Source organism: Odocoileus virginianus, chromosome 11 (assembly GCF_023699985.2).
Source record: "Odocoileus virginianus isolate 20LAN1187 ecotype Illinois chromosome 11, Ovbor_1.2, whole genome shotgun sequence".
Lineage (NCBI taxonomy): Eukaryota > Metazoa > Chordata > Mammalia > Artiodactyla > Cervidae > Odocoileus > Odocoileus virginianus.
Window position 1 is genome coordinate 71,076,424 of NC_069684.1, and position 236,762 is coordinate 71,313,185.

General features: G+C 47.4%; 5 protein-coding genes, 1 non-coding gene and 2 pseudogenes across 15 annotated transcripts; 4 read left to right on the forward strand and 4 right to left on the reverse strand.

Moving 5' to 3' along the window:
• Positions 1–8,084: 8,084 nt before the first annotated feature.
• TMCC2 (transmembrane and coiled-coil domain family 2) lies at positions 8,085–46,834 on the reverse strand. Of its 3 annotated transcripts, XM_070474604.1 has the most exons (6): positions 45,994–46,074; positions 44,930–45,014; positions 34,097–34,609; positions 11,217–12,160; positions 9,694–9,829; positions 8,085–9,456 (listed from the first exon to the last, which is right to left on the reverse strand). In XM_070474604.1, exons 3-6 carry the CDS (start codon positions 34,580–34,582, stop codon positions 9,145–9,147), a joined length of 1,878 nt encoding a protein of 625 aa, XP_070330705.1. In that variant the 5' UTR covers positions 34,583–34,609; positions 44,930–45,014; positions 45,994–46,074; the 3' UTR covers positions 8,085–9,144. The 3 variants fall into 3 exon arrangements, with proteins under 3 accessions (XP_070330705.1, XP_020747355.2, XP_020747357.1); XM_020891696.2 differs by lacking the exon at positions 44,930–45,014 and having other exon boundaries at positions 45,994–46,834; XM_020891698.2 differs by lacking the exons at positions 34,097–34,609; positions 44,930–45,014; positions 45,994–46,074 and adding an exon at positions 21,119–21,210.
• A 19,024-nt stretch (positions 46,835–65,858) lies between these two features.
• DSTYK (dual serine/threonine and tyrosine protein kinase) lies at positions 65,859–144,563 on the forward strand. 4 transcript variants are annotated; one of them, XR_011490439.1, is made up of 15 exons: positions 65,859–66,299; positions 87,542–87,927; positions 100,521–101,190; positions 104,805–105,037; positions 105,435–105,518; positions 106,175–106,351; positions 107,200–107,329; positions 107,694–107,850; positions 108,266–108,398; positions 109,989–110,102; positions 112,164–112,278; positions 113,630–113,764; positions 125,554–125,722; positions 127,378–131,321; positions 131,628–134,330. XR_011490439.1 is itself a non-coding variant. In XM_020891693.2 (14 exons), the coding sequence occupies exons 1-14, from the start codon at positions 66,035–66,037 to the stop codon at positions 144,349–144,351; spliced, it is 2,781 nt and encodes a 926-aa protein (XP_020747352.1). In that variant the 5' UTR covers positions 65,859–66,034; the 3' UTR covers positions 144,352–144,563. The 4 variants fall into 4 exon arrangements, 3 of the variants coding, with proteins under 3 accessions (XP_020747352.1, XP_020747349.1, XP_020747350.1); XM_020891693.2 differs by lacking the exons at positions 127,378–131,321; positions 131,628–134,330 and adding an exon at positions 144,339–144,563; XM_020891690.2 differs by having other exon boundaries at positions 127,378–134,330.
• TRNAC-GCA (transfer RNA cysteine (anticodon GCA)) lies at positions 76,444–76,516 on the forward strand. Its single transcript has one exon. It is a non-coding gene; the product is annotated as a tRNA-Cys (tRNA).
• Positions 142,404–152,307, reverse strand: LOC139037553 (prohibitin-2 pseudogene; annotated as a pseudogene).
• Positions 152,308–152,606: 299 nt separating this feature from the next.
• RBBP5 (RB binding protein 5, histone lysine methyltransferase complex subunit) lies at positions 152,607–192,097 on the forward strand. Of its 5 annotated transcripts, XM_070474607.1 has the most exons (15): positions 152,607–152,760; positions 165,263–165,331; positions 168,136–168,161; positions 168,977–169,149; positions 175,449–175,589; positions 176,538–176,700; positions 177,805–177,914; positions 178,961–179,080; positions 179,168–179,321; positions 179,419–179,490; positions 180,427–180,544; positions 181,761–181,830; positions 182,205–182,434; positions 183,164–183,355; positions 190,073–192,097. In XM_070474607.1, exons 4-15 carry the CDS (start codon positions 169,007–169,009, stop codon positions 190,099–190,101), a joined length of 1,542 nt encoding a protein of 513 aa, XP_070330708.1. In that variant the 5' UTR covers positions 152,607–152,760; positions 165,263–165,331; positions 168,136–168,161; positions 168,977–169,006; the 3' UTR covers positions 190,102–192,097. The 5 variants fall into 5 exon arrangements, with proteins under 5 accessions (XP_070330708.1, XP_020747345.1, XP_070330707.1 ...); XM_020891686.2 differs by lacking the exon at positions 165,263–165,331; XM_070474606.1 differs by lacking the exon at positions 165,263–165,331 and having other exon boundaries at positions 190,076–192,097.
• On the reverse strand, positions 161,586–162,084 carry LOC139037393 (small ribosomal subunit protein uS12-like; annotated as a pseudogene).
• Positions 192,098–192,195: 98 nt separating the features above from the next.
• On the forward strand, positions 192,196–196,747 carry TMEM81 (transmembrane protein 81). Its single transcript, XM_020891689.2, has one exon. It carries the CDS (start codon positions 193,567–193,569, stop codon positions 194,395–194,397), a length of 831 nt encoding a protein of 276 aa, XP_020747348.1. The 5' UTR covers positions 192,196–193,566; the 3' UTR covers positions 194,398–196,747.
• Positions 196,748–198,416: 1,669 nt separating this feature from the next.
• Positions 198,417–231,768, reverse strand: CNTN2 (contactin 2). The gene is made up of 23 exons (XM_070474605.1): positions 231,536–231,768; positions 222,714–222,867; positions 217,186–217,330; positions 216,930–217,105; positions 216,677–216,772; positions 216,102–216,311; positions 215,739–215,838; positions 214,044–214,219; positions 213,556–213,692; positions 212,970–213,099; positions 211,458–211,608; positions 211,208–211,335; positions 210,571–210,746; positions 209,882–210,002; positions 208,900–209,058; positions 208,082–208,231; positions 205,926–205,996; positions 205,402–205,636; positions 204,946–205,058; positions 203,711–203,897; positions 203,301–203,413; positions 202,687–202,855; positions 198,417–202,314 (listed from the first exon to the last, which is right to left on the reverse strand). Exons 2-23 carry the CDS (start codon positions 222,781–222,783, stop codon positions 202,205–202,207), a joined length of 3,123 nt encoding a protein of 1,040 aa, XP_070330706.1. The 5' UTR covers positions 222,784–222,867; positions 231,536–231,768; the 3' UTR covers positions 198,417–202,204.
• Positions 231,769–236,762: the final 4,994 nt, after the last annotated feature.

Below are 236,762 nucleotides of genomic sequence, written 5' to 3' on the forward strand. Positions count from 1 at the left end.
TGACCACACCTGAGCCTGCCCGGCGTGCCCTCTCCACCACACCCATCCCAAACCTCCTTCCAAACTTGTTCTCATCAAGCAGGCCTGTCAGCGCCGCCCCCGCCTCAGGGCCCCGGGGGAGCCCGCGGTGAGCGAGGGAGCCGTGGGTCGGCCCCTCACCAGGGCCTGGTCTGCTCTGGGCAGGCAGGCCTCCCACCTCCAGGCAAGTCTGGGTCCCTGAGGCCTCCTGGGGTTGGAGGTCGCGGAAGCGCACAATGACGGGCTGTCCGAGTTGTTATATGTTCGGAGACACTGAGGCCGTCAGAGAGCAGACGCAAGCAGCAGGCTGCCCAGTCTGCTGTGGCGGGCACTGCTGTCCTCCCGCCCGGGCAGCCTCTGACTGGGGGAAGCCCTGAGGGGTGGGGCCGTGGTACAGCTCGGCTTCTGTCATCCGTGCTTCTTTGCTTCTCTGTGGGCCCACATGAAGGTGCTCCAAGGGGCAAAAGAGAGGGGTGGCCCGTGGGGACAGCAGCGTGGGCCCTGGAGCCGGACACACGAGGTCAGAACCCCGGTTCCTGCTACCTCCTCCCAGCCGAACTTGAGCCGTGTCTAGTTCTCATTGAGCCTCAGTTTTCTCATCTGCAAAACGACAATTGCTTAGCATCTCTAAACACAGAATGTATTTCAGCACGCATCTCACGGAACTCTCACAGTAGCCCTTTGAGGTGGACACTGTCTCCAACCTTCAGATAAGAAAACCGAGGCTCAGAGGTCACATCCGCCGTCAGGATCTGGGAACCCCACGAGCGGTAGAGCTGAGACGTCACCCGCGATGGTCTGCTCCCAGGGCCTGCGCTCTGGGCCGCCCCACAACTCTGCTCCTGTGCCCCCAGAATGGCCGGGAGAGATGACGGCGCAAGTCAGGGAAGACGAGAGAGGGGCTTCCGGGTCCAAAGCAGGGGCCACTGAGAGGGCACTGGGTCCAGGGCCACCGGCACTTCCGGTTAGTGGGAGGAGGGCGCCGGAAGTCTGCTGGAAGAGCCAGCACAATGGCCGCCCTGTGGTTAAAGCGGGCCCTCCGTGCTCCTGAGACTGGGGCAGAGGGAAACCAGACTCGGGAGCCACGTGTGCCAAGCTGCCCCCAGGGAAAGCTTTCCTCTGGGAAGGGACATTTTTACTCTCTGTGCCCTCATACTGTTCGCACTTTTTACACCAACTGTGCATTATTTGAATTTTCCTTTAAAGAAAGAATAAAGGTGGGTGGACGGCGTCTTCTGTTTTGGAGTTTTCTCCAGTTTTCTACAACAAACATGTATTAACGATCTTCGGGAAATGCTATTTAAATGAGATTATACATGAGCGCCGAAAAATTGATGCTTTTGAACTGTGGTGTTGGAGAAGATTCTTGAGAGTCCCTTGGATTGCAAGGAGATCCAACAAGTCCATCCTAAAGGAGATCAGTCCTGGGTGTTCATTGGAAGGACTGATGCTGAAGCTGAAGCTGAAACGCCAATACTTTGGCCACCTCACGCGAAGAGTTGATTCATTGGAGAAGACCCTGATGCTGGGAGGGACTGGGGGCAGGAGGAGAAGGGGACGACAGAGGAGGAGATGGCTGGATGGCCATGAGTTTGAGTAAAATCTGGGAGTTGGTGATGGACAGGGAGGCCTGGTGTGCTGTAGTTCATGGGGTTGCAAAGAGTTGGACATGACTGAGCAACTGAACTGAACGGAACTGATACGTGCAGTGTCTAGAGCAGCACCCCTGTTGTGATGGAAATGTGCTCCATCCGGGCTGTCCAGTACGGCAGACACCGGCGGCATGTGGCTCCTGAGACTTGAAATGTGGCCAGTGCAGCTGAGGAAATGGATTTTTAATTTTCTCAAATTTTTATTACTTTACATTTAACTTAAATAGGCCTGGCTTTTGAGGGTTCAGTAAGACAGACAGTGGATGCCGCTGCTGGGCTTCGGAAGTAAGCTTTCTGCCCTGTCCCCATCTGAACCTCTCCTGACAAGGGCCTTCTTCCCACCTTCTCTCTCCTCCCTGTCTGCAGCGTTTCCTCTAGTCAGGGTGGAGTCTGGACCCCCTCTGCCTCCCTCAACCACCTAACCTTCCTTCTCCGACCCTGTGCAGAGTACAGGGGTTCCTCAGTCAGACCCTTCCAGATGTGTGTGTCATCTGCAGTGAGAACCCAGACTCAGCTGCACCTCACTGTGGCCATCTCAAGCAAGTCACTGGCCCTTTCTGGACCTCAGTTTCCACGACTGTATAATGGGAGCATTGGCCAGAGATTTCATGAAGGCCTCATGGCCCTTCACTTAGCTGCTGAAGTCACAGGCTGGTATCACTGGGCATGGCCAGGAGTACTGGGTGCTGCTGGGCAAGAGGGCCTTAGGTGACAGAAAGGACTGTCTGGCTGGAAGGCTTCCGAGGCATGGGTGAGACGTATGTGATGAAAGGTGTGTCATCAAGGGAGGAGAACTTTGCTAACCCAGCTCTCCTCTGGCAGCTAGATGCTCTTTCTTAGACCATAGCTTCATTGTAGCAGTTGCCAAGTTCTATTGTTGTTTACCTATTTTTATCTCCATCTTTCTGGATAGATTTTGAGACGTTCAAAGAGAAAGAGCTTGTCCAGTTCACCTCAGTATTCCTCCATCTCTGACATAAAGACGTTTGGTGAACAGATGAATACATTGTCTCTTTGGATCTTCCCTAGCCTTTTCCCTCTGGGCTTGGCAATAAGCTCTGTGCCTCAAAGGACTCAAGCTGGGGAAAAATAGAAAGTCAATGAAATTTGTAGAAAAAAATTTTTCCCTTTCTTTCTCCTTGAAAATGTTTTTTCTTCAATCTCTCAAACCCTAACCTTTTCTTTCTCTGGCAAAGTAAAGAAAGTGCTGTGTGGGATTAACTAATTCATACTAACATGTGAAGGGCTCAAGGTTTACTCCTCCTAGGGGCACCTGCATTTGTACACGTAACAAGCAACACTTTAGCTGACTGTGGGTGTCAGATTTCAGTTACAGGTAGTGGCATTGTCAGCAAGCCTGGGTTTGTCCTGGGGCTGCCGTTCACCAGCTGTGTCCATGAGTAAGTTCCCCTCACCCTTCTGAGGTTCAGTTTGCTATCTGTAAATGGAGTCTTATGACATCTCTCTAGTCACCCTCTAGGGTTATGATGGAGATAAAATTAATCCATGCACACAAAAAGCATTGTGAGCTGTGAGTTCCTGGCTAGGAAAAGGGATTGATATTGCCATGGTTTGGGGCCAGGGTGGGGCCTCCCCACACCATCAAAATCATACCTGAGCAGTTTCGATGGCCATGCATGGAAGCCACCTCCTTTTTGATCTTATAGCTACCAAGCAAAGAAGAAAACTCTGGCACCTCTTTCATCTTTATCCCTACCACCAGGGGAAGGTGAGAGGGAGGCCAGGAGAGATTTCAGGGCCAACCTGGCTCTCCCACGCACCCTCAGATGCCTCCCAGTCACCCTGGGCATCAGCAGTTAGGACCCCAGGGCTGGAGCACTAGTCTCCTGACTCCTCTGCGTGCATTCCTGCTCACAGACCTTGTCCAAACCAACCCTCCCCGCCACCACTCGAGTCTGCTTCACAGAGACATATTCTGAATCTCCCAGATTCACCAGCCTTGTGAATCTCTCTGTCCTAAATTCTCCATTTGTGTGAAGATAGGGACCCTAAGGTCCAGAAAGTTTGTGTGATCTCAGTACCACACAGCATACTTGAACGTGAGCCCCTGAGTTCCTGGTTTTCCAGATTGTCCCAGCTCTTCCTGCCTTATCTCCCCAAACTACCCAAACCTTCCCTCTCACTTCCAAGCATAGACAACCCCTCTGAGACCCCCAAGCCTCAGAAGTTCTGGAGTGGGGTTCCCTTCCCCTCTTTCTGCGCCTTCTCCCTGGAGTGGCCTTAGAAGCCCCTCACCAGGTGGTCAGCCCTCTGGGGTGAGGGCTGGCATGTGATGCCTAAAACGCTGCACACTCCCTCAGGCCTTCCGAGATGCCTCTGCCTCACCTGCGAAACCAAGACCTGACCAAAACCATCTGCTGTAGGACACCCCCCTGCTTGCCTCTTGCCTGACATGTGTTCTGAGAATCCTCTCCAAAGGTCCCCATCAGAGTAGCGCTCTCGCTCCCTGGACCTCCCCCCACCCCAGCTCTGCTGCAGCGTTTATTCCTTCCTGCCTCTGTGTGTGTGTGTGTGTGTGTGTGTGTGTCCCCACGCTAGGCCGTGGGCTCCATGTGGGTGTGGATCATATCTTGCTTTCTTTTTTGTCTCCAGTGCCTGGCACAGAGTAGGTGTTCAAAACTGCGCTTCTTAAATTTCATTGAACCCAAGGCTCAGGGAAACTGGGGGCCACCCACCTGGACTCCAGGCTGCCCAACTGTGATAGGAGCTCCAAGACCAGCAGACGGAGAGGAAGGAACAGGTCTGCTCAGCCCCTTCCTTCTCAGTGCACGTGATGCCGTTTTCAGGTCTCTCCATCCCCAGCCTGGCCCTGCCTGGCTGAGAAGATGAGCAGACACATAGCATATCTGTGCTGGTGACCTGTCTCTTGCATGAGTATATTTAAGGCCCAGTTGCGGGGGAAGTCCTCTTCTCCTCCCCTCCATCTCAGCTCTGAGTGCTTGGGCCTGGGCTGGGCTCAACTGGAAAAAGAACACAGGGGCCCAAGAGAGCAGACCCAAGACAATCCGGTCTTCCTTAGGAGCCCAGAGATCCGAGCGCCCACAGCAGCAGAAGAGCTAGGTCAGCAGTGCGTTGAAATTGCTCTAAGAACAAAGCAATAAAGAACTTTCCAGCTGGGAAGCTGGTGGGCAGCAAGGCTGCTCCCAGCTCTTTTGGGAGGTTGGCTCCAACGCTTCTGCCTGAGGGCCACTGCTGTCCCTGCTCAAGCCCTGCCGGGGCAGTCCTGGAACAGGTCAGAGCCTTCCTTGGGGACCCCTAGTGGCCTGCTGCCCCAGGGAGACACCCAGAGCATGTGAAATGTCCTCTGGAAGCAGAGCCAATCAGTGGGTGGCTTGCCAGAGGCAGGGCCGTGGCCAGGGTGGCCTGTCCAGCACCCCTGGGCCCAGGACAGTTAGCCTTGGGAGGTGGGGCCCCAGGGATGGGCTGCAGGGGTGCACGCCTTGGGGAGGACCTACGTTGGGAAGCAGTGCTGCCATCCCCAGCCTGGACCGTCCTGCGGCCAGCTGGATGACTCAGGTCCTGCCGGCAGGTCTGGATGTGCTGCAGCAGGTCCAGCCTCCCCTCCCTCCCCTCTCCTGTCTCAGCACTCCAGGTGGAGGCCAGGCCGCCTCCTTCCCGCTCCGCTGGCAGGGTGGCTGCCACCGCCGGTCACCTTCTCAAGCCCTGCCCCATAGCAGGTTAGAATCCTCCTCTGTGGGGGACCCCAGCTGGCCCAGCAGCACCCCTGACAGGCGTCTGCCTCAGGGAGAGTGGCAACCTGGAGGGCAGGCGCCCACATTTCACGTCTTCTTAGAGCCTCACGAGCGCCCTGCCCCTTGGCCAGCCTAGGCGTCCTTATTTCAGACGAGGGGACAGAAGCCTGTGACCTCACAGCTGGTGCTGAGTGGTTGAGCGTCCATTTAAACCTGGGGCTGCAGATGCGGGTTCTCAAGTGCACACCTGGGCCCACAGTCTGGGGGAGGCAGGGCCCCCCCACACTCACAGGACCTGGGCCGGGCAGGCCTCACCTAGTCCTGTCTCAGGCTGGGGCCTGATTCCTTGGGACTGGATTTGTCTGTAGGTCTTAGGGTAAAGGCGTCTGGAATAAGCAGGTTCTCAGCTACCAGGGAAGGGGAGCTGTGAGCTCCCCTACTGGGCCTTCAGGAGTTGAAGGCCAAGACCTCCTCAGTCACCCTCGGCTTGGCTTGTATCTGTGGGGTCTGCTGTAGACGTCTCTTGAGCAGTTCTATACTTGAACATCCCTTGACTTCTGGAAGGAGGAGGAGTCATAACTGCCTAAGGTTAGTTCTTTATCATGTTCTAGGCACCAGACTGAGGTCTTGACACACAGAATGTCTTCTCCCCTGCACCCCAAACCTGCGAGCCAGGTATTGTTTGCGTTCCGATGGGCAGAGGAGGAGGCTAACGGAGGCACCGGGGACCTGGTCTAACCTGAGTGGTGGTGCTGGATTTGAGCCCAGGTCTGCAGGCCCCAAAGCCCAGGCTCTTAGAGGGAAAGCTGACATCACTTGAGGGCCCTGCCACACGGATCCAGCAGGCGCCCTGGCTAAAGCTCGCCCCCTCTTCCACCCAGGGCTCCAGGTCTGTCCTCCCCTGGCCGTGGAATCATCTTTGAGTAACCCTGGGGGTGAGGGTTAGGTGGCCACCCTCTGCCTTGTACTGTCAGAGGCCTTTGGCCTTGGCCCAGGCTGCACCTGCTGCAGCTCCACGGTTTCCATGAGGCTGGCACAGCAAGCAGGCCGGCTCCAGGCCAGCCAGGTGCCTGCTAAGTGCTGTTGGAGCCGTGACCCCAGACAGTTCTGCCCCCACCCTGGGTGGTTAAGGCCACGGGAATGTGCCGGCCAGGCCGAGCCCTCCAAACTCCAGTGTGGGGCTTGGGGCTGAGAGGACACATGACCTGGGACAAAGGCTGCCTGCTCTGCAGTCCAGGGGATGGTGGACCCTGATTCAGCGTCTCACCTGGTGACCCCTGGTGGGTGAGGCAGAGAGCAACTTGCCCACTGTTTACAGAGAACAGAGAGGCTTGGACAGAAACACAGAAGGGCAGCAACTGTCAGAAGGAAGCTCAACTCCTGGTTAGGCTGGGCTTTGCGTGAAGCCCCTTGTCACAAAGGGGCCAACATAAGGTCGCTAGTTCCTCTTTTTCACAGAAGATGGCTCTGTAGCTGGTGCCATCCCCCTCTCCTCAGGCTGTTTGCTTTGCGGCCTCAGAATCTGCTGAGAATGCCCCCCCCTTCCCTCCTCCCGCTCAGCGTGGACTGTGGCTGGCAGTGACATTGAGGAGCCAGTGCAGAAAAGGCACCTGACCTTGGGGAGGAATGTGTGAAATGTTGGCAGCCCGGAGCAGCCACCCCCCACCTGGGGCCCAGGAATGCGGGTTCCTGGCCCAGCAGCCCATGGCCCCCAAGGGAGGTGCACGTGTGGCTGGAAGAGAAGGTGGGTGCAGGGCCCAGGAGCAGGAATGGCATTGTTGGAAGGCCCTGCAAGGTCACCGGGTGAACCCCCCGCCTGGTTACAGAAGGTGAAGGTGAGCCGTCTGGCTGCCCTCCTGGAGGTGCCAGCCCAGCACCCACTCTGATCCAACTAGGGGCACAGTCCCTGACCCCTAAAGGCCCCTGAAGCCCACGGCCATGGGTACAGCTGTGACTTGACTTCTGAGACCTACTGAACCACAGATGTCAGAGCCCTTCCTCCACCCATGTTACAGATGCGGAAACAGGCCCAGAGAGACGGGGCCTGGCCACGGGAGCACTGACTATGAGCCAGGTCTTGGGGTGGGGGGGTGGTGGATGCTTTCGCTACACCCCTCCCGCTTCCATGAAGCCGGGGGAGTCTCCTGCTCACAAGGGGACTCAGGTGGGCCCACCAAGCTCCCACAGTTTCCAGCTGGGAATCCAGCGCCTTCTGTGGGTGCCCTTCCCTGTCAAGGCAGACACTGAGGGCTTGGCCTCTATGCTCTGGCTCCTGGTGAGCAGGTGAACCTCTGCTCAGGATACACAGCATGAATAAGGCCAAGCCAACTCCGACCGATGCTCTTCTCTGGGACTGAAACCCAAGCAAGTGCTGAGTAAGGACACCGTTGCCCTCTTGTGGCCATGCCTGGGCATGACTGCTGTCCTCCGGGCCTCCCGTGGCTTCTGTCCAATTCCCATCCTCCTAGAAAGCAGTGGGGGCGAGACAGGGTGGGCACCATCTCACCCCCCATCACCGAGGCCAGCGCTTCGGCTGCAGAAAGCAATCGGGAAGCCTGGATCTGTCCGATGCCAGATCCGAGAGGAAGGAAGGTCTCGGGCCCACAAGTGAGGCCTAGTCTGTGTTACCCAGAACGCTTGAGTGTTGGGAGCGACTCAGTGGTTTCCACGGAAACAGCCTAATGACCAAGGCTAGACAGGGTGGTTTGAAAATCTGGAGGATTTATTTCTCGGGAAGGTCCACAACTGGCAGGCACTCCCCTCCCCTGTTCCTGGGGCTCTCTCTCCCTTGGTGAGAGATCCCCTCTTCTCGGAAGTGCCCGGGGGAGACTGGGATGTGCGGAGAAAACATACACAACACTCCAGAGCCTTAAAAAAATACAGCCACAACGACCTCCCCCACACGAGTACACACATACAAAATAAACAGACGTATAAAAGAGACTGGAGGGCAGCTCGGGGGAGCGGGGCTGGGCGGCCCGGCCCCAGCCCCAGCCGGGACTACCCAGAGCTAAATTGACAGAAGTGCCCCACGGCCAAGACACAGCCGTGGCTTCAGAGAGGGGACCCGGGAGGCGGGCAGGGGACCTCTCCCTGGAGCTCAGGACAAGGTACCAAGGAACAAACAAATAAATAAATAAATAAAGCCCTAAGAGCTTGGGCTGAGGCTTGGGGCCCCTGGGGGCCTTCTTCCCTGAAGAGCAGATCCAGTGACAGGCAGAAAGAAGAAGAAGGAAAACACAAATCCAAAGCCACATCCACCCGGCCTGCAGAGCCGCATCTTCAGATCCCAGAAGGGCCCCACCCAGAACCCAGCTCTGGAGGAGGGAGGGGTGAGCTGGGGAGCCTCCTGGGCCAGGGAGGCCCCCCTTGCTCCTGCCTTCATCCCGATCATCTCGCTGGAACTGTCTCCAGCGTGGGCTCCCCCCCCAGGAAAGCTCTCGTCCTGACCCCAGGCATCTGCATCAGCTGGGAGAAGTCCTGCTGTGACTGTAAACAATCCAAAAAATCCATCCAGGTCCTTGGCCACAGGCATCTCCCCCACCTCCCGCAGGGATAGACACGATGCTCCCTTCAGGCGAATGGGGAGAAGGCATCAGACAGAAGAAGCACACACAGAGAAGGGGGCAGAAGTCGCCAGGACAGACAGTTTGGGCAGGAGGTCAAACTGGACACGTGAAGACGCCCCACAGATTCAGGAGCCCCAGGGTCCCCCCTGGAGCAGCAGGGGCCAGCGGGGAGCTGGGGGGAGCACGGGGCCCTCAGCTGGGCAGCAGCACATGCTCCAGGAGGTAGGTGAGGGAGTCCCAGTGCTTCCAGAGCAGGAGGAGGACGAGGGCCAGGAGGGCGGTGCTGGAGACGCGCAGGCGGGTCTTCACGAGCGGCGTGATGAAGCTGGCCACGGTGGACACGAACACCAGCAGCACGGCCATGAGCGCCAGGATCACGTTGATGAACTTGCCCAGCAGCGCCCGCGCGTTGGCGTTCTCCACGCCCTCCAGCTGCACCACCTGCTGCTGCTGCTGCTGCAGCTCCAGCTTGGTGACCCGGGTCAGGCAGGACTCCACGGCCTCCTGCAGGGACACAGGGGCGGGGAGCTTAGGGCGGGGAGACCTCCAGTCTGAACCCCACCTGCCCCTTGGGAGGTGACGATGCCCAGGGCACCCCCCTCCAGAGGGTGGTCAGCTGCAGCTAGGGGCCCCAGTCCTTTAATGCTGACTATCTGGAGAGGCTGATGGGAAGCAGAAGTCTTGACTAAGGGGAAGGGGCGGAAGCGGCCCACCCCCAGCTTCCTCTCGGGGCCGTGGTACCTGGATGTCTCGGGCCCTTTCGTAGGACTGGTAGGCCACCTTCTCCTCCATGCTGGCCAGCTCCTGCTTCAGGTTGGTCATCTCATTCTGGTGAAGTTCAGTCAGGTCATTGAGCTGTTCCTCCAGCCGCTCGTACCTGGCAGAGGGAAAATGTGTGACACCAGCCCTGGCTCCCCAAGTGTCCCATCTCCTCCACCAGGGTCAACTTCACTCATTCTCAACAATGACTCAATGTGTCCAGCCCCCTCCAATTTTAATAGCAACAAGAAAGCTAATATGTACACCGCGGGCTTCCCAGGTGGCGCTCGTGGTAAAGAATCTGCCTGCCAGTGCAGGAGACATAAGAGATGTGGGTTCGATCCCTGGTTCGGGAAGATCCCCTGGAGAGGGAAATGGCAACTTACTCTAGTACTCTTGCCTGGAGAATCCCATGGACAGAGGAGCCTGGTGGGCCCCAAGTCTGTAAGGTCGCAGAGTTGGACAAAACTGAAGCGACTTAGTACACACATGTATACACACAGCCTTTCTTAGAGGTGGGCTCTGTGCTAGGCACTTTAGCCACATTATCTCCTAAGATCCTGCTCACGAACCCTCAAGATAAGGACTGCTATCATCTGCATGTTACAAACTGATGCACAGAGAGATTGGGGAACTTGCCTGAGAGCACAGAGCTCATGAACAGAGGAGTCAGGGACTGACTGCTTCAACAACCTGGGCCCTGAAGCCCTGGGCTAAGATGCTCTCCTGGGGAACAGGGACACAAGGATATAGACACACAATACCTGTTCCCAAGGCACAAAATATCAGATGACTGTTATGTGGGGGTAGTGAGTTTTCAGGCAGGTTTCTCCCTCAATTTTCCAAACCTTCTTAAAATATGTCAAGGAGAAAAAGTGCTATCTAAAGAAAAGTGCTCTAAGGATCCAAGGAAAAAGTGCCCGACGCCACGAGAGGCGCAGAGCAGAAGCAGGGCCAGCAGAGGGAGGGTGGGGGCTGCGGCTGCTCCCAGGCTGGCTTGGCGCTCCAGCCGGATGTTCACACGGACGGCGCCAGGTACCTGCACGGGGCGCCTGACAGGCTTGGGCTCTGTCAAACCTCACAAACCCTGTGAACTGGGATTCACGTTATTCCCGCTTCACAGGTCAGGACACCCGGTGCAGACAGCAAGTACTTTGTCCAAGGTGAAGAGTGGGAAGAGTAGAGCTGGGATCCAAACCCAGGTAACCTGGTTCTGGGGCCAGTGCTCTTAGCCAGAGTCTCTCCGGGTAAGAAGCTGGCCTCTGCCTCGGTTTCCCCTTTTCTACAACCACCATGTAATCAAGTAGGGATGCCACAACGCTCCTTCCAGAGGCCCCATTATCCTATCTTTCAGTCACCCTGGAAGCTGGTGGAAGGCTCCTCGGGGCCTCCTCCTGGCCACTTCCAGCAGCCCAGGGCGCTTGGAAATGGTGCATCTGCTTCCACCACTGAACCTGAAATCCGGCCCCTCTCACGGGTGGGGCGGGGCAGGATGGCGCACGCACCTGTACCGCTCCTCCTGCAGGCACTGGGTCATGTAGGTGTAGTCCCTCTGCAGCTGCGCCTTCAGGTCCTCCATCGAGTCCTCCAGGTGCGACTGGCCCTCCTTGATCTCCCGCAGCTCTTCCAGCACAGCGTCCACGTTGCCGGGGGCCCCGTACAGCGGGCCGGACTTGGGGCTCCCCGGCGCGGCAGCGGCGGGCCCGGCCCCCGAGTTGCTGCCCGCACCCGCCGAGCTGGCGCTGGCGCTGGAGCACTCGTCGTCGCTGGCGTACTTGGGGCTGGACACGAGCGTGGCGCTGCCGCTCAGCGCCCGGGCCGCCTCCTCGGGGGGCCCGTCGTCCAGCGGGTCCTTCAGGTGCGCGATGTTGTCGGCGCTGCCAAACTTGTTCCGGATGAGGCTGGCGAACTCGCGGGGCTTGGACACCACGGCGGAGTGCGTGGCCTGCGAGAGGCCCGAGAGGCTGCCCTTGACGCCCTCCACCACGCCGCCGCCGAAGCCGCTGATGCCCGCGCGCACGTTGGCACCCACGTCCTTGAGGCCCTGCTGCATGTCCCGCAGCACGTCCTTGGGCTGACGCGACGGCCCGTTCTGCTCGATCTCCCGCAGGCGCCGGCGGTAGTGCTCCAGCTTCTTGTGCAGCTGGGCGATGGTCTGCGCCGACTTCTGGTTCTTCTTCTCGAATACCTGCTTGATGCGGGACGCCTGCTGCTTGTCGGCGTTGTTGGCCAGCTTCAGGTACTCCGCCACGTTGTCGTCCCGCGCCTCCTGCTCGATCTTGATCTGCTCCGTGATCTTCAGGATCTTCTGGTGCAGGTGCTCGATGGCCGCCTTGGTCCGCTGCGGGTCCGGGGCCCCGTCTGGCACGTCCAAGCTGATGGGGCCGTCGGCATCACCATGGCTGGGGCCGCCGGCAAGGTTCAGGGCCACCAAGTCCCCCTTGTCGACCTGCGGAGGAAGGCAAGCAAAGGAAGCCACAGTCCATCAGGAAACTGAGGGAAGGGGGCCCCGCAGGGGGCTCTCCAGGGTCCCCGGAGCCTCTGGACTTGGTTTCGCTGCCTGGAAAATGGATGCAGGATGAATGGGAAATTTTTAAGGAAGGAGTCCAAAAGAGTCCCAGCAGTGACAACAGAATCCCCTCCCGCTGCCATTTATGACAGACGTGCACACCTGCCCCCTGCCTGATCCGCACAACATCCGTGCCGTGCAGTTAGGCAGACCTGCCCCTCCTTTGGCCCAGAGAGTTCAAGCAGGTTGGTTGGGGATAAACAGCTACAGGAAGATAGAACTGGAAGCCCAGGACTCTTGCTGCCCCATCACGTGGACCAAGCAGGTCCAAAGCTTCACCATTATTCCGGGTTATTTCTCAGGGAGCAGACACACCGTTCCTCTGGACTCAAGGGTCCATAAGTCTCCTTCCAGGAGCAGACCTCTCTCTCAGGCTGACCAGAGCCTCACTCGGGCCCACGCAGGCCTCTCTCTCAGGGCTGACAGGAGCCTCACTCGGGCCCACGCAGGCCTCTCTCTCACTGACAGGCCTCTCTCTCAGGCTGACCAGAGCCTCTCCCTCAGGCTGACCAGAGCCTCTCCCTCAGGCTGACTGGAGCCTCACTCAGGCCCCACGCAGGCCTCTCTCTCAGGCTGACCAGAGCCTCACTCGGGGCCCACACAGGCCTCTCCCTCAGGCTGACTGGAGCCTCACTCAGGCCCCACGCAGGCCTCTCTTTCAGGCTGACCAGAGCCTCACTCGGGGCCCACACAGGCTTCTCCCTCAGGCTGACTGGAGCCTCACTCAGGCCCCACGCAGGCCTCTCTTTCAGGCTGACCAGAGCCTCACTCGGGGCCCACACAGGCCTCTTTCTCAGGCTGACCAGAGCCTCTCCCTCAGGCTGACTGGAGCCTCACTCAGGCCCCACGCAGGCCTCTCTCTCAGGCTGACCAGAGCCTCACTCGGCCCCGCGCGCGGGCCTCTCTCAGGCTGAGCAGAGCCTCCCTTGGGAAGCAACCCCCACTTCCCCACGTGGCTTCCCGGGTGCAGCTCACAGGCCGCCCCAGCTCTGCCGACACCTCTCCCCGTCCGGCCGTTACCTTGCCGCTCCCTGGAGTCGTCAGCGGCCTCTTGCGCTTCATGGCGGCGGGGGTACCTGGGCCTGCCCTGTCCCCCAGCACCAGGCGAGGAGCAGCCCCCACCTGCCAGTGGGGTCTCTGGGGCTCGGGTCCCAGAAGGCACCCACCGGCCGAGGGACGCAGGGCCCAGGCGAGGCGTCTGGGGACCGCTGCCGCCCAGTGTGGAAGGAGCTGAACGGGCGGCGGGGAGCGGACAGCGCCTTTTCCTCTCCGCAGGCGGGCTCCCTGGGTGCATCAGGGCAGCACAGAGAGGAGCCCAGAGGTGGAGACAAGATGGGGGGCGGGGAGCGAGGGGTAGGAAGGGGCACAGAGGATGGGCGAGGGGGAAGACAGGCTGGAGGGAAACAGGCCGGCCTGGAGCCCCACTCTCCAGGGCCGGACCCCCCTCGGCCTGCTGGAGGACCTCTGTCCACAGCCGAGTCCCCAAGTGTCTTATCACCATGCAGCAACGGAAGCAGCAGGAAATGGCTCAACCCCATGTATTTTTACACACAGCACACCCCAGGACAGTGGGCTGGGTCAGATCATTCGTGTCTCTGTGTATGCTGTGGTGGGGGCAGGATGAGGTATACATGGGGGAAGGGGTTAAACACAAAGAAAGTGGTCCCTCCAGCTCACGCGACGGAAGCAGCCCGCGCCAATACAGGCAGAAGTCACTGGGCTCCATTTCTCGCAAGGTACAAAGTTACTGGAAAACACCATGAAAAACAATAGCCCTGCCAAACTCAGGAGCCAGGGGAGGGTGGCTCCTCTGTGGGCTTCCCCTCCAGCCTTTCCAGGTCATGGTACCACTGGGGATGCTGGGAACAACACCCGTCCCTTCCCATCCCTCCTAAAGTCGGGACTTTCCTCCCACAGGAGTTTTGGATCTCCCTTCGTGTTCCCTTGTCCTCTGCCAGGTGCTGATATCTGCATGACTTTGTACACCAGAGGAGCCCACACCGGTCCCAACTCGCTGCATCAGACTTCAAACAGCACCCTGCAGTTAAACCCCTTCCACCTGTGCTGTTCCCTACAGTGATGGCAAACACACAGCCCCTGGGCTTTGCTGACCCTCGGTCTTCCCCCTGTAAAATGGGAACACTCGTATCTCTTCTCAGGCCTCGGGTGAGGGGCATGCCACATGATGTCCAAGGGCACTTGGCACACTGTGGGCACAGAGAGGCACTCATCTGTGCTGGCTGGCTCTGGCGGCACAACTTTGTGTGGTGGAGGAAATGAAGCTCATTTAAAAGATTATACCAAAAAATTCACTCATCATTGAAACTATGAGACAAAATTAAATTCTATATGCAACACAGCTTTCAACATTAACTCATTATTGATTGGGGGATTTTTGCAGAAACTAATGCCTGTGGCTGGCAATTTGCTGCATAGTGATATTGAAACCTCTCTGGTCAATAACGTTCGGGTAACAAAAGATGTTGAAAGTGTTAGTCACGCAGTTGTGTCCAACTCTTTACAACCCTGCAGACTGTAGCCCGCCAGGCTCCTCTGTCCACGGAATTCTTCAGGCAAGAATACTGGAGAGGGTAGCAATTCCCTTCTCCCCAGGATCTTCCTGACCCAGGGATCAAACCCGGGTCTCCTGTATTGCAGGTAGATTCTTTACCATCTGAGCCACCAGGGAAGACACTATAGGCAAAGCTATGGTTTTCCCAGTAGTCATGTATGGATGTGAGAGTTGGACTATAAAGAAAGCTGAGCACCAAAGAATTGATGCTTTTGAACTGTGGTGTTGGAGAAGATTCTTGAGAGTCCCTTGGACTGCAAGGAGATCCAACCAGTTAATCTTAAAGGAAATTAATTCTGAATATTCACTTGAAGGACTGATGCTGAAGCTGGAACTCCACTGCTTTGGCCAGCTGACGTGAAGAGCCAACTCATTAGAAAAGACCCTGTTGCTGGTAAAGATTCACGGCAGGAGGAGAAGGGGACGACAGAGGATGAGATGGTTGGATGGCATCACTGTCTCAGTGGACATGAGTTTGAGAAAATTTCCGGGAGACAGTGAAGGACAGGGAAGCCTGGTGTGCTGCAGTCCATGGGGTCTCAGAGCTGCACACGATGTAGTGACTGAACAACAACCAAAGATTTTTCATACATTTCTTGTCAATAATGTGTTAAAGAACTTGACCCCTTTATAAGGCTGCTTTCCAAAGGTGCCTTCCAAAGAGACTCCACACCTTTCCTCTCTTCCGTTCTCTTCACAGGAAAAAGAACAACCAGAAGCCGTTGTGATCTGGCCACCTCACTGCCTGGCGCTCAGCTAGGCCCTGGACTTGCTTTATAAAGAGGAGCGCGCCAGTCCGCCCACTGGAGGAGTGTGGGAAGACCTAATGAGACAGGGACTCAAAAAGCCTGTGAAAAGCAGAAGTTCTTGGGATGACAAGGGAGTGTAAGACAGCAAATTGCCTGCCTGTCCTGGCTCCAGCCTGGCAGCTCTGAGCCTTTTACCCCCTCAATCTGGCAGCTGTCTAGCTTACAAGTAGAAAAGCAGAGTTGAAACTGGCTGTGAAATCCCTGTGAATGAGAGAACAGACATTGCAGGAAGCCAGCAGGGCTTGGTGGTGAGCTCTTCCTCACCAGCCAGCCCTCTTCTCTGCTGTGGGGCCCAGACTCAAGCCTGGGGGTCCTGCAGCAGGGCCCCAGCTCCCTCCTGCCCCTCAACTGAAGTCTACAATGCCTGCAGCCTCTGATCACCTCAGGTTACAGAACACCCCACGTTCTTCCTCTGTCTCCCCCGAGGGAGGCAAGTAGGGAGTTCTCCACTCCCTCATGTCCCCCAGCACGTCCCCGAAGCCTGCAACACCCTTTAAGAACTGAAGAAAAACAGGGTCACCAGGAAAAGAGAGCCAAGGAGGCTGCAGACAGATGGGCAGAGGTTCAAAGAGGGATTATGGTTTAACACAGGAAGGAAAATTAGAGCATTAGAAGAAAAAGATGAAAAAGCTGGTAAGAGGGAATGCAACAAGCAGCCCTAGAGGAGAATGAGATTTGCCCACAAAAAATGAAGAAGAATCGCAGCGAGACAGGATACAGGGCCCATGAAGGCCACCAGAAAGGGTGGAAGTGGACATTGGCTAGAATGCTGCCCCTTACCAGCTGTTTGCCTTTGGATGTGTCATTGACTTTTCTGGGACTCGGCTTTCTCATCTAGAAAAAGAAGGGGTAATTCTACCCACCTCGACATATCATCGGGAGAATGGAATGAGACTGTGGGGACAATGACCACGGCACAGTCTTGGGGCACAGAGACAAATCACAGTCAACCGACAGTGCACACCCACAAGGACAGCCATAACTTAAAAAGGGAAATAACAAGTGCTGCCAAGGGTGTGCGGAAATCAGAACCTTCAGACCTTGCCAGTAGGAAAGTAAAATGGTGCATCCACTGTGAAACACAGCTTGGAGGTTCCTCAGAAAGTTAAACACGGACTTATCACATGACCCAGCAACTCCTCTCCAAGGTATACCCACAAGGAACTGAAGGTGGGTATTTAAACAAGCGCTGGTGCACACTTGTTCGCAGCAGCACTATTTACAATAGCCAAAGGGTGGTGGACACAAGTCAAGTGTCCACTGATCACTGGTAAGCAAAGCTAGTACAGTCACACAATGGAATGTTACTTGATTATACAAAGAATGAAGGACTGATACATGCCACAACACGGATGAACCTCAAGAACACTCAGTAAAAGGAAACAGATACTAAGGGTCGTATTCCTTTTATATGAAATGTCAGAATAGTTAAATTCTTAGGGACAGAAGGCAGATTAATGGCTGCCAGGGGCTGGGGAAGGGAGAAATGGGGAGTGACTGCTTAACAGGTCGGGGTTCCCTCTGGGGATGATGAAAATGCTCTGGCACTACACAGAGGTGACGGGGTGGCCCAGCCTGGGGGGTACGAGGCTGGGTCGTCACCCTGCCAGCCTGTGCTGCAGGTCCAGCCCATGTCCTGTTACAGAGTGGGTGGCAGGAGGGTGTCTGGGTCCTTCCTCTTACAGCCACATGCTGAACACAGCAGAAGCTCTAACTCACTCACCCAAAAGAGGAGCGATACAGATCACCGAGCTCCAGGTCGCTAGCAGGAGAAAACTCCCAGGGCCCACCGGCCCCGGAGCACGGCACTGGGTGGGCTACACGGGCCCCAGCCCTCTGTCCACGCCCAGCCGCCAGCACCAAGGCCTCCCTCCTCTCCCCACTCTTCCGTCTAGAGGCTGGACACCCTGCTGGTACCTGCCTCATGATGAATCCCTGAGTGCCACTGGGCGCAGGGCAAGTTCTAAGAAGACGTGAGCCATGGAGGTGAGCCATGCTTCTTCCATGACCCCTATCCACATGAGGCAGCCAGGAGGCTACGCGGTGCTCCCTGCTCTGGGCAACCCACAGCCAGGCCTGAGGTCACGGACACCAAGGTCCCAGAACCGCTGATAAACGTTCCGGAAGAGCCAGTCTGGGATACAAAGCCTGGGATCCCTGCGTCTGGGATGCAACTCTCCCTACTCGTCTCCTTGCTCTGGTGAGACCCCTCCACACACCCCTGAGAGCACCCCGATACACGGCCTCACAGTCCCTCGGACTCTCCTCCCTGCCCCTTCCAGCAGCACCCAGTGAAGCTGGATCAGGCGCTCCGCCAGATTACAGGGCTCCCGGCCCGGGCTCCCCGGGGCCTCCCAGGACTCCCAGCTCCTCCGGGGCCTGAGCTCACGTCCTCGGGTTAGCCCTGCCAGACACAGGACTCAGATCTTCCTCCCAACCGCGAGCCCGGCAGCCTGGGTCTCCGAGGCACCCGTGAAGCTCGCCCGTGCAGAGGGGCAGGGCACTAGCGTGTCAGGGGTCAGCTTCTCCAGCAACAGCACAAGTACATCGCAAACAGTCTTCAGGATGGACCACATGCACAGTCACACGCAAGGAGTGTGCGCTCCACATCTGCGCTCCCAGTAGAGCGCAGAGGCGCCCAGCCTGACTCCCCTTCTCTGGGGACAACAGCCCTGCCTGCGTTTACAGAGTGCTTCCTGCTGACATGTACAAAGGGGTCCCCAGAGCAGGCTGACACAGAGGTTGGGGCCTTCCTGTTCTAGCTCCCTGTTCAGGAGTCGAAAAGCCAAGGCTAAGGTCTCTTTTAGGGGGGAAGAAAAGGGGGAAAAAGCATTGGGGCTCCTCTGCTTTCCTTTAGGAGGTCAGGGTGGCCCCAACATCCTGGGCCAGGTGGCCTGCAGCCCCCTTCCGGGGTGCAGAGAAATGAGGTCAGGCATCCGTCCCGCCTTGTCTGTGGGCCTGGCAGGGCGGGCCGAGCCCACGCAGGGTGCTACCCCTGGGCAAGGCCTGGGCAACAGAGGCCAAGAGCCCCGCAGGCAAGGGTGACGGCGCAGTGGGCTGGGGTGACTCAGCAGAGATGCCTCCGTCTGCTGACTCCTGCCGTGACTCTGATCTGAGCACCTTTCTCAGTATGGAGCGCACAGGGATTCCTCTTCCACTGGCTCCCAGAGGGAGAGGGAGAGCGGAGGGGAGGGGAGTCAGGCCGGGGCAGAGAGGGGCAGCCATGGCCAGCTAACACCCCTCTGCCCAAACAGGCAGGTGCCGCTGTGATGAAGCTGGGAGGAGGCAACCCGACGTCTCCAGTGCTGACCCGACGCTCGGGCCGAGCAGGCTGGGAGGAGGATGCCAACCCTGGGCCCTGAGTCGGGGGCTGGCCCGTTCTCCCGGATCCGCAGGACAGCGGGTGTGGCCTGCGGGCACTTTCTCCTGCTGGTAGGGACAGGCAGGCGTGTGAGGCCACTCACCCCAGCTCTGGAGGCATAATGATCGCCAGCCCAAGCCAGGAAGGCGAGAGTGAGGGGGGAGGGCACCACCTTCCGTTGGCGCCTGGGAGCCGAAGCGGCTCTGCTCTGGAGAGCGGGAGACCAGTGTTTAGATAAAGGGGCACATGTGGAGGGGTGCACACACACACCTGGGTCTGGAGAACAGGAGGATGAAAAACTCCTGCAGCAAGGCCTCAGGGACTCGAGGGCGGGCTCCGAGGGGGGCTGGCTCCTCCCGCAGCGCCGGCCTCCTGGTACCCCTCCCTCATCGGATTAACGAGGAGCTTGACGCTGCTGCCAGGGACTGCAGGGCCAAATCCACAGAGACGGGAGACTCCCTCCCTCCCCGTTTCGTGCTGCGCCCACGACCTCCAGCCGGGCACTGAGTGAGGCTTCCATCAGCCTTCCCCGGCAGCCCCAAGGGCACCCGCCCACCCTGGTCCTAGGGGTGACTCTCATCCAGCCCTGAGATTCCAGTCCTTTCCTTGAGGCCCACCCCGGTTCTGGTCGGAACCACACCCTCGGCTTAGCGGCCTCCTTTCCGCTGCTGAGCACAATAGCCTTATGTCCAGCAGGCGGCCTACGGTCCCCTCTGCCTGCTTACACTCTCAGCCCCCGGGGGGAAGCCTGCATCGCCCTCCCATCCTGGGGCCTCCTCCATAGCACGTCCTCCCAATCCTCCTGAAGCTCCAAGCTCCCACAGGGGTCGCGCTCCCGGGCCTTCACACTCCCCTCTCCCCGTCACCGTTTCCCTGCGGGCAGAGGTGAGCACCACCAGGATCACCACTTCCACCTAATTTCATGGCAGCGCCTGTGGCCTGAGCGCAGTGACACATGGCTGCTCAGGGCTCGGTGCTGGAGTGCCCTCCCCAACCCAGCGGCCCAAGCCTGGAGGCCCGCTGGTCAGCCCTGCCTCCCCATCTTTCTCCCGCAGACACCAGAGAAGAGGGGCTGCACCCTGAGAGAACGTGGGGAGCCCGACTCATCTGACAAACTGAGTCTCTCCCTCTCCCGCCCCCGCCGGGCCTCACCTGTGTGGGCACTGCTTCCCGCAGCCAGGCTGGCACGGGGGTGCCAGGGGCTCTGGGGCCCCAGCCTTGCGCGGGCAGTGCCAGGCCCCCAGGGTCACAGTCCCGGGGCAGCATTGGGCTGGCCAAGGGAAGCCGGGCTCTGCGAGCAGGTGTCCCGGAGCTCCCAGGCTCTGCACCCGCCATCTCCAGCCTGAGGCCCGGCCTGGGGATTAGGGGCGGATTGCTCAGGGAGATCCCCCGCCCCGCCCCAGGGCTCACGGCTGCTCCTTCCCATCTGGGAGGAGGAAGGGAGGGTCACAGTGGGGGACCAAGCTCCGATGAGGGGCCCCCTCCACGCCGCCCATCCCCGAGGCCAGCTGTTGCCACTCTGAGTCCAGCGTGTAGGAGGACATCCGGGTGTGACCGACAGCAACTCCTGCCTGCAGGCAGGTTACAAGAGCACGTGGTGACGCGGTTCCTGCATCTTTCACCTGCCCAGATGGATGCTCGGCCTCTCCCACCCCTCATGCACGGGTGCAGACTCTTCTCGCCATCAGAGAGCCCTCTCACAAACAGGCACGGCGCCACTGACTCCCTTCGTCAGCCTCAGAACAGAAGTGCACCTCCTAGCCAGGCTTCCGGGGTGGAGGCAAGCTCTTTGAAGCCATAAAGGCTGGAGCCTGGAGGGGACTCCCTGACAGATCCCAACATGGCCGGGTCAGCCTGAGGTCCTCTGCCCGTCTCCCTACGGCCCTGCCCACAGCTGAAGGCACCCTCACGCCTGAGACATCCTTCCTACTCCAGTGGCCGCCTGCAGGACAGCAGCCAGCCTCACCCGGGGACTTTCTCTTCTCTGAGATCCTAGAAATCTACTTTCTGTGCTGGGTACCACTGGCTTCCGCTTCCCATTTGTGACCGCACCCCCCAGCAAAGCACCCAAGATAAAAGACCGATGGCAAACTCACAGCCTTCTCCTCTTCCTTGGACTTCATCTTGCCAGTCCCAGCAGGAAATCCTGTGAGTGGCCAGCAGAGGGGGCCAGAGAGCCACAGGTGGGGCGCGCACGCCGTGAGGAGGGCGCGGGGTGGCCAGCGGAGTGCAGGGTCTGCTGGGTCCAAGGACAGCCTCCCACAGCAGGATCACCAGTCAGAGATGACGCAGATTCTGTGCCCACTGGGGCCTGACGCAGGACGCGGGGCTTAAATACGAAGGATGGGCATGGGTCATGATGACGGGGCGGTCCCCGGTTCAAGAAGGTGCACCCAGATAAGGGCCCACTACTATCTCCAGGGCCCAATGCCAGGGCCCTCAGCCAAAACACCAAGAGCGCGAGTCCCCACACCCCGGGCTGGGGGAGACCTTGCAAACATCTGTGGTGGCGATGACCTGAGGTCTGCGACGACAGGAGCCCAGCGGGGGCACATCACACAGGTCCCAGTTTGGGGGCTGGCTCAAGAGGGAGACCCAGGTTCGATCCCTGGGTCGGGAAGGTCCCCTGGAGGAGGGCATCGCAATCCACTCCAGTATTCTTGCCTGGAGAATCCCATGGACAGAGGAGCCTGGTGGGCTACAGTCCCTGGGGTTGCAGAGTTGGACACAACTGAGCAACTAACACTTTACTTTTTTTTCCAAGCATATGCAGTCAGGGACACATGGGGTCAGGAACACTTTCAGCAGCTCCCCTCACCAGTAAATGACCTCCCGCCTACGGCACTCGATTTTCATGCTTCCCTGGTAGCTCAGATGGTAAAGCATCTGCCTGCAATGCAGGGGACCCGGGTTCAATCCCTGGGTCGGGAAGATCCCCTGGAGAAGGAAATGGCAACCCACTCCAGTACTCTTGCCTGGAAAACCCCATGGACAGAGGAGCCTGGTGGGTTATAGTCCATGGGGTCGCAGAGTCGGACACAACTGAGCGACTTCACTTTCTTTCTTTGAGCACTATACACTGTTCCTCTTGTATAAATAAGTCGCAATGCTCTGAGATAGGCAGGAATCAGATCTTAACTATATCTGGCCCTTCACTGTGTCTAGCATAGTGAAGTGAAGTCGCTGAGTCTTGTCCGACTCTTTGTGACCCTGTGGACTGTAGCCTACTAGGCTCCTCCATCCATGGGATTCTCCAGGCAAGAATACTGGAGTGGGTTACCATTTCCCTCTCCAGGAGATCGTCCCCACCCAGGGATCGAACCCGGGTCTCCTGCATTGGAGGCAGACCCTTTAACCTCTGAGTCACCAGGGAAGCCAAGCGTAAGATGTGTATATAAGGACCACCTGACCTACCCCACTGAGTAGAGATGGAAGGCATGCCATCTACTGCAGTCTGTCCGACGTAGCCCTGGAGGCAGCCTGGACTTCTCAATCAAGACGTCCTTCCTCTGCCTGCCTCCCTTCTAGGCTCTGCCAAGCCCATCTTTGTAGCCCTTCCTTACAAGCACAACAGCAGGAGGGAAGAAAGGAGAAGGCAGCGGCGGCAGGAGCCCAGAGGCGAGGAGGGGGCTGAGTCAGCCGAGCGGTGGGGCTCTCACGACACCGTGCATCTCACTTCCGGCTGCCGGCGTCAGGAAGGCTCAGAAACACCAGGAAGAAGTCCCTTCCAGGCTTCACTGCGCCACCAGGAAGACCCTGAGGTGTCTGGCATCCCCCTGATGGGAGGCTTAGCTCGCCTCCAGGGACACCTCACCCATCAGCACAATAACTAGAGAGCAGGAGAGAGGAGGGTGGAGCTCAGGGCAGGAGAAGAGACAGACAGGAGCCAGGGGGCATCTGCTGGGCAAGCCAGCAGGCCCGAAGGCCCTTCTCCTCTAGAGCGCCCTTCTCCTCCTCTTGGCCTTACATGTCTGAAATGTCCCCAAATCTGCCAAGGATGCAGAGCTTCCTGTTCTAGGGGTGGGGAGCAGGAGCCCACGGCACCGGGATGCGGTGGGGTCCCGTACCGGCTATGGGACCTGGGTCAGGTCGGTACAGGTGGGACGCAGTGTCCACAACTGCAGTGTGCGGAGCAGGTGAAGGTGGGGCTGGGAAAGTCCCAGCAGAAGGGCATGTGTCACAGGAAGACATCTAGCTCCCTGGGGGGCAGACCTGTCTTTCAGTGGCAAGGCCGAGGGTCAGGGCCGAAGGCCCGATGTAAAGCCGCACCCCGCCAACTCGCTTCTGACATGCCCTCCACAAGCCCTGTTCTCAGCTCTTCATGACAGCAAGAAGAGGCAGCAGCAGCCACAAGGCAGCGGCCTGGAGAAAGAGGCCTCGGGGACGAGACGGGGGCATCAGGAGCCGGTGGAGAGGATGCGTGAGCTGAGCCCTGCAGCCTCTGCAGCCCAGTCTGCTTTCTCAGCTGCAAAACCGTGCATGTGACTGTTACCTCCCAGGGCTACACTGGGGATCAAAGGGGAACATGAGTAAAAACACCTGACACATCTTACATTTTACTGAAATACATGAGTCCTGAGGCCCCGTCCCACGAGTATGTACATACACACAGACACACACACCCGTCACTCTAGGAGGTGCATGGAAACGTGCACTTGGGACAGACAAAGCCAAAAAGTAGCTACATATGGAGCAAAGCCGAGAGGGGCAGGCGGACATGGAAGAGCAGCGGCTACACGAAAGCAACAGGCTCTGCGAAGACAGGAGCCCCCACGCATCTGTCCTTGCAGAGAGGAGGTGCCCTGGGTACCTGCCACCAACTCCTGGCCACCCTGCCGCCTCCTCTCTGGCCTGGCAGACGGGCCCCATCTGAGCAGGGCAGGGCAGTCGCTGGCCCTTCACAGGCGTGCCTGGCTCTCTCCACTCGCCCGTTAGCCTGGGTCCTGAGGCTGCTGATGGGCTCTCACCGTCCTGGAAGGGGCCGGCCTTCCTCTGCACGCCCCGCAGGCCTCAGCCTTCTCTTCCGCTGGGTCCCCTTTAGCCTCCTCTTCCTCTTTCCCTCATTTTCACGCTGTGCCCCCTTTTTTCTTACATTTTTTCTTCCTTTGCCCTCATTATTATTCTTCCGGTTCCCCCCCGCTCCCATCCAACACACACATTTTAAACCTTATTTCAAATCTTCCTACTTAGTTTTCTTTCTCTTGGGGGAAAAAAAAGCACATCACACACACATTCTGAAGGGTGGGAAACCTGAGAAGTCATAGGCTTCAGGAGCAAAGACAAATGCTGAGGAGCAGCTAAATTTAGTCATTTCAAATACCAGGTGAGGCCTTAAAAAAAATCTTCAGGCTTCAAGCGTGCTGTGAAAATCTGCCGGTTAGGATTCCTCCAGAAAAGGCTAGCCGTCGTCACTCCAGGGCTCACCTCCCAGAAACGAGGGGCAGGATGTGGTCCATCCTCAGCGGTCCCTCCCCTAACACTCTCTCTTACAGCCAGCCCATCACCACTGTTTTCTTAGAAACTCAAGTCACCCAGGAGCCCTGCTTCCTCCTGGGAACACACAGGAGAAACGGGCATCTTCTTCAGGGTGAACTGGAACAGCCAATGTGGGTGCATTTCCTAGGAGTACCTGGAGAGGATCGGCCGCACGAGCTGGGAAAGCCCACGGGGAAGGCCACCTCACAGCTGCTTCCAGGGAGGCGGGACCATCTCTTCCGCCCTCAGGTTCCCGGCCTGTCCAATGCCACGGACACTCATGTTACAGAGTCCCGTTCAGGCATGGTCACGAGCCAGACGCCGGGCAGTGGAGACGACCAACACCTAAGGTCACTTTTAGGAAAATCAGAATTGGTGCCAGGAAGGTAGGAAAAAGGGATGATTCCACACCTCCTATAGCCGCTCGACTTCCCTGGGGGAGGCGATGCTGGGGACAGGGCTGGAATAATGTGACCCAGAGAGGAAGCAGCCTCTCCTTTGGGGGGAGTTTTGAGGAAGCAGAGCACCCTCCACACCACCCTACTTGCCAAGAAAAATTTAGGATGACCCCTTTCTAGAAGCAGAGGACTGAAACACAGAACTCTCGGGGCATCCTGTTGACTCAGGGGTCAGCGTTTACCATGAACTGACGGGAATTCAACAAGAAATGTGTGTGAGAGCAAAGCGGTCTGCAAGCTGCAGCATGCTGCCCAACGAGGTGGCAGAGCCAGGAAGGCTCAAAGGGGCGCATCAAAGGCCAGGGCTGGCATGGACTGGGGGTGCCCACAAAGCCAGTAGACGGGCATGGTGCCCAGATTACATCTGCATCTGAAGCTGCCTTCTCAGGCACTGAGGAAACCTTATACAGTGGAGTTAACGTTACAGAGCACTTTCCTTTCCAGGGCAGGGTTCGCCTTTCTGGCCACCCAAAGGAGGCCTTCTGGTTACAGTATCACCTAGGATCTGATTTAGCTTCTGCGGAGCATGCTGAATTATTCACTAGCTATGGGTACTGGCCCAGCTCGGGGTCGCGGTGGTGGGACACCTGAAGAGGCGAAAAGGATGCAGTGAGCACACTTCCCAAATCCAGACCTGGAGGAACGTCAAAGAGAGGAAAGCAGCAGGGGCAGCAGACTGAAAGTGTGCAGGATACGGGTGTAGGGGCTGCAGCAGTGGAGGGGTAGGGAGGCAGAGAACAGTCAGACCCGCTGCCTGTCACACCCTGGGGCCTGTCACTGGAGAGAGGAGGTCAGAGAAGGCTCCTGTTCCCCGGAACTTCGCTCCCTGCCCCCAGCCCCGCTGCAGCTCGGGGGAGCCCTGGGCTCATCGAGCCTGTAAGGAATGCAGTGGGGTGTGTGCAGCCTCTCTGCTCCTGTTTCAGGGTCCTCTGCCCTGCAGCAGAGGGAGAAAGCCTAAACTGCGCCTCTGAAGAGCAAGAAGAGGCGGAGCAGGGATCAGTAAACGATACTGTGTTTCCATTGCCTCATCTGGCACCAGAGGGGGCCAGGGTCAGGTTTCGCATGGCAGGGATGTGCTGGATCCACAGAGGAATGTGCCTGGTGGCTGAGGAGACCCGGGCCAGCTCCCGTGACCGGCCCACACCACCAGTGGCGGCTCCCCGTCAGCGGGGGCCAAAGACAGAGCCTCCTCTTTTCGCTGTCATCAGCGCGGATGTTGGGGGCTGACACCTGAGCCCTGGCCACACTGCCCCCTGGGTACTGGGCCAGGTCTGAGGGGCTGAGACTCCTGAGGGGGTAGGCTGGGCCTGACGGGGCCTCCCGCCTGTGTCTGGGCTGGAAGCACCTCACTCCCTGGGGCAGGGCTTGGAGTCAGGTGCATTGGGAAGGCATGCTGTCTAGGCGTTGCCAGGTAAGCTGGACGTTATCTAGCTTCACCTCCATAGCCGGGGGGATGCTGTATTCTCAGAAGCCAGAGCTAACCTGGGGAGCGCTGGGTACTTTCTATCTGGAAAGAGTTGTGGATGTCAGTGCAGAAAAGATGAATAAAGGCTAGTTTCAGAGGCCAACGGCCTCCTGGGCCAACTGAGTCCCAAATCCTGCTCTAAAGAGGCTGCTGCTTACAACCGCTGCTGTCAGAGAGGGGGGTACGGGGCAGAGTCCTCCCTTTTTTTGACCCCTCTCCTAATTGGAGAGGACCCCTAAAAGGGTTTCACCTGAACATGAGGCACTCAAATCAGACTAAAGGAAGAACGTCTTAACTCACCAGATAACAGAAACACACCGGGAAATAGGGGCTTTTAATCACTGAGACTGGAGAAGGCACTGGCACCCCACTCCAGTACTCTTGCCTGGAGCATCCCAGGGACGGGGGAGCCTGGTGGGCTGCAGTCCATGGGGTCGCTGAGGGTCGGACACGACTGCGCGACTTCACTTTCACTTTTCGCTTTCATGCACTGGAGAAGGAAATGGCAACCCACTCCAGTGTTCTTGTCTGGAGAATCCCAGGGACGGGGGAGCCCGGTGGGTTGCCGTCTATGGGGTTGCTGAGGGTCGGACACGACTGAAGCGACCTAGCAGCAGCAGCAGCAATCACTGAGACAGGGAGCAGCAGTTCTCGGCAAAGTACAGAGGCACCGGCCTGGGCCTGGCGAGCAGCCGGCAGCATGGAGACCGCCTTGGGAGGCCCTTCAGAGGCCGCCGGGCTGGGCTGGGTGCCCCCCGTCTGAGGAGCCTCCGCATACACAGAGGAAGCGAGGAGGGAAGAGGAGGCGACGGGAGAGGGCAGCCATCCTCCCGGCCACCAAGGAGGAGCTCGGGCTGGCAGACCCGGTGTGCACGCAGGGACTCTGACATGGCTATGAAGGTGGACGCGCTGGTGTGGACAGGCGGGCAGACAGGGCCCTCGGCCTCTCAGGGAACCTGGCCGCGCACACAGGTCAGCAGGCCTTGCAGACGAACGGGCCAGCCTCCCTGCGCCTGGGGGGCATGTTTGGAAACCTCTCTCAGCAGAGCGGGGCCCCACCCACCTCCTAACCGGCTCCCAGCCACAAATAAACCAGGCCCCTCGACGCCTGCCAAAATCTGTCTTCTTGGCAGCAGCCTAGGGCTGAGGGCGGCCCCTCACTTGCCATTCCTGCCAGTAAACAGGGGTGCTTGTTTATGCCCCTTATTTACCAGGGCAGAGAGGCCATCTTGTTGTTGAATAAATCTGGCCGGAGTGTACCAAACAGGCTGTCCAGAGCTCTGGTTTACTTGATGGGTGGATCGCCCCTGGCCTCCCGTCTGGGACCTGGAGATAACACCTCGGTGAGGTCACAGAGAAGGTCCATGACGACATCATCTCCACGCCCTCCCCGCAGCACCGGCTGCTCTCCCACCCCGCCTGCCCTCCAAGCCAGGGGCCGCAGACTGGCCTGTTGCTAAAGTCGTCCTGCTACTGGGCAATCCGTGCCGGTCTCCTAAGGCTCTGGACATCCTCTGAGAGCTTCAGACACCCACCCCACAACCCATGCTGTGCCTCGTTCTTAGGCAGACCAGCCTCTCTGCACAGACAGGGCAGGATGACCAGGGCTAGGTCAGGGCCAGGCTGTCAGAGCTGGCTGTGAGCGCACAAGTCTCTCCCTCTCCTGAGACCCTCCCACCACAGCACCCAGCTCAAGCCTTCCATGGAGCGACGGCTATGGAGAGCTTCTGAACAAGGCCGAGAGGGAAGCAATGACCCAGCCCAACATGGGAGAAAGGGAGAACAAGTCTCTGACCCCTGCGAGGACGAATCCACTCTCTGAAAGTCCGGGAGCAGGTTATCAAGGCAGCACAGGAGAGTTGCTAGGCTTTCCTGACAGTGCACTACGTTTTCTAAGAACCGCTGCTCAGCAAAAGAGAGACTGGGAAGAGGGGTGAGACGTCTCCGCCGAGGAAACAAGTGGCCTAACTATTGCCACTGCACATACCACCAGTGGCTCCTGCTGAAACCGCCAGGGCCCAGGTTTCCAGAGGTTAAGACCACACGCAAACAGGGAACCCGGATGTCACTGCATTCTCTACTCATCGGCCAGTGTCCCAGTGCACCAATGACGATAATGTCATGTATCTGCTTTCTCGACACAAGAGTGGTTATCTTGCCTAGTGTCACACCAACAGTAGAAAGCAGAATGGCGAGGCTGAGATGACAGTCTGTTTCTGTTTTGAAAAGGGACTCATTTAAGGCACAATCTCGAAGACAACCAAGTGGAGGCAAACCACGTCACCAAGGCTGAGCTGCTTCCTCGGACTACAAACCCTTCTCTGTGCCTCTGCTGCGCCCTGCCTTCCATGGGGCTCCAGGTCCCCTACTTTCCGAGGGAGGGGCTGGGCTGAGCCTCTCAGGACAGCTGAGGAACTGAAGCTGCCTCCAGGGTGTATCGGTAATTCAACCCCTGGCAGGGCCGGCTCTGGGCTGAAAGTCAGCTGCTGGTTTCTAAACAATGGCAAGGGGTGTGGGTAGTGGGGGAGGCTTATGAATTAAAAATAGATGCTAGTAATCACCAGGGAGCTTGCAGAGAGCATGTGGGGCTGTGTTTACTAGAGAGAGAAGAATCCCTTCTATTCACGCCCAGAGACCAGGGCGGGACCACCACCAGCTTCACACACCAGCCAAGGGCCTCGGGGTTTGAGGGAGTCAGCTGACCACGCAGGGTTCGCTGGTGCCTGGAAGACCCCTTTCCACCGGACGTGAAGGCACCCTCTCTTCTCAGGATCCCTCAGGGCCGTACGCATTCCTGGGGGACAGTACCGGATCAGTACACAGAAGGGGAAACGGCAACCAAGACATAAAGTCGCTGTCCTTGGGCGGAGGCAACCCGCTGCTCACCATGGGTGCTGCATAAAAGGTCCCTGGAGGTTTTGGAGATTTCAGATCTCTGTTTGGACTTGTGGACATGCTAGAAACACAGGGTCTAGTCGCCTCTCTGCCACAGACCAGCCAGGTGCCCTTAGGCAAGCAGCCTCCTGATTCCTCTAGACCTCAGTCTGCTCATCTATAAAATGGAGATAACAGTACTGCTCTGGCAACTTCACAGAGATGTCATCAGGATTAACCAGGCAACAGAATGGGAAAGACTAGAGATCTCTCCAAGAAAACTAGAGATACCAAGGGAATACTTCATGCAAAGATGAGCACAATAAAGGACAGAAATGGTACAGCTCTAACAGAAACAGAAGATATTAGGAAGCGGTGGCAAGAATGCATAGAAGAGCTATAAAAAAAGATCTTCATGACCCAGATAATCATGATGGTGTGATCACTCACCTAGAGCCAGACATCCTGGAATGTGAAGTCAAGTGGGCCTTAGGAAGCATCACTACAAACAAAGCTAGTGGAGGTGATGGAATTCCAGTTGAGCTCTTTCAAGTCCTAAAAGATGATGCTGAGAAAGTGCTGCACTCAATATGCCAGCAAATTTGAAAAACTCAGCAGTAGCCACAGAACTGGAAAAGGTCAATTTTCATTCCAATCCCAAAGAAAGGCAATGCCAAAGATAAACTACTGCACAACTGCATTCATTTTGCATGCTAGTAAAGTAATGCTCAAAATTCTCCAAGCCAGGCTTCAACAGTACATGAACCGAGAACTCCCAGGTGTTCAAGCTGAGTTTAGAAAAGGCAGAGGAACCAGAGATCAAATTGCCAACATCCATTGGATCATAGAAAAAGCAAGAGAATTCCAGAAAAACATCTACTTCTGCTTCATTGACTATGCTAAAACCTCTGACTATGTGGATCACAACAAACTGAAAAATCCCTAAAGAGATGAGAATACCAGACCACCTTACCTGTCTCCTGCAAAACCTGTATGCAAGTCAAGAAGCAACAGTTGGAACCAGACATGGAACAACAGACTAGTTCCAAATTGAGAAAGGGAGTACATCAAGGCTGTATATTGTCACCCTGCTTATTTAACTTATATACAGAGTACATCATGAGAAATACCAGGCTGGATGAAGTACAAGCTGGAATCAAGATTGCTGGGAGAAATATCAATGACTGCAGATATGAAGATGACACCACCCTTATGACAGAAAGCGAAGAGGAACATAAGTGATGAAAGTGAAAGAGGAGAGTGAAAAAGCTGGCTTAAAACTCAACATTCAGAAAACTAAGACCATAGCATCTGGTCCCATCACTTCAATGGAAACAGTGACAGACTTTATTTTCTGGGGCTCCAAAATCACTGCAGATGGTGACTGCAGCCATGAAATTAAAAGACACTTGCTCCTTGGGAGGAAAGCTATGATAAACCTAGACAGCATATTAAAAAGCAGAGACATTACTTTGCTGACAAAGGTCTGTACAACCAAAGCTATGGTTTTTCCAGTAGTCATGTGTGGATGTGAGAGTTGGACCATAAAGAAGGCTGAGTGTCAAAGAATTGATGCTTTTGAACTGTGGTGTTGCAGAAGATTCTTGAGAGTCCCTTGCATTGCAAGGAGATCCAACCAGTCCATCCTAAAGGAAATCAGTCCTGAGTGTTCATTGGAAGGACTGATGTTGAAGCTGAAGCTCCAATACTTGGGCCCCGTGATGTGAAGAGCTGACTCATTAGAAGAGACCCCGATGCTGCAAAAGATTGAGGGCAGGAGGAGGTGGGGATGACAGAGGGATGGTTGGATGGCATCACTGACTCAATGGGCCTGAGTCTGACCAAGGTCCAGGAGATGGTGGAGGACAGGGAAGCCTGGCGTGCTGCAGTCCATGGGTCACAAACAGTTGGACGTGGCTGAGCGACTGAACAACACAGGTGACAGAGCTTTGGAAAGATGAACCTCGTAAATAAGGATGTAAAACAGTCACAGGAATAACCATTTTCCCCATTTCCATCCTGCATCTAGGGAACCATCCCCCAGTGAGCTCACCCAAGAGTCTGCAGTCATGTCTTCCACCAGCAACAAAGAACAGAACCATGTGTGCCTCCTGGATATCTTGGAGGCAGTGTGAAGACCAAACATGAGCCTTGTGGAAAAAACTCCCCAGCTGATGCCCTCCCGTCCCCCAAGCCCCCTGCATTCCCACTCAGCAAACAGCAACAAACTTTGCCAGCCTCCAAAACTGCCCGCTGTGCACCCACTCCATCCGCTCAGGCAGCCTCAGGACTACAATGCCCACATTCTCTCTCCTCGTGAAACGGCTCCAGGACCAGAGATCCTGTTTTAGGATTGTTCTAAGGTGACTTTTAAAAGGTATCTACTGACTCAGCAGCAAGAGGTGGACCTGGTGGCTGCTGCAAATAAAATACTGGCTCACTGGGAATTCCCTAGCAGTCCAGTGGTTAGGGCGTAGCACTTTCACTGCTGGGGCCCAGGTTCAAGCCTCGGTGGGGGAACTAAGATACTGTAAGCTGTGCTGCACCACCAAAAATAACGCAAAACAAACAAAACAACTTGCTCATGAAGACTGAAAAATGTGGTTCCTGCTGCTAGGTCCCTCTGGGTCTCCCTTCCTTCTGCAAAGCCACGTTTTCCTTTCAGCCAACACATCCAAATCTCATTTTTGGCACAGACTCCTCTGCAGTTGAAACTAAGCTTGCAGATGGTTCAGGGCCATCATTTTTAAATACTCTATATGCTGACAACCCCTAAACGTCTGTCTCCAGCCTGGGTCTCTTCCCAAGGCTGCAGACTCCAACATCTGACTGCTTATTTGGCATTTTCACATGGCTGTTCAACAATCATATGAAACGGAACATGTCCAAAGACTGGCTCTGATTTCTGCCCCCACAGCCCCTCCACATATCTGGTCCAACTCAGCTAATGACAATTTCTTCTTCCCAGCAGCCAGGCCGAAACCTGTGAGCCCTCTCTGTCTGCTCCCTTTCTGCCCTGCCCCACATCCTTCAGGAACCTTGTTGTTTGATCTCTGAGAGGAGTCCAGAATCCAGCCCTCCCCCGACTCTCACCCTGCAGCAATCACTGCCATCTCACCTCTGGGGGCTTCCAACAGCTTCCTAGCCTCCCTGCTCACAGCCTGGCCTCCACACAGCACCCAGAGCCATCTCCTTGAAGGGTGTCCCTCATCTGTCCAAAACCTAACAGCTTCCCAAAGAAGTCAAAAGCCATTTTCCTGACCCACTAAGTGATCTGTAGCCCTCCCTGCCTGTCTTTTAAAAACTAACACAAACCAGACTGTCTCAACCAATTCTGTCCTTTCTCCCCCAGAAGAGTTGCCCCTCCACTTCTACCATCTCCGCAGTCTGCTAAAACCAGTTTCTTGCCACAGCTATCAGTGACCCTCACTGCTTGATACCATCTACGTACGTGTGCAAATCCAGATCTGACATTTCACTCTCACCGCATTTCACTTTGTTGAAAACCTCCTCCCTCCTAAAACTCCTCTGTCATGCTTCGACATCATCCCTCCCCAGGTTCACTCCTACAGACCTGCTGCCGTCCCTTACACATCAGCTCTGTCCTCGGCCTCCATCGTACTCAACTTCAAAGTCTCATCCACACCCAGCTCAGTTCCATCTTCTTGCCTAGTACCATTGATGAGAACTGCCAAAGGTCCTCTGTCTCTGCCTTCCCATGCTCACTGACGCGGTCTAGACTGCAGCGACAGCTCTGATGCTTTCTTGACTGCACTCCTGCCCCCTTCCTAATCTGCTGTCTACACTAAGACCCAGCGGGGCCTCCTCCGGCCACTTTCCTGCCTGACACTCTCTGACGACATCACACTCCCCCAGGCTCCACATGGCAAGACCTTGTGTGATCTAACCTCTGCCTACCTGTCAATCCCCAAAAGCGCTGGACACTCCAACCACAGTGAATCTGAGGCAGTCCTCAGCAGCGGCTGGCTTGCTTTTGTGTACACCATAGCCTTCTGGCCCCCACACTTGCCCCCGGTCCCCTGGCTAAATTGTGCGCCTTCAAGATTCAGCTAGGTGGCTTCCTCCAGAAGGTCCTCACCAACAAGTTCTCACGTCCTCTGTCACACCCTCATCACCCTATTCTGTTCACACATCTGTCTCCCCTCTATTCAGTGAGGACAGCCCTACCCCCACTTATTCCCTCTGGCTCATTCATTCTTACAGCGCATAACAAGGATGCACAAAATATTTAGTATATGAATAAAAGCGTGACTACAGAGATTCAGAAAGTATCAAACTAGATTTTCTCCCTTTCAAACAGCCCTTCATGGATTCTTCCTCTGTCATCTTGGGTTGGTAATAATAAAAACTATACCACGCCAGACTCTATGTCAATCGTTTGACATATACGAACCTATTTAATCCTAGAGCAATTCCACTACTATTATCTCTATTTTCAATTGAGAAAAACTAAAGTATCAAAAAACCGAGTGACTCAGGCAGAAATCGGCACAACCATGGTATCAACCATGTCCAAACTACTGCATGTATTGCTTCTTGAGAGCACACTTAAGGAAAACGCACCAAAATTACTATCAGCCCGAGCAAAAGATAATTTTGAAAAACTAAATTCCTAAGCAAACAAAAATCAGCTTTAGGGGGCTCGCCTCTTGCTTCTGGCTTGGTCCTCTCTCTGGCTCCTTCCATGAAACAGACAGCTCGCTGGAGACGGGGCATCCGCACCCACCAGGCCAGGCCCCAGCCCAGGTCCTCGAGACCCCTGCCCGGAAGGCCCCCCTCACCTTGTCACCGAGACCCTCGGCCTCCTCCGCCAGGAGGGAGCCGCCGTCGGGCAGCAGCAGGGCCGTGTCGGTGGTGGAGGAGGAGCGGGGGCGGCCCTGGTGCTGGTGCAGGATGGCGGCCAGGCCGCTGTCCTGGGGGGCCTTGCGCAGCAGGTGGGGGCTGCCGCGCTGCGGCTCCAGGGAGCTGCTCTTGGCGCGCCGGCTGCCGCCCCCGCCGCCGCCATGCAGGCTGGCGCCCCGCTTGATGGAGGGCCTCGCGCGGATCTGCTGCAGCACGCGGTTGAAGGCGGTGGGCCGGGCGGGCAGGTCGTGCAGGGACATGGCGTAGGACACGCGGTGCATCTCTGGGGAGCGCTCCTTCTCGTCCGGGGACTCATGGTCAGACATGCCCTGCTGCTGCTGCTGGGGGTCCTGAGACGACGGGTGCTCCCTTTCCCGCGACCTGCGGCGGCTGTGGAACAGGTGCTTCAGGCCGTGGCCAAACATGGAGCCCTCTGAGAGCTGCTGGATTTTCTGAAGGGGGAAGGATGAAGAATTCGGTGAGTGCAAAGCTCTCGCATGCCTAGCTGGTTGGGGGCAGAGGTAAGGGGTCTGTTCCTGGGACACTAGTGCAGCTCCTACAGCCACCTGAAACTGGAAGATCCCCGAGACCGGCTGCGGGGAGGGGGCAGCCCAGACCCATTCCTCTCCTTCCCAAATAAATGTGTGCCCATGGCTTCCCTCAGGACACTCCTAACCCCACATGGTTCAGGGTTACTGGTCACGTATCCTTGTGGCTACAGTCTGGGGCTCAGTGGCACATGCTGGCAGCACTTGGCTCATAAGTTTTATCCCTCTGGACGGATTCTCCCTCCACCCCGAGACCTCCCTCCTTCTAAATCAGACCCTTCCTCAAGATCCTCTTTTGGCCCAAAAGATGCCTCATTGCAACACTCCTTGGGAAAATCAGGGTCATGCAATCAGATTATACTATGTAGCAGATATTGTTAATCACCTACCCAATATCTATTCTCCTTTCTTTCTTCCCAAATTGCATGGCCTTACTGCACCACACTAAAAATTCTTGCTTCATCAGAGGCCTGGGCAGCCTGGGGTAGCTACATGACACAGTCTTGGCCAATGAAAAGCAAGATGAGCTTTCCAGGGGAACTTCTGCTTTCCTAATAAAGGTACTAGCCCTTCTTGCTTCTTCCCATCTGAAATGTGGAGGTAATGCCTGGATCATGCTTAACCAACAGCCATCTTGGTAAAGCCCCCAGGGACATGCCTGGGAACCTGATGACCCTATGGAGTCACCAAACCTGGTGTGGATGCCTACCCTGGGATTCTTCATTCATGAAATAAGTCTATCTTTACCTATACAACTTTAGAATAATTTTCTCTTATTTATAGCCAATCTCATTTCTGACATAGCAATAAATTTTACTGAAGCTTCCAGGTTGACGAACACTTCCACATGCCAGGAGGATAGCACACCCCAGTTCCAGGGCAACAGAAACTCCTGTACCTAAGACTCTTCCAAACGTCTTCACTGGAGGTTAGTTGCTCAGGGACTAACCTGTGCACTCAGGTTAGTTGCACCCATGAAGAGTGCCTCTTCATTTCACTGTTCATTTGTATCCTGGATAATAACCTGGTAAATGTAAAAAAGTACACAAACTATGTCTACGGGCATGCCTTGCAGTGTAGGCAGTAACATGATGACTTCCTCGGCATACATGCCAGAACCAGCGTCCACAGCAGTGTCTTTCCACTCAGGCTGGAGCAAGCCAAGGGGGCACTGGAGCCCGGTGCTGCCCTGGCCCCAGGCTCTCTTAGTCCTGCCCCTGAGATGCTCCACCTGCTCCCCAGGCAGAACTGCTCAGAGAGGGGCAGCCTACCGCTTGGCCGGGGCGAGGCCACGCTCGGGGTAACTCCAGACCACTGCTCCTGCATGGGACCGGCTCACAGGGTGGAGCCAACCCTCCGCAGAGAACTTCAGAGCCAGCGGGCGGAGGGCTGGGACTTGGAGGGCCAGTGTCACCCTTAACTCCTGAGAGGGGAACTCAGAACCAAGCGACCCGGGGCTCCATGAGCTACAGCAGGTCTTCATCTGTAAGGAACGGCCTCGGAAGGCAGCCTGTCAGCTAAGAAACCTTCCAAAGGATTACAAGTACTGGATTTTCTTATTTTCTAGAAACAAACTTACAGAGGAGGAAACGTGAACCATGCAGACACCAAGAGAAAACCATCTTCGGATCTGAATTAGCTGACCCTACTCTCACTGTAGGCTCCCCACTCCAGTATTCTTGGGCTTCCCTTGTGGCTCAGCTGGTAAAGAATCCGCCTGCAATGCAGGGGACCTGGGTTTGATCCCTGGGTTGGGAAGATCCCCTGGAGAAGGGAAAGGCTACCCACCCCAGTATTCTGGCCTGGAGAATTCCATGGCCTGGGAGCCTGGCAGGTTACAGTCCACGGGGTCGAGAGTCAGACACAACTCAGCGACTTTCACTTTCACTGTCAGGGCTTCCCTGGTGGCTCAGCTGGTAAAGAATCTGCCTGCAATGCAGACCCCAGTTTGATTGCTGGGTTGAGAAGATTCCCTGGAAGAGGGCATGGCAACCCACTCCAGTCTTCCTGCCTGGAGAACCCCCATGGACAGAGGAGCCTGGCGGGCTGCAGTCCATGTGGTCGCAAGAGCTGGGCACGACACAGCGACTAAGCACAGCGCAGCAGTACCCTCACCGCTAATGACACCTCAGCGCGGTTTGCGCAGACAGCTGCACTTACATCTGATGTCAGTAACTACGTACACACTGTGGATTTGTGTCAAAGTAAAGGGTTTTCATTTTTCACCCTGTTTGAGTAGTCTCACAATCCTCAAGTAGGTGGGGCCTTTATAACACCCATTTTACAGACCAGATAAGTTTTATCACCACAGCTCACTGTGAACTTACGGTTTACAATTTTCAACATGCTCTTTCTCCTGCATTATCTCACTTGACTTTCCCAGAAACTAATAAAAGTAACAGCAGCAATATCTCCATTTTTAGGTGAGGAGATGAAGGTGACCACCACCACTTCTCAAGAATGTAATCCTGGGGCAGCCCTGGAGGTGCCGGGTCTCCCCACGGAGCAATGTCTCCAGGGCCAGCCCCGGGTGGAGTCTGCTCAGGTAAAACTACCACTTTCAAGGAAGGCGGACTGAGGTGTGCACTCCGCCAGATCCTGTGGCCTCTGGACCAGAGACAGGCCGGGACACCCTCCCCCTCCTTGGGCCCAGGCTGATACCAGACCTTCCTGCAGACATCACGGATCGGGCCAGCTGGCTCTGGCACTTGCCCAGCAACTTCTGCCAAGTGGTCACATTACATATTACAAACGGTCTTTCTAGCATTCTACTCCAGGCCTCTTCCTTCCGTCCCTGGCACTCCCAGCCTAGCTTCTCCAACACTGAGGCCCCTCTTCCACATCGACTCAGATACAGACTTCTGCCAAAGACGGCACTAGAGTTCTGAGGCATCTCCCCTCCCTGAGCCCCGGGAGGTCGGGCTAGGCACTGGGGACAGCAGTCACCACTGTCTGCCATATTGCTCTGCATCCAAAATAGCTCGGTCAGATTATTTTAAACATCATACGACAGCATTTTTCAAGGTGCTTTCCGATGTATGCTGTCCTTCTAGCCTGACAGAGGCGTAAGCCCGGGAGGCAGGATGTGTCTCCATTTTACAGATGAAGAAACGTCAGCAGAGCCCAGCTAAGGGGCTCATTCCATTCCCGGAGAAGAGTGTCCAACTTCTGCTCAAATGTGCCACCACTGGCTCACACGCCGATTCCGAGAGTAAAGCAGACACAGTATTTACACAGGTCCCAGAAGAGAATCGGCATCACTGACTCAATGGACACGAGTTTGAGCAAGATCGGGAGATAGTGAAGGACAGGGAAGCCTGGTGTGCTGCAGTTCACGGGGTCTCAAAGATTTGGACATGACTTAGCGGCTGAACAACAACAATGGAACAGTATCACAGGCAGGATCAAAACAGAATCAAATGCCGGAGCCACGGGGAGCTCGGTCCCCTGAACTGCGGCGGTGGATCTTCTCGCGTTATGTTGTAGGACGTGGGCAAGACCTGTACCCAGTGTAGGTCTTCCTTTCCCACCTTGCCCTCCGTTCTGCATCAAGGAGAGCCGGGGTGACCTAAGGACCTGTGCCCCTGCGGCACGGAGGAGTCTGCTAAAGTCCATGGTGGGGAAGAAGAAAAAGAACAAGACAAAGAAGACAAAGAATAATGCGGGGAGGGAGGTGGCTCCGTACAAAGGGGTTTTTTTCCTCACAAAGTGCAAGGCAAGAAAGCAGAGTGATACCATGGCCTGAGCTGCTTAGGCATGTGGGTGTCAGAGGAGATGGTTAAGGAGTTTTGACGTAACATGGTAAGTATCTAAAAAAACAAAACAGAAAACCCAGCACACACACATAACCAGCCACAAGTTCTGGAAATGAGGAAAACCATGGTGACTAGCTTGAGGGAACTCAGCCACCAACGCAGCAGAGAGAACCACCTGCTCTGACTAACAGGTTCCAGCTACTAAATGTCACTTGCTTCTCCACACTGACTCCTGCTTTTCCCCAGCTGCCAGGAGCCATGTTGGTGGCTGAACGCAGCCATGTATTTATTAGGAGAGCAGAGCTGAGTTGCTTCGGAGTGAGAGGTGGGACACAAACAGCTCTCCCGATCCATGAGAATGAGCACAAACTGTCCTGCAACTGCCCAGAGGCCGGAACGGAGGCAGAGCACCCTGGAGCCAGGTGCCCAGGCCTGCAGAGGGAAATGAGGGGCGTCTGCTGCCCTCCCCGAATCATCTTTAAGGGGAGGAAGGGCCCCGCCTCCTTGGGGTGCCATCATCCTCTCAGGAAGAAAGGGTGGACTAAATGATTTCCGAAAGAGCCTTCCTGAGAAGGCTGTGGTCTCTGAACAGTTAGGCTTCATCCGTTCTCCTCCCTGGGTGTGGGTCCCCAAAAGGGGAAGTCTGCTCCAAAAGCTGCAAACACAGCTGCCTGAGATCAAGCAAAATGCTTTGGGGTGCAGTGACTTTGGTACCATCTGGTTAAAAATAGCCAAAAGCGGCTTCTAATGCTTCCAAGTCCCTGCGTTCTTAACAACTCCCATTAATGCTGAAAGGATCTTTAAAAGTGATGCTAACCTATAGCTAATTATCCCACCTGGCAGCTGACTGCATCTCCCCTCCTCCCAGCTGGGTTTGAAACGCCCTCTGCCCCACCACTGCTCCGGCGGGGAGGGTTCAGTGGGGCGACTGGGTCACTGTGAGCCTCAGCAAGCCTAGGTCGCCAACGTTCCTCTATTTATAGGGTCTCTATGGAAACAGGGCCAGCATTAAAGAGCTAATCACTGTAAAAACCTACAGAGTCCTACTCTCAAGATAAAAAGTGGATTGCAGAAGTCTCCAGTTGCCCTTAAGAAGCCTTGGGTGGGGAGCCTGGGGCTGGAGCAGAAGAGGAGCAGTCACCCCAGGTCTGACACTCATGGCCATAGTGATGCAGAAGAGTGAGCGGCTGCAACTGTCTCTCTTAAAAACACAGTGATGAAAGACTTTTGGAATCATTTTTTTCTTCCCCAGCAACCCAGCCGACATTAAAAAAAAAAAAGATTTCAACTTAGGGGCAAATGATTTCCCCATTCTCAATTTTATTTAAACTTCTCATTCCTTTATTGCTCAGAGAATTCTGCCTGGGGTCAATGCAAATCAGGCCAAGTGACCTCCTGCACTGGGTCTTTAGGCAGAATTGGCTCAACATATACCAGCATAAAGGTTTCTGATTAAAGTTATCTTCCTGGTGTGCCCTCTCTCTCTTCTCATCCTACCCACCCTTCACCACCCACCTCCCCTGCTCCGTACCACGCCAGTCTAAAGAGATCTCACCACCCTGCTCTGAACTTGAGAGTTCGTTATCTGCACCATTCATCTTGCCATTAATCATGTTCTGCCTTGTGACATGGTTCTCTCAACTGTTATCCAACTTTTCACCAGCTTCTGGATGGAATCCTCAGTGAACACATGGAGGGCAGGAGCTATATCATCTATTATCTCTGTGCCTCCAATAGTAGCGGGCAGAGACCTTCACGCCAATATGGACATTGAAAGTGAAAGTGTTAGTCGCTCAGTCGTGTCAGACTCTTCGTGACCCCACGGACTGTAGCCTGCCAGGCTCCTGTGTCCGTGGAATTCTCCAGGCAAGCATACTGGAGTGGACAGCCAATCCCTTCTCCAGTGGATCTTCCTGACCCAGGGATCGAACCCAGATCTCCTGCACTGCAGGCAGATTCTTTATCATCTGAGCCCCATCGCTACTTAATAAATTTCTGAGCAGAAACTCTGCACATCTACAAGATCATCTTAAAAAGGAGATTTAATCCGTAGACAATTACCTTTTCCAAAGATTTTAAATGCTCAGTTGCACAACTTTTTCTTATGTCTAGCCCAGATCTCTCCTGCTGCAGTTTAAACCTCATCTCAATCTGTCATCTCAGTAACTGCAAAGATCAGGCTTCCTGGGAAAAGATGAACAGAGACCCAGGGGCCTCAATGTGTTGACTGTCCTCACAAATGGCTTAGGTCAAGGTTCATGTTCTTACAGCCAGCTTTGTTTTCCAAGTGGACATCATTCAGCTAACCTGGACGCCTTTAGCCAATAGGTGTGAAAAGTCAAATATTATCTTTTTCATACAATCACAAAACATACCTGTGATCCCTCAAACATCTTTGTTTAAGTTCTTAACATGGAGAGAGGCTTAAGGGTTTGGTTGGTAAAGGCGGCCCCTGTCCACTGTGGCCTCGTTCTAAGAACACATCATTCTCAACCTTGAAGATTTCAAAGCCCATTTCTTAGAGGAGAAATGAAAACAGACATGAGTTTTGAGTTGGCCTCCAAGACCACCACTGAGAAGCCACCTGAGATTTTTTCCCCCAGCCCTGACACATATTTTTTTAAAACTTCAACCCCCAATTCAGGTGCTATCAGATGTTTTCAATTCCTTGCTGAGGGAGAGATTCTTATTAATGGGATTGGCAGTGAAGACAATTAAATACACAGAAAACAGAACATTCTGTAGATGCCAAGCCTGCAAGACAGTTCTCACTGGAACAAGGGCAGCTGGGGATTCATCTAGAACCCAATATGTGGCAGAACAGGCAGCTTCACTTGCCACGTGCTTTCCCACTGGCCACCAATTCCTCCCGAGTCCATATCCAGAACGTCTCTGAAAATTCCTGAAGGCAGAGGGGATGGGGGAAGGGCAACCCCAGGCCTGAGGACCCTCCGTGCTCCTCCCGTTAGGTCCAGATGGGACAAAAACAGACACCCTCTGCATTCTTCATCACCCTCCACTGTGCCTGACTACTTACAGGGCTGGGGAACTGCATCTAGTCAAAGAGGAAATGGCCTTACATGGGACCGGGCACTTGCCCTTTCACGTAGAAAGTGCTCTCCTCTTCTTTGGTGATTAAAGTTCCACCCTTTACAACTTGCTCTAAGCACACCTCTTCTGATTAACCTCATGTTTCTGAATGATGCTCGAAGCGCCCTTACACTTAGGTGTGCTTTGATGATGACTTTCTTGCAAGTGTTTGAGCCTGTTTGCCTGGAGGCTGAGGCAGCACTTGCTGCCAAAGAACTGATTCCCCATGTCCTTATTCTTGGCTCTACCTCAACTGTACCTCTCCAGATGAAACCTCTCCTAGGGTCCCGCTCCCAGCTGAGACTGCAGAAATCGTCACGCTGGAACACGTCCCTTCTGCAGGACAGCTGGGGGCCCCCTGCTGCAGAAGGCCACAGAGAGCTCTGCCCTACTGCCGGGACCCTTCCCCAGGCGCCAGAGCCCAGGCACCTTTCCACCCCACCGGCATCCCACAAAGCTGCTGATCTTCTCCGTTGAAAAAGTAGAGAGGCCCATAAATTTTATCAAAACCCAGAGCCTTAAAAATAAACAAAAGAACAGAAAAATAAGCAGAAGCTTCTTGGGAATGTAAATGTTCCCCATCTCGGGTAGCAGGTAGCTGGGGTATCTATTTTGCTCCTGTTATTTAAAGGGTACATATATTTTCAGACACTTTTATATATACGGCATGTTTCACAATCTAAGACAGGCACAGGCTTTCCCATGGAAGGTCATATTTGTTGTCTCGTGAAGCCTTCGCCAGCGGGCTGTCTCCAGGAGCAGGGAGGAGCATGGTGCACCTGGGATCCGCACAGGCTGTGAGCCAGCAAGGACAGTCCTACGGGATTCAGTGTGACTTTCCCTCAGCTCTTTGGTTTCGAATCGCTCTTCACTCTGAGCAGACAGGAAGACCAGTGAATGATACAGATGAAGGCACCCAAGTGAGTTGTGAGTTAGAAGCATTTTGAACCAGGACCAGGATGATGCACTTCAGAGCACCCCCTTCTTCTTGGAAAAAAGATTAATACTGTTCAGAACTCTCTGGGGAAATGAATCACAGAGGCGTCTGTGAAAGGAAAGAGATGCTCAGGGGAAAGTCCAGGGGACGGTTTCTGGCCAGCACACCCGGAACCTTCCTTTCAGGAAAGGTGCAAGTCCTCCAGTTGCTGAGGGGTGGGAGAGATGGCAAGGTTGGTGATTTCCTCCCCTGCTCTCGGGCTTCTAAAAGGCCTCAGGGCAGAGCCAGCTGACTCTTGTGCTTAGCCACCCATCCCGGGCCTCAGCAACATCTACCACATGTCGTGTTTCTAACAGGAACATGTGCTCCATGTCCCTTTCTGCAGTTTTCCCCTGAGCTCCTCCCACTCCCCCTCTCACTGGCTCTGGGTTTACTTGCTGGAAAATCTCAGTGTACTTTTGGTCAGCCAACACTCTCTGTAAGCAGCAATCTAGCATGTCCTCCCAGCTAGTAAGGAAACTGGCAGGAGCAAAGGCCTGGATAATGACCACAAATGAATCCAAGACATGAACTCAAGTGGTTCAACGGAGTCCACGCCACAGGCCAAGGGAGAAGGCGATGTGACTCTGAATTTTGGGGCTCCTGTTGCAGGAGTGTCTGGTGACACTGCCCCCGAAGGTCACATCAAGCGTGTAGAGTAGCTGAGAAGGCCTCCAAAGTACCTGCATAAGCTGCCTGTGGGGCAATGTATTTTTTCAGGCTATTTTTCAGTTAGAGTTTTTAAATTGCTGCTTAAACTATTTTTTCTTCTCACTGGTACTCCACGCCCCCCAGTCTCAGATCCCAGGCCACCGAAGGATGCAATCTCCATGACATTGCAGGAGCAATCTACAGTGCAGTTCTCCACGACACTGAAGGACAAGAAGGGAGACCGCTGGAGTCCCTGCTCTGGGACTGCTCAGCAAGCTCTGGCTATCAGGGCACATGCGGATCATTCTCTCCTCTCCTTTCGCCCAACTTCCATGAGGTGCTTCAGGCAAGGCCCTTTTTTTTTCTCAAGATGATTTCCTCCACTGCACCTAATCCATCACAACGCCTGGAGTTGTCACAAGAAAACAAAAGTGGACCAAGGGACCAAAACTTCCTATTTCCAAAGTTTAAAATTAAAACAAAACCAAGCCAGAACTGCAGGGTGCTCCAGGCCAATCACAGGTAGGGGACAGGGGGTGTTAAAAAATCAAACTTACCCTATTGCAGTACCATCCCGCCTAAAACAAGTTAGCTTCTACGCAGTGCTAGAGCCAAAGATGGGATTTTTCCATTGCTGGAAAACTATGCCAGCGCTGGAAAACAAGTTTGGACATACTTCAAAATTCCTAGTCCCTTTCCCCAGAAAAAGGCTCAGAAAAGTTGAGTGACTTGCCTGAGATCACACAGCAAATTAAACTGTGATAGCCCCCAAGTTCGTGTCTGGCTCTGAAGTCCCTACTTTGTAAACACGTGATAAAGCAGATGGAGATAAACAGGAAAAGGCCCTGTTTGTCTCCCTGAGCTCCCACGGAGCAGGCAGCAGCTAGGTTTTCCCTGAGCTGCCAGCCTGGGTTCACACAGCTGTGGTCAGCTCAGAAATATGTTTTCTGATGGGGTGGAGGACAACTTGGAAGGACAAGAGAAGAAAGTCTTCTCTCACACCTGATCTCAACTTTGGTTCAGGGACGGCCCGCATTTAATATCAAGTGTAGAGCTGTTGTTGCTGTGTGCCCCAATCAGTAAGAGAGTGTCAACCACCACACCCCATCCCCAGCAAAAAAAGAGAGAGAGAATATAAGAGGTAAGCAGGTAAAGAATGAGCTGCTTTCAGCAGCTTTATCTACAGAGACAAAGACACTGCAGCCCCCACACCACAAGCCCACCTTCCCTCGTGAAGGCAGCGGGGGAAATGAACAGAGTCGATGGTCTTCACCGTGGTCGGAGCTGGATCATGGGGGAGTTTTCAAGGCTGCTTTTCACGGACTCAGGGTGAGGATCCCACCTTGCCAAGGAATCAGGGTGTGCTGGCCAGACCCATCTGGATCAGCCCAGAAGGAAGCTGAAGTTTGCAGCAGAAGGCTGCCCCTTCCCCACGTCAGCACCAAGGGCAGCCCTTTTCCTTCACCATCTCATTGAAAATAGGAACCACAGCTCCTGACCACTCAGGTGGGCTCAGAGGTGGCAGGTGGGCCCGGTATCAAGGGCTCTCCCTGCACTGCCTACCCAATGGAGCTCATCTCACACATAAAGCTAGCTCCGATCCTCTGGAAAAGAGCAGCAGCAAAATCAGAGGTTACATTCAAATACCTGCCACAAATATTTAAGACACACACACACGGAGGCAGAAGTCACCTTCTTACCCCTGCCCAAGAAACACAGACAGGTAGCACACACAGGTAAGACCACACTCACCTGCGCTCTGACTTCCTGACTCTGTGCCGCTCAGGCCAGACGAGGAATGTCATTGGTTTATTCTGGCGAGCTCCTTAGTGGCTTGCTGCCATAGGAGACAGGCTTTATTTAACATAATGGAGTCCTTTTGCTCCCCTAGCCAAGACCTTGCACCCCCCTTCTGGAGAAAATCTCCCCAAGGCATCAATGTCCAAGGCATCTAAGTTCCTTCCTTGGGCTGACATCTCTCTCAGCCCGGCAGTGAGCTTGCTTAAGAAGTCTGAGCCTGCGATTCCTGTGGCAGCTCCAGCAAAGGTGCATTATTTATCACAGCTGCTGTTTTAGTTAATACAGAGACATATCCAGTACAGCTCAATAATGGTCTCGGCAACCGCAGGCTAGAGAACGAAGGCCTCCCAGCTGCATGTGGCCGCCTCTCTCGGATCCTGGTTCTCCCTGCCGGCTCAGCAAGTGTGCAACTTGAACCGAGGCCCCAAACCGGCGCCAGCACCGCGCGGCCACCTGTCAGTTCTCCACCCTGGGGGCTGGTTTAGGAAACCAGCCCGGATCTCCAAGCACTAGCTTAACCTCTGGCTCCACCTAACGGCAGGAAGCCCACACTCCCCTTTCACAGATGGGCAAACTGAGCTTCAATCCAGGAAGGTCCCAGAAGGAGGGAACTAATCCAGCAAAGGAGCTGATGGTCCTTTGCGTGGGCTCCCACCCTTGTCATTTTCTTCCCCTTCCAGGTAGGAGAAGGGATGTCAACTTTTTAGTTAGCATTTGGATTTCTCCAGCTCTTTGCCTGTGAATAGCGCTTCACACATATTCAAACAATCTCCGATGCGTGAGTCACTAGAACGTCTGCTGAATAATGAGGAACAAACACAGAGGCCTGAAATAAGCTGAAAGACAGAGGCACAAATGGTACCTGAGATCTAGCCCAGGGTCTGGCTGAACATCTGCCCATCCTCTCTGACCTCTGTCTGGCTTCCCCATCACTTTTATCCTGTTACAACACTTCTGCGTGGGGCGGGGAAAGCTAAGTTGCTGGTTGGGCTCTCAACGGGAGGGTCTGCGCTCACCTTTAAATCGGGAGGCTTGCTTCGGGGACCCGGGTTGGGCGCTGCGGCAGCGCCCGCATCCGAAGTTGGCCCGCCCGCAGAGTTAGCACCCGCGGCCTCCCCAGGCCGGAGGTCCGCACCCGGCAGGTGGCAAGTAGCATCTTCCAGCCCGGCTCCATCCTCCTCGCCCTGCTGTTGCTGCAGCTCGTCCGATTTGCACCTCTTCATCGTGTAGATGGGTCGGCAAGGGGAATCTGTCCTTCCAGCGCGCCGTCCTGGGGGGAGACCGCACCCCCCTCTTACACTCAGAAACGAGGCTCGGGGTCTAAATTATTAACGAGGAGGGGAGTCGGGCGGATCACAATCTCTTGAATTGAAAAAATAAACCTTTTCAAGGAAGGGTGAGGGAAGGGCGAGGAGCGGGGAGCCTCGGTTATAGCTTGGAACAGTTCATCGCCACCCGGGGAGCGAAGGCAGGTCACAGTCGAGGCTGGGCAGCAGGAGTCCTCGGGCAGTCATTGGAGCGGGAGGAGGAAGACAGCCCCCGGCCCCAAACTTTCTGCTTCAGGGCACGCGCAGGGCGGAGGAGAACCGGGCGGCACCGCGCATCCCTCCCGGCGGGCCGGGCTGCTGGGCGCGGCAGGCATGGGGCGGCCGGCCGGGCAGGTCCTCGTCTGCCGCCCTTGGCGGCGACTGCGGCCCCCCGCCCCGCCGCGGGCCCCCGGCCCGCACCTGCCGGCTGAGGAGCCCGCAGCGCGCCCCTGCCCCGCCCGCCCGCGCGCCCGGCCCCCAGCCGCCGCACCTCCTGCTGCAAAGCCGCCGCCGCGGCCTGAGCCCGCGGCCAGCGTGCAACCTAGCCGGCCGGTGCGGCGGCCGGGCGGGGGAAGCAGAGGCGAGGAGGGCGTGACGACGGCCGCGGGCCAATGGGGAGCCCCGAGGGCCGGGGGGGCGTCGCGGCCGCGTCCTTAGGGTTGGTTGCACCGCGCGATCCCCCAGGAGCGATCCGGAGGGCTGGAGTTCTGCGTCTTAGCATTGCGGACAGAGAGCTGCGGAGTTGAGATCAGGGGCGTCGGGTCACCGAGGCGCGATTTTAGCAGAAGCACCCGACGGACCCTTCCAGGAAACACTCTGTCGGGGTGTCCCCCACCCACTCATTTTGTTTGGCGAGGAGGAGGCGCCATAGGGATGCTTATCATCACGGCTTTTTTTTTGCTCTAACTTTGCACATTATAGCATCTCTTCGGTGAGGAAGACGCAGATCCTAAGACCCTTGATCTGAATCGCGGACAGATCGCTACCTTCAGAGCTGCAAATGCAAAGGGAAGGAAGAGAGGGGGTGTTCTGCCCCATCGCCTCCTCCCCTAATTATCTAGAGTCTCAGCTTTGTGCTCAGAAATAAGAAAGTATCTCATTTTTTAACACAATAATGTATGTGAGAGTTTTTGCAAACTGTGAAGCAGCTTTTAAATAAGAAGGGGAAAATAAATAAATAAGAAGGGGTTTTAATGGCAGGAGGTTGAAACATGGAAGAGAGGAAAGGAATTCCATCTCTTTCCCCCATAAATTTCAGCCACACTGCGCTGAGTAATCTGGAGGCAAGAGAGCAAAAACTGGGGTTACCAAGAGATGGAGCAGGGTAATTATAACAACCCCATCCGAGTAGCTACCTTGTGGTTACTGTGGATACCATGGGTTTTGCCCACCCAGGAGCCTAGATGAACAGTTCTGGAAGTAGGTCCCAGGACCAGCAGAATCAGGATCACCTGGAAACTTGATAGAAATGCAAATTATTGGACACCATCCAGACCTATTGAATCAGAAATAATGGGTCCCAAGATCCGTTTCAACAAGTCTTTCAGGTAATTCTGATGCATACTAACATTTGAGAACCACTGGCCTAGACCATAGTGAAGGGGCCACTTAGTGTGTGAGTCACAGTGATCTCTAAAGCGATTCACAGTTTCCCAAGCTCTTTCACACCCATAGTACCATTCTAGCCTCACTTCAGTCCTGCTAGTCTGTGAGTTTTCTGACTCTGTTCTTTTTCCCATTCCAACCACTCGTTTTAATGTGTGTCCTAGAAGAGCCTAAGTTGTTAAGTATTTACTTCAGTCAAGCAGCTACTTTCTAAACAAGGCAGCTCCATTTTTAGAACACAGAAATTTCGAATGGGCTAGAAATGTAAAGCCCCTCCACCTCCACTACACAGTGTCAGGCACAATGTGGGAAACGAGGCCACAAGGCTCTAGCATTTTCAGTGGTGAGGGAAAAGCAGAATGCCAGTGAAGTCTGTGGCAGGACAAGGCAGAACAAGTCGGGGCCGATGACCCTGGTGCATGATGTCACTGTCCCCTGATGGGTCACCCCAGGCAAGTGCAGGGGTCCCACAGACCCTGGACAAGTCTTGGGTGGCAAATGGTGTGTGCATATGGATGCACGTTCATGATCTGGGTCTAGGCCGAAGAAAAGTGGAGGCTGTCATTGTGAAGCTTTAAGGAAGCAGAGACCATTATCATTCTGAATTACATCTCCTTTCCATACTAGGTTGAAGCTGACTTTGAATTTTATATTTATATTTTCATGTACACATAGCATGATATCCAGATTTCCTGTTTGTGCTCATATTTTCCGACGAGTAACGCAGGTCAATAAAAAAGTGGTGTGTTTGATGAAATCAGTCAATACTTGACATTCCGTTTTGGGGAGAGAGTGTTGAGAGGTTAAGAGCTCAGACTCTGCAGCCAATCTGCTTGCAGGCAAATCCTGGCTCTGCTATCCACGGACCGTGGGATTGGAGGCAAGTTGCCTAACCTCTTTACGCCCCAGTTTCCTCATTTAGAAATGGGGATACCAACCTTATAGGGTGTTGGGTAACATAGGGTGTTTTATATATATAATATATATAAAGCACTTAGACATTGCCTGGCAGAGTGAGGGCCATCACTTTAAACAGAAATGTCATCCAGTTTCAAAAAGTTGAACATTCCACTCCAGTGATTCTATCCTTGGGAGTTCAAATGTGTCTCACTCATTTCTGACTTACATTGAGTGTCATATTATGCTGCCAAAGAAGTTTGTGTAAAGACCTGTGTGACCTGCAACCACCAGTTTGAAGACGATGACAAATTTTCTTTAGCCATAATCAATTACTGAGTACCTAAAATAAAGAGAACTTGAAAATACTTGGATTGAAATTTTATTTAAAGGACTAGATTATTCTATTAAAGGTTTCTTGGGAAAATGTAGGCACATACTATATGTTGATGTTCACAATAAGATAAAAATTTATAGGTTTACAATACAAGAGATTATATTCAGTATGTAGGAGTAGCATTTTCCAGTTTACTTTGGTTCCACTGATTAATTATAAATAAATAACATGATGTAGTGGGAAGAACACTTGTCTTGGCATTAGAAAATTCATGTAAGAATTCTGGTTCTGTTACTCTCTGCATGTTTTTGGGCAACCAAATCCCTTAACCTCTCTTATCCTTGGTTTTCTCTTCTGTAAACAGGGTCTAATAATATCTATCCTCACATGATTATTGTAAGGATTAAACTGAAAACACTTGTTGAAAAAGTATGTGCTCAGTAAACCTGAATGAAACAAAAATAATTAACAAACTTGTCTAAACCCACTGTCTGCCACATGAAAAAGGTGGGATTATCCCACTAAGCTTAATGCTTTTTGTGAAAAGAAATCCCAATTAGGCTGCTGAAAAGGGACACTCCTGGTAATATCAAATTTGCTAAACTAGCAAGTGTATAAACAAGGAGGATAAAGATTAGGGTTATAGAATCGTGTTTTCCTTGTCAACAGCCAGTTCATTTACCTTGAAAATGATGAAGCCTTAATTGTTGAAGATAAGGTGTCAAGATCAACAGGTAAGCATAAAGTTGTTTCTTTTTTCTTTTTGTAAATGCAATTAATTCTAAGAAATAAAAGACTTCTCTTTTCCCAATAGCAAGAGGCAGGAAATTGTTTCCTATTCTGTAGGAATTCATAAAAAAAAATTTAAACATCAAGTGGGTTGTCAGAGAGCTATTTTAAGATTTAGCATACTAACTAGAGTGCTTTGCTTAGAAGGTAAAAGTACTCTCTTCAGACACTAAATGTAATAATTTTGATCACTATATCTTGATACCAACATCATTACAAGTATTCCTTTGTTATTGTAATTTTCTTCCCTTTCTTTTGGAGATTTCCACTTTCACTCAATGCCCTCCCTAAAAGAAACTGGGTTCTGTTGGCATAGGAGGTGTAAACTATGCAAATAACCATCAGGGAGATTGGCTGAATAGTTGCTGATGTCACAGTCCCACCACCTAAGTACACGCTGTTTATTGGCTATTGTAAGAGGCAGGCAGGACTGGGAAGGCTCTGCATCACTTGTGAATTGGAGAAAGCTCTTAAGTCTAAACTAAATTTTATTCTGTTTTTTTAGTTAAAATGTGCTCAGAAGCATTTTCCAATATGTTATTACATTTTTCCATGTTATTCCATATGGTTATTACTTCAATATATCTCTGTATGTCTAGGTAAACATTTTTAATGATTGTTTACCATTCTATCAAGTGACTATATCATGGTTTATTTAACCTCTATTCACCTTATTCTCAGCTATTCATTTCATTTTTTGCCTTTAGGTACAAAACTGTAATTACCAGTTTTATTGAGAAATTATGTTTATTATTTCCTCCATTGCATAGAATCTCTGATACCTAACTAGCAATGCTTTAAAGGAGTAAACAAGCCTGGTTTGTCACCATTTTTCTCCCGGCTTTCCTAAGACCTGCATGGGAAATCCAAAGTCTATCTCATCCCTGGGAGTAGTGAATCTCCTATCTGTAATACAAAAAGGGGAAGTTCCTGCTTCTAATTTCAGGTCGGATGCATATTCTTCATTCTGGGTGCTTGTTACTTCTTAGTAATGGGAGAAAAGTCACAAGAATCATGGCCAGAACAGAGGAGGTTTGTGAAGCATAAACTTAAACCCTGATTGTCCTGCTCTGTGTGAGAGCCTGGGGCTGGTAAAATGGCTGCTTTGTGTCCTTTCCCATCCCCATAGGGAATCCATACAAATCCCTGGACAATCTGTTACTTAAAGCTGAGAATGCTAGACCTTAAAAAATCAGAAAGAAAGAAAAGAAAAGAAAGAGAAAATATCAGCTTTGCTCTGAGAGTATCAGTTGTTTATTACTTTACATCTGAAGATAAATATCTATGGCAGTTCCATCTATTGTTCTATGTGGTACTTTTAAATATAACAGTAAGAGAAAGCATAAAGAACCATAGGGGTTAGGCATTTTGCTTGGAACCCTATGAATTCTCTCTTAATCTGCATGTCCAATCCACAAGGTAAGTGTTACTCACCCCACAAATGAGAAAACAGACTCAGAGAAATTATAGCACTTTCATAGGCTTGAGAGCTACACTTTGCTATGTTTGACTCCAAACCTAAAAGCCTAATAGTCTTTTTCTAACTGTAATTTTGAGCCATTCTTGGGGTTAAGAATTTATCAGTGATTATTAAGCTACAGTCAGATGCATCTCTATTCACTCGAATATATTTATGAAATAAATATAATTTATAAAGGCTTTGCAAAGGTTTGTGGGAGATAGAGAACAAAAAAAGACATTGGTCCCTGCCTTTGGACTTTAAGGGAAATGAGACACAAATGAAATGTAAAACAACCTACGATTTAAGTGGTAATGTCTGTCAATACTCCTAGGGGGAGATAATTAAGTGTCACAGTCCAGAGAGAGAGAGAGAGATCTCCATGAGGGGTTAAGGTGACTCCAAGTAAGAGTCATTCATCCATGAGTATTAAAAGGATAAAATGTCTACTTTAGGATGATTTTGAAGCCTTTAAGTAGGTGAGAACTGTATAAATCTTCCTGAATATAGAATCACTCAATATTTGGATCTCTTTAATTTTACATTTGCATGTTTTAGAGTTTTTAATGGCATATTAGTGATGTGAAAAACTTTTTTTTTCTTCTCTCTTTATTGCCTGAGACCACAGAGCAGTGTTTCTCAAAGTATGGTTTATGGACTACCAGCAACATAAATTATCTTGAAATTGAGTGGCACGTGTCGATTCCTGGGCCCCATCCTAAACTAATGGAAACAGAATTTCTGGGGTGGAGCCTGAAAATCTACACTTTAACCAAATAACCTAGGTGGTTCTTATGCTCAGTAAGTTTGAGAACCACAGATGTAGGGGAAGACTTGGTTGATCACAGTTATTGATAGATTTGTGAATTAGTAGTAGCTCTGGTTTGATTCCTGGGTCAGGAAGATCTCCTGGATAAGGGACAGGCTACCCACTCCAGTATTCTTGCCTGGAAAATCCCCATGGACAGAGGAGCCTGGCGGGCTTCGGTCCATGGGTCACAAAGAGTAGGACACGGCTGAGTGACTAAGCATAGCACAGCACCTTTCCATCAAGCATTATGTGTTTGGCATACAGTCCCACTCAGTCTGTAAGACAGACTTTGTATATGACTATCATAATCTCCATTTTACAGAAGAGGAAAATGAAGCTCTAGGTCACCCGGCTAGAAAGAGCTAGCTAAACCAGTTCTGCTTGTCTTCAATATTTATGTTTTTCCCACAATGCCTACTGTGCCCTGTGCCTTGGGATTGAGTGCCTATTATATGTCATATAATTTCAGGCTAGATCTTTTAGTACCTTCCAGTGGTTGGTACTCTTGTCACAGAAGAAAACTAGGATTCACAGATATTAATATATATCCCAAAATTACCTTCCATGGATTGGAATGGGGCTTCTTATTCTAGTATGAACATGAAAGAAATTGCAAGTTGATCAGTCTTGTCCGACTTTTTGCGACCCCATGAACTGCAGCCTGCCAGGCTTCTCTGTCCATGGGATTATCCAGGCAAGAATACTGGAGTGGGTTGCCATTTCCTTCCCCAGGGGATCTTCCCAACCCAGGGATCAAATGCTGGCTTCCTGCATCGTAGGTGGATTCTTTACCCTCTGAGCCACCAGGGAAGTCTGGTGGTTTTTCCTCAATTTTCTCATATGACTTTCCCTCAATTTTACTTCCCCCTGAAATTCCTAAAACATTTTCCACCTACTGCTGGGGCTTCCTTTCTTTGGTGTTATTTACCCCGACCCTTTGCCCCTAGTTTGGAATAGGAAACTGTTAAGTGAAGTCCAGACTTGCTTCTAACAGCTACCATACCTCTTCCCAACACAGAAATGAAGAGCTTCAGTCTGTCTGAATCAAGAGGGAAATGTCAGGTGCTTGAAAAATCTTCTGCTGACCTTATGACTACAAAGAGAAAAGGACAACTTAATCAAGGAAATCTTTCCTGGGAAGGGGGAATCACATTATCCCACGTGAGATCTTACTCAAGAGTACACATGCTTATGTTATAAAGTGTTTTCAGGGAGTCTCAATGCCCCTAGGGCACATCCAAGCAGATAGAGGGACAAAGGGTTGTTCTCATTGGTAAATCTCCCAGGCTTGCCTTAAACCTCTCACAGCGTGCTGGTGAAAGAAGACAGTACTCTCTTTCAAGATGCAATGACGTAGCATAATTCAGTAATATAGACCTAGAGCCATATAAATGCCTGTACCCTTTCACCCAGTAAAACCCTCCTGGGAGTTATCCTGGGAAATAAATCAAAAAGAGAAAAAAGGCAGCAACACAACAAAAAAAAATGTTTGTAACAATGAAAAACCGGAAACCACCTAAGTGCCCCAGAGTCGGGAGCGGATGAGTAAGTGTGTAAAAGTATAACCGCATGTCAGGCTGCTACTAAAAGACATAAATACGGAGAATATCTAGACACAGAAAGCCTTCTTTAAATAATATAAGAGGAAAGCATTAGAAAGCAAATTTTGTTGAGCTAGAATAAGGGTTTTGGAGTCATATGAATGTGTTTGAACTTAGACAAATCACTTAAACAGAGTCTCAATTTCTTCATCTATAAAATAGGTTTAGAAATATATAACTTTCCAGGCTTGTCATAAGAATTAAAGATGATACAACTAAATGATAAAATTTGGATAAAGCCTGTGTAAAGATAGAAGGGGAGTGCTAATAAATAATCCTAAATTTTATGCCAAGATTTGAGACTATTGAAAATTTATTTGAAATGAATTATTTTTGATATTTTAAAGTTAATACTATTTTCTTTTATTCCTTCTCACCCTTAAAAAAATGTCATACGCCCTATGTAGGAGATGCGTGTCCATGTCATCTGGAAACCTGCTTATGGATCAGTTCCGTTCAGTCACTCAGTCGTGTCCAACTCTGCGATGCCATGAACTACAGCATGCCAGGCTTCCCTGTCCATCACCAACTCCTGGAGTCTACCAAACCCATGTCCATTGAGTCGGTGATGCCATCCAACCATCTCATCCTCTGTCATCCCCTTCTCCTGCTGCCCTCAATCTTTCCCAGCATCAAGGTCTTTTCAAATAAGTCAGCTCTTCGCATCAGGTGATCAAAGTATTGGAGTTTCAGCTTGAACATCAGTCCTTCCAATAAACACCTAGGACTGATCTCCTTTAGGATGGACTGGCTGGATCTCCTTGCAGTCCATGGGACTCTCAAGAGTCTTCTCCAACATCACCGTTCAAAAGCATCAATTCTTCAGTGCTCAGCTTTCTTTATAGTCCAATTCTCACATCCATACATGACCACTGGAAAAACCATAGACTTGACTAGATGGACCTTTGTTGACAAAGTAATGTCTCTGCTTTTTAATATGCTGTCTGGGTTGGTCATAACTTTCCTTCCAAGGAGTAAGCGTCTTTTAATTTCATGGCTGCAATCACCCTCTGCAGTGATTTTGGAGCCCCAGAAAATAAAGTCAGCCACTGTTTCCACTGTTTCCCCATCTATTTCCCATGAAGTGATGGGACCAGATGCCATGATCTTAGTTTTCTGAATGTTGAGCTTTAAGCCAGCTTTTTCACTCTCCTCTTTCACTTTCATCATGAAGCTCTTTAGTTCTTCTTCACTTTCTGCCATAAGGGTGGTGTCATCTGCATATCTGAGGTTATTGATATTTCTCCCGGCAATCTTGATTCCAGCTTGTGCCTCCTCCAGCCCAACATTTCTCATGATGTACTCTGCATATAAGTTAAATAAGCTGGGTGATAATATACAGCCTTGACGTACTCCTTTTCCTATTTGGAACCAGTCTGTTGTTCCATGTCCAGTTCTAACTGTTGCTTCTTGACCCGCATACAGGTTTCTCAAGAGGCAGGTCAGGTGGTCTGGTATTCCATCTCTTTCAGAATTTTCCACAGTTTATTGTGATCCACACAGTCAAAGGCTTAGTCATAGTCAATAAAGCAGAAATAGATGTTTTTCTGGAACTCTCTTGCTTTTTCAATGATCCAGCGAATGTTGGCAATTTGATCTCTGGTTCCTCTGCCTTTTCTAAATCCAGCTTGAACATCTGGAAGTTCACGGTTCATGTATTGTTGAAGCCTGGCTTGGAGAATTTTGAGCATTACTTTACTAGCGTGTGAGATGAGTGCAATTGTGCAGTAGTTTGAGCATTCTTCGGCATTGCCTTTCTTTGGGATTGGAATGAAAACTGACCTTTTCCAGTTCTGTGGCCACTGCTGAGTTTTCCAAATTTGCTAACATATTGAGTGCAGCACTTTCACTGAGCCCTATTTTGAGAAGGGTTCTAGATCAGAGCTTCTGAAATCAGCTCCAGGGAAATGACAGGAGCCTTAAACATTTACACACAGGAAAGTTGCTCAGCTAGGTTCAAGACCTACTTTCCAGGTACTTAGAGATTTGTGTGAGGACTGTTGGGTAGTGCTCCCTCTTTCCACTACAGTTTGAGGATGGGAAATGTTCTCATGACCAGAATGACATCCATTCACCTTTGCTCCAGAATCCTAACCCTCACCTCCATCAAACCACCTCCCTGCAGAGCTTGATTCATGAGAAATGGGGTAGACAGGAGGATGATATGAAATATTTTCTTTTGGCTAAAATATATAGAGCATGATTTGGGGGGGGAAGCATATTCTTTATGCCAGGCATTGTATTAGCATATATTAATAGATACATACTAAGCCAGTTGGAATATGTTTTGGAACTCAGGTTTCAGAATCTTCCAGAAACCCTCCATGAAGATAACATAGACAAAGGAACGGGTATTATTGATAGGTTTTCAATTCTCCATCTTTCTCCATGCAGATCAGCCCAGAAAGATAAAAATATAACATGTTACAAGGTCTTATGCTGGGCAAGCAAAGAAATTAACCAAAAATGAGTTCAACCAAAATGGCAGTAACATAGTGAAAAAAGCATCAAAAACATTTAGATGTGGAAAAGCATTACAGTCTTGTTGATGAGAGATGAACTGTAGCAAAACAATGTTCAGGGCTTCTTCTGGAAAGCTTTGAGTCAGTTACTATAAAAAGCTTCTGGAAACTTTGTTCTTCTTTAGTTCAGTTCAGTTCAGTCACTCCTGTGTCTGACTCTTTGCGACCCCATAAATTGCAGCACGCCAGGCCTCCCTGTTCATCACCAACTCCTGAAGTTTACCCAAACTCATGTCAATCAAGTCGGTGATGCCATCCAGCCATCTCATCCTCTGTCGTCCCCTTCTCCTCCTGCCCCCAATCCCTCCCAGCATCAGAGTCTTTTCCGATGAGTCAACTCTTTGCATGAGGTGGCCAAAGTATTGGAGTTTCAGCTTCAGCATCAGTCCTTCCAATGAACACCCAGGACTGATCTCCTTTAGGATGGACTGGTTGGATCTCCTTGCAGTCCAAGGGACTCTCAAGAGTCTTCTCCAACACCACAGTTCAAAAGCATCAATCCTTCGGCACTCAGCTTTCTTAACAGTCCAACTCTCACATCCATACATGACTACTGGAAAAACAATAGCCTTGACTAGAGGGACCTTTGTTGGCAAAGTAATGTTTCTTCTTTTTAATATACGATCTAGGTTGATCAAAACTTTCCTCCCAAGGAGTAAGCGTCTTTCAATTTCATGGCTCCAGCCACCATCTGCAGTGATTTTGGAGCCCAAAAAATAAAGTCTGACACTGCTTCCACTGTTTCCCCATCTATTTCCCATGAAGTGATGGGACCAGATGCCATGATCTTAGTTTTCTGAATGTTGAGCTTTAAGCCAACTTTTTCACTCTCCTGTTTCACTTTCATTAAGAGGCTTATTAGTTCCTCTTCACTTTCTGCCATAAGGGTGGCGTCATCTGCATATCTGAGGGTATTGATATTTCTCCTGGCAATCTTGATTCCAGCTTGTGCTTCTTCCAGCCCAGCGTTTCTCATGATGTACTCTGCATAGAAGTTAAATAAGCAGAGTGACAATATACAGCCTTGACGTACTCCTACTTGGCAATAAAACAGATGACCTCCATTTGAGGTTATACTAAATTTCTTTTTATTGATTGTTTTTCCTTCCCATGCTCTGCATCCTAACAGCCAGGAATGCCACTGATGAAATATTCAGCATTGGAATGATACTTAATGTATAATTAAATAGAATGCATTTAGCAATTCAGTTTTATAGACCTTTAATCTTCAAGTTAATAAACCTTCATGTAGAGAGTCTCTAAGTAAAATCAAAATATTCTTGGAAATAAGTGATTTTCTTTGGAAAAATATACCATCCTGAATGTACTTACTATAGGTAGGAAAGAAACTTTTATTAAACATTCTTACCTGCCAGGGAAAGTACTAACTGCTTTATACCTTCTCATTTCTTCTTCCCAATTCTGTGAGATAAGCATTAGCTTCACTATACAGATAAAGTAACTGAGACTCCAAGAAGTTAAGTGATTCCAAAACACAAAGCAGCAGAGTAAATCACAAAGTTAATCATAGCTCAGAGCAGAACTCAGGTCAGATTCTGACTCCGGTGCTTTTTCCTTAATTTTTACATTTCATTTCCAAAGCATTTTCTCTTCCTGTGAAGAGGGGATGGACTCATTCCATCCTCCCCAAAACAGAGTGATGTTAAGCACAATCACAGCACTCTCCCTTTTACAAGTCCACAGATCCAAGCTTGTAGCGGTCATCGTCATCTCTGTTATCTGTTACTGAATGCTTTCTATGTGCAAGGCTCTGTACTAAGCATTTTAAATACTCCCCCCGCCCATTTCAATTCTTCTTATAACCTTATAAGGTGGTCATAATTATTATCCCATTTGATGACTGAAAACAAAGATGCAGAGGAGCCTATAACTTGTCCAAGATTATACAGTAGCAAGTCAGGACTAGAATTTAGGTTTGTGAAGATGATCACACAATTGATAAAAAGCAGTTGTCATTTATTAAATACTTACATGTTAGATACTGCTTTGCTGTTGTTATTTTGGCTGCACTGGGTCCTCGTCGTGGCGTGTGGGCTTTATCTAGCTGTGGCACATGGGCTTCCCTTATTGTGGACCAGAGGCTCTAGTGTGCAGCCTCAATAGTTGTTGGGCTTAGTTGCCCGACCAGGGATTGGACTCATGTCCCCTGCATTGGAAGATGGATTCTTAACCACTGGACCACAAGGGAAGCCTTTAAACTGCTCTTTAAAAAGACTTTTTATTCTACATACTTTGAGATTTATAATCGCAGTGGTCTTTTTAACACTCACAAGAACTCTATGCAGAAGGTACCATTATTCCCATCTTATAGATGAGGAATTAAGACTTATAGAAAACAAGTAATGTCTCCAACGGCATACAAGTGGGACGGGGTAGAACTAGGATTTGAACGCAGGTATCTTTGACTGCAGTTCTATTTTCTTAATCCTGAGGCTTTGCTGATTCCTGTTCTGTCTCTGTGCACCTTTTCTACTCAAAGTGTGGTCCACAGGCCACCAGCGTTGGCATCACCTGGGAGCTTGTCAGAAATGTGGAACCCCAAACCCACCCCAGATGTGCTGAATCAGATGTGTATTTTAATAAGATGCCCACGTGTCTCCTGCACAGTAAAGTTTGGGAAGACTGCTCTGCAACACACCAGCAAGGTACAAGATAAGCAGAGAAGGTAGCAATATTGTCTAGAATAGGGATTCTCAAACAAGTTCCCTTGGAACTCAGTTTTGAACTAAAAGGAGATATGTTCTACTGCTCACCTTGATAATGGTGACCTTTTCCCTAATTCATAGATAAAATTAAGCTAATGAATTGTATTTTCTCACCTTTCGTAATTCTTCCTCTCTTCTTTGGAGTCAAACATCACTTGCCTGTTAGTAACTTCAGAAGATGACAATGACAAGCAGTAAATACCTATGGAAAACTCACAAACATTGTTTGTTGTATTTTTTTCTTTAATTTGTAGGTATTTTTTTAAAAAAAAGATTTATTTATTCATTTACGGCTGTGCTGGGTCTTCGTTGCTGTGCACACGCTTCTCATTGCAGTGGCTTCTCCTGTTGTGGAGCAGAGCCTCTGGGGCACGCGCTTCAGTAGTTGTGGCACATGGGCTTAGTTGCTCCACGGCATGTAGGGTTTTCTCGGGGCAGGGATCAAATCCATGTGCCCTGCATTGGCAGGCGGATTCTCCATCACTGGACCACCAGGGAAGCCCTGTGGGTTTTTTACTTCTTGGACTTGTGATTGTGATTTTATGTTGAAGAGTAGAGAACAGTCATATCTTCTCTTAGTAAACGTGTTCCAAATTCACATTACAGAATTCAATATTAATGTCTGTTGGTGTTGCACAGAAAGCACTGATTCCCACCTACACGAACACGAGCATCAGCTCCGGGATCTCTCTAGCGATCATCTAACCCAGAGAAACTGGCCATAGAAGAGTTAGAAAGAGTAACATGTGCTGTGCTGTGCTTACTCAGTCAGTCGTGTCCGGCTCTCTGTGACCCATCGGCTACAGGCCACCAGGCTTCTTTGTCCATGGGGATTCTCCAGGCAAGAGTACTGGAGTGTGTTGCCATGTCCTCCTCCAGGGGATCATCCCAACCCAGGTTCAAACCCAAGTCTCCCGCATTGCAGGCAGACTCTTTACCAATGGAGCCACCAGGGAAGCCCAACATTTCTTATCTATTCCTCTTCCCAAGAGGATCAATATTAATAGATACAAACATAAGCTACTGGTTCTTTCTGCATAGAAATATGAGTGATTTTAAAACATGTTCTATTTCGTGTTTTTCTGCATATTCAAAAATAACTACAGTGAACATCTGGCAAATATCTAATGAACATTTACTAAGTGACAGGCACTGTTTTAGGTGCTGGGACACAGCAATAAGCAAGCCAGATAAAAATCTCTCTTCTGGATTGGTGGTTGTCAAAAGCTGAGGTGAGGATGAGGATGCGGGTGGGGAAGGTAATCAAAAGGTATAAACTTCCAGTTATAAATAAATAAGTCATGGGCATGTAATGTACAGCATGTCAACTAGAGTTAATGATACTGTAACTGCATATTTGAAAGTTGCTAAGAGAGTATATCTTAAAAGTTCTCATTATAAGAAAAAAATCTTTATGTATGGTATGTATGTTGACTTATTGTGGTGATCATTTTGCGATATATACAAATATCAAATCATTGTGTTGTATACCTGAAACTAATATAATTGTTGTTCAGTCACCCAGTCGTGTCCAACTCTTTCAGACCCCGTGGACTGCAGCACGTCAGGCTTCCCTATCCTTCACCATCACCCAGAGCTTGCTCAAACTCTTGTCCACTGAGTCGGTGATGCCATTCAACCATCTTGTCCTCTATCATCCCCTTCTCCTGCCTTCAATCTTTCTCAGCATCAGGGTCTTTTCCAATGAGTCCGTTCTTCCCATCAGGTGACCAAGTATTGGAGGTTAAGCCTCAGCATCAGTCCCTCCAATGAATATTCAGGGTTGATTTCCTTTAGGATTGACTGGTGTGATCTCCTTGATGTCCAAGGGACTCTCAAGAGTCTTCTCCAACACCACAGTTCAAAAAGCATAAATTCTTCAGCACTCAGCCTTCTTTATGGTCCAACTTTCACATCTGTACATGACTACCAGAAAAACCATAGCTTTAACTATATGGACCTTTGTCAGCAAAGTAATGTCTCTGCTTTTTATATGCTGTGTAGGTTTGTCATAGCTTTCCTTCCAAGGAGCAAGTGTCTTTTAGTTTCATGGCTGCAGTCACCATCTGCAGTGATTTTGGAGCCCAAGAAAATAAAGTCTGTCACTGTTTCCATTGTTTCCCCATCTATTTTCCATGGAGTGATAGGACCGGATGCCATGATCTTAGTTTTCTGAATGTTGAGTTTTAAACCAGCTTTCTCACTCTCCTCTTTCACTTTCATCAAGAGGCTTTTTAGTCCCTCTTCGCTTTCTGCCATCAGGGTGGTGTCACCTGCATATCTGCAGTCGTTGATATTTCTCCCAGCAATCTTGATTCCAGCTTGTGCTTCACCCAGCCTGGTATTTCTCATGATGTACTCTGCATATAAGTTAAATAAGCAGGGTGATAATATACAGCCTTGACAGTCTGTTGTTCCATGTCCAGTTTTAACTGTTGTTTCTTGACCTGCATACAGTTTTCTCAGGAGGCAGGTAAGGTGGTCTGGTATTCCCATCTCTTTAAGAATTTTCCACAGTTTGTTGTCATCCACACAGTCAAAAGCTTTAGCGTAGTCAACGAAGCAGAAGTAGATGTTTTTCTGGAATTCTCTTGTTTTTTTCTATGATCCAGCGGATGTTGGCAATTTGATCTCTGGTTTCTCTGCCTTTTCTAAATCCAGCTTGAACATCTGGAAGTTCTCAGTTCACGTGCTGTGAAACTAATATAACGTTGTAAGTCAATTATACCTTAATAAAAACCAGAATCTTGGTCCTGATATCAGTATCTTCGGGCCTTTCCTCTTGGGCTGCTCAGATTCCTTGAAGAAGACACTGCATGTTTCCTCTCTGAAGAATAAACATAACCAGAGATCCAGGAATTAAATGGAGGAGAGTTGGGAATCTTCACACCCAATATCCGTTAGTTCATTTAATCTCCCTTTTTATACAGAGATCTCTGAATCAGCTCTCTCTGGAGAATAAGTACTTCAGTCTTCTGAGGAGTGGGGTCAGGGAGGTAGTTGAAGAAAGGGAAGGTGACTTGGAGATCTGACTGCTCTTAAACAGCTTCCAGACTCCTTTTTAAAATCCCTGCCCAGGATACAACCTATACATGGCAGCCCTACTGTTCTATACCCCCACAGAAGCTAGTGGAGGTTGGGGGACCTACTGTTACCAACTCCTGAGACTTGAGGTATTCTGCAGTACAGATCAGGTTGGGTCTCAGCTTTTCCCACTTTGGGTTTCAGGTTCAGGTTTTCCCAGGCTTGTAACTGTGTTAACACTTGTCCATTTGCTTTTCAGCTTCTACTTTGTTTTCTCGTTTTGCTGCTGGCTCCTCTCATTATTGCAGGCTTATGATTTGAAAAAATTCCATTACTATCATTTTAGTTGTGTTCTAGGAGGGAACAAAAGTAGTTCTGTGTATTTATTTTCATTAAGTGTTTAACACTCGTAACTTTCAGGAAACACTGAAAGTGTTATGTTAGTCCTATACTAACATAAATCCTCTCTTGTTATCATTCAACCATTATTCTCTCCCACCTGTCCTTAGATATTTGAAAAAAATATATTTTTACTTGTAGATGATTGTAATTTAGAAAGAGTTCACTGTCATTCACATCCTTTAAAGTTTTAAGTAGCAGGAAACAGAGCCTCCCCTGGTGGCTCAGTGGGTAAAGAATCTGCCTGTCAATGCGGAGACACAGGTTCAATCCCTGATTACAGACGATCCTACATGCCGTGGAGCAACTAAGTCAGTGCATCACAACTGTTGAGCTTGTGCTCTGGAGCCCAGGAGCTGCGACCACTGAGACCATGTGCTGGAACTGTGGAAAGCCACAACGCCCTAGAGCCTTTGCTCTGCACCAAGAGAAACCACCACAACAAGAAGCCCGCACACAACCAGAGAGCAGCCCCCTCGCTGCAACTAGAGAAAAGCCTGCGAAGCAAAGAAGACCCAGCGCTGCCAAAAATAAATAAATAAATAGCAGGAAACAATTGACCACTTTCCCCAGCAGATCAAAAATGGAGATGAGACATATAGATATTAAAAATTATGTATCTAAAAGATTAGTTACTGCTGCATTGTTCATAATATCAAAAGACTGCACAAAGCCTAAAGGTTCATTGACAGATGACTTGTTAAATAAAACATCCTAATGCATATCTTTTTTTTTTTTCAATATTGGTTATATTCTCTGTGCTGAACAAAATATTCTTGTCACTTATTTTTCTTAAGATTTATTTTTGGCCGTGCTAGGTTTTCACTGCTGCTTACGGGCTTTCTCTGGTTGCAGTGTGCGGACTTACTCTAATAGCCTCTCTGTTGCACAGCACAGGATCTAGGGTGTGTGGCCCTCAGTAGTTGTGCCTGTGGGCACAAGTGCCCCGAGGCACGTGAGATCTTCCCAGACCATGGGTTGAACTGTTGTCTCTTGCATTGCAGGGAGGATTCTTAACCACTGGACCATCAGGGAAGCCCAAGGCAGATCTTTTTTTTTTCCCAAGGCAGATCTTTATGTTCTGGTGTAGCAAAGTCTGTAAGGGCAGAATAGAGTAAGTATGTGAAAGTGAAAGTGTTAGTTGCTCAGTCCTCTCTGGCTCTTTGAAACCCCGAGAAGGACTGTAGCCCACCAGGCTCCGCTGTCCATGGAATTATCCAGGCAGGAATACTGGAGTAGGTAGTCATTCCCTTCTCTAGGGGATCTTCCCAACTCAGGGATCAAACCTGGGTCTTCTGCATTGCGGGCAGATTCTTTACCATCTGAACCACCGGGGAAGTCCAGAGAGTAAGTATAGTATGCTATAGTTGGAGTTTTAAAAATATATTTATATAGTATCTACATTTGCAACAGTAGTTACCTCTTGGGAGAGGAACTGGGAGATAGGCAGTAGAAGGAAGACTTAGTTTTCCCTTCCTTACCTTTTGCACTATTTGAATTTTACACCACAGTCCTACACTACTTACTTTAGAAATAAAGAACTAGTGAATAGTTTTTAAAAGGACATGCTCTATGACCTTTACCTGACAGAATGCCCCTCCTTGATTACTTCTATCTAGCCACGTTTCACTCTTTCTTCAAGATGTTAATTCCCAATTCCCTTTTTGGACAATTACAGCTCAACTATTCTCTCATAGGATCTCCTTTGCTAGAAATTGTATATGGCAAATCACCACACATTGCTTTGTTACAGCACTTCTTCTTTTAAGTAGTATCAGCCATTTTATATTAAACTTTTTATTTTGTATTTTCATTTCTGTTTCACTGAGCCTTTTAGGGATTGCATGGGGATCTTCAAAGATAAAGAATGGCCAGTGGAGAATACGTAAGCAAGTAAAAGGGAGGGAGAAAATGAGAAGGAATGCGAATATACTCCTTGGGGGCAGACTTCACATGCATTTACCAAGTAGAGGTTCATGTGAAGCAGTGATCCCTTTTCATACAATGCTAAGAGGCCCTGATTGAAAAGTCAAAGTCGCTTAGTTGTGTCTACTCTTTACGGCCCATGAACTATACAGTCCATGGATTGGGTAGTCTATCTCTTCTCCAGGGGATTTTCCTGACCCAGGAATCAAACCAGGGTCTCCTGCATTGCAGGCAGATTCTTTACTAACTTAGCTATCAGGGAAGCCCAAAAACTCCTGATTCGGTAAAGCCTTTCCATTTCACATGGAATTCATCCAATTATCACAACATCACTTAGTTACAAGTGCTAAGAGCACTTATACAAGGAATGAGAGGTTGGGAGACAAAAGCTAACAATTTTGAAGCAAAATTCACGAAATTTTAGAGGGCATAAAGATCGACTAGCCCAAACTCTTACTTCATTGATCTTAAGGTAAGGCACTGGGGAAGTTCAGACTCAGTCTCAAGTCACCTCTTAAATTTAGCTGAGGACCTACAATATCCAGCCTGTCCAAAAAGATATCTGGCCTGGATAGAATATTGGGGCTTTACATAGCAAGAAAGATAGGAGGGCTCTGTGTCTGGAGAAGAGGAGAAAGAAAGCAGGAAAAGAAAAAGAGGTGGCTGTCAAGTTCTGTGTTCTTCCTAATTGTGTCCTGAGCTCCATGACAGTCTGTGTCATTAGAAGTCTTCCATATTAGCAGAGGGCAAGTTGATAATCAGAACCGGGTCCATATTAGCAGAAGCCAAGTTAAGATAATCAAAACTGGGTTGGAAGGCTACTAACCTCAACTTCCCCTTACCCAGCTCCATCTCTCTACTTCAAGAGACCAAGTGAACTTCAGCTTATGGCTCTTTAACGACCCAAACACACACACATCACCCACCCACCCCCAACTTTCTACACCTGAAAAAGGAAAGTCAAAAGGAGAATGCAATGCAAATATAGGAGTTTTCCTATTTCCATGAAATTTTCTGCCGGTTCCCCAGTATCTACTGTATCGGAAAGCGAGAGCCATTTAGGGTATCCATGGTTATGGTACTAGCCTCAGTCTTGTTTTCCTTTCCTTTGCTATTAAAATCTTTCGCTCTGATTTCAGTAAGGCACTCCCCTTCTGCAGGAGTCCGGGTTCTGCAGAAGCTGTCTCATTTTAGAGACACTTTTGTAGGAAGGAGGAACATGCTTTTAAAACAGGGAGAGCATGAGAACTCTGGGTGAGACTTGGGGAGAGTTATACCGGGTGTGTGCGAGTGTGTGTGTGTGTGCAGGGGTGTGTGTGTCTGGGGGGGCGGGGGCGGTTGGTAGCCTCCACAGTCTCCAGCTTTCGGAGCTCGGCCCTGGCGCAGACTACAAGTCCCAGAAGCCCCCGCAGTGACCCGGTGAGCTGCTGATCCTTCCCCTCACTCTTCCAACAGTTGAGATAAAGGTTCCGTTCAGGGCGCTCTGCGGGTTGGTTTGTTTTGAACGGCGGTGACGGAGGCTGGGAGCCCGGCCGACTGCAGGCGGGGGCGTCAGGAGGCGGATTCCTGCCGTCTTAAGCACGGGGGCGCTGGAGGAGGGGGGCCGGGCCTGAGGGCCGGGGACCGAGCGGCGGAGACAGAGCAGGCTGAGGCGATGGAGGGCGACGGGGTGCCGTGGGGCAGCGAGCCGGAGTCTGGTCCCGGCCCGGGAGGCGGCGGAGGGATCCGCGAGCTGTGCCGGGGCTTTGGTCGCTACCGCCGCTACCTGGGGCGGCTGCGGCAGAACCTGCGCGACACGCAGAAGTTCTTCCGCGACCTCAGGGGCTCGCAGCCCCGCGACTGTCTCTCCTCCCCTGCGGAGGGTGGCGAGGCCGGGCGCGGCCCTGCCGGCGATGTCGCCGCGACCGGGCTGCCGGCGGGTAAGGAGGGCAAGCGGTGACGGAGACTGGGCCGGAGAGGCGAGCCGGGGGGCGGGCCGCGCCCCTGCCCCAGAGAAACAGGCCAGGGAAGAGGCGGCAAGTGGGAGGAGGGCGGCGTGGCGGGGCCGGCCGACTGGCTCTCTGAGGTGCCGTGGGAGGGCGTCTCGGGTGGGGGAGGGGGCGCCGGGGGCCGGCCGGCGGGGCCAGGGGTGAGGGGCGCACCAGCCGGGGGTTTCAGGAGCCGGCTCGGAGGGACCGGCCGGCGGGGTCGGGAGCCGGGGGCCCCCGTTTGGAGGCGGCAGAGGTGGCGCCTAGGAAAGTTACTCTGAGTTCGGAGGTGAGCAGTTGTGCTTCGAGTCCCCGTTCAGGGATGGTGGAGTGGCGGGGGGCGGGGCGGGCGCAGGATGGGCGGTAGGCAGGGACCCTCAGGACCCCAGGAGACCAGGGGGCTGTAGTGGAGGTTGTGTGTGTGCGCGCGTGCTTGATTTTGTATGTGAAATATACGTCAATCATGAGGCAACTCTGAAGAAGTAAGGAATGTAACTCTCAATGGGGCTGGATCGCTCAAGGAAAGGATATCTTATATCTGCCACGGTATTGCCAGAGATGGCGGCTTGCGCTTATGGTAAAGTTAGGGAGGGGAAGGATCTCTCTCTTTTTTTTTGTCCTGAAATTTGACTTTTTTTGTCTTGAAACTTGACTTGATTCTCTCTGGCATGTATTAGAGACCTTAAAGCACTTAAAATCGTGCAGCGTCTTTGATCTTGCCTAATTTCTTGCTTCCTCTTAAACTGCTGTTGGTGGGAACAGGAGGGTTTGTTAACCACTTGGTCTAATTAGGAAATAACCAGTTGGATGGGAGAAAGGACTGGCGTCCCATGTAGTTAGTTACCTTGGGATAACACAGCAAAGAGTCAGTGGATTTCATTCAGTGATTCTCCAACGTGATTTTTCAATCACGTTTTCAATCTCCAACAGTGATTTTAGTGTCCTAAAACTAAAGTAAAAAATAATCTATCCTACAGATTGATTGAGTAGGTCTAGTGGGTGGGTCCTAAGAATCTAAATGCAAGCCATCCCGAAGGGATTCTGATGCAGGTGGGCCACAAACACACTTTCAGAAACAGTAATTTAGAAGCTGACGGCAAATTTGAACATGAGGTGTAGAATGCATTGAATTCTTAAACTCTTCAGAGTTCCTGTGTCAGGCCCAATATTTCCAAAGTTGCATGTTTAATATCCTAAATTTGTCTGAAACTCCAAAAATGGTGATAAAAATAAGATTCTGATTGATGATATTTCACTTAATTGGCCTGGATGTAAATAAAAGAGCTTTTATTTATCTCCTAGGATACGTGGGAGGAGAGGGATGACTAGCTCTTCTGAAGTTGTGGTTTTGACATCTCCCCAGAGATTTGCTGTTGTAGAATGGACCCATAGAGGAGATTGATTTCTGTGAAGCTGTAAGAAAACTGATTTGTGAGAAGGGCGGCTGTTTTCAGAGATGAGCCCCAGAATGTGTACTCTCACCCTTTTCCTCAGCAGTGCTTTCCGGCAGCTTTCCCTGCTCAGGTTTTCTTCTGTCTTATCTTAAAAAGCCCTCTATTGCTGTAATTTTACAGCAACTGTATATTTTAGAATTACTATTGAAAAAAAAAAAAAGTAGATTCACCTCAGAGAGATGGAGGTTTTCAAGGCACATTGGTTGACTCTTGTTTTTATTCTTTAAACGCCAACTTAAGAAATGCAAATGCACCTTTGTATTTTGCCTCATTGGCTTTTCTAGTTGACTGCATCATGAACTCATCTTTGCGTGTTTAACTCTCTACACCCTCTGGAGTCTGTTCATCCAAAGTAAAAAGTAGGGGAGGGTACAGATGACAGGACTGGGAGCCTTTTGATTTTGTTCCATAAAGTGCTTCTGTTAGTATAGAGTGGAGAGTTGGAGGTGAAAAGGAGAAATTAGAGAGGTGGCACCTACTATGTATATTTTGGGGATCTGATTTTCCCAGCCGTTTAAGTGATTGTGTTAGAAACTAGAAACCACTCCTTAAACGACAACTAATTTCTGTTCTCTCCCTTTACAGACCATCTCTTTACAAGGTCAAGTTCGTTCAAAGATTCTCAACTTTCTTCTGTGAATATTGGTTTCTGATTAATAGGAACTTGAAATGTTGAGGAAAGGAACACTCCAAGCTTAACCTCATAAACCTCCTGAAGGTTTTAATCATTGTTTCAGAATGAAAGTGTCTTCTTGGTTGGAATGTAGTATGGTATTTGATCAATTGAAGATCAAAGACTAACTAAATTTTTATTATTTCACTTTTAACCACAAAAGAGATGGGGAGAACCCCCTAAATAATGCCTCCTTCTTAATTTTGACAGTTTTTTTACTTCACTGGGGGCAGTGTAAAGAGCATATAATGTACATGTACTTGATGTTTTAGAAGTTAAAAGTAGGTGGAATAAAACTCTGAAATGAGAGTTGCTTAGCCTGTACAGGAAAAACTGAATTATAAATTGCTTTGATTCAATTCCTCCTTTAAAAAAAAAAAAAAAAGCTTTGTTTATTTATTTTTGACTGCACTGGGTCTTCATTGTGATGCCCAGACTTCTCATTGTGGCGGCTTCTTGTGTTGTGGGGGCACTCGGACTTCAGTGGCTGCGGCACATGAGCTCAGTTGTGATGCATGGGCTTAGTTGTCCCATGGCATGTGGATTCTTTCCGGACCAGGAATCAAACCCTAGCATTGGCAGGTGGATTCTTAACCACTGGACTGACAGGGAAGTCCCAGTTCCTCTTTTTCTTCCCAAATCATTGGCATTCTTTTCACTTAACTATGGGGGCTGAGAGCCTGTCTGTTGATTTACCTCTGTCACAGGGGTTCAAAGATAGTGAGATAAAGGCGTTGAGCACTTCTGGAGATAGGCAGAGTGGAGTATTGCAAAGTAGCAGAGGGAGAAGTATTTTTCTTGTTTTCTGGTCCAGTAAGAGTTCCAAGCTGTTGCAGTGTATCATAAACCTCTCGATTTTAAGAAGTTGGAATTACTCGAATATGTTCAGTTGGATGGCTCTAGTCCTTTCCTCCTGTTTCTGGTCCTTATTGAGTGACCTTACTGTGATTTGCCACAGTTTTCCTCATCTGAACATGGGGATTGTAATAATAGTAGTTGCCTCTGGGCTTGTTGGGAGTTAATATATGTGTTTAGAACAGTGCCTGGTAAGGTGCTGTGTAAGTTTTAGCTATTAAAGATGGGCGCAATAAAGGAGAGAAATGGCATGGACCTAACAGAAGCAGAAGATATTAAGAAGAGGTGGCAAGAATACACGGAAGAACTATACAAAAAAGATTTTCATGACCCAGATAACCACAATGGTGTGATCACTCACCTAGAGCCAGACATCCCGGAATGTGAAGTCAAGTGGGCCTTAGGAAGCATCACTACAAACAAAGCTAGTGGAGGTGATGGAATTCCAGTTGAGCTCTTTCAAATCATAAAAGATGATGCTATGAAAGTGCTGCACTCAATATGCCAGCAAATTTGGAAAACTCAGCAGTGGCCACAGGACTGGAAAAGGTCAGTTTTTATTCCAATCCCAAAGAAAGGCAATGCCAAAGAATGTTCAAACTACCACACAGTTGCACTCATCTCACATGCTAGTGAAGTAATGCTCAAAATTCTCCAAGCCAGGCTTCAACAGTACGTGAACCAAGAACTTCCAGATGTTCAAGCTGGATTTAGAAAGGATAGAGGAACCAGAGATCAAATTTCCAACATCTGTTGGATCATTGAGAAAGCAAGAGAGTTCCAGAAAACCACCTACTTCTGCTTTATTGACTATGCCAAAGCCTTTGACCTTGAGGATCACAACAAACTCTGGAAAATTCTTAAAGAGATGGGAATACCAGACCACCTTACCTGCCTCTTGAGAAATCTGTATGCAAGTCAAGAAGGAACAGAACCGGATGTGGAACAATAGACTGGTTTCAAATCGGGAAAGGAGTATGTCAAGGCTGTATATTGTCATCCTGCTTATTTAACTTCTATGCAGAGGACATCATTTGAAATGCTGGGCTATATGAAGCACAAGCTGGAATCAAGATTGCCAGGAGAAATATCAGTAACCTCAGATATGCAGATGACACCACCCTTATGGCAGAAAGTGAAGAGGAACTAAAGAGCCTCTTGATGAAAGTGAAAGAGGAGAATGAAAAAGTTGGCTTAAAGCTCAACATTCAGAAAGCTAAGATCATAGCATCCAGTCCCATCACTCCATGGAAAATAAGATGGGGAAACAATGGAAACAGTGACAGACTTCATTTTCTTGGGCTCCCAAATCACTGCAAATGGTGACTGCGGCCATGAAACTAAAAGACACTTACTCCTTGAAAGAAAAGCTATGACCAACCTAGACAGCATATTAAAAAGCAGAGACATTACTTTACCGACAAACGTTGTCTAGTCAAAGCTGTGGTTTTTCTGGTAGTCATGTACAGATGTGAAAGTTGGACCATAAAGAAGGCTTAGCACCAAAGAATCGATGCTTTTTGAACAGTGGTGTTGGAGAAGACTCTTGAGAGTCCCTTGGACTTCAAGGAGATCCAACCAGTCCATCCTAAAGGAAATCATTCCTGAATATTCATTGAAAGGACTGATGCTGAAGCTGAAAACTCCAGTACTTTGGCCACCTGATGCAAAGAACTGAGTCTTTGGAAAAGACCCTGATGCTGAGGGAAATTGAAGGCAGGAGGAGAAGGGGATGACAGGATGAGATGGTTGGATGGCATCAGTAACTCAGTGGACATGAGTTTGGGCAAGCTCCGGGAGTTGGTGCTGGACAGGGAAGCCTGGCATGCTGCAGTCCATGGGGTCACAAAGAGTCAGACACGACTGAGCAACTGAAGTAAACTGATTATTAGTCAATAAACATTTAAGTATCTGGTATGGGGGGTAAAGAGTCAAATAAAAACTTTGGCCTTGGATTAGTGGGGATCAGTCTTTCCATTCTGTATTTTTCTCTTAAACATAAAAATTATAGTTATCAATACTGTACACCTGTATGCTTATGTTGAATGAGAACAAAAAGGACTAAGAAAATCTGAACTTCTGCCTCTAGAAAGGTATAACCTTATCTCAACCATATGCATGTGCAACATATAAAGTAGAAAAAGAGCAGAAAGCAAAAGTTAGATTGTAAGCCTTTTAAGTAAGTTACAATTCTTAGGCTGTTACAGCTTTTTGCCTTTGGTTCATGAACAGCTTTGTTTCTCCAGCATCCTTCACCCTCCTTTGGTCACATCTGGTGTAAACTGGCTGCCAGAATTAAAAGAGAAGAAAAATGTGGTGTACCTATTGATTTAAGAAAAGCTGTTCTTAAGAAAAAGAGTTGTTCTAGTAATTTGCATTGATCTATTTGTAAGAGCTGCCTCAGCATTTCAGCATAAGCTTAGGAGAGGTGGTGCTGTAAATGTGATTTTAGTTATATTGCTTTTATTACCTTAAATGAACAAAACCCCATTTCCCCAAATATATCTAAAACTTTCACTTTCTTTGTTTTCTTCTGGCATGGAGGCAGTATATAGTAGTCAAAAGTTTCAACCACCGTTGTTGTTTGGTTTAACAAATGGGGAAAAAAAAAGAGTAGTCAATTGGGACTTCCCTGGTCATCCAGTGGTTGGACTTCCTCTATTTCAATGCAGTGGGTAGGGGTTAGATCCCTGGTCGGGAACTAAGATCCCATATGCCATGTGGCAGCACCAAAAAAAAAAAAAAAGGTAGTCAAAAGCAAGCACAGGCATTTGAATCAGATCTGAGTTCCTCTTCTAGTTCAGCCTTTTATTAACTGTGGGACTTAGGGCAAATTACTTAACCTATTATGGGCTTCCCTAGTGGCTCAGATGGTAAAGAATCTGCCTGAAATGTGGGAGACCTGGGTTCCTGGATAGGGAAGATCCCCTGGAGAAAAAAATGGCAACCCACTCCAGTATCCTTGCCTGGAGAATCCCCATGGACAGGGGAGCCTGGTGGGCTACAGTCCATGGGGTCGCAAAGAGTGGGTCATGACCGAGTGATTAAGCATAGCACTTAACCTATTGGAGTCTTGGTTTCTTCATTTGTCAGATGGGAGTAATACAGAATGCCACATCTATTTGAAATGTCCAGAACAAGCAAATTTGTAAAGACATAAAGTAGATTAATGACTTTGCCAGGGGATAGGAGTAACTGCTAATAGGTATGGGATTTCTTCCTAGGAAATAAAAATGTTTTGGAATTAGATAATGGTCAGGATTGTACAAGTTTGTGAATGTGGTGGAGACCACTAAATTGTATGGTTTAACAGAGTGAATTTTATGGTATGTAAATTTTATCTAAATAAATCAAATGGGAATGATAATGTCTGCCTCACAAAGTTGTGACATTTAGAGATCATATAAAGCACATAGCACAGGCATATGGTTAGTACTAAACACATGTGACATTTGAGTATGTGTATGTGTATGTACGTACTTGGTGAACATTAGATTAGGAGGTTGACGCATGGGGGTTGGGGGAAGAATAAAAGGAACAGAAGAATGGAATGAGGGACAGAACAATTTTGAGCTGAAGCCAGATTTAGGCCCAGGTCTCTAAGCTCCCAGTTCAGTTCTGCAACTCTTCCCTTGTTCTTTCCTGATCTGCCCATGAGACTGTAAAATGCACCCTTGCATTGGAGAGATTTTGTTACAAGTGAGTCATAACCCGGACTCTGTAGCTTGCCATGGAACGGTGTTTTACTTCAGTGGGAGATCTTATCTGATTGAGTGAGTATAGTGTGACACAACCTACTCAAGCTTCTTTTTTTTTTTTCCATTTATTTTTATTAGTTGGAGGCTAATTACTTTACAATATTGTAGTGGTTTTTGTCATACATTGACATGTATTCCAGTTTCCAGTCCCTTCCTTTCCCCTTCCTAATCTTCCTTTGCTAGGATAATCTATTTTCCATGGAATGGGGGTAGCCCACCACTAAAGAAGCTTGGATAATTCTGCCTGCTCTTGAAAGAAAAGACATTATTACCTTTAAGATGGTTATCATTTTCAACATGCTTAGTTTAGTCTTAAAAGTCATTTCTGATTTCAGTATGGTTAGTTCTTCAGCCTTGTGAGTAGCATTTAAAGAAAGCATGGATTTAAATAAAACTCAGAAGGTCTTTAAATTTTGTTTTGCTCTGTCCACTTTCCAGCATCAGCATTTATTTTTCCATGCCTTCTGTCTCACTAGGTTAAGGCAACAAAGAATCTTCTCGCAGCTCAAAAGCAATCTTTTGAAAATAAAGCCTCAAAAAATGTTATTGAAGTAAATTTCACCTTAAACCTATTGCTCAGTTCCTATAGGCTTTAGACATACAGATCATGCTTGTATTTATTTATTTGTATGATAACTATGAATATATTTGTCTTATCTCACCTGCTAGACTGTGAATTCTTAATGGTAAAGATGTGTTTTACTCATCTTTGTATCCCTGCAATGCCTGCTGTAGTATATAACAGACAAATTAGTATCTGTTAAATCATTTCCATGTCTGGTTGATTACTGGAATGATGTATTTTTCCACTTCAGAAGGACATTTTTCCCCCATGAAGGATACACTATTTTGTATATTTGCCCACATTTTCCTGTCTGGGTCCCTAAAAAAGAGCAATAATAAGCATTTGATAGATGACTAATTAGGCTAGAGCTGCCAGTATCCCAAAGAATGAGTTTTGTGTTGCAAATAATTAGTTGCATGCAATATCAGAGCTTCACCATGATATAGGAAATAAGTCCTTAATATTCATTCACTCAGCAAATCTTTATTAATACCTAACTCTATACTGGGTTCAGGACACTCAATAGTGAAGCACTGTCCAATTAATTGATGTTTTTATTTTTAAGTTGAGGTTATGAAAGAAAGAAGGGTTAGCATTTCATTGTGTACTCTCTGAAGAATTTCTTACACATTGGGGTCTCCCGCTTAGCCATCAGTCTTTGAGGGCATAAGGATAAGGCATATGAGAAGTTCTAAGATTAAATGGTATTGACAAAAACAGGAGTTGAGATGCTTCACTAACTTTGACAGCACAGGAGAATTAGCCCCAGTCTATCTTTGATGGAGTAACTATAATTGTCTTGTTTGCATGGTTCAAAAGAAGAATGCATTCATGAAGATTGTGGTTAGAGTGTCTTTCATCTTCATCAGAGCTTACAGGGGAGCCGATGTGAAGAGTGTGAGGTGTGTGGGTGGATGTTTTTTCTCTAACAGTTTTAAGATCTGAGGTGAACTTGCTGTTTACTTCTTGTAGGAAAATAGTTCACCTCCAGGGATGGTCCAGGGAATTTGAAACGCGTCGTTCATATTAATAACAAGAGTGTAGAGTCCTTGTGAAAGATACAGCTTTTCTTTCATGCCTCTCAGATGTCTGGAGTCTCCTGTAGGATTTTTGGTCTAAGCGTAGGCCACCCCATGCTTGAAGATTGACTGCATTCTTTGCCAAGTGGGGAGTCTGGTAATCTTGGGGTTCCTGGAACTTGATTCTTTAACAGAACAGATGTAGCAGTGACTGAGATATGTGCTCCCTTGCTTAAATCAGCCTCTCTGAGAGTCTTCTCCTAATATTCCTCCAAAAGATTGAAGGCAGGAGGAAAAGGGGACGACAGATGTTTGGATGTCATCACCAACTTGATGGACATGAGTTTGAGAAAGCTCTGGGAGTTGGTGATGGACAGGGAAGCATAGCGTGTAGCAGTCCATGGGGTCACAAAGAGTTGGACAGGACTGAGCGACTGGACTGCACCAAATATTCCTCCAAAGGACAAATGAAAACTCTGTGAAGGAAAGTTGGTCAGAGCATGGGGCCTCTGAATTCCCTGTGGGCCCCTGGTTGAATTTCATATCATGTGCGGTACCTTCTTCTGTGGTGTTTAGTAGGCAGTGTGAGTGGTTTGAATGTATCCCCAGCCTGGGGTGCCATGTGGCTGTGGGAACCTTTTGACCACAAGTCTTTGAAGTTGGGCTTTATAATGTGTTTCTGTTCTATGGGGTGGTGTTCTCTGGGCAGGGAGATGGGAAGTAGAGCTTGAGGGATTGTTTTGCTTTTCACTTGTTTTATATAAGGCATCAAAACTATCCCAAAGAATAATGAAGCTTATGTATTCATAAAAGCCTTTGATTGTTTAAAAAAAAGCCTCTTAAAAAATGCTTTTATCACTTTAATTTTACTCAGATATAAAAAAGGTCTAATTTTAGCTTCATCAGATTAAAACTTGAGTGTGTTATTTATGCCAGACAGTTTTTACCCTTTCTGGGTCATATAATGGAAGAGAATTACATTTCCCAGGATTGTTTTGGTGAAGCCAAATTTTCCAAACTAGAGAGACTTAAGTAAGGCTGTATCATAAAAGCAACTAGGTAATGAGACTAATTTGAGTAAAAGCTCTGTGTTTATTCAAATCAGAGGGAGAGTAATTAAACCAATATGGAGTTTACTTTTTAGGAATATTCTATATTATATACTCTACCCATAACTTTTAATGGGGGCTTCCCTTGTGGCTCAAGATGGTAAAGAATTTGTCTGCAATGCAGGAGACGCGAGTTTGATTCCTGGGTTGGGGAGATCCCCTCAAAGAGGATGGCTGCCCTCTGCAGTATTCTTGCCTGGAGAATTCCATGAACAGAGGAGCCTGGTGGGCTACAGTCCATGGGGTCGCAAAGAGCCAGAAATGACTGAACGACTAACATATACGTAACTTTTAATGTTATGGAGATATGTAGGGGCAAGGAAGGCAGGAAGAACATGGGGGAAACAGCTAGTAGGAGAGAAGTCATTCTTTTGGCATGTAAGAACCCCCTGGGAAGACCTGTTTCAGTTTCTCCTGATGGAAGAGTCGCACTTCTCTGCTGCCTCTTACTCCATGAAGAGAAGTGCAGAAATTCTGCTACTGCAGCTTGGAAACATAGTTTGTTGGCATATGATACCGAGGAGGCCTGAGCTGCAGTGGAGGTGTGTTCCCTACTGCTGAGTAATCAGAAGGCCACTGCAGGCAGTACAAGCTCGAGCTGCTTCTGGAGGCTTATTGTTCAGTGAACTGGGTGGTTATAGGTTACTTTGATCAAAATGGGCTTCCCTGGTAGCTCAGACGGTAGAGCGTCCGCCTGCAATGTGGGAGACCTGGGTTCAATCCCCAGGTCAGGAAGATCCCCTGGAGTAGGAAATGGCAACCCACTCCAGTACTCTTGCCTGGAAAATTCCATGGATGGAGGAGACTGGTAGGCTACAGTCCATAGAGTTGCAAAGAGTCGGACACTACTGAGCAACTTCAGTGGTTCATCAGAGTATCCTGAACTGGAGAGGGTATTTTGTCTACCCCTGCTTAGTCTTAAAGACTTGGGTTCTAAATCTGATCCTGACTACTTACTTACATGAGTGCCTTGGACTTCCCAGACTCAGAACTGGCATCAGTAAACCATCCCTGGAAGATTGAGGAGACAGAAAGTAATGTACAGAGCAGAAGTGGGGACAGTGAAGAAACTTCTTGTTTAAATTCTGCTGTTACTGTATATAATATACTTTCTTCCTGCTGGGTTTTTTTTTTTTGGTGAGTAGAATTCTGTCTCTTAATCTCTTTTCTCTGAGATCCAGACCTGGATATATTTTGTTGGTTATCCTTTTGGCTTATTTTTAAAATTATTTTGGAATAATTTCAAGTTTATGTAAATGTCACTGGAGCTACTAAAAAGAGCTCTCATACCCATGCCATGCAGGCTCCCCAGTTGTTAAGATTTTACTGCATTTGCCCCATCACCCAGTTTCTGTTTCTATTATATGTATATATTTTTGTGAACCTTGTGAAAATGAGCTCTCAAAAGCTAGATAGCTCTTATCTCCTCTGAACACTTGCAGTGTACATTTCTCCCAAACAAGGACATGCTTTTACATATTAGCATTTGCTCTTGTTCACCCGCTTGGTTATGTCCCACTCTTTGCGACCCCATGGACTGAAGCTCTCCAGGCTTCCCTGTCCTTCAGTATTTCCCAGAGTTTGCTCAAACTCACGTCCATTGAATCGATGAAGCTATCCAACCATCTCATCTTCTCTCGCCCTCTTCTGCCCTCAACCTTTCCCAGCATCAGGGTCTTTTCCAATGAGTCGGCTTTTTGCATTACATGGCCAAAGTGCTTCAGCTTCAGCATCAGTCCTTCCAGTGAATATTCAGGATTGATTTCCTTTAGGATTGACTGGTTTGATCTCCTTGCTGTGCAAGGGACTCTCAAGAGTCTTCTCCAGTGCAATTCAAAAGCATCAGTTCTTCAGCACTCAGGCTTCTTTATGGTCCAACTCTCACATCTGTACAACTCTCACATCTGGAAAAACCATAGCTTTGACTATATGGACCTTTGTCAGCAAAGTGATATCTCTGCTTTTTAGTACTCCCTCTAGGTTTGTCATAGCTTTCCTTCCAAGAAGCAAGTGTCCTTTAATTTCATGGCTGCAGTTACCATCTGCAGTGATTTGGGAGCGCGCGAAAAAATCTGTCACTGCTTGCATTTTTTCCCCATCTATTTGCTATGAAGTGATGGGACCAGATGCCATGATCTTTGCTTTTTGAATGTTGAATTTTAAGCCAGCTTTTTCACTCTCCTCTTTCACCTTCATCAAAAGGCTCTTTAGTTCCTCTTCACTTTCTGCCATTAGAGTGGTATCATCTAATATTTGAGGTTGTTGATATTTCTCCCAGCTTATCTTGATTCCAGTTTGTGATTCATTGAACTTGGCATTTTGCATGATGTATCTGGATATAAGTTAAATAACCAGGGTGAAAATTTACAGCCTTGTCATACTCCTTTCGTAATTTTGAACCAGTCCTTCGTTCCATGTCCTATTCTAACTCTTGGTTCCTGATCTGCATACTGGTTCTTAGGAAACAGATAAGGTGGTCTGGTATTCCCATCTCTTTGAGAGTTTTTCACAGTTTGCTGTGATCCACATAGTCAGAGGCTTTCACTGTGATCCAACAAATGTTGGCAATTTGATCTCTGGTTTCTCTGCCTTTTTTAAATCCAGCTTATATATCTGGAAGTTTTCGGTTCGTGTGTTGCTGAAGCCTAACTTGAAGGATTTTGAGCATAACCTTACGTTTCAGCATGCAGCTCCCTAAATCAGGAAATCAACAATGAGTCAGTACTACCATTCAGTCTACAGACCCCATTTAAGTTTTGCCAACTTTTCCAATAATGTCTTTTTCTTTTTTATCCAGGATCCTGTCCAGGAGCACGTTGCATTTCGTTGTTAATGTCTCTTCAGACTCACTCACTGTGGACAGTCTTTCGGCCTTTCCCTGGCATTTATATCTTTGACAGGTTTAAAAAGCAGGCTTTACATTCTATGGGATGACCCTTAGCCTGGATTGAGCTGTTTCCTTGTGAGTAAACTCAGGTCATGAGCTCTCAGCAGGATCAGGCACAGAAATGATGTGATGTACAGTCATTACCAGGGGTACATGATGTCTTTCATCCACTGTTTTTAGATGTTAAACTTGATATCTGGTCATGTCAGTGCCCTTTACATTTCTTTACCTTTAAGTCACTGTTCTTCCTTTTCCAATTGATTAGTCTTTTGTGGGAAGGTGTTCTAAGATTTCAATGATAATCTTGTTCCTGAAGATACCTCCTACCACTGGACCTAGTGTCCATTGACAATACCCACCTGCCTCAGTTGAAGGAAATGGCACCCCACTCCAGTACTCTCGCCTGGAAAATCCCATGGACAGAGGAGCCTGTTGGGCTGCAGTCTGTGGGGTTGCAAAGAGTTGGCACGACCTAGCACAGGCACAAGCACCTGCCTCGGTGGTTTTTCTAACCTGTGTTTCTTCTGTATGTCTTAGTATTTGGGATGGAAGAGTGTTCCTTTTCCACTGTTTGTTTATTGTTTATACCAATGTGGACTTCTGAATTTTTTCAATGGATTTTAATTTCTTCTTATTATTTAAAAAATTTTTTCATGCTTAAATTGTCCCAAGTCTGGTCAGTAAGCCCTGCTTTGGGCTGCTTCCTGTGTCTCTTTAACACATTCCCACCATTGGATCATTCTTAATGGTTAGTAGCTGAAAGATGCCTTCCCTCAGTGAAGCATGCGGTTGGCTTCCTGAAGAGCTGCTTCTACCTCTGCATCCCATAAATCACAGCTTCAGCTGCCTTTCTGTTCCCTCTGCAGCGTGGCCAGCCTCAGGAGCAGCTTCTCCTGGAATGGAACTTGTCAGCAGGCTGCTGAGTGCAGTCTCTCGGCTTCACGTGGCTCCCAGGAGATACAGGTCTTTGGCTTGGTAGTGGCGGTGTTAGTCCTCTTTCCAGGTGCAGTCCAGTCTGCTTTTCGAACCCTATTCAGGGTCTTAACATGGGCCCCAGGTAGGATAGCTTGAATGATGTTTCTTCCTGCTTGACTTCCAGCTGCCAAGAGCGTTGGCTACTTGAGTATGTTTCCGTCGCTCATCTTCAAAAACCATCCGTTTCGAGCAAAGTGCCTTGTATTACTTGATCCTGACAATTCTGAAACCCAGACTACCTAAGCATGTGTTTTCCTTAAATGGGAATACCTCCTCTATAATTCAGAATCGTTTAAATTTAGCTGAAGGTCAGAGAGCTTGTTTGGAAATGATAAATGTTTCTTGGCAGAATTATTTCTCTCTCAACTCCTGGGGGTTTTTGTAGCTCAGTACTTTGAAGCTTGTAGTAGAATTGACTGTAGTAGAAGGACTGATTTATTTCTCAACTTAGGATTTGTTCTTTACTCTTGGCACATGTAGTTAATAGGAAATAAAACATCACTACTTATTTGTGGATATGCAACTTTGTGTCACTGATTACTTCAGTGACTTACAAAATCTTTTGTATTTCAGTCACTTACAGAGAGGACTTCAAGTTCAGTATTAAAGGTGACGTAAAAAAATTTTACCAAAGGAGGGAAATCCTTGAATATCAGGAACAAGTACCGCCGTAGTAACTCTGCTGAGACCTGAATTGACGCTGAAGCCCTTTCAACCTTAGGAGTTGCAAGAATAGGAAGCAAAGATAGAGTTCTACTTCATTCACTCCATACGGCACCTCCCCTCTTTGGCCGTGGACTGTGCCTTACTCTGGCCTTCACTCATACCATTGATTGGGGTAGAAAACAGGCATGAAGGAGAGCGTGCTGCTCTAAATCCACCACAGTAAGTCCCCTCCCTACACATCCTGTTCCGGGAGTGCGTTCGTAAGTCCAGTTTATTTGTAAGTCCAACAAAGCTAGCCTAGGTACCCAACTAACACAATTGGCTATATAGTACTTTAATACGTCTATATAATACTTTTCACACAATACATAAAAAACAAACAAAAAATAAGTCATTTTTGACAGGTAAAAACCATTCAGTTTTATTAATATATATTCATTTCACATATAGTCGAAATAAAACCTTTTACAATTCATTGTGTTGATTAAAATGCAGATTACAGGCTCTCAGAAACATTTTATGTGACTTAATGATGATTATGATTTGTGTGATTTACAAAATGGAGGTTAATCATTTAGTAAGCATGGATGTACATTAATTACAAGTAGAAAAGTCATTTTTAATGTTACAGTACAGTATGTTGAAAAGTATGGTACAGCAGCTGGCATACAGGGGCTGGCATCGAGTGAATAGGCGAAAAGACTTGCTGACTGGAGGAGGGAGAGGAGGGGGGAGATGGTGGAGCCGAGGATCGTCAGCAACAGGAGACAGAGAACAAACTGCAGTTCACTCACACCTGATGATTGTGGCACAGGTTCTGGTTTCTTGCTGGATTCTATTCTATCTACCCTCTTGAAAAAACGACCCAGTGATGTCTGGATAGTAGCTCCTTTCCTTATCATAGATGACACAGTAGCAGCGGTTTGCATTCTGAAGGGCTGCTGCAATCTTCATGTGCAGATATGTTTGGTTCCCATGCCTCAGAAACTGACAGTGCCTCCTCAGATAGAACTAACATATGAGGCTGGACGTGCAAATACCTGTTATCTTTGACAGTTTGCAACTTGAAGTTTTGTATGTAGGGGATTTGCTGTACTCTAAAAACAATCTAAACAAAGTACTTGCCCTAATGGATCACTAGATACATCAGTTGTTGCTAGCATTACTTCCCGCCACTCTACCTTAACATCAACCCAAAGGGAGATGAGAGGAATAACAAGTTTCTCTGAAAAGTACTTACTTTTTTTTTTTTTTTTTTTTATAAGAAAAGGGACTCTAAGAGCTCTTAGGTAGAATAACATTTTTAAAAAGTGTTCACCACCTAGTGGTAATACTGTCTTTTCCCCCTAGGCTTTATTCCCCATGGTCTTGGGCAGTTTTCATAAGGAATCTCTCAGTCTGTTTTTAATTGGGGTCCTGCAACTACTAAGTTGTGTTAGGCCCCACATTGGGAGAAAGTGTGGTTGGGGTGTAGGGGAGGAAAAATTCCCGCTCTTCGCTCTTGTTATCTCCACCTGGGCCTAAGAACTAAACTGACATTAGACAGATAAACAGGAGAAGAGCATTAATACATTGTTGAATTTTATCTGTAGGTGGGAGTCCTCAGAAAAGAATGAAGACCCAAAGAAACAGAGTTGTGCTTTTGTGTACTGAATTAGACAAAGAGAAGTAAAGTAGGAAAAGGTGACAGGGCAGTTAACGGTGGGGGAGTAACTAGCAAGATGCTGGTTAGTGTAACAAGGCTTATTTGTACAGATTTTTCTTGACCTCGACTCCAGTAATAAGGATGTTGCTTTCCTCTGTTATAGGGGGGACATCTTCCCAGTGAGGGTTTTATTTTTTGCTTTCAGGAAGAGAAAAGGGAGGTCAGAGTGCCCTTCTCATACCTGCTGTTTGTTCAGTGCCTTTAGCTCAAAATCATCCTTATGCCAAAGAGGCCTTTTGGGGGATGGTATATTCTGCCACCCTTCAGGGACATTGTTCACCATGAAGTATTCACCTGGCCCCCTGATACCTAGGAACAGCTCCTGCTGTGCCCTCAATAAATAGAGAAACATGGCTTCTTTTTTGTTCTGTTGTACCTTTTAAGTCATTGCTTCCTCCCCTGTAAATGAGGATAATAATAGTTTGTGTCTGGTAGTATTGTGAGCATTAAATGAGATGAGGCAAATAAAATGATGTACTTAGAATATATTATTAAATATAATTTTATTATTATATCATAATAATAAATATTATAGTAAATATTATTGTGGGGGAGGAAAAATAATTTTCCCTCTACCCATCTAGATTTTTGGCTGAGACTTGTCTTTTATAAAAAGACAGACTAATGAGGGAAAAACGACAGATGTGTACAGATGGGAGCTCCCCAGGAGAAACTAAGTAACTCCTAAATGGCGTGTGCCAATACCTTCAATATTGTCTCTAGCTCAAGATAAAACACACTGGGGTGGGGTGAGGTGGGGGGAAGTTATGGGTGGTTATCAGGAAAAGCACAATAAACAAGGGTAAGGTTGTTAGGCAGTTTTAAGTGATTGTCTTCTGCATTGATAAGAGTTCGTAGACATTTTGAGTCCTCCTCTTCCTGAAACTGGAGGAATATACCCTTACAAATGGGAGATTTCCCTTTTAACTATAAATGTCTGTTAGAAAAAGTAACTTCTCAGTTTTCAGAGCTTCACCTGTGTCTGCTGTTTCTTAAAAATAACCTCAAAATAGTATGTCAAAGAGGCATATTTTGGGATGATATATTTTGTTCCCCTTCATTATCTGAAACAGATAACACAAAATGCATTGCTGCTTAGCTGCTCCTTCTTGTATTTGAAACATTTGTTTAGAAGTAACCCAAACCAAGATAATCTGTATTTAAGAATCATAAAGGAAAAAAAAAAGTCTTGGCTTTTAAGACAATTTGCTTTGAATTTTCCTGCAGTCAGAGTTGGCAGGGTTAATGTGTTCCAGCTGAGAGGCGGTGCTGTTACCTTCTGGCAGTCCCATATGCAGATGCTGTTATATTAATTACAGAAGAAAACCTGATTAACTCAAAAATCCTTTAACTGTCAGTGAAGCAGCTGCTTTAGCTCTGAAACAGGTTTTCTTCCTCCTCCCTCCTGTCATTCTCCCGTTTTTCATCTCTTATTTAGAGAACTGCTGAGACTGGGGAGGCCCTCAGAGGCCCCCCCCCCCCCCCTTGCCCCCTCACCTTTTGATCTGCAGCTGTAGCTGTCCAGGGGAGCTCTCCTAATTAATTTCACCTGTAGTTGAAAAACAACCAGACCAACAGCCTAGCCCCCTCAGTTATTTTTCTTTCAACAGTTAAAACCTGATGGAATCCTGGAATTTTGGAACTGGAAAGGATGTTAAAGATGATCTAATCCAGCTCCCTAGTTCACAGATGGGAAATCCGAGGCTGAGAGAAACAAGTGGATTGCCAGAGTCACAGGGCCAGTCAGCGGTGAGGCCCCGGCTGGTGCTCCGTCCACCGCCTGCTGTGGTCTGCCCTCACCAGACTATTTGCCAAGGGGAGCGAGGAATGGAACCGTCTAGTTTCAGCTTCATTTCTCTCCATGCTCTCGTTCAAATCTTGTAGACACATTGAAAAGCAATGAAAAAACTAAAGATTAGTGGGAGAAGCAAAGAGCTTGGATAATGACATATTGAAGACCAAATGCAGATATCCATATTGAAGATCTTTTCTCTGTCCAGTAAGTTGCATACACAACCCTAGCAAAGCGCCTGGAGATGAAAATTCGAACTGGACTCACTGTCAGCCCCCTCTCCTATTGCACTGGCCTACAGTTGTTTGACTCCAGCGAGTTTATTTATAGTGACTGTTTCTGTCACTGCAGAGATGGGGGTGTGATACTTTGGGTCAGATGAATAATGAATGTGTCTGCCCTGGTTTTGGCCAGTGCCACATGGTTTACTGGTTTTCCTATAGTCTCAGAGGTGTTGAGATCTCTCCCTTTGGTCCTGAAAAATGGTTGGTTAGTTTTCGTTCTCTGCTACCCACTCTCCTGACAACAGCAGTAGTCACAAAACTCATTTAGACTCACTGTTGTTATTATGGACCAGCTTTTGTTATGGGCCCTGTGAAGGGTGTCAGTATGAGCTTACTTAGACAGCCACCTGAGATCTGAGGAGGACTGGGAGGAGAGAGAGATAGAAAATATAGGTAAGAGCGGATCTAGCAGGAGCCCTCATGCTCAGGCAGAGCCTGGTTGGTAAATCCTGCTGCTGAATGGGGAGGTCTTGTTCTGTTGCCCACCTCTGCTCTCCATGTTGAGATGAAGGGCATTGTCAGGAATGACGGTTGCTCCTATACTATTCATGTTACTGGACTGTTCATCATATTACTGGATTTTTCTGAGTACTTAGTAGAGCCCCTTATGACTTTCTGTAGACAGTTCTCAATGGTAAATAAATGGTAAATAAATTCTTACACAGAGAAAGCAAACAGATAACAAAACACTCACTATTTTTTAGTCATTGTGTTGGGTGTTGAGGATACAGAGAGAAATATGATGGTTCTTCCTGCCTTTGGTAATTATAAACATACGACTAGAATAGTCTGAAGAGGTGAGCAAGATTTGCCATCCCAAAATGTGTCTCTTTGGTATGAGAATTACTTTAGGCTGTTTGTTTTAAAGAAACAAAAAGTTTAGCAAGAGTTTTTATCTTCCTTACCTTAACTGCCTAAATGAATTTATATAGAGGGCCTATCACCAGAGCTAGCTACAGTGTAGTATGAACCAGGTGTAATAGTCGGGGGTCAAAATCGTCTCTATGTCCAGTTGTTCCTGGATGGCCCAGCAAACATTTGTTTACCAAACATTTATTCTCTCCATTCTTCTGTGAATTGCCTTGTTTCCCTTTGAAGACCCTGCCCCCTGCCCCCTCTCTTTAGTCCAGGATAACATATGTATCTCATTTAACCTGTCTTTAGAATCTCTCATGTTCAGATTCCTCATGTGTATGTAATTAAATTTCATTTTCTGCTGTTAATCTTTCTCATGTCAATTTAACTCTTAGACCCAGCCAGAGGAAACTAAAAGGGTAGAGGAAAATTGTTTTCCCTCCCTGACAACTGTAGTAAATGCTGTTTAGTTGTCAGTGAGGTATGGAGGGCCTCAGGACTCCACACTTACTGAGTGGTCACACACACAAGGGGCTGTGTCCCCTTGCTTTTTGTAAGTCAGAAATTAGACCGGTTGTCTAGTGCTCTTCCCTCGTGCTTGATAATGCCTCTCATAGAGTTGGGCCCTCGGTTAACGTTTTGCTGTCTCCTCTCTTTCCCAGGAGAATAGATTTCCGTGTTTGGTGTCTGGTGGTGCTGGTGTGCGTGTGCTGACCAGGTGATGTACTTAGCAGGCAGACATGAAAGGGGGGGCTTAATGAAGTCCATAAAGGGGTCTGAGTGAAAGCCAACTTCTTTAAACCTTTTGGTGCCATTTGTTGGAGAGAAAATTTAAAAGAGTGAGTTTGTAGCAGGATAGGTAGAGTTGGGGGCTTCCCTGGTGGCTCAGTCAGTAAAGAGACCACTTGCAATGCAGGAGACCTGGGTTTGATCCCTGTGTTGGGAAGATCCCCTGAAGAAGGAATAGGCTACCCACTCCAGTATTCTTGGGATTCCCTGGTGGCTTAGATGGTAAAGAATCTTCCTGCAATGTGGAAGACCTGGGTTCAATCCTGGGTTGGGAAGATCCCCTGGATGAGGGCATGACAGCCCCCTCCAGTATTCTTGCCTGGAGAATCCCATGGACAGAGGAGCCTGGCAGGCTACAGTCCTTGGGGTTGTACAGAGTTGGACATGACTAGGGGGACGCATGCAGGTAGTCAGAAGTAGGACAACCTTGTAAATGAATCTGGCCTCTCTTGCTTCAATTACATAAACAAAATAAACAGTTTATGCATGATTTAATGCAGCTTATGGTTAAATGACTAAAGCAAGTACTGTTTCAGTTGGTGCCACCCTAAATTTTAATGAAGATGTATGTATTTGGCTTCAAATACAGATCGGCTTTCTAACAGCCTAAGAACTGTGTGTCTGTGCCTTTCTGAGGAAACACGAAGTTGCCTGAATCTTAGACTTGGGCAGGCACTGTCACTGAACAAGTTGAGGAGTGATTGAGTTCGGAATTGGAGAGTTCCAGTCAACAAATTTCTGGTTCCTTTTCCCAAACAGAAGCTCTCATACTTTAGGAAGCTTTTTGTTTTCTCTTGAGTGTTATTTGATCTGTTTTGTGGAAGCTTGCAGTATAGATGAGTGTATCCTGAAAGGCTATTTCTGAGATAACATCAAATCTTCCTTGATTTGCTTGGATTTTATCCTAACAGGTAGTCCTTTCCCCTTTTTCTTACTCAGGATCTTGTCTTCCATAAACTGAAAGAATATGATTTGATTAGAGATAGTGATCTTAATTAAGCATTCAGTGTTTTAAGAAAACAAATGACTTGGCAGCTGGGATGCTGTTACCAGCTATCAGAGAAATGAACTGGAAAAGATTCTATGCTTATGCACACTCAAATAACATTTTATTTCAATGTATGTGTGTTAAAAGACTACACACATTTAGTTTTAATAAAATATGTTATAAATAACGAAAATAAACGGAAACTGCATGTGATAGAGTCATTTTAAAGAAACTTTCTGTGTTCAAGTGTTAGGTTTTGTGTCACAAGGAAGATTTTTATTTTGACTTGTGTTCAGTCCTTGCGGGCTTCTGAGGGAACACAGTGGTAAAGAATCCCCAGGTATTCTTGGCTTGAAAATTTCATGGATGGGGAGACTGGCAAGCTACAGTCCATGATGTCGCAAAGAGTCGTACATGTCTGAGCATTAATGCATGCATTCAGTCCTTGGACTCACATCCCAGTAGCGTAGTCTTTTCTGGTTTTGTCAGTTTAATGTCCTTTGATGGAGTCCTTGTAAACTCCTTAGGCTGTCCCTCCACTGATTGAAACCGGGTCGGGAAGGGCACATTAGGTCACTGTCACCTTTCTGGAAAGAAAGAACTGCTCTGGGGGTGAGCCAGAGAGGGGAATCCTATGTGATATTTGAGAAACTTTCTCTGACTGGGATGTTTTTCTGGTTATCTCCTTCAACCAAGAGCTTCCTAGAAGTTTCTTTTCTAGGAGGCTGACATCTAATGGGGTCTCTGTGTCAGTCTCTGTCTACCCCTCCTCACTCTTCTCTCTGTACTCCTTTCTCCTTCCACCCCTGTCCCTGCCCAGGCCAGCTGAGCTGCATTTCCTTCCCACCCAAGGAAGAGAAGCGCCTCCAGCAGATGGTGGACTGCCTGCCCTGCGTCTTGATCCTCGGCCAGGACTGTAATGTCAAGTGCCAGCTGTTGAACCTGCTCTTGGGGGTGCAGGTGCTTCCCACCAACAAGCTGGGCGGTGAGAACTGTAAGCTTCGGCGACTCCGCTTCACCTATGGGAATCAGACTCGGGTCAGCCTGGCGCTCCCTGGCCAGTATGAACTAGTGCACACGCTGGTTGCTCACCAGGGCAACTGGGAGACCATCCCTGAGGAGGACCTGGAGGTCCAAGAGGACAGTGAGGACGCTGCCCATGTTTTAGCCGAACTGGAGGTGACGATGCACCATGCTCTCTTACAGGTACCAATCTCGTCCTTACACAGTTGCACTCATAGGTACCAGCTTTCATTGTAGCTGAGCTTTCTCAGAAAGTAATTTGGCAATGTGTCCTGTGGGCTCTGAGCATTGGCAGGTGGAGTCAAAGGGAGCTGAAAACCAGAGAAGACTGTGGCAGTGCCCCTCCCTGCCTCTGCTGCTGCAAGGCCCTGGGCAGTTGGTGTGATCCCTTTCTAAGCTGAAGAATATGACACTTACGTCTCAGCCTGCCTTTACAGAAAGAGGATCAGGGTTAGAAATCCCTTTTCATTTCTTAGCAGGAAGGCTTGGCTAGAATTGTCTCTAGCCCTCCCTTTCTAAAAGGAACAATCATATGATTGATGTTCTTAGAGAGTTGAGAACAAGTGAAGAACTTCTGAGTTTTTCCTTAGATCTGCCATCATTTACTAAGACAGGTCATGTCTCCTACTTTCCAAGGGACTTCAGAACATGAGGACAGATCTGGCTCAAAGAGGTATGGAGATGTATTACCTGAAGAATATGTCTGTTTCTCTCTTGAAGTAAACTCCCACAGAGAACACAGGTCTTGTGGCATTTCCCAAAAGACGATACAATTTGTCTGGTGTTTATAGCTCTGCCTGGGAAGGACTGTCCCTTGTGCAGGGCTTCCCTGGCTGCTTCACAGCTAGGACTGGGCTACTTTATCAGGCCAGAGGGTGAGAGGCAGAGGGTGTGAGTGTGCCAGGAAAGTGGGGCTGGGCAGGGAGGGTGCCTGTGTCAGGGATCTGGAGCTGGCAGGAATAAAAGAAGCTGACATGCTCAGAACAGAGGCTTCGTCTCCTTGCTGAGCTGTGCCGGGAAGGAGGGGCTGGTTGGGCAGGGCTTGGAGAGCAGTTTCTTCTCCGCTTCACCGACTCCTGTTCCAGAAGGCTTGGCGTCTCAGTCAGTGAGCAAGGCCTTCGATGGTGGCTTTGGCCTATGGTTCTCTGGAAGTAGACACTGTCGTCTCGTTTCCTTCCAGAGCCCGGTTATCTTTGATCTCAATAAATGCCGGAGGGGTTTGGTATACAGGCCAGCACTTTCCCTCAGCTCAGTGTCACTGGCGGCTTTCCTGTGCATTCAGACTGAGAGTGTGCACTTCTCAGCTTCAGGGCAATGCGAGAGTTCTTGGGTGACTCTGATCTTTGTTTATTGACTGAGCCTGCTCAGTTGACTCATAAGCTTCATAAGTTTATGATGCAAGCACAGTCTCTCTATACTATTCTGTTCTGGTCTAGTTACTTCAGCTTCCAAGAGCTCAGTGGTTTTCAAACTTTTTAGATTTTAATTCATGCTCAAAAACAGCATTTTGTTATTAGGACCCAGTACATATATACATGTGTGCATTTGGAATAAAGTTTCATGAAACAGTACTTTTATTTCTTGCAAAACGCACTGGTATTTTCTTCTCTATTCTATTTGACTTCATTTTTTAAAACAATGATAGCAACCCACTAAATTGATGATCTGACAATGTATTCTGACCTACAGCTTAAAAAACACTGTTAAATAGCTGAAATTTGGTTGGGTGGTGATTTTTCTTGTTCTTGCCTTTTAAAAACAGTCTTGGAGTGTGAACAAAGCCATCTGTAGGACAGGTGCATTATTTGATTGATTTCTCTGTCTCTTCATTTGTTGGTTTTGATTTTTAATGCTCATTTACTTTTGTCCCATGAGCTGAGCTGATAAAATAAAGTCACGAAAAAAAAAAGTGAGAGCTATTTCCCAAGTGTGTGTGTGTGTATGCATGTGTGTTAGTCGCTCAGTCGTGTCTGACTATTTGCGACCCCATAGATTGCAGCCTGCAAGGCTCCTCTGCCCATGAGATTCTTGAGGCAAGAATACTGGAGTGGGTTGCCATTTTCTTCTCCAGGGGATCTTCCTGACCTAGGGATTGAACCCTGGTCTCCTGCATTACAGGCAGATCTTTTACCATCTGAGCTACCAGGGAAGCTGTGAGCACATGTCTTACTGGTGAGATTTCCCAGCAATGCTCAAGGAATACATTGTTGTTGTTTAGTAGTTCAGCTGTGTCTGACTCTGGGACCCCATGGACTATAGCCGAAAGGCTCCTCTTTCTGTGGAATTTCCCAGGCAAGAATACTGGAGTCAGTTCCCATTTCCTTCTCCAGGGGATCTTCCCAACCCAGAGATTGAATCCCCATCTCCTGCATTGGCAGGCAGATTCTTTACCACTGAGCCACCAGGGAAACCCCCATGTATATGTAGTAAGCACTCAAACTGAGTTAACAATTAAGAAGGCTACTTGGCTGGGAGAGAAATTAAGATACCTAATCAGTTTTCTCTCTGCATGGTTGAAATATAGATAGATTCTCTTTCATGAGAAATATCCTTCTCTTTTCTTGAAGAATTTTCTAGCCTCCCATGTTCTGTTTCATGTGGTTTGTGAGGCTTCTTTAGTAATATTTCTTTGGATCTGCTTTATACTGCAGTGATTTTGATGTGGAAACAGCCACGGACCCCCGCGTTTCTAACTTTAGAATCCCTTGATGGTGAGCCTCAGAGGGGCCTTAGCCTCTGTGGCATTCAGGCTCTGCTTTGCCACTGTAGTCAGACTCCTGTCTCCATTGGCTTGCTGCTGGGAGCATTCCTAAGCTACCTTGAAGATTTTTCTTGCCAGTGAGAAAGATCTTTTTTTTAGCTCCAGTTATATTTAGAACCAGAGAATTAGTTCTAAACAGCCCTTCAATTTGGTTCCTAAAAGGGGTTGTAAAGAAAGGAAACATTTAGCTGAAGGAAACCAAGATTGAATTAGGGGAAATGTGATGTTCATTTTTAACTGTCAAATTATTAAAGCAGAATTTCCCCTTACCCTCTTACACAATGGTCATTCTTCTAATATGTTACTTTAAAGTCCTCATAAATTAGCCATTTTCAGTTTGTTCCAGAGTAGGGCGACTCATGGACCCCATACCACATGGTACCCACATGGAATACTACAGTATTCTCAGTTTTTTAGCTCTGGGTACCCTGAGATTCTCAGTTCATAATTCAGTAGTAGAGGAATACTGTCAAGCCATTCGTTCCTGAAACCTCATTTAGTGTTAAAATATGGTCATTTTCCAGTTGGCAGTACATTTCACCATTTCTCCGTGTTCACTGGTTTTGTCTTCATGCACATGCTTCTGCATTCTCACCCTTACCCCCGCTCTGGTGTATAGCTCACCTCCTTTTATTTTCTGTTCCATTTGCAAGTCCAGGGGGACACAGTCGTCTACCTTAGAGTTGCTTCAGTCTGATGTATGTGAGTCTGTATATGTTTTTCCCTATGAACACCTGTAAGAAAAGGAATAAAAACAAATGGAGGTGGTTAAACTTCCTCAGCCTGAGATGGGATTCCTACAGCCTAACGGTGGCATTTTCATTTTCGATGGCTGTTTCGCAGCTCTCGGCTTTCTGCTCTTGTCCGTAGCCTGTTTACTCCTCCCAGGTGTTTTCTGGCCCTGTGGACAAATGCAAATGTCACATGGCTACGAGGCTGCCGCATGCTGTCACGGTGACCGGCTCCTGGTGATGTCTGGGAAGGGGTATTTCAGGGAACTTCAGTAGACTGATATTTCCAAGAAAGGTCTAATGACTTGCAAATAAACTTATTTTTTTTCTTTGCTACTTTGAACTCTAATGAGTTGAAATAGTTAAATTTCTCTTTATAACCCTCAGTAGCCATCAGTGGAAGTAATCAATCCATTTGTCATTTCATAGTGACATTGATATTTTTACTTTTTAATCTTTAAAAATTAGAAGTTGTTTTATTTGATATATAATTTTTTAGTTGATTTGCAGTGTTGTACAGCAGAGTGATTCAGTCTTGTATGCATGTATGTGTGTGTGTGTCTGTATATATGTTCTTTCTCAAACTCTTTTCCATTATGGTTTATGCAGGAGGTGGCATGTAGTTCTCGGTGCTATACAGTAGCAGCCTATTGTTTCTCTGTTTTATGTATAATAGTTTGTATCTGCTAATCCCAGACTCTTTCTTAGTTTATTCCTCCTCACCCACTTTCCTCTTTGGTGACCAGAAGTTTGTTTTCTTTGTCTGTGAGTCTGTTTATGTTTCGTAAGTAAGTTTATCTGTATCATATCTGGATTCTACATATAAGTGACATCATATGGCATTTTTCTTTCTCTTTCTGATTTATTTCACTTGGTGTGATAATCTCTAGCTCCATCCATGTTGGTGCAAATGGCATTATTCCATTCTTTTTTTTTTTTTTTAATTTTTATTAGTTGGAGGCTAATTACTTTACATCATTACAGTAGTTTTTGTTATACATTGATATGAATTAGCCATGGATTTACATGTATTCCCCATCCCATTCCCCCCTCCCACCTCCCTCTCCACCCGATCCCTCTGGGTTTTCCCAGTGCACCAGGCCCGAGCACTTGTCTCATGTACCCAACCTGAGCTGGTTATCCGTTTATTCCATTCTTTTTATGGCTGAGTAGAAGTGTACATTGTCTATGTATGCCACACATACCCTTTCGTCTGTGGATGGACATTTAGGTTGCTCCCATGTCTTGGCTGTTGCAAATAGTGCTGCTGTGAACGTTAGGATGCCTCTGTCTTTTCAAATATAGTTTTCTCTGGATACATGCCCAGGAGTGGGACTGCTGAACCATAGGGCAACTCTATTTTTGGTTTTTTAAGGGACTTCCATACTGTTCTCCATAGTGGCTATACTGATTTACATTCCTACCAACAGTGTAGGAGGCTTCTCCACACCCTCTTCACCATTTGTTATTTGTAGAGTTTTTAGTGATGGCACTTCTGACTGGTGTGTGGTGGTACCTCACTGTAGTTTTATTCTGCTGTTGTAATCTATTTTTAAAAACACTTTTGGTGGCATGTAGGTGGTGTATAATGATGTATTAGTTTTGGGGTACAGCAGAGTGCATCAGCGATACATACAGCCCCTCTTTTAGACTCTTCTCCCGTATGGACCCCTGGAGAGTTTGAGTGGAGTCCCCTGTGCTGTGACAGTGGGTCCCGATTAGTGTCTCTCACACACAGCGGTCTGTGTCAGTCACAGCCGCTCACTGTGTCCCTCCCCCGCCGTTCCTCTCTGGCACTCCTAGGTTTGCTTTCCACATCTGTGACTCCATTTCATTCTGTAAATAAGTATTTGTACCAGTGTTGTTTAGATCCCACACATAAGCAGTACCTGTGATACTTGTCTTTCTCTGCCTGCCTGACCTCACTCGTATGACAGTCTCTAGGTCCATCTATGCTGCTGCCCACAGCATTATTTTGTTCTTTCTTATGGCTGAGTGATACTCCATTGTATATGTGTACCATATCTTCTTTAGCCATTCTTCTGTCATCTCCTTATAGTTTTGATTTGCACTCTCTAATAGTGACGTTGAGCATCTTTTCATGTGTCTATTGGCCATCTATATGTCTTCTTTAGAGAAATCTGTATTTAGGTCTTCTCATTTTTTGATTGGGTCGTTTGTTTTTTTGGTTATTGAGTTACGTGAGCTATATGTGTATTTTGGAAATTAAACCCTTGTCAGTCACATCATTTGCAAATATTTCTCTCAGTCTGTAGATTGTCTTTTCATTTTGATTATTGAAATTCATATTGATTATTCTTTTCATTTTGCTGTAAAAAAGCTTATAGGTTTGATTAGGTCCCATTTGTTTATTTATGGTTTTATTTCTATTGCCTTGGGATACTGACTTACGAACTTTCCGGACACTACTTGCTGAAGAGACAGTCTTTCTCCATATTGTATGTCTTGCTTCCTTTGTTGGAGATTAATTGACCATAGGGGTGTGGGTCTGTTTCTAAGCTCTCTGTTCTGTCCCACTGATCCATACAGACACTGTTTTTTTTTTTAATTTCTCAGCAGTTAATACTTTCACAACCCCAAATCAAAGTAAAAATTATAATTTTATTCAAAATTTAAACCCCCAAATTTATTAAACATTATTACTAGAAAACTGTCTTCTTTCAATTTTTGTTTAATTTTTGGCATTTGTTTTGGTGCCTTATGACACTAAATTTGTTAAGTGTTACTTTTAAGTTAGATACCATGTCTTCTGTGGAATGTATCTAGATTGAAAGGTAACAATTGACTGGTAAAACATGAAAGAAGTTTGGGTGATAGTCTTTTATCTGACGGTAAGCAGATACTTTTGGAAAAGAGAGTATATGGAATTAGGTCAAAGATGGCCATTTCCAAGGGAGAAAAAACAAAGTTGGAGTAATATGTGTAAGAGAAATAAAAAATGCTATTCTAAAAATATACATTAAAATAAAGAAACCATTATTTTATGGGGCAAAAAGAAAGGGGAACTAAAAGTGATGTGTTAAAAAAGGATATGGGAAGTTCAGGCAAATGCTGAATGTAAGTTCCTTCTAGGCAGTAATTCTGTGCTCTTTGAATTCAGCATCTCTCTGCTTTTCCCCTAACACACACTAACATACATAGTGAAATATAACCAACACATTGCTCTTTGCTAAGAAACCTGGTAATACTTACTATAGGTTAATTTACCTATTAAGGATATGTATGCTTTAGAGGCATGATTCTTTTTAAAGTCAAGCTCTAGTAGCCTTGATCCCTCTTAAAAAGACTAGCTTACAGGGCTATTTTCTCAGTTCACCACCACTTGTTCACTTTTGGCCTTCCAAGGTTAGCTCTTTGGAAGAAAATCTGGCAGAGATTATGGTCTTAATCTTCCTTTTTTGAGCAGAGCAGGGGTTTTTACTTGTAGCCAACATATACTTTTAACACAGAAAGCTAGGACTGTTGGGGTCTCTGAAATCATCTTGTCCATCCTTTATTCTTCTCTCAGAACTTTCCTAACATCAGGCCAGACAATTCCTGACACAGTGGACCTTCAGTCACTGTTTATACATGGTCTTTGTAGTCAGGTGAGCCTGGATTTACATCCTGGCTTGGTTACTTAACTGTGTGACTGTGGTGCTAGGGCATCCCCCATTTATAAAACAGAAGTAGTAATCTGTGTGTTTTAGGGCTGGTGTGAAGCCTAAATGAAAGACTAGGTGTAAAGCATCTAGCACAGTGTCTGGCCCTTAGTAAGCCTCCATTTGAATGAATTAATCAGTGTCCTTGAAAAGAGGATTTCCTCCTCTCTCAGCCACCCATCCGTTCCCTGACAGCCATCCATACTGGAACTCCTTCCATTGTGAAACTTAAGTCCTTCTGGTTCCTGCTTACTTAGACTTATTATTCTGCTCCGTTTAGAAGCAAAGTTCTTCATAATTATTATGAAGTACTTTTGTAATAAAATGAAAGAAGAGAGAGATGTTATAAAGGTAAAAAAAATAAAGAAGTTAAAGTTATAAAGTTAAAAGGTAACCTTTAACTTTCTTCAGAACGTTTCTTTCTTTCTTCTCCATTCTTCTGTTGTCTTTCTTGATGAGTCTAGTCAATGGTGAGAGAATTCACATTCCTAATTTTGTATCTGTGGGTACCTGGATGTTTGAATATCCACACAGTAGAATGCATGGAGGCTATTGAGTACCCTCTTGTCAACTTGTGTGTTACCTGATCATCACAATGTGAAATCAGGTAGTTTTGATCCTTAAGGGCTTCATGCTTGTGAGCTGAGATGCAGATCTAAAGCCTTTGCTTTGATGTGCTTGGGATCGTAACTCACTTCCGCTTTTAGCATAATGGTCTCATGCTTTCTGTGGCTAGTTGAGGGCTTTGGTTGGGATTATGGTTTTTCTCAAGTCTTGTTCTGGTCTGTGAGTTACCACTCCCTACTTTTACTGGCTAGGGAGATGAGCTAGTATCCATTTTATGCTGACTGCTGGGGTGAAGCCCTGGGTTGGCACAGCTGCTTGTGGCCTGTTATATTCTAGAAAGCAGCTGAGTCACAGCTCCACACTGGAGAGTGCTCAAATCAAGAGTCGAGATATTTTCTACAGTGTAACAGGAAGAGGGAGCATGCGTGGACTGTGTGTGCTCAGTGGTGTCTGACTCTGCAACACCATGAGGGATGTATTTGCCTTACTGTATAATTGACATTTAAGAGTGATAGTGATTTCAGAGAACTGTACACAAATGAGGGAGAATCAACCCTGTGTAAAATGGGGAAAACCTCCCATTGTTCTGTGCGAGTGGGCATGGGAGGCGAATTGATGGTGATGGTCGGTAGAATATGGAGACAAGGATTGGAGTCCAGGATGTGTCCGTTGTTGAGCAAAGGGTAGGACTATATAGTTATGTGCTTCTTTTCTGTGTGATGGAATGAGGTTGTGGAACTGTAGAGAAAACAAAGACGTTTATGACCTATCTGAGTGTGTGATTGTCTTCTGTTTGAACTGTTGGTTAAGACGACCATCCTTAGCTATCGCTGAGGGTGTAATGTGCTGTGAGTCATAGAGTAAAAGTCCTCACCAATCAGAGCCAGTATTTTTAGGAAGTGGTCAGGCTTCAGTGATAAAACCATTTCTTCTTGGCACTTAAGATAGTGTCATTTTATATTAAAAAAAAACAACGAAAGAGGAAAATTCTGGTGTTTGCAGAGCAGCAGTCTGCTTTTTTATTACATTCTCTTAATCTTGCCTAGAGAATTGATGGTAATACATCAGCTTCTGTAGATTCCACAGATTTGTGCAGATACATTATAAAAAAGATACCTCTTTAGGAATTTTCTGTGACTCAAAATGGGAATTATGGCATACTCTTCTGATTCTCTGGATTCTTCTTCTTTGACTGATTTCAGAGCAAAATGTTTCCTCACTGCTTCATTCTTGGAGTAGACGCAAACAGCAGTTCCAGATAAATGTGTGAGATATGGGTTAAAAAATAGACAGTTTTACATATGATGATTGAAAATGGTTTTGAGCAAACAGTATAGGCATCATTTATTCATCCAGTAATTGCACATTTGTTTATTGAATGCTCAGTAAGTGCAAACACTGTCTAAGTGCCAGGAAGGAGTACAGCCTTCCATGAAATAGCCTGAGGTCAGTCCTCCCTCTCAGGTGGCCATAACACATGGGCCAAGAAAGGGCTCATCCTCTCTGTGAATTTTTTTTCACTCCCTGTTTCCAGGAGACAGTGCGGCTTCCCTTTTTGTTTATAACCGTCAGGCATGAGTCATCCCTTTGCCGTGAGTATTGCAGAATCACGTATCACATTCCAGTCTAGTTTGTACTGATGCCAGGGTCTCAGCCAGCAGCTCTATTTTGCCTGTGTTCCAACAGTCAAGATAGTCAGAACAGTGAGACCGACTACACAAATTAATTAACTGGGGAATGGAGAAGAGAGAGCATGGAATTGTTTTCTATCCATTTTTGTTTATACAAGATATATTTAGGACTAGATACTTTCTAGGTGCCAATGCACCAGGCAGTATCTACCATCAGAGTTCATTTTAGGGGAATTTTTGAAACTTGATGTATAGCTGATGTATTATATAAGTTATAGGTATAAACATAGTGGTTCACAGTTTTTAAAGGTTATATTCTATTTATAATCATTATAAAATATGGGCTATATTCCCTGAAGCTTATTTATTTTATACACAGAAGTTTGTACCTCATAATCCCCTACCCCAAGCTTTCCCATCTCTCCTTCCTTGTCTGCACTGGTAACCACTAGTTTTTTCTTTGTATCTGTGTGTCTATTTCTTTTTTGTTATAATCACTAGCTTGTTTTATTTCTTAGATGCCATATGTAAGTGATATCATACAGTATTTGTCTTTCTGTGTCTATTTCACTTAGCACAATGCCCTCCAGGTATATCCATGTTGCTCTAAATGGCCAAATCCACTGTGTGTGTGTGTGTGTGTGTGTGTGTGTGTGTGTGTGTGTGTGTATGTATATTATATAGTGAAAGTGTTAGTTGCTCAGTCATCCAACTCTTTGTGACCCCATAAACTGTAGCCCACCAGGTTCCTCTGTGCATGTAATTCTCCGGGCAAGAATACTGGAGTGGGTAGCCATTCCCTTCTCCGGGAGATCTTCCAGTCCCATGGATCAAACCCAGGTCCTTCTGCATTACAGATTTTTTTACCATCTGAACCACCAGTGATGTATAGGTGTATATGTGTTTGTGTGTATATGTGTATGTATCTTCTCTATCCTCTGAATCCTTTTTTAAAAAAAAAATAAATCTGCATTTGTGAGCAAATAAAGTCAGCTCTCCTTTACAAAGGATATTGGTTCTATAAGTGTACTTGGTAGCTTTGGCCGACAGTTCTGTTGCACACATAAAATGGTCCTTTGAGAAAAACCTGGAAATTTGCTTTAAAATTTTAAGAAAATACATCAAATAAACAAGCAGCAAAATTCTTCCTGAAAACTTTCTTAACAACACTTACTTTCGTTTGAATATTTAGACTTTTTTCTCTTAATATTTCTATATTAAGTTTGATTGATTTATATCTTTAAAAAGATATATTTAAGACAGAAGCCATTTTTAAAATATTTTAAAAGCCACTGTCACCCATAATTATCTTGTTATAACTTTTCATTTCTTGAAATTCTCTTCTAGTCTATAATTACTATATGTAATTAGAATATTGGCATTTAGGCAATTACATGCTCTACTTTAAATCTTAAATGTTCTTACTTACCCTCTTTTTTGAATGTGCCTCATGAAATGATTCATACTCCAGCATTGTGACTCAGGGTAGTGAAAGGGGGCTTGTTTTGAATAGCAGAGTGAGTGTCAGATTAGTCTTCCAATCAGAAGACATTCCATGCAGTTTGAGGTACAGGTGAATAGCAGATTTCTTCTTGGCCTAGGCTTGGCTAGAAAGCAAGTAGATTATGTAGTGTTTGCTCAAATTACAAATGATGAGATCCTAAAAGCAGTTTTAGTTTTAGAGAGTTCAAAATGGCTAGTCAAATGAAAGTTCTGTGGCCTACCTGAGAATAAGATTTATGAATTCTTTGTTGAGGAAGAAGGTGAGACCTTTGTGCTTTGGTGGAAATAAGAGCTTGCTGTCTCTCACTCTCTGTTCTTTAGTACAGGCACATACACACACTTACACACAGTATAAGAAACAATAAGCTGGCATTTCCCAGCCCTTTCTCCATTGTCTGGAGAAAGAGATCAAAAAGGAAAACTCTTTAAAACATTTTAGAATTCTGCAAAGGATTGATTTTGAGTCTGCAGACTTCAGAGTTGGTGTGCCTGTAGTGGTAATATAGGTATGAGTCTCCAGATAAATGCTTAGGTCTGGAGTGCCAGGCAAAGTAGGCAATTTCAGAGATTTCGAGGAGCAAAATTTATTTCCCTCCATATTCCCATATAGATGGAAATATATGCTCTTAAGTGAGTCGAGATCCTTAGTGAAGAAGTAGAATGATAAGCAGAAACTAATAACTAGGGAAATGACCTGTTTAGGAGTTGGGTGTATCAGTGATGATTGGGTTCAAACATAGGTAACAATCAGAAAAATAAGGGTTTGCTTAAGCAAGACAGAGGTTAATACATTTTCCCCTTACATACATCCAAAGCTAGGCAGTTGAGAGCTGGTGTGGCAGCTCTATAGTCGTCAGAGATCCAAACTCCCACTTTTCTTTTTGCTTCCTCATCCTCAGGGCTGACTTCTCTCAGGACTGCCCAAGGGCTGTAGGATGACCAGTCTGTCTGTCTGTCACATCTGTGCTCCAGGCAAGAAGGGCAGGGCCACAGGGTGTACTTGCTAGCAGAGTCAACCCTTTGAAGAGCTTTTTGTTGTCCTACCTACTATTGGCCACCCAGTGTCTATAAAAGACATTGCCTTCCCATTGATGCAGAGGTTAAATATTGGATAGGCAGACCTTAGTCTCTGCCAGACCAAGTGATCATGAGCATAAAGGTATTCCTGAGACCTGATGGCTGAGACCTTGGGATGCTTGCCAACTCTTACAATAGGATGGTAATGTTTGACAGATCTAACCTTTAGTTTGCTGCTTGATTGATTGATTCAGCAGTGTTAAGGACTTACTCTGTACCAGGCACTGGAGTTACAGGGTGAAAAAGATAGACATGTTCCCTCTCTCAAAAGAGTTTATAAGCTAATTGGAAAAAAAAATTGTTTTTAAATTATAAGTATATAAGTGTATTGACCATTAAGAGAAGGAGAAGTAGAGAGTGCTCCCCTAATAGGGATTTCCTATTAGGGAAGACTCCAGAAGGGTATGACACAGGGTATACACTGAGACTTAAAGGATGCATGGGAGTTAGAAAGTTGAGGATGAGTCAGGTTAGAAAGAAGGGGAGGAATGTTCCAGGCAGATCCACTCTCAGTCTAAGAGTTCTTTCTTCATCAGAGGGAATCAGTGGCAGTTTCCAAAGCAACAAAAGGGACTCCAGGTTCTTTTTTTATCTAAAATGGCTGAAAGGACTGCCATCCTTTCTACTTACTTGTTTTTTCACTCTCTCTTGATGAGTGCCTGCCTGCTTAGGTGGCACCAGGGAGTGTTGATAACTGAGGAAGGAGGGGGACAAGTGATTGGGGCATGTACTGAAGCCCAGCTGCCCCATCATAGATCTGCATTTTGGTCTCAATGTGGGACTCTGGGGAGGCAAGGACTGGTTCTGACCCTGAAGTGCTGATATGACCCCCTTCCCCTTCCAGGAAGTGGACATTGTGGTAGCACCATGCCAAGGCCTCCGGCCCACAGTGGATGTTCTGGGTGACTTGGTGAATGATTTCTTGCCTGTGATAACCTATGCACTCCACAAAGATGAACTCTCTGAGAGGGATGAGCAAGAGCTTCAGGAAATCCGAAAGTATTTCTCCTTTCCCATATTCTTTTTCAAAGTGCCGAAGCCGGGCTCGGAGATAATTGACTCCTCCACTGAAAGAACAGAGAGTGAAAGATCACCACTTCATCGCCAGCTGACTGACCTGGGCTATCTGAGCAGCAGCCGCTGTAACTGTGCGGCCCCCGGCCAGGACACCAAAGCCCAGAGCATGCTGGTGGAGCACAGTGAGAAGCTGAGACACCTGAACACGTTTTCTCACCAGGTGCTACAGACCCGCCTGGTGGACGCAGCCAAGGCCCTGAACCTGGTGCACTGCCGCTGCCTCGACATCTTCATTAACCAGGCCTTTGACATGCAGCGGGACCTGCAGATTACACCCAAACGTCTGGAATACACTCGAAAAAAGGAGAATGAGCTGTATGAATCACTGATGAATATTGCCAACCGAAAGCAAGAGGAAATGAAGGACATGATCGTTGAGACTCTTAACACCATGAAGGAGGAACTTCTGGATGATGCCGCCAACATGGAGTTCAAAGGTGGGTCCTAGAGAGCTTGGTAGGGTGCAGGAACTAGGCATCCTCGAACCCTTTCCAGCTGGCGTAGAGTACATCAGTTCTGAAGCCCGAAGGAACCTACCTCGGTGGGGCTTATTAGCAGCAGCCTACCTAAAATCACTGAGCAAAGTTGGCCTCTCTTGTTCTGAGAGGTCTTCTTGAAAAGTCTGCCAACATTCCTTCCTGTTTGATAAATTCATCCCAGTACTGCTCTTCAGTCTCAGGTACCTATTTGTATCCCCGTGCCTCTCTAAGACTGGAGAAGAGCTGCTTGAGAATGTCGCTGAGTCGTGCTTTAGTCCTGACTCCTTTGTCGTGGCCCATGCTGCTGTGTTGGTTCTGTTTTGTGTCTCATGGTCTCATTTTCTTTTCAGGGTGCTCTTGAGACGTAACTCAGAAGGATTTCCCAAAGTAGCAGTTTTAGCTTTCCTGGCATTCCTGTTCTTCATGAATGACTGTTAAGAAAATTGGGCCAAATGCTTAGTCAGGTCTTTTGGTGTCTGAGGTCTGGGTGCTGCTGACTTTGTATAGTGACTCTTGCGTGAACATTAGCTCTCAGTTCAGTTCAGTCGCTCAGTCATGTCCAACTCTTTTTGACCCCATGGACTACAGCATACCAGGCCACCCTGTCCAGCACCAACTCCCAGAGCTTTCTCAAACTCATGTCCGTTGAGTCAGTGTTGCCATCCCAACATCTCATCCTCTGTCGTCCCCTTCTCCTCCCGCCTTCAGTCTTTCCCAGCATCAGGGTCTTTTCCAGTGAGTCAGCTCTTCACATCAAGTGGTCAAAATATTGGACCTTCAGCATCAGTCCTTCCAATGAATATTCAGGGACTGATTTCCTTTAGGATTGACTGGTTGGATCTCCTTGCAGTCCAAGGGATTCTCAAGAATCTTCTCCAACACCACAGTTGAAAAGCATCAATTCTTTGATGCTAAGCTTTCTTTATAGTCCAATTCTCACATCCATACACGATTACTGAAAAAACCATAGCTCTGAGTAGATGGACCTTTGCCGACAAAGTAATGTCTCTGCTTTTTAATATGCTGTCTAGATAGGTCACAGCTTTTTTTCCAAGGAGCAAGCGTCTTTTAATTTCATGGCTCCAGTCACCATCTGCAGTGATTTTGGAGCCCAAGAAAATGAAGTCTGTCACTGTTTCCATTGTTTCCCCATCTGTTTGCCATAAAGTGATGGGACTGGATGTCATGATCTTAGTTTTTGGAATGTTGAGGTTTTTTTTTTAATTTTTTTTTTTTTTTTTTTGCCACACCTCAATATGTGGGATCTTAGTTCCCTGACCAGGAATCAAACCCATGCCCACTGCAGTGGAAGTGCAGAGTCCCAGCCATTGGACCACCAGGGAAGTCCCTGAATGTTGAGTTTTAAGCCAGCTTTTTCACTCTCCTCTTTCACTTCCATCAGGAGGCTCTTTAGTTCCTCTTCACTTTCTGTCATAAGGGTGATGTCATCTGCATATCTGAGGTTATTGATATTTCTCCCGGCAATCTTGATTCCAGCTTGTGCTTCATCCAGCCTGGTATTTCTTATGATGTACCCTGCATATAAGTTAAATAAATAGGGTGACAGTATACAGCCTTGACGTACTCCTTTCCCAATTTGAAACCAGTCCATTGTTCCATGTCTGGTTCTAACTGTTGCTTCTTGACCTGCATACAGATTTCTCAGGAGGCAGGTAAGGTTTTCTGGTATTCCCATCTCTTTAAGAGTTTTCCACAGTTTGTTGTGATCCACACAGTCAAAGGCTTTGGCATAATCAATAAAGCAGAACTAGATGTTTTTCTGGAACTCTCTTGCTTTTTGTATGATCCAGCGGATGTTGGCAATTTGATCTCTGGTTCCTCTGCCTTTTCTAAATCCAGCTTAAACATCTGGAAGTTCTCATTTCATGTACTGTTGAAGCCTGGCTTGGAGAATTTTGAGCATTGCTTTGCTAGAGTGTGGGATGAGTGCAGTTGTGTGGTAGTTTGAACATTCTTTGGTATTGCCTTTCTTGGGAATTGGAATGAAAATTGAGTTTTTCCAGTCCTGTGGCCATTGTTGAGTTTTCCAAATTTGCTGGCATATTGAGTGCAGCACTTTAACGGCACCGTCTTTTGGGACTTGAAATAGCTCAGCTGGAATTCCATCACCTCCACTAGCTTTGTTCGTAGTGATGCTTCTAAGGCCCACTTGAGTTTGCACTCCAGGATGCCTGGCTCTAGGTGAGTGATCACACCATTATGGTTATCTGGGTCATAAAGATCTTTTTCGAATAGTTCTTCTGTGTATTCTTGCCACCTCTTCTTAATATCTTCTGCTTCTGTTAGGTCCATACCATTTCTGTCCTTTATTGTGCCCATCTTTGTATGAAAGGTTCCGTTGGTAGCTCTGATTTTCTTGAAAAGATCTCTAGTCTTTCTCATTCTGTTGTTTTCCTCATTTCTTTTCATTGATCACTGAGGAAGGCTTTCTTATCTCTCCTTGCTGTTTTTGGAACTCTGCATTCAGATGGGTATATCTTTCTTTTTCTCCTTGGCCTTTTGCTTCTCTTCTTTGCTCAGCTATTTGTTAGGCCTCCTCAGACAACCATTTTGCCTTTTTGCATTTCTTTTTCTTGGAGATGGTCTTGATCACTGCCTCCTATACAATGTCATGAACTTCCATCCATAGTTCTTAACATAGTAGAACAGCCTCTATAGGTGGGTCCTGCTTATTGCCATTTTCTAGATGAGGGAATTAAGACTCAGTTAGCTTCAGTAATTTGCTCAAGATCACAGAGATACTAAGTAGTAGAGGCAGAATTTGAATCTCGACAGTCTGATTCCTGAGCTCATACTCATAATTTCCACACTTTACTGCTTCTTTATCTGTTCCCTGTTATTGATGTTACCATCTTCTTGGGAACCAGCTTCAAAACCTCAGCATGAGGACTTCCCTGGCCGTCCAGAGGTTCAGGCTCTGCACTTCCAATGCAAAGATACACATTATATATCCTTGAAGCAATGACAACCTTCCAGTTTTACTTTTTATTTCTCCAATAGTTGATTAGAATTGAATTCTTGACTCTTGGATTTTTCTCATTAATATGCTGGGAAGTGTGAAATAGTACAAAGATTAGAGGCTTTGGAATTCATGAGCTTTGCGTTCAAATGCTAGGTATATTATTCCCTAACTCTACCATCCCCTTCCAGTGCCCAGTTTATTCTCTTTTTGAGGCTTTTTCCTGATGTATCAAATATAACCAGTAATACCCTTCTGACATTGTTGTTAGGGTTAAATTAGATTAGATATGTAAAATACATACTGTGCATTTCAGATAGTTTGCACTCAATAAATGTTGTTCCTCTCCTTCTGTAAATGTGATGTAAGAGCTGAAAGAATCAATAGGTTCATTCTGTACATAGGTGCTCCTTCAGGATTCTTAGATGCCTTAAATGGTTGAGGATTGCGTGACCCCTCATGCTGAGAGTCCAAGTTTGTCAGCCTTGTGTGTTTTGTAACAATCAGCATGCTAGCTCCCTGGGTCCGACAGTATTCAGTGTACCTGCCCATTCCCCTCACAACAAATTAGCTTTTTGCTGTGCCTCCATAGATGTCATTGTCCCTGAAAATGGAGAGCCAGTGGGCACCAGAGAGATCAAATGCTGCATCCGACAGATCCAGGAGCTCATCATTTCCCGGCTTAATCAAGCAGTGGCTAACAAGCTGATCAGCTCCGTGGATTACCTACGTGAGAGCTTCGTTGGAACCCTGGAACGGTGTCTGCAGAGCCTGGAGAAGTCTCAGGATGTCTCTGTTCACATCACCAGTAATTATCTCAAACAGGTACTCAGAGGGTAGTTAAGAGCTGGCCACAGATAACACAGGAAACAGAATCCACCCACGAACCCAGCTTCAAGTTAGCCAAGAATCTCCCTTTCAGTCTTCATGCCAGTGCAGTTTGAATTTTGTTTTCTTGTCTCACGACCTCTGTCTGTGGGGGTGCTTTTGAGCTGTCAGGTTGCAGCCCAGCCAGTGAGCAAGACGATGGAGATGAATCAGAGGGGTCCCACTGGTCACAAAACAGGTGACCGCCGTGCCTTGACTCTGTACATACATGGAGGGGTAGATTTGGGACCCTTGAAACTGGACCATGTTCTTGAAATAAATATCATTTATTGCATTTTTAATTATCCACTTTACTCAGGGCATGTTGACTTTCTTATTGTGTATTCTTTTTCAGATCTTAAATGCTGCCTATCATGTTGAAGTCACATTTCACTCAGGGTCCTCAGTTACAAGGATGCTGTGGGAGCAAATCAAACAGGTAGAGGTTTTTTAGGGAAATATTTTTCAGCCCCAATTGGCTCAAATGAATCTTGGTCGCTCCAACAGGAACTAATGTCTAGGATGTCTGTCCTAGACAAACTGATATCTGTCAGTATAGGTGGCCATTGCTCCTGATTTTCCTGCCTGGGGAAGTTCTGATTTATGCCTGTTCTGAAATAATTATTAAATGTCCCCTTTAACTCTTAAAAGTGATGTACCTAAATGATATTTTATGGAGCCATGAAACTCTACTTCTCTAGCTTTTTCATGTTTCTTTTCCCCAACCCAAGTGTTTTCTCAGAACCAGGCTTTGTTACCAAAGACCATGAGTATAATTTATTTTCTGGTATTCAGTCTGGTTCTTATATTGAATTATTTGCTGACTTTAGAAAGGGATTTATCAGGCACCCCCAGTATTGATTGTAATGTATTGAGGATTTGTGAACATGCATTCCAAGCCTAGTGTTCTTTGATGCTTTCCATTGGACTGAGCCCCGATTTTGAGGTAGGTGAAATTGGAGAGGACTGTTGGACCTCATACAGCTCTGGTCTGAAGATCCTGGCATGCTGAATGGGTAATCCCGCAAGGAAGGGGTGCTTCCTAGTGGTTCCTGTCTCCCCTCCTCAGTGTTCTCACTACCCCTGTCCTGACAGATCATCCAGCGCATCACTTGGGTGAGCCCACCTGCCATCACACTGGAGTGGAAGAGGAAGGTGGCCCAGGAAGCCATCGAGAGCCTCAGTGCCTCCAAGCTGGCCAAAAGCATTTGCAGCCAGTTCAGGACTCGGCTCAACAGTTCTCACGAGGCCTTTGCAGCTTCCTTGCGGCAGGTGAGTCTGTAGGAAAGGAGATACAACTGGATCAAGCAGAGAGGAGCCTCATCTGCTGTGGAGTGCTTTATCTACTGCCCTCTGTATAATTGTTTAAAATCATCAGTATATTTTCTTTCTGTTGTGTTAGAGGATAATACTAAGTTACAGGGTGTTTCATCAATAAATGTTTCATGTGGATATTTTTCTAACTCTAGAGAGAATGGAGAAAACTCAGTTAATTTCTCCTCACTTCACTGAGTGAGGAATGAAAATCAAAGGGTAGGAATTTTATATAAATTTATGTAGTATTTTAGGAATGAGTGACAAAAAGGGATGGCATTTAAGCTTCCATGTGTGTGCTTGGTCACTCAGTCATGTCCGACTCTTTGCAGCCCCATGGACTGCAGGGGATTCTCAGGCAAGGGGATTCTCCAGGCAAGAATACTGGAGTGGGTCACCATGCCCTCCTTCAGAGGATCTTCCCAACCCAGTTATAGAACCCAGGTCTCCTGCACCACAGGCAGTTTCTTTACCATCTGAGCCAGCCAGGAAGCCCCCAACTTTCATAGTAGTTTGCAATTATGTGACATTTGTTTGTGCCTTTTGGGGAGGGTGTGGGTGTGCAGGTGCATGTGTGTACATGTTTGTGGAGGGGAGGGTGGGTGGATGTGATTATACATCCAGGAGGAAAAAATTACTACTTAATGAGTGCTCACTGCCTGCCAACCCCCGAGTTGCGTTACATGCATCTTACTTAATTCTCACAGTTACCCTCATGAGGTAGATATTGTTATCCCTATAATAGGTGAGGAAGCCAAAGCTGGGGACCTGATAAGCCATATTTCTTTCTTCTTTTTCTGTCCCAGCTGGAAGCTGGCCACTCAGGCCGGTTGGAGAAAACTGAAGATCTATGGCTGAAGGTTCGGAAAGATCATGCTCCCCGCCTGGCACGCCTTTCGCTGGAAAGCCGTTCTTTACAGGATGTCTTACTGCATCGTGAGTCCTTACTTTTTCCCTAGTAAATTGGAGGAGGCTTCTGGATACCTAACATCCTCATGTCCAACCTCGGAGAATCCCACTGTCTAAAGCTTGCAAAGCTGTCTAAACATCTACTATTTTTGAATTTCTGATGAAGTCTGCTTGGTCCTGCTGTTTATATTGTTCAAATAACACAACCAAAGTTTATTTAAATTAAAGCAGTTAGGTTACTACTGGTTTACAAAACATCCACATTTCTTCCCCTGGCATAGTTATGACTTCCTGCTTCTACGCAGGTCCGCATCTGAGAATCTTAATTAAGAGTCAGTTGCCCAGCACGTTCACATCCTTCCTGCCTTATCTCTGTCTCTGTCCCTTACAGGTAAACCTAAACTGGGGCAGGAGCTGGGCCGGGGCCAGTACGGCGTGGTGTACCTGTGTGACAACTGGGGGGGGCACTTCCCTTGTGCCCTCAAGTCAGTTGTCCCCCCAGATGAGAAGCACTGGAATGACCTTGCTTTGGAGTTCCATTACATGAGGTAGGTTCTGCTTTCAGTCATCTCTGGGGGAGCAGTTCTTCTAGAGAGGAACCTAGAAACCTCGTATAAATTTTGTACTGAGAGATACAGTGTGCCCTGTCCCTCCATTCCGTGTCTCACAATGCTGTAGGCCAGTATTTCGGTCTCTTCAAGGCCTTTACTCCTTTCCCTGCCCTTTCCCCCCATCCTAATTCTTAGACACATCCTTATGTTTGCCTTTCTTCCTTAGTCCTCAGGGCCTGTCCACTTTCAGATTCCATAATTCTTTGTCCTTGTTAGAGAGCCCATTCTCTTGGCACTCTCTTTCCTGAGGGCCATTACTCTGGGCCTGGACTAAGCATGGTCCCCCGTGGTGACATGCTACTCGAGGATAGCACCAAGATGCTCTAGACCAGCCCTCTCTGCTCCTCACCAGGTCTCTGCCAAAGCACGAGCGCTTGGTGGATCTGCACGGTTCTGTCATCGACTACAGCTACGGTGGTGGCTCCAGCATCGCCGTGCTGCTCATCATGGAGCGGCTGCACCGGGACCTCTACACAGGGCTGAAGGTGAGGGGGCCAACAGGGAGTGGCCAGTTTGCAGCCAGATTCACGGGTTCCTTTCTGGCCTTCCTCCCTTCTTCCTGATTCAGAGCCTCACTTTTGGAGTAATCAAACTTTATTACCTTCAGTTCCAAAACCCTAAAAAATGTCTCATAAGTTGTTTTTTGGCCCATTTTATATCTAGAATATTGCAATTCACTACTTTTACCTATTGTGGTGATAATAAAAATCTAGACTACACAGAGGAGCAGAAAAGCTTCCTATAACTCTACTATTCTTTCTTTTTTTTTGTTCTCAGTGAATTAAACCAGTTTTTTTTGGTCAGCAAATATTTATTAGTGGTTACTTTGTACAAGGCCTTGTATTAAGCAACATAAGAGGATATCAAAACATATAATTGGGGAAAAATATATATATATAAATTTATTTTGGCTAAGACTTGAAAAAAAATTGTAGTCAGTGATCATTTCAACAGGTGCCATTTGAGTTTGATAATACCCTGGTGGGTAAAATTTGGGCAGATGTTGAAAAGAAGAACTTAAACCAGGGGAAGAAGTAGGATAGTGCCCAGGACTTGTGAAAGACACTATGACTGTGTTGGAGCAGGTGGTTCATTTGGGGAATAGAGGGGAAATGATATGCAAAGAAGTGTTGGGAACAAATTATAAAAGACCAAAACTGTTAAGAATTCCATAAAATTCAAATTCTTTTATAGACAGTGAGAAGCAAAAGATTTTGAACGAAGGTAAAATGTTCTCAGTTGAATGCTGAGTTCCTCTCATCTAAAACAGGCCACAGGAGGGAAATAAAGAGGTTTCTTTTGTTTGTCCTCTACACTGGAGCTAGAAAAGCTAACCCCAGAGTGTCTTGTAGGTTTCTTCTCACAGGTGCCTCTTTTCCCAGTTTATATGGAAGCTTTCAGAAGTAAGACAGAAGAATCTTTAGAAATGCTTGCAGGAGCCATGAGAAATCAATAAAATGAAGAAAAGGACTCTCCAAGTGGCTTTCTTTCTTCATTTCAGGGGAGTTAGGCTCGGCACCTTGAGATGCTTTTCCATAAGTGGGTTAGAGAACCATATATGGGCTTTTGGATAAGTGATATAACATTCTCCAGAATTCAGAAGACCCTAAATTGGAACCTTGCTACAAGTAACATGAATGACTTTGGCATTTGAATCCATAAAACCAAATCTGGACTAACTAGGCCTCCAAAACAATGGAAGTAAATCTGCCTGAGAGCCCTAGAAATACTCACTCTGAGCCTCTAAGGCAGTTCTAGAGTTTATTCAGGTTAGAGATGAGCTCATGCCTTTAGGTGTTTAGTTGTGGCTCTCCAGGTCACCTTTGGGGATCATCCAGCTGCCTGAGTGCTGCCTGCAGGAGACGTGTTCTGGCCTTACAGCTTGCCTTTCCTTGCCTTCCCTTTGTTTCCCTCTCCTGCCTGCCTTTCTCGTCCCTGGCTTTCACCCGCTTCTCTGCCTGGTACCCTAGTGTGCAGTCACTCAGTACCTCACAGAGGAACTCTTAGTCGGTATAAGTGAGTGGGGTTGAGGAGTCGTCCTCTTGGTGACACATAAGCCCTTTTGTCTCCCCAAGGCTGGGCTGGCCCTGGAGACCCGTTTGCAGATAGCCCTAGATGTCGTGGAGGGAATCCGCTTTCTGCACAGCCAGGGGCTTGTCCACCGTGATGTCAAACTGAAAAATGTGCTGGTAAGTAAGAGCTGTTTCGCCAAGATAACTCCCTGTCTCTGCATGTAAGTGACCTTTGGAAGGAAGTACACATGAATGAGGGCTTCCCTAGCGGCTCAGATAGTAAAGAATCTGCCTGCCGTGGAGGAGACCTATGTTTGAGCCCTAGGTTGGGAAGATTCCCTCGAGGAGGGGATGGCTGTCCACTCCAGTATTCTTGCCTGGAGAATTCCACGGACAGAGGAACCTAACTAGCTACGGTCCATAGGGTCTCAAAGAGTCAGACACGACTGAGCGACTAAGACTTTCACACATAAAATAATTGTTCACAGGAAAAGCCTGGGGTGAGAGTAAAACAGTTCACAGCAGAACAGATGGATGGTATCTTGGACTTTCAGCTTAGGGAAGAATTGCGTCATAGGTCTAGCTTATATTGCTTAAGGTTTTTTCTCCTAACCCTGGTGAGAAAATTTAAACTTACCAGAGAAGCTAAAAAGGGGTGTGATGAAGACCCACATGCTGCTTATCCAGATCCATACTCTCCTAGTGTAGGCTCTCTTTGTTTCTTTCTCGCTCTCGTCACCTGCATGTGTACACACACTTTTTTACTGAACTATATGAGAGTAAATTGCAGATAAAGGTCTGCTTCTAGGGAATTCCCTCATGATCCCTGGCCAAGACTCTGTGCTCCCAATGCAGGCGGCCCAGGTTTGATCCCTGGTCAGGGAACTAGATTGACATAACTGCAGCTAAGAGTTCTCACGTTGCAACTAAAAATCCTGCACAACAGGATCCAGTCACAACAAAGATTGAAGATCCCAAGTGCCGCAGCTAAGGCCTGGAGCAGCTAAATTAATTAAAAAAACAACAACCAAGTTTGCTCCCAAATACTTCAGCTGTATCTTCTAAGGAAAAGACATTCTTCCACATAATTAAAATGCCATTATCGGGGCTTCCTTGGTGGCTCAGTGGTAAAGAATCCACCTGCCTATGCAGGAGACACAAGAGGAATGGATTTGATCCCTGGGTTGGGAAGATCCCCTGGAGGAGGAAATGGCAACCCACTCCAGTATTCTTGCCTGGGAAATTCCATGGACAGAGAAGCCTGGCAGGCTGAAGTTCATGGGGTCATAAAGAGTTGGACACGACTAAGCACAACACAGTTACAGTTACATAAAGATTTATAACATTGTGTTAGTTTCTGGTATATAGCAAGGTGATTTAGTTCTACATATCTGTATTCTTTTATCATATTCTTACCAATTTTATGCCATTACAAGATACTGAATATAGTTCCCTGTGCTATAAACATTGTTGATTATCTATTTTATATGTAGTAATTTATATCTGCCAATCCCAAACTCCTAATTTATCCCTCTGCCACCCCTTTCCCCTTTGGTGGCTGTAAGTTTGTTTTCCATGTTTATGAGTCTGCTTCTGTTTTGTAAATAAGTTCATTTGTATCATGTTTTAGATTCCACATAGAAGTGGTGTCCTATATTTGTCTTTCTCTGACTTCTCTTCTTTTGATAATCTTTAGGTCCATCCATGTCACTGCAAATGGCATCATTTCATTCTTTTTTATGGCTGACTTATATTCCATTATATATATATAGAGAGCTGCTTCTTTATTCCTCTGAGACATAGATTTATTGCCTTGGACCTTAGGAAAGGAAACTTGAGGGAGTCATAAAAGCCCTCAGCTGACCAGAGGAGCTCAACCTTCTTACTTACCAACTTTCTGCCCTGGGTTCTGGAGGTCAGAGGAGAATAATCAGGAACTGAAATACTTTTCCTTAGTGTCCTTCATTTATTCATTCTTCCAACATTTGCTAAGCTCCTGATACGTGCTAAGCACTATGCTGTATGCTGGGGATACAAAGATGAAAAAGACGGTCCTGGCATCAGGTTGCTTACAGTCTGGGGAGAAGTAACAGGAGTAAGTCTGGAGACAGGGAGATGGGAGGCAGAGCTGATTAAGTACTGCTGTGAGGTGAGTGCCTGCTTCTGAGCTTGGGTATGCAGTTGAGCGCTGTGTGCAGGGTGAGGCATAGGGTGACTGGCATCCTGCTTTGTTGGCAGTTGGACAAGCAGAACCGTGCCAAGATCACTGACTTAGGATTCTGCAAGCCAGAGGCCATGATGTCAGGCAGCATTGTGGGGACACCAATCCATATGGCCCCTGAACTTTTCACAGGTAAGCTGGAGGGTGGTGAGTGGGTTTGGGCAGAGCTCTGTATTTTAACCAAGTGCTACCCTTTGGACTAAGTAATACCCTCAAGTACTACTGGCAGTTCTGGTACAGGGGGAGAAACCAGAACAGGAGAAACGCAAGACAAGTAGGGAGAAAAGTGAAGAGGTAAAGGAGCAAGAAAGACAGTCACAAATGAGAGTCACCAGCTACCTTGTGGCTGTCTCCCTGGGCTGTTAGTGCCATAACTGGCATAGTCAGCCAATTATTTAATCATAAAGTGTTGATAGAGTGAAGTCAGAAATACAGAAACAGATATTGTATGTTAACACATATATTACAGAATCTGGAAAAATGATACTGTGAACCTGTTTGAAGGGCAGGAATAGAGATGCAGATGAGAGGATGGACTTGTGGACACAGCAGGGGAAGGAGAGGATGGAAGGAATTAAAGAGAGTTGCACTGACATATGCACTGCCACGTGTAACACAGACAGCTAGTAGGAAGCTGCTCGGGCTCCCCTGGTGGCCCAGTGGTGCAGAATCTGCCTTCCAGTGCAGAAGAGTTGCGTTTGCTCCCTGGGTCAGGGAGATCCCCTGAAGAAGGCCATGGCAACCCACTCCGGTATCTTGCCTAGAGAATCGCATGGAGCGTGACGTGTTACAATCCCTGGGGTCGCAACGGGTCAGACACGACTGAGCAACAGCAACATAAGGATCAGGAGTTAGTTGGACAGCTATAGTTTTACACACATCGAAAAGAAGTAGGCAGTCACCATTTTTCTTTCCCTGACTTTAAAAAATTTCTATTCCCACTTCTATTATTTGATCTTGGCCACTTCATATTTAAAGTCCTTTGCTCGTTTCTACTGCAATTCATCCTACTGTTATAAAAGTAATCTTTCTAAAATATTTTCTTTATGTTACCTCCTGCTCTAAAGCATAAATGACCCCTTCTCCCCACCGAATCCAGACTATCTGGCTTTATGTTTAAAATGTGTAAAAATGTTCTGGTTCCAACCTGTTTACCCACCTGTATTTTCCAATTTTATTTCCCTAACATGACCTTTCAGGATTCATCTTTTTGACAGTCCCATTAAAATTAAAGGCCTATTTTCCTTCTCCTTTGTCAAGTTCTAGTCTTGGTTCTCTTCTTAATCTTTGGCTCTCCCAGTGCTGTAATTTTTCATACTATAAAATGGGCATTATAAATGTGTCCTTTCTAACAGGGTTGTTATAAGAGATAATGGATAGTAAAGGCTCTAGAAACAGTGTGAAAAGGCCTCCACTGATGCAGGTGAGTGTGATGCTGTTGATTCCCTCCCTGCTCACTACTTGTCACCCTTTCTTACTGCAGGGAAGTATGATAATTCCGTGGATGTCTACGCCTTTGGCATTCTCTTCTGGTATATCTGCTCAGGCTCTGTCAAGCTCCCAGAGGCATTTGAGAGGTGTGCCAGCAAAGACCATCTCTGGAACAACGTCCGGAGAGGTAAGCGCCACGAGCCCTGCTTCGCCGTCTCCCTTGGCGGGAGCACGCTGAAACCCCCGCTCTGGCCACTCCACAGCAGGACCTCATACACGTTTAAACCACCGTGGAATCCAGAAAAGACATTTAAGTCCAACCTTTCCGTCCAGGCAGCATGGTTCTGAATTCTCAGAAAGGCTTTTTTTCTTTAATTCTTCAACTTCCTATGCCAGTATATTCCACTTTTTCATCACTCTTACTATTAAGTTCTCACCTAGATAACTGCAGTTGAAGCCAAATCTTCTTGCATCCTTTAACATCCTGGGCCCAGCTGGGTAATTGGCCTCGGAGCTGATCATGCCTCTTTGTTGTGTTGGTCCCTTCTCGCTGCCTCTGGTCTTATTTAGATGCTCCGTTCTCTAGGGGCCCGTCCAGAACGCCTTCCTGTGTTTGATGAGGAGTGCTGGCAGCTGATGGAAGCCTGTTGGGATGGTGACCCCTCTCAGAGACCTCTCTTGGGCATTGTCCAGCCCATGCTCCAGGGCATCATGGACCGGCTATGCAAGTCACATTCTGAGAGGCCAAACAGAGGACTCGATGATTCTACTTGACAGCAGAGACCTTTCTCTTTCAGTCTTTATTTTTTTTTCCCTTCCCCTCACCTTTTGGTTATGGGAAGAATTTGACATTTATTCGTTACAGAGCGCTCCCGAGGGGACTGATGCTTGCTGGGAAACTTGAGACCCTCCCAGGCAGAGATGACTCCCAGATAGTGAAGAGTCGGATAGCTATTTAAGCACATCCGGCAGTCCCCTGTGCCCAGGCTATTTCTTTAGCCAAAAAAAAAAAAAAAAAAAAAATCAGTGTAAATCTCTTCTGTATGAAATTTCAAGAATAGTCGTACACAGTTCCCTTTTCCAGACTGTCTTTTAGCTCCAGCTATAATCAGGACTCTGTGCTTCCATTGTGGAGCCCACATTCCCAACATTCTTTGAAGCCTTAGTAGTCCATACTCCTATTTACACATGGGAGGTTAGGTTTTTCTCTACCCAAAGCCGCTTTTCGGTTTATCCCCTGTGGCCTAGTTTCTCAGACATTAGTTTCCTGGCAGATGCCCCATATTGTTTGCCTGAGTAGGAAGAAGCAAGGGAGGGGCTAATGCTTAGTAAGGAGATAAGTGGTTACAGTTCATTTTTTAAAAAGTATTCCAAGAAAAGGTGCAAAATATTCCTGAAAGTCTCCAGGCCAGCCAAAGTCCAGATGTAGATATTTGGAAGTGTTATTTAAACACTCAGCAGGCTGAGTACGGGAATACATATGTGTAACATGTGCGTATACTTTGCTTTTGTTTAATAACAGTGTCCACTGATTTTGGGTTCTTTGTTCCTTGGCATCCATTATTTAAGTGATGGAATGCCATGAAATGTACTGTATTGTATATTACTTGGGAAGACACTAGATATTCAAAGTCTGGAAGGACTTGGGCTGTAGAGGGCTCCACAAGACCAAAGTCTTGAAGATTTTACCTCCTAGTGCTGGTTGTCTGTGCTCCCACGTGATGCGGTGAGACTGTGGCTGGGGGAGGAGGAAGGGTGGGGAGAAGAATTACCCTTACTGTGTTCCCTCCTTCTTACCGCCTGAATTAAGGAAGTTCACCTCAGCCTGAAAATGATCACCTGGCCACTTTTAACGTGCTTGAAGTCTGGTCACTTCTGTTGCTTCAGAACTGACTGAGGCGCCTTCCTGCCAAGTAGTCAGGAGACACAGTGGGGCCTGGGGCTCCAGAGTAGCTGCTGTGGCCGGGGGAGCTGGCCGCAAGGTTGGTCTGGGCAGACTGAGGGATGCATGTTGGGGTGGAGTTCTCTAGACATGCCCTCGCTCCCTGGGTCCTCTGCAGAGAGGGGCTTATTGAGCAAAAGCCTTTCACTTCTCTGGAAAGGAGGGCTGTGCTGGTTCTTCTCAGACCAAAGAAGTCATTTGTGACTCCATCAGTTTTAAAGGGACAGAGCCTAGGCAGCAGTTTCTCCTAATTTTTAACACTAAAAGAAAAGAGTGAAAGAGAAGGCTGTATTACTGCCACAGATAGAAACACGGACTGTACAACTCTCAGCTCCTACCTGTCAGCTCTCCATTGCATTTTTTTTTTGCATTTTTGCTTGAGCTGCCAAAGAGGCATTGAGAAAGTTTTGCCCTGATGAGAGAAGTGGTTTGGGCAGCAGGGCTGCAAAGTGATACCCGCACTGAGTGACACTTTATTTTTGGCTTATTGTTTAGCACTGAGAAGCCAAGGGGTTGCTGACTGTAATAGCACTTTGGGGGATAGACTCCCCCCGGCCTTGCTTTGGAGAGAAGGCATGCGTGGTATTCCATCTGACTAGTCAGGAAGTTCATACTGCATCAGAGTGGGATAAATAGCCCTCCAAGAGTCCATTGCTAAAAGAGTAGTTGCTTTCTTTGAGTTTTCAAAGCTTGATTTTTGGATTTGCTGGACCAAATAACCCACTTTTTCTTTAAAAGAAAAAAAGAGGGTTTATCCTTCTAAATATGAGGGTGGGGTAGGTTAGGGCTAGTGTGATGTTTAAGTGGGTTAGGTGGGAGTAACCTTGAGAAACTTGTATGGCAAACTCCCTTGGGGATTTTAAATAGCACTACTGTTCTTAAAAGGGTTTTATTTTTAACTTTATTGCTTTGTTAACATCCAGTCCATCTGAGCTGATGGAAAACAGGCTGTGTGTGAACACTTGACATTGGAAACCAGTCTGGATAGCTTGTTGTCTTTTGTCTTTACATAATGTTTTTGTTTGTTTGTTTTAAAGGACTAATGTTTATTATTACAGTGTTAAATAAAAGTGTAATATACTAAGTATGTAGAATAAAAGTGCAATAACAAGAGAAAATTACTCGGGCACAAACTCCAGTTCTTACACCCTCTCCCTTCCTGTGCTCCCCGTCTCTATCCATAATATTCTTACAGCAGGACAGTGTTAATTGTGTATGTTTTTAAGCCATGCAACTATGGGTTAAGTCTTCATTTAGTGTAATTTTGAATGGCTGGACTTGGTTTTATAGAGTGTACTTCTGGGATGCACATACACCAGATGTGCTGTATAATAAAGATCGCATTAACATTTTAGGTTTACATCTATTTGGCTTTTGTTTTCCCTTCCCTCGCTATATCTACTGGATGCTCCCTATTCCATTCCATTTCCACTGGGCCCCTAGAGGCCTTTCAATTTGCCGTAAAGATTGGCCGAACATGTCACTCTTCCCCATGGGTCACTCCCAGTCTCTGGGCACCTGACCTGATCAGAGGGTGGGCCCGGGGAGCGGAGGTAGGACAGCAGAGGAGAAGGGGAAAGTGCAGAGAGAGCAGTTGACTTTTCAGAGCCTCTCCTGGGTTCACACACTTTGCACCAGCCTCTCTTCAGCAGGAACTTGCAACATTCTAAACTCATGCACAAGCTTGGCTACTCTTGATTACACTCTGAGACATTTGTGGCAGGGAATACAAATATGAGCCTGTCTGCATTTGGAATATTTGAACTTTTTAGGCTCAAGCTGCTCTTCAGATTTGCTTTCTTGGCAGTGCCTAATGGACACCATCATAGGCCTCTACCAGCAGAGCAGCAGTATCTGTAATGACCAGGGGCTGTCAGCATGGAGCATGCCTTCTCCCAGGGGCAGGTGTGTGTTCTGTTTTGGATTACAGTATCAGACTCCATAGCTGCTTTGCTTTTTGCTGTAACTGCTTGTGATTTGTTGTTGTTCAGTCACTAAGTGATGTCCAACTCTTTGCAACCCCAAGAACTGCAACATGCCAGGCTCCTCTGTCCTCCACTATCTCCTGGAGTTTGCTCAAATTCATGTCCATTGAGTCGGTGATGCTATCCAACTATCTCACCCTCTGCTCCCCCCTTTGCCTTTTCCTTCAATCTTTCCCAGCATCAGGGTATTTTCCAGCGAGTTGGCTTTTCGCATCAAGTGGCCAAAGTATTGCAGCTTCAGCTTCAGCATCACTCCTTGCAATCAGGGTTGATCTCCTTTAGGATTGACTTGTTTGCTCTCCTTGCTGTCCATGGGACTCTCAAGAGTCTTCTGCAGCATCAGAATTCAAAAACATCAATGCTTCGGCACTCAGCCTTCTTTATGGCCCAACTCTTATATTCATACATGACTACTGGAAAAACCATAGCTTTGACTCTACAAACCTTTATTGGCAAGGTGATGTCTCTGCTTTTTAATACACTGCCGAGGTTTGTCACAGCTTTACTTCCCAGAAGCAAGCATCTTTTAATTTCATGGCTGCAGTCACCATCTGCAGTGATTTTGGAGCCCAAGAGAACAGTCTGTCACTGTTTCCCTTGTTTCCCCATCTATTTGCCATGAAGTGATGGAACCGAATGTCATGATCTTAGTTTTTTGAATGTCCAGTTTTAAACCAGCTTTTTTACTCCCCTCTTTCACCCTTATCAGGACGCTCTTTAGCTCTTCTTCACTTTCTGCCATTAGAGTGTTACCATCTGCATGTCTGAGGTGGTGGTTATTTCTCCCAGCAATCTTGATCCCAGCGTGTGACTCACCCAGCTGGCGTTTTGAATGATGTGCTCCACAGATAAGTTACATAAGCAGGTGACAGTGTACAGCTTTGTCATACTCCTTTCCCAGTTTTTAACTAGTTGGTTGTACCATGTCTCGTTCTAACTGTTGCTTCTTGAACTGCAAACAGATTTCTCAGGAGACGGTAAGGTGGTCTGGTACTCCCATCTCTCTGAATATTCCACAGTTTGTTGTGATCTACACAGTCAAAGGCTTTAGCATAGTCAGTGATGCTGAAGCAGATGCTTTTCGGGAATTCCCTTCTTTTTCCATGATCCAGCAGATGTTGGGAATTTGATCTCTGGTTCTTCTACCTCTTCGAAACCCAGCTTGTACATCTGGAAGTTCTTGGTTTACGTACTGCTGAAGCCTAGCTTGAAGGATTTTAAGCATAAATTTACTAGCATGTTATATGAACACAATTGTACAATAGTTTGAACATTCTTTGGCATTGTACTTCTTTGGGATTGGAATGAAAACTGACCTTTTCCAATCCTGTGGCCACTGCTGAGTTTTCCAAATTTGCTGACATATTGAGTGCAGCACTTTAACAGCATTGTCTTTGAGGATTTTAAATAGCTCAGCTGGCATTCTGACACCTCCACTAGCTTTGTTTGTAGTGATGCTTCCTAAGGCCCACTTGGCCTCATGCTCCAGGATGCCCAACTCTAGGTGAATGACCTAGACCTTTTTTGTAGTTCTTCTGTGTATTCTTGCCACCTTTTCTTGATCTGTTCTGCTTCTATTAGGTCCTTACTGTTTCTGTCCTTTATCATGCTCATCCTTGCATGAAATGTTCCCTTAATATCTCCCAATTTTCTTGGAGAGATCTCTAGTCTTTCCCATTCTATTGTTTCCCTTTGTTTCTTTGCATTGCTCCTTTAGGAAAACCTTCTTATCTCTCCTTGCTCTTCTCTGGAACTCTGCATTCAGTTGGGTATATCTTTCCCTTTCTCCCATGTCTTTTGCTTCTCTTCTTTCCTCAGCTATTTACAAAGCTTCCTCAGACAACCACTTTGCCTTTTTGCATTTATTTTTCTTTGGGATGGTTCTGGACCATAACATTGCCTCCTGTACAATGTTACGAACCTCTGTCCATAGTTCTTCAGGCACTCTGTCTACCAGATCTAATCCCTTGAATCTATTCATCATCTCCACTGTATAATCATAAGGAATTTGATTTAGGTCATACCTGAATGGCCTAGTGGTTTTCCTTACTTTCTTCAGTTTAAGCCTGAATTTTTCAATAAGGATCTCATGATCTGAGCCACAGTCAGCTCCAGGTCTTGTTTTTGCTGATTATATAGAGCTTCTCCATCTTCAGCTGCAAAAAGCATAATCAACGTGATTTCAGATTGACCATCTGGTGATGTCCATGTGTAGTGTCATCTCTTAAGTTGTTGGAAAAGGGTATTTATTTGCTATGACCAGCATGTTCTGTTGACAAAAGTCTGTTAGCTTTTGCTCTGTTTCATTTTTCTGTACTTCAACATCAAACTTGCCTGTTATTCTGGGTATCTCTTGACTTCCTACTTTTGCTTCCAATCCCGTATAATGAAAAGGACATCTTTTTTTGGTGTGTGTTCTACAAGTTCGTGTAGGTCTTCATAGAACTGGTCAACTTCAGCTTTTTTGGCGTGACTGGTTGGGGCATAGACTTGGATTACTGTGATGTTGAATGGTTTGCCTTAGAAATGAGATCATTCTTTCATTTTTGAGGTTGCACCCAAGTATGTATTCTGTACTCTTGTTAACTGTGAAGGCTACTTCATTTCTTCTAAGGGATTCTTGCCCACAGTAGTAGATATGATGATCATCTGAATTAAGTTTGACCATCCTGTCCATTTTAGTTCACTGATTCCTAAGATGTCAGTGTTCAATCTTGCCTTCTCCTGTTTAACCATGTCCAATTCATGGACCTAAAGTTTCAGGTTCCTATGTAATATTGTTCTTTACAGCATCCGGTTTTCCTTCCACCACCAGACACATCCACAGCTGAGTGTTGTTTCTACTTTTGCCCAAACGCTTCATTCTTTCTGGAGCTATTAGTGTTTGTCCTCTGCTCTTCCTGAGTAGAGGCTTCCCTGGTGGCTCAGTTGGTAAAGAATCTGCCTATAATGCAGGAGACTGGGTTTGATCCCTGGGTTGAGAAGATCCCCTGGAGAAGGAAATGACAACCCACTCCAGTATCCTTGCCTAGGAAATCCATGGACAGCAGAGCCTAGCTGACTACAGTCCATGGGGTCCCAACAGTTGGACACGACTTAGCAACTAAACCACCACCACCCACTTCCCCAGTTACATACTGGACACCTTCCAACTAGTGCGGGCGTTGGGGGAAGCTCATCTTCTGGTGTCATATCTTTTTGTCTTTTTATACTGTTTATGGGATTCTCGTGGCAAGAATACTGGAGTGGGTTGCCGTTTCCTTCTCCAGTGGATCACATGTTGTCAGAACTCTTCACTATGACCCATCCATCTGGGGTAGCCCTGCACAGCACGGCTTATAGCTTCATTGAATTATGTGAGCCTCTTTGCCACGACAAGGCTGTGACCCATGCATGTGCAAGTATAAGTATTTATTGCATCATTATTTGTAATACTAAAAAGTTGGAGGCAGTGTTAATGTATGACAACAGGGGATGATTAAATTCTGGTTCTTACACCATGAATTGCTATGCAGCCACTAAAAGGAATGGTGTAAATTTCTCTGTACTGACGAGGGAAGATTTTATACTATATCATCCTATAAAAAATATACATATATAAGAATATATTTAGTGTGACCTCTTTTTTTTGGTAAAACCTCCTCCATTCTCCCATAACTCCAAATTATCTAGAGATCTAGCCCATCTCTCTATATGTACACAGAGAAAAGTTTGTAAGGATATATATAAAAATGATAACAGTGGCTTTCCTAGGGAGAGAACGTCCAACTTCTAGTAGATTGAATTTCTGTTATTGTTAATCTACTACGAACATCTATTTTTATTGTAATTTTAGAAGATACATGAAATGGCTAATTTAGGAGAAAGGAAATATGTATTGGAAAGACATCAGAGGCTCACAAAATCAATAGGAAACTGTAAATTCAGGCTCATCAAATCAGCCGGTTGGAACAGGAGCAAATTTTCATGGTGGCTGTGAAGAACGGTCTCCATCCTGACGTATCTGCTGTCAGGGAGGGTGTCCTCAGCTGGCCCAGCACAGCCCCAGGCCCATGTCCTCTCTACTGGCTCTGGGTTGGAAGGCTCTCTCCTCCAGATTCTACGGTGGGAGCCCAGCGCCTCGATCTGCCTGCTCACCAAAACCACATTCAGCGGAGAAGACATGATTCCTGAAATGTAATCAAAGAACTGCTAGAAAAGGAACACAGACTCAGCACAGGCTCCAGGTGACAAGTGTCCACTGTAGTTCACCTCTTGGGCTGCTTGATGTTTACATCCACCCTTCTGGCCCTTACTAGGTGGCAAGGTCATGGAAGGAGGTTGATAGATTGGAGCCTGAGCATGGGGTGGAAACAGCCAGGTTTCTGGGAAGTTCATTTTTCAACCTCTGGGCTTGCTTTCATTGTAAGAAGACCTCCTTGGTTTTTATTTCCTTTCTTCCCATTTCCTTGTTTTCTTAGCAAGTCTTCTCAATGAGATTAACCATAAAACACTCAAGCATCCAGCAATGGACTATACCAGAGGCTTTTAGTCTGGTAAAAAATCGAAGTGTATTTGATTGACAATGTTGCCTTAGTTTCTGGTGTTTAGAAGTATTTCAGTTATACATATGCATATTCTTTTTTATATTCTTTTCCATTATAGTTGATTACAAGAGATGGGATATAGGGGACTTCACTGGTGGTCCAGTGGTGAAGGCTCCATGCTCCCCATGCCAGTGGCCTGGGTGTGATTGCTGCTCAAGGAGCTCAGATCCGGCATCCTGAAACTAAAGGCCCTGCACACCACAGCAAAGACAAAATCCTGTGCCACCAGTAAGACCAGCATAGCCAAATAAGTGAATAAGTAAAAAGTTTCAAAAGATATTAAATATAGCTCCCTACATTATACAGTAGGACCTTGTTTACCTATTTTATATACAGTAGTTTGTATCTGCTCAGATGGGCTCCAAAATCACTGTGGATGGTGACTGCAGCCACGAAATTAAAAGACATTTGCTTCTTGGAAGAAAAGCTATGACAAACCTAGACAGTGTATTACAAAGCAGAGACATCACTTTGCCAACAAAGGTCTATATAGTCAAAGCTATAGTTTTTCCAGTAAGTCATGTACAGATGTGAAAGTTGAACCATAAAGAAGGCCTAGCATCAAAGAATTGATGCTTTTGAACCGTGGTGTTGGAGAAGGCTCTTGAGAGTCCTTTGGACTGCAAGGAAATCAAACCAGTCAACCCTAAAGGAAATCAACCCTGAATATTCAATGGAAGGACTGATGCTGAAGCTGAAGCTCCAGTTCTTTGGCCACCTGATGGTAAAGAGCCATCTCATTGGAAAAGACCCTGATGCTGGGAAAGACTGAAAGCAAGAGGGTGGCAGATGACGAGAAGGTTCCAAACTGACATGTAGAGAAATGATGCAGTTAGTCTGAGGCATTCTACTGAGCAGGATGCTTACAGTTTTTAGAAATTATTATTTGATGCCTGCAAAAAATCATATTTACAAGCATCCTTGTAAATTTGTGGACCAGAACATTTCCATGGTCTTGAGGCTCCTCTGGGCTCTTCCCAGTTGCCAGTCCTGATTGTGCATATCATTCTCTTGCTTTAAAAAAATTTTTTCCCAGATACACCCTGAATAATACATAACTTGGTTTTACATGTTCTTTAGCTTTACAAAAATGGTATTACCTGTTTTTAACCTTCTGTAACTTTTTATTTTCACTCACAAGTCTCTGATTTTATCCAAGCTAATTTGTTGTCACTGTAGTACATACGTTTTTACTGCAGTATATTATTCTGATGTGCACATGTATTGCAGTTGAGCTATTCACTTTTTCTCAGAGAACCAACTTTTGGTTTGGTTGTTTCCCCATTGTACCTCTGTTTACTGTTTCATTAATTTCTGCTCGTCTTAATTGTCTTCTTCGTTCTCCTTTTTAAGGTTTTTCTATTATCCATCCCCCCCATCTTCTTAAGTTGGATGCTTATTTTATGAATTTTCAACTTTTCTTCTTTTCTAATTAAGCATTTATGTTCAGAATCTCCCTTTAAATACAAACTATTGCTGTATCCCATAAATTTTAATCTGTAACATTTTTGTCATCATTCAGTTTTAACGGTTTTTCTAATTGCCATTGTGATTTCTTCTTTGCTCCAAGTTTTACAGAGGCATGTTTTTAAAATTCTGACTATGAGGATAAATTCCTTCTTTGTTAATGATTTATAGTAATCACATTGTAGGCAGAGAGCATGGCCACATGATGCCAGTTTTTATCGGTATTTTTGTTACTTCTTAGTGACCTGCTGATGGCGGCCGTTCCCCTCTGAGACTGTGCACAGCCTCGAGGGTACTGCTGCCCCGTGTTTGTTCGTGTCGGGCACGGCACAGGGGTCGCGCTGAGTGCTTCCTCCCCTCCAAACCCACTCTTCCCTCTCCCCACAGCTCTGTGGGCCACCCCTTTTTCTCCGGGGTCTCCCGCTGGGTTCAGCTATACCAGCAGGAGTTTGAAGGGTGGCAGGGGAGAGGTTGGGGGATTTTTCACCCTAGCTCACTTCCAACTGGTCTGGGTTGGCAAAGGCTGTCCACTTCCCGAGAGTCACAGCTCCTGTGTGAGGGCTCTCGTCTGGAGCTACAGCTCTGGCAGTGTAGCTTCCACTAGCCATGCTTCCCGTTTCCCCATCCAGCTAGGAGCTTCCCACTGCTGTTAATCTTAGGATGCTTTGCTAATTTCCCCAAATCCTGCTTACACCTTTTAAATAGCCTCTTCATTAAACTTCTTCAGTTCCCCCTTTTGAGTATGCCATCTCTTTCCTGACGGCATCATGACTGATTAGTAGCATAATGAATGTTTGCTGAATAAATTATGTGAAAACATGCACAAATTTGCACAATTTAAGAGAGAACTTGGTTTGGGGGAACTGAGAGTTCAATGAGGCTGAAGAATAAAGTGCAGAGGGGGGCACTGGAAGGAAATAAGACTAGAAAGATTGGCAGAGACCAGATCACAAAGGACCCTCTAGGCCATGAGTCATGTTCCTATAGGTCTAGTTCCCTGAGACCTCTGGGATCAATATTTACATATAGGAAGCTACTGGGGAGCTCTCTAGACCTCTTAGGATCAATACCTTAAAGATGCAAAGGAAGCAAAAGCAAGCAGAGGAGAATGTAAGTTCAGTGAAGCTGCAAAAGCAGCCAGCCTATCCATGGGAGCTGTGGACCTTAGAATACTTCGGAAGTGTCTACCTAGAGAGTGCAGGGCAGAAGCCCGCAGCCTCTGCCACTTTAAATGTCCCAGCACTCAGGCTGGAGCCGTGAGCTGGCAGACCTCGGGGCCTGTGTTCTCAGCAGAGTTACACCTTTCTCTCCTTCAGCTTCTGGTGCCAGAACCAGGTCTGGGCATGCTTCATCATTTAGCATCATGAAGACCTAGGAAGCTGGGAGAAGAGAAGCTGGGAAAAAGATCTCTGCTCTTTCCTCTCTTCTTTCCTAAGAGAGGTGATCCCTGAGCAGTAGCCCAGGAGGCTTTCAGAGACAGACTTGGAATTGGAAAGGCTTTCTAAAGCACCCCATTTAAGCCCCTCTCTTACAGTAGAGGACGCTGCAATCCCAAGAGGAAAGGGTGCCACACAGCTAGTTAGAGACCAGTACAAGACTAACACCCATATCCCTGACCCCCAGGCCAGTTTTCCTTTCTTAATTATTCCCAGTGGCCCTCTGAGCTGAAAGGAGGCTGGGAGATGGGCTCCTTCATCTCTTCCAGCCATGCCGTCTTTCATAACCCCACGTATGGGACCCCCCATCCAATGTCTAGTACTAAGCAGGTGTCTGTGGTATGTGATATCATCAGCCCCATGGGCCTGGGATGCTAGAATGTGAGAATAACTTAAGAAAAAGCTTGCCGATCCAGGCGCTGAGACGAGGGGTGCAGGCCAGGGCAGGTAAGGATGGAGGCAGCCTAAGGACGTCATCAAGCACTCACGAACTGTGGGTTGGGGAGTGAGGCACCAGCTGGGCTGGGGTTTCCCTGAGGGGTAACTTCTCCCCTCCCCAGACAGGGGAGGAGGACCTCTGGCTGGACAACACTGCAAGCTAGATCCAGAAGAACCAGCGACAGCAAGAAGAGCAGGGCCTGGCAGAGCAGAGAAGGGCAGCTGGAGAAGGTATCCATTTGTCTTCGGTGGGCCTGGTGAGCTAAGCCAAGTTGGAGGCCATCTCAGAAGGTAAAGCTGACCCAAGGAGCTGGAAGATTTTTGCCATTTGTTGCTTTCAATTTTCAGCTGTTGGCTCCAGGTCCTGGACTTCTTGAGCTTATTATATTCAGGATAACTCTGTGTGTCGTCTTGGTGTGTGTGGTCCTAACGGATGTTTCTGAATAATGCAGAAGGACCTATCAGTCATAGACAGGCCCTGTTCAATGGGCCAAGCCGCTGGATGAGAGGGACAAAGATTTTCATGGCAGCTTCCCAACAGAGGAAAAGTGTGGGCAGAGGCTAGGTGGATGCTGTCCCTGGTGCTGGAACGCTGCGGGGAAGAGACTGGGATAGCCATGCACCTATCGGTCAAGCCCGTGACTGCCTTCCCTCCCTCGTGAACCTGTACTTGCAGATTTCCAGACTTGCAGGGCCTGACTGCGGAACTTACCAGTATGTCCTTTGAAAACAGGAGCCTGATCCTTCTGCTCAAGGACAAGGTGGGGGGAGGGGAGCCTGGTGTAGCGCTGTAATTAAGTGGAAAGCCTGAGTGGTCACTACCTCTTTCCCTTCCCTAGACTGTGAAGCTGGTGGGCAGAAAGGGCAGACCACCAACACCAGGGAAAATGAGAGCATGGGTGACCGACCTCTGACACTGCAGGCAGGGGTGGGCAGGTGGGCAGGGAGCTCGAGCCAGTCACCCTCAGCAGGCCCAGTGGGACGGTAAGGCGCAGGCTTTCTGAGAGATGCTCTGCCCCATCTCACCCTCCCTGGGCACACACAAGGAACTTGAGCAAGAGGACCGCACTCAAAAAAAAAAAAAAAAAGAGGACCGCACTCTCCATAGGTCCAGGCCGAATGGCCGACTTGCCCCAGCGTGTTCTCAAGTATCTTACCGTCCAGAAAACATGCACTTCCTGGTGAGGAGCCCCCAGCAGCCCGCCCACATCCTGGAATTGGGAGGATATACCCATCTTCTTGGGGCTTCCCAGGTGGTGCTAGTGGTAAAGAACCCGCCTGCCAATGCAGAAGACATAAGAGACATGGGTTTGATCCTTGGGTTGAGAAGATCCCCTGGAGGAGAGAATGGCAACCCACTCCAGTATTCTTTCCTGGAGAATCCCCATGCACAGAGGAGCCTGGCAGGCTACAGTCCATAGGGCCACACAGAGTCAAACTTGACTGAAGCGACCTAGGACGCATGCATGCACCCATCTCCTCAGGGTGAAGTGCCATTCAGCTGAAAGAGGTCCAGTGTCGTCACAGTGCTGGGGGCATGGTGGAGTCAGCTGCAGCCCCTTTTAGTCTCTAGTTTATAGACGAGCATGGCCGTGGGGCTGGACACGCCAAATTCAGACTCTGCCCCTTGGCCAGTCCATGTAGCTGGTCATTTCTCTTCTATGAGCCTTAGCAGCTCGTGTGAAAATGGTGATGTCAGTTATTTTCATCATGTTTGCAGAGTTATTGTAAAGTTGTGAGCACTGGTGATATAATACATGAAGAATTGTTTAGTGGGTGTGTGTGTGTGTGTGTGTGTAGGGAATATATTTATATAAATATATAGAGAAAAAGCCAGAGAGAGATCAAGCAAACCTGTAGCTGGCCCTGCTCACCTTTTTTTACCCTCCTCATCTTTTCTTTCTTCACTCGTTTCTCTCTGGTCTCTTCTCTCCTTCTACTTCAAGTGATCCTTCAAGAAGCCAAAGTAGGAGAAGAAAAATCACCAGGAGAAGGAAAAGTGATCTAGACTGATAACCTGCTGCCTTTTGATGACTACAGTCAAGGAGGGGTTGGCTCCAAGGAGCAGAAGCCGCTGTGATGAAAGTGGGCCTGTTACAGAAAGAACTATTCAGTGACACTTGTTAAAGATCCTATTCTGGACCACTGTGATAGGCCCAGGGACCACCGCAGTGGAATCTTTACAGTAGGGGAGAGAGGTTCAGCTCCAAATACAGCATGGCCAAGTGGGAGCACAGCCACAGAACCAAGTGGGCGTCAGTGGGCGGAAACTTAACCAACAGGAAACGAGGTGAGAGGAATCCTGGCTAAACTGACCCAACAGGGTTCTTGCTGAAGACAAAGCCAAGGTGATCAGACATCGCCTGGGGGGTGAGGAACCTGATCAGATATCAAGGGTGGTCAGATATCGAGAATGGGGATTCTGGTTCAACTAACTCAGCAGGGCTCTTGTTAAAACTAGATTTTACAAGGAAGTGCACAGATGAGCCTAGGAAAAGGTACAGGAGCCTGACTATTGTTTGGTCAAGCAGAGAATCTTTGTCAGGCCCCATTCAGGTAGATTTGAGGACTGTATCTGTTGAGGGGTGGCAGCTTTCCTGGGGAGGTCTCTGTCCCTCACCCTGAGGCTGGGGACGTCGGTGAGTTCTTTGGGCTAAAGAGAAGTCCCCGTGAGGGAGAAAAGGAGCCTCCTCCTCAACTCTGCCTTCCTCCCATCAGAAGTTTGCTTCACAGAGACCATGAACAACTGCAAAAGGGGAGCAGGGCTGGAAGAAACCAGTGAGGGCAGCTGAAGAGATGGGAGGAGGGAGCTGAGGGCAGTGTGTGTAGGAGGGGTGTTAACAGGCATCGCTGCTGCCCCCTCAATCCTGTGTGGAGACCCTGGAGCAAATCTTCTGACTTCAACATGGCTGAAGAGGAGCCAGAGCTGCAGGGACTGTTGGAAAAGGCCTGCAGGCTACAGCAGCTGCTGCAGCTCAGAGACAATGGTGAGAAGGTGAGGAAGTGTCTCATGGCTAGATACTGTGCTGGACATGGGTTGGAACACTGATGGCTAGAAGCTTTGTTCCAAAGCATATCTGCAGTCTCCACAATATACAAACAGTTCATGCAGCTCAAAAAAAAAAAAAAAAAAAGCAATCAAAAAATGGGCAGAAGATCTAAATAGACATTTTTTCAAAGAAGACATACAGATGGCCAAGAGGCACATGAAAAGATGCTCAACATCACTAATTATTAGAGAAATGCAAATCAAAACTACAATAAGGTACCACCTCACACCAGTCAGAATGGCCACCATCAAAAAATCCACAAACAGGAAGTGCTAGAGAGGGTATGGAAAAAAGAGAACCCTCTTACATTGTTGGAGGGAATGTAAATTGGTAGTCACTTTGGAGAATAGTATGGAGGTTCCTTAAAAAAACTAAAAATAGAACTACTATATAATCCAGCAATCCTACTCTTGGACATATACACAGAGAAAACCATTATTCCAAAAAATACATGTACCCCAGTGTTCATTGCAGCAGTATATACAATAGCCGGGACATGGAAGCAACCTAGATGTCCATCGACAGATGAACAGATAAAGAAGACGCAGTCCATATATACAGTGGACTCAGCATTGTGCCATTTGCAGAGACATGAATGGGCCTAGAAACTGTCATACATAGTGAGATGAGTCAGAGAAACAAACATCACATATTAACACATGTGGAATCTAGAAAAATGGTACTGATGAACCTATTTGCAGAGCAAAAATAGACACAGATGTAGAGAACGCATGTAAAGACACCAAGGGGGAATTGGGGGTGGGATACATTGGGAAGCTGGGACTGATATATATACACTACCATATATAGCAGATAACTCACGAGAACTTACTGTATAGCACAGGGCTTCCCTGGTGGCCCAGTGGTAAAGAATCCTCCCGCCAATGCAGGAGACGTGGGATCGATCCCTGGCTGGGGAAGATTCCCTGAGGAAGGAAATGGCAACCCACCCCAGTGTTCTTGCCTGGGAAATCCCATGGACCGAGGAGCCTGGCAGGCTACAGTCCACAGGGTCGCAAGAGTTGGACACGACTTAGTGACTAAACAACAACAACTATGTAGCACAGGGAAAAGAAAAAAAAGGTACCAAAAAAAGTATATCTGTGGTAACTTTCAGTATTTGTGCCCACCTAGGGCTCATTTGTAATTTGGATTATTTTTCATTGATTTTATTGATGTCTTGTGGCTTTTGTTTTCTTCATATCACCATAGCAACAAATTTCCAGATTTCTATAGCATCTTCACAGTTGAAGTCTTAATGTGACCTCTGCTCCCTCCCCCTCTCTTCCTCCCCTCCCTCTTTCTATCCCTCTCTCCATCCAACCCCACCTCTTTTCTTTCCTTCCTTCCTTCCTTCTTTCTTTTCTCTTATATTAGTGAGTTGTTGCTACTGTCAGGCCCTGTTCTTGATGCTGGGGATACAATGGTCAATAAGAAAGTCTCTCTTGGAACTGATTTTCCAATGGCAGTTGATATAAAATAACATAGAAAAACATAGAGCATAACTTAATGCCAGAAAGAGGTAAGTGCGTAAAAAACAAGATGGAAGGCAATAAAACAAGAGGTGGCATTTTAAATTAGGTGTTAAGGAAATAACTCTATGAAGAAGAACTCGATGACATTTGAGAAGAAAAATGAATAATAAAGATTTATAAACTACATACAAAGTTGGAGGGCTAGCGGAAAGGCAAGGGAGATTGGATGTCCTAGGCAGTAGGAACACCAAAAGCTCTGAATGGAAACAAATTTAGAATGTTTATGAAATACGACAGTCAAGGTGGGAGAAGCCCAGAAAGCAAGGGAGAGAGTTCGGGGTTAGGTAGGAGAGGCAGTTAGGATCATTTTATAATCTGCTGTGACGGCCAGGGTTAAGGATTGTAGATTGTTGGTGCAGTGAGGAAACACTGAAGCAGTGTCTGCTGGGTAGACAGTGGGTCAGAGGGGAGCCAGAGAAGAAGCAGAGAGATGTACTGAAGGATGGTAGGAATGTAACAGAGGTGGAGCAGAATAAACGGATTCTGGTCAGAGTGCAGAGATTGAGCTAACACAGTTTGCTTGTAATTTGAATATGGATCTGCTGAGGAAGGGAGCATTGAGAAGGATTCCCAGGTTTTGGCTTAGGTAACTGGGTCCATGATGATGCCATTTACTGAGATGAGAGAGACGAGATAGAAACAAGTTTGACAAAAATTCAAGACTGCTGGTTTCTAGTCTGGTTTGTAAGGAACTTGGAAGTTGCCACTTCATCCAAACAACAAGTAAAACACTGAACAGACTGAAAAATCAGTAGATCCATCAGAGAAGTTAGGTCACAGGGCAAAGCACTGCCCCTAGAATTGGAGAGACAGAGAATCACAACTTTCTGGAGCCAAAACCTGCAGGAACCAGTGCCAGGGAATGAAGATCTCAACTGTAATTAATAAATTACTGGAGGGTCAGTGTGCATAAAGAGCTTGAAATTCCAGTGGGACCGAGTCATAGAGAACTCCCACAATTTTATGCGTTTTACCTCCAGTAACTTGGCCATTTTTCACAGTAAATATTGAAGAAAAATTCCCTCTTGCTTCCAGAAGGGGCAGCCTGCTGGAAAAGGAACCATTTTGAACTATGCCAGAACATTCTGCCCTTGAGAAGACTTGCCCCCGAGAAATTGTTTCACCAGGGTCTAAACTATTGGAGTTTGTCTTTCGGAGCCCAGTCAGCCTGGGGGAAGGAAGTATCCAGCTCCAACCCAACCTCGCCATCTTTTGTCACCTAAGGGGCGGCTGGGGGAGGACTGAGGACTTGCAAATTTCACAGTCCAGAGGCGAGGCCCACGAGAAGACGGACACGAATCACAGGTCTGTGGGACACGCCCTCTCCCCACACCTCACCAGCACACCACTACAGGCAGGCCTACTTACCATGCTTCCTTTTACCAAGTACATCACGTCTTTAACAGACAAAAACTGAGGGTTTGTTGCCATTGTGCACGCACATGTTCTTTGTGCCAACTCTTTGTGACCCCATGGACTGTAGCCCACCAGACTCCTCTGTCTATGGGATTTTCCAGAGGAGAATACTGGGGTGGGTTGTCATTTCCTCCTTCAGGGGATCTTCCCAACCCAGGGATTGAACTCGTGTCTCCTGTGTTTCCTACATTGCAGGTGGATTCTTTACCCCTGGGCCACTGGGGAAGCCCCTGTTGCCAGTAGACCTGCCTTTCAAGAAACGTTAAAAAAGAAAGTTCTTCAGAAAGAAGGAAAATGATGCAGGTCCAAAACTTAGATCTATAGTATAAAATACAAAGAGCACCAAAAAAAAGAAATAGTGAAGTTAAATAAAAAGTTTTATTTGTCCTATTCTTAATTGACCTCACAATAACAGTTTCTTCAAAATAATGAGAATAATAATTTATTCAACTATATATTCTTATGTTTGTATAAATATTTAGACCATAAAGAAGTCTGAGCACTAAAGAACTGATGTTTTTGAACTGTGGTGCTAAAGAAGACTTTAGAGTCCCTTGGACTATCAAACCAGTCAGTCCTAAAGAAAAGCAAGCCTGAATATTCATTGGAAGGGCTGTTCCTGAAGCCGAAGTTCCAATACTTTGACCATTTGATGCAAAGAGCCCGACTCATTGGAAAAGACCCTGATGCTGGAAAAGACTGAAGGCAGGAGGAGAAGAGGGTGGCAGAGGATGAGATAGTTGGATAGCATCACCAACTCAATGGACACAAATGTGAGGAAACTCTGAGAGAAAGTGAAGGACAGAGGACCCTGGCATGCTGGAGTTCATGTGGTCGCAGAGTCGGACACAACTTAGTGACTGAACAACAACAATATGTATATATAATTCATATGTTTATAATTGCAATATATGACAGCAATGATACAGGGAATGAGAAGAAAGAGGAAGGATTCTTTTGCAAACAGTACTTGTATTACCCATGAGGCAGTGCAGATCCCAAGGGCTGGGAATGCTGATCCTCCACACAGTTGGAAATCTGCATGTAACTCTAGAGTCTGCGCTTCATATATACACAGATCAGGATCCATGGATTCAACCACTGTGGATCATACAGAACTATAGGATTTATTGAAAAAAAAATTCGCATATAAATGGACCCATGCAGTTCAAGCCCATGTTGTTCAAAGGTCAACTGAACAGTTTTATTTGAAGGTAAACATAGAGTGCTGCAGTCCATGGGGTCACAAAGAGTTGGACACAAGTGAGCAACTGAACTGAACTAGAGATTAGTTATAAACACATATTGCAAACTCTGGGAAAACCACTAATTTTTTTTAAAGAAATATAACATATGCTAAAAAAAAGGGAAGAAATGGAATAACATGAAATGTTCATTTAAAACCATAAAAAGCAGAAAAAGAGAAGATAAACATAGGGACAAAGAACAAGGGCAACAAACATAAACATGTAATAGATTAGGTAGATATTAACCAACTACACCAATAATCACTTTAAATATCAGTGATCAAACAATGAAGGAGACAGGAGACACAGGTTCAGTCCCTGCGTCAGGACGATTCCTTGGAGAAGGAAATAGCAACCCATTCCGGTGTTCCTGCCTTGAGAATCCCATGGACAGAGAAGCCTGGCGGACCACAGTCCATGGGATCACAGAGTCCGACATGACTGAGCACATATGCATGCACAAAGCCACATACAAAGACACATGTAGTGTAAAAGCAAATGGAGGGAGAAAGACTTACCACGCTAATACTAATCAAGGAAAGCCAGAGTAGTGGTTTTAATGTCAAACACACAGATCTCAGATCAAAGGGAGTTAGCAGATATAAAGAGGAGCGTTCCATAATGACAACAGGGTCAATTCTCCAAGAAGACATAATAATCTTTATTGTGTATCTGCCCAAGAGTAGAGTGTAAAAGTTCACTAGGCAAAACCAGATATAACTGCCCGAGGAGAAACAGACGAATCTGCTATTATAGTTACAGACTTCAACACCCCTTCTGTCAGAAATAGACAGACTCAGTGGGCAGAAAATCAGCAAGAACACAGTTTAACTCAATAGCATATCAATCAACTAGATGTAATTGACATCTGTAGACTGCTTCATCCAAGAGTAGCAGAATAAATATTCTTCTCAAGCTCACAGGAAACATTTGTCAAGATAGATCATGTTCTGGGCCATAAAACACATCTTAACAGGATGAAAAGAACAGAAATCATATGTTTGCTCTTAGATCATGACAGAATTAAACTAGAAATCAGTAAGACAGGTAGGTAGAAAACCCTCAAATACTTAGAAATTAAACAGTGCACTTCTAAATAACACATGGGTCAAAGATGAAATCTCAAGGGAAATTTTAAAAATATTTTGAACTGAAAAAACATAATTTACCAAAATTTGTGGGATACAGCAATAGCAATTGTCATGGTTAATGTTATATGTCAGGTTGACTGGGTTAAGGGATGCCCAGAGAGCTGGTTAAACACCAGTTCTGGATGTGTCTGCAAGGGTGTCTCTGGAGTAGATCAGCATTTGAACTTGTGAACTGAGTAAAGCAGATGGACCTCCCCAAAGTGGGTGAGCAGCATCCAACCTACGGAGGGCCTGAACAGCACAAAAGCGCAGAAGGGCTTCCCCATCTTCTCCTGCCCTCAGGTGTGGGAGCTTCTGGCTCTGAGGCCTTCAGGCTTAGACTAGACTTAGACTTAGACTTAGACTTAGATTCACGGCCGCTTGGTTCTCAGGGCTTCGGACTTAGACCGAATTATACCACCTGCTTTCCTGGTTCTTTAGCTTGCAGATAGCAGATTGTCGGACTTCTTGGTCTCCACAATCACGTGAGCCAACTGCTATAATAAATCTCTCTAAAAATATATGTTCTGTTTTCCTGGAGAACCCTGACTAGTACATCAGTGCTTGGAAGAAAATTTGTAGCATTGAATGCATAAGTCAGAAAAGAAAAAAGTCTGAAACAAGTCATCTAAGCCACCTTAACCAGCTAGAAAAAGAAGAGCAAATTAAATCCAAAGTAAGGAAAGAAATACTAAAAGAATCATAAATACATTACATTGAAAACAGGAAATCAACAAAACCAAAAGCTGATTCTCTGAGAAAAAAATTTTTTTGTCAAATTTATAAGCTTCTAGCCAGGCTAGCTAAGAAAAGAAGAGAGAAGACACAACTTACTAGTATCAGAAACGAAACAGGGGCCATGACTACTGTCACAGGGACAGTAAAAGGATAACACATGTTATGAACAGCTCTAGACCCACAAATCTGGTAACCTTGATGAAATGGACCAATGCCTTGAAAGACACACTTTGCCAAAACTCACACAAGAAAAAACAGATAATCTGAGTTGGCCTATATCTAGTAAAGAAATTGAATCAATAATTAAATACCTTTCAAAATGGTTCCCTGGTGAATTCTGCTAAACATTGAAGGAAGATATTGTATCAATTTTCTACAATCTTTTCCAAGAGACAGAAGCAGACAGAGTACTTCTCAACTCATCCCACCAGGGCATTTCCCTAATACCAAAGCCAGACAAAGATATTAGAAGAAAATAAGACTACAGATCAGTATCTCTCATGAACATAGATGCAAAAAGTTGTCAAGAAAATATCAGCACCAACAATGTCTATGAATTATAAAACTATACCATGATTTAGTGAGCTTTATCCCAGATATTCCTCCAGTACTCTTGCCTGGAGAATTTCATGGACGGGGAGACTGGTGGGCTACGGTTCATGGAATCGGAAAGAGTCGGGCACGAGCACACAGCACATCCCAGATAGTCAGGCTGGTTCAACACTGGAAAGTCAGTTACTGTACAGTCATCCCTCAGCAGCCATCGGGTATTGATCCTGGGGCCTACACTGGCACAAACACCCTTGGTTGCTCAAATCCCATAGTCAACCCTCTGTATCCACGGACTCACATCTGTGGAGTTCATTAACCACACATGGTTGTATTAAGTTTTCAATCTTCCTCAAATGCAGAACCCACAGATACCAAGGGCCAACTACATATTTATTGAAAAAAATCCATGTACAAGTGGACCCATACAGTTTGAATGCATGTTGTTCAGGGGTCAACTGCAATCTATTACATCAACAGGCTAATGAAGAAAAATCACATAATCATATCAACAGATATAGGAAAAACATTTGACAAAACCCAACATCCATTTCTGATAAAAACTCTGAGACTGAAAATAGGAACTTGTTCAACTTGATACAGAATATCTACAAAAATCCTACATTCAACATCATTCTTAATGGTGATAAAACAGAAGCTTTCTCCTTAAGATCAGGAACAAGGCAAGGAAGTGCCCTCTCACCATTCCTTTTCAACATCATACTGGAAGTCCTAGCTAATGCAGTAGGAGAAGAATGGGAAGGAAGAAATAAAACTATTTCCAAAGACCTCCTAGAACTGGGAAGTGATTGCAGCAAGGTTGCAGGCTACAAGGTTAAAACACAAAAATCAAATGCTTTCCTAAACACTGGCAATGAACAGTGGAAAATGAAATATATATATCTAACAAAATATGTATAAATTCTATATGAGAAAAACTACAAAACTCTGATGAAAGAAATCAAAGCAGAACTAAATAAATGGAAAGATACTCCATCCTGTTGGGTGCTGTGCTATACTTAGTCACTCAGTTGTGTCAGACTCTGCAATCCCATGGACTATAGCCTGCCAGGCCCCTCTGTCTACGGGGATTCTCTAGACAAGAATACTAGAGTGGGTTGCCATGCCCTCCTCCAGGGGATCTACCCAACCCAGGGATCGAACCCAGGTCTCCCACATTGCAGGTGGATTCTTTACCATCTGAGCCACCAGGGAAGCCCAGTAGGAAGACTCAATATTATCAAGACGTCAGTTCTTCCCAGCATAATTCTACAAAGTCAGTGCATTTCCAATCAAAATCCCAGCAACTTATTTTGTGGATATGGACCAATGGATTCTAAAGTTTATATGGAGAAGCAAAAGCCCAGAACAGGCAACACAATACTGAAGGAAAAGAACCAAGTCAGAGGACTGACACTAACTGATTTCAAGATATACTGTAAGGGTACACTAATCGAGACAGTGTGATACTGTTAGCCAAAGTGGGATCCAGGTGCTCGTTGCTCAAAGTCATTAAAGAATCTAGGTTGATGGAAAGGAAAGTTTGCATTATTTTGGATGCCAGCAATGCCAGGGGTTGAGGTGGGGGTCGGCGAGGGAGACAAAGTGGAAGTGGACGTCTGTCAAAGGCCAACTCCCCCTGCTGACAATCAGGGAATAAGAGCTTTTATTCTTATTCCCTGGGAGAGGGCTACATGCAGAAACAACATAGTCAGTTCTGACAGTCATCTTCAGATTGGTCATCAGTGGTCTGACCAGTGTCATCTTGGTTACTTTAAATACAGTTTATCTTCAGTTCCAGGGGCAGTTTGTTACCATTGCTTTGAGGCCAATTCTCGGAATTGTGGCAGCTTAAGTCATGGGTACAGTCTGGTCATCAGTAGTTAACTTCTTCTACCAGGTGGGAGTTTCAGTATCTATGAGACAACTCACGGATATGGCTCAGAATATTATCTATAACCCTTGAGAAGGAACTAAAGGTCCTTGACTATGCTTAATGTGTACATTATTACTTGGTCTCATGTGACTTTTCCTTTGTTTCTGCATTTTCTCACTTCTCTGATGAAATTTATTCTTTGGCTAAAGGTTTCCCACAGACAAAAGGCAGGCTAAGGACACAGCAGGGCTAGGATCCTGCTCAGTTACAGTGTTAGTGGAAGAATAGACAAATAGGACCATATGAATATAGGCACCTGATCTTTGAAAAGCAGTAAAGGCAATACAGTGGAGAAAAGACAGTCTTCAACAAATGGTACTGGATCAGCTAGATATCCACATGCAAAGAAATGAACTTAGATTCAGACTTTATACCTTCATAAAATTTAACTCAAAATGGATCACAGAACTAAATGTAAAATGCAAAATTATAAAATTCCTGGAATATAACATTTTCCTAGGAGAAAAAGCTGGCTTAAAACTCAACATTCAAAAAACTAAGATCATGGCTTCCAATCCCACCATTTCATGGCAAATAGAAAGGGGAAAAGTAGAAGCAGTGACAGATTTTATTTTCTTGGGCTCCAAAATCATTGCAGATGGTGACTGCAGCCATGAAATTAAAAGACGCTTGCTACTTGGAAGGAAAGCTATGAAAAACCTAGACAGCATATTAAAAAGCAAAGATATCACTTTGCCAACAAAGGTTATAGTCAAAGCTATGGTTTTTCCAGTAGTCATGTATGGATGTGAGAGTTGGACCATAAAGAAGGCTGGGACTTAAGAATTAATGTTTTTGAATTGTGGTGCTGGAGAAGACTCTTGAGAGTTCCTTGGACAGCAAGGAGATCAAACCAGTCATTCCTAAAGGAAATCAACCCAGGAGACCCAACTAGTCCATCCTAAAGGAAATCTGTCCTGAATATTCATTGGAAGGACTGATGCTAAAGCTGAAACTCCAATACTGTGGCCCTATGATGTGAAGAGCCAACTCGTTGGAAAAGACCCTGATGCTGGGAAAGATTAAAGGCCAAAGGAGAAAGGGGTGACAGAGGATGAGATGGTTTGATAGCATCACTGACTCAACGAACATGTATCTGAGCAAACTCTGGGAGATAGCAAAGGACAGGGAAGCCTGGAGTGCTTCAGTCCAGGGGGTCACAAAGGGTCAGACACGACTTAGCTACTAAACAACGGCAGGAGAAAACTTAGATGACTTTGTGTATGGTGATGGCTTTTAGATATAATACCAAAGGAAAAGAAGGAAAACAACTCTTAATCTAATTTAAAAATGGGCAAAGTTCTGAACAGACCTCATGGAAGAAGATATAAAGATAGCAAATAAGCATATGAAATGATGCACCACATCACAAGTCATCAGGGAAGTGCAAATTAAAACAATGAGATACCACTGCACACAAGAAAACTGACAATGCTGAACGCTAACGAGGCTATGAAGCAACAAAAACTCTTATTCATTGCTGGTGGGAATGAAAAAATGGTACAGTCACTTGGGAAAACAGTTTGGTGGTTTCTTACAAAACTAAACCTATTCTTACATACAGACCAGTAACATGCCCTTAGTATTTATCCAAAGGAACTGAGAACTTATGTTCACACAAAAACCTGCACACAGATATTTATAGATGACTCACTGATAATTGCCAAAACTTGAAAGCAACCAAGATGTCCTTCAGCAGGTAACTGGACAAATAAACACTGTCTAATACATTCAGACAATGGAATTTAGTGCTAAAATGAAATCAGCTATCAAGCCATGAAAAGACATGGAAGGGACCTAAACACATATTACTAAATAAAAGAAACCAATGTGAAAAGACTATGCACTGTACAATTCCAACTTTACGAAATTCTAGAAAAGGCACAACTATGGAGGCAGTTCAAAGATCAATGTTTGCCAGGGGTTGAAAGGAAGGCAAGATGAAAGGAGCACAGAGGATTTTTTAAGTAATAAAACTACCCCGTTTGACAAAATTCAACATCCATTTATGATTAAAACTCTCCAGAAAGCAGGAATAGAAGGAACATACCTCAACATAATAAAAGCTATATATGACAAACCCACAGCAAGCATCACCCTCAATGGTGAAAAATTGAAAGCATTTCCCCTGAAATCAGGAACAAGACAAGGGTGCCCACTCTCACCACTACTATTCAACATAGTTTTGGAAGTGTTGGCCACAGCAATCAGGGCAGAAAAGAAGTAAAAGGAATCCAGATAGGAAAAGAAGAAGTGAAACTCTCTCTGTTTGCAGATGACATGATCCTCTACATAGAAAACCCTAAAGACTCTACCAGAAAATTACTAGAGCTAATCAACGAATACAGTCAAGTTGCAAGATATAAAATTAACACACAGAAATCTCTTGCATTCCTATACACTAACAATGAGAAAACAGAAAGAGAAATTAAGGAAACAATACCATTCACCATTGCAACAAAAAGAATAAAATACTTAGGAGTATATCTACCTAAAGAAACAAAAGACCTATACATAGAAAACTATAAAACACTGATGAAAGAAATCAAAGAGGACACAAACAGATGGAGAAATATACTGTGTTCATGGATTGGAAGAATCAATATTGTCAAAATGGCTATACTACCCAAAGCAATCTATAGATTCAATGCAATCCCTATCAAACTACCAACGGTATTTTTCACAGAACTAGAACAAATAATTTCACAATTTGTATGGAAATACAAAAAACCTCGAATAGCCAAAGTAACCTTGAGAAAGAAGAATGGAACTGGAGGAATCAAACTGCCTGACTTCAGACTATACTACAAAGCCACAGTCATCAAGACAGTATGGTACTGGCACAAAGACAGAAATATAGATCAATGGAACAGAATAGAAAGCCCAGAGATAAATCCACGAACCTATGGTCACCTTATCTTCGACAAAGGAGGCAAGGATATACAATGGAAAAAAGAAAACCTCTTTAACAAGTGGTGCTGGGAAAACTGGTCAACCACCTGTAAAAGAATGAAACTAGAACACTTTCTAACACCATACACAAAAATAAACTCAAAATGGATTAAAGATCTAAATGTAAGACCAGAAACTATCAAACTCCTAGAGGAGAACATAGGCAAAACACTCTCTGACATAAATCACAGCAGGATCCTCTATGACCCACATCCCAGAATTTTAGAAACAAAAGCAAAAATAAACAAATGGGACCTAACGAAACTTAAAAGCTTTTGCACAACAAAGGAAACTATAAGCAAGGTGAAAACACAGCCCTCAGATTGGGAGAAAATAATAGCAAATGAAGCAACAGACAAAGGATTAATCTCAAAAATATACAAGTAACTCCTCCAGCTCAACTCCAGAAAAATAAATGACCCAATCAAAAAATGGGTCAAAGAACTCAACAGACATTTCTCCAAGGAAGACATACAGATGGCAAAAAAACACATGAAAAGATGCTCAACATCACTCCTTATCAGAGAAATTCAAATCAAAACCTCAATGAGGTACCATTACACACCACTCAGAATGGCTGCTATCCAAAAGTCTACAAGCAATAAATGCTGGAGAGGGTGTGGAGAAAAGGGAACCCTCTTACACTGTTGGTGGGAATGCAAACTAGTACAGCCACTATGGAAAACAGTGTGGAGATTTCTTAAAAAACTGGAAATAGAACTGCCATATGACCCAGCAATCCCACTTCTGGGCATACACACTGAAGGAAACCAGATCTGAAAGAGACACGTGCACCCCAATGTTCATCGCAGCACTGTTTATAATAGCCAGGACATGGAAGCAACCTAGATGCCCATCAGCAGACGAATGGATGAGGAAGCTGTGGTACATATACACCATGGAATATTACTCAGCCATTAAAAAGAATTCATTTGAATCAGTTCTAATGAGATGGATGAAACTGGAGCCCATTAAACAGAGTGAAGTAAGCCAGAAAGATAAAGACCATTACAGTATACTAACACATATATATGGAATTTAGAAAGATGGTAATGATAACCCTATATGCAAAACAGAAAAAGAGACTCAGATGTATAGAACAGACTTGTGGACTCTGGGAGAAGGCGAGGGTGGGATGTTTCAAGAGAACAGCATCGAAACATGTATATTATCTAGGGTGAAACAGATCATCAGCCCAGGTTGGATGCATGAGACAAGTGCTCAGGCCTGGTGCACTGGGAAGACCCCGAGGGATCGGGTGGAGAGGGAGGTGGGAGGGGGGACCGGGATGGGGAATACATGTAAATCCATGGCTAATTCATTTCAATGTATGACAAAAACCACTGCAATGTTGTAAAGTAATTAGCCTCCAACTAATAAAAATAAATGGAAAAAATAAAAATAAAAAAATTAAATAAAACTAAAAAATAAAAATAAATAAAACTACCCCGATACTATAATGATAGGTACATGACATTATAGATTTGTCAAAACCCACAGGATATATAATCTAGGAGAGAACCCTAGGTAAACTACGGACTTTGATAATGATGTACCATTGTATGTCTACCAGTTGTAACAAAATTACAACTCTGGTAGGGATGTTGATAATGGGGGAGGCGATGTATGCGTGGGGGCAAGGGGCATATGGGAGATTCCGGTACCTTTTGTTCAATATTGCTGTGAACCTAAAACTGCTTTTCTAAAAGTGTATTAAAAATTAATAAAGATATTCACTTCTGACTTAAAAAGAGACTAGATTCTGGCATGAGGTGGACTTCAGATTCCATTTACAGAGAACTGAGAGTGAAGACACCAGGAAATAAGTTTCTTTTTCCTTCTATAAAGGTTTATTGCCAAACAGAGCAATTTGTCTCTTTTTTGGAGCACCCATAGCCTGAACTCTGACTTCTATAACAAGTTATATAACTTTCCTTGAAAAAAAAAAAAAAAGGCCTTAGTAGACTAGGGGGTACAAAGGTAAATGGGGGAAAAAAACTGCATTGAAAATCCCATCAGGTTTTGTCTAATGTTGTTGAAGGGCTTTAATTTGAACTTCAAATATATTAGCATCCAGTCCACAAAAGATGATGCAAATAATCACAGTGAATTGGAGAGCCAGAGAACTGAGGGGAAACCATCCAAGGGTTTATGTGTTGCTTTTTCCTTTATGCAATGTTTTCCTGTCTTTAAAGAGGAGCAACTGTGGATTTTCTCTTGTAAAGTGATTTTGAATGTCTGGGTTTGGTTTTAGAAATAGTTTTGTAAGTCTTTGCAGTTTGAAATGATACCTCCTTCCTTAAAACCTTTCCAACACAACATGGGGTTTGAACACTCTCCATTGCTGAGGAGCAGAATTAGTTAGCACTCTTGTCCATCAATAAAAATGTTTTGGGATAGCACAAACCAAAAGGCTGTCTTTAGGGCTTCTCTGGCAGTTTAATGGTTAAGACTCAGACCTTACAATGCAGGGGGCCTGGTTGGGGAAATAAGAGCCTGAATGCCATGTGGTGCCCAGCCCCCAACCCCCCTACCCCCCAAAAAGAACCCCAAAAGGTTATCTTTTACAAAGGTCCAAGATATTTAACAGAATGAGAGGAAATTAACACAGTATCTTCTTGGAAACAAATTGGATGCAGAAAGTATCATCTTTGACTTGTTTCTGAAACTATTATTCCATCTGAGGTCGACTATCATGGTTTAGGAGCAAATGGCCCTCTAATATGTCTCTTCTCTTCACTAGACATGTCAGACTATGGAGGCCAATTAGAAGTGAGACGTGAAGTCACTCAGTCGTGTGCAGCTCCTTGCAATCCCATAGACTGCAGCCCACCAGGCTCCTCTGTCCATGGAATTTTCCAGGCAAGAGTCCTGGAGTGGGTTGCCACTTCCTTCTCCAGGGGAACTTCCCAACCTGGGGATTGAACCCAGGTCTCACACATGGCAGGCAGACACTTTACCCACTGAGCCACCAGGGAAGCCCAGAGGCCAATTAGCTCCTCCTTCAAATTCTCAGGTAAGAAGTCTCCTCGAGTGGTTTGAATTAGGGTCTTACCCACGGAGCAGTCAACTGTGGCAAGGGATACTGTGCACCATGTGCCCAAGGTCCTCCTTCTGCACACTTGTGGCTAACAAGCGGCGACAGACTGGACAAGCTACGTAATCTGCATGGCCCTGTGTAAAATGAAAAGGCAGGGCTTCCTTGTTCAAAAATTAAGACTTTCACGATGGCAACAGCAGAACATGAAACCAAGTGTGTGGCCCTTCTAAGTGTGGGGTCTTTTGTGACTACACAGGTCTCATGCCCTGAAGCTGCTTCATCCTGTGGACCTGGACGAACAGCCTCCAAAAGGAATTTCTAGACTCTGTTAAGAGTTGGAACCACTGTTTCTTGTTTTTTTTTTTTTAATTTATCACTTCAGATTGACATGTTTTCCACCATTATTGGACTCTCTTATCCCCTCTTCAGATCCAGTAATTTATGTGGGATTGCCTGAATTATTTACATTAATTATCACTGAACCACCCATTTATTTCTAAGTTTTTGTGCCTTCATTTTATTGTTAGGCAAAATAGCTTTGCATGAACCACTCTCATGAGAAGAGCTGGAGAAGATAATGTCTTTCTCTTTTTCGGTGGCGCCTAGCACCCTGCAGGACCTGAGTTTCCCCACCAGAGATAGAACCCATGTACCCTGCAGTGGAAGCATGAAGTATTTCTTTTGGGCTGCATCGATTTTTTGTTGCAGCACAGGAGGTCTTCTTTGAGGCGCTTGGGTTTAGTTGCCCCATGGCATGTGGGATCTTAGTTTCTGGACCAGGGATCGAATCCATGTCCCCTACTCCGGAAGGCCAATTCTTGATCACTGAACCACCAGGGAAGCCCCTGTCCTTTTTCTTTTTAACTTGAATTAACTTTAGACTTACAGAAAAGTTGCAAAGATAGGCTTACCAGTTTCCATATATCCCTCCTCCATTTTCCCCTAATGTTACCGTCTGTACCTTAACTCCAGTACAGTTATCAGAACCCACAAAATTAACATTGCTGCAATACTACTAACTAAAGACCTAATAGTGAACAGTGAAGGGACTCAGTCATACATATACATGTATCCATTCTCCTCCAAACCCCTGCCTCCCATCCAGGCTGGAACCTAACTTTGAGCAGAGTTCCATGTGCTATACAATAGGTTTTTGTCCGTTATCCATTTTAAATATAGCAGTGTGCATACGACCTTCCCCAAATCCTTAACTATCCCTCCCCTCCACACACACCCTGCAACCATGAGTTTGTTTTCTAAGTCTGTGAGTATTTTTGTTTTGTAAGAAAGTTCATTTGTATCATTTCTTTTTAGGTTCCACATATAAAGGACGTCTGACTCACTCCACTCGTGTGACCCTCTCTGGGTCCAGCCCTGATGTCTCTCTACTTTAGGATCCAGTCCAGGACTGCACATGTACTTGGTTCTCTCCCTGTGTAGTCTTGTGCAGTCTGTAAAAGCTCCTTAGTCTTTCCTTATTTCTCATGATTGACTTTTTTGGGTTTTTTTTCAGCTTTAGTAATAAAAATGTATTGAGAATTCCTGGGGTGGTGGTTATCGCCTCCAGACCACGAGGGAGGAATCAACACAGTAGCAAACCACTGAGAAGTCACACTGTCCCAACAGCCCTGGCCAACACAGGGAGGAAAGTCACTGCCCCAGCAGTGGTCAGTCTTTGTTCATCACAAGGGTTGGCAGGAGCGATGCAGAGGGGCCATCTCATGATAGTGGGGTGGGGGTGGGGTGGGCCCCAAGGTGACTCCTCAAACACCAGGGCAGAAACAGATCCACTTCCTCCCTGGAGGCAGAGTTCTTGGTCACCAGGCTCATTTCTTACCCTTGATGAGACTGTCACTTCCCCGGGTGAAACTTTCACCCTGTAGGTTGAGGACGAGGTTGTCAGCAGTGACATAGATAATGATTTTGTGAGGTGGCGATCGTCTTGGAGATGTTCTGGGCTGCCCGGATCTTGCGCCGCTTGATATAACCTGGGTTCTTGCTCAGGGCCTCTCCCAGCATCCGTGGTGCCTCGGCCTCACCCTCCGCCTGCACGATCTTCTGCCGCTGTTCCTGCTTTGCTTTCTCCGCCAGGAACTGGGTGCGCTGGGCCTCCTGCTGGGTCACTTGTTTGGCTTCCACAGCAGCCGTGTACTAGCGGCTGAAGCTCAGCTGGGTATTGGCTATGTTGTTCAGATGGGGCTGAAGTCCTTGGCCCTCTCTATCAGCTCCCATAGGATCAGCAAGAACACCTGGGCCCACTGGGTGATCAGCTGGGAGGCGTTGAACTTGGCCACCACGCTCTTGAGCACCTTGTTGACAATGGACGGCAATACTCGCTCCTCGCAGTCCAGCCCCAGGCGCTGGTACATGCTGGGCAGCTCCACGGCACTGGGTCGGGACAGCACCCGCAGGGAGATGTTCCCCACCTGCAGGTCTTTGGAGCCTGTGGGGGAGGAAATTTTTCGGGGTCTGGCCCGAATGTCATAGATGATGGGGTACTGGAACCAGGGGATCCTGAAGTGAAGGCCCTCGACCAGAATGGTGTCCTGCTGCACGCCTCCGATCCGATTAAAGAAAATGGCTCTGTGCCCTCCTTCCACGGTGAACACCGATTCGCGGATGCCGTAGGCCACGGCGCCAGCCCCCAGCAGTAGCTTCAGTGCCGTGCCCACACCCAGGGCCAGGAGGGCAGCCATCCCGCTAAGTCCTTCAAGTTCTGGGCCATGTTTGGACCTGAGGCCGGCGGCACCAGTGGTAAGAAGGGGGTGCCGGCCCGCCTCTACCGCACCCCCCCCCACCCCGCTTAGGGATGGCCACCCTTCACACGAGGGTCCGGGCCCCAGGTGCTCGTGGGCTGACTGACTTTTTTGAAGAGTACTAGTTAGTCATTTTGTCAAAGGCTCCTCAACTTGAGTTTGATGTTTTAGCATAAGTAGACTGAATATTATAGGTATGATGTGCACCCTTCCTGATGTTATGCAGCTTATTACTGGTGATGTTGACATTTATCACTTAAGGTGATTTCTATTGAGCTTCTCAATAAGTATCTTATGGTAGACGTTTTGAGAGTATGCAAATGCTGTTTCTTCTCAAACTCCTGCCCTTGTCACTCATTCAAGGAACTTGTCTGCACAAACCACCAGTGTCTACCTAGTGGTGATACTTTCTTTAGTTCTTTCTAAAAACCTTATTTATTGGCTGCACTGGGTCTTTGTTGCTTTGTGGGCTTTCCCTAGATGTGGCGAGCAAGGGCCACTCCAGCCGCGGTGCTCAGGCCTCTTATTTAGGCGGCTTCTCTTGTGGAGGAGCTGGCAATCAGTTGTTTCGGCGCATGCGCTGAGTTGCCCCCAGGCATGTGGAACCTTCCTGGACCAGGGCCAGGGATCGAACCCATGTCCCCTGCATTGGAAGGCGGATTCTTAACCACTGTATCACCAGGGAAGTTCTATAGTTCTTTTTGTCTTCAGGCTTACGGTATCCAATCAAGATGCTGTTTCCCAGTTCACCTTAGTTCTTTCCTTCCCATCCTTTTTAGTGTGGCTATGTGACTGCTTTATAAGGGTCACTGTTGGTACTTTTATTCCACTGGGTTCTCTCCACAGCCGAGTTGGTTTTCGTTTATTTGGGGGTATGTGGTATGCCACCATGGCTCTAAGGGTCAGTCACTACCTCATCTCCATCACCCCACTCACGTTTTACCTCCCCCAACTTCTGCCCTTCTCTTCATACCTGTTCCCTACAGGGGACCAGTCCCCTTATATTCTGCTCTATCTTTTCTGTATTTCTTTTACACAAATGGGCAAATGCAATATGTTTCCTCAAATTCCTTTCTTACTTAGGGCAGCATTCTAAAGATAAATCTTTGTGCTTTGCATTTCTCTCTTGGCAGCGTTTGGCAACTGTGTTGTGTGTGTGCGTTAGTGCTTAGTCGCTCAGTCCTGTCTGACTCTATGGGACCCCACAGACTGTAGCCCACCAGGCTCCACTGTCCATGGGGATTCTCCAGGCAAGAATACTGGAGTGGGTTGCCATGCCCTCCTTCAGGGGATCTGCTCAACCCAGGGATCAAACCCAGATTTCCTGCAGAGCAGGCAGATTCTTTACCAGCTGAGCTACCAGGGAAGCCCATTTTGGTGACTACTTTATATCAATTCACAGAGTTCTCATTTTTTAAAATTAAAGTGTTATTTACTTATTTTTGTCTGTACTGGGTCTGCACTGCTGCGTGGGCTCTTCTCTGGCTGCGGCAGTTGGGGGCTTCCCCTGCGCTGGCTCCTCTTGCTGCTGAGCACCCTCTCCAGGGCGCCGGGGCCTCGTAGTGCATGTGGGCTCAGCAGCTGCGGCACACAGGACCAGCTGCTCCATGGCGTGCGGGATCTTCCCGGATCAGGGACTGACCCCATGTCTCCTGGGTCACCAGGGAAGCCTCATTTATTTTTTTCTTATTTTATCCACACCATGAAGTATGTAGAATCTCAGTTCCTCAACCAAGGATTGAAATTGCACCCCCTGGAAGTGCAGAGTCTTAGCCCCTGGACCGCCAGGGAAGTCCCCTTCCTCATTTCTAAAAGTAGCTGCTGAGTGTGCCACAGTATAGTACACCACAAACGCATGAACACCTATGAGCTAGTGACTCAACTGTGTCCAGTTCTTTGCAACTCATGGACGTAGTCCACCAGGCTCCTCTGTCCATGGGATTCTCCAGGCAAGAATACTGGAGTGGGATGCAATTCCCTTCTCCAGGGGATCTTCTCGACCCAGGGATCAAACCCAGGTCTCCTGTATTGCAGGTTGATTCTTTACCATCTGAGTTATCAGGAAAGCCCATGAAGACTTAGGTGGTTTCCAATATTTTGCAATTACAAACAGTATGTGTATGTGTATTTTTCCATAGCTGGAGGTATATATTCAAGTGATTGTCACAGATCATTCTCCTCTGCCAATCCCGCCTTTCTTTAGGAACTGGGAGCCGTGCTAATGTTACTGTCCATAAAATCTTTTCTTTCTTCGCTCTCCCTTTGAAGTCTGTAATCTCTGACAATAAGCGTAGACTGTGGTCAGGAGTATTTCTGAGACTTTCTGAGAAAGTCTTCACTCTGTCTCAGCCAATAATTTGGGTGGCACCCCAGTCTTGTACTACAGTAGTGGTTCTCAACTTTGTCTGAACATTAAAATCACCTAGGAATTTTTTTAATATAACATGCCTAGGAATGCTCTAGGTAGATTCTGTAATGAATGCAAGATCTCTGGTGTGGGACTCAGGCACCTATGTTATTTTGAAATGCCCAAGAAATTCCAGTGAGAAGAAATTTAGTGTGGCTAAAGTTGAGAACCACTGGTTATATCCTTGAAATGTTACAGTAATCTCCTGGCCCTCACCATAGTCCCTGTGATTTAAGCCAGCTGCAGAACAAACTCTGGCTGATCAGGAGGTGCTCCACGCAGAGAATTCCTGAATTTTACCTGGAAAAGAGGTAAATACCTGCTGGCCTAATTTCAGGAGGATCCGTCAAAGCCTTTAATGAGGGCCTAGCTTAAAAAAAGTTCTTTCTTACATACAATCTGAATGACTGGTACAAGCTGCTTCAGGGTGAGAAGGAAGAATATTAAATTTCCCTTTCTCTCCTTCAACACGCAAATCTGGGTACCTTCCTTTGCAGTTGGTAGTATTAATAAGACTTTGTAGGGAATTTCCTGGCAGTCTAGTGGTTGGGACTTTGCACTTACACTGCAGGGGGGGCAAGGGTGTGATTCCTGGTGAGAGAATTAGGATTTTGCATGCTGTACAACTTGTCCAGGGGGGGAAAAAAAAGACTTTTGTAAAGTAAAAGTCTACCAATAACAAACTACCAATAACACTTTTTCATCAAAGATACTACAAGTATAATACACCTCATTATCCTATCTTAGTTATTCTTAGTGCTAAGAAACAAACCCACTGCTAAATAATTATGAGATACAATCAAATGTAAGAAATATCTCTATTTCAGAGATTTTTAAATGTGGGAAAGTATACACAGAATTCGTGAAAAACAGATCTTTAGCTTAGACTTCTCTGAACTTCACGCCTATAGGATCACTTGAATTTCTCACAGGCTACTCAAGCCTAACATGCCCCATTGGGGTGCTCTTCACCTACATTACCAAAGCTATTCCTTTCCCTACATTTTCTATTTTGGCAAAATAGAAACATGGATGTCATACTGATCTTGGCGAGGCAGCAGCGAGCGGGGGCATGAAGCTAGATCAGGAATCCTAGCCCCCAGTGAAAAATTCATTTATTATGGAGGCCGAAAGTGTAAATGCAGGTACAAATTTATCACTAGAGACAGAGCACAAGTTTGGACAGCACTCAGAGAAACGTTTTAACGTGGTGACCCAAGGACGAAGGAGCAGAAGAAACTGAGGAGGGTCCTGGAATGCAGGAACGGAAAAACCAGACCCTTATCATCCTTTCCTCCCCCATGCTGTAACTGTTAATGGATTTCAGGTCCTCCTGAGCAGTATAACCTGTCTCCCTGGCATCCCACAGGGAGGAGGTATCTGCCTTACTCTTCCCCCACCCAGTAGACGAGCCTCATCCAATCAGCAAATGACCTGCAAGACCCCCACCCCGCTCCCTGGACCCTGGCTATAAAAGTGGACCAACGTCGGTTCTCCCTTGAGCTGGCCCGCTGTTCTAACAGGGTCTCCCGCTCTAATAAACTTTATTTCCCTCTCATTCTGTCTCATGTCTGGAAATTCTTTTCCAACCCGAGCCCATCCCACAACAGTTAAGACAGAAGCAAGGCAGGGACGCACCCCCAGAGAGAAAGGGTTTGGGCGTCTCCCCTAGTGAGGAGGGGCACGGAAAAGAGTCATTTCTGCCGAGCCTTTGTCTTCCTTCTGGGCAATCATCTGCTTTCTCTTCCCACACCTGACCTACCTGGGACCCTCCCCTGGGTACACATACACCCCTCATGGATCTCAAAGTGCAGGCTTCTGAGAGGAGCAAGGTTCATTACGGCCTGGCAGTATCTCTTGACTTTAGATCCACAAGGAGCCTTTCTACAAAAGTATAGTGTCTCCCTTGTCCAAAAAGAGGGGGGAGTGGAGATCCCTTAATTCTTTACGGCTTCACCCCTCTGGGTCCTTGCCATGACTGTTACCTTAAGTTATTTGTAAGAGACCAACACTGGCTCTTTACCCTGTTTCTGTTGCCACTTCCATTTCGGAGGGCAAACAGAAGGCTGACTGTAAATGCCTTAGCTGGAGCCCACCCATCTCTCGGCTCAAGAAATGCTAAGTTTTAAGTATCCAGCCTGGAGCCCACTTCTTCATGCCCCATGAAATGTAAACAGGAGGCCAGTTGTAAATGCCTAACCTGGAGCCCATCTACCTCCTACAGCAACACCAGCCTACTGACCTCCTGTTACTTTCCACATGCAACATGTCCTTCCCTTTTGGTCAGTTCTGTCTGGTACCTCTCTCCTGAATGCATTGCCTTCTCTTTCCTCCACTGTGACTCTGAGTTAAGTAAGTCTTCCTCATTTCTACAAAATTACTACAGTAATCTCCTGACTACTCTCCACCATTCTAATCAATCCCTACTCCACACTGTCCTTGTTTTCTTTCTTAAACATCAATCTGATCAGACTATCCTTGCCTAAAAATCCTACAAGATGAATACTCCATCCAAAAAAATAGGTGAAGGATATGCACAGATCACCTCACAGAAGAGGAAAACACACATTTGTACATGTGAAAAACTGATGATCATCCTCATTAAGAAATAAATGTAACCATGACATTTTTTCACCTATCCCCAACTGACAAGAGTTTCAGAGGACAGATTAATAACGAATGATTACAAGGGTGTGCAGAAATACTCCTACAGTCATTGTTAATAGTAAAATATTTTGGATGACATTTTGGAATGTTTTGGATATGTGAAGGAATGCAATCTGCCTGTTAAAAACCAAAATCCAACCCACTAAATTTGAAGATCTAATTGGCATTATTAAACTACATGGGTAACATCCCATCTAGTAAACAGAAGGGCACTACAAAATACAAAGAAAGTGAAGTAGCTCAGTTGTGTAGCCCATCAGGCTCCTCCACCCATGGGATTTTCTAGACAAGAGTACTGGAGTGGATTGCCATTTCAGAAGCTTCTTACAGGAAGAAGGGTGGGGTAAGGGAGCTATTAGCAGAAGAAAAGAAAGGATAATTTTTAGGCCAAGAAACCTTCTTTCAGGGAGGAAGGAAGTGGCAAGGGTTTTATCATGCAGATTGCTCCTTCAGGGGGAGTTTGGGGTGGAGGCTGGAGTGGAGAGGGCCCAGGAGAGAATTACCTCGCTGGTGCGGACCAGAAAACTTCAGATAAGCCTATAAAGACTACGTTTCTGGGGAAGGCTGAGACAGGGGAAGGCTGAGACAGCACTTAGGTCAGGTATTAGATCTAGATTCAGTTATCTGTGGCTTTAGTACAAGTGATGCTGTTTTGGGCCCATGGTTTTTTCTTTAACATGCCTAATTTCTCTGGGCCTCAATTACTGCACTTGGTCAAATGGAGCCACTAGCTACCTTAACAGTCTCAAGGAAGTGAAATAATTTAGGGAAAAGTAGTAATAGTTAACATTTAGTAGGCATTTGCTGTTCTAAGTACTTTATATATGTTAATTCACTTAATCTTCACAATAACCCTGTAAGCACCACCCCCATTTTACATATAACAAGACTGAGGCACCGAGGACAAAATACTGCCCAAAGGGTAAGTTAGTAATAAGAGTGAAGCTGGGATGACTGGTTTTAAATCTAGATAAGAGGATCTAGCTTCAGTCCTTTTTTTTTTTTTTTCTTCCTTGCAGCCACTTATGCCCATCTTGGCTTTTTTTCTTTTTTTTTTTTTTTATGATTGCCCACGGCACCCATAGTCAAAGCTCGTTTATATAGAATTTGCCCATTCGCTAGTTACATCAACCGTTCTGTCGTGGCTTCGGGCATCTCATCACAGCCCCGCCTGGTTGAGCTCCAGGGAACGCAGTCACCTCTCATTCCCATTCACTTTCGGCGTCCTGGCGAAAGCTGGTTACAGGGTAGATCCTTGGATAAATGCCACTGGACGTTTCCGTGGGATCGACACATACCTTTACAAACGTGAAATAACTTTCCAGACTGAGACAGGTACCAGACAAGCAGCGCGCGCACGGACTGAGTACCGCCCTCACCGCCGTGAGACCCACCGCAAGCTCTGGGACGGACCTGTCCCGCGGGCCCCTTTACTTCAGCGGCACCCAGTCGGAACCTTTCAGTCGCGGCCGAGGCACCCCGCCGGGACGGCGCGCGGAGCACATAGCAAGGGCGGGTGAGTCGTCTAAGTCCGTGCCTGAACCGTCTAACTCACTTACCTCGCGCCTCGCGGGGACAGCCCCAAACTCTGGCACGTGGGAAAAACCGAGTGACGACAGCATTTTCGTTCCTTAAAAAATACCACAGTCAAGTGGTTCCGAGGGTGATCCGTCTTCTTTTTGGTTAGGCATATTCGTGGGCAGCCCGCCGGAAACGAAGGCGGAAGCGAGGGCAGGCGGCGGAAGCCGCGGGGTCCTTTGAGGCAGGGAGTCTCCAGGGCCTGCGCCGGCGCTCTGCGGCGCCCCCCACTCGGACGCGGGCTTCGCGGGCGGGCGCGGGCGCGGGTGTCGTCGGTGAGCCGAGGCCGGGCGGCCGGAGTCCTCAGGCATGAACCTCGAGTTGCTGGGTGAGGAGGGCTGTGGCTGCGTTCGGGGGAAGCTTCGGTCCTGGAAAGTAGGGGCCCAGGCGGAGGGGACGCGCCTGCAGCCTCAGGGACCCGGCACTGGACGGATCTGTGGGCGCCTCGGTCTGGAGTGGCGACTGGGGCGGGAAGCCGGGCTTCTGCCCTAGCGGAGTGCGTCGCTTTCTTCGGGCGTGCTTTGCAGTTCAGTTGTGGAACGACAGGGACAGGTAGTTTGCGAGTTACTTTCGAATACAGGGGTCCCAGGTGCTGCAGAGCCCAGAACAGGACCAGAGTTACGCTGGGGCGGGAACCTAGGAAGTGAGGTGAGGCTCTGAGCACTTGTCAGGGTTTGGTGAAACATGGGTGCCTAAGGAGGGGAACTTGTGTGTTTTGTAGTAGCAGTGTCTCATTGAGTAAATGAAAAACTCTCAGAGGCTGCTGACCTGAAGGCGCTAAGCAAGTAAATGGTACAGTTGGCGCTGGAATCCAGTTGCCTTGACTTTATGTTACTTAGCAGGGACGCTGTGTCAAACACTGAGCAGTGAGCTGGAAGGCCGTTTTCTCTTGTCACACACTCTGATTCATTTCTTCCCCACTCTTTACTCAATCTCTTTAAAAACTGAGGTCTTTCTGGGTTTTCATCAGGTAACGTTTAGCATCATAGCCTAAGGATGTCAGGTTTTCAAGAACTTCTAAGTGACTTAATGTGTTTCTGATTTTAAAAAAATTAAATTCAGAAGATAGGCTGACGCTCCTAAGGACTATAAAGCTTTTTAAGGAGTGGTTTTTGCTTTTAAGGGCTTCCCTGGTGGCTGAGCGGTAGAGAGAGAATCCGCCAGCAATGCAGAAGACTCAGGTTCGATCCCTGGGTAGGGAAGATCCCCTGGAGAAGGAAATAGCAACTCACTTCAGTATTCTTGCCTGGGAAATGCCAATCCATGGGATCACGAAAGAATCAGACATGACTGGCCACTAAACAACAGCAAAGGGCTAAGAACATCTAAAAGAGGGAGTGAATATCTTTGGGGCAGAGTAAGAAAGGTAATCCAGAAAGAAAAACAAAACCTGTGGAGTATTTGCAGTTTTGAGTGGATATCTAAGACTGGCAAAATGTTGAAAATACTGGGAGGAATGCTTCTTAGGAATATGTTTGCGCTAAGGTGTCAGTGAAATGAATCCTAAAGGTATTTTCCTGCTTGGCTGGGTTGTGGGTACTGTGAATAATGTGAGAAGGTGAAGAGAGGGTTGTTGCTGTCTGATCTGTGGGGGCTCTTGAATGTACAGCTGAGAAGTGTTGCTTTTTAAGGAAAGTAGAGCAGATGCGTTAAAAGGTTTTGACCTGTTAAGTAGCTCAGTCAGAGCTATGATTTTTTTTAAAAAAGGTTTATCTGACAACAGTGTGGGGTGGAGTCTTGGAAGTGGTGAAACCAGCTTAGAGGTCTAGGGTAGGTGAGGGATACAGAAGATCTGAACTAGAAAATGGGAAGAAAAGACATAGAGAATGTAGAGTTGACAGTTTGAAAATTGATTGCTTATCATGGTGGTGGTGCTGGTGCTGGTGGTGAGGAAGAGAGGGGAGTGAAAAATGATGGGTTGGGACTCGATCTTGGTGCTATTCATAAACATTTAAGAACATCTGGAAAAGACAATTAACATTGGGTATGTCAAGTGTTGACCTGGGATTTAGGAGAGAGGTTTGTGCTTATGAGAGAGATTTATAATACTCCTACAGGTAAGCTAATCAAAGCCTTGTGGATAGATGATAAGACCCAGGGAGAAAGTGGGAGGCGAAGAAAAGGAAACCGCTGAGGACGGAATCGTGCATAGTAATCGCTCTCTCAGGGGTAAGAGGAGGAATGAGTGATAACATACCAGCTAACGGTTACATGCTGCTAGCTGTGAGCTGGGCCTGATTTCAAGTGCTTTTCGTGTAAGTTCAGTAGAGGTGAAGGAGCATACAGGTTAGTGCCGCCTTCCACAGAAGCGACTGTAGAGCAGTTGAGGCTCAGAACTGAGAAAGGGCCACTCACTTTTTGGGCAACTTGGGATTCCTTAGCAACTTGAACAGAAGCTAATTACCGTTTAGGAAGATGTGGGAGATGGAATGGAGGCAGAGTTGATTCTTGTTTTTAAAAACTGGGGGATGGAGGAGAAGTAATAGGCTCATATCTTGAGAGAGAGCAGAGTCATGGGACGGAGTTTTCTTGCATGGTACAGAAGTTTCATGCAGGTAAAACTTCGGAAGGAACATTAGCATTGGAAGGTTAGACAGTTTAAAAGACTGACCAGATTCAAAGGCTATACTCCTCTATGGCAGTGACTGAATTTTCCCAGTGAGAAGGTTGGTTATTGCAGATGAGGAGACAGGGACAGAAGTGACGTGACTGTGGGGGCACACTAAAGCGTGTCTGGCCGTAAGGAGAGGGTGATAATGTGTTCCTAGCGTGGACTCTCACATACTTTACCTCTGCAACCACTTTCTCTTTTAAAAAAATTTTATTTATTTATTGGGCTCTGCTGGGTCTTAGTTGCAGCGTGTGGGATCTAGTTTCCTGGCCAGGGTTCAAACCCAGACCCCCTGCATTGGGAGCACTGAGTCTTAGCCACTGAGGCCTTGCTGTGTATTAGGCAGTATGCACTGGAGATAAAAGTTAAGAGTTTTTCAAACTTAACTTCAACTCACAGTAAGAAATGTATTTTGTCATAACCCATTGTATATACATGTAACTAAGTTTCTCGAAATGATACTAATTGTTTTTTTGCTCAGTGGCCTCTGATGTCTTCTGTTCTAATCTATTAAAGAACTTGTGTGGCTCACTGAATGATTTATCCATTTGTGATGGATTGGGTCCTAATGTTTGATAAACACTGAAATAAGATACAGTTTTTGCCCCGGATAGATACATAGAACTAGGAGGAGAGGACTTCCCTGTGGATCAAATGGTAAAGAATCAGCCTGTGATGCAGGAGACCAGGGTTCAGTCCCTGGTCCGAGGGGGACTTCAGGGTTAGGAAGTTCCTATGGAGAAGGGAATGGCAGTCCACTCCAGTATTCTTGCCTGGAGAATTCTGTGGACAGAGAAGCCTAGTGGGCTACAGTCCATAGGGATCGCAAACAGTTGGACATGACTGAGCGACTAGCGCACACACAGGAGGAGAGGGGTGTAAACAAATGACTGTATGATATGGAACCACAATAAATGGTAGGAATCCATTATGGGAATCCAGCTGAAAGAACAGCTAATTCTGCGTTGTTGGGGCGGCAGTAGAATTTGGGGATGATTTGATAGCAGAAGCGTCATTTAAGTCAGACAGTAAAGATGGAGTAGGATTTTTCCAAAGGGAAGAGATGATGAAGGTGATTACCAGTGCAGAGAACAGTAGGGGCGAACTTGAGGCATGGACATGATAGTGGCTTACAGCAGGTGCTTAGGGTGGATTATGCAAGATTCTGTCCCAGGTGCTAATGGGGATTTAGTCAAAGATAAAATAGTAAACACTGGTTGGGGCCAGATTATTGCTTTCTAAAACTATGCCTAGGATTTTAGTATATAGTTTATTTTAGCAGGGGAGATTTTTGAGCAGGTAAGTGATGTGATGAGATTTGGGGCCTAGAAAACAGGCTGTCGCAGCTTTGTTAAGGATTGATAATGGAGGCCAGACTGGAGCCAGGGAAATAGTAATTATAGCAGCCGTGGCTTCAGATTAGGTTGTGGTAAGATCAGTTACTTAGCCACCTGCAGGTTGCAATTCTCTAAAAAGAAATGGTGCTGACCCTTGTCATCACCTGTTAGATTGAGGAAGTGGAATGGAAACTGCTACTCTGGACCTAACTGTTACAGTAGGAAATAATTAGTTGGCAAGTCCAAAATACTTCCACTGGGAGAAAAGGACCTTGAAATTTTAGTTCCTGATACCAAGTTTTTAAGGAGGAAGATGTTGAGCAGTTTAGGGACTAGGTGGTATTCCATGTCATCAGACTGGGAGAAAGAAGTCTCTAAAGACCTAGAAAGCGAAAAGGCAGTTTGGAGAAGGGATCGTAACTCGAAAAAAAGAGGGGGCCCCTGCAGGACCTGGTGTGCTCCCACTGAAAGCAGTCTAAACTCAGATTCTCAAAAAGAGAAGGGTGCGTTGCTGAAAGTGAGTCTATGAGGGTGACACCAGCTTTATTTATTTTTAAATCATTGGCATTAAAAAATAAATAAATAAATAAATCATTGGCATATATATAGTTGCTTGGCACCAACTTTTAAGAATCATGCCAGGAGGGCCTTCCTTGGTGATCCAGTGGCTAAGACATCACCTTCCAGTGCAGGGGTTACAGATTCAATCCCTGGTCAAGGAGCTAAGATTCCACATGCCTCTCACCCGAAAACCCAAACAGAAACAATGGTCCACATTAAAAAAAAAAAGAACTGTAGGTAATAATTTAAAAAAAAAAGTTTCAGGAAAGCTAATGTGATCAAAGGTCAATACTGTAAGAATGAGGCGACTTCATTACGTGGAGTGTGAAGGCAAGGCGGAGGGGCCAGCGGGGCAAATAGAGTGACCAGTGGGCATTGCAAAAGGAAGTCCTTCATAGAGAGAGGGTTAGGTGGGTCATTTAGCTCACTTCTCTTGCTTGAGTTATGTTCCTTGGGCTGGAAGGAGCTTGCATGTGAAATAGTGTTGAGGATCTTTGTATCTTGGGGAGAGAAAAGACATGCAGAAATAAAGGAGATGGGCAAAATTTTGACTTTCTAATAAAGGACAGGTGAGTTTTGTAAATCATAGACTAGTAACCTTGAGGTCAAATTTGGGCAAGTTTATAAATTATAGTGCACCTATAGTTAAGAGTACGGTTTCTTGGTCAGGTTCCAGTTTTGCCAGTTTTTCACTGTTAGTTGGGGAAATGACTTGACTTAATCTTTAAAATGGATTATGATAGTATTCCCTTAATAGTGAATGGAGAGGATTGAATGAGACAGCGTACAGAAAATCTTAATACAGAGTTTGACACACAAGCATTTAGTAAAGGTAGCTGCTAATGATAAATGCAAGTTTGAGTACTTGAAAGAATTGATAAGCCAGCATGAGTTCAAGTCTAGAAAACTCATTAAATTTCTTTATGCTTTTCAAATTAATATATACAGTAAATATTTATCACACAGTGGAAACGATGCAAGTGTTGTTTAGTCACTAAATCGTGTCTGGCTCTGCGACCCCATGGACTGTAGCCCACCAGGCTCCTCTGTCCATGGAATTCTCCAGGCCAGAATACTAGAAGGGGTTGCCATTTCCTTCTCAGTGGGGAGCTTTCCAACCCAGGGATCAAACACACATGTCCTGCATTTGCAGGCAGATTCTTTAACACTGACCAACCTGGGAAGCCTATTCCTACACATTAGGAGATGACAGAGCTAATGATTTTTAATGCATTCATGTTAGGTACACACTCATAGTATAGAATTTTAACCGTAAGTGCTTATTTATTTGTTTATGTCTTTATTTGCCATGGCACGTGGGATCTTCATCCCCCACCAGGGATTGAGCTTCTGTCCTCTGCGTGAAGTGTGGAGTCCTAACTGCTGAGCCACCAGAGAATTTGCTATGAATGTTTATTTTTTTAAAAGTGATCTTTTTTTCCCCCTGCCTCCTCCTTTCTTTGTTGATAATCCCATGTATCTCCTTCCATATTTTTCTCTCTGCCTATTTGTATGTGTGTATATACACGTTAACAAAAAAATGAGATTGGATTATATATACTTTGTGTCTTTTTTTCACTTAAGTAGCTCGCATAAAAATTCTCAAGAGAATTAGTGTAATTTATCCATATTTGCCTGGGAAGTCCCATGGACCAAGGAGCCTGGCGAGTCACAGAAGAGTTGGACACAACTTAGTGACTATACGACCACAGTCCATCTTTGAATACAGCAGTTCATTCATTCCTCTAATAGGCGTTTACCTTGTTTCCAGTTGGGGGTCAGGAGTTGTTTTTTTTGGTGGTTTTTTTTTTTTTGCAATCAAGAGCAATACTTTAAAAACTCTTGTCCTTACGTACCATTGTTGTGTTTAGGTTTCCAGTTGTAGGGTTATTGAGATGAGGGATATTTTTGCTTTTAATAGATGCTGTCAGATTCCTTTTCCAAACTGCTGTAACAATTCCCATTTTTATAGACAGTGACTGAAAATATTCCTTTATTCACATTCTGCCCCCAGCAGGTGCGCTGTCTCTAAATTTTCCTGTCTGATGGATGAAAGTGGCATCTCATGTTTCATTTGATTTACATTTCTCTGAATTTGATGTTTTCGTTTAGAGGCCATCTTATTTCTTCTTTATTCATATTCTTTAGCCTTTCTTTTTGATTGGTTTTCCTTATTGTTGTATAGACTTGCCTTATAGTATAGATACCAACTCTCATCCATCATCTACATTGCCAGTTTTTGTAAATCTTTTGTTTATGGGACCTTGTGCCATGCAAATGTTCCAGTTTTTATATAATCAGATGTATTTCTCTTCTTTTGGTTTTCTCATTTTGTTAAAGTCTTCCCCACTGTATATTATACATGGAATCTCTCAATTTTTTTCCTAAGATTTTTTATTTTAAAAATCACTAATTTACCTGAAATTTGTTTTTATATATGATATGAGAGAGGAATCAGAGCTGTTTTTTGTTTCAGACAGATAGTTGTCCATCCATATAAAATAAATTCTCCACTAAATTGAAATGTCATTTTTATCATATGTCAACAGCCTTGCAGTTCATTTAGAATTGCTTTTACATTTGTCTTTAATCCATCTGAAATTGCATAAGATTTATCAGTTTTTAGAGAAAGCCATTAAGCTTTTCTACCCCAGAATGCATTGTAAATTGCCTTTTCACTTATTCGTATTTTACAGTCTTAAATAAGATTTTACAGTTTTCTTCTTTATACATGGCATGTCTTATTACATTTTTCCTTAAATATTTACGTTTGTAACGACTGTGAATGGAATTTTCCCCTTCATTTTCATTTCTGGATGTTAATTGCCAATGTAGAGAAAAGCTATTGATGTTTGAATGTTTTCCTGATATAAAACCACCTTGCCTTATTTTCTTACTAATTTGGTGGTGGTTTTTTAAATTAAAATTTCTTCTGCTTTTTAGATAGTGAGTGATACCAGAAGAGAGAAATAGTGTTATTTCCTATATTAATGTTTAAACCAGTTGTTTCATTTTCTTATTTCATTGGCTATTATTAGAATGAGCTATTGAGTTTTAGCAAATATTTTTCAATATCTACTCACAGGATTGTATGACTTAAACATTCTTGATCAAGGATATACATTCGAATGCATTGTGCTATTGTTTGTTCCTTTGGAACGAGTTTGGAGTGGGCCTGTTCTTTCCCCTCCCCACTCCCCTTGCTATATACCATTATGCCTTCTTATATGGTAGAATAATAAACTCTTTAAGATTTTTTGTGTTTAGAATTTGATTATAGTTATTTACGTTGCTAGAAATTACTTTTCTGTAGAATTTATAGGTGATTCATAAACCTTGTACCATTTATGTTCTTAAGTGAAAGAGACTTGTTTTCTTTTCTTTTTCACCCATCTGTATCAGGTTTTGTTATTATCTCTGTTGGTTTTATAGGACACTACTCTGTGTACTTTTTCTGCTTAGAAATAGCTTGAATAACATTATACTTAATTTTGTGCCATGAGATTTAGAGGAATAAACCATTAAAAAAACCTTATGGCTCATAAAACCATCCATATGCTGTTCTTTTTTTAACATTAAACATTAAATTTTTATTTTAATGACAGGTCTTTAACAACTTTTAGGTGTGTTCTTTCCTCATTGATACAGTCAAGAATTTTTCTTCTGTAATCAGTTTTGGAAATATGTCTTTTGTTGCAAGAGTCATTCATGTTTTTTGGATTGTCAAGTGTATTATGAAGTTAAATCCGACTAGAGTTTACTTCTCCTTGGCAACTGTATTTGGGCTTTTTTCCTCCGCTCCATGGTCTTTAAAACCGAGCCAAAGAATCTGATTGTAACAGAATATTAAATGTTAGATGGTGGGAGATGGAGAATGTAAAAATGGCCTTGAACCTCTGGGGGAAGTGGCTTTGTGCTACCATAACCCTACTTGACAGCATTCTTCCTCAAGTTCCTCAACCAAGGTGGCTCAGATGAACTTAATCTTTTTTGTATATCACTTTCTCTTTAGATTTCTTGTTATCATCCTATTAACTAGGATGACCTTCAAAAAGGCTTCCCAGGTAGCGCTAGTAGTAGAGAACCTGCCGGCCAATGCAGTTGGGTCCCTGGGCTGGGAAGATCCCCTGGAGAAGGATCCAGTCTTCTTGCCTGGAGTATCCCTTGGATGAGAGGAGCATCTCGGGCAGTGGTCTATGGGGTTGCAAAGAGTTGGAAACGACTGAAGTGACTTAGCGCACAGCATGCAGACCTTCAGAAAAAGGGGAAAAAAACCCATCCAGTGCATAAAACCAAAGTACAAAATCAGGAGTAGTCTGTGTTGAAGCATAATCATACATTAAAATGGTCCAAGGATTCTGGATTCTCTCAGAATCTTTTTTGTTGTTGTTTTTGACCACGCTGCATGGCTTGCAGGATGTCAGTTCCCAGACCAGGGGATGGAACCTATGCCCCCTGCAGTGGAAGCACTTAGTCCGAATCACTGGGACCCCCAGGGAAGTCCTTTCAGAACCTTAAATACAGCTTTCTTTTCTCTGAACACACCAAGTCATGCTCTGCTCCTTCCTGAATGCTTCATCTTTTTAGATTGTGGTTTTTTGTTTTGTTTCTAATTTTTAAGTGAATATTCCTTTTTTTTCTCTCTCTCTTTTTTTTTTTTTTTTGGTATATGAAAATTTATTACTACCGTGCTTTCATCATCAAAATTTATGATTTTGGTCTTTCCTTCTTGCCTTCGTATAAAGCCAAAAGAGAGACATTGGCTACTTTGACAACCTTAAAGTGGACTCCAGGAATGTCACCAACAGCATGATCTTTGCGACCAAATCCAGCAACCAGAACTTCATCATTTTCCTCAATAAAATTCAAGCAACCATCATTGGGTACAAAAGCAGTGATTTTTTTTTTTACCATTCTAGATTGGCTGAAACCTGACACACTTCCTGATGGCAGAATTTGGCTGTTTGGCTTCAACTCCTACTTTTTCCAGCACAATTCCCTTGGCGTGAGAAGCGCCGCCAAAAGGGCTGGCCTTCAGAGCTGTGCCCAAATGGGCTTTCTTGCGCTGTTTATCATGCCACCGCTGGTCTCATCGCTGGCAGCGGGGCTTCCTGGCAGTACGAAGGCCGAGACGTCTGCCCATCCTGCCGGCACCACGGGCCTGAGTGAGAGAGGAAGCGCAGGAAGGTCCTTTTTTCTCTTAGTCATGTGAATATAGATCTTGGTTATTGCTTTGGAAAGATATATAGGATATTTCGTTCATCAGTTCAGTTCAGTTGCCCAGTTGTGGCTGACTCTTTGTGACCCCATGAGTTGCAGCACGCCAGGCTTCCCTGTCCATCACCAACTCCCAGAGCCCACCCAAACTCATGTCCATTGAGTCGGTGATGCCATCCAACCATCTCATCCTCTCTTGTCCCCTCTCCTGCCCTCAGTCTTTCCCAGCATCAGGGTCTTTTCAAATGAGTCAGCTCTTTGCATCAGGTGGCCAAAGTACTAGAGTTTCAGCTTAAGCATCAGACCTTCCAGTGAACACCCGGGACTGATATCCTTTAGGATGGACTGGTTGGATCTCCTTGCAGTCCAAGGGACTCTTAAGAGTCTTCTCCAGCACCACAGTTCAAAAGCACCACCAATTCTTCGGTGCTCAGCTTTCTTCACTGTCCAACTCTCACATCCATACATGACTACTGGAAAAATCATAGCCTTGACTAGATGGACATAAAATCTGACACTGTTTCCACTGTCTCCCCATCTTTTTGTCATGAACTGATGGGACCAGATGCCATGATCTTAGTCTCCTGAATGTTGAGCTTTAAGCCAACTTTTTCACTCTCCTCTTTCACTTTCATCAAGAGGCTCTTTAGTTCTTCTTTACTTTCTGCCATAAGGGTGGTGTCATCTGCATATCTGAGGTTATTGATGTTTCTCCCAGCAATCTTGATTCCAGCTTGTGTTTCCTCCAGCCCAGCGTTTCTCATGATGTACTCTGCATATAAGTTAAATAAGCAGGGTGACAATATACAGCCTTGATGTACTCCTTTTCCTATTTGGAACCAGTTCGTTGTTCCGTGTCCAGTTCTAACTGTTGCTTCCTGACCTGCATACAGGTTTTTCAAGAGGCGGGTCAGGTGGCCTGGTATTCCCATCTCTTTCAGAATTTTCCACAGTTTGTTGTGATCACCTAGTCAAAGGCTTTGGCATAGTCAATAAAGCGGAAATAGATGGGTTTTCTTGAACTCTCTTGCTTTTTCAGTGATCCAACAGATGTTGGCAATTTGATCTCTGGTTCCTCTGCCTTTTCTAAAACCAGCTTGAACATCTGGAAGTTCACGGTTCACATATTGCTGAAGCCTGGCTTGGAGAATTTTGAGCATTACTTTGCTAGCATGTGAGATGAGTGCAATTGTGTGGTAGTTTGAGCATTCTTTGGCATTGGAATGAAAACTGACCTTTTCCAGTCCTGTGGCCACTGCTGAGTTTTCCAAATTTGCTGGCATATTGAGTGCAGCACTTTCACAGCATCATCTTTTACGATTTGAAAGAGCTCAACTGGAATTCCATCACCTCCACTAGCTTTGTAGTGATGCTTCCTAAGGCCCACTTAACATTCCAGGATGTCTGGCTCTAGGTGAGTAATCACACCATCGTGATTAACTGGGTCGTGAAGATCTTTTTTGTGCAGTTCTGTGTATTCTTGCCACCTGTTCTTAATATCTTCTGCTTCTATCAGGTCCATACCATTTCTGTCCTTTATTGAGACCATCTTTGCATGAAATGTTCCCTTGGTATCTCTGATTTTCTTGAAGAGATCTCTGGTCTTTCCCATTCTATTGTTTTCCTCTATTTCTTTGCATTGATCGCTGAGAAAGGCTTTCTTATCTCTCCTTGCTATTCTTTGGAACTCTATATTCAAATTGGTATATATTCCTTTTCTTCTTTGCTTTTCGCTTCTCTTCTTTGCTCAGCTATTTGTAATGCCTCTCAGACAGCCATTTTGCTTTTTTGCATTTCTTTTTCCTGGGGATGGTCTTGATTCCTGTCTCCTGTACAATGTCACGAACCTCTGTCCGTAGTTGATCAGGCAGTCTGTCTATCAGATCTAGTCCCTTAAATCTATTTGTCACTTCCACTGTATAATCATAAGGGGTTTGATTTAGGTCATACCTGAATGGTTTAGTGGTTTTCCCCACTTTCTTCAATTTGAGTCTGAATTTGGCAATAAGGAGTTCATGGTCTGAGCCACAGTCAGCTCCCAGTCTTGTTTTTGCTGACTGTATAGAGCTTCTCCATCTTTGACAGCAAAGAGTATAATCAGTCTGATTTCTGTGTTGGCCATCTGGTGATGTCCATGTGTAAAGTCTTCTCTTGTTCATTATGCATATTAATTTAATACATATCTTATGTGTATTAGGTTCGTACAAATGTAACTGTGGTTTCAGACCATGAATTTTAAATCACTATAACTAGGCTCAAATACATCTTTATTAATCAAAATAGGAACCATTACAATCACACAGTTTTGCCAATGAGAAATAAGCTTGTTTATTCCTGTAGCGTAAAAATCCATGCTTTGGTATTTGATGGACTCTTGAAAAGCTTTTTCTGCCTCCTGCTGGTTGTGGAAGTGTTTTCCCTGCAAAAAGTTGTTGAGATACTTGAAGAAGTGGTAGTGGGTTGGTGGGAGGTAAGGTGAATATGACTGATGAGGCAAAGCTTTGTAGCCCAATTCATTCAATGTTTAAAGCGTTCGTTGTGTGATGTGCGATTAAGTGTTGTCACGGAGAAGAATTGGGCCTTTTATGTTGACCAGTGCCAGCTGCAGGCTTGGAGATTTTGGTGCATCTCATCGATTTGCTGAGCATACTTCTCAGATGTAATGGTTTCACCAGGATTCAGAAAGCTGTAGTGGGTCAGATGGGCAGGAGACCACCAAACAGTGACCATGACCTTTTTTGGGTGCAAGTAGGCTTTGGGAAGTGCTTTGGAGCTTCTCAGTCCAGCCACTGAGCTGGTCGTTGCCCCTTGTCCTATGAAATCCACTTTTTATCGCACATCACAATTTGAGAAATGATTTGTTGTTGTGTAGAGTAAGAGAAGACAGTTCAAAACGATTGGTTTTTATTTGCAGTCCCCTTATGAGGCTGCAAAAAGCTTGTCAAGCTTTTTTATCTTTGCTATTCGTTTCAAATGCTGGACGACTATCGTCGTTGAGCTCTTTGGCAACTTCAGCTTCGATGATCTTCTAAATTGGTGCTTGTCAGCTTCCGATGGCCCACTACTGTGCTCCTCATCTTCAAGGCTCTCATCTTCCTTTGCAGAACTTCTTGAACCACCGCTGGCATTGTATGTCCACCAGTAGTTCCTGGGCCAAATGGACTGTTGATGTTGTGAGTTGTCTTTGCTGCTTTACGAACTTGAATGAGAAAATTGCTAGAATTTACTTTTTGTCTAGCATCATTTCCCAAGTTTAAAATAAATATGAAATAAACAGTAAGTAATAAGTCATTAGCAACAAAGCAAGAAATGTGCATTGAAATGATGTGTAACGTAACCATATTTAAGAATGTATTGCAGTATCAAATGAAAAGTTCAGCAATTCTAAACTGCAGTTACTTTTGCACCAACCTAATAGTATTTTATTTAGGAAACAAACCTTAAGTATGTTAATGTTTCTATAAGCATACAGAAGTATATGGAGTGAGTGGGAGTGAAAGTTGCTCAGTTGTGTCCGACTCTTTGTGACCCCATGGACTATACAATCCATGGAGTTCTCCAGGCCAGAATACTGGCTTGGGTAGCCTTTCCCTTCTCCAGGGGATCTTCCCAACCCAGAGATCGAACCCAGGTCTCCCGCATTGCAGACGGATTCTTTACCAGCTGAGCCACAAGGGGAGCCTAAGAATACTGGAGTGGGCAGCCTGTCCCTTCTCCAGGAAATCTTCCTGAACCAAGAATTGAATTGGGGGTTGCAGGGGGAAACCATCATTTTTTAATTATACATATTTGTATTACTTACATGTATTACTTTAGTAATTTTTAAAAGATTCTTAAAAAAAAAAGCCTATCTTGATCTGGTTTCAGCTTTTCATTTCCTTCTTGTCTTTAATATTTGAATGCAGTCACACTAAAGTTTGGCACACATTAGATAAATCAAAATGATTGCCTTTTTTGGGGGCTGGGCAGTTGTTCAGCTTTGTACTCATCTTTTAGTTTTCTTAATTTTAAGGCCTGATTTCTTTTGACTAGTTTTAATGTTCTCACTGTTTAGATTTCTGTTAATTTTTATAAAAGATAAAATTAATAAAATTTATTTTCAGATTTTAAAAAATTAGATGTCTTTTTAAAAAAATCGAAGTACAGTTGATTTACACCACTAGTTAGTTTCAGGTATACAACACAGTGATTCAATATTTTTATAGATTATACTCCATTTAAAGTTACTATGAAGTATTGGTTATATTCCCCTTGCTGTACAATATATCCTTACAGTTTGTTTATTTTATGCATAATAGCTTGTACCTCTCTCCCTGTCCTCTCTCCCTCTCTCCACTGGTAACAAATGGCAGCATTTTATTCTTCTTTATGACTGAGAAATATATTATTACTTATATAAATATATATGTGTACATACACACACATATACGTCCATATGCACACTTTACATAACTTCTTTACACATTCATCTGTTGATGGGCACTTAAGTTGCTTCTGTTATCTTAGCTGTTGTAGAGTGCTGTGATCAATGTTAGGTTGCATGAATCTTTTTGAGTTAGTGTTTTCATTTTCTTCAAATATATACCCAGGAGTGAAATTGCTTTATCATATGATGAAAAACTAAAACTATTAGTCTTATTTTTTTTAAATGGAATCTTATTTGGATATCCTAAATGTAAACAGCTTTCTTGGAACTGTAGTTCTAAGAGTATAGTTTAAATATCACTGTAGTAAAATATTTAGGTAATAACATAAGTAAATATTGATAAAGATGTTGCTGCATTAAACAAACTTCTGATAAGCAGGGAGTATCATCATACTGTAGCTCAAAATGTTTATTCAGTTCAGTTCAGCCACTCAGTTGTGTCTGGCTCTTTGCGACCCCATGGACCACAGCATGCCAGGCCTCCCTGTCCGTCACCAACTCCCAGAGTTTACTCAGACTTATGTTGATTGAGTTGGTGATGCCATCCAACCATCCTCTGTTGTCCCCTTCTCCTCCCACCTTCAATCTTTCCCAGCATCTGGGTCTTTTCAAATGAGTCAGTTCTTCGCATCAGGTGTCCAAAGTATTGGAGTTTTAGCTTCAACATCAGTCTTTCCAATGAATATTCAGGGTTGATTTCCTTTCAGATGGACTGGTTTGATCTCGTTTCAGTCCAAGGGACTCTCGAGAGTCTTCTCCAATACCACAGTTCGAAAGCATCAGTTCTTTGACGCTCAGCTTTCTTTATACTGCAACTCTCACATCCCTTCATAACTACTGAAAAAACCATACCAAATGTAATTTTGACATTTACACATTAGTAATAAACATTTTTTAGAAAAAATTTACACTAATGTGTAAATGCCTAATATAGGAATGTTCAGAGATGTGTGTATCAAAATGTTATTTGCTGAAGAAATTAATATAGAGAATTATGTGTTTAACCAACTACCAAATTATGTTATAGCCTAAGTGCTATCTATTGTTTAGACTGGAGATGACTCCTGTTGGTTGACTGCTGTAAATGAAGGGTTTAAGAGAGTAGTTGGGGTTTAAGATAACTTGACTGATTTGAGCTTTTAAAGTTTGTTACATAAGTGTAAAATACACCATTACATGTTTACGTTAAGAACGTTTTAATGAAAAATAACTTTTCAGAACAAAAAATATTCAGTGAGAAGAGAGGTATTTTGCATTTTTACAAGCCTGTTTAATGTTTGCCTAGATAGAAGTTGGCTGGATTCTATATTCACAGTGTTTCACAGCTTGAATAGCATCAGTAGAACTTATCTCTAAACTTATGAGATAATGAGAGTAAAAAGGCAAGTGCCATCTTGATATGATAATAAAAATCAGTGTGACCTCTTGGGGCCCCTGCACAAGACCCAGTTCCGCACCCACACTTTGCAGGCCACTCTGTACTTGGTGTGCTGTAGGATTCCTGGTATGTTGCACATGTTCCATCAACTCTCTTTCTTTGTTTTGTTGCAGAGTCCTTTGGGCAGAATTATCCAGAGGTAAGAGTATAATATTGTGATTTTAGAAACACGGCAACTTGCTAGCTTTTATGTTTGAGTAGAGTGAAAACTACATTTTCATCTTTTTTTTCCTTTGATAATAGAAGCATTAAGTGTGATGATCTTTTGCTATAAAAGTAACTAAAGTTTAATTTTGAACAGGGTGGGAAGTAGACAGGCCATATTGGTTGGAAATCTCAATGTTGTAAATCTTATGGTTCATTTCCCTTTAAATTTAAAAAAGACTTTGATTAAAGCATTTTTCACAAACAGTACTATCACCTGTATGAAAACGTTTTTTTCTGTGTATTTTTATAGTTTTGATCAGTTTTTACATAATAATAATACATGTATACTGTAAGTGTGCTTTACTTTTTAAAATGTAAAAATATTTTGTAATACTTGGGGTGTTTAAATGGCTTGATATTAATATAAATTTATTTGATTTTCCTAGGGATTTTGTTTTATTAATAGATTATCTTTCTTGGAATAAATTTCAAGAACTATGATTGCTTGATCAGTAAGATGACTCTTAGTGAATCCTGGTTTATTTTGCCTAATTGCCTTCTGGAGAATTTGTATAAAGTCATAGTAGTAATATAAAGGATTGGTCACATCTGTTTCTAAGAATTCTCTGTTTTTATAAATCTTTCTTCATTTTGGTTTAAGAAATACAAGAACACACATAGATTATTTTGATATGTTTCATAGTTTAAATTCAAAAGAAGTATCACAGATGTTAGAGAAACTTTTAGGAAATGATTTGGATATCTGGGTATTAATTTCTGTATTCTTACCTTCATTTTAATTTTTAGGAAGCTGATGGAACTTTGGATTGTATCAGCATGGCCCTGACTTGCACCTTTAATAGGTGGGGCACACTGCTTGCAGTTGGCTGTAATGATGGCCGAATCGTCATCTGGGATTTCTTGACAAGAGGCATTGCTAAAATAATTAGTGCACACATTCATCCCGTCTGTTCTTTATGGTAAGGAGTTTTAAAGTTAATGTATTAAATATGAATTAAATTGGGATGAGTGGTAACTGTATAATTGCCAGTCTCATTAGATAAATTTTAATATTTAAAATCTAAGTATTTGGCCATTAGTAACATAATTTCTCATAGCTTGTAGAAAGGTTGAACTCATGCTGATATTGAACGCTTTTGTGGGGAGAAATTCATTGTAATGTGGATCAGTGTCAGGCTCTGTCTGAGAATACTGCAGTACTGAAATGAGACATTTACAGATTGCAGCTGTAATCTTATTTGTGATATTGACCTTTTCATTTAGAATAAAAAAATCTTGGTTAGGAGGGCAGCTTGAAAGTTCAAGTGTCCAGCCTTGTCCTGTTTTTGAATTACAGCAGTTGTAGTGATCACAAACATGCCTGTTCCTTCATTGAATTGTAATTATTAAGGGTTTCTATCAAATATATTGAGCTGAAATCTGGTATTAAATAAATTCCCTTTGATTTCATTCTTATTCTCAGGGACGGTTTCTTTCCAAAAATTTTATTTTGGGGCAACACTTCTTTTAAATGAGCTTGGGATCAAAAACACCTTATCAGGGCTAGATTTATTAAACTAACATCGTTCCTTTGGCCTGAGTATAAACAGCAGTGGTATTGGGAGGAGGCCTGAATCCCAGTCTAGGATTGGCCACTAATGAAGTAGCAGCTTTGGGCAGCGCTTTTCTCTAAATTGCAAAATGAGAGAACTGGCCTGTATAATTTCTTAGGCCCTTTCTGGTTCTTCTGCATTTTATTTCTTTTTTATTATTGTGCTTTTGCAATAAAGATTTAAGTAGATATGTACATTTTTATCAGCTTTATTAAGATATGTATAATGCACATGCTGTGACATCCACCCAACTAAAATGTACATTTCACTTTTTTGTATTTTCAGAGTTGTGCAGCTATCATTACAATCTAATTTTAGAAGTGCTACCACTTAAATTATTCATATTTATTATAAAATAATATTTAGAAAATTAAAGAAAATACAAATACAATGCAAAGGAGAAAGACTATCTTCCATTGTCTTACCACTCAGATATAACTACTATAAATATTTTGATTTGTTACTATATATTTTTTAAAAACAAAGTTTGTGTGCCATGTTTTATATTTTGCTTTTTTCCTCTTTAACACCAGACATTTTCCTGCTTGTGTACCCTTTAAAACCTTTTTTTAATGGCTATGTATCTTCTGGTAGATAAACCATAATTTGCTTAATCATTTTTTGTTTCTCTGCGGTGGTAGTGTTTAGTCAGTGTCCTTGTACATAAAAGTTTTTCCTCTCATACAATCATTTCTTCAGCAAACATTGAACATGAGTTATGTGCCAGATATTGTTTTAGGCATTTAGGGTAAAGGTTAGGGTTTTGGGGAGACAAAAACAAGTACTAAAGGTTTGTAGGTCCTACATAAGAACTACATTTGACATCTAGTGGAGGCAAGGTGCAAAGACGGAAATGATCAATTGTATTGGAGAAGAATAGTGGTCAGAAAAGGCTTGAAAGATAAGGTGATTTCTAACCTCAGACTTGTAAGATGAGTGGGTGTTTCCAGTTGTATTCCAAGCAGACGGCTCTGCACAGACAAGCACGTAGGCTTCATACGAGCATGGTCACAGGAGGAACCGCAGTGGTTCAGATTCGCTGGGCTGTGCTGTGGAAAATGTGGTAGGGAAGCAGCCAAGGTAACCTGTGCTCCGAGGAGCACATCACGTGCTGCCCCGTAAATTGAAGTCTCATCCTGTTGGCACTGTGCAGCCGTCAAAACACTGTAGGAAGAAAGGTGACCCGACGTGCTTCTCATTTTAGAAGGATCTCGAGCAGCATGTGGGAAAGAGGGTGGCAAATGAAAACAGGAGTGCAGTGGTCTCGGTTAGAGAGGATGAGGATGGCTGCAGTAGGAATGCAGCTGAATGGGACAGGTGTGAGAGAGGGTAGAAATTAGAGGGTGAAGGCCTTGATTAGATACAGGGTTTAAGTGAAGTAGGGAAGTTAAGGTGACCCTTAGGTTTCCTGCTTGGATGATGTTAATGTAAGATTTGAGGGAGATACAGTGAATCACAGTTGTGTGTCTCCTGTTGTACTTTATTGCACATAGTTGTTTTATGAGTATCTGCCCTGGAATATGGTAAGGGATGTGGATACAAGAATCTTATCTGCCATTTTACTGCTATATTCCCAGCTTCTAGCACTATACCTGGTATACGGTAGACACATAGGTACTTGTTGGATGAGTGGGGTATCTCAGTGAAGATGCCCAGTAGGCATTTGATCTGTGTTTTTTCATTAGTGTAGACTTTCAGAAGTACATTACTGCTAGGTCAGAAGGCTTGAACAGTGAGAGATTTCTCCATCTGTCCCCCGTTTTAAGATTTTTTATCACAAAACTTGATTATTAAGAACTTTATTTTTTTTTATTAAAAACTTTAAAAACATTCAAACAATATATGAGTATATAGAGTAAAAAATGAAAGCCCGTTGTCTACTCCTTGAGGTATCCCCAGGCAAGAATACTGGAGTGGATTGCCATGCTCTCCTCCAGGGCATCTCCCCAACCCAGGGGTCAAACCCAGGTTTCCCGCATTGCGGGCAGATTCTTTACCATCTGAGCCACCAGGGAAGCCCAAATTAAGAGTATGAAATGTATCTTTTATCTGTAAGATCTATCTGTATCTCTCACATATGTAAAAATGTACATAAGTAAATGTGTATTTTTTTAATGGAAACATTGTTTTATTGCTTCCTCTTGCACTTAATAGATAGTAGATGTTTTTCTGTATTGATATATATGTGTATGTGCAGACATGTATATTACTTGGTTCGTGTGCATTGTAACTGTTCCCTGATTTTTGTTATATATATTTATACATGAGAGTTAAGGTCAGTAACTACACACATTTTGCATTTTTCTTTGATCCAGTCTCATTTAGAATATGACTTTATGTATTAATTATTGTATAATATTTGAATATGTTAAAGACTAAGAAAATTTCACCAAGAGGCGTTTTGGATAGGTATAGTAGCTGTCTTCAACTATTAAAGAACTGACATATGCAACACAGAAAAATTGACCTAAGGAGAAGCAGCAAGACTCATAGATAGTGAGTGGAATTTATGGGGAAACAAATGTTAGCTTAGAATAGAGAAGAGCTCCCAAGCAGAGTGCCCATGGATGGGCTGGACTGCCCAGGGAAGAATTTACCAGTGGGACTGTCTCTTCTTAGAATTGCTGCAGAAGATATTCAAGCACTGGGTGGGGGCCACTGGATAGGTAGAAAAAATGATATTTAAGACTCCAAGACCTATCTGTCTTTTGGAAAGAAACAATGTTGTTAGAAGATGTGAGAATGTATGAGAATCCTGTCGTTCTTGAATTTAGGGAATTTGGAGCTGAGCAATGGATTGTTAATCCCCTCTATTGTAACGGAAACACAGGCCTGCTGTAAAACAAAGTCATTCAATGCCGAGGGTTTAAAGGGGAAGTGGAGTCATGGATAACACTGTTGTGTAGTCAGAGCGTCCTGCAGTGCTTGGAAGTGCTGCGGAAGCTGCCCCTCGTTCCTGCTGTTCCCAGTGCACTTCCGTTCTTCCGGTTTGTTTCTCTTGGTATTTGTCTTAATATTTCTAAAGCACTTATGCATAGTACTTCTTCTTAGTTTAATTCAGAGAACTTACTTGTGACTTCTGACTACAGTGTATGTGAGTCTTGGCTCACCCTCTTACCCTCTCATCTCCCACGGAAGTTGGGTGGACCACTGACCTTTCTGCTATCAGCCCTCAAGTTACAGCGTGTGTAGGCATCTTCCTTTTTAGGCTCACTTTCCCCAGAAAGACCCTCTTGTTGACTGGGAGTGTTCTAGAGGCGGTGGGAGAGGCGACTGAGTCCTCTGTGTGCAGACTGGAGCTCAGTCCCACCACAGGCACTCCCTCAGCTTGCTCCTGCCGTTCTCTGCCGCAAGTTTCAAGTCTGGGAATACATTTATCTTGTCTCTGGTACAAATAATGGTTTTTGAGCACTTATTGTTCCGGACTAAGAGTTTGATGTGCATTAATTTTAATTTTCTCATCTGCAGATACTGTTATTATTTCCATGTTATAAATGAAAAAGTTGAAGTTCAGAAAGATTATATAACTTGCCCAAGACCACACAGCTAGAAGGTCATAATGTCTAGGCTTGAGCATAAATCTGACTTGAGCCTGTGTTTTTAACCATGGAACTGTGTTGCCTCCTGTAAGTTCCTAAGTAGCAAATCCTATTCATTGCAAAATTTGAATAAAGGCTCATTTAGGGTTTGTTTTTCTCTTTGTTCTGTTTTTTGTTTCTCTGTTTTCTTTTTTTTTTGGCTTTCTGTAGGTTACTGAACTATTTTTAGGACTTCACCTTGACTTATCTGTAGTATTTTTGAGTTTGTCTAGCTTGTATAGCTTTTTAATGGTTGCTAGGTATTACATTTTATATACATAACTTATCACAGTCTACTCGCGCTGACGTTGCACTAGTTGGAGCGAAGCATAGAAACTTCCCCTTTACCTCCCTTCCTTACCTTGTTTATAATGTAATTGTCTTAAATGTTTCCTCTCTGTATATTGATAACCTACCTAAGGCAGTGTTAGGATTTTTGTTAGAAACATCAGACCTTGAGAAAGTGTATTTAATTTTTTAAACACTTTTCATTATTCTTTCTTCCTGATGTTGTAAGATTTCTTCTTTCCTGATGATCTAAGATTTCTTCTCTGCTTAGAGAACCTCCGTCAGCCATTCTCTTAGGGTAGGTCTGCTGGTGACAAAAGGTCTTGATTTACCTGTTTGTTTCTGAAAGTTACTCTCTGGATGTAGAATTGGCGATGACAGGTCTTTTCTTCCAGCGCTTGAAAACATGTCACTTCCTTTTGGTCTTCATGGTTTCTGATGCAAAATTTGCTGTCATGTGAATTGTTGTTCCCCATAGGTAAGATGTCATTCCTCTTGCTGCTTTCAAGATCTTTTTTCTTTTGTTTTTAGTTTTCAAAAATTTGTATCTGGGAGTGGATTTCTTTGAATTCATCTTCTTTGAGGTTTGCTTAGCTTCTTGAATCTGTATGTTTTATATCTTTTGTCAAGTTTGAAAAAATTTCAGTCATTATTTCTTCAAATACTTTTAAGCCTTACTCTCTTTATTTTCTCCTTCCAAACTCTGATGCCATGGATATTAGATACTAGATCTTTTGTTATAGTCCCACAGGTCCTTGAGGCTCTGTTTACTTTTTCCATTGCATTTTTTTCCATTTTGCTCAGATTGGGGATTTTATATTCTTTCTTACAGTTTACTGATTCTTTCCTCTTTTCCACTGGCTGCTGAACCCATCTTTTGAGTTTGTTTTTTTTTTTTTAATTTCAGTTTTTATATTTTTCAGTTCTGAGATTCCCATTTGGTTATCTTCTGTTTCTTTGCTGAGACTTCTTTTTCCCCCATTTGTTCCAAGCGTGTTTGTAGTTGCTTGCTGAAGCATTTTAATGATGGCTGCATTGAAATGTTGGTTAGGTTCTAATACCTGTGTTATCTCTGTGGTGGTGTCTGCTGATAGTCCTTTGGCTCTACGGAAGGGTGTGCACTCACTGTGTGTGCCCATTGACGCCACTCCGTTGTTGACATTTCCATCACCTGGTCCAGGATATGTGAGGCAAAAAGAAAATCTAAGGATCTCGCTGCTGTGTTGTTCTGCAGATCCTACGGTACCTAGCCAGTCTGGCTCTTCTTTACCTTTTAGTTTTCTGTATAGTGTCCAGGATGTTTAACTGTACTTAGCAGGAGGAATTAATTTCTTTCTTAATTTTTTTAAATAACAGATACCTATCTGTATTGTTTAGTTTATACTATGATGGTGCTACTGCAGGGCCAGATTCAGAAAATTCAACTGCTCCTCCTTCTGCCTTCAGGGGGAAGAAAACCTGTTTTTTTGTTAAATCAGCACTTAAGGGCCTGCTGATTTTTACACTCTTCTAAAATGTTGAGTCTCTTTTTTCACTGAGCAGTTGAATTGTTATCTTGAACTGTTAAGAGCTTCTATTGCTAGATACAAAGATGTCATGAAAACATTCTTATTTATTGCTTAATGTTAGGAAAGCTTATAGATTTGAGTATATGTTTAAAAAATGAAGAAGAAGAAACATTGGTGACCCATAGAGTTAGGGCAATAAGTGTGACTCATGCATTTTTATCTGTGAGGGTGATATGGTTTTTTTAACTGAGAATATGTGCTAAGTTCTAAGTTACCCTTTTTTCCTTCTCAGCTGGAGTCGAGATGGTCATAAGCTCGTGAGCGCTTCCACTGACAACATAGTGTCCCAGTGGGATGTCCTTTCAGGCGACTGCGACCAGAGGTTTCGATTTCCTTCACCCATCTTAAAAGTCCAGTATCATCCGCGAGATCAGTATGTTTTCTCTGAGCTTTTCTTTCATGGGGCGGGTCTCATTCTGTCTAAATTATCTCTAAGCTCATGCTAATTTCAGTTTAAGGTTTCAGGAGGCAAAAGCACACATCTCTTCAAACCTCTTCTACATGAATTAATTTTTCTGTCTGGGATGGTTCTGAACAGATTTTAAAGATACTGTTGTAGTAGTTTACAATTAAAACTGGCCTATAATAAATAAAACTTTGAAATGGGCAAAGGTAGAAAAAGTATAATAACTGTTCTTGACCTGGGGCTTTCCCCCAATTTGAATTTCCTTAGTACCGGAAACAGTTCATTATGAAAACTACATTTAAGGAACTTCCCTGGAAATCCAGTGGCCAGTCCTGTGCCCTCCCAGTGCAAGGGCTCCTGGATTCGGGGAGCTGGATCCCACATGCAGCAGCTAAGACCCAGCACAGCCAAATAAATAAAATATTTTTAAAAACTATATTTATGTAGAGTTGCCCACCATTCAGTTACTTTGATATAACTATTTTCATTTCTCTAGGTTCTCTTTTAGTTAAGTTCTCATTAGGTTTAAAAGCTTATTATATAGTACTTCATAGCTCACAAAGCACTTATTAGCTCACAAAGCATTTGTCTCTCTTAGGTGTACACAAATATGTATTTTTACATAGTTTAACTGATGTTTGCTTTTTCATTTTCATACATATTTTACCAGTTTGCTACATCTTCATATTTATTTTTAATGATTACATTTTGTTTTGTCAAGGTAGGATCCCATAACTTTACTCAGCCGTTTCCCTATTATTAGAAATTTAGAGTTTAGTCTTTTTCAACTATTTTAAATACCCTTGGGCTGGATAGGTTGATGAGGGTAGTAGATAGGAATTAGAGGAAAAGGGCAGAGAGTCAGCTTTCTGATACCATAGCAACTGCCAATGTACTATTCATATTTTTAAACAGGAACAAGGTTCTCGTGTGTCCCATGAAATCTGCTCCTGTCATGTTGACCCTTTCAGATTCCAAACATGTCGTTCTGCCTGTAGATGATGACTCCGATTTGAACGTGGTTGCATCTTTTGATAGGCGAGGAGAATATATCTATACAGGAAATGCAAAAGGCAAGGTAAGCCTGGAAGCTTAGGAGCTGGTGAAATAAGTAAGCATCAGTCATCCTGTATGTTGGCTCATTTTACGTTTACTTGTTCTCTTTTCTTTGAAATTTCTTTTATCCCTGGACTGAGTGTGCTTCCTGCCTGTGGCAAATACAGCCTGTTCTCCCGTGCCTTAATAATTTCTATTGTTTGGATTGAGAGTGGTCAGAGAGGATGGATCTACAAGAGGATGGAGGGCCTTTACTGGATGCTAGTAATAGAGGGCCATTACTAAAGTATAAAAGTCAAATATTATTAATGGAATATTGCTAACAAATGGCTGATATCTTGGTCTGAAAATATTGTATAATTTAGGCCACTTTAATCTAAAAGTTAGGTTAAAAAAAAAGGTTAAGTAAGTTTTAGGATCCTTCTCAAACTTTTTAGAATTTGAGTTCTGTTGCATTTTGATTTTTTTTTTTTCTTTTTGACTGGATCATGTGGGTTAGTATGGCTACTTAAGAGAGTGGCAGTGTTTTGGGTAAAATGCACTTACAGTTTATTGTCTTAACCATTCATAAGTGTACAGCTCAGTAGTATAAAGTACATCGATATTGTGCAGTCATCACCATCATTTATCTCCAGAGCTCTTTTCATCTCGAACTTACCTTGTACTTATTAAATGACTTGCTATTCCTTACTCCCTTTCAGCCCCTGGAAACCATCATTCTACTTTCTATTTATATGAATTTGGAAGTCATCCGGTATTTTGTGTGTGTGACTGGGGCTTATTTCACTTAGCATAATGTCCTTAAAGGTTCATTCATGTTGTAGCATATGTCGTCAAAATTTCTTTCCTTTTCAAATCCAAATAATATTCCGTTGTATGTATATGTCACATTCTGTTTATCTGTTGATGGATAACTTGGGTTGCTTCCACTTTCTCTTGTGGATAATGTTAAACACCATCTTTTAAGGATGGGTTAAGACGTTGTCTTTAATTGAAGAGGTAAAAGCAAGTTGAATAGAGATACTTAGGTTTTCACGAAGTCTTTGCCCAGTTTTAAAAACAAGCCATATCTAATTACTGTAAATTATCAGAATATTTACTTACTTTTTTCTCTGTTAAACTTTAGATTTTGGTCCTAAAAACCGATTCTCAGGATCTTGTTGCTTCCTTCAGAGTAACAACTGGAACAAGCAATACAACAGCCATTAAGTCAATAGAGTTTGCCCGGAAGGGGAGGTAAGTAAGACCTGTCTTTTTAGAGACAATTTTAAAAGTGAGTAGAATGCAAAAATACATTGAGATTCATAATTTTTGTGTATATTATACTTAAATTTCTTAAAGAGTTTATTTTAAAAATATTTATAGAAACCGTTACTGCCTGGTTCTTAAGTTTGTAAAATTTACTGCATTGAGGCAGCAGTCACATCTTCCTGGAGGTTCACAGGCAGTTCCTTTAAAGAAAAGAGTGGTCTGTGCATAGGACCAGAATGCCTGGCATATGGTAAGCCCTGGGCAGAGATGAGGTGTTTATTATACTGTAATCAGAATTGATACCACAGAGTTCACATAGTAACTGAATATGCAGTTTACTTTGGTGAAACTTATTTATCCTCTTACTTTCAGATGTTTTTCTAGTAAGTTTGGTTACCCAATTAGAAGTAGATATCAGCAGAAACAAGAAGAAAATAGGCTGTCAGTAAGAGAAGTGACAGTCACTTTAGTTTGTATAGAAATCACCATACACACTTAGAAGACATTCATGTTCAATTTCTCTTGAATTAAGAAAAAGTTATTGAAGTCTGTAAGAAAGTGGTAAAAAAGTTATATTTTAGACAGATTTCCAACACTTCCAATGTTAAAAAATGGGGCAATCCAAATGATATATTCATTAACTCATTAAGAAGAATATATTGTGCTATAACTAAAATAGGCCAGCGAAATGAAGTATTTATATATATTTAACTGTAAGCTTGTACATTTGGGAAACTGGTTTCAATATACACGTTTTGGATTTCAGTCAAATACTGGTGCATATAGGGTTCAGGGTCACACAGCAAGTACTGATATAAAGCATTTTCTCACTTCATGTTATATTTTAGCTTGAAAGGTGACAAGTAGTCTTGTCCAAATAAGTAGTCTAGTCCATTATTTAGATTTTCACTCCTTCTCTTCCTTATTTGTTAGCTGTCTTGTGGTAGTCTTCTTAGTAACTGGTAGTCATGGAAAATGTTAACAGGAACAGATTTCTGACCTGTGTGTTGATATTTTTATCCTTTCTGTAGTTGCTTTTTAATTAACACAGCAGATCGAATCATCAGAGTTTATGATGGTAGAGAAATCTTAACCTGTGGAAGAGATGGAGAGCCTGAACCCATGCAGAAACTGCAGGATTTGGTGAATAGGTATGTGTCATAACCTGGATGAATGTGTGCTCGCTCATTGCCTGGGCTCAGGTTCCGGTTCTCCTTGGGTGCTTTCTTTGTCCTTAGGACCCCGTGGAAGAAGTGTTGTTTCTCTGGGGATGGGGAGTACATAGTGGCAGGGTCCGCCCGGCAGCACGCCCTGTACATCTGGGAGAAGAGCATCGGCAACCTGGTGAAGATCCTCCACGGGACCAGAGGAGAGCTCCTCCTGGACGTAGCTGTAAGTAGGGGCAGGGGTTGCTGCTGCTGCTTACGTAACACAGAGAACCTTGGTTTCATTCTTAGAACTGACTTTTCTTTGCTTCATTAAAATTTAGTGGCATCCTGTTCGACCCATCATAGCGTCCATTTCTAGTGGAGTCGTATCTATCTGGGCACAAAATCAAGTAGTAAGTATTTTTCTGGTTTAACTGCTTTGAAACTAGATACTCTCTATATCAATGAGCCTTGCAAATAGTAAGACAAAAGTTACTTTATTTACTTTCTTTTCCACAGGATTTTTCTAACCTGATTAAATAGCTCCATGCATCTAGTTTTGCTTTAACAGGAGGGTCTTGGTCCAAAGCCAGTTTACTAGCTCTGTTTTCAGGGAGAAAGTCTAGGGTACTTCCTGGTATATTTTTCTGTTGCTTATCTGAGATAGAGCTTTCTTGTGCTTTTCCTATGTTCAGCTCAGTTAGATTCTGTTTTGCATCTGGTTTTATTTTGAAAACTTTAATTATATTTTTAATCCGTGTACTCATAAGAAAACTTAACATTTTACCTCAGAATTACATCTTAAAAAGATTAAGAACGTCCTTGGTGGTCCAGTGATTAAGAATCCACCTGCTAATGCAGGGGCCACCGGTTCGATCCCTGGTCTGGGAAGATCCCGTATGCTGTGGGACAGCTAAGCCCCTGTGCCACGACTCTGAGCCTGAGCTCTGGAGCCGGCACTCCGCATCAGGAGGAGCCAGGACATTGAGAAGGCCATGCACAGCAGTGAAGAGTAGCCCCCAGTTGCCACAACCAGAGAAAGACTATGTGCAGCAGTGAGGATCCAGTAGAGCCAAATAAAGAAGTAAAATCATTTTTAAAATCCTTAAAAATGTTTTAAAGAAGACAGTTGTTCATGAAAGAACTACAGTTAATAATATGGCATGTTTAAGATAGGAAATGCCTTAAAATAGTAAAACCTATAGATACTTAATTTTTATTACCTGCCAAATTTGATCTCAGAATTTTGAGTCTCTCATGCCCAAGCCTTTCAATTATGTCATTAATGTCTAGATTACAGACTGTTGCTTTCTCATATGGTTAAGTAGTATATTTTGTTTGTGGCATAGGAAAACTGGAGTGCATTTGCGCCAGACTTCAAAGAATTGGATGAAAATGTAGAATATGAAGAAAGGGAATCAGAGTTTGATATTGAAGATGAAGATAAGAGTGAGCCTGAACAGACAGGTAATATTTCCCAATTGCAGATAGTATTTCCAAAAGGAAAAATGATTGTTTTAACTCAGTACTCAATCTTAATTTGTGCTGAAAATTCATTTCAGCACTTGGTCTAATTTTTTTTTAAGCTTGCACTTTTAATAGTGCTTTTAGAATCCTTATTTGTAATGCATTGACTCAGAGCTTATATGGGCATTACTAGGGCTTGAGCAGCTCTCTTAACATTTCGCTTTGTATTTCCTGACTGATGACGATTAAATGAGGATTTGCTTACAGCACCTCGCGAAGCCACCCATACGTGCTAGGTGCTGAACTGCTGTTGGGTATCTCATTTCTTTGTCAGTAACACGAAGGTAAAGAGCATGGACTCGAGTCAGACTGCCTTAGACAGAATACTTATTCTTTAAATCTGAACTTCCTTATCTGTAAAAACTGTGCCTTTTAGGGTTGTGGGGTAGAGGGCTCACAATAGTGTCTAGGTCGTAATGAGCATTCAGATATTCTCTTCTAATAGATCGTGATCATTGTTATTTTCATCTCTTGGCTTCTGAACTTCTAAATAGGAAACACCTTGAGAATAAATATTTCACTTTAGAGTCCCCTAGTGTATAAGCACAGGGCTTTGCATCTGGCGGGGGTTTGTGTGTATGAAGGCGTGATGTGCCCCTTTGACACTGTCACTGACTGCTGGGCTTCTTGATGGTGCCAGGAATCAAGGAATTGGGATTGAGGTTATTTCTCTCCAGCCTGAAGGTGCTGGTCCTCACTTCAGTGACATTAGATAACGTGTATGCCTCAGGTGTCTTAGGAAGACTGTCAGGACCATGGGATATTTTGGGTTGTATTGGTGTGATTGGATTGTGTTGCATGGAAAGCTTCCCAGACTTCTGCATAAGTTGTTTCTTACTCCCATCTCCTGGGCACATTGCACATGCCTTTATTGTAGCACTCACTTTGTGGAACCGAAATTATCCATTTCTGTCTGTCTCCCCAGTTAGATTTCTGGGGCTTTTACAAAAAAACTGTTCCCAACTTTCTGGGGGCAGTGCTGTATTCCCAGTGTTTAGCATATGGTGGAAGTTCAGCACATATTTGCTAAACAACTAACTTAAATGCCTGATTTTCCTCCTTTGTTTCTCCTGGATTTCAGTTTATGAAAATCGTAAGCGGCATGTAAAAAACAGTTTTCTGCTTCTCACAGCTCTACTGTGCTTCTGCCCTGCAGGGGCTGACGCTGCGGAGGACGAGGAAGTGGATGTCACCAGTGTGGACCCCATCGCAGCCTTCTGCAGCAGGTGAGCCGCCGTGGAGGCCAGGCCTCAGGGTGCGCCTGCTCCTCAGTCTCTGGTTGTGCTGCTCAGCCCCCACTGTCCTTCAGTCCCGTCTGCCTTTAGGCTCAGAGTTAACGCCTTTGATGTGCAAGAAGTCCCTTCCGTTCTCCCTTGATAGAAGATCTTAAGGAAGTGAAGTAATTAATTTTATGCCATTTATTTTTACTACTGATTGAATCATATTGTTTGATTTTCTTTTATCCATCTTGGCTTTCATGAAATTTTAGGTCCGTACCTGTTGCCTATGGTTAGATGATTTTGCCCTAGAGGAAGGGTTCATGGTTTAAGCAACTTTCTCCTCTTTTTTCCTATCCCTTTTCTGATCCTGTTCCAAATAGTGATGAAGAACTGGAAGATTCAAAGGCTCTATTATATTTACCCATTGCCCCTGAGGTAGAAGACCCAGAAGAAAATCCTTATGGCCCCCCACCGGATGCAGTCCAAACCTCCTTGATGGACGAAGGGGCTAGTTCAGAGAAGAAGAGGCAGTCTTCAGCAGATGGGTCCCAGCCACCTAAGAAGAAACCCAAAACCACCAATATTGAACTGCAAGGAGTACCAAATGATGGTAAGGGCCGCATTTCCTCTTTCCCACCTGATTGACCTCCTCTCCAGCACAGCCTGGTAAATTTCCTTTCTGGGTGATATTCCCTTAAAGGAATTTTTCCCTGAGTCTTGTTTGTAGTGTTTTACAACTTTGTAACAATTTTATTTGCTTTCACTTCTCTTTTAAAATGGGGAGATTCTGCCCTCAGTACTTTTCCTAAGATAACAGGCTTTAAGTCGTCTGACATCTGGATCAGTTTGTTTAAATATCCGTCTTCCTCTGCCTCTCCTCCCAAATTCTCATTAGGTGGTAAAGTATCAATACTGGTCAGACCTGGACAGTCTTAATTCTAGAAGCCTTTTTAATCACATGGTAGAGTCTGGATTCTTACCCTGGTCTACTGAGTTCCAAAGCCCATTCACTTTCTGCTTTCATGTGCCAGTGTGAACATGTGCATTCCTGTTGACTGTGTGACAAAGTGTCAGTGGGCCTTTGATCTCCCTTTTCTGTTCAGAGCTGCTGTAGCTTGGTGTGAACCACATAGGCTATGTGTGCCTTCTGGCCAAGCAACTGTTTCTCATGTAATGGCTGCTCTTTTGTAGTATTATAATTGATAAACAAAACAAACTTTTCTTCTTGTGTTAGTGGACTTGGGACACAGGAGCAAAACTCTTTGCTTGTGGGTAGGCAGCACACGTGCTGGGTTGGAGTGACGTGGGTTCCTTTCCATGTCTATCTGTCCTTTTACAGAAGTCCATCCACTACTGGGTGTGAAGGGGGATGGCAAATCCAAGAAGAAGCAAGCAGGCCGGCCTAAAGGATCAAAAGGTAAAGAGAAAGATTCTCCATTTAAACCGAAACTCTACAAAGGGGACAGAGGTTTACCTCTGGAAGGATCAGCGAAGGGTAAAGTGCAGGCGGAGCTCAGCCAGCCCTTGACAGGTAAGGACACATTGGGAGCACTGTCTGGCTTTCTTCGTGGCCTTGCTTTGTACAGCCCCTGACTCCGTTTAACTGCAACATTTTTTCCTTCCTTCCCTCCTTTTCCCCAGTGGCAGATAATTCTGAGTTTTAAGCTGCTGCCCAGGGCAGCTCAACAAGATTTGGCTTCATTCAGTGGCTGTTAACCTTGGGTCCATAACTAGGTTTCAGGCATCTGCATTCCCTTGATTTTCTTTCTCCCTGTCAAAAATTCTTTTTAACAGCATTAACTACCTGCTACACTTGAATAATTTCTAAATGTTGATGCCTGGTCTAGCTCTCTCTTATATCCCAAAGTCGTGCTGTGCCTAACTACTTCCCAGACATCTTCCCTCCTTTTCCCCAGAGGCAGAAGATCTTTGAGTTTTAAGCTGCTGCCAAGGGCAGGCTAAATCAGATTTGGCTTAATTTAGTGGTTCTTAACCTTGGGTCTACAGCTATATTTCAGGGGCTGTCCATTCCCTTGATCTTATGTGCAAAATATTGTGTGAATATTTTTGTGGTGGAGATGCTTGTACATTTCACAGGATTCCTTTAGGAATCCATGACCCCAAAAAGGGTAGGAACCCCTGGTTTAATTAATATTTTCATCTGTGTTTGCTCCTAAGTTTTTTGTTTTGTTTTGTCTCAAGTGAAAGATCCAGGCAGATAACCAGAAAAATGAGCTGCTTTATATAGTCCCTGACTGTTTAACTGTATCATCTTTTTTCTCTCTCTTCAAATTATTCAAATTCCAGAGGTGGTGTTTTTCTCTCTCTCAGTATTCTAGAAACAGTGATGGAGTTGTTAGTAGTACTCTCATGTTAAGGAAGAAGATGAGGTTTAAAAAAAAAACAAAAAACCAGATTATCCAAAAGACAAACTTCTAGCTTCTTAATACCTAAGCTTCTTGATACTTACTGAGTTTTCTCACTTTCATAGGTTTGAGGGATTGTTATTGGAGGATGGAGAACAGTTTCAGTTTCCGATCAAATACTTGTGAATCTAGGCTAAAGGGTATTTTGTTTGGAAAACAGTAATCAACTTAGGATTTAATTCTACTCAAACATTGTTAGGTTTTGGAAACTTTTTTTTTTTTTTTTAGGCATTGCTTTAGTTGACACAGTATTCTCAGTTTTCTGTGGCTAGGTCTGTTAATTCAAGAGGCAGGACTAACAATATATCAGTGGTTATATTTGAGGGGATTTTCCCACCATATTAAAAATTTTAATTGTGTTAATCCAAATGTGATGATATGTACTAGAATGCAAACCAGAATTCTTTAAGCCAGTTTATCATTGTGAACATGAATTCTCTTCTACAGAGAAGCTGAAACAGACTCAGTGACTCATCATTTTGAGTATCTCCCCTCAAATTCACTAGATTTTCACAGTCCTACACCGTCCCACTAGGGCACTAGCATTTTTCCCCCAACAGCAGTATTTATGGTACTCCACTGATTTATCACCTCCACATTCAGTTCATTTGGGGCCATGCTTATATATTTTAAACAATAGACGAGAACAAGTTATATGGGTATTGCTAACAAAGATTGCAGGTCAGTAATTGACTAATGTAAATAAAAATGATCCTTCCATAACCCATTTTTTGCATAAGCTGATGCTACTACAGAAGAAACTATTGAAGGTTTAAATCAATTTCTCTGGCCCCAAAAGCTAAATTGCTTCAGGAGGATTTAAAATGTTGGCAAACATGTTGAATTAATTGAAATACTCTGACATAGTTTCCCAGCATCTTCAGAATCTGTATGTAATTAACCATTTGCTCTTTAGTACTAAGTATATGATAAATAAACTATTTAAAGTTTTTAAAAATCAGATTTTTCTTATGGTCATTAATAGTAACTAAATATTTTTGGCATTTTCCAACTTGGGCTTTTGTCAAAGGTCCCATGAAGTACTCTATGTTTTATAGCTCAGCGTATAAGAGCAGTGGTGTTTTTCAGCTATGCTTCAAAAATATCTAAACACTGAAAATCAGAATGTTGCAAAGTTTATTTAGCCCTAAATGCTAAAATACTTCATTGAATACTAAAAATACCGCATTGAAATTTTGAGGCAGGTGTAAAATACTTAGTGTTTGCACATGTCAGCATTTCAGAGCTCCTTCTAGCAAGAGTGGTTATCATTATCAAGGGCCTGGTAGGAGTTTATTCCCATTCAGCTGACAAGGTTAAAAGAGGGTTAAAACCTCGTTAAAGGCTAAAACTTGTGTCTTGAAATAGCAGGGTGTTTCAGACTGGATTTTTATTTTCTATATTATTGTTATTAGGCACTTCAATTGGTCAGCCTTAAATAGAGGCAGCTATTTTAATGACTTCATCCTTTAAAAGGACTAGGGGAGACTTGTCCATAACAAGGCCAGAGTGAGGACGTGCTTTCTTATAACACAGACAAAAGAACTGCCTAGATTACTGCAAACATTTTACCAACTTCTCACGATCATACTGTTTGGGGTTCTCAAGGAAAGAATGCTGAAGTGGTTTGCCATTCCCTTCTCCAGTGGACCAGGTTTTGTCAGAACTCTCCACCCTGACCCATCCGTCTTGGGTGGCTCGTAGCTTTACTGAGTTACACAAGGCTGTGGTCCATGTGATCATTTTGGTTATTCATTCTGTGGTGGTTTTCATTCTGTGGGCCATGGTATTAAAGTTCTTATTTTTTCTGTCTGCCCTCTAATGAATGAGGATAAGAGACTTGTGCAGGATTCCTGATGGGAGGGACTGACTGTGGGGAAAACTGGGTCTTGCTCTGGTGGGCACTTGAGAGTGAAAAAACTGGCTTTTAAAACTCAGCTTTCAAAAAACTAAGATCATGGCATCTGATCCTATCACTTTATGGCAAACAGATGGGGAAACAATGGAAACAGTGACAGACTTTATTTTCTTGGGCTCCAAAATCACTGCAGACAGTGAATGCAACCATGAAATTAAAAGACTCTTGCTCCTTGGAAGAAAAACTGTGACAACCCTAGGCAGTATATTAAAAAGCAGAGACATCACTTTGCAGACAAAAGTCTTATGTAGTCAAAGCTATGGTTTTTCCAGTAGTCACATACAGATTTGAACCATAAAGAAGGCTGAATGCCAAAGAATTGATGCTTTCAAACTCTGGTGCTGGAGAAGACTCTTGAGAGTCCCTTGGACTGCAAGGAGATCAAACCAGTCAATGCTAAAGGAAATCAGTCCTGAATATTCATTGGAAGGACTGATGCTGAAGCTCCAATACTTTTGCCACCTGGTATGAAGAGCCGACTGATTGGAAAAGATCCTGATGCTGGGAACAGTTGAGGGCAAGAGAAAAAGGGGACGACAGGATGCGATGGTTGGGTGGCATCATCGACTCAGTGGACAAGAGCAAACTCTGGGAGATAGTAAAGAACAAGGAATGCCTGGCGTGCTGCAGTCCGTGGGGTTGTAAAGAGTCAGACAGGACTGAGCAACTGAAGAACAACATGATTGTGCACATTGCATACTTGCTTGAATAATCTATACTTCCTTCTTCCCATCTTGTCTTGCCTTGGTTCCTTGGCTTTTCCCTATATCGAAATCTCCGAAATGGCCAGATAAAATCCCAGAGTATGCTGAGGAACAGGATCATTAAAAAGCCTCAAAGGGGTGTTGTGGTTTAGTGCCAGCCCTTCCTTAGAGGGCCTTAGCCACTAGCTGCCGTGTGGATCTTTGTGAAAACAGTGACTCTGGGGGAGAGTGCTGACATTGAGTATCGTAGTGGGCCATCAGAGGTCTCAGTTTCAAGACAACCTGTTGTATCTTTTGTGTGGATTTCGTTGGGTGGGGCTTCATCCAGTACCATTTTGGAGGGCCCAGAGGCTGGCTGACACATGCTGTTGATTTTCGCCGGGCTCCTCAGGGCCTTTGAGGTAATAAAAACTCACGTCTCACATTCTTCCACACCTTGGAGGTTTTCATTGAAGAAACAGCATGCTGTCATTGTGGATTTTCTACCAGATAATTAAGAAACGAATCCTGATCCTCAGTGGCTGAGGCGGAACCATCCTCAAAGATCAGTTCAGTCTGATGGGTGTACAGTATTTGCATATTCAGTGCTTTGTGGACTTTCCTTCCCCACAAATGCCCTAGTTTTGCATTAGAGCCAAATTGTTTGAAGGCAGGATTATAAGTGTAGGCTACCACTCATGTTGGATAAATGCCAGCTGTTTGTTACTATGTATGATTGATCAGTTAACTGAAGAAACCGTCCAGTGAGCCCTGATTAGTCCTGACAAAGCTGCTGTAGTCTGTTGCATGTTGTAACAGGAGATTATGCATTTCAGGGGACACTTGGAAGACTAATAGCGTGCCAGTATAAGTAACTAGCCATCTGGAATCTAGGGCTCGAAAATTCTTCCCTGTCAAACAGCTCATCAGTGTTGGATAGGACCAGTGGACCCGCTCCATGACAACACACCTTCTGTGGTAGGGCCCGTCAGTGAAGCTTGAGGGAAACCCTGAACTGGGGACTCACGGAAAGTCTGTACCAACATTGCTCCATCTGTCAGATTTCCTCCTAGCTACCGTACACTCTCCAGCGGACAGTCTTCAGGATCGAAAGTTGAGATGTGAGCAGAACCACCAGAGCCCCTGTTGCCCCGTGACCACTCGGGCTGCCCAAGAAGCCGGGCTCCTTGGCAGTGAGCACCGTCAGCAGTGATGGTGACAGAGCTGTGGTCTGTCATGCACGGGGTCTGAAGGCCTTGTGGGACGGCGGGCCTGAAGGGCGTGGGATGGTGCTTGCTCTCGAGGGTGGCAGAGGGAGGGTCACCTCTGAGGCCCCCAGGCCCCCTCAGGTTCCCCTGCCTGTGGTGCACCGCCGGCTCCTGGTTCTGGCCCCACAGCCTGGGTCTCTGAACCATATCCTGGTCATTTAGTGAGTCTGATGCTTTTAAATGGTTGGGAGGGGCTTTCCCCCAGCCCTTTTCCTTTATAAACTTGATCAGTCTCTCAAAGACTAATCTATGAATTCCTGCTAGGATCAGATTTTTAGATGGCTAGTTGGGTATTCTTTCTGTGTGGTCTTATTATCTGACTACGGTAATGCTTGAAAATTAATATCCAATGTTTTCTAGGCTACCCTGGCCTGGCTGCTTTGGGGAGGTACCAATAGCAGCTGTTCACTATGAGCTGAATTTTTGTTAATTTTTTTTATCGCTCAAGATTTCTGTTATGTTGCAGCTAAATAACACTTGGGGCAAATTTTAATTCACCTGGAGGTCTGCTTTTTTGCTGTTCTGTGTGTCTTACCTTCCTCATAGATGTGCTGCTCTACGTTTGTTGCCTGATGCCTCAACAAGCTTTGTTTTTGGTCTGTTCACAGGAAAGAGGGCAATGAGAAAAAATATTAACTGACCTCAGATAAGCAGTATAATGTAGCTTATTGATCATCTTGAGTGCCCATTATAAAATACACACCACTTTTTCCTCTCATGATTTAGGCTTAAAATGTCAATGTTGTGTCTTGTTTTTAAACTTAAAATTAGATTGGTCAGAGTACCTGTGGGAATGATCAGGAAAGCTAACCTTAAGGTATTTAAAGTCCTGTGGAGTAGATTCTTTTATTTCAGATTATTTAAAAAATCAAGAGGTTAATCATTACATTTTATGTTGAAAGATCTGAAAAGCTTAAATATACTTCTGGGGCTTCCCAGGTGGCTCAATGATAACAATCAGCTTGCCAGTGCAGAAGACATGGGTTCGATCCCAGATGAGGAAAGGTCCCTTGGAGAGGGAAATGGCGGCCCACTCCGGTATTCCTGCCTGGAGATATTTTTAACACGCGGCACCCAGGAGAGGTTTAGTCTGTTCTCAGGCAAAGTGGAATTTATTTTTACTGTCAGTTTTCATATGTGCTTGCACTTTAAAAATCAGGTTAAAACCAAATTATAAGTGGGTACTCTTTCTTTATTTTTATTTTTTTAATAGCTTGGGCAATTATTTTAAACAATTTTCCCTTCAAGTAGCATGTTCTGCATTCCAGATGACACTGGGAGGACTTTCTTCACCTTGTTCTCTTTTTCCACTTCTTAGTTAATATTTCACAGCAGCCCATTTAAGGATGTCCTTCAGAGATTGAACAGCTTCTGTGGAGTGACCAGGGAAGTGTTCATTTCACTATTTAGGGTTTTATTTATTGATCAGTTGTTGGTGCACAGAAATGCCAGCAGTGGTTTTCATGAACATTTCACCATATTCTGCATTCTGAGGAGCTGAGAGTGTCACTTATTTGAAAAAGGATGTTTTGCTCATCGTTATTCATTTACTGGTGAATTAGTCTAATGTATGAAAGATTGAAAGATGCAGTACCCTAGAATTTACTTTCCTTTGCTTACTTCTCTTTTTGAAATATGAAGCATTATTAACACCTTGGAGAATGGTTAGCAGCTTGAAATGTGTAGAAGTCTGATCATTTTGCCCTTTTTTCTCCCTCTGGGGGCAACGCTGAGAAAAGTCCTGGGGGCGCGGTTTGGGATTTGAATTATTTGTTGCTTCAGTAAAGGGTAATTGGGAGTTGGAGTTGGTTTTAACTTAAAGTGGAGGGGTGGGGAGTTCTTAGCTCATGTTTGTTTGGAATGCATCTTCTAGCATCCATCAGTATTTCTGTTCTTGAAAGTAACTGGTCTAAGTTGATACTAAAGAAATCTTTTTATTTCTAATCTCTTTAGCAGGAGGAGCAATCTCAGAACTGTTATGAAGACCCTTGAAGTTCTTCATTCTTCCCTACTTTGCCATCATGTGGCCTCTGGACACTGTGGTCAGTCATCTGAGATTGACTTTAATTTAAAACAAAGGCCTGTGTCTTCTGCCCAGGAGGTGGAAGGAGTGAATTTTATGTTTGAATGAAGAAGTGAATTATGGAAGAAGAGTATATGTCCCTTCCCTTTCAAGCCTACGTCCAAATAGACTCTCAGGAATGAGGATTTGTGAAGACATCGCGCGGGAGTTTGGCTCCTGAAGTCTGAGTGCCCGTTCTGTTGCTGGAGGCGGCTGCCGGTCTGCTCGTCTGTCTGCCCTGTGCCTGGCGTCGTCGCGGCTTCTCACGCCCTCTCTCCTGCTTGCCTTCGCTCCTCAGCGCATGTCCTTGAGTGACTTATTTTTACCTGAAATTTTGCTGCCTGTATCCTAGAAAAAAAACTTCTGTTTGCACATTCTCTCTTCCATTTTTAAAATTACCTACTCAGCAGATACCTCCTATATTTCCATATTCTGTTACAAAGGATGGGCAGAAAAGAAGGTGCTTGAAAGATTTCAGATTTTCTGAGAGAGATAAGAAAGGACCCCTCTTTTTAACATCCTGTAACATTTTTCTCAAGAAGCTGGGCTGTGAGAGGGTCAGGGTTTTTCTTGGTTTTCTTTTTATTGCATGTTTCTCTGCAGTTCATTCAATCATGGTTTATGAAGATAGCTAGTTTCATTTGTGTCCAGCAAAGAATCAGTAGTAGTTTATATTGCTTTACCTATACTGGTTTCCAGAGACAAAAACAAGCCGGGGTGTCTCTCAACAAGCTTATTTTATACTGGGGTGGGGGAATCTATGCAAGGACTAGAATAAAACCGTCATAATCAAAGCAGCAACAACACAAATAAAAAATCAAGGAACTTTTTTTTTAATCAGTGCTTGTCCACATCTGTCCTTCCCATTAGTCATTATGTTTCCCCTCCTCATATCCATGCTCCTTATCCTTCCTTCATGTTTCCAGTCACTTCCTTTCTGTGAAAGGTTGCTTAGCTTTTAAAATTTTTTTAATTTTTCCTTCTGCTGTTCTTTGTATAAAAAGTAGCAAATTGGATGGATGTGTCCACCAGGTGTTTGAAATTCTCTGAAAACCCAGAGTGAAGAAACCAGGTGTGGAGAAGGTTGTCCAGGTCCTCTGAGTAGAGCTTTGAGCTGACTGGAAGTGCTCAATCTGGATCATCATTTTCATGGTATTTTCAAAGGAGAGTTAAACACTGCTTATTGGGAAATCTGTTGGTTGGTGGTTGCTTCAGTAGGTAGCCAAACAAGTTGATTGCTTTTTGGATTTTAGCATAACAGTCAGAGTAGAACACATCAGCAAGAGCCTCTTCCATTCCGTCTCTAGAACCAAAATGTTCAGTAGTTGAAGAGCTCTCCCTGAACCAGTGGCCAAATGTCTATATTTTTAGATGCCACTGCCTTTTCCTCAGATGCTCCTTTTGTGAATTTCATTTCCTATTTCATATCAGACCAGTGGTTGAGATTGGTAGGTGGGTCACTAGGCATGTTTTTGTTTTGCAGACATTATTTCCATTTTGTTTCTCACTATACTGTACACTGCAGCAGTATGCAAACTGTGATACAGGTGGCCTCTGCCTTATTTCTGCAAAGTAGCTGGGTGTCCTCTGCCTGAGCATTTGGATGTTCAGGCTCTGTCCGCCTCCTAAACTGGCTCCTAAGAAAAATCGTCAGCCCTGCCAGAGCGTCTGGTAGCAGCTCCTAGTAATTATTTATGCTTTTGGAATTGTTTTCGGCTCCTGAAACCTTGTGTCCGTTTCAGTTTGATTCTCTAGATTTGTACAATATATGCATATTCTTTTTTCCCTTCTGTCACCTCCCATCCCCTCAGCGTTTTGTAATGTCCTGTAGTTTTGTATGAGAGGAGACTTAGCCTCGGGTACTTCTTGCTGAAGCTTTAATGCTTTGTAAATAAAATCGGATGTTTATTAAAGAACAGGTGTAGGTGTTTGCTTGTAGATAACTGATCACTTCTGAAAGTCACCAGCCTCTTCACTCTGTGCAACAGAAAATACAGCTTACTTGGTTGATGTTATTAATAGATCTCTATATGGAAATACAGAACTGGAAGGGCTGAGAGGCGGCCTGGTAGTCTAGATAATCTGCCTCTGGACAATATTATATTAAATAAGCAAAGTACATTAGTGTTAGATTATTTAGGAGTGACCTCTCTTCAGATTCTTTTGCGCAGGAAGTGTGTGACTACAGAGGCTATAGTGCTAGGAGACATTCCAGAGCTTACAAAAAACGCTTGTAAGGAACCTCCTGCCTTCCAGGGATCTTTCTTAAAGTAACTGCAGATAAATTCCTCTTCATTAGCACCTTTTCTGCCTAAATTAAACAGCTTTGAAATCCACAGACTACTTACTGTCTCCTAAAGAATAAGAATATGTAAGTCTTTAATTTTAATCATCTCTAAATCTGAGTGTCTACTTACGAATCTTCCCTGTTATGTGACTGAGAATCTTTTTGACATCACAGCTGTTTCCTAGCAACCTTGACCCAAGTGAATTATGAGCTCCTTCCCTCTTTTGTGGGGTGGATGGACTAGACTGAGAGGCAGGGGGATTTAGGGATCTTCTCCCCCAGAATGTATCTTCTGGTACCCTTGGGAAGGAAGAGTGCCTGCAAGTGAGAAACTGCATTTAATATTGCCTGTCTTGCTACGCATTGATTCTAGAAGACCTCGTGGCCCTTGCCTTCATGAATTTTCATTTCTCTTTAACATTCCTTACACATGAAGAGTGTTTCACACTTTACAAAGTGTTTTCATGTGCAGTTTATCATTTGATGTTCAAAGTGACCTTCCTGAAATAGGCAAGAAGTTCTTAATTTACAAAGGAGGAAACAAATTCAGGAAGAGGAAGTCACTTGCCTCTTAGTCCAGAGTCCTTAATCCTTTTAATAGGTTTAGGAGCATTTAAAGGTGATGATGGCTTAATTCAAATTAATCCTCTCTTTTTTAGAGTCAGTATTTGATTTCTTATTTGGTCAGATTTAACAGGGATTTTGAAATTCCGATCCCATAATTTGGAAAGGGTGAGGAACAGTATAGCCTCAGTGGACATTGAGGTTATTTGGAAATTCAGCTTCTGAAGCCTTTTTATCTGTCTTCCCAAGAGGTGGATTTAAATTCATTAAAAAGATATGAAAAGAGTGAAGACTTTGGGAAGGTAGTCGTTAGCAAACAGATAGTAAAGCAGCAGTGCTGTGACTTCTCTGCCTGTGGCCTCACCTGTTAGTAAGGACTGGACTTTAATTGTAAGTTTTTATTGACAATGCATGCATCATATCTTTTGACTTTGAAAGCTGTCTTATGTCAAAGGAATTGAGTTGTGATGTGGTGGTGGATTTAGCTGGAACACCTCAGGTGTTGGCTGAGGGTAGTGAAGTGCCTGCTAAGACATGAAGACTTCGGCCACTAGTTTCATCCTTGGGAGCCTGGTGTTGGCCTTCTGTCTACCTTTGGTGGTGACTTTACCTAAAACACTGGCCATCCCTGAGAAACTGCAAGAAGCTGTGGGGAAAGTTGTCGTCAATGCCACAACCTGTACTGTCACCTGTGGCCTTGGCTTTAAGGAAGAGACTGTCTGTGAGGTGGGCCCTGATGGAGTGAGAAGGAAGTGTAAATCTCAGCGCCTGGAATGTCTGACCAGCTGGCTCTGCGGAATGCTCCATTTCACCGTTCTCATAGGGAAGGAGTTTAAGCTGAGCTGTCTGAGTCCAGACATCCTGGAGATCGGGCAGGAAGCTTTCCGATTCACGTGGAGACTTGCTCGGGGAATCATCTCAACTGATGATGAAGTCTTCAAACCCTTCCGAGCCAGTTCCTACTTTATAAAGTTTCAGTCCATTCAAGAGTATGACTCTGGGACCTATCGGTGTGATGTGCAGCTGTTAAAAAACTTGAGACTTGTCAAGAGGCTCTATTTTGGGCTGAGGGTCCTTCCTCCTCATTTGGTGAACCTGAATTTCCATCAGTCCCTTACTGAGGATCAGAAGTTGGTAGACGAGGGCCTGGAAGTGAGTCTGGACAACTATTCCAGGCTGCAGCACCCACCGTGGAGGAAGAAGGTGACCGTAGCTGTGGGCGTGGGAGTCGCCGGTGGCGTGACTGCTGGTGTGTTGGTGAGCACCGCCCTCTGTGGTGGGCTTCGGGTAGCCCACAGCAGTTCCAGCCTTGAGACCTTACAACCTTTGCTGCCAAAGGGCGGGAGGCTCAGGACGCCAGACTAGGTTTTCAGGGGAGTGTTCTGGCTGCCTGCTTGTGGGCTGGCTGAGAGGCAGGCTTCCATTACCAAAGAGCTGAGCGGAGTGTGTGGGGCAGGCAGCATTTTGGTGGCTGTGGGCAAGTCTCTGACTGTGTCCGGGGTGGATCTCTCCCGGCTCTTCCCTGCCCACCAGGTGCCCGGGAACCCTGACTGCAGGCATCTCCCTACTCCTGGGAAGAGCTGTGTCTTCCACGTTTGCATTAATTTCCTGCCCTTTACAGCTCGTATGCCTCCCAATGTGATCTCCCTTCTGAGCAGTATAATCATGTAGAAGGATATGATAGCTTTTCTAGTGAAAGCAGTTTTTTCCTCTTCAATAAAATAATTCACAATAACTGTATGGAGACCTAACCTTTTCTGGTCTTTAGTGTAAAATTTCTTGTCAGTCGTTCAAGTTGTCCGACATAGTCAGTCTGGTTGGGTTAAACTCACCAGTTTTTAGAATAGATACCGAGCAAACCGCTTTGTTCGTGGCATATAACCATCTGTGGCAGAGCCAAGGGTGATGACTGCAGACTCGAGTGTGTAAGAGACAGTCCCTGAATCTTAGTAAGTCATTTGCCACCCTTACGCCTCCCAGGTGAAGCCTCTGTGCTCAGGGCTAAATTGAATTCCTGGCGAAACATTGGGTTTTTCTGCTGGTAGATTTCCCCTGAACGGTTTCTCGGCTTGCTTCCTGATCCTATCCTTCTAGCAGCTTCAGTGCCCTGGAGCTTATGTTGCTGAAGAGGTCAGGTGCATTGGTTTCTTACAGCAGTCAGGGCCCCCTGAGGAAGGACTAGTACCTTCCTTCCTCAACAGGAAATCCAGTCTTAAGAGGTCATTCAGACTGTGTCTGAGATAACTGGCTTGGCTTGTGGAACCATCAGGGAAATGGCTCTTGGGCCACCTACTGAACTGATTCTATTTGAGAGAATTAGCATTTCTTCCCTTCACTTTGCTGTCAGTACAGACGAAGTAGCAGAAATAAGACTTGGACCAGTGATTATCTTCTCTGGTCATATGTGTGAGTCACCCAGATAAGCTTTCGAAAACTAAGATTCCCGAGTCCCAATCTGAGGATGCTAACTCAGTTTATTTTTTTTTTTGCTAACTCAGTTTAAATTATGACCAATGGATCTCTGTTATTTATTCTATTTTAAATAAAAAATTCAAGCCCATAAAAAAGTTTAAAGTGTTGATGGCGCCCCTAGACCCTTTAACTGGATTCACTGACTGCAAACATTCTGCTCCAATTCTCTTGCTCTCTAAATACATGTTGATTTTATATAAAACACTTGAAAGTGAGTCACAGAGTGACCTTTTACCTTTTAATCATTTATGTATCTCTTAATAAGGACATTCACTTGTGTAACTACAGCGACTTCATCGTATTAACAATTCCCTAATCTTATGTATAGTTGATAACATTTCTCCCAACTTCTAAAATCTTGGAACTTTTAAAGTTTGATCCAGGGTCAAGTGAAGGTTCACGTATTACATTTGATTATTTCTCTTAAGTCTTATTTTACAGCAGATCCCCTACATTTTTTTAATGACATTCATATTGAAGAGGTATTTGTTTTGCATACATGTCCTCATGATTATTTCCTCATGATTAAATTCCTGAGGAATGAATCTTAAACATTTTTGACAAGAGTCCAACAAAAATGATACGTACTTACTGCATGACCTCGGGAGGCCCAGTGTCAGGGTGACCCGCTGTTGATGGTGAGCTTGATCATTTGATTAAGGTGGTGATTGCCAGATCTCTGCAGTGGCACACCTGTGTATGTTTTCCTTTTGTAATCTGTGGGGTGATGCCTTGTGATTATCTGGTTTCAAAAAAACATTCACAGGTGTTTTGGAATCCATGATCTTTGCCTTACTGCATGTTGGGGATTGCAAAATAATGGATTTTTAAACTCATTTTTTTATCTGTTGCACTGCATTTTTCTCTTAAGTGCTATTGTTTTTATTCTTTAGAGATTTCAATGGATTCTTTTTTTTTTTCAGTGAATTATATATAACCCGTAATTACTGTTGTCATACTTTTGATCAAATTATCCCCACTTTTGGCCTGGAGTCCCTTCAAGCTCGCTCTTTTGTCCTTTTGGTGTGGTCCCATTTGACTTTGAGCATGCCCTTGGCAACAGCAAGATGCCTCAGATGTGCGCCAAACCGGAATCTCCAAGGGGTTCTGGTTCCTTTCAGTGTGGGAAGTAGTGATTAGAAACCACAGCGTGGGTGCTGGCTGTGCTTATTGCTGCTGGAGGGTCACTGCTTCTGGGCCATTTGTGTGTCCTATGTATATATAAATCATGTGTTCAAAAGCATCATTGTTTTTCAGAAGTTTTCTAGATAATTCTGGTATATAGCAAAGGTTGAGAACCACTAGCCTACACTCATGCGTGGGAGTCTTTTTAACTATTGCTCTTATTTGGAAAAGACCTTAAAATTTCCACACCCCCTTTCTCCCAGTCTCTATCTCTGATGGGGTGTTACTCAGAAGACCTGGGTTGGTCCTTTTTCTGTGTAACGGAGCAAGCTAACTGACCCTTCATAGTCCTCATCTTTGAAACGCATGATTGTGAGGATCAAATGAGATACTGCAAGTCAAACTGCTCTAAGCTGTGAAGTTCAGACATGTATAGAGTTGGGGAATGTCACTCATGAAGCCCATCACTTCAGTCCTGAGCACTTTGCTGAACCAGTCAGGAGAGAGTTTGCTCTGCTTTGAAAGAGGACCGTAAAACCTTAATATTACATTGATGAGGCAGGTTAAGGGGTGCAGTGTGTTCCCATTTTACAGATAGACCCAAGAAGAGCTAAATAGCTTTTCCAGCATTCTGTTGTAAGCCGGTAGTCAAACATGAGGTGGAATATCTTACAGCTCTAGATTTAGAGCATTCTGCATTAGTTTGAGGATGTGAGGGTACTGAACTGGGAAGAGAACAAAACCCAATTACATGCATTAGTGCAACCGCAAACCCAACTTAGTTCTTTGAATTCTATGCATGTGGTCTGCCTCTAAAGTATCAAGGAGATGCTGCCTACGATTTGGGCTCCAGAGTGGCCAGTGCTTCCAGCATCTCTTTGGGTGCAAAGTAGCAGGGGTGAAGCTGTGTGACCTTTTGGGGGCTCACTGTCAGCCTCGGCCTCCCAGTGCCCAGCAGGCCAGGGGCAGGCCTCCGCTCACCTTGTTTTCCCTGCTGAAAGCTGTCAAGTGCAGTTAGCACAGAGCCCTACCTGCTTCGCACTGAAAGAACCGAACACTTATACAGCTGCCTGTGTGTCCTGCATCTCAGGTGTAATAGAAGTTGTGGCAAATGTTGAATGCAGGATGGTGGTGTAGTTGGAAAATGTGACTAGAAATTCATTCATTAGGCTGCTGAGCTGAGGCTGGAGGCACCCACTTCCCAGGAGGGGGTCACTCTCTGCAGGGAGACAACTTCCCTTTGTTAACTATTGAGTCAATACAGGTATTTCCTGCTTTTTGAAAGTTCACTTTCCACCACTTCGGAGTTATGAGAAGCCTACATTAGTACCTGTTCTCACTAGCTGAAAGATATCTGAAGAGGATTTTCCCTTTTTCAAAAAAAAGGTAATTGCTTCTTTGCTTTACGCCATTTCAGCTTAAGAGTTCATAGGAATACTTGACTTGTGAGCAGCAGGAGAACCTGTACCTCAAATGCCTTAAAAAAGCAGGGGAGCTGAGAACAGCATCATTACACGAACACGGTTTACTGCCTGCCCTGTCCGGGAGAGCCAGCAGGCAGGGAGCACACCTGCTCTGCTCTGCGGAGCCCGCCTTAAGGTCGCTCGGCCTAAGTTTTCTGCCCTCGCAGCACTGAACGAAGCAGCATGCAGTATGTGCTCTGACCCTTAGAGCTGACTGTGTGGAAGGTTGAAGGTATTGGATAGAGGCCTCTGGTTAGAGAACATGACCAGGAGATACTCTTTAGTCTGAGGATAAAAGCACCCACGGCTGGTGGCAGCTGCCTCCCCAGGTTGAGAATCTATCTTTATTTAAGAACTGCCCGCTACCAGAGTCAATAAATAACTACCATTACAAGAAGTGTGAGAGAGACAGGTAATAACAGATCAGTGGGAGCGGGTCCATTTTAACAAAAGCCGAGTTAACAGTGGTCCGATGAAGCCCCAACCCTCACCCTTGGAGCTTTTCTAAGCTATGCAGACCCTGCAGGGGGTGTGTCGGCTGGAGTGAGGGTCAAAGCAGGGTGGACCCCGTCTGAGGGCATGAGGCTTCCTAGGACTGGGGGAGGCTATCTGACCCATCTTTTTCCCTCTTCATTTTCCTTTCATTGTCCTGCCTTCCCAAAGCCTATACATGCAGCTGGCTCCCGGGCACCTCTCCGTGGAGCTCTCCGTGAAGTTCCTTAAGTGCCCACCGGACCCCTTGTGCTGCTCCAGGGGCCTCTCCAGCCACCTTGCTCGTCTCCAGGATGAAGCCTGGTCTGACCTGAGCCAGGGAAAGAGGGCGCCACCCCGTGCCGCAAACCCAGGCACGAGCACCGTGCTGTCCCTCCATGTAGAGGAGCCAGCAGGCGGTCACAGGACGAGCACAGGGTCCTCCAGTGGGGAAGACGCGAGGGGGTGAGACATTCTGGAGTCAGCTCGGGCTCTTGCCCAGAGGAGACCAGACCACTCCTGGGACTGCCAAGAGGCAGTGGCATGTGCTGGGCAGAGAATGCCTGGGGTGTGCCTCCCTCGCAAATGACAGTGACTGCAGTCACTCCCCCGCAGTGCGGACAGGAGTGCCAAGACTTCTGTGCTGAGCACGTTTTGATTCCAAGAATGCCAGTCCTGAAGGGCACTTAGAGTGTCCCCTCCAGTCATCACCTAACCCAGACCCCAAGACACGGCTGTCAGAATTCCTCACAACCCCCTAGGAAAGGTCTCCTTGCAGACGTCTTCTCTGATGACTCTGCTGTCGTTTTATCGAAAAGAGCCCCTGGCCCACGGCCCTCCTGTTCCCTGGCACGGCTGGGCCCTGAGGCTGCGTCTGGAGAGAGCTGTCCAGGCTGAGGTACCGGTCGGGGCTGTGGGGCAAAGAGCAGGGCGGAGCCAGGACGGGGGCGGGGGCCCCCGGCCGAGCCTGGCGTGCGCGGAGCCATCTCCCGGGCCCTGGGGCAGGCTCTCCCCTCGGTGCGAAGGCGCTCACTGGCCACTGAGCCTTGGTTGCTGGCCGAGGCTCGGCACGTGACGGGAGGGATCCCGGGTCGCGTCGTGAGCCTCAGCCCACCTCGGCGGAGGTGGTGGCAGGCCGGCCTCGGGCAGAGAGGGACTCAGCGTTGCCCCATCTCGCCTTCCGCCTGCATGCACGCTCTGTCCGGCCACCACCCCAAGAGGCCGTTCTGCTTCCCACGCCTGCGTGCCCTCGGGTCACCGGCCCTCTCACGCGGTCTGAGTCGGCGCTCGGCCTGCAGGAACGTCTGTTTTTGTCTTTTCTGAGTCCCCCCAAACGAGTCCTCCCTACACAGGGCTGAGGTGTTCCTGAGGCTGAGTTTTCCTAGTTACTCATAAAAAATCCTTCCTGGGTTTCCCAGAGGGTCAGTCTCCCCCCCAGAACTAAGACTCTCAGTTGTGTCTCTGGCTTCAAGCAAGCCCAGGGCCGCAGCTGCAGCCCCCGTGGCCGGCGTCTGGACACCTGGCCCTCTGCTTCTGCCGCAGCTAAGGCAACGAAGAAAGAGCGAGACCTGGGAAGGAGGTGTCCTCCTTTGAGATTCCCCTTTCTAAGAGCGGGGTACAGGCCACCTCACAGCCATGCAGGACCAGGCTAGGCGCCAGGCCAGATTCGGGTCTCTGCAGGGGCAGGGCGGGCACGGAGCTGAGCCCCCAGCACCGCGTGGGGATGAAGGACAGGGGCAGGGAGGAGGGTCTGGTCGGAGGGCCCGGGGGGGCGGTGCCCCGGGCTGGGGACAAGGCGGTGGGCGCTGTGGTGGCACAGAGAAGGCATGTGAGCTGACACTGTTAAAAAAACTGCAGTGGGTAAACATCAACACAAACCTGCCCAGTAAAATAGAGCAGGGCTTAAAAATGTTAAAAACCATAACAAAATAGAGCTCTGACTGTAAACGACAGAAACCAGGCTGGGGGCCCATCCCCTGCAACGCCTGTCCTGCTGACCCATATGTGAAGGGTCACCTGTCACAACACAGGCTTCGGAATCTCCTGGTCACGCCTCCACTGATGCCTGCATTTGGGGAATCCCCGTCCTTGCTTTGGCCTCTTGAAGCAAGGGTAAGGGGCACAGGGGGGTCCAAGCCAGCACTGCGTGTTGAGGGCCCTGCAGAAGCCGGCTCAGGAGGCAAAGGAAGACGGGATCTCCGGCAGTTTGCACATGCCGTGGGCTGGAAGCCAGCCATGCCAATCACCCCACCGTCACCCACCGGAACCTCCTGAAGCAGGGTTTTCACAGCCCACTCTGCCCTTCTTGATCACCTTCTTAACCAGGTCACGGCCATTCAGCATGGCCCCCTTCCTCGGTAGACAAGGGACCTGGGGCCGGTGGGAGAAGAGAGCCGTTTCTGCCCCAGCACTGGCGGGCTGTGTGACCGGAGGCAGGCCCTGCTCCTCCCAGGCTCCGCTTCCTCCCGGTAGAGCAGGGGCCTGGGCATGCTGAGGTCTAAACCTCCTCCAGCTCTGATGTGCCGGCACTGGCACCGCACCCCGAGAGCAGGCCAGGGGCCCCGTTTACTCGCGCCCTCATCTTCAGGGGAAATGCAGAACAGCACCCAAGGCCGCACGGGGGTCGGCTCGCCCGATGGCCCAGGGCCTTCCTGGGAGCGGGCAGGGCCGCCTTTATCCTCTGGGCTTCTCGGAAGGTGCCTGACTGCAGACAGGGGATGACTGCTCACGTTCCGCGGGACGAAGCTGGTGGGGCACGACGGCTGTCCTGCCCTGCCCAGACCCTGGACGGACCACGCAGGATGGGTCTTGGTGTGGTGGGGGACCTCCCCAAGACGAGCCCTTTAGTCATCAGCCACCTGTTGTGGCTTCTGTCACTCGAGGTGACAGGTCGGGTTGGCAGTGCTGGCTAAGAGGGTGATGTCACGTAAGGTGTGACTGCGCCTCAGGCCAAGTCTGGTGCAGCGTTCCAGCAGGCCCAGCCCCTTTCCCACCCAGCAGTCAGGAGCATGGCCATCCAGAGCGTCAGGGGCTCAGCTGCCGGCCTGACATCAGGACACGGTTCTCAGCCATCTGGGCGGGTGGTGGGGGCCTCCAGGGAGTCCTCAAGGACAGTGTCAGGGCCCAGCCATGCTGCCCTGCTTTCAGAGGAGAAAGGAGAAGAGTCCCAGGTCTTCAGGTTGGGACTGCTCCTCAGACTGAGCAACACTGCTGTGGATGCTTTGTCCCACATCAGCCCGTTCCCGTCCAGTGTTTCCGGGCTGAGGATTCTGCCGTCTGGGCCAGAGTCCATATGCAGTCCCAGAGTGCCATCTCCGCTGATACACAGATACACGTTTAACCCCCTTCTTCCTGCCTTCCATGCAGGCACCCTAGAGGGCCCAGGCATAGGGTTCAGTATCATCCTGGAAGCTACTGCCTGGTGCCTCTCGATTAAAAATAAATGCTTGCATGGGTTCTATCCTGTGGCAGAATATGATATATCCTACCTCCTACGAAAAGGGCTCTGTATAAGTCAGTGCTTGAAACCAGCCGTTCTCAGGCACAGTGCTGGGCCACCTTGGCATCGGGAAGGGACTGGGGCCAGCCGGTTGTCTGTCAAGGTGGGCGCCCAGCTGTGGCGGGGAGGCAGGGCGCCGAGATCAGAGCTGCAGGTAGCCTAAGAGGACCAGCGCTGCCACGGAGTGGGTGAGGGCGGTGTCCAGATGTGGGGCTGGACAGACTGCGGAGTTCTCCACCATCATGCTGGTGCCTGAAACCAACAGGTGGGATGGGCTGAACGGGCTGGGCCTGGGCCGGCTCATCCCTGCCCCACCTTCGGGACAGAATCCAGACCTTCCCAAAGGAGACTCACAGGACTGTTTCAGGACTGGGGGCTACTCTCAGCTCTTCTCAGCTGGGTTTTGTAGGACCTTCATTCCCGAGCATGGAGCACACTCAGCCCTCAGGGATGTTTGGGGAGGAGGCAGGCGGCAAGGGTGGGTCAGGGCTACTCTGAACGTGGTTCCTGATGCTGCCTTTTGTCTCCCTGGGGACTGGCCGGGCTGGGGCCTGGTTTGGGCTGGGATGATCTCTGCGTCTGGATGGACCCTGCTCCTCCTGGGGGATACGGGGGATACAGCACCTCCATTCCGCACGATGTGAACCTCTGCTGGGACCCCGTCGCCTCCTGGCCCTGTGGTCCGAATCTGCACCAGCGCGTGGCCAATGTCCTCGGGAACTGTGATTTCTATCCGGTTCTTGCTGGTGAGGTGCAGCGTGGGAGTCGGGTGTAGGTCGTTCTGGTACAGCATCTGTGGAAAGGAGTCAGCCAGCAGGGTTTCCTGATAGCGGGGCTGATCCTTCCCTTCCCTGGCCCCAGGAAAGCCTTGAGGTCCTGCCCCTTCACCCCTCCTGTTGCCCGTTGACCAGGACCAGGCTCTTGAATAAGCTCCCTGGAGCCAGTTTCCTGTTCCCAGCAGCTGAACTGATTTTGCAGGCTCCTCAGACCAGAAGGGCCCCAAACGTCAGCCAGTCTGTCACCGCCCTCGTGAACCCTGCCTTTCCGCAGTCACACCTCTTTCCTCCGTGTAGTCGCTACTGCATGCTCCCCGGAGACTCACTCATGCCTCTCACAGGCCCAGATGCTTTGCTTACATCTAATTCAGACATGAGCTGCTAGGAACTGAAGCTCCCTTGTGTTCACGGGGCACACATGAGCTGTCCCCCAGCGTTCACTGCCTGCTCGCCCCTCCTTACCTTGTAGCCTGTGACTGCAGACTCATTACTCAGCGGGACTACAGGGTCCCACTTGATACTCAGACTGGAGCTCGAGAAAGTCCAGGAGATGTTGCCTGGGGGTCGCCGTGGAGCTGCCAGAGCGGGGAGAGTCAGGAGGAGTGTTCCTGATGTTTCCCCACCACGCACCCCCTTGCTTTTAGCCGGCCACTTTCTAGATAATCTGCCTGTTACAGCTGTGCCCAGAACATTGTTACTGCTACTGAGAAACAAACTCCAACAGATGCTGGAGAAGAGAGGCGCCGCAGAGGCCGTGAACCCCACTCCCTTCTTACCGTCAGACGAGCGGCCCTGGGGGATGGAGCCCCGTCTTTCCAGGAAAGTGATCTGAGAGCCCCCCGCCCCTCCCGCACCCAGGCTGCCAGACTCACGCGGCTTCATGGTGGTGGCGTTGGCAGAGGGGCTGGCGGGCCCAGTGCCGGCCCGGTTGTAGGCCCGCACGGTCACGTGGTACTTGGTGTTGGGGTGCAGGCCCGTGACCAGGGCGCTGCTGTCCAGCCCTGCTGTCCTCACTCGGTCAGCAGCCGCTGCTTTGTCGCCAGCCTTCCAGTAGCGGATCTGAAGGGAGCGGGCGTGGCCAGGGGTCAGCGGTCAGGCCCACGGCCTCAGCACTGCGCCGCCCTGGCTCTGCCTGGTCCCTCCATCCTGGGCTCGGAGCCTAGACACTTGACTACGAGGCCCACGAAAGAGACAAGCTGTGTGATCTGCTGCTCCCTTCTTGACGCCCAGTGGATGGCCCAGTCCAAGGAGAGAGCTTAGTACCTGGGCTGGATGCGGGAGCAGGTGGGTGGGTACAGACTCCACTGAGAGATGGCCTGCTGAAACACAGCCCCAATTAATGAACTCAGGAGTCCTGTGGGGACTCTTAAAGGCCACGGAATGCATATGGGCAAAGCAGTCCCCCAGCCCCCATGCCAGCAAGCTCACTGGCTGCCCAGTAAATGCAAACCCACTGGCATAGTCCTTGTAACACCAAGACCTCTGGATGTTCTTCCAAATCAAGGGCAGGGTTTGAAGCTCTCTCTCTAGTGGGCTCACCTAGCGTATTTGCTGCAGCCCAGAGCTGACTACTGGGCTAGGATTTACAGCATCACTAGTATGATGGTTCCCCCTCAGACAAAGACATTTTCCACTGGTCTTTCTTTCCCTTCCTTTTGCTCCATCTCGCTCTCCACGTACCCCCACATGGACCCCAGTGTAGAATAATCAGGGGGTTCAAGGGTGGGTCAGAAACTGTCAGGCTAGAGTTCCTCGGGCACAGGTTGACGGGCTGGTACACAGAGGGGGTTGTGCTGTTCCCTGCCACCCTGAGCATGCCAGGAGAGCTGGGCTCTGGTGTGGAGGGGCAGGCAGGCCATGCCCCTTCTGGATCTCCTCCTCTGGGCTCCCACAGTGTCCGGGTAGCCAGCCGGGCAGTATCGTCAAGGCTGTCCACAGGCACCGGCCAGAGGATTGAGCTGAGGCTGCGAACGCGGTGCTGCGGAGACTGCATGCCGTGCGCCCGGTGAGTGCAGGAGAGGTTCTGGGAGGAAGACTGCTGAGCTTCGAGGTGGCCCTGTCCCTGACCCCAAGCCCCCTTCCCCTCCCAGTCCCTGCCAGCGCTCACCTCGTACCCCAGGAGGATACCGTTCATGTCCTGCTGCACGGGTTCCCAGCTCACGTTCATCTCCGAGGACGAGACCCCTTTGGCCCAGACCTTGGGAGGGGCCACCCTGGGCTCTGGAGACCAACACGGAATGGGTGTGGATTCCTGGGGCCTCCCTGTTCTGCAGAGCGGCCGCCAACTGGGACTGCTCTTGCGCAGGATTTAAAAAGCCCGAGGGGCAGGGTAGGGGCCTGGTGGGGGTTCCCAGAGCAACCCCCACCCCCGGGGACCCACTTCTCTCCCAGCCTTCCTCCTTCAGGCCTGAGCGGGGCGGAGGCTGCCAGGGCTAGAAAGGCAGCCAGGGGTCTCCCCTGACCCCGCCTGTGGAGCCCAGCCGAGGTGAGGGGTCCCTCCCCCACCCTACACCCCGCGGACTAGCCGCAGGGGTGGGGGCACCCGGTGGCCCCGGCGGCCCACCTTCCTCGGCCGAGTACACGACGGCCACGAGGCTCTCGGGCCCGTCCCCGCGGCGGTTGTAGCTGCGGATCTTGACCTCAAAGGGCGTGTAGGGCCGGACGCTGTCGTTGCTGTAGACGAAGTACTGGGCGTCGGCGCCAGGCACCCTCGCGGTCTGCCAGCTGGTGCCGCCCTGCCTGCGGAAGGACACCAGGTAGCCGAAGCCGCCTCCGTGCTGGTACTCCCGGGACATGGGCTGGGGGCGAGAGAGCGCGTGGGCGAGGGGCCGCGGCCGCCTGCCCCGCCCGGCCCCGCCCCCGGCTCCCCCGGGACCGGCGCCCTGGACTGCGCCTTCCACCCTGCCGCGGGGGCAGGGGGGCCCACGTTGGCTCCGGGTCAGGACCCGGCAGTGGCCCTGTCGGGCCCTCTCTGCACGCCGCGCCCCTCCGGAGATGAGTCCCAGGGGCCGGGTGGGCTGGAGGTGGGGGAGAACCGCCCTCCCGGAGCACGGCAGGTGTGTTCCTGCCTTTCTCCTCGCTGCTTACCGTCCAGGTCACGGTGAGTTCTCCCGGCGCTCCACCGCCTCCGCTGAGACCCGACGGGGCTACCGAGGGGGCTGTCGGGGCCAAGGGACAGACAGTTAGTGGAGACGGGCCTGCGGCTGAGCTGAGAAACATCGCAGGGTCAGGACTCCCTTCCAATGGGCTATACGCCCACAGAATGGACCACCTGGAAGGAATGGACAAACTCTTAGAAATGTGCAGTCTCCCGAGACCGAACCAGAACCAGGAAGAAATAGGAAATATAAACACACCAAATCAGTAATTTGAAACTTTCAAAAAACAGACGTCCAGGATCAGGTGGCTTCACAGGTAAATTCTACCAAACAATTAGAGTTTACATCTGTTCTTCTGAAACTATCCCATTGAGCCCTGGTTTTGTCCTCTGGGTCCCTCTGGATGTGGGCTCAGGAGTCAGGCGGATCTGAGATCAAATTTCACCCCTGCCACTTACTAGCTGTGTTTCTCTGGACAAGTTATTTAACCTCTCCGAGCCTCTGATTCCCCTCTCCAAAAGATAAGGATAATAATGTTTCTCTCAAAGGCTGTAAGAAAAACAGAATTAAACAAGACAGTGGCTGGCATATACATAGAGCATACACTTATAAGTGAGCCTTAGCCTCATTCCTCTAGTTGGTGTAAACTCAATAACAATAGACCAACTCCAGTTTTCTTTAAACTAAGGGGAATAAATAATCCAGAACAGCAGTTAATCCAAAAAACATTTCTTTTGGGTTACAAGGTGTTTTTTGGTGTGTGTGTGGCAGATTTAATTTCCTAATTGTCTCTAGTATTCAAAAAAGCTGCTATTAAAAAATATATTTAATTAGATTGTGAAGCTTGGCAGGGAGTAACTTGGCTGAAGGTCAAAATATTTCTGCAGATGACACCACAAATGGAGACTTATCACTTGGTTCTGATGAGAGTTGAGGGCCTTCTCATTTGCAAAGGGTACTTAAACACCTATTACCCTTTTCAGAGTGGAAAGGTTGAGGCCCAGGGCAGTTAAGTGACTTGCTTAAAGTCACACAGCTAATAAATGTCACAGTTTGAATTTGAACTCAGGTCTTCTGATTGAAAAGCTCACCATCTTTCTTCTGCATCATAGCTTTGTGCTCAACTCCTGGATACTACGGTGGAGGAGACCACTTCTTACCCTTTGACTCTCCAGGTTCAGTCAAAGAAAATGCTCCTTCTGGAATTCTTACTCAGGAGAGGTACCAGTTAAAAATGTTGAATGATTCCATAAGGAGCCTGGAGAGTCAGCCTGGGGCACATAGGAAATGGTGTTTCAGGGACACAAAACAGCAGACCCTTGTCCCACAGCCGGTGGGGCAGGCCTGGGTGGGTGGGGAAGGGGTGTCAGGTCCTGACTCCACCCTGCTGGCCTTGGGAGCCCAGGGCTCTGGTCCTGGGCTTCACCTTCACCTCTTCCTTCCCCACCTGACTTTAAGGGAGGGGTGTGGGCAGACTGTCCATCCCTCCTGCTGCCAAAGAAACCGTCTAAAGAAGGACTTAGAGACGCTGGCTGCCCACCTAGTGCCCTGTACAACATACGCGTTCCTCACTGACTGATTCCTGCAGCTCATGTATGTACAAAGAAGAACTGCCCATTACCCCATGGTCCCCGGTTCGAGTCCCGGCTCTGACAGTGTGACCCTTCCTTCCTTCAAGCTTTGGTTTTTCCATTTTTTTTAAAAAAATTAAACTTTTAGGGACTCCTCTGGTGGTCCAATGGCTAAGACTCTGATCTCTCAATGCTGGGGCCCTGGATTTGATCCCTGGCTGGGGAAGTAGATCCCACATGCCACAACTAAGACCCTGTGCAGACAAATAAATATTTTTTAAAAATTAAATAAAAATTAAACTTTTAGATAATTGTAGATTCACATGCAGTGGTAAGGTTGGCCTGGTTTTTTTGGGTGAACAGTTTGGACTGGAGGGCTTCCAGCCCTGACTGTATGTCGTGCGTCGTGCAGTGTAGCCGCCTTGCCCTGACTTAGGTTCCTTCCGCATTTGTTTTGTTAGTGTGAAGTCTGGTGAGCAGGGTTGGAGCCCCATGTAACTGCTGTTGGCTTGGAGCAACCTTTAAGGAGAGCTGGTGTCTGTGCCTGACACTACTGCTCCTCCAGGGCTCTGACCTGCTTCCTTGGTCTGGATTTTGCTGGAGGGTCCACTGGGCTCCCCAGTGCCCAGGATGTTGCTGGCTAAGACCCGGAACTCGTAGTCCGTCCAGGGCGTGAGGCCCAGCACCTGGGCAGTCTCGGCGTTTCCCTCGATGTTGGTGGGATCTGCAAGGCACAGGAGTCAGTGTCCTGCACTTACGTACAGGCCTGGATGCAAAGGGCAGGGAGTGGCTGTGCATCTCGTGCTTATGCCCAGCTCTCACACTGGTGCCTGCTGTTTACTAAAAGTCAGTGCCTCTTCTATCAGTGACTGGGAACTAGGAGGCAGACCTCCCCACCTCAGAACCTTTGTAAGATGTTGTGAGCACTCCGTACCTCATGAACGCTTTCATCGCCCCAGTAATGGTCCTGCCAGGGCTTCAAGGGTGCAGACTGAGCCTCCTCCTCCAACTCTCGCCTGTTCTCCTGCTCCCTGTGTGGCCCTCTTCCCTAATGGCCTGGGAGCTCCTCCAGGCAGAGGGGCCTACACCTGTCCCCCTTGGAAGCTCCAGGCTCAGCCTTGGCCCCCAAGCCCCACCCCATCCATCACTCATGCATGTGTGCTGGTTGCTCAGTCGTGTCTGACTCTTTGCGACCCCATGGACCGTCGCCCACCAGGCTCCTCTGTCCATGGGATTCTCCAGGCAAGAGTACTGGAGTGGGTTGTCATGCCTTCCTCCAGGGGATCTTCCCGACCCAGGATCGAACCCAGCTGTCCCGCACTGCAGGTGGATTCTTTACCATCTGAACCACCAGGCTAACCAGTACTGACCTGGGTAGGACCTCACACTTACTAGTCCGAACCTGCTTCCACTTCCCTGAAGGCAGAGTGCGAGCTTGCAGGGTGTACTTGGCGATGGGGCTATGGTTGTCAAAGCCACGGCTCCAGCTGAGCTGGACAGAGGTGTCGCCGATGTCTCTCACCACCACGCCTCCTGGGGCACCTGGCGGACCTACACCAAGACGTCAGAGCAAAGTGGGTCAGAATTGCAGAGCTTCCAATGGGAGCTAACCTCCTTCAGGCCTGCGTGGGCCATTGCAGTACCAGGAGGGAGCAGCAGAGGGCGCAGCAAACACACGCTCGGTGGGAGGGCAAGGCGTGAGCTGCGGCCGGGGGCTTTCCTGGAGGAAGGACGTGTCCTGGGCTGGAGGAGTCACAGAGGGAACGGATTTCCCAGCACCAGCCTCTGACACTCCAGTGAAAGTGTTAGTCGCTGAGTCGTGTCTGACTCTTTGCGAACTTATGGCCTGCTTATGCGCCCGCCAGGCTCCTCTGTCCATGGAATTCCCCAGGTAAGAACACTGGAGTGGGTTGCCAGCCCCTTCCCCAGCCTCAGGAAATTTCTCCAGGTTAGGAGTGTGTTTAGAAGTAGATTTTTATAATTTTGGCTTTGGAGGAAGAGTATTCTATTCATTCAGTACCTGCAAAGGCCCTCAGGATGAGTTCAGTGTTAACAGATGCCTGTCACAGTGGGGGTGGGGTAGGAGCCCCATACCTCGGACCAGGACCGTGGCCTCCTTAGACGCCCCGTCCACCACCGCCTGGCCTTACCTCGGACCAGGACCGGGGCCTCTTTAGACGCCCCGTCCACCACCGCCTGGCCTTACCTCGGACCAGGACCGTGGCCTCCTTATACGCCCCGTCCACCACCGCCTGGCCTTACCTCGGACCAGGACCGTGGCCTCCTTAGACGCCCCGTCCACCACCGCCTGGCCTTACCTCGGACCAGGACCGTGGCCTCCTTAGACGCCCCGTCCACCACCGCCTGGCCTTACCTCGGACCAGGACCGTGGCCTCCTTAGACGCACTGTCCACCACCGTCTGGGCCGTGCACGTGTACTTCCCGCCATGGCGCAGCTGGGCATTCAGGATGGTCAGATCCCCAACCGTCTCCTTCTGCACACGAGGGACAGAGCATGGGTAGGTCAGAGGACGCAGCCCTCATACCCAGCTAGGTCAGAGGACCCTCCCCAGCAGTGAGTCAGAGGGCAGGAGGCGCGGCTCACAGTCCCCTGCTCCGTTATGCCCACAGACCTCTTCACCTCACTGTTCCTCTCTGCTCCATGTGAGGAATCAGCTACTTTCTACTTGGTACCACTGGGGATTAAACAGCACTTTGGTTTTTTTTTTGAGAAGTCAGTCAATGTTGGTTCAGGTTAATGATACCATCTGCATTGGGGCCGGGGTGAGTGGGGGGGGGGTGGGCAGCAGGATAGCAGTGGGGAATTCAGTCTTGCTGGATGCTGGGAATCCAGGCTTGCCCCTAACCTCCTGCATGCACAGACTTTGGGTGGAACCCAGGGAGCTGCCTGTCTAAGGGAGGGTGTGTATGGACCCAGGGATGGGCTTGCCAGCATTCCTGGGGGAAGGGCAAAGGCTTTGGGGTGGTGATGATTAAGGACATCTTGGGTGCCCTGTCTACCAAGGAGGGAGAAGCCCTGAGTTCTCTGGCCTCAGGCCTTACCAGGCTGGCCCTTTGGTAATGACCCCCAGGCTTGTCAGAGTCGATGGGGAAGTCGTCCAGGGTCCAGACGAAGGTGAGGTCCATGGTGGGGTCGTGGGAGGCATGGCATTGCAGGGTCAGGTTGTCACCTAGGTTGATGTCGGCGCTCGAGGGGGCTAGCGTGATTTTGGTTGCATCTGCCAAGACAGAGGGCCCCTGAGTGGAGCAGGAGGAGACAGGCCCGGCAGGGGCAGCAGGGAGGGCAAAAGGGTTTGCCTGGAACCCCAGGAAAGAGAACAGGCTGCATGGCAACAGTACCCTGACCCGCCAGCTGCCCCCTGAATGTGTGGGAGGGATGGAGGCGCATATCCTGGATGGTGGTCCCACTGAAACCACCCCTGGGGTAGCCTCGAAATGGAACTGGTGAACACGTGTCCCCCATCCTGAACCCCCTCCCACCTCCCTCCCCATCCCATCACCCGAGGCTGATTCAAAAGCCACTACAATATTGTAAAGTAACTGGCCTCCAATTAAAATAAATTAATTTAAAAAAAAAAAAGGAACTGGGAGGAACACGGGCACACGAGAGCTGGGCGGTGGGGACGGAGGGCGCCCTGCGAGCCTGAGCCACCAACTGCAGCCAAACCGTCGCCCTCACCTCGCACAGACAGGGTGCCCGTGCTGTTGGCTTTCCCCATGAAGTTCTCAGCAAAGCAGGTGTATTTGCCTTCATCGGACCGACTGACGTTTCTTATGATCAAGGTGCCATCCGGAGTCACAGTCACTCTGCAGCAGGGATGGAGTACACCTGGCTGACCTGGGAACACCCTGTGGTCCCGGGACGGGGCGGAGTCCCGGGGGAGGGGGTGGAGCCGGAATCCCTCGGGGCGGAGGGGCTGGGCTCGCACCTGCTGCTGTTGACCAAAATTTCAGTGCCTTTGCTCCAGAGAACCACGGCCTTGGGAGCGGCCCGGGGCTGGCAGGGGATCACGACCTCTCCTCCTCGGGCTGCAGGGATCAGACGCCTTACAGGGTTCAGCCTGAAGTCGGGGGCAAGCGCTGGAAGGAAGGGGAGAACCCTGCAGTCACCCGGGAAATCAAAACAGTGCCCCTTTGCCCTTAAGACGCCACCTGGCTACACACTAAACATCTGATGGGCCCTCTATGGCTAATCCATGAGTGACTCCCAGCAGCACCACTTCTAAAATAGCCAAGATCCAGCCCCTTCCCCTCACCCCCCCACCACCTCAACTACCACCAAATCTCCGCTGGACTACCGAGAGCCCCTTATTTGGTCTTCCTGTTTTTGCATGTTCTTTCTATGATCTTCTCCACACAGCCGCCAGGAATATCTTTTTTAAACACACAAGTCAGACACTGAGAATGCAGCCCAGCACCTCCTGAGGGCTCGCACAGCCGTCTCCACCCTGATTGCATTCTGCTCCTTCCCGTGCTCACTGGGCTCCAATCACCTGGGCCATTTTTCCTTTTTCTTTTCTGTCCCGTGAAGATGCCATGGTTTTTCCTGCCTCAGGACCTTTGCACTTACCATCGATTTTGCTTCAGAATGCCCAGATCTCACATGATTGATACACATCGCAAATGTGACTTCTTCAGAGAGGTCTCCCCTGACCACTGCCCGCCTTACCCCACCACTCTGAGGGAGTTCCGTTATACTGTATTGTTTATGACTGTCTGAAATTAGCCTTTCTAATTATTTGATTTTCTGTTTATGTGTCCCTCTCCACTGGATTGTAAGATACTTGAAGGCAGAGACCTTATCTTTCACATTCACTTCTTAGGACGTGTTGAAGAAATACTGGTTGAATGGATGAGTGAGTTCTAGTTAAGCCTCTCTATCACTTGATGAGATAGGTACCATTCTGTCCATTTTACAGATGAGGAACAGACTGCAAGCTCAAGTCACACAACTAAGGATACTGGACCAGCTGTATGTATACCGACATTTGTAGGCACCTGTTATGTGATGGGCAGGTTCTCTATGCTTTAGCTGTATCATCTCCTTTAACCCCATAGCCTGTATGAGGGCTGGACGATGATTTCTTGATTTTATTAATCAAAAAACCGAGCCACAAAGAGGTTAATAACTTGTCAAAGGTCAAATAAGCAAAGGGGCTGCATTAACCCCAAATCTAGTTGATCTGGTTTCCAGTGACTTTTGCCACCTTTTTTTTTAACAGCAGTAGACATTTACTTTCAGATGTGGGTCAAGCCAGACACCCTGTCCTCTGGGAGCTTTCTGTCTAGTGCCTCAGCTTGTCTTCCATCCCTGAGTTCTACTTAGAAGCTGTTGGAGAACTGCCAGGTGAGTGTGTGAATGCAGACATGCTGCTGCTCAGAATTGCTGACCCGCGCCCCCGGCTGTCCCTGGGGATGGCCTCTCTCCCTGGGCCCATTACCTTGCACCGCCAGCTCGGCGCTGGCGTAGATGGTACCGTGCTTGTTCTCCGCCACGCACTGGTACATGCCCGAGTCCTCCAGGCTCAGCTTGGAGAACCGCAAGTCCCCGGCCAGCACTTCCACCCGGGCCTGTGCAGAAACGCCCGCCCCGGGCCGGGGAGGGACATCAGGACCACTGGAGTGCCAGCCTGGGCGCTCACAGGGGGGCGCAGTGGAGACGGGGCTGCCTGGAGAAAGCCCTCATGCACGGTCCTCTTCAGGGCCGCATGGATCCCACGGTGCAGAGGTTCCCCAGCCTTCATGCCCGTCAGCACATGGAGGCCAGGGGGCTGAGGACCACCGGTACGTTTGTGGCTGACGTGTGCCTGGACCCAGTTCCCGGGACCCTCCAGTCAGGAGTCTCCGGCTGACCGGGAGAATGTGACTCTGGGATGTACAGAAGCACTTAGAACTAGCCTCTGGCACTCTTACCGGCCCAAAGGGTCCCCGGGGGTGTGTGTGGAGGGGGAGACCTGGAGGGGAGGGGACCAGGAAGCAGAGCACAGTGCGCTGGGTGGGGGAGGACGGACGCCCCAGGTCTCCTACCTGGGAGGTCAGAGGCTCCCCGTTCCGCAGCCAGCGCACTGCGGGCCGGGGCTTGCCGGCGGCGGCGCACGCCCAGTGGAGATCCGAACCGATGTCAGCCTCCCTGTCTGAGATCACCCGGAGCCACTCGGGCTGAGCTGTGGAGACCGACGGGAGCGTCTGCGGCGGAGCCGGGCAGGGCCTCGGGGCCAAGTCCCCGGACCGTCGGACCGCAGAGCGGAGGGTTCCAGGACGGGATGGGGGCGGTAGGGGGTGGGGAGAAACAGGTTCAGGGCGCCTCTCCAGTAACTTTTAGTGACTTAAATCATGGTGACGGGCTCCGTGCGCTCTGCAGCTCTGGCGTGAGCCGGCCGCAGCACTAGCCTCTTCCGCCCTGTACCCAGTGCACTCTGGGCTGAAGGCTTGAGCCCTGGGCTGCCCAGCCTCCCGCCTCTCGGGCCGGGGAAGGCGGGGCTGCGGAAGGCGGGGCCGCGGGCGCCCGGCCGTACCCTGCACGATGATGCGGCCCTGGACGGTGTCGCGGCCCTTGGCGTTCTCCGCCTCACACTCGTAGGTGCCCTCGTCCTCGAAGCCCACGCTGGGGATCTGCAGGGTGGGCTCGGCCGTGGCCCACTGCGGGGACAGGGAGCCGTCCACTTTGCGCCATTTGATCCTGGGGACCGGGCTGCGGGGAGACGGAGCCAGAGGGCTGGGCAGGGCTGGGCAGACGCCCCGTGCCTCCTGCCCCTCACCCCCACCGGGCCCTCCTGGGACGCTGGGCAGGTGGGGAAGAGAGAGGGGTCCAGGAGAGACGGGGAGAGCAGCAGGGAGAGGCTGCTCCCGGGGGCTCAGCGCGCCGGGGGTCTGCACCCCGAAGCTGGCTTGCCCTCCTCCCATCCCACCCCACCCTGCAGCGACCTCTCCTGGGCCCCGCCTCCTCCGCAGCGGCCTGAGACCAGGGTCCCTAAGGTTCCCTCTGCCTTCTCCCCAGCGGGGCCTGGCCTCTACTTTTCAAAGGGGATTTAGCTTGTTAGTAATTTGTGTACTAAATTGACTGAGGAATCAGTGACTCTTATGTGCTTTAAACATGGATTTTCTGGAAGCCCAATCACTTTCCACAAAGCAGGGGGCATCCTGGGTAGCCACAGGAGATATAGGAGGGAGGAGGGGACCAATGGTCAAATCACATTCTTTCATTCATTCTACGGACATTTATCGGGCACCTGCTATCAGCTTAGCACTGGTCCAGTGAGTTCTTTTCCTGAGCGAGGAAGATTTCTGTTATAAATTTTCTATCTTAAAAGATAACTGTTAGCATCCATAGAATCCTTATTCAATGCCAGAGACTGTTCTAAGCACTGTATGTATATTAGTTCATTCAAACCTCATAACAACTCCATGAGGTAGGTACTATTATTAACACTATGTTCAAGTAGGGAATGTGAGAGTTGGACTATAAAGAAAGCTGAGCACTGAAGAATTGATGCTTTTGAACTGTGGTGTTGGAGAAGACTCTTGAGAGTCCCTTGGACTGCAAGGAAATCCAACCCGTCCATCCTAAAGGAGATCAGTCCTGGGTGTTCATTGGAAGGACTGATGCTGAAGCTGAAACTCCAATGCTTTGGCCACCTGATGCGAAGAGATGACTCATTTGAAAAGACTCTGATGCTGGGAAACACTGAGGTAAGGAGGAGAAGGGGACGACTGAGTATGAGATGGCATCACCGACTCAATGAACATGGGTTTGGGTAAACTCCGGGAGTTGGTGATAGATAGGGAGGCCTGGCGTGCTGCGGTTCATGAGGTTGCAAAGAGTGGGACACAACTGAGCGACTGAACTGAACTGAACAAATAGGGAAACTGAGGCTCAGAGAGGTTAAGTGGTTTACCAAAGGTCTCCCTATCAGCAAGTGATAGAGTTGGGGTTTGAACAAGGCAGGCCAGCTTGGGTCCACGCACCAAGTTACCTGCCTCCAGCCTGGGGTGCTACGTAAGCTGCCTGAGCCTGTCATATGCTGCTGGGAAGACCAAGTGAGCCGACACATGTCGGGGCCCTGGAGTGTGTGATGCCTCACCTACAGACTCAGTGCCCACTGAGGGCCCAGCATTCTGCTAGACCCTGAGGGGCACCAAGATGGCCGAGCGCTGGCCCTGCCCTCTCCCTGGGGACTCGGAGGGGCTGTGCCCTCCCTCCCCCCACTCACTTCCCGAAGGCGAAGCACTCCAGGGTGACCTGCTGTCCCACCAGGGCGTAGGTCTCTGCCGGGAACCGGGCCTTGATGCTGGGAGCAAAGAGCCTGGTGTCTGCGGAGAGGGGGAGTGCGCATCAGACACAAAGGCTCCAGGTCAGGGCTCCCATGCTTGCGACCTCAGTGCAGCTCAGAGCCTGCCTTTCCCCTTGGCGGCTGGAGCAAGGCTCTGAGGCTGGGCCACAGGAGGGCCCCAGGGTCCAGGGCCAGACCCTGTGCCCTCCAAGCTGCTCTTTACAGCTTCAAAGGGAAAGCCCGGGTTCCCAACGCCCTTGAGCCCTTCAGCCCCCTCCCCCGGCCCTGTGCACCAACCCTGACCTTCTGCGGCCAGGTTGAGCTGAGCAAACTTGCTGAAGACGCTCTTGGTGGAGAAGTCCATGTGGCTGGTGGCCAGGCAGGAGTAGTTGCCCAGGTCCGAGGCGTTGGTCCGTGCGATGTACAGGTTCCCTGTGGTCTGGGACACGAAGTGCCGCCCGTCCGTCGGGATGAAGTTGGGGAACTCATTGAGGAGCCAGCGGTAGGACAAGCCTGCGAAGGGGGCATGTGAGGAACCTGGGCCACTAGTTAATGCAGCAGCTCTGCTGGGACCCCACCGTGCGGCTGGGGACCTGCAGACCCCGTCCTGAGAGCCGCGGGGCCCAGAACTGGGGCTGGGGGAGATCCAGAGGGAATTGCATCGTTAGTCCCACTCTCAGGGAGTGCGGTCTGCTGGGGAGACAGCCCGCAGTGGTTGGGGACACTCCCAGTCTGGGGTGCTGTGGGGCACAGACTGATCTAGGGCTGGGGACCCAGGGATCCGCGCTCCAGGGCCCCTCACCACCGCTTATTCCACCCCTCTGTGAGCGGCCGGACGCCTCCTGTGCCCGCTCGCATCGCCCAGGGCCCTGGCTCACCTGGGTAGTGGGCGGGCGGGTTGCAGGGCAGCATCACCCCCCAGCCTTCGTGGGTCTTCACTGGGTCTCGATCCTCCTTGGAGAATTCCTGCAGAACTGGAGGTGCAAACCAGGCCCTCAAGCGCTGGCCTTCAAGGCTGCGGGCCCCGCCCCGCTCAGCTTCCATGGGGCAGGAGTCACTTTCCCTTTCTGGACGCCTCCCAGCACCCTCTTTGCCACCCCCCAGAGTGTCTCAGCCCCCCGTGGGGCTCACAGCCGAAGCGGAGGACAGCCTCTCTGCTGACGACCGTGCCCACGGGGTTGGAGGCGAGGCACTGGTAGACGCCAGCATCCTGGGCCTTGCTGGGGTTCATGATGACCAGGTTGCCGCCGACCAGCTGCTGGCGGGAGCCCGGCTCCAGCTTCATCTCGGTGCCATTCATCTTCCACCTGCAGTGGGGGTGGCGGGGGCTGGCGTGAGGACAGCCTGCCGCTGCCCAGGGCCTCCCAGCACCACTGCGGGGCCTCACCTATAGGTGGCCGGGGGGCTGGCCCGCGCTCGGCACGCCAGCATCACCTTCTCCTCTGTGGACTCCTCTGGGAATAGCAGGCCGAGGGGCTGCTCTTCAAAGACAGGCCCAAAGGTAGCTGGGGATCCCCAGGCCGAGCTCCAAGCTGCAGATGGGGGACATCACCAGAGGTCTCAGGGCCTCAGGGCCAGCTGGAGCCTGGTCTTCAGGGCACTGTTGTCCAATAGAACTTTCTGCAGTGATGGGAAGGTTCCATTTTCTGAACTGTCCAGTACAGTAGCCACTGGCTACTGGCCATTGTGCCCCTGAAATATGGCTGGTGCAGCTGAGTAACCAGATTTTTAATTTTATTTAATGATAATTCATTAAAATTTCAATTTCAATAGGTTAGGCAGACCACAAATTTGGAAAACTCAGCAGTGGCCACAAGACTGGAAAAGGTCATTTTTCATTCACATCCCAAAGAAAGACAGTGCCAAAGAATGTTCAGCTTACTGTACAATTGCGCTCACTTCACAAGCTAGCAAGGTAATGCTCAAAGTTCTTCAAGCTAGGTTTCAACAGTACGTGAACTGAGAACTTCCAGATGTAAAAGCTGGATTTAGAAAAGGCAGAGGAAGCAGAGATCAAATTGCCAACATCTGCTGGATCATAGAAAAAGCAAGAGAATTCCAAAAACATCTGCCTCATTGACTATGAGAAAGCCTTTGACTGTGTGAATCACAATAAACTGGAAAATTCTTAAAGAGATGGGAATATCAGACCACCTTTCCTGTCTCCTGAGAAACTTGTATGCAGGTCAAGAAGCAACAGTTAGAACAGGACATGGAACAATGGACTGGTTCAAAATTGGGAAAGGAGTACATCAAGGTTGTATATAGTCACCCTGCTTATTTAACTCACATGCAGGTTGAGTTGAATCACCAGGTTGGATGAATCACAAGCTGGGATAAAGATTGGCAGGAGAAATAAATATCAACAACTTCAGATATTCAGATGATACCACCCTTATGGGAGGAAGTGGAGAGAAACTAAAGAGCCTCTTGATGAAAGTGAAAGAGGAGAGTGAAAAAGTTGGCTTAAAACTCAACATTCAGAAAACTAAGATCATGACATCTGGTCCCATCACTTCATGGCAAATAGATGGGGAAACAATGGAAACTGTGACAGACTTCATTTCCTTGGGCTCCAAAATCACTGCAGACAGTGACTGCAGCCATGAAATTAAAAGATGCTTGCTCAAAAAAAAAAAAAAAATGCTTGCTCCTTGGAGGACAAGTCAGAACAAACCTAGACAGCGTATTAAAAAGTGGAGACATCACTTTGCTGACAAAGGTCCTTGTAGTCAAAGCTATGGTTTTTCCAGAAGTCACGTACAGATGTGAGAATTGGACCATAAAGATGGCTGAATGCCGAAGAATTGATGCTTTCAAACTGTGATGCTGGAGAAGATTCTTGAGAGTCCTTTGGACAGCAAGATCAAACCAGTCAATCCTAAAGGAAATCAGTCCTGAATATCCATTGGAAGCTCCAATACTTTCCAAAGAGCCAACTCTTTGGGAAAGAGCCTGATGCTGGGGAAGACTGAAGGCAAGAGAAGGGGGCGGCAGAGGTTGAGCTGGTGAGATGGCATCACCAACCCAATGGACATGAGTTTGAGCAAACTCCAGGAGATGGTAAAGGACAGGGAAGCCTGGCATGCTGCAGTCCATGGAGCTGCAAAGAGTTGGACATGACTTAATGACTGGCCAATGACAGACAGACTCCATCTTGTTAGGTTAGTTCAGTCAATCACCCCCCCTGGCAGGTACTGAGTACGTGCTGTGTACTTAGCACTGGACTAGGGGCTGAGTAGCACGGTGACTCCTTTCACATGGAGCCTGAGGTCTAGGAAGGAAGACAGAAAGCTGACAGTACAAGAAGGCAAGGACCGTGGTGGTTTAGGTTCACGTGCAGGTATCCTTGGAGTGGGTCCACAGGACTCATGGGAGAGCTGGCCTGTGGGGCGTGAGAGGGGCCTGGACAGACACCCAGAAGCCACAGGGCAAGCGGCGGGGCGAGGACGCATGGCCCTGGGCCTGTGCTCCTTCTGGGAGGCGTCCCCAGAGAGCGTGCTGGGGCTTGGGCCTCTGCGGGCTATCACAGGACCCTCTGGGCCTCAGCTTCCTCACCTGGGAAATGGGAAGATGAATGCCCCTCCCAAGGCCCACAGCAGGGTCAGCCAGCACAGGCTGTGTGCTCAGCACTTGGCTCCTGGATCCAAGGGAGGGGGCTGGGGGAAGGAAGGCTCAGGGCTGGGTGGGTGCTGTACAGGTGGCTTTGGGGCATTTTATAAAATTTCTGTGTGACAACTCAAGAAAGAGAGGCCCAGAAAGGGGAACGACTTGCCCATTGTCACAGGGCAAGCCTGGGGCACACACAGGTCTAGACCTTGGGCTCCTGGGTTTGCTGAGCAGATGGGCATCCTGCATGCAAATGACGCTTCTCTGCCTGGCCCCCTCCTGGAGCAGATACCTTGCTCTTCCGGTCACGTGTCTGGGCTCCCTGGGCGGGGGATGCGAGGCAAAGGGCAGGGTCCCACACCCCGCCTCGATGTGCTGGCCAGGTGGCTGGGCATGCCTTGCCTTTGTGGTGTCAGGCAGGAGCCAGCCACCCCTAGTTGGCTCCTGTCCCCCAGTGACGCTGATTTCAGCCTCCTCGGTGGGTCGTGGGGTGGGGTCCCCATTAACTAATTAGTGCCTGCTCTCCTGGTTCATCCAGCTGTCAGCCTTGGACCCCATGGCACATCTGAGGCCCGGTTCCAGACCCCTGGGAGTGACAGCAGCTGCTAAGCAGCTCTAAGAATGGAAGAGGAGGCAGGGCTTCCTGAAAAGGCACCCCGCCTCCCCCCAAGCCGGCTCTCCCTCATGGCTGCCCCAGGCCTCAGAGATGGCCCAGCTTAATCCCGAGTTAATGACGGCGGTGGAGGGGAGGGACCCCTGCCCCAGCTGGGACTGTGCGGAGGGGCGGGGGAGGCAGCCCGGCTGCTGGGAACAGCCCTGCATGATCGCAGCTTCCAGGAAGTCTGTCTGCACAGTGGGGGTGGGGGGCTGAGTAGGCCCGGGGCACACTGATGCTTCAAGACCGGCTTCCTTCTGGGAAAAGCTTGATCCCCTGTGCTAGGCCATATACACACCCTCACCCCAACATCCACACATGCACACTTTCCACACCTGTCATGTATGCTCACTTCTTCACGTGCACACAGACATCACACATATATACATACAGGACTTTCTAAGCTACTCCAGGAGTCAGATATATACATTTATACACACATCTGTTTCCACGCACAGACAGCTACAAATGTCCACATATACTTGTATATAAATACATACATATACAAAATAACCATTCATAATATCCAGGCATTAATAATCACAAGATAGATCCTATCTCTTGAGGGCTTACTCTTTATCAAATATCATGCTCCACATTTCTTTTCCATAACCTCTTTACAAGATAGGTACCACCACTTTATTGTTTGACTAATCTGAAAACTGAGACTTAGAGGTTAAAAAACTGGCCCCAAATCACACAGCGAGAAGGAGCAGGTCTGGGGTGTGGACCCAGAGCCACGTCCTCAGCCACAGGGCTCAGGATTCTTGACCTGCTTCCCAGCAGAAGCATCAGAGGTGCTGGTCCATCCTGAAGGTACTGAATCAGCATCTCTAGGAGGGAGGCCAAAGCATCTAGATTTTAAAGGGGCTGCATGGACATTCTGAAGGGCAGTTAGAGTTGTGAGCCACTGCACTGTGTGTAAGGCCTTGATATATGTTTGTCATCCCCTCAAATGTAGCATGTCCTCCACGCAATAACACTCACATCTCCGCCCTCCCATCCACAGGCACACACTCACTCACCCCATGCCTTCCTATGAAGCTACACACACATCCACCCACACATGCACCTCACACACACACACACACACACACACACACACACACACACAGACACACACACACAGACACACACACACACACACACGACTCCCGGGCAAATCCACCCTCTCCATGCTCTGCCTGTTTGACAACCTCTCTGATTCTCTCCTGATTCCCTGTCCTGACAACTCTGCTCCTCAGTGCATAGGCATTGGGACCTCACAGAGGAAGCAGAGGGAGCTGGGGGCACGTTGGGGAAGCCGCACCGCGCTACTTTGCACTGGGGTGCAGGAGTCCAAAGCTGTGTCCCCAGGGCAGGTGCGCAGAGACAGCTAAGAGCCGAGGCCCCTTCCAAGGGGATGAACAGCCGTGGACGCTCCTCCTGGGGGCCGGCCAGGTCCCACCTCCCTGGGCCTTCCTGCCTCTCAGGGTCTAAGGACTCCAGAGGCTGTTTGCCCCGGGTGCTGGGGTCCCAGGACTGAGCCGCCCCTGAGGGTCAGGAACCTGTAGGAGCCCCAGGCACCTCTCCTCTGCTTTCTCTGGGCTAGATGTCTCCTGCTCCCTGAAGGCTGGGCTCCCTACCCAGCAGCACCTCCAGGCCTGGGAGCCCCAGCATCAGGAGCTAGGCCTGGGCTGGGCTCCCAGGAGGCTCCCTATTTCCTAGCAGCCTCACTGACCTGGGTGCAGGGCTGGGAGGTGGTCAAAACATAGTGAGAACACCTGACTGTATACCAGTGGGGTCCCTCCCCGCTGAGATGAAGAATTTAAAATGTGCTGGCTGCAGGGGACCACAGGGTGGGGAGGTAGAGTCTGAAGCAGTTAGGACTCCAGAAGGACATCAGATGATGAGCACGCTTTCTCCCGTGGCAATCTTTAAGGGAAAAGGACACATCTGTGGGTCTAGGCCGGGGGTCAGGGCGGAGAGACCGAGCAGCGGTCCCAGCAGGCGCTTGAGCGGCAGAGGCTGCTGGAGCCTCGCACGGCTCGCCCCGCCTCGCCCCCTCCCCTTCTGCCAGCCCCCCGACCCCGGGACCCCCGGCTCGAGAACCTCCCCTGGGCCTTGCCTGCCTGCTTCCTGGGCACCCTCTGCCCTGCCTCATCTCTGCCCAGATCCACATCTGGTCCACTCGCCAGGCTCAGCCCTGCCCTGAGGAGCCCTCCCTCCCAGGGTTTTGTGGTCAGGGGACCCTAGAGCAGTCCTTTCCGACAGAACATGATGTGAGGATGGAAACACTCTATGGTGTGTGCTGTCCAGTACGGCCATGAGGCCTTGAAGTGCAGCTAGGACAGCTAAGCGGCTAATTTAATCTTGCAGCCTTGAGGGCTACAACTCTGCTAATGTGGCGCTCTGGCTGTGCGTGGTCTCGCTGTGTGACCCAGCGCAAGCCAGTCACCCTCTCTGGATCGTGTTTCTTTCATCTGCAATGAGACAAAGACTCATCCCCTCTCCTCCTAATCTCGGGAAAAGTAAAATCCACAGACACGAAAATTCCACAAGGAAATGGCCTGTCCCTCAAGTGCTACAGCAGTGCAGAGTCAGTTATCTCTGTAGTCATCCCTAACAATGACAGAACGCTGCTGGCTCTGGGGCCGGACAAGCCCTCTTACCTGGGGTGGAGACTAGGGCCGCGGCTACCAGCATCAGCAGGCCTGCTTTCCTCCCGATGGGCGTCCCCATGGTGGGCACTCCAGGACTGGGGCGGGCAGTGGAGACGAGCCTCAGCCCAGCACACGGAGACTCCAGCTGGAGGCCGAAAGGCACCTGGGGGGGCAGAGGGATGGGGAGGCCTCAGAGCTGAGCAGCGCCCCTCCCGGCTCCGGGCACACGGCCGGCCACGCGTCTGCCTCAGCCTGAGGAGAGGCTGGAGTTGCTCCCACCCTCCCCACAGCCCCGGGGAAGGGGCCTGACTTGCCCAGCAGCTCTTCCCGGGCTGAGTGCCTCTTGGGGGTCTGGCCCTGCCCTGGGCCTCTCCCTTCCTCCAGCCGCCCGCTGGGTGGTGCTGCTTGGGAAGTGAAGGCAGCCTCTGCCTGTTAGCCGGGAACAGATCTCCTGGAGGGCTGGAGGGGCTGGGGCCTGAGCCCGGGTGTGGGGAACCAGATCCATCTTCTCAGGATCTGGCCCACTCTCTCCAGTCCCTCTCCCGCAGTGGCTGGGTTGGAGGGTAATAAGGGCCTCTATGAGTTGCCTCTAGTCTCCAGGAACCAGCCTTATTTCTCTAGCAGTGAGGAGGAGTTTCACTGATTCATCCCCACCCTCTCGCCCTTATGTGCCGTGCATGATGGAGCCATAACTTTGGTCCCCTTAGCAAGGCTCCCTAACCAGATCGACTAGTGGTCCTGACAGGCCTCTGGGTGGCAAGAGATAACACAGCTCCTAGAGAAACTTCCCTCCTGCCGAGATGAGTTGCCTTCTCCAGGGGATCCTCTTGACCCAGGGATTGATCGATTCAGGGATCCAACCTGGGATCAATCGAACCGGGTTCGATTAACCTAGGGATCAACCAGGGATTGACCCAGGGATTCAATCTGGGACCAACTGAACCAGGTTCGATCAACCCAGGGATCGATTGATTCAGGTATCCCACCTGGGATCAATTGAACTGGGTTTGATCAACCCAGGGATCGAACATGGCTCTCCTGCATTACAGGCAGATTCTTTACTGCCTGAGCTACCAGGGAAGTCGGGATGAGCAGAGACTTGGTTAAATCCTGGAGACCTGGAGAACGTGCTCCCTGGGGGCACCAATAGCAATCAGAGCCTCTCCATCAGTCTGAGAGGTGGGGGCCTCATTCTGGAGCAGGAGTGGGGCCCCCTGACCCCATCTCCAGGCAAACCCGCGCAGTCTGGGGGAGTGTGGAGTCTCGGGGGCCTCCTTCCGGTGGTCAGAGTGAGCGAGGGTCACGGGGCCCCCAGGCTGCAGGGAGAGGTCACAGCGCTGCAGGTCCCACCTCTCGGCCTGCTGCCTGCTTTGCAGGAAGCTAAGAGCAGAGGGAGAGGGTCTATGGTTGAGGGGGACGGCCTGGCTGGGGACTCCGCTGCTAGCTTGCTCCGAGACCCACGCGCTCTGTGCTTCAGCATCCTCCTGTGGAAAGCGGGTGCTCTGGTATCTCCTCCAGCTCTGAGACGGCGGTGCTCCCGAGTGCAGGGTGACCGAGGGCCTGGGAAGCCTGGCCTGGATAGGGGTGGGCGGTGGAGGCCTGGGGCCCATGCAGGGCCTGCAGACCAGGCAAGCTCAGGGTCTCCCTGCCTCACAGTGGGCTCCACTCCCCGTGAAGAAGGGGCTCCCAAACCTCTTTCAGCCTCAGCATGGGCCACCACCACCCTTTTCCTGACTCCCCAGCAGCCACAGCTGGGAAGGTTGGGGGGAGAAGCGGCCACAGGGTGCAGGGAAGATGTGGGCTGCGGAGCTGGGTGTTCTGTGCGGGGTGGGTTTAAACTGGTGCACCCCCTCCCCTGCCCCAACTCCAGCATTGTGCCCCTCCAATGCCCGGCAGCCTGGACCCGCCTCTCCGCTTGCCCCCCGCCCCACCCTTGTCACTTTTGGTTCCAGACCTCCACCCGAGGTCGGCACTTGCAGCCGGTCGGACACGCCCCCAGGGCCCTCGGGCAGAACAACTGCCTGAGGACAGCTGTCATGTCAGACGCTCACACTCACACTCACGCTGGGCTGAGCAGGCTTCAGTCCTGCGTAAGGGTTACCCCAAGGCAGACAGACACACACGCACCCGCCTAATTTCACACACTCCCTCACACACACACTCTCACACAGGCTCTCACGCTGGGAGAGCCGTGATAGGGCCAGCAGGGTGCTCAGTCATGGAAGAATCTAGAAGCAGGACCCTGGAGGGTCACAAATGCAGGAAACTGTCCTCATGACAGGCAGCCGCTGGGCAGGGGGAACCACCTCAGGCTTTGGAACCACGGGAGGGGGTGGGGACCTTGGCTTCATCCCCTAACAGTGTTGTGAGCTTGGACGAGTCACCTCCCCCGCGAGACCTCAGTGGTCTCCTCTGCCGAGTGGAGACCGTAACACTTCTTTCACAGAGCGGCTCTGAGCGGTCAGTGAGGCGTGGAGCGCCCCGCAGGGCCAGTCCTTGGGCTGTTTGGACTTGCCTTGGCTGACGGTGGGCTGGGGGCATGGAGAGAGGCCGGGGCAGCAGACCCCTTCCCACTTCAGCCAGGGCAGCTCCTCTTTATACCTGCTGTATCCGCTGGACTTCCCGCCCAGGTGGCCTCTACACAAAGGGTTCCACGGTTCCGAACGGTTTGAAAACGTCTCTTTGGCAGCCTGCCCCGTGCGGAGTCTGGCCCAGAGAAGGTGCTCAGTCATCGTTTGCTGCCTGCCCTTTGTCTGTCTGCCAGTCCTGACAGCTCACGAGGGGGAGGGTGCAGGCTCGGGGAGACGTGCCCTTATCCTGAGCTGCCCGAGCGGTGCAGAGACGAACGGACAGGGACTGGAGGCTGGTCTGCAGACTCGGGCAGGGGTCTGCTGTGCCCACCGGCAGTGCTGGAGAGAGTGGGTGGGTGTGCGTGTGTATGCACGTGTGTGATGTCTGTGTGCATCTGTGTGTTCCGTCTGTACGTCCCTCTGTATGTGTGTGGTCTGGCCTTCTGTCTGTGTATATGCACGTATCTGTGTGTCTGTGTATGGGAATATCTATTCTTTGTGTTTATGCCTCTGTGTGTGTGTGAGTGTGTCTTACGTCTCCGCCCAGCACAGGGTATGAGGACCCAGCCCTGCCTTGCTTCTCCGTGATCCACCAGGAGCCCTCCACCCTGGGTCATTCACCTCCACACAACCGTGGTCGCAGGTATCTGTTATCTCTTTTGTTTGCTGTTGTTCCAGTTGCCAAGTCATGTCTGACTCTTTGTGACCCCAAGGACTGTAGCCCGCCAAATTCTTCTGTCTGTGGGACTTTCCAGGCAAGAGTACTGGAGTGGGTTGCCATTTCCTTCTCCAGGGGAGCTTCCTGACCCAGGGATTGAACCTGCATCTCTTGCATTGGCAGGTGGATTCTTTACCACTGAGCCACCAAGGAAGCCCTGGTTATCTCTCTTACTATAAATAATTATAACACACCATGAATAACACGATCCCTCTACTCATCTTTCAATTTAATCCGGGCTTTAATCAGTCACCTCTAGGTTCAAGGGCCCTGGGCATCCCTGGGGACTGAGACCTGCGGCCCCGGAGGACACATGGGTGGGGAGGGGCTGGGACCGGGCGCGTCTAGGGTTGTCCTCTGGGAGCATTAGAGACTGATCAGCTCAGTCAGATGTGCCCTGAGCCAAGGCCTTGTGTGAACACCCCCCCACCACACACACACCCTCCCCTCCGCCCGCTCCCGTCATGGAGCCTGGGTCAGAGATGGGACCTCACTGCCCCCCTGACATGAGGCACTGGCATCCAGCCTTGGCCTGCGTCCGTCCCCACTGTATGTTTAACACTGTGTGCCAGGCACTGTGCTAAGCATGAAGGGTGGGCAGGAACAACACCACCCGGCAGAACCCCTGCCCAGCTGAATGCGGCCAGGGGATGTGCTTGAGAGCCTCAGGGGCCAGTCGTCTCCCACACCAGCCCTGTGACACACGCTAGAATGCCCAGGATGGAGCACAGCCTGGAGTGGAGCTATGCCAGGCCCAGAGCTGGCCCCAGGCAGCTGCCCCAGTGCAGGGGGGAGGCGCAGGCTGGCACAGGCGGGCACAAGCTGGCACTATTTGGGACCCGTCCTGAAAGAGCATGGGAGTTATAGGCTGCTCGAGGTTCAGGGGGAGCTGACTGAGTTGCTGGGCCAGGAGACAAAGATCTGGAAGACAACTGGGGGGTGGGAGGCTGGGAGCTGGACCCCACCAGGGTCTGCTGGGCTGAGGACCCCTGCTCAGGGCCAATCAGCAAATGAGAGACGCCCTCCACCCAAGGGCACTGAGTTCCCGGCCCTGGAACCTGTGTCTCCTTTCCCCTGACCGTGGAGATCTGAGCAGGTTTGGGATGAGGCGGGTAGGAAAAGCAGTTAGGAGCCCAGTTGAGGGCAGGCTCAGTGACTTATTATAAGCCACCAGAGATTGCAGGAGCACCCCGGGTTCCCCGCACCCGGCACACTGCTTAAAGCGGGGGGGGGGGGGTCTGATGTTGACAGGCCTGACACTTACTAGCCAGTGTAACCTTAGGATAACTAACCGGTATAACCCCAGTTACTGTATTTGTTACTGAACTTCTCTGAGCCTCAGTCTCCCTCTGCAAAGCGGGGATGAGAAGGGTACTACCCACCTCCCGGGACTCCTGTGAGGTTGGCACCATTCCTGGCCCATAGTAAGTGCTTGAGGAACATCAGAGCTTGTCACTGAGCACCCTCACTGGTCTCAAGCACGGGCACCAGCACACCGAGGGACATACAGGTGTGCCCACAGACACCGGGCCTGGCTGTGAGTCTGGCTGCCGCACGGTCACAACATTTGGGCCACACTCACATGTATGGAGAACACTGACAGACTCCCCCCTCCCCATCGCCCTGGACGGGCACCTTCCCCCGTCACCCCACGGGTGTGGGGGGCCTGGGCAAGCCCCCACAAGGTACACGGTCACACCCAGACTCCGTGCGTGCAGGAGGGCGCCTGGCTCAGACACACCCGTGGGCTCCCCCGAGCAGGTACTTCTCATCAGCCGCCCCACCGCCTGCCTCTGGGGTCTAGGATGGGAGGGGGACTCTGGCAACGAAAGGAATTGCACGAAAGGAATTGCCTATGAAAGGGTCCTGGGACGTGACCACCATCTTCCAGGAAGGTCTAAACCATCTCCACGCCCCGGAGGATGGGGTCCGCAGTGGCCTCGCAGGGCCGTGTGCCCGCGGGGCAGGAGCCGGCAGGAGGAGGACTGTGCCTGCGAGGCCTTGGTGGCGGGCGGCTGCTGTCCTGAGCTGGAGCAGGTCCCTGGGTGTGTTGGGTGGGAAGGGAAACCTCTCAGTCCCCGTGGGAACTTGGGGACAGGGACTGCTTGGGGACAGGGCAAGCCTGGCCGCGCTCCCGCCCCAGCCTGCTCCCCGCGCTGCCTCCCTCCTGGGCCCTGCTGGTCTCTGCAGGCTCTTTGTGTTTGCAGCTGGCGCCCTGAGGCCCTGCCCCGGCATGACCGGGACTCCGGGACTCCCAGGCTCAGGGATCTGCCTAAGCTTTGGGTCCTGGGCAGGGGGAGTCGGCCCTTGATCTGCGGTCTGGAATCTTTCCCTCCTGTGCCCACCCTCTCCCCTGAAGAGACCCTGCAAAGTGGGGAGTGGACAGGAGGGGAGAGCTCTGAGGGCTTCTGAGAGGCCCTGCAGGTGGGGCACGCAGCGCCCAGACTCCAGGGTTCCTGCCTGCCTGCCTGCCAAGCGTGGGGTCTGGGGGCAGAAGGGGAGAGGGCTTTGGAGGAGGGCCCCTTTCTGTGACATCGGGAGTGGGAGCAGTTGTTTTAACTTGGTTTGGAAGATCCAAATCAGGAATAAATCAGTGGAGCAATTTTGCACGTCCCCTCATCTCTGCTGAGAGGAGATTCCCCCGTTTCTGGACAGACTGGTTCAGAACCAAACCTGGTTGGGCTGGGTTTGAACTTGCTCCTCCTCTCTGGCTAGTGTCCACTCTAGGGCCCAGGTTAACGGCACCTGTGGGGCTACCCTGCAGGAGGACCACCCTTCCGCCAGAGCCAGGGTGGAGAAGCCTTTTGGTCTATGAGGCAGGCAGACATGGAGAGGATGCAGGCTGGAGGAGACCAGCTGGTTTCATTGGGGTGGGTGCCCTGAGTGTGGGGTGGGAGTCATCAGATAAAGAAGCTGAGGTGCCCTTGGGTTGGCCCATGTCCTGGGGTGGAGTGTGCTCGGTTTTGGGTGAGGCCATAAACACCTTAGCTGTGGTTTGCACCTTCTTTGGGTAAATGAGGAAACACAGGCTCAGTTTATAGCAAGAGAACTCATTAAACCCATGGAAGGACTTCTTCACTCCAGGATGGTTACCATCAGGGCACAGAACCCACAAAAACTTCCATGAATATTCCAAGTCAACAGAGCCCCAGGGGGTTTGGTCTAGATTAGGGAGGTCCAGAAGGCTGAGAGGTGGCCAGCATGCAAGAGGGAGAGAAAAGGATGGCTGTCTGCTCATGAATTCCTGAGTCACTCCCGCCTATATCATTTATCGGAGGATGACCTGAGGCTGGGAGAAATTTACGGGGTCATCCAGCCCAACTTCTACTTCCAGGAAGACATGCCTCTCAGCTTGGCCCAGCCCCCACATCCCCGCCCCATCACACAGTCATGGGAAAGAAGGCTGCCCCAGCTCCTCGTGGCTGGTCTTCCTGGTGAGGAAGTCGCTCCTGCACTCTAGCTTCAGTCCCTCTTGCTTCATTGGCATACAGGTTGCTCTAGTTCTTTTCCTGTGAATCAACCCTGGGGTTCTGACCTCAGGCTTCTGAGATAAGCTTTCTCACAAACACTTGGCTGAGGACATCTCTGGGGGGGGGGCACTGTGCCTTCTCAAAGGGCGCGGCTTCCCTGATGGTCTTCAAGTCAGAGAAGACACTTGGGGGGCACCTCCTTCTCAGTACTGCTCCTGAGGAGCCAGTCTGGTCAGCCAGTCAGAGACCGTCCTGCTGAGCGCACTGCCTCAGAGGCCCTTCCCACACGTGTCTATTTAAACAACTGCTGGCAGAGAAGGTGCTGGAACGGAGTTGCATAAGGAGTGAAATCCGGGTGGGGGACGGTGGGGTGGGGGGAGTGCATTTGACCAGCAGAGAGCTTGGGGGTGTAGACGCTGGGTAGGGAGTAAGAGGGGAATAAATGGGGCCCCTCTGCTTGGGCACTGTGCTTTTGCATCCCCCACCACACAAGGGGCCCCAGAAGGAGAGGGGGGCGTCAGGGACTTTGCTGCCGTGGGCGCAGCGGCCCCTCCGTGTCTGTCTAACCTCACACCCCCTCCTGATGGCTGGGGGCTCCTGGTAGATTTCATGGGGAACGAGGGAGAACCCTGACCTCGGGTGAAAGCTGTCCTCAAGGGCACCTGCAGCCTGGCTGGAGAGGGTTAGGTGGTGGGGCACCCGGGGTGGGGCATGGACCTCCCTGCTCCCAAGGCCAGGGTCAGGGCACCTCTCCGCCCCATCTCTGGCCGCTCCCACAGGGGGCCCACCCTTCACTGCCCTCGGTCCCATCGGGTCTCTCTGAGGGCCCTGGGAGGGAGGGATGCAGACAGCTCTCTGGCTGGGAGGCTGGGAGAGGAGTCCCAGACGGCCGCCCGGAATGCCATCAGACCAGTGACACCCTGGCTAATGTGGGGTCTTCCTCCTCCCGCCACCCTTCGGGCAGAAGGACAGGATGCCAGCTGGGCTGGGGAGGGAGGCTGGGGCTTTGGGGGTCAGGCCGGAAGGCAAGGGTGAAAGGAGTCTGACCCGCTGCAGGCTGGACATGGAGCAGGGGGAAGTTAGGAGCAGGAAGCCTGGAGGCGAGCAAAGCCAGGTTCTCCGGGCAGGGGTCATGGGTGCTCACAGCTCTAGACTCCCAAACCTCTGAACAACCGTGACTGACAGCTTTCCCCCAGGACTCAGGCTCAGCCCCCAGCGGTCTGCGGCTTTGTCCCCGCGCGGGGCCGAACGGTCTCCTTCCACAGGCGCTGTCTGAGCTCACCCCCTTCCTCACTCCTCAGGCGTGGGGAACCCCCGCCTCTGGCCCGGGGAGCCCCACGGCGGCGGGACAGTAGGACTGCCTTCTCTTTCAAGACCCCCGACGTGGCCCCCTCCCCCTTCCGGCCTCATCCCCTCCCCCGCTGGAAAGTCAAACTTCCGCGACTCCTTTACTGCCAGCGGCGAGGATGGGGGGACCCAGGAGACGGGGAGGGGGGCAGGGCGGAAGGGATGTGACCTGACCCAGGTTCTCCTCCCTAAGTCCAGGCTCCTGGACGGGCCTCTGCCTAAACTTGCGCTCCAGTCTCCCCTCACCTCCCGCAGCCTCCCCTTCCGTCTAACAGAAGCAGGACTTCATAAAGAGGTCGCCCTGCACAGGCAGGCCAGGGCAGCCGCCCGTCCGGCCAGTCAGGTTCGCTCCCATCCAGGGACGTGGCGGGCCGGGTACGGGGCCTGGCCTCACCGACGGTCAAGCCCTGGGCCAGGGGCACTCTGGGGGCAGTCACTGCTGCCAGCCTGTGGCTTGAGCTCCTGGACATACTCCTGGGGTTCAGCTTCCCCTCCAGGCTTGGCCTGCCAGGGCCCTGCGGGGTGCCACCTACGTGGACAGGGCGGAGGGAGTCTCGGGTCCCAGCGGCCCCTGGGGGGCTGGGGTGAGAAGCCTGCCCGCGGCTGGGGTTCCGGCCCTGCCCCTGTCCCCTGCTCCCCGCAAAGGAACTGAGTGCCCAGCCCCTGCCCATAGCGGTGCCCCGGGAAGCCTCTGGGCTGGAGGAGACAAAAGCGGCTGGCACCTACCTGGGATGCAAGGAGGGTGTTGGCCGGGGAAGGGGGTCACCGCTCACGCCTGGAGCCGAGCCAGCCGGGCTGCCGCCCCGGGCCGCCCTCCTCCGCTCCGCTCCCTCAGCCCCAGCGCTCGCTGCCGTCCTGGTGCAGCGGCGGGCGAGGGCGCGCGTGTGCGCGTGTGCGTGTGTGCGCGCGCGTGTGCCTCCGGTCACTGCAGCATCTCTGCACCGAGATGCGCTCCTCCCTCTGCCGGCGCCGCTCACTGGCTGGCTGGTCTCAGCCTGGAGACGCGCCCCGGCCCCTCCCTTCCCCAGCAGCCCTGCTTCACCTCATTTGCTTCCCGTGTTTAAGGGCCGGGCCGCGTCCTCCGTGAGGCTCGGGCGGCTCGGCTCCTGCGCCGCCTGGCCTCTGCCCCCGCCCTTCCTGCCCAGCCCCGCGCTGAAGGGCTGGAGAGGGTGCGGTGAGAAAGCCCGAGAGTGGCTGTTAGTCCTCAGACCCCAGAGACCCATGGAGGCAAACTCCGCGGAATCGACTCTTAGAGGAAGGGCTGCAAATTAGAAATGAAGTGCGGGGCGGTTGGGGTGGAGGGCTGCCTCCCATCGTCTTTATTGTTTCCCCAGTTTATAAAAGTAACTTGGGCTCTTGGTCAAGAGAAGCGAACATTAGAGGAAATTTTCAAATAGATAGTGAACGGACCTTAACAAATTTAAATTACATGCCTCTGGGTTTATTATTTTCGTGTATAAAATTACATGGGTTATTAGTATTATTTTATGCAAATGGTCACCCCATATATCATTGATTGGCAAAATATTTTAAAATTATATAGTAGACCTTGAGCCACTTTTCACATAACTGTGTATGAATCCAAGCCCATTTTCAACCAGCCCGCAGTGTGTTGTCATGAAAAGCCCGCTAGGTTAAGAGTCTGGGTCTCTGCAAGGCAGTCTGGGCCCTGCGCCTAGCTTGACTGAGTGTTCTAGGCTGAGTGCTCTCTCTTCCTGACCCTCACTGATCAGCTGAAGGGGCTAAAGATGGCCAGGGTGCCTGCCAGCTCTGAGACTCTATGTGCTCACCCGGTGAGTGATGCGTCTCCCCTCTGTTCCTGTTGAGTGGCAGGCATGCCCAGGGAGGCTGGGGCCTGGAGGAGGGGGGATCAGCCGTCTGCGGCAGCCGTGGCCCGGCAGGCTGCCACAGTGCCCCCACCCCGGTCCGCCTGCCGTCCAGCTCGCTCAGACGAGACCAGTGAGAGGTCCAGATGCTAAAACAGCTGGCGGGGCCAGGCCAGCGTCAGAGCTTTCAGGGGACACACCTGTCAAGCCTGGAGCGTGGCTCCATGTATTTTTGAGTGGAGGGGGACACAGAGGCTGGGGACGGGCCTGGGTCGACAGGGAAGTGACCTGGAAAGGGAGGAGGAGGTGTGGTCCGAGGGAGGGTCTGTATGCCTGGCCGGTCCCGTGGCTCTCCCCGCCCTGGGCCTTCCGCTGCCCCTGCATGGCGCTTCCCCGCTCCGGGGCAGTGTTCCTCGTTCCTGCTGGAGGCTCTGTGAGCCACCTCTTCTGGATAACCGGACTGCTACTGAGCAAGTCCCTTCCAGCATGTCCATCCTTCTTCTGCCTCTGCCCACATTGTCCTTGTCTGTCTGTCTTCCTGAGGCTGGCACTTGGCCTCAAGAGGGGAGCCCGGCCCTCTGACCCCACCCAAGTCAACCAAGGCTCCGAGCCAAGTGCCCCGAGTTCTCTCCAAGCAGAAACGGCTGCCAAGAGGGGCTGGCTCAGCTGCCGCCCTGGGAGAGGCAGACCAGGCCGGCTGACTCGGGCCTGCGGGCTGCAAACACCTGCAGGGAGGATTGCTGTAGATTGACACTGCCGTCTCTATGACTTTCAGGACAGCTGCTGCTCTTGTGGTGGGGGCTGGGTCCTTGGGGAGGCCACGGTTCCCGTCCCAGTGACACAAGTGACTGGGGGCTCCAAGATGTTCTCAGACCCCTCTGCAAGCTGCCTGTCCTGCCCGTGGGCCCCAGAGGCCACAGTAAGTGCAAACAAGAGTGCTAACTGAGCCCAGGACCGGATTTGGGGCAATATCTCCCGGAGTTCCATCTCAGATGGATTTAAGGGGCTTGGGGGCTCCTCACTGCCTCTAAGGTGCTTCTGTTTCTGACAGAAGAGTGGGCTGAGCCTTTGGGGGTCTAGGCTGAGTTTTGCTTGTGAGCCCATTAGATTGATAATGGCAACAGCATTTTATAATATTATTATTAATTATTGTATAAATTACTAACAATAACTTGAGTGTCTCCAACGAGCCAGGAACTGTACTAAGTGCTTTATCTGAATTGTCCACCCAAGGGGGTATGTGTTATTATTATTATGCTCACTCTACAGATGAGGCTCAGAGAGACTGAAGAACCTGCTCAAAGTAAGCAAGAGAAGTGGAGAACGCTGGCCTGACTCCAGGACCCATGGACTCCAGCCCCCACTGCAGGCCCCTCCAGGGCGGGCAGAGCAGGGGGCAGGGCAGCATGCTCTTTTTTGGTGCCAGTCAGATCCCAGAGTCCGCAGCACAGCTGACTCCAAGGGGCCCCTCTTCTTTCTGGGGCTAATCAGTATGTCTCCTGTTGTCTAGAGCAGGACACCTCACCTCCAAGTTGGGTTTCCGCAGACTGCCAGACGGGCAGAGGAGGTCAAGCTGAAGTCGAGCAGGCAGCTAAGCAAATGGGCCACTGTTTGCCTGGCAATGTGGTGACCCCGAGTAGGGGCTCCCAGGAGACATCTTGAGGGCCACTCAGCCCTGCTCAGACCACCTGCTCCCCACTCCGGAGGCCCACCAGGGGATCTCCAGTGGTCAAGGAGGGGCTTCGGGTCAGCCCCAGGGGACCAGAGGGGAGGAGCTCTCTGCCAGAACACAGGCCCCTGATGGAGTGGCTCTCCTCCTGCGTTAGTCCCGAGCCTCACATGGCCTTTCCCAGCCCCTCCTGCAACCAGGCTCTTCACCTCTGGTCTCAGGCTTCAGAAGTTTTCCAGCACCCCCAGGAGTGTTCATGTGTTTATGGAGCCGGGGCTCTACCTAGAACAGCGGGGGGTTCAAGAGCCACAGGATATGGTCTGTCTTCAGTGTGCCTGTAACCTTTCTGGAAGCAATCTGGCAGTGGGAGCAGGATGATCCATCCGCAGCTTCCAGGAAGAGTGACAGGCGGGTTGAGCAAAGCTCTGAAACCACATCAGCTTGACACATAGTCCTGCTACTTCCGGGCTGCGTGGCCCGGAAGCCACTAATCTCAGAGTCCCAGGTTCTCTGTCTGAAAAACAGGGATGAAGACACAGCCTTGCTTCGTTCGTGTGAATGCTGAATTAAGCACATGGTAGGTACTCAATAAACGTTACTACTTCCCTTTGGGCCCTTTTGGGATTCAGCTTCCCCATCTGTAATGAGTGTGTGCACCTATGAGCCCGAGCCCTTCTCTGCTTCAATGGTTGGGTGACTGTGGATTCACCTTCAGGAGAGCTGGACTGTCTCTGCTCTGGATGACCCAGCTGGAGGACAATGGCAGGTCACTGACGGACACTTAATTTCTCTGAGAATCCAGGTTCTCATCACCAAAATGCAAATAATCCTATTCCTAACTTAGAATAGTGTAAGGACAAGTAGATTAAAATATGACTTTTAAAGGCACTGTTTGTATGAAGTACCATGCAAAACACTGGTGATGTTTCCCTCGACCGTGCAGTCTCTGAAGGCAGAGATTTTTCTCATTCACGCCCATGTTTCCCGTGCCCCCCACCCCCAGCTTAACCTAGTGACTGATGCCTAGTAGAGACTCAAATAACTATCTGTTAACTGGTGAATAAATGGGGGAGAATGACTGCTCTGACAGTTCAGATGGGGGAGAGCGGGAGCTAGGAGGTGGGCAAAGGTTTTGGGGGATGGATTGGGGGTGCCTCCTGAACTGGAATAAACAGTGTGGAGGTGGGGAACGTGTTTGTGGCATGGGGTTGCTGGGGACAGGAAAGAGTATGATTTGTGTGGGTCCGGGAGGGGCCAAGTTGAACTGAGCAGGGGGCTGGAAGGGAAATCTCAGTCCCCCACCCACATTTGCCTTCCTAATTTTGCATGAGGGCCTAAAGGGGCCTGCCACCCGGAGGGGCCTAATTATTCTCTTAGCCATTTCAACCCAGGGCTCTGAGAGCTTCTTTTCAGGCTTATAATGGACAATGCTAATGTCATTATTAATATTTAATAGTAATGATGCTAATAATGCCTTGCGTTTATGCGGTCTCTCCAAAGAGCTCAAAGAACCCTGAGATCTTTTTTTATGCACAATTTGGCCAGTGTGGGAGGTGGAGGGTAGGAGGGCAGGGGCAGCCAACAAAGGACAGAGCCATAGGGAAACCGAAACCCAGAAAGGCTGGCCCAAGGTCATGGAACGGTGGAGGTGGAGCTGGGCTGGGATCCGGCGCTGGGGTTCCCCGTCTGGGGCTCTGCCCTCGGCCTCTCCAGGACATCCAGGGTCATGTTTTGACTTTGCCAGAAGACTCCCCGACCAAGGATGGCCTCCTCCTCAAAGCACGGCCCTGGATGTGGCAGGGCTCCTGGGCAGTGGCCTCTGAGTGTTCTTTACGAAGCCCGCCCTGTGTGGCTAACACACAGCCTGGGCACACAGGAGCCAGAAGGGCGGGTGAGGACGCGGGTCCTTGGCCAGATTCTGCAGGCCTCCCTGAGCCTCAGGCCAGGCCCTGCTGTCCGGCATCCCCAAGGATGTCATATCCTGGAAGCAGCTTCAACCCACCCATGTTGGGGTGCAGACCCTCTCTCTGCTCAGTCTTGTGCTGACTTTGCTGTCTTTATATTCCCTCCTACAATCTGTCAGGGCCAAAAACATACCCCAAAGATGCAGGCACAAAAAAGCTAGCGCATTAGAATTTCGGGGCTGCAATGAAGCACTATGCAGGGAGCTGCACTTATATAAGAATGGTGGGTGGTACCCCTTGAAGGAGACAGTGCGGAACAGCGTGGAAGGCTATGGGCTTTGGCGTCTGACAGCTATTGATTCCAGTCCCACTCACTGTATTGATTGTCTGGTGACCTTAGGCTTCTCTAAGCCTCAATTTCCTCTTGTGTAAAATAGAGGTGAGAGGATCTGCCTCAGAGGACTGTGTGGGTCAGAGGAGGGAGGCACCCGTGTGGCCCGCAGCAGAGGAGACAGCGGGACGCTTGAGGCTCTGGCGCCCTTGCAGGGGTGTCC

Excerpts from the sequence above, each read along its gene's own strand:
- TMEM81 (XM_020891689.2), top strand. The coding sequence starts at position 193,567 with ATGAAGACTTCGGCCACTAGTTTCATCCTTGGGAGCCTGGTGTTGGCC.
- RBBP5 (XM_020891686.2), top strand. Across the intron at positions 177,915-178,960 it reads GAGTTTGCCCGGAAGGGGAG|TTGCTTTTTAATTAACACAG; the intron begins GTAAGTAAGACC and ends TCCTTTCTGTAG. Across the intron at positions 180,545-181,760 it reads GAGTGAGCCTGAACAGACAG|GGGCTGACGCTGCGGAGGAC; the intron begins GTAATATTTCCC and ends TCTGCCCTGCAG.
- TMCC2 (XM_020891696.2), bottom strand. The coding sequence starts at position 46,200 with ATGAAGAGGTGCAAATCGGACGAGCTGCAGCAACAGCAGGGCGAGGAG. Across the intron at positions 9,830-11,216 it reads CTGCAGGAGGAGCGGTACAG|GTACGAGCGGCTGGAGGAAC; the intron begins GTGCGTGCGCCA and ends TCCCTCTGCCAG. Across the intron at positions 9,457-9,693 it reads AAAGGGCCCGAGACATCCAG|GAGGCCGTGGAGTCCTGCCT; the intron begins GTACCACGGCCC and ends GTGTCCCTGCAG.
- DSTYK (XM_020891690.2), top strand. The coding sequence starts at position 66,035 with ATGGAGGGCGACGGGGTGCCGTGGGGCAGCGAGCCGGAGTCTGGTCCC. Across the intron at positions 105,519-106,174 it reads TGTGGGAGCAAATCAAACAG|ATCATCCAGCGCATCACTTG; the intron begins GTAGAGGTTTTT and ends CTGTCCTGACAG. Across the intron at positions 112,279-113,629 it reads GGCCCCTGAACTTTTCACAG|GGAAGTATGATAATTCCGTG; the intron begins GTAAGCTGGAGG and ends TTCTTACTGCAG.
- CNTN2 (XM_070474605.1), bottom strand. The coding sequence starts at position 222,783 with ATGGGGACGCCCATCGGGAGGAAAGCAGGCCTGCTGATGCTGGTAGCC. Across the intron at positions 215,839-216,101 it reads GCTCAACCTGGCCGCAGAAG|ACACCAGGCTCTTTGCTCCC; the intron begins GTCAGGGTTGGT and ends CCCTCTCCGCAG. Across the intron at positions 213,100-213,555 it reads GGGAGCCTCTGACCTCCCAG|GCCCGGGTGGAAGTGCTGGC; the intron begins GTAGGAGACCTG and ends GTTTCTGCACAG.